Raw genomic sequence first — 270,325 nt, 5'->3', positions numbered from 1 at the left:
TACATAAGATGCTGACAAACCCGCTGTTTGAAATAAAAACCCTCTAAACACATGGCATTAATATTTAATGGTGCTGCTTCCTCGGGAGGCCACTCTGGGCTGCAGTGCTGTGTCTGAAGGGAGATGGTATTAGTGCTGTGTGCTCTGGAGGAAGAGCAGCTTCACACTAATGAAGCGATCAGGGCCTGAACTCTGAAGAAACCTCATATCCGATTAGTGAGCAGAGATGCATGTAAACATGGGCGAAGCAGCAAGCGATTAGATCACTTTGTTAATGCAAGTCTTGTGTCACTAAACACAACAACAGAGTGGCGTGCAGTGTTTGGAAGTATTTTACGAGCAACAGCAGATTTCACTGTTAATCATTTCAATATTACTGTTTCTCTTTGACCCTCTGTGCAAGTGTTTTGAATTAAGATGTAAGCTAGAGGGATAGTGTGCAAGCTAATAGGCTAACGCTATCCTCTGAGCAGCCATTAAGGTGCACGCATGTGTCGTGCAGCAGTGAAAACCACCTGACCTTGTCCACATCCGCTCGGCCGGGATGGGACAGCATTTGAACCCAGCCAGTAAAAGACAGGCCATTTGGATGTTATTAAAAAACATTGGTTTCTGAAGCCCATGCTACTCCCAGAGCCATCAGGTAATTTGAAAGAGATCCAGCGAGTTTAAGATGTACAGATGTTTTCGCTTTAAAACTGGCATCTGTTTATGCAGACGCACTTTATGTTCGAAAAACCACAAAGGACCTCCAATAGGTTTTATGGAGCAGTATCAGCTAGAGCACTCAGCTTTGTAATTGTGCTACACCAGGTAATGAGAAAATTGGTCACAAGCAGCGTTCCCTGTAGATGTAACCAGCAGCATTTTTGCACAGCATGTGCAGTAGCCACATTTATTTTTTGTAGTCTGTGCACTGCTGTCTGAGCTCCTGTGCAGCTTTCAGCAGGTCAAACATGGTCACAGTTTAGAGCATAATTCATATCAGAGGACTAATTCTATATAAAAAATACTTGTGCTGTTACAGTAGTTTTCATTTAAAGGAGGGCCATATAAATGGTTTCATGTGCAGTGGCAAGTAAAATAAGTGAACCCTTTGGAAATATATTAATTTATGTATAAACTGGTCTTGAAACAACATTGAACAGACAAAACCAATTTAACTAATAACACACAAATCATTGTATTGTTCTTGTGCATATCAAAGACATTTTTGAAACAGTAACAGTGTAGTTTGAAAAAAACCCTCGGCTAATGACATCAACAAACGCTAAATGGTGTCAGAATTTAACAAACCTGGAGTCCAATCAGTGAGACCAGATTTGAGGTGTGAGTTAGAGCTACTTTGACTAATTTTCACTCATTTTCAGTTTGCTATTCACAGGTAACATGCTGATGTGAACCATGCTTCACAAAAATGATCTCAGAAGACTTAGAACTGTTGATTTGCATAAAGCTGACAGGGTTACAGAGTCATCTCAAAGTGATATTCATCAGTCCACCGTCTGACTGTGGAGATGATGTTGTGCCGTGGATACTCTCCCTAGAAAAAGACGTTCAGCTAAGATGACTTCAAAAGCACAATGCAGAATGATCAGTGAGGTAAAAATGAAGTGTAGCAGCTAAAGAATCAAATCATGTTGCATGGAGCATGGCGTGTCCTGCCGTGGACACCACAGATAAAACCACTGCTCTGCAAAAAAAAAAAAAAGACACATTAACACTCCACAACACTACTGGGAAAATCTTGATGAAACTAAGGTTTGGGGAAAACATGCAGCACTATGGATGGTGTGAACAAGGCACTGCATACTAACATGAAAACATCATTCCAAAGGTGAAGTGGGGTGGAGGGAGCATCATGATTTGGGGCTTTGCTGCCTCTGGGCTTGGACAGCTCCACATCATCAAGGGGAAATTCATTCCCAAGTTTCTCCAGGTCTCTTACAGGATAATGTCAGGGTGGATGTTCACCTGCTGAAGCTCAGTAGAAGCTGAATGATGCAGCAGGACAATGACCCTAAACATCAAAGTAAATCTACAACAGAATGAATTTAAACAAAGAAAATCCACTTTCTGGAGCAGCCCAGTCAGAGCCCAGACCTTAATCCAGTCGAGATGCTGTGGAGTGACCTCAGAGAGCCGCTCACACCAGACATCCTGAGAATCTGTCTGAGCTGAAACAGACTGGTCCTGAACATTGTGCAGGTCTGATCAGCAGCTACTGGAAGAGCTGGTTTGAAGTTAACAGTACCAAAGGAGGTTCAACCAGCTATAAATCCAAGGGTTCACTTATTTTTCCCACCAGCACTGTTGATTTTAATGCATGTGTTCAGTGAAGACATGAAAGATTGTAACTGTTTGTGTGTTATTACATTAAGCGTATTGTGTTTGTTCAGACTTGTGACTTAGTTGAAGATCAGATCACATTTTATGAAGAATTAAAACAGAAAACCAGGTTATTCCAAGGGACTCACACACTTTTTCTTCCCACTGTAAATCTGTGACTAATATCTAAACCCTCTGTATTAAAAACTCTCTATTTTTTCATAGCAGTTCATTCCAAGACAATTTGGAACATTTTCAAAATATTCAGTCTGGTTTTCATAAAATAACAGAACTGAAACAGCCTCTCAGAGCTGCTGATGGTTTCCTGATGAAGGCAGACTAATCTTTGTTTTTGCTGCATGACTAAAGTGCAACTTTCAACACAACTGATCAAAGTACTTTAATTAAAAGTTGGAGTATTTGGATAATTGTCTGTGTGGCTGCTCCAGTTTTTAATATTACCTGTCAAACAACTTTCAGCCTGTTACTAAATACTTTGAATGCAAAATAGCTCTTAAATATGACTTACCTCTAGGCTCTGCTCTTAGCCCAGTATAATAATATTATATTCAGTATAATAATATTGACCAAAATGCCATGTTATGTACAGTATATTTGGATATTCATGGCTACCACTTAGACATAAAAACTATAGGAAAAAAATGTGGAGAAATATTCTGCACCAATAATTATTTGTCTTCAGAAGTAACTTGCGTCCTCCTTGCACTGTCACATATCAACATGAACAATGAGTAACGGAGACTGGACCTGTCTTCACTTCCCATACCATCCTACATCTACCAACATGCTCAGCAGTTAGTTACAAACATTGTGGATCAACACTTCCTTAAATGTAAACTTGTGTAATGTAGAAATAAGGTGAGAAATACTGTACTGCTGTAATTACCAGAGGTTTCCAGTTCACGAACGCCGCTGTGTGTGTCCTTGTCCTCTGCCAGTGAATGTCAGCCCTGCTGTAAATAACAGCCTTTTGATGTTCACAATATGTTGTTTTTCTTTAGAGGATTTGTTTCAGTTTGTGGCCATTTTTGTCAGTGTTGTTTTTATGTCTTTCTGTCTTTTTTTGTGTGGCATGTTCATCTGTCTTCTCTGTGTTTGGCACATGCTGTCATTATTTTCAAAGACAATTCGTGATGCCAAACTGAAAATGATGTGACTTTTTTGTGACTGTTGCATTTACAGAGAGAGCACAATGGAGTATTTTGCTTCTTTTGAAATCTGTTAGTCGCCTGAAAACACAAATTATTGATTGTTATGCCTGCTTTTACCTGTTAGTTAGCCATAATATAACACATGGCTACCTGGCTAACCTGCTTGAGTAGCTGATAGGTAGCTTTTATTTTTATAGTTGAACAAAATAACAGCTTGTAGAATGGTTGAACAAATTCACATAATGTGTTTATTTTTGCCTTCTGTCTATAACAAGAATATTGCAAAAGTATTCAAAGCTTTGCTCTTAGTTATAAAGCCATACATGTCATGAGTTCAGAGAGTCCCTGCTGTGTATGGAAAGAAAGAAATAAACAAACAAAAGACCCAAAATTAAAAAAAAAAAAAAAAGTAATAAAAAACACAATGGATTTTGTGATGGATGACCTACAACACCTCAAGCAGCTGTTTAGTTTCTGTAGACTGAACTTAAATAACACATGAACCTACTTTACACAAATGTATTCCTCAGTACTTGGCTGAATGTGGCTATAGCCTTTTTCTGTGGTGCAAGAATTAATAGTTTGTTTAACGAAGAAATTAATAATTTGGTAAAATACACAATGAAGACTTTAGAGATTAAACCACAGTGAAGCAGTACTAATACAGTTTGAGGATTAATTAATTAATCTGGTACAGTTGAACTCCATCTCTGTCAGTGGTGTTAATGAGGTTTCCCATTGGTAAGTAATTCAGAAGGAACCATTTCTGAACCACAGAGTTGGATCTCATGAACTAAAGTGCCAGTTCATGTCATATCTGCTCGACGCAGACCTTAGCATGGACTGTGCTAAGACTGTGCTGTACCTACCTTTGTCACCATGGTTACACTACTTCCTCAACATCAAACGATCTTTGTTGCCGTGGTTACAGTAACAACATGGTTAACCCTAACCCCGAACAGACATGGATAATGTCATAATTACAATGACCACTAGATGTCGCATAACATAAAAACGTAACTACTGGTCATAACAACCTGCTGCACAGACGACCTATGGGCTTGTTTCTGACAGGAAAACAGCCTCTAAACTTCTCATGCAGTTCAGATCCACACCATCATATGTCTCAGGGCTGTAGTGATACGCCACAGGAGTTGGCACAATAATAGTCTCCTTGTTTGCAGAGTGAGATCACTCTCATGGTCTTTATGTGTAATAGCAGAAAACAAATGTTTGGTAATTGACCATGATCCAGAAACACAATGTGTGTATGCCTCTGCTCTCACATTGACCTCTCTGGGAAACAAATGGTGCTTAAGAACAATGTTGTCTTGTATACTGTTCCCACACTGACATAGCAGCCATCCTCCTGTGTTCATTTCCCATTATGTGACAAGGACATATTTCAGACTGAAGTGATCCAAACAGTGATCTACCACTTGAGAGAACTGTCTTTGAGAACAGAGGTCGAGGGGAGCGACAAGGACAAGTGTCCTACAAATGCCATATCCAATAGCTCCTGTGTTTCCAGTGGCACTTGAACTGAAATAGGCACGCTCAACAGGGGACAGGCTTCAAGATTTTTTTTTCCATACTTCAGAAAGACTATCATGTTGAAGCTGGAGTGCTTGTTGATGTGTCAGTATGTGTATCAACAGAGCAGTGATGGAATTCACAGGCCTGGAGGCCAGTGTATTGTTTGTGATGACACCGCTGCCTTGCTGCACAGTGAATTTGGTACAGTACAATTCAAATTCAACACCATAGTTTTAAGGTATTCATCATTCATTATCTACAGTAGATGGTTACAGCCATGATGTGAGTTTTTTTAGCAACCCAGTAACATATATATATAAATATATATTGACATTGATAGTTTGGGTTGCATATGCATCAATCATCAATGAAGTATCCATCTTTGAAGCAGTAATATGAAATATCTGCTCTCTGATTAGCTAGAAAGTAAATAAACACACAGTTTACCTAATATCACTTTTCTAAAGTCAACATGATAAATTAGTAGTGAGTTAGCTATTCAACGCTTTAAAGCAAGCCTGTGCAGTATTCATAAATGCCACACTTCTTTCTTTTACAAATGAAAACCTGAATTCACGAGTAATATAACACACTCTTGATCAGTTCAATACACTCAGGGGTTTTACTGCTGCGGATTACTGGATCTGTTGTGACCAGTGTCTTACTGTGGCTAACGTTAGCAAACTGTAGATAGATATTGCTTCCTAACCAGGGCCATGAAGGTTTAACAAATGAGAATGAACACGTAATTTGTTCAAATTAATTTGAACGTCACTTAAGTAGCCTGGTGCAAAACCACATTGACATTCCATTTGTTTGTAGTAGTTAATGCTACATTCACATCATGTCATTTAAAACATATTTACAAGCAGAAAAAACATTCACCTACAAGTTGTCTACAAGGAATTTCCTACATCAATGATATCTCCCACCTGGTGAAAAGAACTACGGCCATGTCAATAAGCTGTTGGCAGAATGGCTGCAAATACACCACAGCTGGCAGTCACATCAAAATAAAAGCCAATACTGACAGTAATAGAATCTATTCGTATCATTTTACAAGAGCTACACAGTGTATCTGGTGTCAGTTGGTAACAAACTGTTACAAATGTGTTACAAAACAAAGATACACAAGAGTAGCTAATTTAGGCTATGGCTGTGGATGAAAACAAAAAAAAAAAAAAACAACAACAAACAAAGTAAAAACAACCACCTAACCCTGACCCTAACCACTTTTCCTCAACTTCAATAGACAAAGTTATGAACTCAAGGAAAGATGTGATGACTTAGGACTCTAATAGTACTTCCACCCGGCTTTTTTTTTTTTTTTGGTTGTTTTTTTAAACCACCTTTATATATAACACATGGATGATAAATACTCCTTTCCTAACCCCAAACACAAAGCAAACAGGATTGAAATGTTGAAATAAGATAACATGAAAGGAACACACAAGTACAGAAAGGTGAGCCATTAAAATAATAATTAAATAAAAATAAGGAAATGAGGAAGGGGCCAGAATAAATTATATTAACGTTTCCTGGCATGGGCGCATTTCGCCTTTTTTATGCAGTTGTTAGTGAAACAACATTTATGTATATAGCATGATGTATGATGGTGATATTGTTAACTAGAAATTCAATACGCTTGGTCTTCAAGTTGACTCCTAACTGGACAGTTAAAAGAGGGGAAATCTATACTTATGGATTTGGAGCCAGTCATATGAGGATTCCCATAAGGTTTGGATCATGTCACAAGCATAAAAAAGTTGCTCTGTTGTTTCTACATTTACGTGGGTCTACCTGTGGTGAAACTACAGTGGTGCATCACTGTAAATGTTGCTACCACAAGGAATTGTGGGACACCATTATCTCCTTTGCTTTTGTAAAAGAAAATCCTGGGTATCCTACAGTGGAGGAAATTATTATTTGATACCTTACTAATTTTGTAAGTTTGCCCACTGACATGGAAGCGAACAGTCTAGTTTTAAAAGTAGGTTCCTTTTTACAACGAGAGACAGAATATCAAAAAGAAAATTCAGAAAACCACATTATATAAAAGATATAAATTGATTTGCATTTCATTGAGTGAAATAAGTATTTGATCGCCTGCCAACCATTAACAATTCTGGCTCCCACAGACTGGTTAAATACTCCTACTCCTTAGATACACCGAAAAAAACTTGTTACCTGCAGCAAAGACACCTGTGTCAATCAGTCACCTGTATAAAAGATACCTGTCCATGCAATCAATCAGACTCCAACCTCTCCACCATGGGCAAGACCAAAGAGCTATCTAAGGACATCAGGAACAAGATTGTAGACCTGCACAAGGCTGGATTGGGCTACAAGACCATAGGCAAGAAGCTGGGTGAGAAAGAGACAACTGTTGGTGCAATTATTCGAAAATGGAAAAAATACAAAATGACCATCAATTGACCTCGTTCTGGGACTCCACGCAAGATCTCACCTCGTGGCGTATCACTGATCATGAGGAAGGTGAGAAATCAGCCAAGAACTACACGGGAGGAGCTTGCTAATGACCTCAAGGCAGCTGGGACCACAGTCACCAAGAAAACCATTGGTAACACACTACGCCGCAATGGATTAAAATCCTGCAGTGCCCGCAAGGTCCCCCTGCTCAAGAAGGCACATGTACAGGCCCGTCTGAAGTTTGCCAATGATCACCTGAATGATTCAGAGAAGTTTTGGGAGAAAGTGCTGTGTTCAGATGAAACCAAAATCGAGCTCTTTGGCATCAACTCGACTCGCCGTATTTGGAGGAAGAAAAATACTGACTATGACCCCGAGAACACCATCCCCACTGTCAAGCATGGAGGTGGAAACATTATGCTTTGGGGGAGTTTTTCTGCTAAGGGGACAGGACGACTTCACCACAATGATGGAAAGATGGATGGGGCCATGTACCGTTAAAATCCTGAGTGACAACCTTCTTCTCTCCGCCAGGGCACTGAAAATGGGTCGTGGATGGGTCTTCCAGCACGACAATGACCCAAAACATACGGCCAAGGCAACAAAGGAGTGGCTCAAAAAGAAGCATATTAAGGTAATGGAGTGGCCTAGCCAGTCCCCGGACCTTAATCCCATAGAAAATCTGTGGAGGGAGCTGAAGCTTCGAGCTGCGAAGCGACAGCCTCGAAACCCTAAGGATTTGGAGATGATTTGCAAAGAGGAGTGGACCAAGATTCCTCCTGATATGTGCATAAACCTGGTAATTAATTTCAAGAAACATCTGACTTCTGTGCTTACCAACAAGGGTTTTGCCACCAAGTACTAAGCCATGTTTTGCCTGGGGATCAAATACTTATTTCACTCGATAAAATGCAAGTCTGTTTGTCTTTTATTTAAAGTGATTTCCTGGATTTTCTTTTTGATATTCTATCTCTCACTATTTGAATAAACCTACCATTAAAATTATGGACAGTTTGTTTCTTTGTCAGTGGGCAAACCTACAAAATCAGCGAGGGATCAAATAGTTATTTCCTCCACTGTATGCTAACAGACAAAATAAAGATAAAATAGGAAGCATGTTGTTAGGGCTTGTACTTTTGTCTGGATTGGACCCCAGAGCAGATTCAGACTGAGACAAGCAGATCAAGGAAATAGGAAAGTTTATTGTCAGAACTCGGCAGCTCTGAGTGGTGTGGCAGGGAATGGCCATGGAGGGAGGAGAGTCGGGGTTGTGGGAGCAGGACGGGCCTCACAGCAGGAGCAGGTAGAAGCACTGGAGCAGGAAACTCTGGATCGAGGAGAAAACACTGATGAGCACTTTAGAAAACACAAAGCGATTATCCAAGTTCAAAAAACACAAGGGACTGGTAAGGCCTGAAGTGTTTACCACTAAGCAAGCGGAACAATCTGACAGAGAGTGGGTGATGAACCGGGGGTTTTAAACTGGCTTGATGAATGATGGGCTGCAGGTGGGTCAGGCTGCCAGTGCTGCAGCACGCCCCTGCTGTGAGGAAACACAAGAACACGGGGGAAGAGACAGATGAAAGACACACAAGGAAACACTGGGGAAAAAAACCCAGCCAGGCTGTAACACATGTAAGCTCCTATCCTCCTTAGTTGTTTTCAGGACTTACAAAGATGTTTATCATATTCTGTCCCACTCATTATCACATCTCATCAGCCCAATATTAAAACATAAATGTGCACCATGACACAATTCAACAGTGATTGGTCTGCATGTGCACAATTAATTAATGTGTCGTTTTCAGGGCTGTTGCTAGTTAATGTGTCATATGCAAGCATCATAGGGTATGGTGCTGGTGGCTCTTTCTGACAGAGCCTGACAGCAGTTATTTGTCATAGTGAAGAGACAGTTAGTCGTGTCTAGAGCACCAGGAAGTTTCCCTTTGTATAGCAACAAAAATGCTGCGTTCATGGTGTTCATTGTGTTGAAAGGTGTGCTCAGTAGGTGTGGTATGTGCTGAAATTATTGTCCCCTGTCCTGATGACACAGCCTGTGCAGGCATAACTGCACACGTGCGAGTGCATGAATAGTCTCGGTTTGCTGGTCCACTATATGGCAGTTACATTTTTAAACAACAGTAAACAGCTTCTGCACATTAATTCTCAGATTCTTCAATGGTTGCTAAATTTCTCCATCTTATGTTAACAAAGAGAACAGCAATTACCCAGAGCTCTTTGTAACTTCCGCTATTGCTACATAACCAGCATTAGCATTAACAGCTGTTTACTTACCAGTCTAGAAGAAAGGTTGTATGTTCAGTAGAGTAAAGCAACTGTTTTATTTTGCTTCTATTTCTATCACTTTTTCTTTTTTTAACATGCTAACTAGCTAGCCTCGGCCCATCCCATCTATTCTAACCTTTTGTAAACATAACAATGGCTGAAGCTCTTGGCAAGTGACCATTGTCACTGCCACCTGCTCCTGGCAAGGAACCATGTTCAGCCACAGAGAAAACTTACATATAGCATCTTTAAAGGGCCACAGGGCAATTGATCAGAGTGACTGTGTTAACACGGTTTGGATGCTCTTATTGTAAATTGCTATGACAAAAGTATCTGCCAAATGAATGCAATATGTAATGTCTTTGTGATTATTCAGATAAAAAGTGACTGCCCTGTTACTCATTTTGAGAGATTTATGTTGATTCATTTTTTATTAGATGACATACGTATATGTAATAGAGGAAGCATTTTACACATATTTTCTTATAAACAGCGGTGACACTGATGCCAAACCACAACTACCAACCAGTTACATTTATATTTAGACTGTGAACCTCGAACATTCCTCACATCATCGAAAAACCAATAGACCCTTTTCATGGCAACATTTTAACATGCCATAGCAGGAAACACAGGTATGATTAATAATATTAATAGCCTAGTGCCTGCATTCTGTTCAGTTTTGACAGTTCCCTGCTCTGTTGCATTCATCCAGGACACATATAAACACAAGGTCAATGCATAAACAAATGGATAATGTATATATTTATTGTCATTTTGGTGTCACAAATGTTGCATAATGCATGTTTTATGTATTTATTTGTGTTTTAAACCCTTGGATATCCTCCACTTCACATGGGACAGTCTGATCATTGATTATCCAACCAGTTGCTTGTGGTGATTGACGATTAGTATTAGTCTAGTGGTAACATAATTCAGAAACCTCCATAGCCAGCTCCAGGCAGTCATTTGCATCATGACAGCAACTGAACAGACCACAGTCCAAGTCAATGCAAGAGTCATCGTCACTGCTGGGAGTAGACTCCGCTGTTGTGAGGACTTGTTTGTAGTTGGGGCAGCAGTGAGTGGCAACTCTCTCACAGACGTCAGGTAGCATGTGGATCATATCGTAGAAGCGGCAGAAGAGACAGCTCAGCACCATTCCTGCACAATCAACTGAGGGAGACACACCCATTCAGGTAGATGGTTTACTCTACTGCATTCATACAACATCAGATTTTTTGGCTTCATAAAATCCTACAACCCATTCACACTTTTACAATGACCTCTTTGAAATAATGTAGGATGTTTAAACCCTATCTTGGGACATAAATCATTTGTGTTGTGTGCTGGAAGAGCTGCTTGTTCTCACTTACATCTTACAACATTTTAAAAGCCTCATTTCCTTCCTTTATACATGCATAATTTAGAAAAATCATGCCTCACTCCCTCACAAAGAGACAAGCAAGAAAGCTGTTTGTAGACATAATCAATTACTGGAAGTCTCCTTTGTATACTTTGCCAGGAGCATTTCAAACTTGCAGTGTGATTGCAGTGAAACAATGGAATGTGTCTTCCCAGCAGCCTTTGCCAAATGGTGGCCCCATGGGTGCTATGAAGTGTGAGATCATCAAATGAGACTGACCATGAACAGACAGTTACTCACCAAAGACATGTTGTAGGAAAGACCTTATGACTTGTGTTGCAAAGAATTTAGAGAAGCTGTACCTCCTCCGGTGCTGCACAATCCTCTGAATCTGTTGTTTAAATGTTTGGAAGTTTTTAATTGCATCGTATCTAGAGCCAGATCTGCAATATACATTTTGAGAAAGACAATCCTGCTATTTTATATATTTTAGAATATCCTTTATGGACCCTATCTTTTGTAAGGCTTTGAATAATTATGCACATTTTCTAACTCAGTCATATGGATGACCACTGAGTTATGGTAATGTAACTTCATTAGTCTGCTACTGTATGGGCAAGATGCCATCAAATTTCACTCGTTCTCGTTCACTCATACTTGTTATCAGCATATATCCAATAAATGTGATTGCAATTACATAGTGCTGTCAAAAATTATATCAGTAGTCAGAAGCACTGCAGTCACATTGGCTGAGTTATCTAGAGTTTGTCTGTCTGATTATTTGTGTCAGGGTCGTCCATGTATACCTGTCAAATTGGGTGAATATTAGATTAAATTATAGCCTTTAAATACAGATGGAGGTAGCCTCTGCTACATCACCCATAGGTTTCTGAAGAGCAGTTTTGAAGCTCAGACTGGGCTGCTCCACCGTCGCCATCTTGGCAGTACCTGAATCCACCTTACCCCTGGCTAATCAAAAAATGGTTTGCAGCAAACATAAGCTCAGCCGCCTGTCAATCAAAGCAGCTTGCCCTTTATTATGCATAACATTAAGCCTTAATCACAGTGTCTGAATTAGTGAACTTTAGAAGTGTAGGTATATGTATTTTGAACAGAAGCCTGGCTAGCTGTTTTCCCCTGTTTCAAGTCTTTATGCTAAGCTAGGCTAACCACATTCTGACTTTAGCTCCATATTAGCTACACATGAGACATCATGACATCTATTTTCTCATCCCATGGAAAGAAAGTGAACAGTATTTCCTTAAATGTTGAACTATCTCTTTAATTAAAATTTGTTATTTCAAAATGGCTTATTTAATATTCAATATTTAATACAAGTGCATAAGAATATAAACAGTCTGCGGTGTAATCAGTTATGCTGCTGCATCTACAGTAGCAAGTCTACTTTGGTGGCCATTTTTTTGCTCCAGTCTTTCTTATTTTTGCTGTAGTTTCAGTTTCTAAATTATTCACACATTTTCATAATTGATTATATGAACTGTATTTAAGCATTCGCACAGCATGGTGAGGCATAAAGCTTGCAATTTGTCAAATTTTTTATTCTGTCTGTGGCATTATTATTCTGCATATTAATAATCGTTTATTTCATCTGTAGAAAAGCTGTGTTTGGATGAAAAAGTTAATTTCATAACAGTTCTACTGAAGACTCAACAAAAGATTTTTTTTCTCCTGAAATGATTTCAATGTGTGTTTATCTGGGCAGGTTTGGCAGCTGTGTGTGTAGTTAGAGGGCATCAGATGGGGGGGATTGAAGAAGTGCTGGTGTCACTAACCTCCCATGCTGCTCTGCTGAGGAGAGGACAGAGAGTCTGTGGTGGAAGATGCTCTCCTCAGGTACATTTTCAAAGAGAACAGAGGGGAAGAGAAGCTGTCACACTCTCTGGGCTGCTGAGCATCTGTTTCTCTACTCTTGTCCCCGGGCTCAGTTTCTGCAGCTGCAGTCTCCAGTCTCCAGTTATTGACTTTAGCCTCACTTTGGATCCTTTCTGTCCAAGAGACAAAATTTTAAATGAATAAGACATACAATAAACACGTCTGTTAGCAAGAGGTATGGTTTACATTTTTACCTCTTTTTGAAAATACATTTGATTGAGGACTTGGAGACCATAACTCCAGCATGTGCTAGTGTGGGCACACATTGTCTTAGGGACACAAGAGGCGCTGCTCCAACTGGCCTGACTCACAGACGTTTTAAAGCAACAACAAAACAATACAACAAAGAGGACATGACACAATTCAATACAGCGTGATACAATACTGCACAATATGATACAATCTGATATGAAATGATATGATTTGATGACACATTATGTCATGATGTGATACAAATCAATAAGATATAATATAATGAGACATAATACTACATGATACAATGTGAAACAACATGATACAATATGAAACAGTATGAATTGATAGGATATGTTACAACACATTATACGATATGATTTAACACAATATAATTCAATATAAAAGAAAACAACTTTATATGATACAAAACAAAATGATATGATTCTATTTATGAAACAATACAAAACAACTGTATTCTATACAACACAATTCACTGTCATGCAATATGATACAAGTGTAAAGTTTTGAAATTCTTCAATTTTTTTGCTATTTCCACATTCAAAAGAGATCTCAATGGGACAAACCTGGTTAGATAAAGGTTTAAAAAAAAAAAAAAAAAATTACCACAAAGGTCATCATTTGCATACCAACATGGACTAGAGTTTCTTTCTGTCAACACAAAAAAGCTTTTAAACTGTATTTGTACCATAAAGTGAAATTACCAAAACATTTCTGAGATCTAAATTTGTGAATGACAACAAAAAAAGTCAATTTAATTTCATGATCTACAGGCTTATTATTTCATAGGAATACCTCAGCATTTTGGGAAATGCATTTATTCCCTTTGTTGCCAAGAGTCAGACAAGAAACTTGATGCAGCTGTCATATGTGTACTAAATATCAGTGGGTGGTTAGCTTAACATAAAGGCTGGGAATGGGGAAACAGCCATCATGTTTGATGTTTTTGATACAAAATTGAAATGTGGGGTTATTTGATAAGGTGAGCAACCTCATGGCTGACTTACTAGTCAGCTTTAAAGGTGCTGGTAGGTGGGTTTTCTTCATTTGTACATTTCCAGTCTTGATATGAAGCTAAGCTTATTGACTCCTGGTAACAGCTAGGGAAGCCAGCCTGGCTCCGTCCAAACGTAAACAAAAACAAATCCACTGAGCAGTGCCTCGCTAGCTGTTTCATCCTGTCTCCACTCTTTATGCTAAGCTAACCAGACTTTTGTTTCAAAGGCTATTGAAGGACTGGGGAGAATATCCACTTTATGTGTGATAAACATCACATGACTATCTGACGCTGATAAAAAGCCGCTTTTGTTCAGCTATATTGTCTTATTTGTTTACCCAAACCTGTATTCTGATTTTACCACTCACTGCCACTGATGATGACTCAGCTTCACGCATAGACAAATAACTTTCCAATCAGAGGAAGGTTTAAATAATGCCATTATTAATAGCTTAGTAGCTAAGAGTATCCAAAGCTTAATAAGCGCTGGGAATATTCAATAATAAACAAACAAAACTGTCACACAAAATGGAGAATCAGAGCAGTGAAGCTTTACAATGTGGAATTATCACAGTTTAGATGTGAGATACACCAGGTCAGTGGTGTTTTACTTCAACTGCTTCTGAAACAGCTGGGAAGTGACCAGACTGACACCATGAAAATATATGAAACCCACACTGCCGACATTAAAGATGTAAAATGTCTGTACCTGAAATGTGTTGAAGAAATTTTCAGACATGAGACAACAGAATGTGGAGTTAGACCGTGAAGTGCAGGAGTAGATTTGTTTGTTAACATCTGATTTAAATAGATATTAATGAATTATTGCACTGGCTGAGTGTTTACTTTTTCACCACCTATTTGAAATGAATTATTCACCATCCCTTTCTCTGTTTTATTTAACATTTAATGCCTAATAATTTATTCACACTCTGGACACATTTTTGTAAGTCGAATAAACTGTATTTGTCTTACATAAATTGTTGAAAGAGAGATAGAAATGGACGTTGCTCAGGGCTGTATTGGCCATTTTTAAGATTTCATTAGCTGTTTTTAATACATATGAAATAACAGTTTAAAATATCACCTTTTGTTATCACTTTTTGTCAGCTGGAAGTTTCCTTTTATCTCTCATTAGAAGTGTTTGTGTTTTTATCTGTCATTTTGCAGTGATGGGATGAGAAGTGAAGGGCAGGGATTGGTATTTGAAGTACAAGTCAAAGTCAAAATCAGTGCCGTATGTTTGAGCTGAGAAGCAGCAGGATGCTCCCGGGTTATCTAATGAATTAAGAAAGAAGTGCAGCTAGTCCATGCCCATGACCATTAGCTGATAGAGAAATAAGGCCTGCAGGCACACTATGCATTTTTCAGGTTTTGTTCCAGTGTTTCACCAAGCCAAACTCACTCATTAGACACCACAGTTACTCGGAGCGGTGGATCTGAAGATAATTTCACTTCATGTTTTAAATCACAGTGCAAACTCAAATTTGCAGCACATCGGAACCATCGAAGAGAAAACATCGACACAATTAAGGAATGTATGTAAGCAAGTGACTGACAAAATCCATTTGTTTCATTGCTGCAAAATGTGATTTGATGGAGAAATTGTTATGAAATTGTGCAACTTTTTAAAGATTGCTCACATTAAATATCTAACACAAGATCGTAGTAAGTAGACTCAAGCAACTGCTTCAGTACCAGGAACAGGAAGGATGACACAGACGACTGCACATGATCATAACAGAGCTTCACAAGAAGGGGCTCAATAGCAGGGCTTGGATTTTTTTTCCACAGACCTGAGCAAACTTACCTCCTCTCACCCAGCTAGAGCTCTCCTCAGCAGTGTTTACTGTCCCTTTGTCTTTCACATCAGCTCTCAGAGTCTTTTCATCTGCCATCTGGTCCATTGCATCACAAATGGAAAATGTACTTCGTATGACAAACCTGATTACCTCAAGTCAAAAACATGAGGCTTCACACAACTGAGGCCAGTGTCTAACGCTCGGTATCTTCAATGCACTCGTCAGCTCTCAGGATTTGGTTCTCAAGTAGCGGGCTGCAACGTAGTCTTCTGGTGCTGGCTATGGAGGCGGCTGTTTACCTCGGCAAAGCAGAGAGCATCCAGGACAAATTATCCTTTACATTGCACAGGGTCCATTTGGCCTGCTGCCTACTTTACTGCAAGCCTCTCCAATGTTCCAATGACGTTGGCAAAAACACTGGAGATCCGTTCCTATCAAAACATCACTGAGACAGAGTCAGCAACATTTTTATTGGTTTGAGTTATTTCCCCCTATGAAGTCATAATGAAGCCAAAAGCAAATGCAGAACATCATATAATAAAATGAAATATCATTTTAAAATATAATTCCCTTTACAGATGCATTATTAGGCATACAGATTTCATGAGGTTATAGTAATGATACAGGGTGGAGATAGAAAATACCATGCAAATACCAAGTCACTGATTTTCAGCCTATATTAGAATCTTTGGAAGATACCAATTATTGCAAAGAAAAGATAACGTGCCACATGTGAACACCAATGTATGTATACATTTTTACTGTATACATACACTCACACACACCCACACAACACATCTCTCACTCCTTCAAGGCTGTGTTTCTGCTGAACATATTTATGAGGCAGCAAGTGCCAGTTTGTTTGTTGGGGCGAAACACGCGGTGAAACATGGATAGCGAGCTGCATTCAAATTTCTCCGAATACAAGCCAACCAATTTACTCTAATTAGGCTCAACACCAGAGTTGCATTTTAATAGACGCCCCGCTGTGTTTGCATATGTTTAGAGAACAAGAGCCATGCTAATTGAAAAATTAAGATGTGAGAGTATTTGTCTACTGAGCTCCCACTATGCTGCGCTCAGTGTAAATATAACTCCTGAAGAGAACTTCCACTGAGAGTTTCTAGTCCTTTCTTTCCTCCTCCTCTCGTTGGGTTGTGATGATGATACGCTGCGATGGAGAAAACACAAGTCAAGACTGTGCTCACGTGTTCTTCAAAAGGTCTACGGTGATGATGCGACAACACCATATTTTCATGCTTTGGTTAAATTGTTTCTCACTGACACAGCTACTTTTGTGTCACTGGTCAGCATCAGTGGCACCATCATGGTGGGTTTAGCAGGTTACGTGCTTTATTTGGCTCCCATGGAAACGTGCTCTCTCTGAAATGAGCTGTGTGGCCTTGTGTGTGTAGAGAAGTCGCAGTGGCTGACACTCTACCCCATTAGAGCTTTCCCTAATGCAGAGTGAAGTGACAGCCTGAGATCAAGTTCAGGTACAGATTACATACACTACATCTAAGTGACAGCGTTCTGACCCCCTTGACTGCACTTACAGCCCCCTCCATTATTTACAGTTGTAAACAAGACGTCACCCCTTGCTTCCCATCGTCTTTAGGTGCTGTTTGTGGCTTACGAACCAGTTTTTCTTTGCTTCTCTATCTTCAGTTCCAGTCAAAGGAATGGAGGAAATGGATTAAAATCTATTAACTGATGATGATTTGGTGATAAGACAGAGCTGGGTCATCAGTTCCCCTCCATACACGTGAAATGATGTAAAAATACTCTGCTATGATTTTTTTTTTTTTACATGGTTTTCCCACATGAAAAATTAAAAAATGGAAAAGGGCTGGAACAAGTGGAAACCCACCATCTTGGTTTTTTGAAACCAGAAGAAACGTCAATACAATCGGACTCATTTTTGCAGCCAGTGAAGTCGCCCCTGGATGGTCATTAGGCAGAATGCAGGTTTAAGGCACTTCCGCTTTGGTTTCACTTTTCAGACCCAGAGTCTAAATCGATTTTTATATACAGTCTATGGGCTGGTAGCATATCTGTGCCTAGGCTACTTCCTCATACAGTAATTCTGGATAATTGTGTCCCACCCAGCACCACTGCTTGCCTTAGGTTGACACGTGGAATCAAGATGGTTTGAGGAGAAAATATCAGAGAGACTCCACCGCATGTTTGAGCCTCAGTCTGTTGTGCACCAAAATTGGCAACATATCAGAACGGTTAGCATAGTTAGCATCTTTTATTTGTTTAAATTGTTTGTTCACTAAAAACTGGCAGTGACTGACACAGTGTCAGTGGATGTGTGAATGCAAACTCTTGCTCTCTGTAATGACAAGGTTTCAGGTTCATTTAGCCCCGCCCCCCGTCATCACAAGTTGACGGGATTGGTTCCTTAGGTTTGTGACATATGAATCTCTTTTTATGAGACTGTCATTGGTTCACTGCAGTTCGAAGGTGGAAAGTGGCAGTAATGGCGTTGACTGCTTATTTCTCTCAAATGTCTTGTATGATATAAAAAACACCACATAGACATGTTAACAAGGTTAAAAACTTGATTTATAACTTGAGTATAGCCACAACTAGTGATAAAGCTACCTTTACTTTTGAGAGAGGCAGCAAAAAGACTTTAACGTTGGATTAAGGTGATATACAGAAGTTATTTGTCTTCAGGCAGTTCCTTCCATGTCATGCTTTGGGTTTTACTCTGATATGCTTTGTCAGCTGTGAGACCACAGGTGTGTGCATCTCCGAGTCATGCCCAATCAGTTGAATTTACCACAGCTGGGCTCCAATCAACGTGTAGAAAAGATAATCAAGAGGAGTCACCTGAGCTAAATTTCATGTGTCACAACAAAGTGTCTGAATACTTTTCCTTTTTAATAAATTAACAAGAACTTCTAAAATTGTGTTTTGGCTTTGTCATTATGGGGTACTGAGCATGGGTTGATGAGGGAAAAAATGATATATATATATATATATATATATATATTTTTTTTTTTTTTTTTTTTTTTTTTTTTAAATTTTATTATAGCATAAGTCAGCAACATAACAAAATGTGAAAAAATTGAAGGGGTCTGAACACTTCCTAAAAATTTTGAATGACAAGTTGCTGGAACTTGAGAGCAAATGTAGCCATTTTGGGTATGAAAATTTTGCTTGACAATGCCTTTTTGAACTACCAGAAATGACTTGTTTTTATTGTGAAATTTGCATTACCTGGCAGGTTGGATTTACAGAAAATCCTACATGAATGCAGTGTCAAGACATAATTCATCCATGAGTAAGTCTTACAGGAAGTATTGTCACCTCCATTGTATAACCTTGGGAGGGCAACTTAACATTTACACCATACGTGTGTCTGTCTGTGTGTGTGTGTGTGTGTGTGTGTGTGTGTGTGTGTGTGTGTGTGTGTGTGTGTGTGTGTGTGGCCCTGGCAGGTGTTTCATTGAACTGAATGCAAGTTGTGTTTTTTTTTCTCTCTCTCTATCCCTTTCATTTTTTTCTGGTTTTAGTAAAATGTCTTAGTTTGTTGAACATGCTGCCGGTGCAGAGGTCCCCTTTGCCCCTTAATGAGTTCCACTGAGAATAAGTGTCATGTTTGGCTCTGGTGATGAGAACAGACTCCCATGTCACCTTGAGGCCGGCTAAGACAAAGGGAAGACGACACTTGATGTCATATTTTCTCTCTTCCTTTTCAAATGGTTAACCCTGGGCCAAGTTTATTTTTATAGGCAGATGTCATTATCTTCAGATAGATAAAAGGTGCACGTCCAAAATATGACAGATGAGAAAACAAACAAGTGGAGTATTTGGTTCATGTTAAGTGATGAGACTGCACGTGTTTTGTTGAATATTATACATTAATAATCACATCATTTTTGCTCATTGTCAAAAAAACCCAAATTGTTATAAAATAAAATATATAAACATTTATCTAAATATTAAATACATTAGAGGATACAACACAGACGATCAAGAAAATGTGCTTTTATTTTACCACACTGCAGAACATCCTTAAATTTAATCAATTGGTTCAACTATTCAAAACATTTAAAATGTTGTTTTAAGGACTGACTTCGTCTGTCTGTTTTTTACAACAACTTACTGTTAAATTTTACTGCAAAAGAAATGGGAAGACTTCTCCAATAACTACTTCTTGCCAGAATCAGGTGATAATCCTGAAAAATCACTTCTGAGAAACTGAGTGTTTGACAAAGGATAAAATGTGAAATCAAAGAATCCCTTACTGACAGACCGACTGCTCTGCTACTGGTAAATATGTTCAAGAGTATACATTTCTGCCGTTATTAATGGTCTTAATTAACCACCACAGAGTTTCCTGTGGAGCAGCTTGTTCTGATCCACTTAAAGTGCTGTACCTTAAAGCAGAGCTCACCTTGTGTGCTCTGGGGAGTGTTTCTGCTCAGCCCATTAAGAACACAATAATTCATTTTGGAGATCATTTTGCTCTAATTGAACATGTCTGTTATATTCAAGTTTTTCTACATCTTTAAGGACACCTGCCTACCTTTATGACAGCCACCAAGGGTGGGGGGGGGGGAAGAAACTCCTGCTGCTTTTCACAGAGGGAAGAAATCACAGTTTCCAAATTAAGATTGCAGATAAATGACCTTACAAAGCAAAGGAAATCAAAGAAGTATGGGAATGGGGTAAATTGGATTCTTTGGCTTCTAACAGTATATGACTTAAACCAACTGGGGATTCTCTCCACGGTGGAGGAAGTGAGAGTTTCCTAAGGCAACAGTCCCACCTGGGACCTCCTGATGATCCATGGGGTGTTCGTAAAAAGCCTTGAAGTTATTCAACCCACTAAAAGGCTAAATAGATTTTTTTCTATTAACATTTAGGCGTATTGCTCTGATTTCAGACCTTCTATACTGGTTTCAGGCAATCTATTTCATTTTACTCAGTCAATATTCAGTATTTAATTTGCATAGCTGAAAGGTTCATTAATGTCTAAGGTCTTATTGTGTCACACTGGATATTAACAATGATCAAACAATGGTAAACCTAAAAAGTGTTGTTTGGCCAAATCTCCTGATTAATGAGCTTTGTTAAATATTCTTTAGTATATTTTTCTTTATATATATCTTTGAAAGAGTGTCTTGGCTTTTGCACTATACACTGGATGCCTCTCAAAATAAGGCTGGGTATTATTTGATATTTTTCCACAGGCTACTATTGCTGATGTGATTCCAGAGTTTTGATAGTGACATCAAGCGCAATATTTTTTTTTTCTGTATACTTTGAGATATATAGACATGTTTTTCCTGAAAACCTTTGTGATTCAACAAAAGAAACTCCCAAATGTTAAACACAACACACACAAGATTACTACCTCAACAAAATATTTTTTAGATTTTTTTATTTCTTATTTTTTATTTAAATCACTGTTTCTTATGAGAGCAAACAAGACTTTCTAATAAGACTAATCTGACCAGACATTCACTGCCTGCTTTCTGTACATAACAGTCAGATGAATTTAAGTCTGTAAACATGAAAAATGGCATAGAGGTTCAATATCCAGGCTTATTTATATCAGTATCATTAAACAGTACCTAACAGTAATACAGTACAATAATGCTTACCGCAGTTTATCTAGGGTTGTCCTGTGTCCCACAAATATCTGTAAAACACTAAAATGTTCCAGTTTTCCCCACAATTTAAATAATAATTATAATATTATACTTGTTCTTAGCACTTACCTGGACATTTATCATGCTGGCTGTCCCACTGATTATCACCAACCCTAATATAAAAACATAAAAAATGCTACATTAGTCTGAATTCAACACAGATTGGTCTGTATATGTGTCAATCAATCAAAGTGTCATTGACAAGGCTGTCTTTCTGGCAGAACCTCAGTATGCTGTCATGGCAACTCTAGCTCCAGGAGGCTAACCCCGTCTTCTTTTGGGAAACATGGTCACAGTAGCTTAAAGCAGCTTTCAGTCATTTTTGGGCGACTTGGATGCAGCAGAACAAGTTAAAACACAATATTGGCAGATTATCTTTAAACAAAGTCGGTGGCTAACTTGTTAGCTAACACTTTATTTACATATTTTACAGTTTATTACATAACTAACAGCTAAATCACATATTTAGCCAATACAGAGCAACATTAGCTTCTCTTAGTTTTGTTAACCTTTAAGGGGAAATATCCAGCTACCTCTTCAGCTAGCTCTAGTTAGCCACTAACTATGTCTGTCTGCTGTTTGGTGCTGACCAGGTAGCATAGTCTTATTTTCAATTTTTTTCACAAAAAATTCTGCTGCTGAAAAAAATGCTAATGAAGAGTGGTGAGACTGAAATGAATAATTGAGAGCGGCTATAAAGGCAAAACGAGCTGAAACACACTCCCTAAAAATAAGTGGCACTGCAAAGTCAGTTGCTAATGCTCTGTTAGTTGATCACTGAGAGCAACACCTTTCACATACTTATTTGGTTCATTGTTAATTTAAACATATTGATTACTGCAACATGTACCATATTAAGTTTTAAGTATTAAGTAAACGGCACAAGAAAGGTAACTGACATAAATATTATATTATAAACCTGAGCTCTACATTTATGCTGAAATGATATAAAACTCCATTCGTACAGCATTTATATAAAATGAACAATGTCTGCAGCTTCACAGAGGCGTCTTGAGAAATACCCACTATTACAGACCAGTTTGCTCCTTTAGATAATCAGTGTTGGCACTGACTCAAGCCCTGCTCCATGGGCTAAATGCTTGAATTGATCATTGATGCTTTCTCACCAATAAGCAGTTTAAAATGACTAATTGGGTGGGGCTAAGAGTAGCCCCGCACTTTTGCTATTAGTGTAATGATGATATGACATCAGACATTTTCTGTAAAGCATTGTCTTGTTGTTATTGGGCAAGACAGATTATGATTGGGTTTAGTCAGTGCACATTATGAGATACTCCTTAAGTAGCGTTCATAAAGCAAAGCTCCTCGCTGTGTCAGAGTGATAATAAGGGTAGTGATTCATATATACTTTAGGAGTCAAGGGGAGCACTGTGTTAGACCTGTATTTTCTGTTATTTGTCCTTGCTGTTGGGGATCACTGATGTTGTGCTTCCTCTGTCCCCGCATACAGTACATCAAGTGGTGAGTTCTGTCTAGCAAGTCATTGATATGCTAGTTCTGTTTTTACACATTGTCGTTTTATCTTTCTCATTACTGTCATTACTACAGACTCAGATACATCTCATTACAAGGGTAATTCGGACAAACATAAAAGTCCGCGCCCCCTCCCTTTAAGTTGGATATCTTTCAAACGCTCATCGTAGATAACGGCCGCGTTAGGGCCACAACAGCTGTTAATGTTTGATGATAATATAGGTTTATTCCCACTGATATCTTTCTGACTTTGTATTTCTTTTGATGGCGTGTTAAAATGGAAAATTACTCCAACTTCACATGGGTGTACTTTATCTGCATATTGTCTCTGGATGTGCACCTGCACAGCTAAACTCTCTGTCGCACGCACACACGAGCTACAGTGGAATGCGCATGCACGTGGACACTCACTATAGCTTGAGCGTGCAAGCAGACACACACTTGAACATCAGAGCATGCGTACGTGCTTGCCTTTTTGTTGAGTTGGCTCGAACTTCTGATGTAATTTTATTTTTAGCTGGTCCTCTTTTCTGTCGGAGCCCCATGAAGTCTTTTCCATCTACAACTTAGTTCCTCAGCCAAATATTGACTTTGGGATCTGATTATTAAGCAATTTCCACAAAACTTCAAATTACTATCTGAACAATTATTTTAAAGACGTTACAAGACCCAGTAGACCCCCAAGGTCTTGAAACTGATTATGCAAAAAGATAATTGCTATGAAGATTTAAAAAGAATGAAATTGGTTTGACAAACCTATAAGTTGTTAACTACTGCTCACTGCAAAAGAATACATTTGCTGACAGGGCCACAAAGAACCGGAGCAGAGGAGGCTTTTCCCTGTGTGCTCAGGTGGGCGGGAGGTATTGCTCTCTTTATTATCACAGCTAATGGCGTTCCAGATCTGTCCTCAATTATACAGGATGAGATGAACTATTAATTAATAATTCTTCTGATAGATAAATTGTGCCATGTTCAGCAGATGTGCACTTCTTAGAAATGAGAGGAGACACAGATGGAGGCTATTGACCAACAGTGGCCCCGTTCTGTGTCTGCCTTTGTAGATGTGTGAGCTTTATCTCCGCCTGACACGTTGTTATGTTCCCTGTCCCCCTGTCCTGCTTTAACTGCCCACGTACCATCAGCAGGCGTCCATGTTTTCCTGATTTACTGTGTGTAAAGCCAATGTTGCATAATTTGTGTTTCAAGAAAAGATATTAATCCTTCTTCACATTGTGGAAAATGGTTATTTTTTTTCCTCTCCCAGGTTAAACGGACACTGCCTGAAAAATGATACATCCTCAAGGTACTTTTGTGCAAAGGCTGAGTTGTATAATTTTCCCATAAGCTCGGAGTGTTTAAGTGTAGAAAGGAGGAATTATATGGCTATGAATGGCTTCCTTAATAGTGATATCACTTCCTAGAACAAAAGAAGGTGGCTCTGCGATGAGCCGGGGAGTGCAAACGCAAGCTCGATTGGCCATTTCCGCGGCTTCCATTAAGGTCATGCACTGCGCCACCGTGCCAGAGAGTGCATGAATGACAACACGGCCAAGACGAATGGAGCACTCTCCCACAAACCTCGTTAAGACTGAAATCACCGAAAAAATAATAGTTATTAAATTAATTGCAGTCATAATCTCGTAAAATATGTGTCAAAAAATTATATGCAGTTCGATTAACACATAACATGGGTGTCAAATATGTAATAAAACCCTGATCAATAAAACAATAACCATGTTGTTAAAAGCAGTCATTGAAAGGTGTTGCTGGCAGTGGGCTTCAGGGGTGAGCAACCCTTTTAATATAAACGGATTTCATCTTTCCACCATGTCACCTAAATCACCTCAATGTTTGTGTATACAATTAAAATAAGATAATAAATTGCAGCAATGGATGGATTACGAATGCTCCCTTCGACCCCATACATCAGGCTTTGTCAGTGGCCCAGAAAATGCATGTCTAACAATCTGTTGATTACAATGTGGTGTGAGCAGAGGCCCTGCTGAGGGAGGGTGATGACTGTTGCAGGATACATTATTTTAACATATTGTTATGTTTAAATCGATAAGTTTTAAACGAGCGCTAACGACTGCTATTAATTAAACTTTCAGAATCTTTTATTCGAAAAGTTACCACTTGTGTGCTTGATTTAATGAATGGTTTATTATTTCATTTTGTTGGCCCTGACCATTATGCCCAAACGACTGGTCTTTTATCTTGAAAAGCAATGAGGCAAGGCATAGTTTATTTGCATTGCGGAGACGATGATAACGCGTCAGTTGAAGGGCATATTTGTTTTAAAGCCTTGGAGGAGAAACCGTGACTAGTTCTTGATACAGTTTTCCTGCCTCTAAACCATATTGAAATCATTTTCCTCCCCCCCTTCTCTCTTGCTATTTGGCCTTTGAGATATTATTATTTTTATCACTGTGTTTATATGAAATCATTTGAGTGGGGATGTCAATTTGGAAATGAAATTGTCTGTGCAAGGGAATCATTCAGATTGGAAATTAATGGTATTGCAATTAAAACTTGGGAGTTACAGTATTTGGTAACAATTATGATAATGACTCTAGCTGGAGGTGTGAATTTCACAAGTGGATCGAGGGGGGGGGTTGGCTGTTAACACGAACGCTGTGCTGGAAAGCTAGCAGTAGCGAGCCAGTGTAAAAATATGTTTCTTCTAATAGAGCAATGCCACTGAGAAAATATCTTAGCTTCTACTCAGTAGAATGTGTGTAATTCCATTACTGGACACAGATAAACTGCCTTTTGTGATATTGCTGCAGGAAGCTCTTTGCTTTCAAGCTGCCGCTGACGGAACGTGTCCTACATTGTGCTGTAGTAATAGAGTGGTTTATCAGCTCATGTTGAGAGTAGCTATAGGCTAAGTATGGTTGAGAGTCACAATTACCAACAGACACAACATGCTGTTTGTCTGCTCATGATTAATGTGCTGCATCAATGTGGGCCGCCGCAAAGAAGCAGGGTGATGGAAGATTCCTGTGAGATTTTTTTTCTCTCTCTCTTTCTCCCTGTTTTTTCTCTCTCTCTCTCTCTTTTTTTTTTTTTTTACTACACACACTGCTATCAGCCAAATTGGATGATCAGTGGGGGAATTCTCCCATTCTCTGGGGTTTTCGCTGTGGTTTGTAGATTTTGCCTTCAGGTTTGAAATTCACTCAAACTGGAGAAGTCCTTTATCCAGAGACTGGCTTTTTTCAATTGAGCATAGAGCAGGGGTTCAGATGGGGGGAAAGCAGCTGCCTTTTTTTTTTTTAGCCGGGGTGCAGTGTTTACTCTGGGACTTGCAATCCCACATCAGCAAGGATGAACCATAAATACCTGTAAAGATGTTACTGTAGGCCTACATGAGATCTGAACAGTTTGTGTGGTGTGGAGGGAAGATTTACCTCCTCTGATTATTTATAGGAATGTCTCAACATCTGGTAAATACTCTTATTTGCTTTCTTGCTGAGAATTAAAAAAGAATACCAATACCACTCTCATGTACGTCTATAAATACAAAGCTGGAGCCAGTTAGCATAGCTTAGCATATCTGACTGTACAGACATTAGCTGCGAGCTAGCTAAAAAGACCTGTGTAGGTGTTTCTCTTGTCATCTCTGCTCATGAAGGAAACTCATATAGCCACAGGATAAACTGAAGCTTTTTTGCTAGTTGCTATGCTAAGTTGAAATATCTTCAGCTGTTGCACGTTCTCAGTTCACAGGGCTCGGGCGAATCTGCATCTTATCACATCTGTCCTTTTTCTTTGTATGAAATTGCACTGCATCTAAAATTCACCTGTGCTCTGCCACATAAATGACAACCTGCACTTTTACCAGGCAACTAGCAGAGACTCCAGGAAGTTACTGGTCCAAGCCAAGAAATTAGTTCCATGAACCCCCTTAAAATGGCATATTGTCATTTTTAAACTGTAGTTTTTATATTATTAAAACAAAAAAATAATTATTAAAAAAATGTGAAAAATGTATCAAAAATAATGAGTGAGCTTTAGAGGTGCTATTAGGTGAATTGTGTTACATTTGGACAGAGCCAAGCTGGCTGCTGTAGCCTCCTATTTACCATACAGACATGAAAGTGTCTTAGATAGAGAACAAAAAAAAATCTTATTTAATGTTGAACTATTCCTTTTGTGACCACTAACTTTCACTTTGAACATTTAATGTCATTCCAGTAGACGCTCTGAATGCAGCTTAGCTGTGCTGCCAGATTCAGAGCAGACCATTAAAATGACTGGTGCACACTCATCTCCGATTTCAATTCCTTTCAAACTAAAGCCGATCACTCAACATACAAGTCTCCCACTGAAAATGGCAATGTGTGGTTTTAAGTGCAAAGGCCACCATTGCATACCAGGGGTTACTTAGTAAGATTTTATGGATAGGCCTGCCACACACTATTGAGATCTAATCCTTTCATGGTTCAAACAAATTATAATGTAATAAGCTTTTTGGACAGAGCCCAAAAATGTATTTAAACAACATACAATCCACCAGAAGGAGCATTCTTTGGTTTTGTTTTTCATCAGGGTGCTGAACACTGAGCCTTGGAGCCATAGCCAAGAATGAGAATTACCCATCAACTCTTGAGCAGATTCAGTGGTCAATAATTGAATGAGTGAATCCCATTGTCCAATTACCCGCATTATCTGTGGATACTCCTCTCATTAAAAGGCTAGGGAGGAAGGAGAATAATTAAAAAGATTTGCAGCATGGGCATTTAATGATCACGCTGCTTTTGCCTGATATACTCTCCAGGACCAGTGAGATCATGTGGGATTGAAGGCAGAGGAGCAGCCCCCCACCTCTCCACCCGAACCCCTCCTCCAATCCCTCCCAACCCACACTGTCCCTTTATCCCTGCAGCGCCAACTGGCTCGACTCTGACAGTGAGTGGGCTACAGCCACAGCTCTGTGGGGACGAGCTTACACCGTGGCCCCAAAGGGCTGGCTCTGACTGAAGCCATAAAGGCTTAACGTCCCATTTGCAAGTTTTCAAATTCACCCTCTTAATGTAAATACATGGTGAATATTAAAAATCAGCAAGGTACATTAAAAACGTTGCAGTGCCAAAGTGCAGTGTAAATACTTGTAGTAGAGTGCTAAATTACTGTTTGGCTGTTGGTGCTGCTGGAAGTCAGGACACATACCTGTGGTAGGAATGCCCTCGTCAGGTAGAAATTCTTTGCACCATTAAGCATGTGAGTGCTTTGAGAAATACACCCCCACCCTCCACCTCTTCTTCCATGAAGCACAGCTCTAATTAGCGCAGTCTCAGTAAATAACACCAGCACAATTTGGTGGAGATCTTTTCGCCATAGGGGCCCGCTTAGTTCAAGATATTTTTTTACCTCATGCTCAGAGAGAGCACATCACATGGTCAAGTGCGCTCTTGTGTGGTGCGTCTGGAGGGCCCTGGTTTTACTGTAAACATGCTTGAAGTGTTGCTCAGGAAATAGCAGAGCAGAGTGGCTGCATAGAAGCTGTCCAAAAAACGGTGAGTCATCCTAATGATGTAACAGCTGACCATATTTAGTCATAACTCCTCATTAAGAGCACTTGTGAGGCTTTTTTGATAATCCTTGACTTGATGTTTTATGTTTATGGAACTTCTTAATTGGTGTAAATATTAGTTCAGATGTTTCCATGGGTCAAGAGGCTGCGCTCTGGATGGAGCTGAGATAGACGTGTTTGATCACAGAGAGCAACATGTGATTATGTGGTTTTTTGGAGCAGCCGTTGCCAGAACCAGCTGACAGGCCCAACTTGTTTGTCATTGAGCTCCAAACAGTACCAGTAACTCACCAATGATTCAGTGTTAACGTTGTTATCTTGGAAAGTTAGCTTGTCGAGAGGTTTGTCTTTGCTTTGGTCGGCATATGGACATGTTTTATAAATATGTGGATATTATTCATTCATGATAAATCTTAAAATAAATTAGCACAGTAATTCTTGGAACTACTTGGAGGTTTATTTCTACATATTTCAGCTTATTAAAGCTGCACCATGAAAAACAAAAAAGTTTTTTCCCTTTTTTTTAAATCTAATTTCAATGAGTAAAAATGGACAGTAAAAGCAATGTTAGCTTTATTTGATAAGTCAGATTTTTTTTATTGTCAACAAAATCATGAAAATTCAAAAAACTAACAATGACCTGATTTTACCAACAACTGCCTGTGTCTGATGTAGCTTGTTTCTCTGCACCATCAAGTTCCACCGTTATCCAAAAGCTATTAAGAGCTTATCAATGAGCGACACTGTTGCGCATTTTTCTTCATTAAGATGAACATGTGTACTGTTTATTTTGAGTGATTCCCACATCGCTCTGCTGCCTAGATTATCATAATTATTATCATTTTTATTTGGGGCTACAGTCATTGGTTTTTGTTATTATTGGTAAAACCATGTTGGGTTTCTCTCCATAATATTGTAAGGTCTCGATCTTATCCTGTAAGGTGCCTTGAGATGATTTGGTGCTATACAAATAAGAGGGAACTGAATAGAACACCAAATGTGTATTAATCGACAGCTGAAAATAGTCCCCAACAAATGCACTTTTTACTCCTGCTTGAACAATGTTTGCTGAAAACTACAGTGTCCAGTTGTTTTAGGTCATTTTTGTGCCCTTTTAAAGACTGATTTTTAGTGCTGTTTTCAATGGGAACCAATAGGCTCAGTGCTAAGTGCCAGAGAAAGACCGAAGTGGTTACAAAGCATTAAGAGACTAGTGCTTTTTATGATATTTGTTGACAGTAAAAAAAAAAAAAACTAGAATATTTCCAGCTTTATCCTTTAAAGTGATTTTTCACCAAATTCACCAATAAAACACATTTTCCCTGTTGCCCCTGGTAGTATTTAGACATGCAGACAGTAATGGTTTTGTTTGGCAAGGTTTTGAGACCTCTGTCGCCACCCTAATAAAGAGGAGATGAACTGAATTTTATGTTTTGGCGCACAAGGCACTGAAAAATTACATTTTGAAAAATTGCACCAATGACAGTTCTTCAGAAAAGATTTCACATTGAAAACTGTTGACTTTATGGTCTGTGGATTATTCAGTATTACAGGGACATTGTTTCTGGGAGGACATGTCAATGTTGGGTTTTTAAAATGTAATTTTTTGATGCTGTAAGCACCACAAGTGAAATACCATCTATCCTCAGCAATAATATCGGCAATCACAACAAACTAAACCAAAAACTGTCTGCATGACTACAGACCACGAAGGAGAAAAACGTGTGTTTCTATTTTGGGTGAACTGACCTTTTAAGTATTTGTATGAGTAGCAGATCAATGTTTAGCATGCTTCCTGGTTTGAGTTAAACGTCCTGCTCAGTGCAAGTGGACAATGTTTATTTGAGCTGAACCAAGAAGGTTTTATTTTTTTGAAGCCTTGCTCCAGGGAGTGCAGGGTACTAATGATGAAGCAAGAATGGGTAAATTCTCCCTCTGTCAACCTACATTGTGACCTATTATAACCTGGCTGGGCCCACTCCATACTGTAATTATAACTGCCATTACGTGTAATATAAACCTAGAGCAGCTGTACATAAAGCTTAATTTGCCCAATGACACAATGGTGAAAGAAAATCTCATCTGTTTGATCTGCTGCTCGCTCACAAGGCAACTATAACTAGAGCAAACCTGAGCTAACCCCCCAAAAGGCTAAATAAGCAGATATTGCTGTTATCCATGAGGCAGATTTTTGCTGTCATCAGAGACATATTGTTTCCCACACATCTCTCCTGTGCAGCCTCAAGATGAAACGCTGTGTAAAAGGTGCCATAAGAATGTCAGTGGAGATTAATCACACTTATCCCTGATCTGTGGTGACATTCCTAACCGGGTCACCTGTAAAAAAGATGACTTTAGAGCTGAAATAGTCCAGGCCTCGCTCAAAGTGAGACATACATATATAAATAAATATATCCCACAGTCGCGAGAAAGAAACCAAAGAAACGCGTATGAGCAGCTGCTGAATCACAGAACAGAACAATTGGGTTTTATGACGATGAGATGACTGGTTGTTTGCTTGATGAATGATGTGTGTATCTGTGGGCATATGTCAGTGTGTGTGTGTCTGTGTGTGTGGAACTGAAGGAGTGTTAGTGGTTATCCTCAGTCCTTTGTGTTTATCCTTTTCAGACTTTAGGATCAGCTTCAACAAACCAACACTAAATAAACTCTTGCCAGGAGATGGGAATAGTCTGTATTTTATTTTCCAGTAATTAGTTACAAACTACTGGGTCATTTCTGAAGAATAGTTTCTCCTGTATTCTCTGCTCTTTCTTACCTATGTCCCTATTTATGATGGCAGCAGAGCCCATAATTCAGAGGTCAGGAAGTTCAGGGGCAGCTCATACAGAGGATGGCAGTGAGTACACCCCTGTTTGTGGACCCCTTGCTTTTCTCTGTCTCCAGGTCTCTTAACTTTTCAGAGAACAGAGTTTTGTCTCAAAGTTGAGCAGCTCAGGCCAAGGATTTTCCTTAACCTCTTTTGAGAAATGGACCGCGGGGTGAATTCATAAAAGAGCAGTCTGTTGGACAATTTGTCTTTTGACAGGAGGGAACATTGGAAGCCACCAGAGGGTGGTCAGCGGTGAGTGGCACAGGCGTGCCTGGGGCGGTACCTGCAGGCCATTCTTCCTCATGATTTGTCCTGGACGAGGAGAGGAGGGAGCGGCGGCGCAGACCGCCATCTGGCCCCGACCGGGGAATTGGGTGGTGAGGTGTGCGTTCGGTGTCAGTACGGCTCCATCAGGGCTGTTTGCGAACAGATGTTATGTGGTGTGTTCGCTCCAGCACGGCTCAGGAGGGAAGACGTGTCTATCAGTGGCTGGAGGCTTTCAGGGGAGCAGCAGATTTTGACCTTGAGGCTGCCGCATGTCAATCCCTGTCTCTTAAAGCCTTGTGAGACTGCCCATCACTGCCTTATTTGTTATCAATTAGACAGAAAATTAGTACAAACACAATACATTAAACTTCTGATATGCATTTGTGAAAATGCCTGCACAGAAAAAGTTACAATTCTTAGTAATCTTGGTAAAAGTTCAACTCTCAATCTGCAAAATGAAGCACCAATCAGGGGTTTTCAAGCCAGGGATCAGTTTTTGTATTAAGCTACCTCATGAACAGAGGACAGTGTAAAATGCAAGGACAAGAGTATCCATATCCTCTGCCTCCATCATCCGGATCTCGGCAATCAATAAGCGTTTAATCAGTCAATTATATGGCACTAATTTAACAGCCTGCAGGTAAGAGCCATCTCCGAGCACTTCCCCATGAAAATACAAACCATAGGAAATTTATCTTTTGGAAAAAATGTCAGTGCACAAAATGAAGTTTTCAGTGGCAGGGATCTGGACGGATGTCTGCAACATGTCACCCATATTTGAAGATAGGGAGGACAGACCGAGCACTGCAGTTTTTGGGGAAAGGGTTAAAAAGATTATGATTGAGTGGGACAGATTGCACTTTGGAGTTATCGAAATCTAGTAGAGAACATGGAGAAAAGGAAGATGCCCCATGGTGGAAATGATCCTGACTGTTTCATCAGACAAGTCGGGTGAAGAAAAAAGAAGCTATGGTCTTGACAGTGAAGAGAATATTTTAATTTCCACTGGAAAAGGTCTGAGTAACAGCCACAGCTTTTCTCTCAGTGCCCATGGTGAGCACCGCCAACATTCAGCCTATTATTTATTAAACAAATATTCCTGCCTTCTCACTGACATCAGACATATTTGCAAAACTGAACTCTCTATGGCAACGAAATTGTTTATTTGTTCATAAACTGAAAGCTGATGTTTTATTTATGGGCAGTGATTAGAGAAAGCCGTGGTGAATTGATGTTTAACTAATAGAGAACAAAAACAAGAAGCCCAACATAATAGCAGAGAGTTTGCAGGCGACCTGGCTCGTAATGTCTGGTGTCAATATTTGAATTGTTCAGGGGAAGTATCATGGACACAGGCCGGTGTTGGAGAGCGCAGCCTAGCTCCTCGCTCACCTATAAAAACTAACATCTGTTGAAGCATACATTAAGTTTGAAAATAACTGTACAGAGATCACCGGGTAAAGTACAGTCAACCAGATGTCGTTTTAAAGTGCCAGATGGAACAATGAAAGCGGGATTGGAAATTAGAAAGCGCTGTGAAAGGTCAGATCAATTAAGAAAGCTGCATTGGCTGCCATATGACAATTAAGGCAAGTTTAAAGCACTTGCGCTAACAGGGCAGCGGAGTGAGTGGCCGTCGCAGGGAGGAACTTCTTGGGGGCATGGAGACATTCACGTGCAGTACAGTGGAGCTTCCTGGACTGAAGTGCATTTACACCAGGTCAAGGTTAATGACCTGCACAGATAAACCTGATAGAACGCCTCACAGCGCTGCCCACGACCTTTGTCCGTCAGTATTAAGGAGCCAATAAATTACAGCCGTGACTTTAACTGACATTGAAATTTACTCTGCTCTAATGAGAGAAAGAGAGAGAGAGAGGGAGACAGCAGAGAGGGACACAGATGTGGGTATGAGAAACGAATGCATTTAATGTGGTTGCAGAAAGAAATCATTTATTTCCTGATCATTTCCCTCTTCATACAAAACCTAAAAAGTCTGATTTTTCCCCTCATGTCACGGATGATTCCCACATGATATCAGACTCAGTTGAAAACCAGCTCCTTTACTCCTCCAGCCTATATTTTACATCTTGAAATCAAGCTACAGCAGGTACCATGTCTCTGCTGTCCCAGATGGCTGCCAGCTCCTCTCAGCACCCACGAGTGCACATGAACCACAAGGGGGCAATATTTGCATTGTTTGTCTGCGTTCTCCCCAGGCACACACACATACTGATTTACATTTATGTTTTGCATTTGCACATTTGGATCAAGTACAGTTTAGCTGTTCATTTACATTGCAGCATGTTAACAGAAACCATGATAAGCTGTTTCCTGTAGCGACAACGGCTCACACTGTCTGACTAACAGGACCACAGGCTCTTTATGTTACAGTTTACAGGCAATAATTATTTACAGACTAAAACAGCCACTTTCTCTTTTATATCCAGTGCTTATCTGTGCTTTTGGAAAAATTTCATCAGAGCAACATCTGTTGTCTTGCTGTGCTCCAGTGTCCTTTGAACTGTGGATTAACAAGCCATTGTTCTAAGTGGTCAAGCATGCAGTGGTTCAGCTTGGTACAACATGCTGAGAGGCAGGAGATCTTTTCCACACTTAAACACTCCGAACACGACCATTTAGGAATTTCTTACACAATTTGTTCAGTTGATTCTTCCAAAGTTCTGCTGTAAGCACTTTTGTGCAGTGTGCAAACGGAATTATTCATCGCATTAACGATAACATAAATGCAGCGGCGACAGAATTTAATGCACCCATGGAGATTACCTTTATTTACCCATGAAAAAGAATACATTGAACTACTTTTTGCAAAGCAGAGTCTCTGTAAAATGATTCTTTTGAACTCTGTCCCCAGCACACTGAGAAGGATATATGTTAGGTCTGCTAATATCTCAATTTGCATCTCCTTAAAATACAGTTTTAATTATAGATAAGCCTACCTACCACCTCTACAGCTAAGGCACACTCACAGTGTGTTGTCTGGATTTTTTTATAGATTAATGTTAACAGTGTTCTCTTCAGGAAGGAAGATAAGATGGTTAAAAAAAAGTAGAAGTCACAAAATAAAGTAGACCTCTTGCACTGATAGGTGTAAGTAATCAATACATATTATATTGTTCTCTTTACTTTTGAAATTGCAGCCTGTATTTTCTCCTGGAAGCTGGTAATATAAACTGCAGGTTTTCCTTCTATAAAAAAAGGTTAGAGTTAATCCTTGCCGCAGGTGCATCAACTCCAGTTCCGTATGCACCAGCTCTAACTGTACTCTGGGCTCTGACTGGGCCTCCCCTCCCAGTGCTTTTTTCTCCATTGATTGTTGGGCCACTCTGCTGGAATGTGCGAATTAATTAGACAATTTGTATAATGGACTTAGGCACATAAAGACACACGGGGCTCGACAGAGTGGCGGCATCCTGCAGCTCCCATTGTCCTTGAGGAACTCTCATCCAGATGTTCAAACGGATTGGAGGCTGACCCCTCACCCGCTCCTAATTATCATCTGAATGACAACATGGCCCAGATCAATAGTTCCCAGTCGCAGTGTGAAGATCACAGATAAGAAGCCACCTTGTTGTAAGAGAGAAAATGCTAATGTAATTAATGTTCAATAATCCTCTGGCAAAAGATCTGTGTGTGGATATTAATGCCGGATATTTACTCCAAACAAGCCCATGAAGGGAAAACACACCGACCTGGCAAACAAGGTTTTAAAGGGTTTCAGAGCCAGTTTGAGCAGCTCTGCTCACAGCACACTGGAGTGAAAGTGTAAAACAGAGGAGACTTCCTGTTGAGAGTGCGACTCATGATGAGGTCAATGGGACTGTAGAGCAGAGTCAGACTCCCTCACTGCCCTCCCTGTGCTGTGGGTGCATCTGTGTGGCCACTGCACTGATACAAATACACACTGCAGGCAGCTCTGCTGTCATCTCACACACACTGTTTAATTACACTTTATGATAACAACACCATAATGTGGCCTCTCCTAGGAGGTGTTTTAACACTTCACTGTCTAGTTTTCCCCATTGTTTACCCTGTGATAGTTAAGTTTGTTAAGTTGGCCTATATTCTGTATCAACAAAATTCAGAATTAAGTACATTGTCTCAATAATTATACTTACTGTAAGCATTTGATTGGTATTTTTATTTCACGTAAGTATTACGTTTTTTTTTTTTTTTGTTACTTCATACTTTAATTCCACCACATTTTAGAGGGAAACACTGTGTCCCACTGCGTTACTTACGTTCATACTTTTCAAATCTGTCTTTTAGTAATACTCACATGTCCACGTGCACATTGCTGTAATTACTCCTCTGTTCCACTGTCTATGAAGTGAACCTTTCCTTAAGCAATTTCAATTAAAGTAATCAGAGACAAAATCCACAGTCCTCATTCTGTGTAAAAATGCACTGTGCAGTTCAGCTGAAGCTAATGAGGCTCCGACCCTCTGAGTTGGACAAAATCAAGTGGTTATTTTCCAGAGTTACAGTCTTTGTTGTGTAAAATGTGAACCTCTCCTTAAATTTTTTTACAAAAGATGGTCATCTGACAGACCACCTGACAGGAGGCTACATACAGGAGGTAAAAACAGCTCCATCTTGACCAGCTACCATGCTACTATTCTACTTATCCTGATGCATCAGTTATAATAATCCAGTATTTTTTCTCACTAATAAGTACTTTTACTTTTTATACTTTTTTATACTGATGATACTTGATACTGATGATACTGTACTAAAGCAACTATAACTGATATTTTCATATTGTTAATGGATCAAACATGCAATACATAAGGGATCACAAACAGTGAGTCCAGAAAACTTTAACTTCATGTAAAGTTGTGAATTGTCATGGAGCTCCTTATTTACTGTTCAGACATGAGAGTGGTCTTGATCTTTATTTTAATTATCATCAAAAAACAGATGACCATATTTCCAAAAATGTCAAATGACATTAAAGGGAAACTGTACTTATCTTGAGTAGTAGTTAGTGCATATGTGAGAAAAACTGTACAAAGTCTTCAGAGGGAGAATTATAGAATCTGATGAAGGGCCTCAAGTGATGTCACTTGAGTCAGCGTCGGTCGGGGCAGAAGACTAAAAGTTTGAAATGGAAAAATATCCAAGGGTGTCATTTCTGCATGAGCTTATTGGCTCAAGGCTACATTAGCTTCTACTAGCATAACACACAGTACATTGAGAGTCTGGTAATGTTATTGGAGTGCAATGCTAAACTGGTGAAGTACTCGTTTAGTGAACTGCTAATTAAAATGGTGTCAGTCATAGCGCCCTCAAATCTTACAGTGAGATATCCTTAAACTGGGAAAAAATATGTGACAAACGCCTGGGGGTGGACTGTAAACACGCTTAATGAAAATACCTAATGATGTGTTTTTGCTATCAAATAATGTGGAGTATAAATTGCACTGCAGTCCTATTATTAAGACACTCTGCTGCTCTCTGTGTCCTTCTATTCAGACCTAAGCCCATGAGCTGAGCCCACCTCCGCTGCCGCTGACCAGCACTGCCGTCCTGCTGATGATGCTGACCTCCTGATGACACAGATACCTATCCCCTGCCCTGCCTTCTTCCTCTTCAAGGTGCACATTTCTCTTTTGATGTCAACCCAGCCGCCATCTGCCACAGCTTACAACTGACTGAGCTCATGATTAACTTAATTCTTTTTTTTTTTAATCTTCTGAACCTCTGCTCACAACAATGTTTCCCACTGAGGCAATAACAATTTCTCTGAGAAGTTGCACTCCTCGTGATTCAAAATCATAAACCCAGCGTGTGTCAATGAGGATCCCGTCCCTGATTTTTGCGGAGATGAATAAAACAGGTTGCAGGGAAATAGGCAAAGATGCCCAATTAAAGAAATTGTTATTGTGAAATAGTGCTGAATCTCATTGGGATTTTGCTTCAGTAACCATCCCATTCCAGTTTAAATGATCTATATGAGCAGTGAAGAGAGAAGGGAAGGGATGTTTATATGTGTGTGGGAGGGCGTGTTCGTCACAAGATGGAGAGAGATGGAGCAATACAATTTATTCCTTAAGTGAGGTAAAGGCCATATTGCCTACCATTAACAGAGCAGAACGTCGGCACGGGCTGATAATTAAGTAATCCATGAGAGCATGAGCAATATAGGACAATCACTAACATCCTCTGCTCCTTTGCCACATCAAGCCACTCGCCGTTTTTTTCTCTTTCTCCAACATCATTTTAGATTATGCTGGAAAATATTATTGCATTGTGATTTGAAACTGCTGCTACAGAGGAAAATTTTCTGCTCGCAGCTCCAAACTAATGATTCCAATGAGATGAACTCATTTCGAAGACGCGTGTCGCCTGTCACACTTTTCTGGTTTGCAAAGTTTAGGTTAATATTCAGCTGAACAGGAGAAGGTTGTTGGTTGTTTTATTTTATTTTAATGTTGACATTGTGTGGAGGGACACATGTACTTAACATGTGGGCCTGTATGAAAGATTCACAAAGTTGTGCTAACATCTGCATCAGCCTCTTAAAGTAATTCAAATGTAGTTCTACAACTATGAGTTACCTCCGGTTTGGACACAACTCTTGAACATGTAAGCACCAAATTAATACAGATTTTTTTGTCATTTAATTCAATAATTCAGAGGAAATAATTTGCATGACACTACAGAACAGATATTAGTAACACATCATCTTATAAACCGACCTATTTCATTGATTTTTAAAGGTATTAGACAATATTTATCATTGTTTTTAATGGAAGAGAGCTTCATATTAATTTAGCTGAGTCTGACAGTCAATTTTATACACTACACTGCACATTTACTGCAATTTTTTTTTAACCAAATGTACAATTTTCACATTAGCAGAACTCTTTATTTAAATGAGAATCCTACTTCTATACATTTTTACCACACTATATGTTGTGTGATGGAAATTACATGTCATGGTGGAAAAGCCAAACAGCACTGGTGAGCAGTGGTGAATCAGTGTTTCAGTGTGACTGAAAACAAAGACACCTTGTTGTTGTGTAAAATGTAAATGCAGAAAGAAAAAAAAAAAAAACTCATGCTCTCTTTGGGTGAAACCTTTAAACACGTGACGCTTCTCACCTGTCAGTGACTTCAGAGCAGGTGTTTTACCTCTGACACAAAACAGAAAACACCTGCTGTACTGACATCACTGATTTTTACTGAACACCTTTCAGTCAGTAACTACTCACTTCCCAGGGTTTCATCCATCACACAGAAAAACACATTTTACTCGTCATCACACTTTTTGATTTACTGGTCTGAATGCATCCATGTTGGGATCCCAGCTAAAATCCACAGTAAACAGTCAGGTAGTGTGGAGCACGTTTCACTCACACCAGCACATGTGTGGAATGATTTTTGGAGGTGTATATTATAATTATTGTAGTGTTTAATTAAAATAATTACAAACCTAACCAAACTAAAACTCAAACACTTAACAACGTGAGAAAATCTATAATTTAGAATGTGAGCCACTTGTGTTTAAAGATGCCATTGTCAAAAAAATGACACTTGCATTGTGATTTCCTTCACACATCTGTCAAATCACATCAATAAATAAAAGGGGTGTAAAATTATTGTGGTAGAAATAACATGAAATAAAAATCCTTGCACTGACCACACACATATCTTATTCATCTTCATATTTTACTTTTTATCCCAGACCTTGTATTTTGTCTTAAGCCATGTGCTCCAGTGTCACGTGACCATTTCAGAGGTAAGACCCTCATCAGTTCTTTTATTGTGCAGTGTGGTGGAAATGACATCATAGGTGCTCTTTTATACAGAAAATTTGAAAATATGTTTTGCAGATTGTTATATTTGCAGTTTTTGTTGGTAATGTGTATTTTAGATTTAGGTGACTGAGGTATTTCTATTTAGATATGTAGTTTTTAAGCTCATTTGCATTTTGGGCTAAAAAAAAAATCAAATATAAAAAATGTTTTCTTTTTAATTTTCAACAGGATCAGACATATACCTACATGAGGATACCTGAATATTCATCCATGCTGTAAACAAGGTCTGTCAACATCACAGTTAATTATAAAATCATTTATTTTTGAATGTTTTCTGTCATTCTCTCACTTTACTCTCAGTTCGATTTCGCCAGCTGTTTGCATCTTTCACTTAACAACATCTGAACCCACATTTCATCATGTTGGTCCAGTTGCTGCTGAAATATTTATCCAGATTGCAATTTACAACAATCCACAATTTATGACAGCAGTCTGTATCATCCATCTCCCTGCTCGTCCAAATGCATTTCCTTTGTTTCTTAAAAGAAATTGAATCATGGGAGGTTTAGGACAAGACTCTTCAATTTTTTTCCCTCGCTTCCTAACAAACGGTAACATTTTAATTCTTGCTTTCATCCCTCAAGACGGAAGATACAATTTCATGATCACCTCGCTGCTAGAGCCATGTTTAATAATTCCCAATTATGCAGCCAGGCACCTAGTCCACAGCGTGAGCCCCACCATGCAGCCTGAACAGCAGCTGGCCTGCTGCTCTGTGTGTGTTCAGTCACCTTGATATCATCGATGAGCATGTTGCCCCTTCTTAGCAGGTTACAACGCCGGGACCTATGCTGTTGTATTAATAATACAGCATGGTATTGTCCAGGAGGGAGTTTACTCTGTGTCTCCAGCTCCAGCCTCTTTTCTCCAATTTGTTACGCAGTTTACCCAAACATGGAGCGTGGAGCGTTTCAGGCCCTGTATGTGGTGAACGCAGTGACGCACAGGGACCACTTTCACTTATTGTGGGAGAAAGATGCACTCGCTGTACAAAGAGTGAAACACCACTTTGAAAGTGCCTGTATTTACAAATTCAAATGAAAAGCTGTTTTTCCTCATGTCAGTGTTCTAAGTACTCACATTCCTCCACGGTGACTTATGAAGGGGAAAATATTGATGTTAATTAACATTAATGTTATTACCATTCAAACTGCTGTTTGAATATAAATAGAAGTACGACATCATAACATGTTGTTTTGTGTAATTTGAACTGAAAAGTGGTGCCATTGCTGAGGACATCCCAGCAAGGAGATGTGAGTTGCTGACTGACAGTTGACTACAGATAAAAACTAGACACCAACATACTGAATCGACAGAAGTGGAGATATGATTCAAACTAAACAACTACTGGAGGGTCAGTTTGTTAAAGCTGCACTGACAAGTACTGTTTTGAAAACTTGGCTGAAGTGTGATTACGTAAGTGTAATGAACAAAATATACTTAAACCTTCAAAAGTTCAAGTGCTCACTGCAGAAAAATGACAACAATGACAACAACTCTTCTTACTTAAACGACTGTGTGGGTACTTGTTCCTCCCCTCGGACATGGAGGGGATACAGGAGCTGTAGGCGCGTAGCAGTGGCAGGTGTACTTTGTCGTCATGGTAGCAATATACGACCCATGGGACCATACCGCTGCAACGTCACCGTGATAACAGTAATGAACAGGTTTGTGGAACAGTCACTACTTTATTAGGCTTAGGAAAAGATTGTGGGTTCAAAAGCATATTGCACATCGTATCGTTATCGCTGTATGCAACTTGCCAAATATATAAATTAACAACATAATCTCATTATGTCAGTCTGGCATTTGACACATGTACATTTCCCAATCCACACTCCACTCCAGTTGGTGGTTGTAAGGCTCCACAACGGTGTTTGTCAACCACCATAAAAATCAAGAAGAAGAAGAAAACAAGAGGAAGGCAAAAAGATCAAATATAATGTCTGACTGTTTAACGAGTTTAAGGAGAATACGTTCTGGAGTTCAACAATATCTGGCTTTCTTTATATTGTTTCAAAAAAAAGTCATATCAGCACTTGCTATGCAGACGGTCCACACAGGCAGTACTATTGGGCTGCACATTGGTATAGGGGTCCATGATGACATTTACGTCATGCAGACCTTCGTGGATGTAGAAGGTACGATTTGGCCTCAAGTAATCCAGATGTCAACCAACTTATTCTGACCAAGCCCATTACCATCGGACGGTGGCCAAGCTCCTTCAGCCATAGGGTGCAGCCAGTTCCAGACTCTGGTGATGTGCAAAGTCAGTGGGATGATGATTTTGGGGGCGCAGTAAGAGAAATGTGCAGCGATGCGATGATGAGAAGGAGATCAGGATTGTTTGAAAAAAAAAAATCAACCATGGTAATTTTGTCTCCTCTTTGTCGTTAACAATATTGTATGGAGATCAGGGGTGGGAATCACAGGGTATCTCACGATACCATAGTATCACGATATGTTGCTCACGATAACAGTGGTATCACGATACAGAGATTCTGCAATACTCGATACACTGCCAGACAAAGCGTGTAAGAGAAAGGGAGAAAAATTTCAAAAAGCAGGAATCATATTTATTCACTGCATTGTGGTGTCAGTTTCACAGAATTTGACAACTGATATGAAAGAATGTACAACAAAGTGCATTAAGTCTGAGCTTATGCCTCTAACACACACACACACACACACACACACACAGACACTGCAACATGTCCATGATCAATATAAAATAGCCATAAATTGGCAAAAGGCTGAACTGATAGAAAGCAGAACAGTTAAAGTGTTTAAAATAAATTAAATATATTAATGAGCATAATCAGCTCGTTCTATGGACACATTTCTATCACATATCAGTATTCAAGCTTGCAGACTGCAGTCTCTGTTTCAGTCACTTTTCAGCTGCATGACAGAAAAATACCCAGTGTGTGTGTGTTTCTGTCCATGTGTGTATTTATGTTCAGTCTCATTAGCAGCTGGCTGCTGACCAGTCCACTCCTTGTCATGAAGCCTGTATGTGTTTAAGCACAGGACAGCGTCACTGGTCTGGCTGGTCTGACTGTGTGTGTGTGTGTGTGTGTCGAGTGTTAATGTTGCATAGTCTTTTATTTGTGCCATGAGCGTTGTAAAAGCCCAAAGTTGAACCACACTTTTGACTTGAAAGATGACGGTACCTCTGTGATTTGTTTTCCCCCGCTGTCCGCGCTGTCTGCCATATTCCCCATGAGTTTCTTCTTCTTCACCCCAAGTTTACTGTCATTCATTTGATAGGCGCCACCCCCAGGAGTCATGAAGTAGCTACCCTGGTGAGTCAAATTAGCGGGGGAATCGGTTTAGAGCGCCTGCATGTTTTAATAAAAATATCGATAATTGGCGCCAGTGTGTTTGGATAACGTATCGTAAGAGAAAGTAATGCAATATATTCCTGTATTGATATTTTGTCCCACTCCTAATGGAGATTTAGTCACAGTTATCACCTCTGCCAAGGAAGTTATGTTTTCAACACACATAAAGTTCTGAACCGATTTGCACTGAACTTGTTGGAGGGATGGATCATGGGCCAGGGAGGAACATTTTGGGGCAGATCTGGATCATTAATTATCAACTGGAATTTTTTCAGTCAGTTTTGTGTCATCTAATTGAAAAGAAAAAAGTTGCTGATAAATACTTTCTGTTGGAAATTTTTTGTTGTTGTTGTTGACAAAATTTACACTATATACTACTACTATTTTATTCATAAATTGTTATTACTAATGCGTTAACTTGAATTTAACTGTTGTAGTTTTGTGTGTTATATAATTACTTTTTTAATATAAACCCAATCTATAACAGTTCTTCATATTTTAGAAAATCATCAGATGCTTTGTATATAAAATCTTAATTTGTATTGTAACTAGTAACTAAGAGTAATGTAATGTAGTGACATTCAAGGGAAATACTCAAGTAAAGTACAAGTATCTCATATTTGTACAATACTACTTGTAAATGTACTTTGGCATGAACAACGTCAGTAAAAGCAAATAAAAATTATAAATATATGCCTATATTAAACATTTACGATTGATTATTGCAATAACACCTTCTACAACCTTTGATTATCAGTGACCAACTCTCAGCTAATAATGAAGAGTGGAGGAGGTGTGTTTTGCTGTCGTGTTGAAAATGTTCTTTGCTCAGTGTGTCTTCTGCATTTCCTTCCTGCTCTTTGTTCCTCTGCTAAACATATCTCTAAGTCACCCTGGGTGTCGCAACGGGACGCTGTCTCACCCTCCAGCAACGCTTTATATGAGACTATCGCCTCAGTGTATGTTGTGTAATGCTCAGTGCATCGTCAGTTTGTGGTTTTGTTGTTTTGTTTTACAGTTTTTATACAGAGCACACTGAATATTAGCCAGTAAACCAGCATGTCAGCTATGCTTTTCTTGCTTTCCCAAATCAATACCAGCTTAGTCTTAATGCATGAGTCCAAATGAATGGAAGTGTATGCTGGAGACACACACACACACACACACATAAGTCAGGGCCTGAGCATCATTACATTACACAGTGAAGCTATTCAGGAATGAAAATATCTCGCTGTGACTGGCCAGTTATGACACAATACAGTTCAGTACTTTATTTTTCTAAGCTTTTTTTCTGTTTCATTTTTCTCTTTTTTTTCTTTGCATGTCACCTTTAATACCGCGCTCCCTCTCCGTGTGGAAGCAGGCTTAAAATTAGTGATTGCAGGTTACGTGGAGGTCAAAAGTCTGATCAGAACCATGTGTTGTAAACATTATGTGTACATTTTTCACGTCAGTCCTCATGGAAATCAATCCTGGCAGTGACCCACCCATGTGCTCTCAAAAAGTGGGGAGCATATTTATGAGTGTACTGTACACTCGCATGGCATAAAGTCATGAAGGGCATCAGAAGTATTGTTCACTAACATGTGGGCTGAAATACTGAAGCAACACCTAAGGGTGCTCTCCTATTAAACTGTAACACCTTTTAACCAGCCTGTTCAAGACGGGAACTTTGCGCTGAGACTGTCCTCCTATAAAAAAACAAACCCAATTATGACCCATAATTACATTTTGTTGCTAGACGACATCTAGTGGGTGTAGGAGCAAAGGGAAGAGTGCAGTGCTTAGTTTTTAGAGTGACAAAGTCAGGAGGACGAAACAACAAACAACAAAACACAGGAATATGACACAGGAGATCGGTGTTTAATTCCCATTTGAAAGTATTAGTTGTTTCTTTTCCATGACTGTTCCACAAAGTTAACCACGTTGTTGTTATTGTAACCATGGCAACAAAGATCATTTAATGTTGAGGGAGTACATATTTTAACCCAAAACACCATCGACTTCTCGACCTAACAAAGTAGCTTTAGCTCCCAAACTTAACCAAGCCATGACTGTTACGATAGTAACCATGGTGACAAAGGTAGGTACGCCGCTGATGGTACAGTCCATCTGTTTATCACTGCAACTATGACAACTAAGATCCAGAACGCCTCCTGCCACAGAGGTGATATTCCAGGAGACAGTCCTGTGGGTCGTATCAGAGGGTTGAAAGAAACGACTTACATGGTTGTCGCCGACGCTGTTGTGTTACACATCTTTGAGTCAGTGTAAACAAGCAGAGCCAGCATAATGAGCGGTTCTTCTTAACAACAATACAGCAGGATCTCTGTTTAAAAGGGGCTTTTATTTTTATCTACTTTGAAGTTGCATCTCTCTCTTCCATCATTTACCACAAAACTGCTTCTCATGAACGGTGTGATCTTTATTGTCTAATTTTGCTTGTCAAAAACATATTTTTTCTTCTTATTAAGCAGCAGGAACTTGATGACATTTTTTTTATTAGGAGTGTCATTTCACTCACGCTCCCTAAAAAGATCTTAAACATAAAACCAAAAGCAGTATTTGTAGGAGAGCACCGCAGCACAATGTGTGTGACTTTAAAGCAGAAAACTAGGAAGTGGTCATGTACAGTGTGTATGTGCATGAGGTCAAGGGTTTGTGCTCGTGTGTGCTGGTGTGCGTGCTCCTTCTTGTGTGCTGGTGTGCAGTCCTCTTCAAAGCAATCTCTCTCCATATGGTGGTGTGCGCTGTGAGCGGGTCAACTTGCAGCACAGCTCTGGAGAGGGGGATTTTCTCCCTGCCCATTGTCTGTCCACAGAGCCTGTGGAGAGAGCCTGCCGCTTTCAGGGCATCACTGCCGGCCCCTAATATGGCAAATGAATGCATGAGCGAATACAAGGGTGAATAACTGAATGAATAACCAAAGACGATTTACATAATTGCACATAGGATATGTATTTTCTAATGTTTGAGCAGCTATTTGCATATTCACACTCTATAGAAATTATTCAGTCAATACTGTAGATCCATCATGTAAATACAACTCCTTTGAATTAACGGAAAAAGGGGGGAAAAAAATAACTGAAACAATAATAATGTTAATGATGTTTTGTGCCCTGAGGGAAGATCTCCTCCCTGCCTCTAGAGCAATTGCTGTCAAAAATTCAGTTATGACATGTTTGCTTAGCAGGTAAGTATCAGATAGTAAAGTAAAAAAAAAAAAAAAAAGTCTGTATTGTATCCTTTTTTCTTCTCTTCTTTTTTCTTCTTTGCCCGCAGCATTGATCTGACTTCGAACAAACCATCCATTTCATCCATTTCAAATGTCAAGGGATCTTTGTTTCACACATGTGATCACAGTTTGCAGAGCCTCCCCGCAAATTGTCGCCACTGTCTTGTTGCATCATTTGAAGTGCTATTTTCCCTCATGTCACCCTTCCTTTGTGATCAAGATAGATACGGGGTTTATGCGTGTCGACATCTTTTGAACTATTCAAAAGCGCCACTATCACTCCATGTTCCTTTTGTTGTTGTTTTAGGTGGGATAAGAGGCCAGTTAACCTTCACATCGCTTACTTGGGAATGAATGCATATTGGTTGCCTGGTGGTTGGTTGGTGGTGGAGAAGTGAAGAGAATGGCAGATGAAGAGGGAGATGGGGGAAAAAGGTGGGTAGAAAAAAGTGTTGTGTGTATGTGTGTATGTGTGTGTGTGTGTGTGTGTGTGTGTGTGTGTGTGTGTGTGTGTGCGTGCGTGTGTGTGCATGTGCGTGTGTTGACCTGCCTACCCTTCACCCTTTGTCTCACTGTGTGGTGCTGTTGTGAGTGCTGGAGGAGGACATGTGAAGAGCCAGACACTGGCCAGCAGAATGGCACCCCTGCCTGGGTTTTCACAACCTCCCCCCGCCTCATCCATCCCCTTCTCTCTCTTTCACTCCGTCTTCCTGGCCTGCAGCTAAAAACACATATTTTCTCTTTGTGGATGGGGATGGAGAGCAGAGGGGAACCAAACACATCAAAAGCCCAAGGATGGAGCGTGTAGTAGTATTTGACCTGGTCAGTCAGTGTTGTCTGATTTTTACACGGCATTGAAGAACAGCTCCCTCGCTGCCCTTGACCATCTCAGTTTGCAGTTTGGAGAATCTGAGCCTTTTTGCCTCATTTTGCTTGTCATACTTAAATTTCTCTTGCCGTAATTCAGCATCTCATGAATGAGTCATGAGAATAACTGCTTTTATTTAGAGGCTTTAACCTGTGCAAGATCCTCCCTGGCTGACTTGGCAGAAGCACACACACACACATGCACACATACTGGGCGGGTGCTGCAGGCAGGAAGAGAGGAGCTGTGGTAGATTTGCAGCGCTCTGTCCACAAACGGGCGGGAATGTAAATGAGATGGCCTGCAGTCCTGAGTGTGTGTGTGGGGGGGTTGGGGGCGCTGCTGATCACTGTCCACCACATTAAGCACCACTCGTTCCCTCCTGCTCACACGCACAATCATCTCATCATATGCAAAACAGGAGGCTTCCAGTGTGAAAAACAACAACAGGCGCACTAATGAAACACTCGCTGTTAATGTGCTTCTGAGTAGCATGTCATTTGTCGAAGATGGTAAAATGTTGCATTTTAAAGGGAACATCGTCAGAGGGGAGAGTGGCTGAACATGAACGGCTGAACATGGTTACAGGGCTGGACGCTCAGTTACAAAGATACTGAGCCTCATTCTCATAAATTTGGTCATCATAACGTCAGTAATTATTGTTGCTGTGATCTGGGAACACAGAAAAAATAACTGACATGGCAAGAGATGTGAGCAGTCCCATGACTAGACAGGAGTTTAGCAAGGTACACAAAACGCTGTATTTGCACAGTTAAAACAGAGTAAATGTAATCAGTCACTGTGAACTGAGGTAGATGTTTGTTGGGATCCTATTCTTTCCAACCCTGTCTTCAAATTACACAAGCATACTGTTAAAATGTTTTGCCTAATACATTTGGTGGAAATGTAGTCGCTGTATCACATATGTTTTCTAGCAGTGTTCTTTGCAGGCCACATAGCGAATCAGTCAGTGTGGTTGTACAGACTCTGATGCCAGCTCTTTAACAACAAATTGTTATTTGTCAGCTGTCAGTCAAAGTTACACTGTCAGGTTTGTTTACATCAGATATCACATATGTGACATGCAGTGATGCAACTCTTCTTGATAACAAAACAGATATTAATTAAACTTTTCAAACAAACAGGAAATATGTTGCCATGGAGACAGTGGGTTAAGCTGTGGACTTCAACTTGAGCCCCATTTTTTTTAGCCCATATTTGTGTACATTGTAGAATATGAAGTGTCCTCAATTAGTTATTTTAAGTTCCTGTTAATTATGTACCATTGGATGTACTGACAACTATCATATTACTGGGACTTCTTTTTTTCTCTGATTTCTGCACAAGAGTTTCATATGTTTTTCGTATAAAATGTTAGTTTTAGATATTGATATTTGATGACTTGTTAAATGATCTTATTCATCTAATTTGGTTTGGAGATCAGTTTGAGTGTTTTGATACGATATGTGAATAAATGACTCTTTTACTTTGTCAAAGTAGCTCTCATAGGAACAAAGGTTGGAGACCGCTGGGTTCCAGTTAGGCAAAGATCATGGTAAGTAACACATCATTTCTTGTGCCATTATTTACCTTTTCAATATTTAATCAAGATGATGATCTCTTCATAACCTTCCTAACCATGAGCTTTGAGTCGCAACATCACCTTAAAAACATTAAAGGGACAGTTAGACATTTTAAGAAACATGCTTATTCAAGAGTTAGATGGGAAGATTGATACCACTCTCTAATCTGTCAGTTAAATATGAAGCTGCAGCCATTAGCTTAGTTTAGGATAAAGGCTGAGAGCAGAGTTTGTCTTAAAGTAAAATAATCCACCTACCAACCTACCAAGACCTCTAAAGCTCACTAATTAACATCTTATATGTTGATTTGTTTGTGGTTTTATGATCGGTTAGGTGACTTCCTGGCGACATCTCAGAGTGAATACAAGACTCCAGCTCCAGTCAAGCTGGTAGATAAATGTAATTTTTCAAAGAACAGGCAAAATTATCCTTTAAGGAGACAACAACCTTGATGAATTATGGAGCTATAGCTACAGATAAATGCTGATCGTGGACGTCTTCTGTGCTGAATTGTCAATACAATTGGCTTTCACTCACAGTTGCAGTCAATAGGACAACAGAAGGGACTGTGACCCGGGACAGATCCTTCAGTAGGCTCATAATAACCTGACAGATTCTGACAATAAGGGAGACAAGGACCAGCACATTAACATCCCATATTTGTCAGTGACAAATACAGCAAAAGCTGACACTTCTTGTGTACTTTATTCAGATTTACCCTCCCGTCCACTCAGCAAACAAGCTCTGCTGAGGTTATTTACAGCAATAGCAAGTTCTGCAACGGTTAACACATTTGTTCTCCCTGAATGCTTCATTTATTAAACTGTGTCGGCGCAATTTGTTCACTTAGCTACATGCCTACCTATTTGTTCCTTTACATGACAGGGTAGAGCTTCCTGTCAGGAGTGTTTTTGTTTCCTCTTAGTATGCTTCCAGCATTCAAATGTGCTGAACACACAGAGCGCGCCCGGGCGGGAGAGGAAGAGAGGGGAAGGAGAGTAAGCAGACTGGAGTAAACAACGCTTTGGCTCTTTAAATAAAACATTTGTTTGTGATTGAGGCTTCATGATGTGAACAGCATGACCTGTTTTACTGGGAGTCTCCAAACAGCCAGCCCGTCGCCCTCTCAGAAACAGATCCCATCTCGATACCCGCAGACTCAGGGGCTATTTATATTGCATGAGAACAAATTTTTTTGACAACTTGAGTGATAGATTTGTACAAGGCCCAAATGTTTTCTTTCTCTACAGAGGCCCCGTCTGAGTGACATAAATTGCTATTAATAAAAATTTTAACAATACATTGCAAATGAGTTTTTTCTGTTAACATGGTACAAGCAGGAGCAAATGGTGCTTGTTGAGGGCTTCCTGGGAATAAGAGCACTGTCTGAGTCGACACAGGAAGAGGCCAGGTTGGGGAGGAGAGAAAGCATGTGGTGCTGTGTTCTGTGGAGTAACATGAGCAGTTAACAACTGAGACAACACATCCTAACTAACTGTATATCTATCGACTTTTATTGGACTGGATGGATCTAATTCTGCTAAAACAAAGAGTCGTTTTGGGTTGTTTTTGGTGCTTATCGGGCTGGCGACCAAGCATTGGGGTTCAATGAAAGATGCTTTCATGTTGCATTATGGGAAGTGATTTTAGAGCTCGACCCCCTCTGCTGCTTCAGTTTCATCAGTTCTTCTTAGCTTCTGTAAAATCTAAATCGCCAGAATGTTCACCTGCATCTGATTGCAAAGGAGATGAATTTTGACATTTTGGCATTAAAAAAATTACAATTAAAATTTTCAACAGCAGCCTGTCTTTCTAGAAAAGGGCTTCCCTCTGTATAACCCTCAGACCTCAGAGTTTCAAACACTGTTTCTACCTAGAAACACTAAAAACTTTGTGTTATCCAGAGCAAAAGATGCACAGTTTCTTTAAGTTAATAGAGCATCACTTATGGATTTCCATTCACCTCCATTGTATCAGTATAGAGGTGAAAGATGTACACATAAAACCAAAACTTGACAGATACCAGTAGAGGTAAGTGGCGAATGTGTTTTTTATGTGTGTGACTTGGGTGGAATGACCCTTTAATATTTTTTTGTGTACAGTGTAGACGCACACTGACAACAAAAACTTCTATGTGCACATTTGTGTTTATTTCTCAATCTCATCCTTCATTTCTTATTATTTGGTTTTGGTTTGGTCCTCATTAAAGGCTGGCTGTGCTGTGTTCAGCACGCACACACACACACACACACACACACACACACACACCGCTGCATGAGCCGGACTGACAGCAGTGAACCAGGATTCCACAGCTCCCTTTCTATCCCCCCTCTTCGCTTTTCGCCTCTCACTTTGTGTTGAAATAATTAACTGCACACATGTTTGAAGGCGGGATTACAGTTGTCTAATTGTAGTGAGCGTTGTTATGGAGACTATCAGGCCATCAGTGAATAAACAGCCTTACTTGGCAGTGTTTGGCTAAAACAGGGCTTTGTGCAGATGTCAGACACAGATTTATGATGGTGAAACAGATTATATTTGGCAGGAAAATCAATAGGCTGACCACTCTGGACTGGCTGCTTATTTTGATAAACAGCTCTGTGGATGTAACCTGCCCAGGAGCTTGTCTCCTCATCTGTTTGCTATGAAAGTGTGAATTAATGCAAAAGTTTACTTTCCACAGCAGTGTGGTTGCATTCTGCCAAAAAAAATTGCACAAATGTACCCTTTATTGCTGTGAGGTTCATGAATATTTTCATAAATGATAAATAAATGTTTTTTCCTTTAGGTAATTTGAATCCCATTACAGACATTCTGAAAAAAACTTTGAGACACCTATCATTGGAAATAAATCTGACTAATACAATACAGGTTTGGGTGTCTCACTTTAAGCAAGTTTTCATGAATAATGTCACATAATGAAGAAATTATGGAAATAATTTGCCAACATCTGGAAAATAAGACAGTGGTTTTGGTTTTTATTAAAATGACATTCAGGAGTCAAAGGAAAAAACACTGAGAACAAAATGTCGATGACAATAAAAGCCAGTTTTTCTGTAATATCATGTAGCGTAGGTGTCTCTGCAGCAGGGATGTAATGAATCGTTGTGGACAGTGGAAAGTGGACAGACAATAGTGGACTAACCCAAACAAACCAAATGCACCTGTCACAGCCAAAATCTTGAAGGAAGAGTTCAACTATATCAGCATTAGTTTACAGGCAAACTAAATATGCTGCTTTACTAAATTATCAGATTATTTATCATCATAATTTCTTCTTGATAGCAGGAATTATTAAATCAGAAATATTATTTTCCTTTATTTTACCAGGAATTCCCATTGAGATAAAAAAAGAGAGACCTGGCCAGGATAGCAGCCATACAAACACACCACATCTTAAAATACAGCATAAAACATAAAATACCACATATACGACATGACAGCAATTTGAGGTTGATGTCCTCTCAATTAAAACAAGTGCATGTCTCATTTACCACTTTCTTTATAATGCCCCTAAAGTTATCAATGGATATAAGTTTATTCAATTTTATGTCTTTCTGCAAATTATTGCATAATAAAAAATGCAGTTTTCCCTAGGTCTGTGAAAGCCCATGGTACATTAAAAAGCAACCATCTAGAGGACCGTAGCTGATAGCTACCTGAGCTAAGGCAGAAAAGAGTACAGAGGTAAGCTAGAAGTTGGACCAGTATCGCTTTGTAATAAAAATATATGTCCAGCCCAGCAGCTCATAGAGAGTGCAATGGTGAGTAAGGGACATTGCGATTCGTAGACTTAGTGATAAAACATATTGATGCATGATACACTGAATCAAGGCTCCGTAACACAGAGGAGGCTGCACTACATATAATATATCCCCATGATCAATCAAAGGCAGAAAGGTAGTGTCCAAGAGTTTTTTTCTTAGCGTTAAAAGTGAAACAAGTTTTGTTTCTGAAATAAAGACTTATTTCCACTTTGAGCTTCCTAACTTGATTATCAGTATATGCAAAATTTGTTGTCTATCCATTTACCCAGGTATTTGTATGAGGACAACCATTCAATAGATTTGCCATCAGATGTAAAAATGCTAAAATCATTAAGCAACTGTATGAAGTTTTTAAAAGACCATGAACATTGCTTCTTGGACATTTAATACCAATTTTAAACTGTGCAGAGCAGTTTGTAATTACTGTAATGGAGTCTGAAGCTTTTTCTGTGAAGGAGGCATGCATACAAATGACAGTGTCATCAGCATACAGGTGGATTTTGGTTTGAATGTCCTTTCTCAAGTCTTTCATATAAATAGAAAATAAAATAGGCCCCAAAATTGAACCCACCCAAAATTGTATGTAAGTAACATAACATCATGTTTTGAAAGAAAGGTAAATTGAATAAAAATAATTGTACTATTAGTAACTAAAATGATGCTAATTAGCCACTACCACCTGTCTCCAACAGGTGGCTTGCAAGCAACCAGTAGCTCACCCCTGTTTTAGAACAGCCCATCCAAAGTTTCAGAGAATATATTCTTAACAAACCATTGTTGCATAGTACAAACTTTAATCAACACAACTTCAATCAGTAAATCTGCTCAAAATGCAACTAAATGAAACACACAGACATAGCCACCCCTCTTCAACACCAAATCATTATTTGTCAATTGTCATTTGACTAAATCATGACTCAGACACAAAAATTGACACTAAGATTTAGATATTCATATTTGATGGCTTGTTGAATTATCTTATTTGTCTGATTTGATCTGGAGCTCAGTATGAGTGTTTAGATACAATATGTGAATAAATGTTATATAAGACACGTGGAGCTGTCAGCCCCTGTATTTTGTCAAAGTATCTCTTAGAGTGAAAAAGGCTGTAGACCCCTGCACCAGCAGGTAAATACATTGCTGTTGCAAACCTACCTGTAACCAGCAGTTATCATGCAACATCAGCCTTTTTTTGGAGTCATGTACATTATTCACTCTCCCTTCAGATCTGTGTTTGATCTCTACTAACATCTGAGGGAAATATTTGGCTCTTTAACTGCTAAATGCTTCAGTTTTCATAAGCAAGTAGCTGCATGTGTCTGACTGCTTGTTAGTACTGAGCAGCTAGTGTAAGTGGACAGTGGATCTTTAGAGATTTTCACTAAAAACAGAGACTGAGAATGAACCAAAAACTAAAAAGTAAAGCTGCAGCTGGACAGATAAACAATGAGCTGAAACTCACTATAAATATAAAGCTAACAAGATTTGGCTGATAATTCTCTGTTGTTCAGCACTACAAGCATCACACTGTTTGACCACTGTCATTTGATTCATTAATCAAAAATAGTTACTACTGCCTTTAAATGACATATTAAAATCTGGCAAGTCAGTGTGTGACACTAGTATTTTAGTGTCCTTTTATCGCTAAAGCCTGTTGCACTGACCCTTCAGCTGGGGTCAGAGGTGCAACAGACCTGAGAGAGTCAGCCAGTGAAATCATGTTTTTTTATTAAAGACTCAAATGAAACCAACAACTTTTGTCTTTTGGAAAACGGTCACCTCCTAGAAAACCTCAGTGACCTCACCCCGCACAAATAGCTGTCTGCTCGGCCAGTCCCCTCCCAGCTCTGCCCTGCTTGTCTTGATTGAAAAGAAAATTAGCATTATGAATAAAACAGTCCTGGGAAAAATGCAGCTGTGAAAAAATGAAATGAAAAACTGCTATTTGCAATTAACTTGTTATAAACTTAAACAATAAATGGTAAACATGTTGTCTGTATTTATTCACATGAATATTTTTTTTTGTTTTATAATGTCTTATTTATTGAGGTTTTCATATGGAGGTGTTTTCACTTAATGTGCCTTGTAGACCTCTGTGTGTGTCACATCTCTCTGACCCTGTAGCACCTGTGAAGACACACCTTCATTATTCTTACTGGCTCATGGAGTTTGGTGACTCCACCCTTATGTAACTCAAACATACACCCACACTGGACCTCAGATGAGGATGATTTAGCCAGAAGTGAAAACATTTGTGTGTTTAAATGTCTGGCTGAACTGAAGATTTAAATCTCTAACAAACGTACAGTGTTGCAGTTATAAGGAAGATACCCGCAGGCTACTGTTTTTCACTTTCAACGGGATCTGTTAACTTCAGTACCATTCTTATCTTCATAATATATCTGTCCATATATATATATATATATATATATATGTTTTCTAACTTATATTGTACTTGTATTGGTACAAAATTAATCTACTGAAACAGGTTTTTGTGGATGTCTTTGTTTTCCTCAGTTTTTTTTTTTTTTCTCTACCTGACTAGATTTATGTTAAACTGACTTTTTTGGTCTACTCTTATTTTGAAATGATATTGCAAAAATTAATAAATAAATAAAATATCTCAGCTAACAGCCTCAACAAGTGCTTGGATCAGCTTCCAGACAGATCATAAACTCATAACCCTGCTCCCTCTTGGGCAGTTCAAATCGATTGTAAAGCTTGATGCTATTGGTCACTGTAAATTTCTTATGTTTTCATCAAAGCTGTGCCATTGATTTTGTATAAGTCATGATGTGGGATTGTGTAAATGCATGACAAGGTCACCACTTTAACAACAACGTGAATGCTCAGTTTATCTACTCAGTATTTTGTAATAGGCATAAAACAAAAATCAATAATGTAATCAGTCATTCAATCAATAAATCAGTGCTGTCCCCACCAAGTGTTTTTGTTATTTTATTGAAATACTGAAAGTGAGGATGTTCATTAGCTAAGTGATGTCTTGAAAACATTTTTTTTTGTGATACCAAAACTTTGTGAAATTATAAACATAAAAGAAATTAAATTTTTTGATGTTTGAAAACCTCTGTGACCCCAAACACGTGAGCATGATGTTTTGGAGCTGGAGGAATGCGGATTTCAGGTCTCATCTAACATCTAGCCCTCACTGTAATGAACAGTTAATTCCCATCCATACACTTTAAGAGTAGAATGTGTCTACAGCGTACTCACTTTCCACACATGCCTGCAAATTTAAAACGAGTTCAGTTAACAGTCAGGAGAAAAAACATTCCAGGAACAGGAAGTCAATAACACCGGTTTCCCCCTCAGGGTGCACATTACCATTGTTGTGAGCCAGGTTAATGTACTTCAAACAAGGTTTATTATATACTGCAGTGCACAATAGTGAGGTGAGGAGTGTACCGGTCATGTGCTGTTCACCTCTCTAAACCTTGTCTCTGGCTGTGGGGTGTGATGAGTCCGCTCCAGAAACCTTCATCTGTTTATGTGAAACGCTGTTAAGATATATAAGGAATACAAGATTGTATTGATATTTTATTACCACTGTTGCTTTGTTGTTATGTTTCATTATTAAATGGCCAACAGAGATCCGCAGGTACCTGATAAAACCCCCAGCTGAGACAATCAAAATGAGGTGTGAATGTTACTCACTTTTTCCCATCCTTCCTTATTTAGACTGCTGTTTATTATTTCCTGCATTTCCCAGAACCACTCAGTGAACTTGCCTGGACTTGTTGCAACCAGGTGTTGGATTTAGGGAAAAAGTTATAAACTATATTCACTGCTGGAACTGCTACAGTATAGGAAAGAAAAAAAGCTAAATGATTGGGTTGTTTGTCCATCAAGTAAAGTTCAGCTTCTTTATTACTGTGTAATAGTGTCAGAGGAGAAGAAACACATGCGACTTCTCCTCGGCACTTCTGTACTGGCTCAGATATTCAGTATGACTACATTATTATAACATGACAGCTCTATTGCAACATTTATTTTGGATGAAGATTGGTTTTGGATCAAGGCCTACAGTTTGATGACAGTTTGGTGTTTGAGATCTGTAAGATCTCAGTTCACCACTGAGATCCAGGACCATGGAAAGACTGAGATCATAAATTAAAGCCCCTCCCCACCCCCATCTCAGACACCAAAGAGAAAGTCCCCAATTTTTTAAAAGTTATTATTATTTAGGTTTTCTCTATTTATTTAGTTACTTGTTTAACTGTTCTACTGTTTCTAAAAAATGAGATTTCTCTGGAAATCAACCAAGCTCTGAAACTCAAAATACTCAAACGTCTGTCTCTGAACTCTAATTTGTAGCAGATTAGCTGATTCTTTCCCAAGAAACTTCCAAGTAAATTAGTAGGAAATCACAAACCTATTAAATGAAGCAATTTTATATCTTGATCAAAATTCCCTTTTGGTTATTTATTTTGTTGAGCTATAAGTAGGCACATTTACATATTATTCATATTTATTAGTGAATTATGAATTTACTGAGTCTAAGACATATGTTAGTTTTCAACTGTGAAGTCCCTCCTATTTACTAAAAATCCTCAAATTCCCTGAAAAAGGAGTGAGGATGACCTCACTACCTCAGTCCTGATAAAAAACAGAAAGGAGTGATGATCGGAGTTTTCTTCTTGTTTCTTTTGGCTGTGGTATTTTTGTATAAGTGTAACAACTCATTAAAAAAAAACAACTAAATACTGAAAACAAAGTCTGTGTTTGGTTTATCCTGTGAATTAAATATCTGAAAAATAAGGCTACTTCATCACATTGATGCAAAATCACCCCTGATTTACATTGTCCACAGTAATTCCAAAGAAATAATATGTAAAGTTAGAGCTACCTATGTATAAATAGCAGCATAATCTCTGATAGATTATGAAATGATATTGTCTTGCTGTACGTATACTGTATTAACATATCACCCAACTCTACATGGTTTCTTAGTTTTAAATAATCTTGGGAATCTAATTTCATGGCAATGAACCATCTTAATCTACCCACAATGCCTCTGTTTTCACTCTGTCCACTTAAGGCCAGAGTTGCCAATCGGGTCCACTGGAGTCGCCCCGCCCTAGAAGCACAGGTCCAAGACACAAGCACATTTCCAAGAGGGGGCTTTTAGGCCATGCTTCTGCTCTGAGGGGTCTGCAGCTCATCAATATTGCAAAGGCATAAAGTAGGTTGGTGGTGAAGGACAGGGGTGTTGAGGCCTAATCAACCGTCACCGGGCGTCAAACGAGGAGCATAACAGGGTTATAGATTTAGGGACACACTTTGCCACTGCTGTTTAATAAATTATGAGGAAATGTATGGCTTATTGTACATCCTAAAGAAATTCACCAAAGGGTCAGGAGATAAAAAGATTTGATAACGCATCCTGCTGGTCTTGTTAGCGCTGAGATGTTAGAGCACCTCAGCGCTCGGTGAGTAGTGGACAATAGTATCTCAACAATCAGCAGCAAAGCACTTGACACTGTTGTGGTGACCATAGCTTCCCTTTTTCTTTAATGGACTCCTACCACCACTTGGTCATTGGATGTTTTTTGTAGACAACAGCAGGAGAATGTAAGCTGCAGCTCAAAGGAATGGAGAGATTACCTTTATTTCAATTCTAAAGTATGCTGGATATGACTGACTTTGAACACAGCGGGGGCGCCGAAGCCCTGCACGGTTTTTGTTCATTATGATGTGGTACCTCAGCAACGGCCTACAGTACCACAATAAAAGACCAATGAACGGTGCACATCCTGTATTGATTTGTTTGCTGAATATCAGAGTGAATTTTCAGATGTATTTATAATGGCCTTATTAAAGCCCTCTTTGATCTAAAGAATACAACAATAACAGAATAGTCTATGTTGTTTGCAACTCAAATCCACTGTGTAAAAATGTCAATATTAACTGGAGTTTTTCAGGGGTATTCAATTATTTTTCCTTTTAATCATAAAATGTAATCACTTTCACAGGTGGGGGGATGGGCTTAGTGTGGTTACTCTTTTCTATCATTGATGTAAAGCTGTCCATCCAACGGTGTTGCTCCAGATATGACTTTTTTTTTTTTTTTTGTAAATGAAACATTCTATTTGAAATGCAAACAGCTTTAATTATTGAAACTGACACCACATTTGACTTTGAAAGACTGTCAGCTGTTGACATTGGATAAAGAAACAGGGAATTGTGGGGATTTCTGTGCTCAGCACTTGTACGATGAAGACACTATTTGGAGGTGACTCTCATCTGTTGTAAGAGTTATTGAAGCGGGCGAACACAAAGACAAGTGATCTGATGAATTGATGATTAATGTGAGAGGGTTTAAAGTAAGGATGAGGACTAACGCTCTGTGCTTGTTTTTTTTTAAATGATGTTCAAGTGGAGTCAAATGAAAGAACAAATAAGAAAGACAATATCAAGTGAAACTCAAGGGACACTCAGTGTCACATTATTCATTGGGAAAAAAAAATAAATTGCCGGTTCAAGTGATAGCAAATTCAAATGAGGGAAATAAAAGCGAGGAGATAATTCGGAGCAACATTTGCTGGACACTAACTGCATGAGGACACTGAGGTAAATGGTAAATGGTTTTCTTACACAATGTGACGTTTTCTCTGGACTGAAAATGAAGAATCCTACTTGAGTTAAGAATTCATAATGTTTGCTTTTTATGGCCAAGGACATCTAATCATTGTCGATACAGTTCCTCAAGTGGTATTGTTCCTTCAAATGAGTAAGAACATGAAATTCATGAATTCATTAATTATTCAAATGAATATTCCTACATTAGAGTATTTAGGCTGCTCAGATGTGTTTTCTTCTATACTTGTATGTGGCTTTGCAACAGTATGAGATTTCTACGATACAGTAACTGTCAATAATTGTCTATATCTGTCTATATAATTAGGAATAAAGGAATGAAAAAATAATTTTTTTTGGCTAAACAAAGGCTTCCTTAAAATTGAAACTTAAAACCATTTTTTAATGGAATTATGTGCAAAAAGTCTTCATTTTTAAAACAATAAATTAAATAATGCTGTTCATCTCCAGTTTGAGCAAAAAATTATGGGGGGTTAAAGGAGTAGGACCTTTTAAAGTAATTTTTCTTTATAAATAATTAAGGTGGACTGTACTTTAAGGAGGAAAGGAGATGTGCAGATGAGCTTCTCTGTCCAATTGAATTTTTCTTTCAATATTGCAGATAAGCAAATGTACATGGTATAAGAACTGAGAATTTCTATGCAATGGTACAATGAAATCGGCAGACCACTGCAACCCTACTTGTATGTGGTGTATTTTTTCTGTCTCACCTCTAAACCACTACCCAACAGGACTTGACTGAACCTGTCAACTCACTTGATGTGACCTACAGTTACCCATAACACCCTTCTCTGATGTTCCACCATGACTTGTGTGACGGTTGGTTGGTTCCTCATGTTTGTTCAGATGTTGTTCTGCTGATTGACAGCTCTTTCCACTAGTTACTGAAACAATGTACATTAACACAATACAGACTATACAAACTATTTTAAAGTTTTGCTATTGCTACATAGCATAGCTGTTTACTTACCAGTCTAGACGAAATGTAAATTCAGCATCAAACGGCCTGTCTCGTACCAACTGTAGCCTACAAACTGCCCTGAAGATGTAGCACTGTAACGTATTATAACCTCCTGTCTTGTAAATGCAACAATGGCTGAAGTTCTTGTTGAGCAAGAACAGCTTATAAGATTGAAAAATAAATTTTCTCGCCATCCTCATCACTAAATTGTTCCACGAGTCAAACAAGTTGCTGTTAGCACTCTTGTCATTGTCCTACATGGTTTACTAGCTAGTTAGCTACTTTGAATTAAAAAATTATCGACAGAAAAATGACAGTTTTATCCACTACTGGCAACTTGGTAGTTGGGGCAAAACAAAGCAAAGTAGAAGGAGTGCAGAACTGACGAATGATGAATAACAGACAAGTAATGAAGAGAAACGAACCATCAATTCAGTCTGATTATCAGGTTTGTAGAATCCAGAACACTTCCACACATTACCTCTCAGAGTTTGTATTGTCATCTGATCAGTTCAACACTCAGGCTTATTTTTCTCCACTTTGAGTTGACAGCACAGGGAGCAGTAGTAATTTACTGAAAGGGTAGGGCCTGCAATAGTTCAGAGCGACAGTGCATTTCAGGAGCGCTGCCTGCTAGAGCAGAGCACGGCCTGCTGTGCGTATTCACTGTGAATTTTGAACTTGGACATTTCACAACAGACTGAATATTTCATTTTCTCCCACTCTGGAATGACTGTCCCACATGCACCTGAAAAAATCCATCGCTGCTGGATTAGCAGCTGCAGTAGTGGTTTAGTCAATAAACTGTAGGTGCAAACAGGTCCACACTTTGTACCTCGGTCTGAAACACATTTGCAAACACAGAATCACTCACAACAAAAACTGTCACTGACCACAGTGTGTGAATTTGGTTTGAGACTTTTTTTTTTTTTAACATTTAGTCCAGTGAAACGATTCATTGCTTCACCAGGAGCAGGAGCAGGAGCACCTGAGCAACTAATGAAAGCTGACATAAGGACTGAATCAGGATTCATGAATTTGTCATGCAGCTGACGTGAAGCTATTGTTTATAAACGTTAAATAATTGACCACAAAATTTTGGGAATGTCTTCTTGGTGAAATGAACTCTCATTTGGTGATTTCTATGAAAACATGATAGTCTTCTCATCTGCAGTGTTGTTGTTTTTTTGTGTGGGTTTTCAGTGTTGATAAATATAAAACCTCTTCTCATCACCACTCTCCATATATCTTTCTTTCCACCGTGGCACAAGAATCTGTTGTCCATATTTAAGAGAAGTTGGTCAAAACCCAAGAATATCACTTGGCAGGCCTCTCCAGACAAACAGTTGCTACTGCCGTCTGCCTTTGTAGATGAAAAAACAGAAACAAATTTACACTCCTTATGGATCCTGTCAGTTACAGAGCGAGACAATTTATAAACACTTCTTCCTGTTGGACAATGTCTGCATACCTGTTTCAAATTAAGTCTATGAGAGTTATGGTTATCTTTAGCGTTTCAGATGTGGTGAGGTGGTTTTTCTTCAGCTTTTCATGGAGTCCACAGTGGAGTCGTGGGCTAGAAGAAATTACAGCCCAAGGTTATTTGATCCTGCGCTGAGAAACATGCCGGTGTGAAGATTTGATAAAGCTACAGATAGCGATTCGACAGGGACGCCGCATGTTCCCCACCAGCGTCGGGTCTGATGGTTGCGGCTCCTCTCTGGGCCCGACTGAGAAGACAGCTCCTCAGCCTGCCAACACACACAAATGACTTTCTCTGTTTCTCATTGTGTTGATGAGGTGCTGCAAAGGTGCAACGTATAGAGTAGCCAGAGTAAACTGAGCCGTGATTGCTCCGAGTTGAAACGCTTCCATGTGAGCTGATCAGCGGCCCCCGTGCGCTCTGACAGCAGTGTTTAGTTAAAACACAGTTCCACATTAAACCAGAGCTGTGAAACAGTTTGACTTGTGCAAATATCATTCATACATAAAAAATGATCATGCTGTTAGTAATGTTTTCCTTTTTATGGAATCCGAGGCACCGAAGGTTATTTTACAACCGGGACTTTTTTTTTTTTTTTCGAACAGGTTGTTGAATAAGCCTTATATAAAACCTCCCCACACACAGTGCATGAAAACATCAGTAAATTTTAAATGTCTATAAATCGTTTCACTCATGAAAAGCTGGTGCAGCAGTGAGCCATCAGCAGATGTGAGAATAGAGGAGTTTTCCTCTTGTCTCAAGGGAAGACAGTGCTGAAGTTCCTCCGGAGGCCATGGTTTTCATCAGCAGTGTGCTGTAAGCCAGCGGCAGGAGCACTGGTTTGGCTGGATCACTAGACTGGGAGAGAGAGGGAGGGCAGGTCATACATGTCTATTGGTTTAGGATTTCATACATCACTGCAGAATGGACTGACTGTATTCATGCTCCACCAATAGCAGCCCCCACCCCCCCAACCTGAACGACAACACAAATAAAACTAAACACTAAAAATAAACACTAAACCAAATCACTTATTAAAACATGCCTGTTTGTAGTATCTGATGAAACTCCTCTGTGCACAGTACCACTGACAAACAGCAAATTAACTGCGCCAGAGATCAGTCAATGCTTGTGAAAAATTCTGCTCATTTGTGGGAAAATTAAAACAACAAATGTAAATAAATAAACAATTCAGTTTCTCCAGAGACTTCATTCTTCTACATTTCAAGCACCACAGTGGCTAATTATAGCCTTAAGTCAGGCGCTTTGTTGCATTTTCCCTCAGCAGGAATCTCTGGCTTTTCTTTTCCTGAAAGCGCCTTTCCGTCAGTCCTGAGGTAAACTGCCCTATGGTGCACAGCAGGTTCTGCTCACTCACACACAGCATATCGTGCCATTTATCTGTGTGTGCACTGCAGAGAACTCAGAGAAAGAGAGTTGACCCCACGTTTTCCACATTGTGAAATGGCACAAGAACCAACACTTCCCCAGCCTACATCTTATGCAGATTCTGGACTTTGAAGTACTGGAAAAGCAACCACAACCCGGGCCCGCTCTTGACATCTTGCAGAAAGTCTGCGTCTCCACAGCAAAAATAATACCTTCCTGGTTAAAGCTGTGGACTCTCAGCGGTGTGGCTCTCCACGTCTGACATTGGCAGGCCATCTGTGTGTGCGCAGCGCGAGCCCAAGATCAACAGCGAAGAAGGGAAACCACCCCGGGTGTCGGCAGGCCGCTGCTGTTGGGCCCGTCACACGCAGGAGTTCTGCTGCTGTCACACTCAAATGCACGAAACCGTAAACTTGTCTGGCCTATATGAAATACTTGGGAGGGAAAGGGGGAAGGTGGGGTGAGGTGGGGAGGTGTGGGTGGGGGGTGGGGGGCATCTTGTGCTCATGCAGGGGTGGAAGTGTATACCCTGGGCACTGCCGTTTCCTCTTGGCTCCATTCCCGGTCAGTCCTCAGGCCCACGCCTTGCACAGGCATCCAGGCCACCTCACATGTGAAAAAGTGTGAATATAGTGGGTGTGTGTGTGTGTGTGTGTGTGTGTGTGGGGGGGGGTCACTGTGAGGCTAAAAAGGTTCCTCAAAGCAGTGACGCAGCTCCATCGAGCTCCCCTCCTATTAAAGTCAACCCAGGGTGACATATGACATCCAGACATGCAGGGAATAATTGTTTTTACTGATGCTCCCTGATGATGCCTCGTCCATGTATGAGGCTCCTTGTCTCAGCGGACCGCCGCTCATGTGTTTCCCATCAGGGAAGTCTGTGGTTACCTTCCTGATTTTGCTGGACTGGAAAAACATAGCTAATATGGTGTGATCTGGAAAAAGCTTTGATGCAGGGGCTTTACAAATAAACCTCCGAATGCCATATGGTTTGCATTCATCTCTTAATTTATTTCCTATAAATGTCTATTGAATATTCTGCGGAGCCAACATGTGTGTAACCAGACTTGGAAAACAGAAGGCCGGGGAGAGCAGTTTGTGGCAAAGTGTGATTATTATGATTTGTCCTTTTTTTCTCTCCTTGCTTCGTGATAGACGAGTTGCAAAGTCGTTCCAAAACAAGCAAACAAGAAAACATGCAAACAATTCCCTTCTGAGCTTCACAGTCCCGGGCTCACCTTTCTGTGCCAGGCCCGACACAAAGAAAATTCCACTCAAAGAGCAATTAAAAAGTAATGATTGTGAGCATCAGGATGACTCATCAACTGACAGACTTTTCCCTATGAAGTTGGGTATTGGGTTACCACTGACAGAGAAGTCAACAGACAGCAGGCGTCCAGCGGTGGAGGACATGGAAGTGAGCTTTTCCAAATGCAGCAGACTTTCCTACAGTGGCTTCCAACACAGTGAAGATATAACCTGCTCTCTGTGCAAGCATTTGTCATCAGCAGCTGCCTGTGTGGGTGTCAGCTTCATAAAACACACAGCGTTTTGTTCCTTTATTATGTTCAGTGCCATCAAGGCAAAAAACACCAAGGAACAAACATGTCAAACGTTCATTTCACAGTTGCGGTAAACAGTAAACTAACAACAGACGCAGTTTCCACTTGCTTGACCTTTTCCATGATGATGTGTTTAATGTGTGCAGCTGTATGAAAACTTGCAGGAAGTGGCTCATGTGTTCAGAGTTTCATTTTCTGCCCACTAATATTCTAGAGTCACACGGTGAGTTAAACCCAGAGTGTGAAGGAAAAAAAAGGCAGTAGGTTTAAACAAACAAAACAAAATGATCAGTACAGACAGAGTGAGCGTGCTGGACTCTGAACAGCAGCCTCGGAGAACATGTCACATGCCATTTGGTGGCCACTTTAAGCCAAAATGAGACGTTTTTAGCACGTCTGAGGCTCCTGGCAGTGTTAGTGCCACGCTGTGCTGTACACAGAGCAGCGAGCTACTAAAGGATGCATTTGCAGCATGTGACACTTAGCAGCACATGGTAAATATGTACCAGGCAGAATATTCATGCCTATCCCTCCAGGTCCAACTAAATGCATTTCAGTCCGATAGTGAAGTCCTGTATTTACTTTCAGCGGGGTGAGAGGAGGAGAGGCTATAATCACTGATTGAAATGTAAATGTGAGGTAGCTAACTGAAGTATTAGGGCGGGCGGGCGCGGAGTGGAGATATGAATTACAATCTGTCTGACAAATTTTTCTCATTGGACATTATGTAAATGGAAGGATAAGTGACTGGTAGTATTTGAAACAAAAATCGATGCAGGAGGCGATAAGTGAGAGTGGTTGACAGAGTGGTTCTGAATATCCACAGATATTTTCAAATTCAGGGATGATAATTTGATCATGCAAAATATATTCATTACATAAGGGCCCCCTGCATGCTAATAGAGGAGACTGAAGTTAAGATTTACTGCATTTGATCATTTAAAACCAGATGTTGTAACTATGCCATGCTTTCTGATTTAGGATTTTAACTGTAACTGTAACTTCATTCAAAATCACACTGACATGTTTGAGAATAAAAATGACAAAAAATATAGTATGTACTAAAACAGTATGTCACGTGGCTCACTTCATCTGTCTAGATAAGGATGATATAAATATTTTTAATTGATGTAATATTGCTTTTAGTGCAAAGTGAACGGAAGGTGGAATGATTGGAGCTGTAGTTTTTTGTGTTCTATGCTAACAATATAATTGTTATTTAATTGTTAGAAGATTTCAACCTATGATGACATGTGCTGTAGTGGATTCCAGCTGGTCTTAGATTACAGACAGCACAGAGCGGAGGCTAGCCTGGATGTAATATTTCTGTTGCACCCTGCCAAAAACACGCCCATCTTCATTTTTGCAACTTTTTAATAACAAAATAGCCACAGTTCAATTCAAGCATAAATTTTTCCTTCAGCTAATGCACAGCGTGTTGTTATAGTTTTCTCTTAAAGGGACAGCGCTTTCCCTTCTAAAGGGTAAGCACAATGATTTACTTCATTTTTCTGCATAAGCATTCAGGTAAGTCCTGTTTTAACATATATATATATATATATATATATATATATATATATATATATATATATATATATCTACAATGTTTATGTAAAACAAATTAATTTAACACACTGATATTATGAAATCAACAAGAGAAATATATAAAATATAAAAATATTCAAATTTTCTGTGCTCTCCATTTTCTCTGGTGATCCACATTGAGTGAGAGTGTCTGGTACTGATGAGGGACGATGTGGGTCCTGTAATTTGATTGGTGCAGTTGTGTAAGTGGAAAGTGAAAACAGTTGGTGAAGTCTATTACTTAAGTCACATTGGCTGCACAGACAGTTAAATATAAAGTGTGTAATTTCTGTTGCTATGGGTCTCACTCCAGGTTTGAGAATTGCTGAAAACATTTGGGATAATCTAAGTACACAACTCAGAAAAACTTATAAGATATAACATAGGTCTGGTCATTTTTAGACATTTTGATGTGGGAAAAGTTACATATTCTAGCTTTAACCACTTGGGGGTTGACTTTGTTAGCTGTTAGCTGTTAGCTGGTTGCTATAAGCTTTGAATGCCTGCTCATTTGCACCTCCAGCCCATGAAAGGGGTACAGCTGACAGTAGATGGTGCTAAGTAGGTTGAACCTTGTAACGGGACAGATAGCTTAAATCACTCATCATTCCAAGCTAACTAACACCATGTGGACTGGAAAAGATTTTTTTAAAAAAGGATGGTGTTGTTTTTCTGTCAGTGCCAGCTCCCAGTCGCTGTCATGTTAAATTCCAAGAAGCTCGAGGTTTTCCACAAACATTTGCAAAGATGCTTTTATTGTCTTTTAAAACTTGAGAACTATCCAGTTATATCAAAATAGTTTGTTTCCTCACACAGAAAGTGAGGAAACACACAGAATCTGTAGTTAAGATTTGAATAAAAGTCAGGTGGGCCTCACTGTTCATTACCGACAACAAACACAAAAACAGATGCAGACCTGGAAAAAAAACATCAAAGTGAAGTCCGGCCTGACAGTTTTATCTCTTTCCTCCTCTGTTTAGAAATGGAGTGGCCTTGACAGGAGGAGGAGGGGGTTAAACGGGGTGGACCGGCCTGGTCTGCACCCAGCCCAGTTCCCCGTCTGTAAACAATAGGGGTGTGGATTAGTTTGGAAACAATGTGTTTATTTAAAAAGCCCACTTCCTGTATGGACTCAGCAAGTCTCCCATTAATTTTATTGGCGGCAGCTCCAGTTCTGAAAATCATTGTTTAGAGGAGGGAAAAATACAAAACACACAAGGCAAAAAGGAACGCTTTGCATCTGCGCTCGGTTCCTGTGTGATAGCACGACGGCATTAATAGAATTGGTGCTAGCTATTTGTGTTTTTTAATCATCCGGAGGGATCTTAGGTTCAGAGGAAAAAAACAAATGAGGAAACATTTCAATGTTTTTGTTGAGACTGCTTTGGCGTGAGCTCGCTGCTGCTGCGTGCACTACGTGTACAGATGTGAGTTTCATAAAAAAAAAAAAAAAAAGCAGAAAGAAAGCCAAACAATTTTTCTGCTTAGTCTAAACTGCCATAAGCGGTCTCCAGAATCTGCCTGCAGGAGCTGAGATTCAGCTGAGGGCTGTGAAGCCCAGGAGCGACGCCCACCATCCCCCTAACTGCCCAAAGCCACATCCTGTCCAAAAGGAAAAGACTTGCACTTTCTCCTCAGGAGGAACACTTGCATTAATGTGATCTCAATTACCCATAAAGCAGTCCTGCAGCAGCACTCACACCTCACAGCCTCAATCGGCGTCAGTCACATCCTGCTGTACACTTGTGCTTTAATTTTAGCTGATCTGATGTCTGCTGTGGAAAAGTTCTGAGGCCTCCGGAGCGGGAAACAAACAAAACTCCCAATGTGCTGTTACGCCAACCCAATTTTATGATAGTGAGTGGCCCTGGTGGTTTATGAGTTCATTTCTGAGACTGACAGATATGAGGGGGGATGAAAAGGCATTAAGAATAAGCAGTGCAACCTTAGCTCATCCAGACACGTGCTCAGAGGCCAGAGAGTAACAGGTAAACTCGGGGGAGGGTGGTTAAGCCCTAGTTAGGCATGTAAATCCCACCCTTTACAGGCAAAGAGCTCCAGTAGATCCCTGTCAATTTCCTGCAGCTGTGCTTGGGCGGATTTACATGAATACACTCTATCACTAGCGCTTAGCCTCCTGTGTTATACATTTACTCACTTTTGGGTGGGTTATAAAAATTGGTTATTTTCTTTTGACTTTTTATTGTGTTCTGTGGAGAAAGAATGGTTTTATTTACAAGCCACCCAGCATAGCTTCTTTTGTAAATTGACTCCTCAGTTTTGTCCACGGGCCAGGCGTAAGAAGGTTAGCTGCCTGTTTCCTGATAAGCTGGCAAAACCTATCAACCCCGGCAAGAAGATAGTGCTCTGTATTTCTGTCATGCTTTATCATCAGCTGGGGTGAAACTAAACCGGTGTTAAGCGAGAGTAGAGGGACCATTTCCCTGGATTACAGGCGTCAACTTTAATTTCAAAGACCAATGGTGTATCCAGGGAAGGTGCAGGCTTCGCTTGCCACAGATTGGCAGCAGGCTCCTGATAAGGACCCAGTAGCGTTGTTCGCATTCACCACGGGGGCCTATTGATCTCCGAGCCGCTGGTTCATTTCATAAAATACAAGGTAAATGGTGTTAGAGCGGCAGTATGGCTCCCTATTCACCAGACACACTGTGTCCTGTGCCAAGTTGTCTTGGCTCTGTGCTGTGGCAAACAGGAAACGCACTGCAGGAAGACAGGGTATTTGTCAGGAGTCATTAAGGAAGGAGGTGACAGTTCAAGCTTTTTGCTTTTAGGATTCACTGCAATGAGCTTCAGAGGAAAGATGCTTTTTCTTTACAACAAAGCCAACAAAGTTAAATTCAGAGAATTCATCCAGCTCAGCGCCCTCACTGGTCAAACTGAACCTGAGCCGAGTTATCTTTCACCAGTGTAACGCTCCCCATCAGACTGTAAAATTCATATCAACATATTGAGCACTTATTCATACTGAAATGCCCCCCCACCCCACCCTCTTTTTTTCCCAAACCAAATTTATGAAAAGCATAATCACAACATGAGGGCCCCTTATTTTATTATCAGTGGGTGTTATTATTAGAAAACCATTTCAAATGATATGTCACATGGGAACAAATATCATTTACAAACCACTAATGACTTGCAAACACTCCTCTAGCCTCCGGTGCAGAATGACGCCTTCACACAGTGTGTGCTCTGCTCGCCTCTCTACGGGGACATGCAGTGGGATGCTGCTCGCTCTCAGAATCAAACAGAATAAACAGGAAGACCTGTTTCTTTCAGCTCGGGCCATACAGTGGCAGTAACACATTAATTCTTAAAAATCAGCCCATTTAAACCTGTCATTACCACGGCCATCTAATGGTTTTTAGGTGTGTGTTTGTTGCAAAAATTCAAATGAGACACTAAAATATGTACATATTCTCTGCAGAGATGGATTAGGTTTTGGATATTAATAATTAAGCAGACATTATTATTATTACACTTTGCATCTTCTGGGTGGATCAAACTCACCTCACCGCTGGACTGCTAATAATGAGTCATCAATAAAACATTCTCATAATGTCAGAAAGACACTTGTGTAGATGCACGGTCTAATTTTACACGGGCCGACTTGGTCATTAGTTCAGTATGGCATGAATGCCTCGCCATGCAAAACACAGAGGAGGTTACAGAGGTGGCCTGATGTGGCCTGACAGTCAGTGCATCAAGCTGCTCCTTCATTAATGTTAATCATCTTGAAATTGTGAATAACCAAATCAGAGCACCTATATGCAAATATTTAAAGCATTTTACTTTTTAATGGAAAAGGTGTTTTTGTTTCCGGCACTCTCATTTGCATAGTAATTGTGTCTATTGTGTCGTGTTTCTTTAACCTCAGACCGGCCTGGATAGTCATCTGTGCTTGGAATGGAACTACAAAAAAATAAATAAAGGATATAGCACACAGACAGGAAAGGAAATCATATTAAATTGCAGTTAAAACTCCATGTAAAAGTTTCTCTCTGCAGATCAGAAATCATGCAGGCTGTTGGACTTGAAACCTCCCAAAATTTTCACAGAGCTGTAATGAGAAACTAAGAGAAGCGGAGACCAGAGGGAGAGCGCCGTCTTTATTGCCACCCAGACATAATAACTTAATGCAAATTGTAACTAGTTAAGCACAGCAAAATAATATGATACCATTGTCTGCAGCAGATTGGTATTATAATGTTAGCATGTGCAAATAATCACATTTTCTCCCTGATACAATTACATTATTTGTTCTGGTTGTATCATACACCAATAAAAGCAAACATCATATTAGGATTCATGGCACTTTTCGCATTGCGTTATCAATATGTGGAAATAATTGTCTGCTGAGAGATTAAATTACATTATTGTGTATCTTTTTCATGCCTAATAAATAATGATGGATGGCTCTTATTTTCATCACCACCTGCAACCATTTTGTCTTCTTCCCCCTGCAAGTTAAAAGTGAGAGAATAAATAAAGAAATAAAAGGGGAGAGCGAAGAACCTCGAGCAATACCAACCCGGAGGTTCTTGTCACTGAAGTTTCATCGTCTGATCAAGGCGGGGAAACTGTAAATGTGAGCCAGGTAGACACCCTAAAAGTCAACATGCCACTGTTTATTCTTTGAGACATCTTTAAACAAGCACACACATTGAGATGATGATGAATAACTCATTGACAAGCAAAAAGCCTTGCAGGGTATTTTTCTGTGTATCATGACTTCATCAAATATTGTTCCTTCAAACTGTACCATATTTCCAACAGAATGTCTCCAAAACACACAAACGAAAAGAATATGACCTAATTGTTAGTCTGTTTTTTTCATATGTATTATGTATTTTATTCAGATACTTCAGCAGTAGTCTGGGCTGTTTAACTCCATTTGTGACTCTTCTTCCAGTCTCTCTGAGACCATTTCAGCTGTATACTGTGGCCTCAATATCAACATATAAATAAATCCAATTAATCTATAAATGACACAAAAATATATACATACAGTACATCCAATTATAACAGCATGTCATCCATTAGTCTAAAAGGGTATTAAACCTATCATCAAATTATTTCAGCAGTGAATAGTCAAACCAGGCTCTCTAAAATATGCAGCTGAACAAAATAGCATCCACAAAGCTACAAAGTTCAAATTAGTTGGCTACACAACAGGTTCATGTGGTTGCTATGGCAGATATTAAGGAGTATCTGGTATAAAGTATCAATTATCTTGCGTGCAAAATAATGTAGCTGATGCTAAAGCCACTTGAGATGCAGAACTCTTGTGGAAAGTTGAGACAATGACACAAAAGTATTAAGTATTATATAAAAAGAAAATCTGATTCTGATGTAGAAAGACCTAAATAGAAATCATTAAAAGCAACATCATTTCAGGAAAGCTCTGAAATATTTTGTAAAAATGAATTTTTTTGAAAAAATAGACCAGCCAGACGACACACATATAAGGGTTAAATATCTCTGAAATACTGAAGCTATTGAATTTGAAAACTATTTATTTACATTTGTGTGGTTTGTATCCCCTTCTCTGAAATATCAAGGGTTGTCTGAGTCTTTATCCAGAGTCTGCAACTACAAAAAAAACTCAAATTCATTTTCACATCTGATAATTTAAGTCGAGTAAAAAAAAATCAAGTTTATTGTTGTGTGGATTTGTTTTGTGTTTTGTGTTTTTTTTTTTTCTCTTCCTTTTCCTTTTTCTATTTTCTGTATTTTACACTCTTGAGGGACTCTGGTTTAATTCAGAAACTTCAAACAAAGGTCTGAGCTACCAAGGATCATTTCACAATATGTGTTGACAAAAATGTGTGACCCTGAAAAATAAAGCAGGAAAAAAGCAAAAGAAAAGAAAAACTGTTGAAATTGCAAAACATGACCTCCTGGAAATTCTGCAGAGGAAAATTCAAACCACAATCAGTTCAGATTCATATTTTTCAAAGTAAACATTTGTTTATTTATTGTATAAATGTCAACATTAAGTAATCACTGGTGGTTGAATTTCACAGTTATAACATTCAGAATTATTAGGACCTTTCTTTGCTTCCGTACCAGCCTGAGTGAAGTGAACTTTTACCGTTTTGTTTTCTCATTCTGACAAATGCTGGAGATAAACCTGCACGTTCAGCAGCTGCAGCCAGCTGTGTGGCAACTGACTCATTTACTATTCACTGTCACTCCTTGCTTTTGCATATAACCCTAATTTTAATCACTTCATTTGCACTTTGTGTGAGATAAGAGAATTGATTAGCCACCACTCTTCAGGAGGCTTCATGTTTGACTTCTCCTTTTTCTTTTTTTTCTTCCAGTCCACCAATCTTAGCTGTCAATACCTGAAACTCCTGTTACATGAGATGCATTTGTTGGCACGCTGTTATGTGGCGATAAAACAAGGTAAGGACATCATAGTCCCCCCACCAGTTAATTGGCATCAGAGAGAGAAATGCTGTTATAACTTCATAACTTCTTAAGTCATGCCTTGTGCACAGCTAGACGTACAGCGTTGTAAAAATTTACATTTTAATGAAATATTTGAATAAGCACTTGAAATTCACTCTACCAGGTCTCCCGGTTCTAAAACCAACATTTCATGTTTGTGTTTTGAATGGCAGCGTCAGAGAAATTAGCATGCCAGTCATACAGATTAGGAGGGCATCAGTGTAAAGTCACAGGCTTCCTCAATCAAGGTTCACTGCAGGTAAACACTACCCATGACATGTTTAAATGATAGCTTTTTTTTTTTTTTTTTTCAAAGAAAGGAGGGGGAAAGAAACATTAAATTCACAGGGGAGTGAGAGAAAGCCTATATAGGAATCAGAGCAGGAGGGAAGTGAAAAGAAATTCAGACTGTTGCCAATGAAGGCTATCTACAGTTTACACTAATACACTTCTTTTTAGGTCAATCTGTCAGAGAACCACCAAACTACTATTTAAGTTTCCACATGAGTGACGCTTCTAAATCACAAAAAATAAAATGAAAGCTTATGTATTGTGTGCAGCTTTATTTCTGAAAGTATGGATTATGTAGCTGTAGATAATTTATGACCGCTTCAAGTGTTAAACTGTAGCAGGTTTGTCAGCTGGATTTGTCATTTCCAGGATTTTGGAAAATGTTCTTATTTGCTTTCTTGCCCAGAGTAAGATGAGATGATTGACACCACAATGATGTCAGTTCACTGAATATGAAGCTACAACTCGCAGCGAATTAGCTTAGCTTAGCACAAAGACTGGAAACAGGGGGAAACAGCTAGCCTGGCTCTGTCCCAAGGTAACAAAATGCACCTACCAGCACCTCTGAAGCTCACTGAATAACACACTGAATCTCAGATTTTCTTATGTTGACATGACAGAGCCATGCTAGCTGTTTCTCCTTGTTTCCAGGCTTTATGCTAAGCTAAACTAACTGGTTGCTGGTGGTACTTTCTTATTAGACAAGAAATCAAATAAGCATATAGCCTAAAATGTCAGACTGCTCCTTTAAGCATTGTGGGAAGTGAAAAAACGTATTTTCTAGAAGTATTTTCTTTCTTTCTTGAAGCATTAGCTCCAACATGGCTAGCACGCTGAGTGAAATCAAACAAACAATCAGTGTCTTGTTCCTGGTAGCTCATTGTTTTTGTCTCCTGATCACAAATCTATCATCATTTTAAAAAACCCTCCCAGTAGCAGCCATTTCTCTTTTAATTCACTATGACACAAAGTGCGAGAGCCAGAGGTAATTATTCATGTTGTTTTGCATCTCTTCAATTATTCAAACCAAACATTTCTTCTCGTAATGCAGGATGCTGGGACTCGAGCACAGGTCAGTGAGTGCTGGAGAGGAGTGGAGGCCTGCAGTACAGTTCATCAGCGGAGTCACTTTGTTTACAGCAGAGCAGGATGAACCTGAGGCTGTGGGCTCCACACCTGCGCCACACCAGCGGGTTAGGACACTGGATCACTGCGCTGGAGACTTGCTGGCTCAATTTTCGTATCCAAACATAAGATGGGCCAATCTAAAAGATTTTGTCTGTACTAAGTCTTTTATACACTATGTCTGTCAACTGTTTGATGCTGAATTCTTCATTTCTTATGACCATTAAAGGACAAGCTGTCTTAGTCTACATTTTTTCTTTTTGTCAATGACAGTAATCACAACCAACAATGTCTCTCAGCACTTTCTGACTTTCCTGCGCTGTCTGTGGCTCTCGCTGCATCAAGTCCACTGGTTCTTACTGAAACTTAAATCAAATGGCTCACAAACATACAGTTTCATTTTTAAAACCAGCTCTGTAATTTTGTTAATAAGCTGAATGCTGTAAACACTGCAAACATTTGCAAACATTGCTCAAAAGGGAGGAAATAGTGCATCAGTCAGGGACTATTTAGGTATTATTAGCACACATTTGGTGCTAAAGTGAGTATTAATGGAAGCAAGACGCTCACTGATATGTTTTTTAATAGTTTTAGACAAAAAAAGTACCATTTAAAGGAGCTATTTGTAAGTCTTGCTATTGCTACATAGCCAGCATTAGCATTAACAGCTGTTTACCTATCAGCCTCAGAGAAACGTTACAAGTTCAGCATCAAATTTCATTCATTTTCTCACCAACAGCTGTCTCCAGAGGTGGGAAGTAACTCCAACGTTCACTCTTGTCCTTCTATCTTTTCTTTTACTGACGTTAGCACGCTAACCAGCTAGCCCCGGCCTGTCTCAGTTTTTGTTGTCTCTGTCCCAGTTTTCCTGGTTGGAGAAGAAAATGAGCCAATCACTTTATGTTCCTACGCTGCTAGCTACATCACTGAAAAATAACAGCAGACACACGGACACAGATGAAGCCAGTCCAGCTGTGCAGGCCGTCTACATCAAATTACAGAAAAAGCAACTCCTTCATTAATTAAAGTTAAGCTAACTGCTTCTGTCTCAGCTTCCATGTCAACAAAAAATAATGTGAAAATTCAACGCCACTTGTTTCTGGAAGTGTTCAGAGGGTGTATTTTAACGTCGCCACCTGCTCCCAGCACAAAACCATCTCTGGCAGCAGAGGAAACTTACAAATGACCCCTTTAAGTGTTGATTTTATGTTTGTAAAGGAACGTTCACATTTAGGCTTGAGCTGGTCTGTGTTTACTCTAATATCAGTTGGAACTTCACTAAACTGGGAACTGATATGAGTGGTTGTAAAGTATTATCAATGAAATTGTTACAGTTACTATACATGTCAACAGATCCATCTCCATGACAACTGGGCTGACATCTGTTGATTGCATGATATCACTAGAAAAAAGTTGGTGAGTGGACTTTGAGTTGGAACTGTTTTATGAAAATATTACCAAGGTCAGGATAAAACTTGAGACATCAAACTTGACTGAAGTGTTCCCTAAATAATCAAATGCAACACAAACTTTAGACTGAAACAGCTGATTTCAGAGAATGAAAGTCGACACACTTCACAGCTGAGTCTCAGAGAGGAGAAATTCAGGGATTTGGGTTGCTATAACAACATGAGCAAGTGGGTCTTTAACCAGCAGCGCATCCACATTAACTTCCCATCACAGCACCTGCATTATATTGTAGTCATCTTCAGTTAGTGAACCCATCAGTGGATCCAACAGCTCCCCCACCCTTAACCCTCTGTTACCAAGAGAAGACGACATCTGAGCATCTCAGCTATTTACTCAATGAGCGTAATTACCATTGGCTACTCACACAGGGCCTGCTAACTGATGTGATAAGTACCTTTATACTTTCATCTTCCTTTAGTTCCCTTTTTTAATTGCTTGGACTCTCTTTGAAACCTAGCTGTGCCTTCTAATAAAGAAGAAAGCAGGCCCAGCTGTGAATTACTGATTGTTGTGTTGGAGCTGGAGCTGGTAGTGATACAGGCCTTGCGGTATTGTTGTGTATGCGTCAGTGTGAGTTCAAGCGTGTGTGTATGTGTGTGTAGGGGTGGGGGGCAGCGAGGCATGCCTTTTGAACAGCAGGTGGTAATTGAAACAAAACAAGGGCTGATTAGGGAAGCGTCTGGCAACTCATGATCCAAACAGCGAGCTGCCGAGGAGCCCAAACACAAGAGCCCTGGAATAAAGTGGTCATCATCTAATTAACAGAACACATTTTAATTACTGAGTAAACCAAGCAGTGCAGTGTGTCAATTTAACTGATGTGGTAAGTGCCAGTTTACAATATCAGAAACAGACAAATAATTGGAATCTAATTACAAGCAGGTCTATTGCACACCAGCGCCTACAGCCCGTCTTAATAAACAAATTTTTACATCAAACCATGAATAACAAACACTGCAGGACAGCTAATTGCCTTGTTGCAATGTTGGGAGTTTGCCAGCTTTGACTATTTGACTGAAGCTCTTGTGTGAATGGGTGAGGCTGTGCCACACTTTAATTAGAATAAAGTGAACAGCACCCATCCACATTTGTTTTTGCATTCTTGCAGAGCTAAATAATGCGACTGCGAGCTGGTAGGTGTGTGTAGGGCAGGACACAGCGACGACAGAGCACCTGTTTGGGGTTTAATAGCAACATTTCACTTAAGTTAAAGATTCATTTCAACCTGTTTACAAAAAGAAGATATTTTCTTACTTACTTTTAGTGATATGTAGCCTTATAGTTTTGGTTTTATTGCCTGTATGTGGTGCTCGCCACACAAAAAAAAAAGAGATCCTGTTTCAAGAAATTTATGAAAGCTTATTTCCTCCAGGAAAAGAAAAAAAGTGGATCTGAATTCAGCATAATCAAAAATTAAAATACTCATGGTAATGAGTCAAGATAATCGGAAACTAAGTCAAAATGATGAGACACTAATTTATGAGTTAAAGGAGCTATTTGTAAGTTTTGCTATTGCTACATAACCAACCTTAGCATAAGCAGAAACGTTGTGAGCTCAGCATCAAACTTTGTTCCTTTACTCACTGTCTCCAACATTGGAAAACAACACCAATGTTAACACTTTGACACTTCTTCTCTTCTACTGAAGTTAGCACGCTAACCAGCTAGCCCCGGCCCATGTCGTCACTTTCTGATAGCGTGGCCTCCAATCTGCCCTGACGGCATAGAGCTGTTCAGAAGACAGATTATAGCCTCTTCTCTCATAAACACAAAGATGGCTGAAACCCCTTTCAAGCAACAACCACCACCACCTGCTCCTGGCAAGGAACCACGTTCGGTGGCAGAGTACGTTATGTACAAGTTGCATCTTTAACTTACCATGGTCATGTTTTTTCTTGGGGTATTCTTTCTGATTTGTTCGGTCTGGTGTTGATGGTCCAGTTTTTCTGCTTGGAGAAAAAAAATCGACCATCTTCATCTTCCTTTGTAGCAACATCACTGAAAAATAGCAAGAGAAGCTTGGACAGATGAAGTCAATGCAGTCATGCAGGCTGTGTAAGCCAAATTACAGAAATAGCAACACTAGTCTTACAGTATTTCTTCAATAAAGGTTAAAAACATTAAGCTAACTGCTCCCAGGATCAGCTATGTCAACTTCTATGTCAACAAAATAATACTAATCATAATAATAATAACTTTATTTATATGTACAGCACCTTTAAAAACAGGGTTTACAAAGTGCTTTGACAGACAAAAAAAAAAACGATGGTAGTTTGTAGTCAAAAGTGAACTGAGAAGAGGTTACAGGCGGAGGACACGCAATATATTACCAAAAGAGGGACGGAGCAAAACCACACACACATACACACAAATACAAATGACATGAAAATTCAACAACACCTCTTTTCAGAATCAGTGTCCCCATCATGCAGGATAATTTAAAGAACATACTGTCAACAGTTTTTCATTGGAACTATTTCTTTGGTAGAAAGTAATCCAAACAAACAAATAACACATGAGTTCTGTGGATTAGATGTTTCTGGATAAAGATAGCTCTGTTGATTTTTTAACGTGGTGAGCACCACATGTAAAATTCCACTGACTTCTGGCTCAGGGTGGGCGGATTGATACATAAAGTAGTGATACCGAAAATGTTTTTCTTGCAACTTTTCTCACTGCATGCACTGTTTGCTCCTGCACGGCTGATGTGAGCATGTATCTTATTAATTCAGAGAATTCAGTGAAGTAAAACCTGTACCTATTTCAGGGCTCACTTGTAGGCAGACTTCAAATAGAGAAGGGGAAAGCCCCACACTCATAACTCAAAATCAATCTTTTGTTTCAAGTTCCACAGATCGTTTGGGCTTTGCCTTCAGTCAATCGACAGAACTTGAAATAAAATACCACAGTAAATTTATGAGAATTTCAGAGAATTCCCTCAATAAACAAGCTTTTTATTCAGTATGGTAAAAAGGAGTGCTTAATGTTTGGCAGATCACTGAGTGAAGAAAATGCATTTAGAAGCAGCCTTTCAATGATGCACCTCATATCATGACAGGTCTCTTCCTGTGTGATACTACATTAGTTGCCTTTAGGATAAAAAGTATCGGTATTGGTATTGTTATTGATGATTGTGTGGTATTACTTGGCATTGCCCACCCTTCATTGAGGTAGGAATCTTAGAGGTGGATATTACAAACCACAACTATATAAGAGTCAGTATATAGTATGTTTTATGTGAACCCACCCTCACAGCTTTTGGAAAAATCAAAACCATTTCAGGGTCTATTTTTTCTGTAGGTAAATGTGAAAATTATTTGCAAAGACCAAAGATTTGGTGCTGGAGTTTTGTCCAGTTAGACTGGATTTATGTGTGGAAGGCCAGTATTGGCTGATCATGTCATTGTGTCAATATATCTACAGAGACCCACTGTTCCCATAATATTTCATCCAACTTTATGGACTATAATAATATCATATGCTAGCACCTCTCTGTAAGTTATTGTGCGATTAATTTATGTGAATGCTTCTGTTAATGGCTGATTTTTTTAAAACACAAACACCTTCCATTTCTGCGTGTTCCCTCCAACTTTATGTCATCTGATCCAGTTTGTGATCAGTGTCATGAAACACAACACGAACACACTAGGTGTCCGGTGAAATACTGCCAACAGAAAGATTGCTTGTGATTTTATATTGTTTCCATTAAATCTTGTCTTTCAAAGGCCTTAATTAATAATACACTTGACATTTATGTTTTCCAGCAATAAGCTAAGCAAGAAACGATTTATGTCACCTAAAGCTTTTTAACAAATCAATGCAACTATTTGTAATTGCTTGTTTCACAAGATTAAAAGTGCTTAGACTTGATCTTTGTCTCCTGTTTAGTGGCCAACATGACCTGTGCCTCTGTCGTAAAAACCGAAGTCCTGGTCATCAGCATTAGCTCCTGTCACCAAATCCATATCGCTATTATTTCTGCAATTTTAATGGTGTTACAATTTATAGCTTATCAAATGCAGTTACCTAAATTGCTGTTAAGGAAAGACAGTTTAACTGTCTCTTTTTAATTACGATATAATTTAATGTTGAGGCTGAGATGGGAGTCCTGCAGGGGATGACAAACACAGGTCTGGTATATCTGGTAATGTGAGTTTGTATCAGTGAGAAACTTTCAACACCTTAATGGCCAAACAAACAGGCTGCATTTGATATTACAAAGCCTTCTGAATGCAGTAGGAAGTGCATCTTCACGTGCAAGTCACACTTTAAATGACGACTTGAACCTGCATTAACTGCACTACAGTTGTATTAACTACAGAATAAACACATGCAGCTCACTGTGCGAAACAGATGCAATGAGAGACTTGAGGAAACGATCTGAACAACCAGCATTTTATTGCATGTTTAGAATGCTCACGTCAGTCATCGCCACTGACTACAACAGAGTGGTCTGCATCAGACAGACAAGGAATGATGAGGAGGTTACAGACTGATGGAAATGATGAGCAATAATATTTCTCTATAAAAAAAACAGGAAGAAAGAAACTACAGAGTACATCTTCAAAGAAAAAAAAAGAAAGAGAGAGAAAGACAAGCTGCTGCAGGATGAGAGCACCGTGACAGCTCTTTGGCTGCCTCCCCCAACCCCCCCTCACCCCCTCTTCTCTCCCTCCCTCCCCCCTCCATGTGGAAGAAAAAAAAAAAAAACAAAGTGTGATGTGAGAGAGGGAGAAAGAGGGGGACGGAATGACAGCGGGCTGGATGGCTAGTGATGGATGAAACAATGGCGTCTTAGCTCGGGTGCCAGTGTGTGTGATGTCGGGGGGGATCTGATGCCACATGGCCGCAGTTTGCAGGACATTACACTGTGAGTCTGTCTCCACCTTCGACCCCGCCTGCTGTGCTTGGTTTGACTCATTTACAATGACCCTTGAGATAAAAATATAAATATCTTGATGCCAAACGAAATGTGTTGTTTTTACCTATGTGACATTGATGTGTGAGTGAAATGAATTTCTCAAACAAAAAAAAGAGGAAAAAAAAAAGAAAGACAGCATTTAACAATATTCTTTACATCTTGGCACTGCATATTTTTCTTCTTTTTCCTATTAATTTCATATAAAATATCATTAGATTGATACACCCTTATATTATTACTGACCACTTAAACCATACCCCCCACCACCCCCATCTCTGTGACCCTGGGATTAGTCATGCAAGATATCTCCATCTTGTAGAGGAAATATACCTGTCTGCCCTTTTCTCAGAGCAGTAATCTTTAACATACAGCCACAGAAGGCAGTGGTTGGACCATCAAAAGGAAGTATCAAAAAACAGCTTAACACAAAGAGGGAAAAAAATCTGTACAAAATGCTTAGGTCAATGATAACAGAGAAAAGTCTGTTTTCTATATTACAGTTTAAAATCCAAAATCGGGGATAATCTCCCCCCCAGCCTGCCCCTGCCCAGCTCACCCAGATGTCTGTGAGGATGATGTGATTTTTTTTTTTTTTTTTTTTTTTTAAAGCAAGGATTACTAAGTAAAATACATTTGCAGCACAGTTTGCTATTCCAATACATACAGCAGTTTTTCTCATAGCTATTTCATAGTTAATACAAAGCAGTGGCGATAAAGCAAACATCATAACACAAATGTATTTTTTGATCTCAAAAAAAAAGAGAGAGAGAGAGAGAGAGAGAGAAAGAGGAAAGGACAAAGGCTATACTGACACGTATGTACAACCTAATATTGAAACGCCCTTAAAACAACCCATCAGAGAACAGACAGGATGAATGTGCCACACACAGCTGGGTGATATTTCCATGAACAAAAGGCCTGAGGTTTGGATTGGTTTGGCAAAAAGGATGAAACCTTAAAGATAAACAAGCTCTAATTTCATTTTTCTTATTTTTATTTTTTTGTACTTTTTTCTCTCTACAGTATCAGACTACACATGCAAAACATACAACTAAGTGCAACTGAGTGAAATGTTTGTTTATTTCTCTTCTCATTTAATTGAATCATTCCCTATAGGTTTGAAATGAGGTATGCGTACTAACGGTTTTCTCATGCTGTTATCTTTAGTAATGTCAAGCTACACATGCTGAGAATGTTCTAATCTAACCAGCGCTTTCCCTCCTTTTTGAATACCAAACAAACCAGCCAGATGACTGAGGGTTTGTGGACGAGCTCGGCTCTGTTCTCACGATCCTAGCCCCGGCTGTAACTGACCCATCCCACAGCTGCCTGGATATTAAATACATCTTCTGGAAACCACAGATTGCCCTTTTTCCTTTTTAGTTAATGAGCGGTGAACTTAAAAAAAAAATAATAATAATAACAATAACAATAACTGCCATAAAGTACCTTGTACCCAGCTTATTAGTTGACAGGAGTGTTTTTTAATATAAAAAGTAATAAGATGACAGAAACTAAACACAATCATAAAGTCTTGCCAATCTTAACAAAGACACTAAAACCCCTAACAAGTGGCATACAATCATTTCAAAGGATACAAATGTTTAAGGAATAAAAGAAGCGACACATTGAATCATTGTGTGGTCCAGTTGAAGTATAGAATCCATTTCACATTGTTCTCTGCAAAGCTTTTCCCATTCACCAGTATATTTTTCCTCATCAGCTTTTCTCTACATACCCTATATGTTGCACACAAATCTGTTCCTGACCAAAAAGCTCCCTTTTCAACTCACTGGCCCAAAGACAAAAAAAAAAAAAAAAGTTTCCCTAATTTGGTCATCATGTAGTCAGACTGTCAGCGCCTCCCATTCTGATTTGGTCACTGCAAAACATTACTGCAGCTGTCCTGTTCAAGACACCCCCTTTGGTTTTTTTTTTTTTTTTTTTTTTTTTTTTTTTAATAAAAATGAATGAAAACACCAGTTTGAGGAGCATTTCCCTATTTCCCTCGATTCAGTCTGCCACTGGCCTGATCGCAGCCGCTCAGATCGTCCAGTGGGAGAGAATGGAGGGGAGATATTTGGCCTTATCAGCTATTGCATGGAACACACAACATTGACTTTGTAGTTTATCTTTGGTAGTCACAGAACAAGATATTAAAACACATTAACAACTAAAAAAAGCCAAATAAAACATAAAATAATAATAATAATAATAAATAAAAGAAATTAAAAGTGGTTGATTGCAGTCTTGAAATTCATGGTTCATGCTCTTTAAAATTTAACTCTATCAAGGCTGGAATTTTTTGTTGCTGCGTCACAAAACCACATGTGGATTTCACTAAGTTCAATGTTGTGGACTACAACTATTGGCTTTTTGGGTGACACTGACCATCGAGTCATCCACGTCCCCTAAATGGCATATACTGTCTGTCTGGGCCTCTTTACGATGGCTGTCAAATGCTGGAATGTGCAATGTTTAGGTCTTATTGCAAGTCTTGGGATTCTTGTTCCCCTGAAGAAAAGAAACTGAGCATTTCATCTGGTGTGCAATTATTAACACTCACTATAAAAACTTAAAACTGGTCATGCGTGTGATACAAATAAAACTACAGGGAATGCACGTTTATCTTCCGAGCTCTGAATGAAATTACAGCGTGGAAAAGCAGACACGTTTGATTAACAATGACAGTTGTGTTCAGGAATCACAATTAGTTGGTCTAAATCATTATCTCGCCGGTGCACACCTGACATTTTCATTTTGCTTTAAAAAACCCGGAGCTTGTAAGTGATCAGAAATTCTGTTGCAGCTAAGCACGCTCTGCCGTGAGGGGCTGTTTTAAAGTATAATTTCATAAGGATAAACCATAACCTGCATGATTTCTCTGTCATTCATTCGCATCTTAAATTAAGCTTCATTGATGCGTGGAGAGAGCCTTCATTATGAGTAGTGCATTGCCAATGGACTTCATAAGGGAGGGGGCGAGGGGTGGGCTACACCTCAGAGTGGTGATTTTTTTTTTTTTTTTTTTTTTTGGGGTGGGGGGGAGTTGGGGTGGGGTGGGGGTGGGGGGGTGGGGGGGATTGTGGAATAAATGACAGAAAAATACTGCTCGGTATCTGACATTCTGCTTCATGAGTGTGTGTTTAAAAGAACAACATGAAAGGAAATCATAAACATTCATCATCAAGTGCTGACCACACAGAATCTCCACAGCATGGGCATGAGGTCTGATCAGTTAAAGAAATAAAAAAAAAAAAAAAAAAAAAGATGCAACATCAAGAACAGCATTGAATGATGGAAAAGACATATTATGATGATAGTTTATAACCTCTCACCCCGCAAACAAAAAATACACCCAAATAAAAACAACACCCCTCCCACCCTTGATGGAATCAAACCAATCAGAAGTGTTGAAGGCAGTGACAATGAACAGAGGTCCACACTCGTTCTCCCTAACACACGCACACACACAAACACACACGCACGGTGTAAATTAAATGTCAGTCATTCTCTCTCTCTCTCTTCAGTTTGTGGTTAGATGTGTGTGTCTGAGAGAAGGAGGGAGAGGGAGAGGGAGAGGGAGAGGGAGAGAGAGAGAGAGAGAGAGAGGCGGGGGTGGGGGGGGAGACACAACCCCTCCTGCAGTCCGCAGAGTGCAGTACGTCCTGGCTGCACGGTGAGGGTCTCCCAGAGTCTGACCGCGAGCACGTCGCCCCCCGTACCAAACAAGTCCGTCCGACACATGAGTAGAAATTAAGTTTTCACTTTTTAAGCTTTACTTAAATCAAAAGTAGAAAGGAATCAGAAAAAGGACCCTCATGTCGGGTGTATTCTGTGTTGTTTGTGTGTGTTTTTGCTATGTACTGTAATGGCACTAAAAAGTTAACTTGGAGACATTTGAGAGCTGTCATCAGTGGCTGAGACTGCAGTTCAGTGTTTGTTATCTGCGGAGCGTTTCTCGTCTCCCAGATGACCCAGACTGCCTCGGCCTCTGAGGCTGGGGAGGGCTGGCGCTAACCCTTACAGCATGTCGTCATGGCCCTGGTCGTCGTCGTAATCTCTGTGGTGATCGAAATCCGGACTGTGATTCGCGGTCGTTACCAGGGAGAGGGGCCCTTCGTGGTCTTCGGGGTCCAGTGGTTCCTCCTTAACGCTGATGTGATGCCTGCAGGAGGAGGAGAGAGTGAAAATGCAGCTCCACTTCTGCCATCCTTAACTTTCTTACATCCCTGTTTTGTTTTTTTTTAATAACCTCTCACACGCACAGGCAGTGATATAGACCTGTGCTGATTCTGTTTATAGAGAAGGAGGCAGGGGAACAAAAACAAATGTCTGGCTACAGTGAGACTGTGAGTGGGGGCCTCAGTGGTGCTGATGATAATTTCAGCTTTCTTTTGAGGTATTCCAATCCCGGCAAAGCTGCAGGCTTTTTATTTTCATGGCAACCGACAACAGGGTATTCACTTAGAATTGATAAATGAGGAAGATTAACAACGTGAGACGAGGAGAGGAGAGAATGGACTCTGCGGAGCGAGTGGGCTGCCGTTGTCAGCCTCCTGGTGGCGGAGGATCAGCAGCGCTCTGTGTGTTCCCCTTCTTGCTCGTTAACATGCACAACCTGCGAGGCGGGTCTCCAGAGGACGACCCCGAGCCGGCTTCTATCATTAATCAACTTCAAGCAAACACAGCGACCAGACACCGCCATACATGCTTTAAACTCCAGAATTAATGCATATTTTCAACCAAGTGTCAATAAGGGAAGAAAAGCGCTGGCAGGAAAGGCGCGCGAGGAGAGCAGCAGCGGCACACTCGGCACAACACTGTGATAAGAAACAGAGCCCTTATGAGAATAATAACGCTGTCACTTGTAAACAAGGCAAAAACATGAGCCCCCCCAGCTTACAGCCTGGGCAAAAGAGCCACTAAAGAGATGAGATCTGCCAAATTTCTCATTACAGAAACAGAGCAGGAATGAAGCGCAGGGGGGAGAGGAGGCCTGGTTGTGGCAGAGAGGAGGAAAAAAGAAAAAACATTATGAGCAGCTGCAGGGGACTTGCTGCTCTAACCTGCGGTGCCAGGCTGCTGTAGTGGAGGTAGAGCGGTGTCAGGATGAGGCACCGGGCTCATTTACTACAGCAACAAGGGACAACTGGCACATTCTTCATCACCAAAGCACACATTTGATTTATTCACACCAGAACGTCTTGTGTAATTTGCAACTATTGTGATGGAGACACTTGTATGCTAATGAGCTGACATATTTTGGTGTAAATTATAAAAAGGGGAAAAAGTAAAGTCAGCTTTTCTATCATTTTCACATCAAAGTAACTCCACAAGTACTGTAGCCTGAGGTCTGACTCTGTGGCTGCAGGGCAGACATGAAATTGTTATTATTATGCTATTGAACTGCATGCTGATTCTACACTTTGCTTATAATTAGCCTTCTCTGGATACCTGATTCTCATCTGGCTGTTTCACAGAAACAGACTCTGGTTTCTTCACTCTGTTAAAAAGCTGCATCCTGTCAACCAGCAGCACATGTGGAAAACACATGTTGTTACACAGTAAACCGGGATGATGAACTTGTGTTAGCAACATCATGAGCCAAAGCATTGTAGAAGAACAGGGGTGTTTTTGCATGTGTTACTTTAAGGCTCACTCCCCGAGTGTAAGGACACTTACTCTACTGTATATAACGTTTAATGCTCAATCCGAAGGCCTGAAACAGTGAGTATGTTTTGTTAATAAGAGAATAAAGTTCTTTAAAAGCAAAGGAAAACAGTTTTAACTCATTTTGCACTTGCATAAAGCTTATAGACATAATTATGGAGAATGAATTACCGAGCTCTATCAGCCTAAAGATAGAAGCAGAGGGGCAGAGGGAGAAGCAGGCTGCCTTCAGGCCAGCACACCCATCCTGTCTCTGCCTTTCCTGTTCCACAGCCATGCTCAGAGCTATGTTCACAGTGATTAGGGATGGCACTTTCCTCCATTTGGCCAGGAGCTCATTACTGCACCTTTTTTTTTGTTTTCAGGCAGAATTTCCCCCAAGCTCAGACATTTCAGGAGGCCATCCCTGAGTCTACCCGTGCTGCACATCGGTGGTCTGCCCCCACATCTGGAAACGATGCAGTGTGTGCCGTATTATTTTAGGCTTCAAACAACTTAGCAGACACTCCTATACAACAAGTGAACGGGGAGCTGCGGTTTCCAGGCCGACCGCAACTTTCCTACATGAGAATCTTGGATGATGTCCTCCAGACTAATTATGCTTTTGTGTTGTTTTTCTTTGAGCGGCTCAGAGGCGTTTCTGAATGTGTTGCAGCTCATGTTGCACCATGTCGGAGCCAGCAGCTCTGTCACTCTGCGTTCTGGCATTTTATAAATATTTTAACAAATTGGAATGCTGATTATGGCGAGACTGAGACAGACAGCAGGACACATAAAGGAGAGTTCATAAACTCGCTGTTAAAACAACAGAGGGGCTCCGGTCTGATGATGGAAGCTTTGCAAAGGTGGAGTTTCCTTTTCTGCAGGGAGGCCAGCCACAGCTCTGGCCATGACCCCACGCACCACTCCAATATCATCCCTCTTCATTTTATTTATTGTCCTCTCTGGCATTGTTTCTTTTTCATCTGATGCCATGGATTAGGTAATTTTAGTGCATTTTGGGTGGGCGCTGTCTACATCTATTTAGAGTGTTACTGTCTCAGTGGAGCTGAAACTCTTTCCCTTTATTCTCTTCTCTTACACACACTGTGTTGGAGATAGAAAGCATGTGTGCCACTCACATAGCTGGCAGGGGTGAGCGTCCTGGGCTGCTGTCACTGCCGTTGCTGTTTCCATGGTCCATTGCTCCATTCATCTCCTCACGGATGGCGTTGGCCAGGGAGTTGAGGGTGGGACTTCCAATGGAAGCAGTAGTGTATAGAGGTATGTTGTTTTCTGCCATTGAAGCCTGAAAAGCGAAGCCCGAAGCATTAAATGTGAAACGGAAGAGAGTTGTCAGCACTTTCTCAGTTGCCCATCACTCTTTTTACCAGAACATCCCCTTAAAAACAGAAACTGGGTGACCGGGCACATGAGACGGACTGAGACTTTTTTTTTTTTCTTTCGAAGTTGGGAGGGAGACAGCTAATAGATGAAGTCACCCTTTATTTTTACCTGGAAGGCAGCAGAGAGGGTCGGACCATAGCCCAAGCTGGTCTGAATGTTCTTCACTAAGGCTGGACTTCTGCAAACAGAAAAATTTAATTACAACCACAGACTCATGTCTCACCTAACATTCATTCCTCAGCTACAGTATCTTATTTCATAAAAAGAAATCAATGCACTTTGTATAAGAACTAAATACATTTACTGGTGTAGTAATGTGGAGATTAAGGCAATAGTTCTGAGATGTTCAATCACTTGACAATACCACACAACTATCACCACTTTCATGCGCAGAAGGACTAAGCTGATGGAGGCAGATCTTGTGAAAGCATGATGGATGGCAAGCTAAACACAAAAAGCATGAGGGCAACACTGGTGGGGAGCATGCAGGTGGGGCTAGGGGGCCTCTGGGGTTTGCAGGGCAGGCGGAAGTGCTTACTGTACGAGCAGCTCATCAAAGTTCTCATCAGTGGCGTATTTCCGAGGGCGGCCTCGCTGTATGTGGCGGCCGCGCTTAAACTCCTCATCATCAACAGTCCAAAAGGACCCAAACTCATCCTCTACTCTCACAAAGCACTTATGCAGGGAAAGGTTGGTGCGAATGGCACCCTGGGAAAGCAAACCAGCGGGGGGAGGGGGAAGCCAGATGCAGATGCAGTGATCGACAGGACAGACAGACAGAGGACGGACACGGATACAGACAGACAGACGACAGACAGACGAGGGGAGAGGGTGAGGATCAAAATGAGAATAAGCCATTGTGGGTTATGAGGCATCACCAAAAGGCTTCTGAAAGCATGAAGGGGGGGCACGCCAAAGCAAGCAGGGACTTTGGACGTTATGGCAGACAGACAATGAGATGTAGCAGCAGCAGCCTCTTCCCATCACTCAACGGCGAGACAGACGCTAGTTGAGGCTCAAAAAGGCCGCACCTACCCACTGATCTTTTGAGGCCGTCTCTTTTGGAACTCTATTTCGTCGACTGTCCACACAGCCCCTTTTACGTTTTCTACTCGCACAAAACACTTGTGAAGACTAAGATTATGCCGGACTGCATTCTGCAGTTGGTGTAAAGACAGAGAGAGAAAAAACAAGGTTGCTATCAGTACAGTAAACATGTCTGCTTGGGAAGAATTTCATTTCAAAGAAGAAATATTTTGACAGGCACTGGATGAAACCTGAATGAAAACAATAAATAAACCAGAATGTTATTGGCAGTAAATGGTCCTTGAGTTTCAAATGACCTAAACAACACATAAATATTCATTGGTCTCCATGGCAATAGAGTTAGTGACATTCTTCTGTCTTATCATTCACAAAACTGCCTTTTCAGTGTGAGAGGTTAAAACCTCCTTATTTTATTGAACTGGTCATTTTGAGTTGGCTCCTCCTTCACTAAGTGAGAAAGAAGAAATACTACAACTTCAAGTCCAGTTCATTTAGGTTGTTGAACCTGTTGTTATTCCAGGAGCTATATAGTAAGTGTGCGTGCGTGTGTGCGTGTGTGTGTGGAAAGAGAGTTGTGGAATCCAGTGTTTATAACATCAATGTGCCCCTATGGAAGGGCTGTCAGTAAGTGTGGGAGCTGATGGGGGTGGAGCAGGGTGGTGTGCATGTGTGTTTGTGTGTGTGTGTGTGTGTGTGTGTGTGTGTGTGTCTCATCTCACAGATCAGCTAAGACTTAGGGGGACTTTCATCACCATCATTCCCATTAAAATCTCACTTTCTCTGACTCCAGTCATTTCTGTTTTTCAGGCTAATGTTTTGTTTTTATTTCATGTGTGTGTGTGTGTGTGTGTGTGTATGTGTGTGTGTGTGTGTGTGTGTGTGTGTTTGTGGCCTGGTAGAAAACAGAGTGTTCCCTTCTGAAGTGAGTGTGAGGGACTCAGCCAGGAGTCACTGGCAGAGCACTGCTATGTTAAACTAATGCCACCCACCCTTTCTCTTTCTTTCTTTTTCTGTTTTACAAGAATGCACATATTCCTCTGCTTGGTTTCTCTGTGTGGTTCATGTGTTTGTTTAACGGGTGGTTCATTTGGACAGAATAAGTGGGGGATTGTTATGTATTTGTGTAAAGGTTCATTTCTGAAGGTATTATGCCTGGCTATCATTTAATTCTCCCTAACATCAACACAATGTCTCCTTCTTCTCTGGTAGTGGTTTGAAAGCGTCAGGGGGAACAGCAGAATTACCTTCCACGTCGCTGCGTTGCGCCTAAAATATGCAAACATTCGTGTGAACCAGTTGTAGATTTCGTTTAGTGTTAGCTGCTTTTCTGGAGATTCGAGGATTGCCTGGATGAGGAACAGTGACAGAAACAAACATTTACAATTTTGCTCCCTTCACAGAATGATCAATAATTCACCAGAGGCATGCAGGTTTGTGTGTTCTCTTGAGGAGAACACAGACAACAGCTAAGAAACCGTCTGTGTAGAAAGTGTTTATAGAGGTCTTCTGCACTTTCTATTCAAAATGGCAGATTTGAATACATTGCCTTTTGAGGGTGTAAATGAAGGGCAAGCGAAAACATTTCTCAGGCAGATTACAGGGCAGCAATTATGGCTGGCTCAGATTAATTCCTGAGATCCCAGATTACTACGGCCGAGCGATAATTGACTGGCCATCTTAAAACAGGTTCATCCCTACTGTTGTGTGAAATGAATTTGGTAATAATCACAGCCACTGAAATGCTTAATCAAATGCAATTGTCATATGTGGCTGTTTTTTGAATCCCGTACGCATTCTTGCACTCATTTGAAGACGGTTAATCTGCTCCTCCGTTTAAATTGTGTTCAAAAATTTAACAAGAAGCGAAGAGAGAAAGAAGTCAGACAAAAAGTAGTTTGTGACCTTCTGAATAGCAGAATGTACAGCTGCTGTTTCTCTGCCTACTACTTTCAAAATCAAATAGATTAAAAGCTCAAGGAGAGTCCTTACCTGTCTTATTAGTGAGGCGTACGTGAACGGCGGTCTAACATCTGCATTCATGTAAAACTCTTTGTTCTGACTGATATCTGCACAGGGAACAAACACAAACTGTGTCACAATGGAATAAAATGATCAGGTGTCGACAGTAAAGTCGAATTAGAAGCTGATTACACAAATTATAGCATGATTACACGGTTGTGCGTGTATATACAGATGCTGTGTGTGTGGTTAGGAGGTTATTATGCAGGACAGATGAGTGTGACTGGGTGTGTACATCCTGCAGTACCTGGAGAGATGGGCATGTTGTATTTTTCCGAGTAGCGCCGTCGCATGGGGCCCACACTGTGGAGGCTGTTGGCTGTGATGACGGAGTGGGTCTGGGATAGGGGTGTGAGCGGTGCTGTCGGTGTGGTGGGGGTCTGGGGCAGGCTCAGAGGAGGAGAGGCTTCTGGGGCCGACTTAGACAATGTGACGTTGGACACCAGGTTGAGCTGAGGAGAGGAAGTCCGACCAGGCCAAACAGAGAAACACAGACAGACAGGAGCTCAGTTAGTCCGCTAATTACCCCTGTGTCTCAGACACCTCATTGACTATGCATATCTCCTCTCTAATTGCAGGTGGGACCTGAGATGATCCATGAACGTTTGCTAAATGTTTGGAAAACAACCCTGGAGCCCCACTCTCCCTCTCTCCACCTCTTCCATTCTTCACACTCTGCTCTCCCCTCCCTCCTTCTCTCTTGCTGCCGTGTCAGGCCCATCCCCAGCTTTCTGTTTCGCCGCCTTTGTTTAATCTTTTGTCCTGTTTGGACAACACCCCCCCACCCCACACACCTCATCCCCCCACTGTGGGGCTACAGCATGGTAACCGGTGAGGGCTGAGTATTGAAGGGAAGATGGGCGGACCGAACAGCTCTGAAAAATGACAGTGTGATTCTCACCTACCGCTGAGCAGCCCTGCTAATAAGGCAGCCAGAGGAGGAAGCCAATCTGGGCTAATTACAAGCTGAAATTTTATAATGAGGACTCTAATTAGGAGCTGCTTACAGAGGTGATCTGATGATTAACTACTGTATCTGACTGACCTCCATCATCCAGGCCATGATGGCCACAGTAAAGATGGCATTTTCATGGACAGCCTTCTGCAGAGAATATTTGGTTTCACCACGGAGGCCTGCCTGTGTGGATGGGATGGGTGGGCTAAGGAGAAGGAGGGATTTAAGTAATAATGGCTACAAGGTAAACTAATTATGGCAAGTGCTCCAAAGGTATAGCATGGCTTCCAGCAGCTGTGGCGGCTCCGAGCCAAGTGCCAAGCCTCCGTACTGAAGCAGCAGTCAAGTGGAAAATTCTAGCCTGACCCCCTGCTCTAGCTATTAATTGGCAGGAAAACTAATGACACATATACATATTCCCACAAAATTGTTCTAATTGCTAATTTGCCGAAGGAGGCCAGTTTCCAAATTAAACATGACTTCAGACTGTGAGAAAAAGAAAAAGGAAAAAAAACACAGAAAGAGAAATAAAGAGCTGGAGAGGGGGAGGACGTGTCTCATCGGTGACATCAGTTGTTGGTTACGAGGGATCAGATGTGTAATATCTGTTGATAACGGTGGGAAGGTGATGTCGGTTTTTAACATCTGACTCTACACAAAAATGCAGAACCACCATATCACCACTCATCACCAACAGGTATAATAAAGAAATCTAAGAACTGAGCGCTGTCATAACAATGTTTTTTTGTTTGGTTTTATTTTATTTCATTTTATACATATTTTTATTTTATAACAAAGAGACATTTACTAATTATCAAGCTGCAACCTGCAAATCTGCTTTGTTTTTTCTGACTCTCCCATTTTAACAGACATGTGTCCAAGTCCTAACAATGTCTATTTATGTCTTGGAGGCTGAACTCTGCCATTTTGGCCGAGTCTGCCCAAATAATTTGGATTATTGCTGGGATGCACAAATGCACACTACATCCTCACCAACAGTAGCAGCAGAAGACGTGTTATTCTAAATCATGAACAAAATAAATCACACTTGGGTTTGCGTGTTTCTGACACAATGCTATCAATAGAATGGGGCTGCGGTGTTGACTCCTCTTCCTGTGGATTAGCAGGCTTTGTTTCATGTTTCATCCATATTCCCTGGCCATAAACACAGAGAGGCTTCAACAATAGGCCAGACAGGCTGGTAATAGCCTTGCCTTTGTTTGCCTCACCATTTGGGCTCACTCCAGTGCCTAGACAAAATGAGACTTCAGACTGAAATTAATTAAATGGTAATTGGTGATCTAATTATACTGGCTTTGACTCGGCAAGCTGCTAAAGAAAATAAACAAAAAGTCCCTCCTTAATTATGTATGGCGTAAAAGGTCAGATTTCTGACAAGAATGCTTAGTGACACCGAGTGCAGACACCCACCCACACACACACAGGCAAACACAAACACACACACACAGAGACACGCACTGCTAATGTGGCACATTTTGTTTTGATCTCTCTCCCCCCGCCCCCATCCACCTCAGAATTATAAAACGAATCCTATTCATTTGACGTTGTGCATGCACAGTATCAGTTTGTTTGTCTTTAATTATAACTAAATGTAAACCAGCAAACTTGTCTGAGCTACTCTGCTATGACAGCCGGCTACTTAAACATGCTTTTATTATATGCAACAGCACAGAACAGCAGAAAAACAGAACTAGCAATTACTGCAAGAACACAATTGTTACTTCAGAATGACTCTATCTGCAGTCAGCTCTGAGAATACTTTCAGCATCTACTCAGAGGAGGGTTGTTTTTTTTTTTTTTGTTTTCCGGTGGCCACGTCTGATGCTGCAATCTTACTAAAGCCTGAGAGGGGCCACTGACCCTGACCTGTGTAAGGCAACCACTCACCCAGCCGAAGCCAGACATATTTATCATAGCATTTCATAGCAGCTCCCAGCAGGAAAAGCAGCGCTGGAGAATGGGAGTCTATTTATTTGAATAAAAATCCCAGCTTGCCCCCTTGAGAGTCTTAACGCTGAGCTCTGACACAGCCATTCTCACAGGCCCCGGGGAGAGAGAGGAGAGCGAACTCAAGATGCTATCTGCCGCCCCTACCACTTTTCATATACAAATGTCCCTGTGTCAGAGCCCTCGTTTTGCACTCTAATCTACACAATCAGTGTGTGTGACACAGGCACGGCTTTAACAGACAGCCTATTGTCGTTCAACATCTCCAGGCGCTTTATGTTGACTGGCTGGCTGTGGAGCGCACACGCAGCCTCCGCACGTCAATAGCCACCTCTCTGAGTGTAAATAAATGATCCAAGCTGCACAGGGTGTTCAGTGACAGGACGCCTGCATGTATATTGTGTGCCTGTGTGCGTGATTTCATATTCACACCCTGCAGTGAAATGATCTTTACACATTTGGCTCTCTGAATGAACTGTCATACAGACTGAAATATGGTCGTGAGGCCCCTTCTTAAACAAGACAAAATAGCGCAGACACTTAAATGCCATATGTTAAGCCCTTGCCCCTATAGGAAAGGGATTAGGCAGTGGGCTTTATAGCATGGCATATATTAAGAGTGATAAGCATGATGCTTGAAATGTGTCATGAAGATAATAAATAGATTTGCTGTTACATTTATTAAAGATTTCAGTTGTAAACCTCCAGTAGGTTTTGGTGAATCACCAGTAGACTGAATATTCTCCGGGCATTTGTGCTTTGTTCACAGTCCAACAACACTAACAGTGCAATCTCACTCCCATGCCAAACTCAATTCAAATAACATTTAAGTTAAGACTGAAAAACTTGAACTAAAAAATCCTGTTGAGATTTTTATTTTTATTTTGACTTCAAGATTCTGTTCAGATCTGATTTAACAATTGCTTTTAAAGGACAGATCACTGATGGTAACTGATCAAACGAGGGCTGAAATGTCCCCAGGGAAGCATCTGTTCTCATACAAAATCAATATTAAAATCTAAATCAGCAGGTGCCACTGCCACTTACATTTTGGAATGACACTCTCTGATATCAGTAAGCAACATCACTCAGCAATATCTTATATCTACATATTAATCAATCAATAATATATGCTGTTCAGCATTTGTAGTATTGTTTTATTTTAACAATATTTTTTTCTTCTTTTCTGATTATTCAACATAAGCATTTGCTTGACGTTTAATAAATGTTTCTTTTTAAATTTGATGTTATCTGGCAGGAAAGTACTTTGTCACTTTGCTTTTAAAAGCACTAAAAATCATATCGTATCTATTTAGAAACTATAATATCTGTTATCTTTTATTATTATTATTTCTATTTTCCACTGCCTTCTCATCTTTTCTCTCTGCCCAAGCAGGCGCTGCCTCTCTGAAGCTGTTACAGAGTGTGCATCCAGTTCATCACAGACACTAAATTGAATCTCGGATGTCAGCAGATGTGGTCCAAACAATATTTACTGCCTCACTCAAGAGAACAGCTGTTTTTATTTAGCAGATAAATAAGAAGATGGAGGACGGGATTAATGAATACATGTGTGCCAATTAAGACAAACAAAAGGATGGGGGAGGGACAAGAGAGAGACGTATGACAGGGTTTCTGCTCACCGGCCGTGGGGTGGCTTTGGGCTCCGTGGACTTGACATGAAGGTGCGTCATCATAGCTTGCAGACGCTCTTTGTCTTTCGCTAGCTGTAATGAGGAAAAAGAACATGTTACATTTTTTATGAACAAAAGGAAAAAGAAAATCTTTATCTGTATTTTTATTAATTCCATACATCCCCCTGTGGTGAAGGCATCTCTCACAATGAGTGTGTTTGAACAAATCGTCCGTCTAATTATTTGTCTTTAAAATGCTTCTGTTAACGCCTTGGCACTTCAAGACAATCTAACTACTGTCTCCAATCCAAGGTTAAAGTCTAGTGCGTCTCATTGCCAATAACAAGCCCAGGCCCCTTCTACCTGTCTGAAACTCAGCGCTGTGTTAGCTGCCAGCTTGAATTATGGTGATAGGCTGCATGCAGAGGAAGTCTGTCTCTGATAAACCTTCACTCTATCCCTCTGGATAATACACCAGCAGAGAGGAAATAACAGGACGTTGGTATGGTGTAATGTTTAAGAAACTGAACTTTCATTGTTTAAGGTTAACCTTGTGTAAACCACAACTGTTCTATAGCCATTATCAGTCATTTTTGGCTATTATGTGGCTAAACACAAGTGAATATTGCATGAAATCTGGAATACATTACATTCCATCCTCGCTGTATTTGCTTTGCAACTGTAGCAGCCACTAATTAATAAAAATACAGTTTAATGAAATGGTTGGATTTACTTTCCTCTGTTGTTCTAATAAATAAGTGCACTCTTACGTTAGCATAGTTTTGATGTTCACCATTACAGACACACACATATGACTCAGTGGCCATTATAAAGCCTCCCTAATGGAATGACAGTGAACCTTTTTTCCATAAGTGCATTCTTAATGCACACATGCATTTCTCACAGAAAAAGACCATTCAAGACCAATCGTAAGGGACAAAGTAATAAAACCATTGATTACTGCATCAACAATTTTCTGTAGCGAGCTCCAATAACCTTCCTGTTCCTTTAACTCACTCAACACTGAGCATCTCTTCACACTACTGCTGCCCAGTCTTTTCATTTCACCGGGTGTTTTATTGTTGGTGCCAAACAGTTAAAAGTCATAAATAACTTTAAAACCCAGTAAAATTCAAAATGTAATTATCTTCCCTACTTAGCCCCGGGTCCTTCATATATCTTTTCCTGGCTGCATACATAACACATTTTTAATGACTGGTTACTTGCAAATGTACAAAATTATTTCATTTTCCTGCCCCCCCCCCCTCCCCACAATCCACGAGTGACCCCATGGTTGATATCAGACGGACAGGGAGGGGTTCAGGCAGACACTGAGGAAGCGTCAGGAAAAGACGACACATAAATATTTGGGCCAAAACAAACGGCGAGACAATACCTGCAGCTCCAGCTGTTGTACGACCTGCATTTGCACCCGACACTGGGCCGTGCTCCTGTCATCCAGGGCGTGCTCATTGTTAAGATGCCTGCGAAACAGAAAACAGAGAACACATGAAAAACTGATGTCAATTTCACGTTGACCGTCTGCAGCCTTTTAGATGTCAGAAACAAAAAGTCTTGTGATGTCCGGTTTTAATGACGCAACCTGGTAATTGAGGCACAATGCACAGAGACTATGTGGTGGTGTTTGGTTAAATATTATGCAGAGCTTCAACATAAAACAAACAGCGTGTTGCAAAGATTACACATACATGGCTGCAGAACCAGAAGAAATACTTCTTTTAACATATGAGAATGACACTCAATATTTCATGGCAGTCATGTCTGCTTCAACTCCAGCTCACAGATAATCCTTCAACAATTTCAGGTTGGACTCCTTTGCTAAATTATGCAGCAGCTCCTGATGTCATTTTCTTCAGGTTGAATTTGTCCTTTCTGGTTGTTTTTTTTTTTTTTTCTTAATTTTGTCGTTCAAATTAAAGTCATGAAGCCAAAAGCAGAGGACAACAGGACGAGGAGATGGGATCTGTCACAAACTTGAATTATGGATATAATTATGCGTGATTATTTTATACTAGGAAGATGTTCTCTTTTCCTGTACATTTATAACCAATCTAAATAAGTAGCTTGCCGAGAGCAGGCAGGGTTTTTTTTCCCGTGATTTATATAAAATGGTGGAGATAAGGTTCACGAGTGAAGGAAATATGATTGGAGGAATTTTATCAGCCGCCGCATGAATTACTGTTTGAAAATGCTTATGCAGGGGCATTTCATTAATCATTTAATCATAATCCGAGCAGGATGTTTGAACTGATTTCACAAATACCCTTTCATTTCACTACTTCATTATGCTCGCTAATGGATCCAATATATTATATATATCATAAATTATATCACATCTTCGGTGACCATGTAGGTCACTGTCACCAGGCTGGCGCCGGCAGACGGCGGCGGAGAGGTGTGTAACGCGTCTGCCTTTTCAAATGTACTTTTTCTGTCATTTACTGCAAATCAAAAATAGCCAGAGTCAACCTGTGAAGGCGCAGTGGCAGTGCTGTGGCGTTATGATGGCCCAATAAATTTGACGCCACTGTTTTATGTACAGACAACACATTTGTGCATTAAACACCACACATACACTCAGAAAACAGACACATGTGAGGGGGGAAGGAAAATTGATAGTTCTCTGCTTGAAATGGTGAAGGTTTCTCTTCAGCCGCGGCGTTTTCAACCTTGAGGTGAACGATTTAAATCTTTATGGGGAGCGTGGTCTCTTCCCACCTGCAGGTCTTCCTTTTGCGTTTTGATAATACATTTTTCAAAATGACTGTGATATATATTCAGCCCTTAGATGTTAATTATTGTGGCAAAAAAGAAATTAAAAAGGCATATTTAAAGAAAGCGTGGGCAATAACCTCCCTCTGCTGAAATCAATTCAGACTTCTCTGGGCTTTCCATTTGCTTGAGTCAAATAAATGCCCATTTAATTAAGTAGCTCAGAAAATGAAACTGGTAAACATTTCAGGACATCTTACTAAATTTGAAAGAAGAAAATAATAGGTAAAGACGTTTCAGCTTCAATTTAACTGGCACAGACTGAATTTTCAATGAAGGGTGGCCTACGTGAGCAGCTTTGGAATTTCTCTGTTCATAGGAGACATGTGCCCTGCTTCTTTTCATCCTTTGTTACATTCCACTTTATTTCTTCTAATGACATGGAGAGTCACAGTGCATAATTAATAGGAAATGAAATATTCAAATGGCCCTAATGCAGCCTTGAGAGGAGTGTCTGGACACGGGAGCAGGGGATACGGGGGAATTGACATCGAGAGAGACTATGAACGTTGGCATGTGTCACTTTCTGGACTTCAATTGAAGCCGCTTTTAAAAGCTCTCTGGCAGGATGACTGCCCCTAATGTAAATTGCCACAATAAAACAAGTTAAACAGACATTCCTGTAACAGTAGGCTTTTTGCATATCAGTTAGTTTGCCAACTGTCTTTTTTTTTCTTTTCTTTACAATTTCTAATTATATAGACTGAACCCAGAGCTTAAGGCTGTCTCTAAGCAAGGTTTATCTTCTTGACTCCTTGGTGGAATTTCAAATTAAATGCACACATCTTTACAGTCGTATTTACATTTAAAATGCTTTGCAAATTGATGTTTAAAAAAATAGTGATGACTTTTATTTCTACATTTATTACATATTTAAGGGATTTTTTTATTTTTGTATTTTTTTTTTTTACATTATTTTGTGTTTGGCTTATTTGTGTGTGCATGTGTGTTTGCAATGGTACAGGGCTGCATACCTTACAAACAAATGACTACATGGTCTGGGGGTGTGAGAGAGGTTTTTGTGGCCTCAGCAGACAGACAGTGCAGCACTAGAGGGCACTGCAGTGTTTCACTGACTCTGACCTCTGACTGGACACTGATGAGAGGGGTCCTGACCCCCGCAAAAAAACCAGGCTCTGCTATGAACCCAACCACACCCTTCTGTGCACCGATCCCGAAAACAGGAACAGGGATTTGGTGCTTTGTATTTGTCGAGATAGTGTGCCTAGGTATGTAATGTTTTCTTTAAAAGATAGAATAAATACACACACAGTTTAAAACAACATTTCAGTCCCGTGTTAGTTGTTACTGTTGGCATGTGGAGCTGAAATCTGGTTGACGTTAGAGTCCTCCTCACCTTTCTTTCTCTCTGGTACACAGTACACTGTGTTCTGCTGACTACACATTCAACTGACACACACACACACACACACACACACACACACACACACACACACACACACACACACACACACACACACACACACACACACACACGCGCACACATACAAACACACACTTATATTTTCAACATTTCTTCAAACCTTAGGAGACTTTTGTAAGAGCTTTATAATGTCTGATGTACTCTTTGTTTTTATTTTTGATTCTTTTTGGAGGCCTGTGGTATCAGTTGCTGGGTTTCATGTGGAAGTGCTTAAGGGTTTGAGAGTTAACACCTTGGTGAGCTGCTTGCAGTCTTGCCTGCTGTTAAACAAAGGCAGCTTTGTGGAGACTCTCCCCAAATGTTTTCTTAACATGTTCCAAGCAGTTTGAGCAGGCAACTAAAGTAAACAAGATGTTGCCATGATAAAAACACTTGTAAAAACATAGCAGAGTGCACTTGGAGACTTTTTCAGGCAGAGCTCTACCAGGCGCGCTGAATTTAATTCCCCTCTCTTCTATAAACAAAGGGTGAGGCAATGTCAGAATACAATAAATAGTGATGGATTTAAAGGGTCACTCCCAAAGCTTAAATATGTATGTCTACATGTGTGTGTATGTGAAATATGTGGGTTAATAACTGACTCTCAACAGGATGTTTATTAAATCAAAAATAAAATAAGTCACTGCCTCTTTTTTCATCCTAAACAGATCCTCCACCGTACAATCTAGTATCATAAGCTTTTCAAATGCAACCTGTGCTCAGAGTGGATTTATATAAATGATCAAAAGAAGATTCAAAATGTTGACAAAGACAGTCAAAACTTTCAGCAGCCTGTGAGGCGTCCCCTCTGCAGCACCTTGTGAGGAAACCATGTGTTTGCTGAGTGCTTGTTTTAGGATAATGGAATTGTGTCATATCTTGTTTAAAGTGCGACTAATCTGGGGTGACAGTGAGCCATTGATCTGCTGCCACGACGCAGATGTTTTCATCCTCCCCGTAACCAAGGCGAAGTTATGTGTTGGATTACCTAGAGCGCGCTGCACACCGGCTTGATTAGTGAACCAGGGGTCTGACTCAGACAGGAAATCGTGGTGCAAAACAAAGGCCTGTGTCAGGCCGGACAGGGTCGAACCTGTGACACTGTTCACACTGAAAAGATGCTACACAGCAGGTGAGGCTCTCTTAGCTGCAGCTGTCTTCGTCTACTGTACACTGGGATAATCTGAACATAGTCCTGAGGTTAAAGCAAAAAAAAAGTCAAAGAAGTAAAGCAGGAAAACTAAAATATAAAAAAAAATAGTAAGAAAGAAAAAGCTGAGCAAAGCAGTCAGACACACACACACACACACACACACACACACACACACACACACACACCAGTACCCCTGTCCAGTGACAAGGGCAAACATGCAGAGCGCCCTAAGTGTGGTCTGCCACAGATAAACATCCTACCGTTGTTTGTTTGGGAAAAACGGCCCCCGTCACCATGGGGACTGTACTTATCACAGGAATTAGAGGCCCATGCCGTTCTCAGAAGGAGACCCCGCCACAGTACCCTCGCCAAGAGAGGGCCAACCCAGGCAGCGACACTCAGGGATAACAACCAGCTTCACCTGTAGTGCCTCTGAGTTGCTGGGGGTCATAAAACGTGTAATCGAACCAACATGAGGACACACAAAGCACCTCTGACAACGACTTTGACTTACTTGAGGAATGACTGGAAATCATCGAATACTGCCTCACATCCAGGCCACTTGCAAACACCATGACCATAGAGAGGGTGACTGTGGTGGGAAGGCTCGTCTAGCGTGGATCTGGAAGAGAAATTCACACAAAGAGACACAGTTATCAAGAAACAAAGATCACAACTTTTCTGAAACACACACAGCTACAGGCCTGTGGCCACATAACATGGCAAAGGGTCAAGGACAATGGCATTGATGGTTAGCACCTCCCTGTGTGTACTATATTTTGCTTCCACTTAAAAAATGTTGACTTCTACTTGATCTCTGAGCCTTGGCCTGTATGGAGTCAGCACACCTGTGTGAACTCTGCTTGCTCTTCTCTTAAAAGAGGGGACTCGTGTGGTGAAAAGCACAACCAAATCAATATGTAATTATTTAGTATCACTGAGCCATGTTGCAATTCACTTTGATCAAGACTGCAAGGGGGCTCCCCCAGTCGCTGCCCGCTGCATCATGTCCCAGAGTCCACCTGGAGCAGTCTGTTCCACAACGTGAAACTCCCAAAAGCATGGGGCACTTTCACACCGTGCACAAACTGTAAACATCCCCGTCTGGTATCAATTTATCTACTGACCAATCCATGTCACCAGGGGCTGACAAGCATGCATCTATGGGTAGCGCGTGGCTTCGTACAATCAGTCTAAATAGCAGGAACATCCCTGAAAAACAAACTTTACAACATCTTCCATATGGCGAGAGGCGCACAACCACAGCTAACCACAATCAGTGCTGAGAGAAAGCGGCCTGTGTGGAGGCAGTGTCTGCGAGGGGAGCGAGACAGGCAGCCATATGGACACAGGCACTATACAAGACACACAACTTTCAGCTACAAGAGCCTGGGGGACTGGCCTATATCGCTACCACCTGTGCTTCTGGTGGCTCGTGAGCACAACGCTGCTGCTTCTCTTCCAGTCTGAGCCCTGCTTTAAGACAGCAGGCTGGATAGGGAGATTCATTACACCACAAACTGTTGTGTTGCCATGTGGGAATAACTCCAGCCACTAAAATCTCATTCATATACAGAGATTCAATAAGAGATAATGTCTAATACTACTACTTTAGGGGATGTCTTTAAGGATAGGGGAAAAATAAATACAGAAAATCATAAAATCTTGCACTGCTTAGCCAATCATCCATCTGCCGGGATTTAAAAATGGATGTAAAATGAATTAGTAAAAAAGAAAGTAATCTAACCGTGGTGTACCAATTCTGCAGGATTAAACAAACTAACGTTCAGATTAAAATCTCATTTGTATCAATGTTAGGAAAACCGTACCTCAAGTAGGAAATTTTAAAGGTCGTCACAGGTTTCCTTGTGTTATAATTACTTGCTTAAGAGTTCACATTGTTCATAACATGTGATAATTGCATTGCAATTAGAAAGCAGTCAAGCATTCATGAATGTGGTTAGCAGCTTTTTTTCTCCCTCTTTTTAAAGTCAGATTTTTTTTTATTCAATTATGAATTATGCATTCACATTAAGACCTCTGTTTTGATACAGCTAATAAATAGATGGCGGAAGACCTATAATAATGAGTTTTTAACAAGGAAATGTGTGGACTGGTGGAGGTAACACTGGTTTTTAATTTAAAGAGATCCTTTTTTAATTCTTTGCGAGCGGGCTTGTTGGTTAATTCTGTATTAATAAGATATTGAAATGTGGAGTGCGCTGGGAATCAGTGAGCACAAAGCGCGGTGAGGGGCTGGCGGCAGAAGAGCCCTTTTAAACGGTGGATAGCTAAACAGTAGTAAATGACAGAATTTACACCAAATGAGCTACATTAGTGTAATAGGAGAAGAGTGTAGGATTCATGGGGTTTTTTCCCATTTGAGAATATGTTCAGGAGGAAAAAAAAAATACTCAGCAGCTCCCTGTGTTGTGTTAAATTTGACTCCTGCACCCACGACAGGTCTGTCAGGATGTTATTATTGTCAGGCAGCCCGGGGGAAGAACACTCTAATGATCTTGTAACAGCGACGAGGAAAACCGTGTCATCAGCTTCCTTTAGAGGAGAAAGAACATTAAAGTGCCTATAGACCTGGACAGAAAATGTGTGAACCTTCCAGGTGTTGCGCTGTGTTTATGTGCAGACAGACAGGGGGAACCGAACACAAAGATGGCTTCAACATCTGGCAGTCAGTTGTTTTCTAGTTCACTTCTTTTGATGGGATGCTTTGGGCCATAAACAAGTCATGATCTATGGCATCGTGTGCTGATGGACTCAATCTATCAGCAAAAAGTGGGAAGATTGATGTCCGCCATGCTATAGGTCAGAGTCTGGTAGAGTCAGAGTCTGTGAAACCAGTCACAACACTCTCCTTCATTGCTGGTGCTGATGTTAGCCTATTCCCCTACGTCCTCCTCCTCCTCCCCCCTCCCTCCATGCCCACTCCCCTCTCCCTTCTTTACTCTCTAGGCTCTATACTTTATCCTTTCATACCGTCTTCTCTGTGCCACTGCATGCCTTACCCTAAATGATTTAATTATCATTTTTTTCTGGTGTAAGACAAATGAAAGGCAAGAGAGAGATGGGAGTGCTGTGCCAAATCTGATTATTTATCTCTTTAACAGATTGCTGTGTTACAGTCCCCGAGCTGTGGTTACTGATGGTTGTTGGGAGGCAAAGTGGGCCAAGTGCTTTGTGAGGATGCTCCCCCTTACAAACCTGATGCAGCACTGTATTGGGAATTTGTGTCAGATACAGATCAGGCACATTTCATTTAAATAAGCAAATCATTGAATAAAGATGACCTGGCTCACATGGGTATATCTCTATCTATGCATCACAGTTCGTGGGCTGCGAAACAACGTGCACTGACAGATTGAGTGACTCAGGCCCTGGTCATATCAGGGATGGTATTCAGACAAACAGAAACCTCAGCCAGCCCTGCCAGAGTGTTCTTTGAGACAACTAAAAGCAGAAACACGTGCCTCGTCTTCGATGTGTCAAACCGGCAGTGATTGAATTTCTCCTCCTTCCTTAAGACGGAAGTGCAAAGCCAGTGAGTGATTCCTGTGGATGCACTTAAGGTTTTAGTTGCAGGCGTCGTTGTGCCTGGGCAGATTTTATATGACACATGAAACTAACTACATGGTACTTAAGGCCTGCTGTAAACCAATCTGAAGCCAGTCGGGAAAACAGGCCCATCAGCAGAGGCTTGTTTCTGTTGCATGACAAAAGGACTTGCAAAACCGCATCAATTAAAAGTTCATTAAGTTCAGCACTGGGAGGATGAGTGGATGCTCTCTATTTACGCCCAGGCCGGCCCAGCCCATTATCTTCAACCTGATTATTCAAATCCCTGGATTATAACACAGACGTTTTCTCAGAGCCTTGCTTAGAATAATCATCTTTAATAATATTTCATTTTTCTTCCCATGGAGTCTGATTAGAATTGAGTCTGCATCTTCAAAAGAGAGGAATAATGCTCTTGATAGTTGTGCAATTTGAGCGTCACAAAATTAACACAAGCAAGGATTATTGGTTGTGTGAATCTCAATTTGCATCATTCAGCATTTAATAAAGGCTGTTTGTGCTCATTTTGTATCAGTCATCTGTTCTTAGTATTTGCTCAGTTGAAACTCTGGGTGGGTAATCCACGACTTCCTGTAGCAGATGGGGTGGATGAGAATCACCTGCTCGCTTTTCTGACAGATCTAAGATACTGCGAGAATATTCAGACTGAGACTGCCTTCTTCACTTAAGCTTGTGTTAAACTGCTGTTGACATCCTCTTTAATCTCTGACAGTCAGCGCGAAGCAGAGGGGGCTGCCAGCTCTTGCGTTATGTCTTCTCCGATGTTTCATGGAGCCCTCAGCTGAGGCTGGATCTTGCCTTTTCCTGCCATCGATGCTCACCTTGTTTGCTCGCTTGCGACAATGTGTGATGGAGTGAGCGAGTCAATATCCTCCCCTACAATTTGTCTTTAGCTGCACAAAAACCAGACATTCAGCCAGATGCTGAGTGAAGAACTGGAAGCCTGTGGATACTGTCAACTGTGGGAGCAGCTAATGCCCATTTTTTATTTTATTTTCCTCCCAGTGTCTGCGCTGGAAGATAACTTTGAAACACAGTAAAGAGGATGAGTCCATACAGGTAGTATGTCATCAATCTATTTAAAACTGATACCTGAAAAGAAATAGCTACTTTCTGTTTGTGTCTCTCCATCAGTGAATCATAATATTTCTTCTTGGTGTCACTCACATCCTCTCTACATCCCCCTCGTTGGCCCCCGACTACCAACCCCTTTTCACCTCCAAAGGCCTGCTGGTTTACTGTGCTAAACATGTTTTCATCCGCATTGCTTTCATAATGACGTGTAGGTTTTGATCACTGAAACACAAGTCAGATGTTATGCAGTGAGCTCATGGTGCCTGGAGGCTCCTCACTAGCAGTTCAAAGATCAGGCTTTGGTGCAAGAAAACAAGCAAATGTGTAAGATGCCAAATTAATTCCTTCCTTAAAGACACACACACACACACACACACACACACATACACACACACACACTCAGCTTGGAGAGCAAATGCCTTTCATAGATGATTCATGTTGCACATATGATACCCCTGTTTGTTTTGTTTTAGCATATAATGGCTTGTTGTTCTTGCTATGTTATTTTTTTTAAATTCCTGAACTGACAGGTTGATTTAACATGTCAACAAGTTCCCAGTACACAAGGAAATGTTTTTCTTTTCTCAAAAGATGCTGGAAATCCAAAAGTCACAGCTGCACCTCAACTGAAACAATAGCAGGAGGGGGGTCAATTCCCTGACCCCGGCATTAATAGTATAGTGACTGCATGCACATTTCTCCAAATCCCTGTGTTCCTATAAAATCCCAAACCACATCCAGCAACACAGAAAACTGAATGTGTTGGCCTTAATGCAAATAATACAAATAAAACTATAAATTAAAAGTAATCGGTGCAAACCATTAAGGAGGGGTCCATCAACTGAGGCCCTGTGAGAAACAGCTATTTTAAATGGGGATATATGGCACATCTGTTTGCTTTAGACAAAGATGACAGTGAAGCCTGTTTCACCAGTTTAATTACCTGGTGTAGGTGGCAAATGACTTGAGGAGCAGTGCTTTGGAAAACTACTGCTGTAGAAAAGTGTGATATTTCTGAGCTTGTATCTCTCCACTGACCCATGTTCTCATTGTGAGCTTGCAAAAAAGGATTTAAGACACATGCAAATAAAAGAAAGGAAAAATATCTATATAGATATATAGAAGTCTTGCAGGTGGAGGGACTCACCCTTCTCTCTTGTGACTCATGTATTGCCCATTGGTGGAGGCGTGCTGGTTGAGAAGTGGGTTCTTTGGCGGTGCCGGGGAGGACAGGTCGAGGCCCCGGTGGCCGTTGTTGCTGCTGTTGTTGTGCTCCTCCTTCACGTGAGCATTTGTCACCTCCTTCCACAGTTGCTGCAGCTCTGCTGGAATCATGCCTGAGACAAACAAATTGGATAATTAAATCAATTAACAGCTAATCCAACTCTCTTCTTCATCACTTAATTAAATCAAAGCGTCTGTAAACAAAGCCGAGTATTAATTAGAAAATATTCCACTACAGGGTAATGCACTGAGAGCTCTTGCCTCCCCCCCTCTCCCTCCGCCACCTCCTTCTCTTCCTCCCATTTTCCCTGTGATCTGAAGCGTGTTTGTATACACAAATCCCTGGCATTCACGCAAATTTCATGCCCAGAGTAAATAATTAACATCCAGACAAGGCATGAAATCTGAATAATCACCATCATTTTCTCTCAACAACAGAGATGTGCAGAACACACACAACAAAAAGTTTACAATAGCAACACTAGAAAACATCCCACCCCTGCCTTCTTGAGAAACAGGACCCTGGGGTAATATTCTCAAAAGCGCATTAATGTGCAAAATACTTAAAGCTCTGCACCGCCTCCAATTGACACAGAAGACTTAAACCTCATTTAACAAGTCAAGCACACTGCAGCTCACACAGCCCTTTGAAAAAAAATCCCTTGAAGACAGAAGACATTTTTCTGTATACTGGAGACACAGCCACAGAGTGCGTGTGTTTTTTTATTCTGCTTATGAGTGACAGCAATCCCTACACCATGGGCCAGGGTTGGGATGAAGAAGGATAATGCTGTGTTTGTGCACCCCATTTTCTATGTCTGAGAAAAGAGAGCCTTTGTTGGCACACAATATATGTGTCCATCGATGGCGTGTCTGTTAGACGTCTGTTTGACTTGACACAAATGAGGATAAAGCTGATATGTAAAATAACATTACGCCTCTTGGTTGCAGAATCTGTGGCTATTTGTATTTTCAGTCATAACATAATGCATATGGGTAACGGGTACTGATTTTAATAGCCTACTGAAAGATCTAAAAGGCGAGTATGTGTGGATTTGTATTGAGTATTCAGATCCCTGGTTAAATAAGCCACATGTTTGAAGCATGGTGAAAGAGGCCCTTGGATATGTGGTGAATTTAACCACAGAGCAAATGGGCAAGACCACTCGTTTAACATTACAATTAATTAAATCCATTCTCAAAATGAGAACTGGCAAATGGAAGATGATTTGCACATGCTTATCTACTTGGGTTTATATTCTCCGGATCCCCCTCCCCTCCCCGTTTCTCATCAGCAGCTCTATAGATACTAGAAGTGCTCCTTTCAAGCAGCAGATTGTAATACATTGTGTGCAAAATGCTTAGTCTTAATTTATTCCTGTTGTGGAAAATAACTGTGAGGTGAAGATCTCAATACGATCAGCAAAAATATTTTTAATTTGATAAGCTACTAAAGATTTTAATTATGCTGGTAATGGAGAACATTGGCCTAATGAGGCGGAGGACTCCAGAGAGACGCAGGGGCTAAGAACTGTGAAATGAGTCTGATAGGATTGCTGTAAATTCACACTAGATCGTTTGCATATCAAAGAGCAGGAAATGATTGCAGGACAAATCAATAACCTTTCCACGTTCCAAGGAGCGTCTTTCCTCATTCAAATATTTCAACATACTCGCTCTATTCTGCCTGCCTGTATTCTCCCTTATTCTCTTCAATGCCTTGATGTGCCCTAATCGAAGTGTACATTCATGACAGGCTAAACATGCTTAATATTGCAGTCTGTGTTTTTAGCATGCTAATCCAACGCTTGCTGATTTCCAGTTGCGTTATCAAAGGATCCATTGTTGTTTTGATGGTGTAAGGAGAGTTTGGGAGAAAAGTTCTTTTTTTTTGTTGTTTCTGTTTCTTTCCTGTGATGGCTGGTTTGGAAGGGGAAGGTCACTGGTGATGTGAGTGTCCTGTGCTCCGACAGTGGGACCAATCATTTTCCCCCCACTTGGTGCCCGGTGACAGTGGGCGATGTATTTTTAGCCGATGTGCTTGACAGGGCGGCCCACACTGGCTCAATTACCCAGCAGTCCTGGTGACCCCGACACCACTGTTTACTCAGATGAAACCGCAGCGGATAGACCCGTCTGATGAGAGAGCTAACGGAGTGGGACCAAGCTGTCTCTTTCTGGATCTAGTCCATAGTTTTATTGCTCTGTTTGCCTCTTCCCTTGTTCTTCTCGTTCCTAACCCCAACCTCTTCAAACAACAGCTATGGCTCACGATTCACATAAATGACAATAAAATGTCATTACACGAATGTCTCAGCAGGTATTATATTTTGTGTTTTGACAAAACGCATTGAGTTTCTCTCCATCTGATTACTGTGGGACACATAATGACATTGATCTGTAAATCCTCTTTCTTGGGTCCCCGGTTTGTCCATCCTTTAAATGCCGGATTGGTTTATCTTTCCTCTTTCCATTTTTCAACACAACTATTCCACTCATTACGACTGGGAAATACGGACAAGCACTTTAAAAAATGTATGTTGTTGGGACACTTGATTGATCACCGGCCTCCCAACTCAATTTTACCTCTGCAGGTAGCTCTGGCACCGAGACAGGCCGAGCTCTTCAACCTTTTCCTGTCCTTGTCCCCCTGTACCCAGGTGACCATGTTCAAGCAAGCAGAAAGTTGATTTAAGGTTCATAATGACATCAGTTGCAGGCCATCATCCCCCAAATAAAAAATGGCCCCCAGTGCTCTCGGCTCTTTAAACCGAGCTGTTACTTCTCACACACAGTGCCAGTGCCATGGGGGGACAGTGACATCGCTATTAGTTTATTGTTCCGTCAGGCTGGGACCTTTACTGCACCCCTGTTTATGTTGCCGTAATCACTGGCCTGCTGATGTGCACCCCTTAGGCCTGAAATATGTCCTGTCCTAATGCTGCAGGAACTATTACCAGTAGCCCACTGCTGGATGTATCAATCACTGACAGGTCAGTCGCATTACCCGCCGCTGTCCCTGATGTGCTGCTGTTCTGTGAGCACTTCATGGCTCGCCACATTCTTTGCTTTCATATTACCGACAAATTTGTCTTGTCACTGTCCCACTGGCCTCTCCTCGACAGCTTAAATGATGTTGTGCGGCTATCAGAACTCACTCTCTTGCAGAGCAACCTCGGAGGGTGAGGGGTCGTTTTAGCCAGGATGTGCACAAACACTGACCACCTCTGTGACACACACAAACACATGCACGCATGCACGCACACACACACACACACAAATACACACACAGTTACACGTACATAAGCATGCAAACACACACATACAACACCTGAGCAACCACTAACTCACTTATCAGGTCAAGAGGACAGGCTTTTTGCTGGGGGGGGGGGGGGGGGGGGGTGGATCAAATTTATATTTATGAGAGTTATATCCTCCCCAAACACATTGTTGTAATTTATAACAGATACCGTCTGGCCGCTTCCAAGACTTTGAACATTAATGTCAAAAGAATTTACGACAAGAGAAACAATTTATACTCCAGATAATGCGACAATTGGTTTTCTCTCAAAACTGCTATCTGCAAGTTTATACTTAATTAGTGCTATCAAATTTTGAAAGGCTTTTTTTTTTTTTTTTTTACAAATGCATTCCTTCAGTCCATCATTTTGGCAGAAAATACTCATCTGTCTCAGCCAACAATTTGGCAAAACAGGAAACTGATGCAAAAATAAGCTGCATCATAGTACCAAAAGTGCAAAAAGAGACTGCACAAACACTTTTCTTTAATTCCTCTGTTACAGTGACGTGTTATTTGAAAACCTTTTGTCCCTTTCATTGTCTCAGCACATGAAATAAAGGGTATATAGTGGATTGCATGTGATAACACTGGCCTTTTAAAAATAATTACACTGATATCTACATTTTGAAATGAAAGAAATTAAAATCATGTGTTAAAAAGTCACGCCAATTTACTGCCCCCAAGTTTGAATCCATAATCACTGAGACCCAAACAGAGCGGATCAACTCATCACTTCCGACGCAGTGCTAACTGCTAGCTGAATATTGCAGATTAGATCTGAGCACCATAGGCCTGGCCCGTTGATGCATGAAAGAGTTTAGTGATGTGGAAAACAGAAAGGTCATCAATAACTTCAAACAGTCAAGCAGAAAATGTGTAGAATAGGAAGACAAACTGGAGGCCTGAAGCACAAGCCTAAGTGTTGTAACAGCTGTCAGAGGCACAGAGTTAACCATCAATGGATTGCGAGGGCAGACTAACCACGTTTGACTGGTTGTAACAAACTGAAACAATCAACTAATTGTACATAGGGAGATTCACTTCCTCGTTTTTATGTTTATGCAAACACCCCTGAGAAATGATCCTGGTACAGTTCATTTGAATGCACTGTTAAAAGGGAAATTTCCTGATCAGAATAAAATTACAAAAAGAGAATAGAGAATTAAAAGTAAGATTTTCTCTTTGACAAAGAATTTTTTCAACAAAAAATATTTACACTATAATTTCACTTTGTCCATGGCACTTTGTTGGGTATGCTATTGCACTGAAGCAATGCGCAGTTACTACTTCTGTTTTACCATTTGTTGATACAGCTGAAGGAGAAATTAAGCTCACGTTGTGATGTATCAGTTCTCCATATTAATGTAAATAATAAGCAGTTTTAATAGAACAGAAGTTTTAATGGAAACTGAGCATCCATAACAAAGTGTGAAAGCTGTTTAAAAAACTGGTAAGGTATAAATTATATAAATTCAATACGGCTGCTCTCTTGATGAGGTGCAATACCTTGAAGATATGTGGCAATGACACACTATAAACAGGATGTTCTGGGACTGTTGTGAAATCCATCAAAAGTACAATACCTAGCCATATCACCCATATAATGCTTTACTCAAGGGGTGTGTGAGTGTTTGCCAGACATCTGACACAGAGCAATTGAGCAGAGCACACTCACAACACAGCGGCGCTCCACGCCTGTGCCCATGGCAATCGTCTGCGAGCGGATGAGTGATTCCATACCCAGTCCAAACAATAACACCACTGTACAAACCCTGTTTGTGTTTGCCTATTACCTAAGCACCCCCAACCCCCCACCTAAACCCTCCTGTTTTTATCGCCCTTATCTTGTTATTTCAAAACTGTTTGTCTTAGCTGGGAATGAATAGTCAATGTCATGTTCTAAATCCCTTATGACGGCGTCTTTGTCATGAGGGTGCCACTCCTTAACAAAATATTAAAGGATAAATAAAGAAATAAACTTCCTGGCCAAACAACAAGTATTGACCGCCTATCGAGTAACAGGCGGTTTCACAATGACAAGTTCACTGGCAGTTTGCGAACAATAGATCCAGTCTTCCTCCAGGCTGAAGGAGGCTGCCACCAGGATGTCAATCACAGACACAGGACAGAGAGCTGAAGGACAAAGCATGGACAGAACCCCCCCCCCCCCCAAAAAAAAAACCAACCTGTTCTTCTTTACTTTTACTTCTACTGTCTGGTAATGATCATAATAAGTACAAACTACCAGAAGTTTCAGTTTCAGTAAACAGAAGAGACTCTCCCAGACAAGAGGTGTAAGATGCCATTTAGGATATTATAGATGTGTTGAGTGAGGATTTACAGCAGGTGTGTCCTCTGTGAAAGCATGTACAGTATGTGGTTTCATACTTAAGTGGTGCATTGTTCACTTTGAATAGGCAAATTTGTGCTTGTATTGTAGCAGGGCAAGAACAGTGGCAGATAAAACCACTCTGAACATACAGTGATACACCTACACAAGACACAATGCAAATAGAGACTGTTGGTAAAGATAGGAACTGAATCTTAAAAAAAAAACTACTGCACCAATAGCTCTGCATTATAGTCAAAGTCAAAGTGATCCCATGAAGGGTTTAGGTTTTTGAAGGTCCACAGGAGTACTAACATGTTACAGTTACAGTATAAATAGGACCATCTCTGTGCCAGAAAAGGTCCAGTGTTTCTCTCTAAACTCTTAGAGATTAAAGGCCTGTGAAATTACATTCATGTCCTTGATGATCATATGACTCAACAATTTCATGTAAGCCAAAAACAAGTGTCACTGTTACTTTAAAATCTGATTAAAATCCTCCTACGCTGTAACTGAATAATTTCTCTTAATAAATTTGTAAGTGGAATTATCATTATTATAAACACACAGTCACAAGCTGCGTTCAGGGACAAACTCCTAAAACAACAGATGAAGGAAGTCAAGGCCAGGATCATCCAATGTATCAATAAACATCTTTTATCAGTAGAACCGCAATCTCCATTGTTTTTTTTCTCTAATGTTTACCTAACAGCAGGCCAAATCTTCAGTTTACATCGACTAACAAACTTTAGCACGTGTAATCACTGATAGTGGAGTAAAAAGAGGTTGGATCATCCCAAGACACAGACAAAATTCTTTTATAATCAATAAATAGTGAACTGATGGAGAGGAGGTTTTGGAGACTTTTGTAGGGTGAATACTTCATATACAGTGCTGTAATATGATGTACTGACCCTGAGTGAGGGAGTGCAGTGGCAGGCCGGCCTGTCCGGGCTGGATGGTGAGCAGCCCCTGCCTCTGAAGGTTGAGCAGATGCTGCTGCTGGACCTGCTGGACCTGCAGGAGCTGCTGCTGGAAGGCCAACTGCTGTGCTGACACCTGCTGCTGATGGTGGGACAGAGGCACAAAGAGGCACACTATCAGCAAAGACACATACAGTAATATAGAGGCACAACAGCCAGCGCAAACACGTGAAGATGAATTTCAGGTTTGCACATAACTGGATTCATGTATGCTGCTGAAGAATCACATTTTAAGTTCAAGGCCACAGGGTTCATAGTTCAGGTTGTAAAAATAAACATGTTCATTCATAAAAAGTTTAATGGATTTCACACACAAAATAGCACAGGGGAAGTTTAATAAATTTCATGCCTTTGGTGTGGGTTTGTCTGGGCCCACTTAAGACAGGTGGACTATACATCTCTCTCTCTCTTAATTAACGAGGAGTCGGGAGGCAAATGACAAACAATGAAACAACATAGTTAATCATTCATAATAAGAGCCACAGGAATTTAATTACAGCCATTCATAATTCAGCAAACAACGTGTGACTAAATCAAAGTGCTTAATAACCACCCTGGCAACTCTCACAACTCTCCCAGGCATGGCGCTGCGCTCTGGGATACTCTCTTCCCCCAACCAGCACAGCAAGCTGTGTTCAATCACCCACTGTGGACTGACTGAGGGATAGTTGCTTTGTTGATCTTACTGTGCTACAGCTGTTTCATCAAGACACATTTAATGAAATACTGGTGTGTCCTCGCTGATTTTCGGGTTGGGGGATTTGGCTCTGAAAAGTGAAACGTGTGAACTTTGATATGATGAAAAAGTGATATGAGAGTGCAGAAGAAAATAGAAAGGAGAAAAAGACAGACAGAGTCAGAATAATAAATAGAAGGAAATTATCTAATATCCCCAATCTCCTATGAGTCAAAACAAATGAGAGATGCTATTTACATAACAAGGGCACAGAGCAGGGAGATGACTTTTAACCCTTTCATTAATCCCTGCTCTCAACAAATCCACAGTCCATTCACCAAAATGTCTCGTTACTGTAAATCTGACAACAAGATCTATCAGGACACCTTCTGTATTTTCTAGCAGATAAGGATAAAGTAAACACGCCTGAGACTCAACAGGATACCAGGCCTGTTTATGAGTACACAAGGCCAGTTGTCAAGCGGGCTGGAGGAGAGGAGGGGGCACTAAAAGCAGTGCCTGGGCTGCCAAGCTGTGCACCGCACCCTGTTACCAAACACAGGATACACCACTTTGTTTACTTCTCACAATTGAGTGCATACAAAAAAGGTCTCGGTGCAACGCGGCTGTCAGGTCACTTGCTGGCGGCTCTGAAACCACTGAAACAGCCAGATAAAATATGTACCCCCTCCGCCCACCCCCATTCTGCTTGTCAAAAGGTTCTAGCGGCCTTCCTTTCCCTTCCTCTCCCTCCCTCCTACCCCACACCCAGCCTGCTGCTCCTGCGTTGGCTCACTAAAAATAAAGCTCTGGGCAGCGCGGGTCTATTACAGCAAGCGGGGTCGTCTCATTGGATCAATCAGGGGAAGAAGGCGCTTTTGACAGTGCTAGCAGAGGGTCATAATTGAGGAGTAACCACACTCATTCACAGACTCATCTGTGATCTAACCCAAAACGAGAAAAGAGAAGAGGAGACAGGGAAAGAAGAGACGGACACGATAGAGATCTCACAGAGGCTGCAGCGAAATTTAGGATGCAGGTGGCCTGTGACTTTCTCTGATGTGTTCTATTTATGAAAGGTGGTTGGTTCTTTTTATGAAAGGTGGTTGGTTCTTTTTTCCCAGTCATCACCGCGAGAGAAGTTGCTCATGTCGTCTGAGGTTTTTTGTTCTTCAACTCCTCCCTGACAGCCTGAGACAAAGATAATAGTACCACAGAGGTGGGAGTTCACAAGTAACAATGTCTTTCATCAAAACGCTAAATAAACAGAGGGTGGCTTTTAAGAAAAAAGGAAGAAAGAAAAATCAAGTATTGCAAATGAATTTAACTCCTCTCTCCTTTCACGTTTTTTTTTTTTTTCTTCTGGTCCCATCAGCTGACAGGAGCTCCTGTGTGCTCCCAGCAGGCAGACACATTAAAAACCCCAGACCCAATAGACCAAATAAGAGGTTAACAAGAAGTGGCACGAGGGAGAGAAAAATACAGTCCCTGACAAATGATAAAGAGTGGCACTGGCAGGCCTTTATTGTCAAGCTTCAAATATAAAGTTAAAGATCTTTGAAAAACTAAATTTTGATGTCTTTAAAATAAAAGAGGCACAAAGCAACAACAGGGGGTTATTGTCTGGCAGCCACAGGGGAGTCACTGCATAATTCTTATTCTGTCTTTTGATGGCTGCTAGAAATGCGACTGAAAAAAGAGAGAGCGATGGGGAGAGAAAGAAAACATCGGCAGAGGGGGAGAGCCTCTCGAGGCTGCATCCATTTCCTGTGATCATACATAATATGCTTCAAAAGTTGTTTTTTCTTTTATTCTCATGCTCCATTCAACTGATCAATTGCACCTCCTCACCACCCTCCTCACCCCCCCCCCCCCCCCCCCCCCCCCCACACACACCCCCCCCTCTCCCCCTTTCTCCCTTGCTCCTCTAGTGTTTACATCAGATGCGACTTGGTGACAGGCCCTATCTGAGGCCGAGGAGCTCTGCTGTCATGTTGATTTATGGGAGCATCACACCACAACTTGTCCAAACTGAAGCCCGCAGTTCATTAATTAGGGAGCTACGACTTTGAAGTTGGGAGCTACGACAGCACACGGACTTGTGCGCGTGTGAGCACGCGTGGATGTGTGCGTCTGCTTTTAACATTGGGCTTAATTTTCTATGCTTCCTCTCTCCTCTCCAAACACGGAACTCAACGGGGACAACAGCAAAAAAATTCCCAGATTGTCTTTGAACTTCTTCTGACCGCACAATAATAATTTGCTTTGTCCACAGTGATGCCTGTATCCGCCAGTCATTAACACGCATTAAGCTGCTGCCTATGAGCAAGCCCCGCTGTACTGGAGGGAGCAAAGGAGAGAGAGAGAAAGAGCGAAGAAGATGGAGAGAGAGAGAGAGAGAGAGAGAGAGAGAGAGAGAGAGAGAGAGAGAGAAACTCAACACAGGCAACAAAGCTGGGAGCGCTCTCTGCACTGATATCTCACAATTACATGCCTTCTCTTCCTCTGCCATTTCCATGTTAATTACAGAGAAAAGCCTCTCAGATTTATATGCTCCGTGTTCCTGCCTTTCTCCCTTCTGCCTTTCATTATGTCCTACACGAGGCTCACAGGAGCGGTCATCTCTTTGTTGCATTGGACACTTGTTTACTTGATAAAAAAAAAGATCTAGAACAATGAGCTAAGGCTCAGGCTCTGTAAAATGTTATACACTTAATGTGGAGACGCTTCCAGAAAAAGAGACACCGTATTCTTAGCACAGTATCAGTCAGTTGTTACCATTTATCCAGCAAGTCTGACATGCTAATCAGAAGCATGAGTGCACTTGATTCTCCCCCTCTCTCTCTCTGCTTTAACCACAGTCTGGAAGCAGATGGGGTTGAGGGAGGGGGAACACACATGCCTTCCATGCTCTGTCTGGCCAACGGCTTTGGTAATGGCAGGCGGTTGGAGTGATGTCAGCCTACCTCTTTACTCTGCTTGCTGCCTGCATGCTGCTGCTGTTGCTGCTGCTGCTGCTGCTGCTGCTGTAGGAGCTGGAGGTGGAGCTGTTCCTGCTGCTTCTTGTAGAATTCTTGGAGTTGCTGCTGCATAAAAGACGGGAAGGCGACATGTGTGTCAAAGTCTGTCAGTCACAGAAACTCAGCAGTGGGTTTTGCGAGAATTTTCAATACTTTGAGGAATGTTATCTTTGAGGCTTGGGGAAAAAAAAATGAAAAGAGCAGCAGTTCAAAGTGAATTTATCTTTTGTGAAATGCTATACATAAGAAGATTTTTCATTCCAAAAAAGAGACATCCACCATTTGAAAGTTGTGATACTTTGTCTGCTGAAATGATTCATGACGGGGGTGTCGGATGTACATTACCTGCTGTAACATGAGGGCCTGTTGCTGCTGGAGAAGAACCTGGAGCTGCTGAGGGCTCAGGACTTGCTGCTGAAGGATCTGCTGCATCTGCTGTGGAGTTATCACTTGAGGTGTCATCATAGCCACTGAAACTGGAACCTGCACGGACACACACACATCGAGCACATGCATGTCAATAAACATTACCCACCAGTCCACAAACACCGCACTGAACTGATGCATGAAACATCATGCATTATGGTATTATGTATTTAAATAATACATAATACATAAAAACAATAGTAATAATTATATACATACAAACATGGTATATAGCTATGATGCTAGCTTGCTTTTGACTGGAATCTACAATTAATCTCAAGTGTCATCTTCAAGTGTTAAAAACTGCACATGCCCTCCAACAAACACACAAACACACAACATATCAACGCCTCAAACCATTATGACACCACACCAGACTGAGGCGGGCTAAAGGACAGCTGGACGTGGATTGCGCCTGTGGAGTAAACAGCCAGCTGTATCCACCCCAACCTCCATCACCCGACCTTGCCCTCTCACACACAAACATTTCGACGTCATATGATCCGCGTCTCAGAGCTTGCCATTTACACAACGTGGCAAATATGCCATACCTGAGGAAGTGAAAGACTTCCTTAAAAAATGCTGCTGTTCACACACCAATGACATGTCATGTGAGAACATTTCATTAGAGACGCTGTCAACAGCGATCTATTATTGTGGAGATATAGAGTGCCTGGAGGAGGAGCCACGATGAAGAACACGCAGGCCTCTAACTAACTCCCAGTAGAAAGGTGTGAGTGCATGACTCCTCAAAACAAGTGATTTGTTGTGACACTGAAAAGAGCCCCCACAGTTGTCAGGGTGCCTTAATTGCTCCGGCGGCGTAGGGGACTCAGAGTGTGTCTGGATGCTGCCACTCACTACTATGATGTGCGGTACAATTAAAAGCTCCTTCCCTGGATGTTTGTGTGACAAACAGCAACTAAGATGTACTCGATAGTGCTGCGTCTTTGCAATTGTCAAGACGTTTTGGAGATGGTTCTTTTGTGTACATGCACATATCCATAAGCATGTATGTGCCTGAGTGTGTGTTAGAGTGTGCCTTCTGTCTCTCAGGCTGATGTCAGCAGCTGATAGAGCGGACATAACGGGTGACAGTCTGTCTTCACCAAGGTTACCCAAATTGTACGGCCGCCTTATAGCTAATGACACCCCTTTGAATTTTTCATGCATTTCTGAATGTAATTTAGCTGTTTAAAATCTTGTCCGGTAACTAAGGGGCTTTTCTTGACACATACCCTGCATGCATATTACCTTATTCATTCTCCCCATTGCAGCATAAAAGAAAAACAAAGCACTGCCATAATGAACAGCTTGTACGACTAACGCAGAGGAAAGGGCAGTGATGTCAAATAGGACGGACCAGCTTTTGATGCTCTCCGTTAACTTTATTGAGTAGTGCCAGACTACATTGTGCTGTGTTCTTCTGGCCCCAAGAGAATGAAGGAGGCTCAGCCCCACCCAGGACTAACACACACTTCACATTTCTCATTTTCAGCACCAGGCATAGAAGCGCAAGGAAGAAAATGCAATATTAATTCCCCCCTGTATTATGTCTTAATATGCAGTTCATCTTGACTTTTGCACATGACTTGTCCTGTCATTTGAATAGCCTCGGCCTCCCATTTCCTAATTTCACAGTCATTATCCACTGAAGTCCTTTTTTCTGGGCATCGCTAATTTTGATTAACTATTTTGAAGGTCAACCAAGCAGCCCTGTCTTGCTGCATGCAAGTGTCATACATGCAAGCGCCACATGTGATATGATATATAGTTCCCATCTAAATATGACATTTACCTCCCACGCACACCAAGGATAAATAAATAATAATGCCCCTTTTTTTTAAAGCTTTACTTTAACTACATGCATTAAAAAATCTACTCCATATTTGTCACGCTCTATTTTTTACCACCGTGTTAAAACAGTAAATTCAGTCATATTTTCAAATGTGTAATCATTTTGTCATGCCATATTATACAGAGTGTGATGTGAAAAAGGGGAGAGCAAACCTCAAGTTAACGCAGAGGTGTTTACGCACTTAACCAGCTCTCAATAGCTGCCAATTGCATCACAAATTACACCGTCTTAATTCTTTACACCTGAGGTGTGTATCTCATCATGGTTTCACACTTCGCCTTGTCACGAGCGTCTCGCTCACAGTAACTACAGCTAGAGCAGCTTCCTCTGTGCACAGCCCCAGCAAGAGGCTATTACAGACCCCCATTTTATTACCCATTACTACTGAGGTCATTAGCAGCAAGAGGGATTGTATGCTTCTTAACCTATTGATCAATGTAACTACTACCATTTAATCCTGTGCTGAAGGAGTGAAAATCTGCCTAAGACTGGGTCCTATTGAGAGGAAGGGCGGGAGGGAGCACTTTAACTGAAAAACATTGCCCTGGCCCCTGTATCATGCCCATTTAACGCAAACACAGGACGCCAGTCGCCATTTAGAGCACTCCCATATGGTGCACTCCCTTATCTCTTGGATAACATCATGACTCCAGATGATCCACAAAAATATATCACCATCTAAAGATAGTCTAAAAGAAGGCTCGTACTGGGCTAATAACTGGTGGGATCCACTGAGCCCAGCTCTAATCTACTCCACCAATATGAGGGTGTGAAAAAGAGGACATTCTGAGGATGCCAGAAATAGCTGATGTTTATGAATTTCACAAAGGTGTGGTGCTCTCCAGGTGCCTCCCATACATAAACATTCAAACCTGGAACATTCTCACACAGCTGCAGAGTGACTGCAGGCAATATACTGTACCAGCACAGGCCTGCTGGCCAAACACACACACACACACACACACACACACACACACACACACACACACACACACACACACTCACAAATCTAAACTGTGGCATGTTAACTGTCACAAGCACATACAGGCACATGTGCAGCCCATAACACACTGTACATTTTCCATATAGAGCATGATTGTCTGCTCGCACTGCATACTCAGTATAAAAATAGAAAAATATGCATGGCATTAAGGAACTTGTAACGCAAAACACTAACATGTTTTTCTATTTAAAACAATGACAAAACATTTTCCAAATATTCCTTTTTGTAAAGAATACGGTGCATTCGTTTCATTCATATCATGATTCTCTGAACAGCCTCAACATGCACACAGACAAACGGTGCAGAAGGCATTCGTCAGTGAGGACACCTACAGAAAGGCAACTTTCAACAAGAAAGGAAAAAGGCAAAATATGAAAATCTAATGACGGCACAGACACCACACATCTGAAAACATTAAGAGTTACTGATTCAGTTAATGAAGACGCTTCCCCGAGCATCCCCTCTCCGCCTATCATGAGTCAGAGGTCAAAGCGTGGTGAAAAGGAGTAGGGGTGAACAAGGCTGTAAGATAGCTCCTTTCCTTTCCCTGCACTCAGTCAATTAAGAGGAACAGAAATGAGGGACAAGGAGGTGAATATCAGTGAGACCGGCACAGACATTTCACTGGCCGCAGAGGTGCAGCCTGACTGAAAGAAAAAAAGAAGAAAAAAAAAATACGAATATTATCAAATTTTCATTTGTGCTCCCTGGGGTCATCTTGTTTTGTAGGGGCATCAAATGGAATGGAGAAGTAAAAAAGAAATAACAAGCCCTAGAGAAATCACTGAGTCTAGTCCGTTTGATGCTGTTGTTTTACCTTGGCCTGCAGTGGCGCAAGGAAACGACTTCCCATCCTGACTGTGATCTCCTGCATGGAAATGCCACCAAAATGAGGATTTCACGGGAGCTATTGTACTTAAGTGAAGTGTGAACATAATTAGTTGTCGACAAGACTGGAAAGACTAATTCCATATTACCCATTCAGGTTGATTGAAATCTCTGAGGTGGAGAGCATTTATTCCCTCTACAAAACATAGAGGCAGGATATTCACACTGACTGCCTTTTCCTATTATAATAATATTATTATTAATAATAATAATAATAAAATATAAATTATTACAAATAATATGTGTATAAAACAACACGTGTTGGATCCTTCTGTAAGCCTACAACATTTAAAACAGAACCAGTGGACAGAAGTGTTCATCCCTATATGTGTTAAAACCTCCATAATTCCTCCCTCGTCATCCACAATCAAGCTGTTTTAAAAACATTTACAGTTCACATAAACAGAATAATCACAGCCACATTCTGTCTCCAAATAGCACACACTATAGATTCTGTATTTGGTGTGAGGGGTGTGAGGGGGGCCAAGGCTCAACTCATTCGCAGCAACTGTAAAAACAAAAGTCAAGATTGCATTTTAATTAACTTTTCGACTACAAACAAACAGGTTTTTTCGTCGGAGCTGGTCCCAGTGTCGGGTTTAAACAAACAAACTGCTCAGCAAAGTGAGCAAGCTCCCACCCCAACAATAACAGCTGAGCTGCACGCTGGACACTGTTTCCCACAGTGGAGGCAGACACCAGTGCAGGTGACCACTGTTGAGGATGTGCGTGTGCACACACACACACACACACACACACACACACACACACACCACCAGCCTTTGCATTACCATCATCATCATCATGTATTAGTACAGTATTTCAAATAGTAAATTATTTGTATTTCAGAAAATGTATTTGTGATTTTATTTGATAATAAAAAAAAAAAAATATTTCTTGATTTTTCAGGTAATAAAATAATAAACAATATAATTATTAATAGTAGTAAAATTTAAATAATAATGATGCAGGTTTTTTTTTTGTTATTTAGAGGTGAACACTACCATTTAAAAAATCCATTTAAGTTCAACCCAAAGAAAGAAAAAAAAAAACAACTTAAGTGTTTCATTGCATTTCTGACGTGTGACTCAATATCCTGTCACTCTTTCTGACCTTTCAGGCCACACCTCCAAGTGCACATTTCACACAGCCACACACCGTTTGAGCTCCAGGGCTCCCCTAGACATCTTACAGTCACTGTCGGTGTAAACTGCGTACCCGTGATCGATGGTTTACCAGCTCTACACGGTTATGCAACAATGCACGTCTTCAGATGCATTATTTGAGTCAGTTGAGATTTAATTAAGATCACAGCCTCTAAAATCCCATTCAAATGAAACTGTAGTCAAAAGACAATGGCTGACACGTCCTCGTGCAGATTGTTTCTATTCTCTGCACACCAGCAATGCAAGGCTAATCCTTGTTTCCATGACGGCAGACAAGAGGGCCACAAATTGTGTTGCTTCTTGACACTCTTAACGTTGTTGTGTTATGTGACTCATATAAAGTATACAGCTGATGAAAATAAAGAAATTATACGGAGAAAGATATTCGGTGTCAGCGGTAAGTAAAAATCAGGATGTGCCAGACTTGCTCATGTCCACACACGTCTCTCATAATCCTTCCATATTTTTTAGGGGCAACATGTCAATACCATCACATCCCTTACTGTTTTAAAATATATAGGTTGTGACATAAATGAGTGGTGAAAAAGACCCTCTGCCACAAAACACTCTACACCATGTAATCTCACCATTATCCTACCATCTCAACCCTTTGAAACTCATGGCATCTCAAGTGTAGAGTTAATCTTCCTATCTGAAACAGAGATGCACACGCTCGGGCAGTAATGACCCTTAAAAAAATGAATGAAAGCCTTTTTCAAGTAAAAACATGTTTTAGTCAGGAAAGCCAGGGAGTAACAGCAGAGAGCAGCTGGTGGCTCACTATATCACTGCTAAACTATTCCCCCGTCTCTCCTCTCTGACTTGTCTGCCTACTCCAGTACAAAGCAAAGACCGTCCCTGTAAAGGATATCCCAGCGAGCCGTGGGGCTCTGCTGGCTACCCCCCTGTGCCCCCCTCTCCGGGTACACAGCTAATATCTGGTTGCCTATGTCATGGTTTAGAAATGACAGGTGCTGGCAGCCCCTTGCCTTGACAGGCCACTGCACAAATAACGCCCCTGCCTGAAAGGGCTAATGCACTACTAATGAACAATAAATCAACTTTGATTACAAACTGTCAACCCAATCAGCTCGCACTCCAGCTCTCCCAAACTGCGAGCCTCGGCACAGCTGCACGGCATTACACTGCACGCTGGCCTGTTTAGGCTTCGCTCTCCTCCTTCTCACCCATCTGATATTCTCCTCCACTATTCTCCTCCATCTCTCCTCTCTCTGTCAGGCACCCACTTTTCCAGCACTGATGCAAGGCACTGAAACATTGCACACAGAAAAAGTTTCAGCTAAATAGTGAGTGCAAACATGTGATTCCTTTCTATAGTTACATGAGTGTATTTCCTAAAATGATCATAATACTTGAAGACATTAAACAACAGAAAGTCAGTAGCTGTTTTCTGTGTAAAACCTCAAAGCTGTCAAGCAGGACTCAGAGCTGACGGCAGACAGAATGAAAGAAAATGACCACAACTTTCCCTCCTAAATGTACTCTGCAGTCCCTTTGTTGCAAGTACTGACACACTCACACACACTCACTCACTCACTCACTTACACACACACACACACGCACGTAGAGACATTCACACTCTCTAACTTTTCGGGAAGATATGAGCGATGACATTTGGAGTGACAGCGTGTCTCCAACGTGGTTTTGTGGTGATGGTGTCAAATATAGAGCTGTGCCAGCCTCTGTCTTAATTCACTGTGACACCATGAGGAGAGTGAGGATTAGTCCAGGCCATAGCCTGAGAGCGAGAAAAGTCTGACCAGCACTCATTACCTCAGAGCAACAAATCATCACAAACACACAACCGGCTAAACCCCAAGAATAACAAAAAAACAATAATAACAATAATAAAAAGCTTTCGACATATTTTAAATGCTTTACACTGGGAGTGTTTTAAATAGTAAAAACATAATAACTAAAAAAAAACCAATAATTTCTGAGAAAAACAACAATGTAAAGGAGAAGACAAACCTGTGTGCTGTTTTTCTTAGAACTTTCCATAATTCAAACAGCACACAGTACAGTGTAGGATCCTGCTGAACTGGTTAGCTCACTATCAGCAAAGTAAACAAAACTAAACAAACAACATGAAATGGCAGTCAGAAACTTCACGTAAAAGGTCAGGAATCTAATACTGTAACTGACAGACAAGCACAGCAAAAGAAACTGTTGCATTGACTAAAAGTGAAAGGCTTAATCTCTGACAAGCATCAACAGCAGATTTTACACAGATAAACTGGAGCACCTAATCCATACAGTCTCATTTTGAGATGCAAAACAATTTCATACAGCAAATCTGTTGCTTTCGTGTACGTCTCCTTTGAGAACAAGCCTGTAAACTGTCAGTGTCTCACCGGCAAAGTAAACCCTGGATAACTGCTCCTCTCACACAAACTGCATGACAAAATTAACCAATTACAATGATAGAACATCAACGGCAGACAGACAATAAGCCTCCTTTTCTCTTTCTCCCTGGTCAAATTAAATTGTCAAGTTTTTTACACAAGAAAGCTGGCAAAATCACAGAAATCAATCATATTGACAAACCTGACAAACTCCATTTAGCTGGCAGGGTAAACAGAGTGCCGGGCCACGCGGTGTGGAGTGAAGCAGAGCGGAGAGCACGGCAGCAAGGGAAAGAGAGAGAGAGAGAGAGAGAGAGAGAGAGAGAGAGAGAGAGAGCGAGAGCGAGAGAGAGCCAGTGAGAGAGGGAGAGGTAGGGAGAGGTAGAGGCACACAGGCAGGGAGGCTGAGAACAAGCGCTGCTGTGCTGTGGAGTCTCCAACCTTCCTCGGGATACAGACAGATTGCACGCGCAAGGTTGCTCCCTGGCTGACAAGATACAAAACTATCCAATCAACCACGCCCTTCTCCACCAATCACAACCAGCCCTCTAAACATAATCAATTCAAATGGGGCCACACAATAGGGAGCCGCGGGCTGGGCTGCAGGTGAACCCGTGCCTTTGTGTGGGGGCCCCTTTAAAAAAAAAAAAAAAAAAAAAAAGACACAGTTGACGGCTGTTAACCCTTTGACCCCTGCCGGGACTCCGGCCGTGCTATTGAAACAATGGGAGCCTAAAGAAAAGAGGCCCTTTAATTAAACAACAGATAAGTAAACACAGCTATCCAGCGGAAAGAAAGAAAACTGGCCCCACTATCAGCCCCTTTATTGTTCTGTTAAATGGAACTGTTTACAGTGCCAGAACAAAGACACAACTCATTTCACATGCTGAAAACAACAAATGCACAAACAATTCAGATGCTTTGTAGTTATTTGGACTTTTTCTTCCCTTTTAAATTTCCCAAGCTGATACCACGTGTATTTTATTTTAGAATAGAATAATGTATTTATGAGAACAGTTTGTTTTGCCTTGCATCTCCTCCAGTAATACTAACGTGTATACAATGAGTACTTACACCATAACATGCAACCCATTGCAATACACTCAGCTTGTGTGTGGTTATAAAAAAATCAGCCACAGCAGAGCAAACTTTTTTTTTTACAGTTTTTAAACACTTACACCAGAGTTTGGTCTCAGACAAGCTAAAACCACTTACATTAATAGCTAACATTACACCAGCTACCAGGCAATCCATCCAACTCCATCCCAATGAGAGCAATTAGTTGTCATGATATCATCACACTCTTTAACATCTATGTGCACTCAGTAAGAGGAAAAGACAGGAGAGGAAAACAGGACCCTGCCACCTACTGGAGATCACTCTGAACTCACCAGGAGAGAGAGAGAAGACAGAATGAGCAGCTTCGTCCTCCTGTCAAAGAATATATATATATATATATATATATATATATATATATATACACACACACACACACACCGGTATATATATATAAATCTTCTAACTAAACAATACTACCTTTTAACATTAGTTGTAATTTTAACCTTGTGTATTTTAACCTTGTGTATTTTATTCACACACTGTAGAAATCATAAAGAAATTAAAACAGTTGCTCATCAGACCTACTTTTAGTGATAACAATAAAAACAGATTCACTAAGTTGTGCAGCTGACTTAACAATGAATTAGAGGCAAGACATGAGGCAAGATTAACACCTCACTTTGTTAATTATCATAACAATAAACACAAGAGCTGAATAACACAGCTCTAAAACACAGCTCATATCAACAGCTATAAACCCTTGGCCAGGGATGAAGGAATGTTCATGGGACGCATTCCAGTCCGCAAACACACTGGTAAAATAAACAGAGCGCCTGCATAACAAGCCACTGCTCTCATCTGCTAATAACTAACAATGAGCTCTGCTAAGCTGGCCTGACCTATATAAATTATTGACTGGGACACCTCAAGTGTCAAAAATGACAATTCCAATACATATCATAGGGAATAATTAAGAAGAAGAAAAGGCGCTTTTATTTTCTATCTGACACCCTCAAGACGGCTCACACAAAAAAAGACAGTGACATGCAGGCATGTGCCTACAACTGCATGCACATGCACACACACACACATGCACACAAATACACACGCACACAAGTACACACATGCACAAAGTGGTTTAGGCTACGGTCACACTCTTCTCCCCCAGCACTCTCCCTGGGGTGGTATGTCGGCGTATTCTCAATAAAACACCTTCTTAGCAGTAATAGGCCACTGTTCTCATTTCAACGCTCCCAAAGGCCTCATGATAAATTTAGCAGACACACAGTTCAAGCTTCTCCTCTCACACACTGTCTTTCTAATCCATTGCCTCTGTGCCTGCGCTATGTAAAATAATTACACATATGTGTCGATGCGATACACACGCTATATAGATTTTTTTTTTTGTTCTCGTACACTGAGAAACATCAATATCCTTGAGCCTTGAACCGGCGTCCCCTGTGATAGTTTACAGAGAGTACTGAGCGATTGTGTTCATGACAGAGTGGATGACATTATAAAATACTCCCATTTCCTGCTTGAGTTAGAGTGAAAGTATGAGTTAATGTCTGGTCTGGCCTGAGCTCTGCTGCGCTCCGCTCCGGCTAAGATAACGAGTCAGCTCCGATTACAAAGCCTTCCCAAAACACTAACACAGCCAGTGAATAAGCTGCACCGGCATGCCAGCCAGTGTCTTACTGCTACCACAGAAAGGGACAGAGAGAAGTGGAGAGGAAGTGGAGGAAAATACAAAACTAGACTCATTCCTTTTCTTGAAGGGCTTTAGTGACCTGGACTATTGTCATGAGAAAACAAACACAGTCTGTTTCCCTGTGTGTGTGTGAAGTAAATCATTGTTTACTGATGAAGGGAGTCAGCAGGGCAGGTGTGGGACCTGTATAAATAACAGCTGCTCTATATAATATCACCAAGGCAACAAAAATACTTCTTACATTCACATCAGGGCTCTTTCTTTTACTTGTTTGTTCTTGTATATTTTAAATATATTATATGTCCCCTATCAAAGTCAAAAGAAACACAAAGCATTTCACGACATATATAAATCAGACACTTATCAACTGTGTTTTCCAAGCTACAGCAACACTTAGACTTCGCACAGTTCAGGAAGACCCTACATTTGATTTGAGGCAAAAACTGTTACTCGCTGAGCCACTCATTTGCACTGACACCACACAGGAGAGTGCAATGTCATTTCTCCAGCAGCAAAACAATAGCACAAAAGCCTCTTTGAAGAGGTGGAGTAGTTCCACTGTATCTCTATTTTGAAGTCGAGGATAACAAAACCAGTGGTGTCTTTTATTTTACGTCAATTGATTTTTAATGTTATTCTAGCTGCATTTATTTTATATTTATTTAGCTGTTCCAAACTCAAGGTACTCTGTTTCAATGTTTTAATACCATTGTGAGAGTCCTGTTAAAACCAAATGTATTTTACTTGTTTTGACATGAGAGTGAACTCACCTTTTAACATCTGCAACCTACAAATACTCCCTCTGATACTTGAAATAAGTCATATTTAGAGTGAATGAGGTTATCACCCGAAGCTGAGTGGAGTTACAGTAAGTCACGCCTGAGTCACCATGTTCCTCCTGGACTATTATATATAGTTTGGTTATTTACTTTTAATTTCAGCATTCAGGAACACATTGTTTAGTCAGCACATGTGAACGGAGCTTGTGAGCTTGAGCTCATGTACCGTCTAGTGTGGTTTTTCACTTAGTCAAAACAAGAGCACTTTTAGGTTTGAGCAACATCGATTTAAGGAGGTGGGGGAATTTCTGCCTTGCCTTGTTTGATGATTGATTCATCTTTGATTTAAATCAGAAACTATATTAATACACAGAAACTTAGTACGCAGGATTTTAAAAGGCAGTGACAATGATTCTGCGGGGGAGGTAAAAATAACTTGACCACTAAATATGAAACAACAAATAAATTTGCACCTGTCATTTTGATTATATTATAATGTAATAAATCTGTATTGATATGTCATCACAAATACACAAAGATTTAGTATTATAATCATAGAGATTTGGGAAGAAAATTTGTCTGTGGGTGGCTCTTGTCATCGCGTTTTAAGGAAGACTCTCAAAGTAGGGCGCACAGCGAGCCGATGGCACCGCTTACCACTGTGATTAACTGTTAAGCTAAGCTTGTGTGTGGTGTTATTAAACAGTATTTGTTAGCTTGTACTGTTTCCAACTCTGACTAATAAAACTCCTCTGGCACATTCCTGGAGGTAATAGATATAGATGACCACTCTTCTTTTCAAACTAATAAGAAAAACACGAAAAATGCAACAGAACAAACTAACATTACTCTGCTTTCATGCTTTCTCTAGACTGGGTGTGACTACATGGATGACTAGGCTGAGCCCTGTGACGGTTTACGGTGTGATGTCCAACACAAATATAAAACACAACTCCAACAAATTATGTCCTCATGTAGCTGAAGGCCCTTCTGTGTCTGGATCTCTCCCGTGCTGTCTGAGAGAGACGGTTATTTCTTTTGCCTTCCTCTAACAAAAAGTGAAAATGGAATCAAAGAGCTGTCTAAAAGTGTGCGACAACACCCAAAGAGACACTGCATTGTGAGTTGATGCTGACTTGACTGCACCTTGCATAGCTGTTAGTGTTTATTAATGCTATGGTTGACTGTGCATCCATCCATCCTTCCACCCCTCCGCAAAGGGCGTGTGAATCACTCCAAACAACATACACTCGACATCAAGATATAGCGCCAGAGGATGACACAAAGATACAACAAACTTTAAAGAGACGTGTGTGTGTGTGTGTCTGGGTGGATGACTGAGAGGGGTGGAAGGTTGAAAGGGTTCACTGCTTGAAGGGAAACATCAGGCCTTAAATGAAAAGAGAGTCCTGAAAATGGTAGAGTGGCTCCCAGCGCTGTGACTGGAGTCAATTCGACAGTCATCGTCTTGGCCGGGAGAGAGCTCCCAATACACCCCCCTCCTCATCCTCCCTCCAACCCCACAAGTCTCTGCTTGGCTGCGTGGAATTGGGACAGATGACTTCATTCTGACAGGATTATCCCAAACCTGGTTCTAATCTATACAATACACATAATGCATTTTTACAATATGACAAGGAAAACAAGCAGCAAAAGAGACAGCTTGATCCCGGGGTTCGACGCAAGCACCGGACTCGGTGTTGTGTTGATCATTCCTGACAGATTGTATCACCTCAAAGCAACGCACGCGTCAAAATTAGATTTCATTACAGCATCACCTTGAGACTTTTTACAAACACAAAACGATGAACTCCTTCTGAGGATCACGCACACAGCTGATGAATTATGTGACTTTACTTTCGGAGACACTTTGCAGACCGACATGGAAGCTATTCTGAAGGACATTTCCCTAAAACACTGATAACAACGACACATCCTGGAGGTAAGGAAGCGTCATCCTAGAGTATATTCAGGATAAAACACAATGCTTATAAATGAATAGTGTAAAATTTTGAATGTGAATGACTCTAGTATGAGCAGCTGGTTAACTTAGCTTAGCTCTAAGCAAAACTCTAAACAAGGGAAAAAGCTCCTCCAATGCTCATTAACCGACATGTTATGTCTAATTTGTTTAATCCGTACAAAAACCCAGAGTGTAAAGTGTAAAAACATCGTGGTTTTACTCCAGTCACTTCTCTTATCTGGCAACCTCATGGCATCAACCAGACTCCAGTCTGGCTGTTTCCTCAGCTACAAATTTACTTCAGAGAGTGGTATCAATCTTTTCATCTTGCTCACCGGCAAAAAATAAATAAAAATTATGTTTCCCATAGTCTCAAACTAGTCCTTTAAGACACAGTTAAGACACACCAGTTTGACAGATTATTTTGGTTAGTGAGAGTGGTTATGTCCACGTACTCTGTGAATTATCTCCTGCCCGGCATGAAACAACCTGCAGAGATTTGAACGTTAATAGACTGGTTAATCTTGGCAAGCTTAAAGCAGTCGTTAAGTGAATCAATTAGAAACTGGCAATGCTTTGATTTGGTTTGGAGTGTTTTGGGAGTGTGCCACCACTCCGTCTGTCTCTATATGTTCAGCACTTCTTCCTATTAGTTCCTCTTTCCTTTCCTTTCTTTCTTCTTTGGTATTTTAAAATGCTTCAAGTGTATTTTAATATAAACTCCTGTTGTCTTGGCCAGGTCTCCCAATCTCATAGCATCTAACCCAGAACATTAATCCAGTCTTGTGCTCACTGTCACCTCGCCAGTGGGCTACCACGGCTGTGCCACTTTGGGCCACTGGCCGACTGGGCTGCAGGAACACCTCGAAATGCTGCCTCAGATCACCCTGCAGCACTGGCTGAGCTCCAGCTGACAGGCTTCGGCCTAGTGCTCTAATGACTTACAGATTGGAGCGCTGTGGTATACATGTGTCAGGACAATGCCATGGGCCTACTGAAAAAACAGTAGGAGAGGGAGAGAAAGAGAGCCGGCGGCTTCTCCCTGTCCTGTCAGACAGAGGCTTGGCCCCTGGATTGTGTCACATCACGCTTCCCCCCAACAGACCACAAATGAAGGATGTGAAGAGCAAACGCAGGGAGGAGGGGCGTCCGAGGGGCGCTCTACAACTTAAAAGGCTTTCATCCTGTAAACTGAAAAGACATTATCTTTTGACCTGAAGATGCCCTCTGTGAGGCTGTACACTATGGCGTGAAAACACAGAGAGAGAAAGAAAGAAAGGAAAAGAAAAAAGGAGAGCAGAAGAAAGGTGTGAGAATTGTGGCTCAGTTAGTAATACTATAGATAAGAAAATGTCTGCTGCCATGGTTTTGAAACATTATCAGTAGTTTCTGTGTGTGTGAAGAATAACAAGTGATGCACCTTTGACATCATGAAAATGTTCAATGCAACATTTATCAGATTATGGTGAATAGAATTTCTTATTTAAAAACAAAAGGCCAACACGTTATTACAATAAATACTAAAAACAAAGAGATCCAGACGATAGAGACATTCTTGTACAGTAGCTTCCTCACAAAGAAGCTCTTCACTTTACGATGAAACATAGAAGCTCTCAGTAGTCCGTAGAGTGAAGTTATCATTTCATTTACCCTTCTCTCGACTTGGCAGACTGTTTATGCTCTGACTGCAGCTACATTTGTTCAGCCAACAGTATCCTTACTTTCCTACATTATTCACTTGACTCTCCTTAAACTGGCCATTCATTCATTCTCATTACAATCAGTGCTACAGACAAAAATGTCATTCATGCCGGGTTCACACAGGTAAGTTCAGCTGGCCACTGGCCACAGCTCACACTGTACCAGTGACATGAATAATGAAGGTCAATCTCAGGAGTAATTCTGGATGGGAAACAATCTCAGCAATACACTGACGTCAAAGACACCATGTTGACACAACATCTTCAGCCCAGCTGAACGCCACATAATCCCCTGTAGGAGGTGGATGCCTACCTAGGATCCCTTGCAATGAGGTGTAGTTAACCAGCGAGGCTTGTGAGCAACACCACAAATGAGCTTCAATTTCCCCCTACCCCCACCTTGGTGCTGGTGGACTATCAGCGAGGGTCCGACAGTGTTGTTCCTAATTACCTATTTCTCCACTCCTGATCCTGCAGCTGGCATAATTAGTTACCTGGGGCTTCAATCCAATTTGAAGTGATGACAAGAAAGTGATCCATGAAAAAGTAATAAGTTAAATCCAATTTCAGCCTGCCTCTAATTAAATGCACATGGAACTAATGAGTCAAACCCTACCATTTCACTGATAATGGTAATTAGCGGGGTGGGAGTTGCTGGCTCTCATCGTTGTGCCACTGTAGGTGTGAAGCGCAAAAGGTAAAAGTGGCATGGATTCTTTTAATTACACGTGTCATTCTGTCAATGTAATTTACTGGCTTTTTGACCAGTCAAGTATGTTTAGCTGCTTTCCAGCCGGCGCAGCAGCTGTTTGTACATGTAGTCTGATTAAAGCACCTCTAGGATGCTGAGTATACAGCCGAGGCATCTTCATCCAGAGGCAGTGGTGGGCGGTGCAGGGGTGAGGGGGTGTGTGGGGGGGGCACCCCTGTTGGGGGTAAAAAAACCAAAGAGCCATTTAATGCTGATCAAGGATTCTGAGGCTTGTTTGACTCATATTTTTCTTCCCTTTACTACTCTATGCAGGTCATTTTTTTCAGATGTTCTGGATATACTGTGCTTCATTATTTTTGATTTGAATAAGAATGAATTGGAAAGTGAGTCACATCTCCAAATGAGTAAAAGTCTCTCTGCACATCTCCTTGTGCCTAATGGGAAGACCGCTGAGATGAATGGAGCCTCGTCTGCAGATCAGGTGCTTTTATGGGGTGTCAGCTTACTACACAGCCTCATAATTGTTGGATCATGTCTTTTGATGACCCAGTCCAGCTCAACAGAGAATCATTATCCAGGCTGTGTGATGGAGATAGTGAATGTTCTGTGTGTGCAGAGGGCTCCTCCAAGCACGGGGTTTGTTCTTAAAAGAGGAAGTGAGATGAGACTCAGACCGTTACCCTCTGGTGTTTCACAAAGTGTGTTTGTGAGAGAGGGAGAGAAAAGAGACAACAAGAGAAACCTCGCCATGAGTGGAGAGAAAAAAAACCAGAAAAAACAAAAACAAATGTAATACATCCTCACACGGAGCAGCACACTGATGTTTATGTATGAACACTTGGCATTAATCTGCGTGTGTATGTGGTTGGAGTGTGTTTAATTAGCAGAATATATAATTCAGGGATAAACAAACACTTGCCTGGACCTGTGGCTCTTTCATAATGGCGGCTTCAACCCAGCGAAATGTAACATACAACATAAGAGAGCAGGCAATTTATGGTGTTAGTTAGATACTACAGCAAGCCTGTGCTCTCTTCACAAGAACAGGGCAGGAGAGGGGAGGGGAAGGGATGTGGGGGAAAGGGCCCGACTCTCTTTTCAATAGCTGAGTGACAGCTTGGCCAAGCTCTCTGTATACATTAATAAATTAGAATTTTAATTTTCTCTTTGTCTGCAGGAGATGGTCTAGTACTTCACTATGTACCAACAACTGGCTGTACGCTGGAATCTGCCGTTGTGGTCCCCTCTGTTGACCTCTGCAGCACAGTTCCCTGCCAGGCTGGGGAAACTGTTTAGTTTGATCCTTTCAACTTATTTGAATCCTGACAAATATGCACACAACTGAAAGGTCATCACAGTCATATTTCATCCTCTGGAGCTATTCCGAAGACATCTGCACAACAAAGAGGCTTTTTCACAACCTGACATTAGACCTAGCTGCTACAATAGCTCATTAAAAAGGGCCCCCAATGGGATAGTAAGGGTATTAAATATTATATATATATACACACGTAGAGAACAGGGCCTCCGTATTAATTACCAAATATGCCCTGAAGTCGTTTGCAGTTTCACACTGACACAAACAACTGCTCCTGGTTCAAACAAAGATATACATCTCTGAGGCAGCTGATCTGAAATTAATGTAAATATTGCATCAGATATGCAGCACTGCTCTTATTAAAGCCAAAAAAGATTTTAAAAAAGATTAATAAATAAAAGACTTTTTTCTTTGCATCACCAATGCGGTCCAAAAAACTGTCCTAAAGCCTCCTCACCTCTCCCATCCCTCACTCCCCTTCATGTCTTTTACTCCACCTCTCAGCCCTCCACCTGGATCACCCACCCCTCTTGTGGGCTTCTCCATAGCACCTCCTGCTGCTGGTGGTAGGGACCTGCCTCTTTTCTTTTTTTTTTTTTTTAATTTGCTGCTGTGTGTGTGATGAAAGGCAAACAGGGAAAGCATGGAGCTTCCTCTGCATGGCCAGACTCACTTCTCTGTGGGAGGAATGCAGCTCTCTCACTTCTCTTTTTTCCTCTCCCTCATTTCCACCCGTTCACCTGCTCCCACCGAGGCTGCACAGTAATGCTGTCGACAACACCTCCTGCTGCCGGTGGTAGGGACATGAAACCTGGATCAACCACATACACCGATGTGTACGACTTCACCAGAATGATCACGGCGCTGCTTGATGAGCTCATGTGATCTGAACTGGCCACACAGAGACTTTTCTGACAGTCTGGCCTGTATATGTCACAACAACACACATTTCTACATAGTGCTATTTATGTCTAGATTTAGATGACACATGGTTGATTGTGTTTGCATGTGTGTGCTGCTAAATCACACATAATGCGCGAGCAAACGTAACTGCAAATGTTGCACTGCCAATTTTAATTTCCTGTTTGTGAACTTAGTGTAGTGCTGGGCTTTTCTCGCACACTGTGTTCCAGTGAGAGCTGCAAAAGTTCACTTCTTTTTTTTCATATTTGAGCAACCACAAAGTCAAATACCTGAGCCATCCGATGTTCATGAGTTAATAAATAAGGGAGTTTCTGAGAATGACAACATATTTACAGTACCTGTAGGCTTTGCTGCTTGTCGTTGGCTTTGGGGGATTTGCGGCCGGTGTTTTGTTGAGACTGCAGTTGATGTGACTGGGACTGCTGCTGCTGCTGCTGCTGCTGCTGCTGCTGCTGCTGCTGCTGCTGCTGGAGGAGGATCTGCCGAGCCACCTGGAGAGCCTGATAGAGAAATACGAAAAAGATTTAAGAAAAAAACTCTAATAGAAATGCTAGAATGCTAAAAGTCCCTTGAGAGCGCTTTGATGCCTATTATCAGAGCACATGTATCCCCTTACAACAATATTCCCCTGGCCCTCTGGTAGATAACAAACAAACATCACAGGCGGTCTTTTCATACTATGCCATTCAGAGTCATAAAGCTATGGATGGTATAAACAGTTTCTCTACAAACACAGAGGGAACTATGATCAGATGTCAAAAGAAATTCTCAGAGAGAAAGAAGACAAAAAAACTGCAGTCATCCAGAAGAAATATTTGTCTGTTGATAAGATGCACTAACAGCAAACACATATTGTCAAAGACAGTAATCAGGACTTTTGATCCCCCTTAAGCTCAGCCAAACTCCACTCCAGAAAGCAAATAAAAGGCTTTATGGCTGCTTCAAATATCTGTTAAAGGACATGGCCTTCTCAGTGGAAAACAAAATACAGCGCAGTCACATGTTTATTACTCCAGCTACTCCCTTTTCCCTTACGATAAATAATCAAACATGCCATCCAGAGCAAACAAAGCTGGAGAGCGCTGGGGGAAAAAACACAGTGGTCTTGAAAACGGTCAGCGATACCAAGAAAAGCAAGCGTTGTGTTCCCACAGTGAGCTGGCCAGCCTCACACCTCCACCAGTAAACCATCTGGGTAAATAACTGGCCTCATTCTTTCCATGTTCCTCAGACAGTTGCTCCCACAATTAAACAAACAGTCGCGGGGCACATCCAAGCTCATCTCACAAACAGACAATCTGCAAGTTCTCCACTCAATTATTTTAGAAGTTCAGTAAATTGTAAAAGTAAATGGTGAAATATTTCACAAGAAGATAGTGAGAGAGAGAGCACGGAGCAAACAAAAAGAAAAAAAAAAGTTAAGAGCAACGTGTGAACAAGAGAGTGAAACCTGTGAAAGACTGTGTGAAAGTAAGATATCTGCAGAGGGAGGGCAAATAGAAAGCTCTGTGGACGGATGAAGAGATAGAAAAACTTTGAGCATTGGTCTTAGTGCTGGTAAAGTCAGACAATACTTTAAGACAGAGCGGGAAGAGACAGTTAGGGGGGGTTGGAGCGAACAGCTGTATGATGGTCTGTGTGTGGGTGTATGTGCTGACCATCTCAAACACACGGCTGTCGGATGACATCATGAGGCATAAATATGACCACAAGCTACAAAGAGGCCACACTCCTGGCATTTCACCACGCTTAACGTTAACGCACATAAAGTTTCCTTCTCCTCCGTCCGTCTCCATCTTTCTCTGAGCTCTTGTGTAAAAGATAAATGACACTGAAGCGACATTCATCATTCTGCATGCCTAATTGTCTTCTGCTTGAAAATTTGTGAAGGGGAACCCCCCTGCACGCATGGACACTCATAAAGAAAGTGTATAAATTGAAACTAAGAACTATGTGAGCAAGATTCACTCCCACACGATCTTAATATTTACTTTACTTATCTGACATTTCAGGCAACAGGTTTTTTTTCCTCCGGAGGAACTTACAATCTGGTCAAAACATAAAAACACCATGTGAAGTGAACGGACAGCGGGAAAAGTGCTAACCTATGATAATTTTGTGAGATTGTCTCAGATAATTTTATTTTATCATATTATGAGGCCTTTTATTTATTAAAAAAGACCAATATTATTCACATTCAAAAGGACCTTCTGTTTATTTAATTCATTAAAGGTTTTTCATTTTGTGAAACACCACCTTAATTCACCTTAATTTCCACTGAAAAAAAAAACAAAAACACAACCTAAAAATAACATCAAGCATCAAATCACCAACATGTAAAACAATGTTTATAATATTAATATAACTTAGGTAAGGTGGTGTAATTATTTTGTATTGGCAGCTCTGATAATCTTGATCAAACTATGACATGTTTCTTTCTACAGCATCATGAACTTAAAAGTCACCAACAAGTGACTAAAACAGATTCTTGCTCTGAAACACAGATAATTCAGAAGGAACTTCCAGAAAAACAAAAGCTGTAACAAAATCATTTGCGACACCTAAGGCGTGGTATTACGGGCATATTGAAGAGTAAACAAAGATCGCTGTTTTCTTTCCCCTGTAACTGATGACACATGCAGTGAAATGTGTGAGTGTGGTGTGTGTCTGGGTTTACAACCGAGGGTGTTGGAACAAAGAGAGTTGAGTCAACAGGATATGATAGGAAGTTCAGACAGTAATGGATGAAGAGATACATTTCTGGGAAGTCTTCCCTCACTTCCGGTAAAAAAAAAAAAAAAAAAAAAAAAAAAAAAGCAGATTGAAAACTTGCTCAATGACCAGTTCATACAAGTACATGCTGTCATACTGGCATGTTGACAAATACAGTCATATTTCAACTATTATGGCTGTGGTAAAAACAAAGCAAATTATTTTACTTTAAGTATTCATATTAATATCATATAATCAACACTTAAGCTTGACCAGGACTGTGTCAATACGTGTGTATTTGTATATATCATGTATGAACAGTAGAAAAGTTACTTGCTATAGGATCATCATGACAAGTGGAGGAGTCACGTGACAGTTTAAACAGTTAACACAGCCTCCTGCTATTCACGGCAACAGCTTCATCAAATTATTCTTTTCCAAATTAAGTAAGGGCAATAATTATGTGATCACGCACCGTGCAAAACATAGTCAATGATCATCTTGACATAGGCAAATTAACTGAAATCACGTTGCCGCCTGACAGCACATGCCTGGATATGTTGGCTTAATAACTTCAAAATGTGAGTTTTAAAAGCCAAAGATATGAGGTGAGTAAAAGGCGGTTGTGGCTTGGTATGAAATATAATGAGACTTAAAGGCGAGCGGGCTGAGGACCTGTGTTGCGAGGTCTGCTCTGCGCTTAGGAATGCTGCTGTCATGTTTGTATTTTAAAAAGGCCACTGGAGCTGGCGTGCCTTCGTGAGGCCTAAAGCTGGGCTAAAATAACCTATTGTGAACTGTCACTGCGATGTTTACACAGCACCCACTCCTCTATTTCAGAGCCCCCCTTCCCCTCCTCTGGAATTTGTCTTCTTTTGATCTCCCATTCAAAGGAGTGGACGCTTGACAGACGTGCAAGTGGAAGAGCTGCTGCAGACAAAATGTGATAAACTGGAAACTGATGACAGGTGCAAGGCTTTCAGTGCACAGAGGAGTACAATCAAGTGACAGATCAGCTTAGACTGATCAGTTATAAAGTTACAGGAGCCTGAGAACTACACTGTACACATTGTGAATGCTGCAGTGGACAGATTCGTACTTTTTTCGTGTATAAAGAGCAACAGACAAAAGAAGGATTTGTGATATTGTGTTTTGCTACATAAACTGGATTTGTGTAGTTTACATCATCTTCTTCTTAAGCATCCAGGACCACAGCAGACCTGTTAAAAACTGAGGTTGTTCGGGAAGCGAGCTTGTTACTGCAATAAGAACACAACTGCAAAGAAAGACGCCTACATCCACACACCGTGCATGCCTTCCTTTGTCTGTGTGTCTACATGCACACAAATACACACACACACACACACACCATGGAGGGAGTGAACCCTTCAGGTGCTTTTGATTAGAAAACACCCTCCAGCACATGACAAGGTTTTATCAGCAACAAAGACATCGCAATTTGGTATCCTTGTCATTTGCAATCCTCTTATTTTCTCTATTTCAAATGTGTTCAAAGTTTACACCCTCTTCCCCCTGTTAACGCAACTTCCTCAATAAACAACAGGCGTTTTATCTGCATCTACTTTCACACCATATTAGTGAATAGAGGCAGGAGCGTCTCTTATGTCCCTGGGCTATCACGCTGTGATAAGGGAACTGCTAAGTACTGGATGTCTTTATGTGCAGTCTGCACATGTGGATTATTTACAGGCTTTGGGGTTTCCTGCTGCTAAAGCCAGCTCTGGGTGTCTCACAAATCCCAACTCAGAGCATTGCCACAGAGTCAAGTCTGCTCTCTGCTGAATCCCTCACTACACCTTTTCCCACAATGACAAAAAACCAGACATTTTTCAGCCCCATGTTTCTCTCTGTTCTCTCTTTATGCGACTTTACTGACCCACAGTAACAATCAAAACTAGCACCAGCGGCTCAAATCAATAGGAGGACTCTGAATGACTCCATTTGCTTCAAATGTGACAGAAACACACTGCTCACATCACACTTTGTAAATGACAGACAAATAGAAAAGGAATGTGATAAAAGGTCCAGAGAAAATAGACATGATGTGGGTAAATGTGACGGGGAAAACATTCAGGGGGGAATCATTCAGGGCGTCTCCATCGGGAGTCACACAGTGGGAATCGACGGGGCCAGAGATGTTTGTTCGGGCTCATCAACAGCGAGACCTCCTTCTCTTGCCACAGCTGGGGAAGACCTTGAACGTGAAATGGTTTCAAGCAGATTGCTCCTAATTGCTAGAAGATGTGCAAGCAGGTGTAACCGGATCCCTGCGGCCATTCAGAGAAAAGAAGAAGGAACGAGATGTGCATCTGTTTGTGTGTTTCCATACATGTGTGTGTGTGAGTGTGCGCTTCTGTGTATTTACTCAGCGGCCATGTTTCACCAGGCTTTATTAGGCAGGAGAGTGTAGCTCAGAGACAGCCAGCAACAACACGACTAATAGGTTAGCTCTTAATGTAGTCCGGCTCAGAAGACACCGGCCCCTCTGGTCTCACTCTGCAGCCTCTGCGGGGCTTCGGCGCCAGCAGCCTAAATGTCAAGGTTATCTGTTTGACTTTCTGACTGATTGCACGTCGCAACTCACCTGACATTTATCACTTCTGCTGTTTCCTTTTCAAAGACGAGCCCTCGGCTCATCGGCCGCAGCCTAACCGAGCCAAGAGGCCAGGGTCTCCTCTCACCAGCTTCTCCACATAAACTGCTAGCATGTTAAGATAATGTAGTGTCCTTCAATAGGCAGCACAGGGAAGCAAAGTTATCCAGTCATTTCATAAATTATATAAGCTACAGTAGCTGGTGGCAATGAAATCAGTGGAGCAGGGGGTATAACTGATCCTATATTCACAATGTGACTAATAGCAGATTTGGTGTTAGGGACTATGCAAACATATAGTTATGGAATTCACTTGGAATACTGTCATTTTAATTGAAATGCATATAATTTTTTTTTTTTTTTTGCAGCAGCAGGGGGTGATTTTTAAACATGTAAGCGGATAAGCAGCGAGGATCATGTCTATTTATATTAATTGCACTTTTTTTCTTTCTCTTTTCCTCAGTAATACAGACGTTTATCTGCAATGCAAAGCAGGGAAAATCTAGTTTCCCAGTAAGTATATAATTAATGCCATTTCCAAAAAGCCACTCCACATGGAAAACAGGCCCTGATGCTCAAACCTTGTGCATTACAGGGCCCTCGCAACAACACTCTCCCGTCTGTGTTTAGATTTCCAAACTAATTCATGTAGAATACATAAATAAATCAACGTTTTATACCCACTTCAAACCATTAGATTCCCTTCCTTCTCTGCACTTTTCAACTAATATATTAATATTTATGACAACACTAAACATTTCAAATATCCACGTTTAAACAATAAGGCAGTGTGTGCACTTACATAAGACAAAATCTGACTTTTTTTTGTCCAACACACTTCCCCCTGTAAACCCCCCTCTCTCTCCCCATAACAGGTAATGCAGTGCCCTGACAAATGTTTTTTGGAGAAAAAAATGATTGTAAGAAAAACAAGACGAAAGCAAAGTTATTAACTGTGAGTGAAGATAGAAAAGAGGGGGCTGTGAAGCAGGACTGATGATGGAGGGAGTGGAGTGAAAAGAGGGAGAGGAGGTAGGTGGGGGGGGGGTCAGGCAGATGGGAGACTGGAATACGAGTGTGAAACAGAAAAGAGAGGTAAAAAGGGAGATGGAAAGAGAGGGAAAAAAAGCAGTATGTAGTGGAGGGGAGGCGGAGGTTGCAGGAGGTCCAGAGGGGAGGGTAAACAGTGCCCCAACCAGGCAGTTCGGGCGCTCGGAGCCTGGTACAGAGGGGTCACCCCCCACCCCACCCCATCCCACACCCCACCTCCCAGCCCAGCGAGGTCAGCTCAGCTATGCTGGCCTGACAGCTTCCGTTTGCTGTGTGCTCGGCATTTGTTTGGATTCCCCAGCCTTGCTTAGCCAGCAGCTTAACAACAGATGGCTAAAGAAGGCCTCTATTCAGAGCGGCCTGGATCAGAAAATCACACCAAGGAAAGTACACAAGCTGCAGACAAAACACACAGACACACCACAAGCACACACATGCAAATTACATGGATTGTCAGAGTTGCACATGCTGCAATGGGGCAACAGCAAATAAGGTTTTGCTTGGTGCAAACAGTTATTTCATTACCCACAGAAACGCATGCAAAGACACAACGGCGAGAAGCATGCAACAACATGCAAGTGAATGCCAACACATGCACAGTGTTGTCTGATTATATCAAACAACTTCCTGGGATGATTCAGTAACCGTACAGATCTCAGTGAAAGCATTTCCGTACCACGCCATTATTAAATGAATACTGTGTTTATTACAGCTTTAGTGCGGTGTAAACTCATAAACACCCTCCCAGAGTACAAGAGGAGCTGTCAACTAAATATTGTTTCTCTCATGAGTCGCTCTTCCACCTCAATTACGCCTTTCAACTTCACGGGCTCAGTATGATAAAGTGGCAGTAAAAATCATTCACATTAATACACCATTGTGCATCTGCTGCTAAAGGTAATTAAAGAAGTAAATGACTCATAAGAATAGACATATTAGCCGCAAAATGAAAGGCAACTGGGCTGCCTCATGAAAATATGTACCATTAAGATACTGCATTTTCATATTGGGGTAATCAGCTCCACTAGCCTGATGCTGATTTAATCCACTCCAGTGGAAAGTCTATCAACGCACAGCCGCGTGTCACTGTCTCTCTTATGTCTGCCCGCCAAGAGCCAGGCGTTCCACTTTAGCATTGCCTGTGAATGACTCCACTAAAGGAGGGAGGTCACACACAGGGAAATCAGTCGGAGGAGCAGCCAATGCTTAGGTGTCATTTAGAGGCAGATGGAGCAAAAGACAGAAAAGAAAAAAAAGTGTGAGAGTGAGAGGAGGATAAGATGAGCTAAAAAGAGTAATAAAAAAATAAGAAGGCAAAAGCACAAACGATCTGGGAACAAAGCGGCAGGCGGATCTCAGCATCCCCCCCGACCTCAGCTTTTCGTTCTGAGCATATGATGCCTCAGGATGCCCACCGCTGAATACGGTGATACTATCCGTCAAGTTGATAGAGTGGGAGGAAAAGAGCAGAGGCATGCTAACTGTGCTGAGTACTTAGATGGACTGTTAGAAAACACACTCCTCCTGATTGCATCTTTGGTGGAAGTGTTGCATCACTTTGTAGCAGGGAGTGTTGTGCTTGGGAAAACGGGCGCTTCCAAAAACCCAGCGTGAGACCTAGAATACTGTGAGTAGATTTGATCGTGCTTGAATGATATTGTTTAGAATGGGAAGATCTATCTGCCCTGGTCTCATAGACGGAGGACTCAACATTATTGATACACTCGAGACTTCCGGGATAGGGCCCATAAAACCTCCTAAATCTTCCAATTTAGTTGTGGTGAATATAGATGAATGTAGTCTGTGCACAACTATAGGATGCTTCTTGAGGAGGGAAAGGGAGCGTCACTCTGCTTGGTGCCTAAACTTATGCCCGGTGTTGACAGCTGACCACTGTTCGGCCTCTACACCACAGGGCATGTTGATTAACTCAATGCATATGCAAAAGTAACTCATCTTGATGAATAATCCCACTAATCAGTGAAGCAGACAACAAGCGTGACACTGCCCAAAGCAAATTTTGACTGCTCTCTTGAAGATGGATTCATAATGACATCCGCCCAAAGAGTGGACGAGTGCCTGCTCCTGCTGATTTCATTAAGACGCTACAAAAAAAAACTTTCTTTGTCCCTGTATGGTTTTATGTATCTTGTAACAACCTCACCATAGGCTTTATGGTGAGGCTGTGGTTTGCGACTGTACATCTTTTCCCACTGATGCTCACTGCCTTGAACTGTCCTGACCTGAGACCTAACACATCATGAGCTGCTGAGGGAGAATTCCCAGTGTGTGTGAGAGTGTGTGTGTGTGTGTGGGTGTGTGTGTGTGTGTGTGTGTGGAGCGACAGTTCCTCCGAAAGAGAAGATTTTCTATAAATCACAGGCCAGTCCAATTGGCTATGGATAGAGTTGCAGCGGGGAGAGACAGCTCCCTGGGAATAGCAGTGTCTCTGTTGAAGTCATTCCAAGATGGGTAATATGATCCTGTGCCGCCAGGAATAAAGGAAAGGGAGAGAAAAGGAAGAAAAAAAATCTGATTGCTCCGGCCATAAAGAGGAGTAATCTCCAGCAGGGTGCAGACACATCACCCGTCACACTGGACAGTAATGTATTATAGTCTCACAGGCAGATGATGTGACACATGGTGGGCCTCACTTTTTTTTGATGGTTCACAAACTGCTTCTTCTCTTATTCCAAGAATTATTAACCTTCATTGACTTGGTAGGAAGATGTTGAAGATGTATGGAGAAACAAAAGATTGACAGTTCTGGTGCCAAACAGGAAGAGGCCCCTCACTCTTTCAATCTGACAACAGAGACAGCCTGGCTAACGAAGAGCTATGAGAGACTTCTACCTACAAGCATGTTTAGTCTGTACATAGATTATCATGTAATTATATGTTGATGTTTAAAGAATGTGAACTTACAAAAAGCAACAAATAACTTATAAAAATAGAGCTTTTTTTTCCATGGATGCAAATGCAATCAAGAGAAGGCCAACAGTACCAACAGTGCGAGGATGTCAACAAAACCTCCCAGTTGAGTTTCCTTTGGTGACAAGTGAACCACGGCACACAACAATGATGGTAACGGAAAAACTCCACAGCCATAAACAGTATGTTTAAGCAGGACGAGCTTAAAACAACTTCAGCCATTGCAGCAACCTCTCAACATCTGAAACCAAATGTGCATGGGGTTAAAACTGGCAGGAAAACTGTTCAATGTTACACAGCCACTGAAAGCTGCAACAAATTTCACATATAATGTCACAGAAATATGCCAACAATACAAGTACTTTCACTAAATTTTCACAAGTCATCTTTCTCTCAAGTAAACTGGCTGATTATTGAACCTGAAAATCACATGTCAGTGGTGATGCCCAGTGGAGAACAGTGTTCTGTAGCCATCTCTGCTAAAACATTTGCCAACTGTTCATCTGAGTACTTAGATTGAGGAAGATTTGGTGCCATTTCCAGTAACTGGTGGCCACCAACACAATTAACAGCTGTTTAATCACAGAGTCATGGTTATGAGTGTCCTTTAGTTTAAGTCAATGCCTGAGCTCTAGTTGTTCAAGCACAGTCCATCAGCACTAAAGATAAAATGTCAGATACTCATAGTCCAGGACTAGAGATTAGATTGGCCAACATTCATAGTTCACAATTCTGATTTACAAATCCTCTTTCATTATTTCAGCCTTGTTCTGGAGTGTTTATGGACTAACAAGTCATGGAAAAAAAGGTCCTTTGGGTGTAAGCACTTTTCTAAAGCTTAATTAACATGCGGAGTGCACTGTGGTGACAGAATTGGCCGCCCTCAATCTGCCTGAGCCACCTTCAGCTTTAGGCGCTGAGACCTGCAGGCTTCAATAAATGTCGCAGGAGAAGATGATCACAGCTCAAATTAAGTTATGCTCTAAGCTTGAAGGGCTTATACAAACATGTGATGGAAATATTAAACTATGACAAACTGGGGGAATAGACGGGGGAGAAAATTTATGGTTAGAAAAACCGATTCTGATACAACTTGAATGCCGTTTGAATTAGTGCAATTGTGTGACTAATTTGTCCAGGTGGTGAATTTTCCACTGATGATGGGACACTGCATATATACAATAAATCACCACCACCCGGGGTTTTCAGAAAGAGCCACTTAGCAGCAGTTGGTGTGAATAAGTGGTAAAAGTAAAACGCAGGTGGCAGAAGTAGCCCAAACAACAAGCACTGCAGGAACCAAGGGCATGTGGGCTATAGAGCTGCTGGGGTGGTGGGCGGGGGGAATGACAGACTGCTGTTCAACTCCATTAGCTGCTATGTGAGAGGGGTGCATCTAGCAGCACACGACCTGTGAAGAATCTTAGATCTCACTCTATCTTGGAATGGGGATTGCCGCATTAATTCTAGGAAACTGTAATCTCTCAAGCAAATCAAATTACTCTCATTAAGCGCAAGAAGAAAACTGCCTCTGTAATAAGTATGTATAAAAAGTATTTATTACCAATAATCACCTCTTTAATATGAGCTGGCTTACAACGGCTTTTATTTTTGCTGATTAAGTTTAAAAATGGGGAAACAAGGAAGGGCACATTCTCTTGGACGCATACACATGGCATTTGTGCGCACACACACACACACACACACACACACACACACACACACACACACACACACACACACACACACACACACACACACACTTTCAAACACGTGCACAAACACACACACACTAATACACAGCTCATGGAGTTTATGAGAGCGGTTGATACAGTGATTAAAGGGGAGGGTAGAGGGATACAGTGCTCGAGGGCCTTGGAGAGGACGTGCCTCACCTAGTCATAAAAACACACCTCTGTCTTTAAGCCAGCACCAGAATCGCTCTCAGTAGGTTCACTTGGAGGTGAATCACTAAAGAATTTACATGCAAAGTAGCACATGTCATCACCCAGACAGTTCGCCTGCACACGTGGAGTTACACTGTAACTTGGCACACACTCACTGACCACTGCCGCATATTTGCAATGGTTTGCGAGGTTGATGGCCTGACCCAGGGCAGACGCTCACACAGCAATGCTGTTTCTGAAATACACACAGCTGCTGCAGACTTTTTTTTTCATTTGCATAATTTGTGTATGTACAAGCCTAACTATCCCACCAAACAGTGTGTTAATGTTATGCATGCATGGTTTTAAACAGTAAATAAAGCTAAATAACATTGGGGGCATAATGACTCTGGTGGGAGGTGAAGTCTTTGCTTTTCTTCCAGGATATGACATCATTCCACTAAGTGCAAGCTGCCAACTATAATTGCCTTGCTGGTAAATGGAAGATTTCCTCCCTCCCAGTTTCTAGTATTTAATTTTTTTATTCACATAACCAATTAACTACATCTAAAAAAAGAAAAAAAAGGCTAAAAGACAGTTAACAAAAACACATCAAAATGGGCGATAAAAACAATTTGCCTCCACAAAATCAATTAGGATTAAGGGTCAGTGGGTCATTCATTTGCTGCTTCAGCATAATTACCTGTTTTTCTTCCCCTCATTTACTTCTTTATTCAGCTGGGACACCGATGTCCCCGCAAACCAAACCAACACACTTTTTTGTGATTATTCAAATTACACATTGATTCCTGTGAGAAAACTGTCTGTCAACCTACAACGCGGCAAAGCTAATGTGCTCCAAAAACAAAACTCCCCTGAAGCAAAATGAGCAAATTCTATTAGCTGTCAGCCTACATACTGTAAATGTCTATTTGACTTTGGCCCAATCAGGTAATAAATACATAAATAAATAAATAATATGGAATCCTATAAAAAATCCCAATTTGATTTTGTTGAGTATGAACTATGATGAAAATAAGCTCAACCTCCTGCACGCACCTCTGCCGCCATCTGATATGAATGCTTAGCATGAGGACAGATTACAGCAGTGCTGTTTCTCTGTTGCTACAAATCACAACTGCTGCTTCTTTGACTGTCTATCAAAGAGTCTGCATCCACTCCTGTCTGTCCTGTCTGTCCTGTCTGCTGCGATTCAGAGGAGGAAGAAGAAGGAGACAGAGAGCAGGAGGATCATGGCTGACTATAGATGCTCTTTCCTTCCTTTGAAGAAAGCTGTAAAGACATTTATAAACAGCTTTACAGTAAAATAGTGTTGGTCTTTTAATAGGCAGAAGCATTTATCATGTTTAACACATAAAAGCAGACTCAGTTAGTCTGCCTGCAGAATATCACATTAACACTTTGTAAACATCCACCCATAAAGATAATTATTTTGATTGCAAGACTCTTGTGAGGCTTTTCTTCCCCTCCTCAACATCTGGTTAAAATATGGGGCAAGTGCTGGCTTCCTGGCTCCCGCTCAGGTGGTTAAAATAGACTGCACACACACACACGTATAAATAGAGTGGTGGGTAACTTTCTTTTTTTTTTTTTTTCCTCTCCTCTAGTTTACTTTTTTTTTTCACTGAGTGGCAAGTCAGCAAAAAGGCAGGAGCTGTGGCTCCCCACATCGCACCTGCCAGGAAGTGATCCTTTTCTCTGCAGCCAGCGAGGCAGCTAGGATACGCCAGGACATGCAGCTGGAGCAGGAGCATTAAATGCGATGCTCCTACAAGTAGGGCACAGGGAGGCAGAGAGGCACATGTGGCAGTTCTTCATTCATAAGTTATATGGCCAGCAAAGACTTGGAATCACCTGCACTTGAGGTCCAAAGCAAATGTGTCACAGGCCATATCCTTAATTTAGAGAAGAAGAATCATTTAACTCAAAACTGAACAATTTCAGAAACATCTGCTCATATTCAAAATCCACTACTCCTGTGTTTTTGTATTTCCCCATGCTCTTGGTTGTGTAGTGGGCCAGACAGAGCAGAGATGGCCCCAGGAGTGGGACAGAGCACAGGAGACTGTGATAATTGACCAAGATGCCGCTGCTGCAGAGTCCCATGTCCCCTCACCTCCAAATCCCAGCAGCCCCTTTTTCAATTTAACACAAGACTTGACCAGATTTCACTCATTGCAGGGCTAAGGCACATCTTTGACACTTTTACATTAGAAGCACAGCTTTCTGCTGATTAAAAACCTTCCCTCCTGCCTCTCTCTTTCTCCCACTGTATGGCAAGAGGTAATGTGAGAGGGGTGTCCATTTCCTGTCCCTCCTTTCCCTCCAAATCAACCACAAATAACTCACAGCCTCCTGCGCCTATCTTGATTTCACTCCAGAAGATAAGGACACCATTTATTGTTTTCATTGAGCTTGAGTGCTAAGACAGAGAGCACCAAATTACTCTCAGATTGAGATAAACACACCACAAATCGCTAATTCAATCCGTCTTGTGATGTTTTGAAGAGAGGGGAATATCAAAAGATCACACTGTGAAACCTGAGTCTGGAGGTGTGATATCAGCTCCAGACCTCATCAAATTGAGAAGAAAAGCTAACTGTAACTTGAGTAAGAATTCCCTTTGGAAAAGCAGAGAGCTGATACAATACAGTATGTCTGTGCAGTGAATAGGGAATGTGCTCCTTTCATAGCTATGGCAGGAAATGGAGTGATAAGAGAATTAACTAAACATGTATCACAATTTGGGTTTTCAGCCTTCATGACACAACGCTGAGCTGGAAATCAATGCATCAGTGTTTGTGGAGCGCAGCGCTGCCCCTAGTAGCAGTGGATGGCGGCGGCGAGGAGCTGAGGACTGGAGAGTATTTACTGATGTGGTTATCTTGTCCTGTGACAGGCAGGATCACTCAATCAGCCGGCGATGGCTGGGCTCAGGCAAGCATTACACGCATATCCCCATACTTCTGGGGAGGAGGTGTCAGCCAAGCCAAATCTGATCAACAAATGCAGTTCCCCTGTGCCACAGCTATCTGAGATGAAGATGATATTATGTGGAAGTGAGCAAGGTGATGGAGACAGCACAGGGAGAAACAGAGAAGGACAGAGAGAGGGAGAGAGAGAAAAAAGGAGACCTGAGAGTGGAACCTCCTCCAAGGCTCGGCTTCTTAAAGGCAAAGTGTCTCTACTGGACAGCAAGTAGATAACATGCTGATATATTTTAATAAGAACCATGTGCCTTGCAACACCGCCTTTACTAGATCAAAGAAGCAAGCATTTATATGCTGGAGACAGCCTCACATTAATTATCAAAAAGCTGAATTAAAAAATAAAAACTTGTCTGTCCAGTAGAGTTACATACCAATTAAAAACACAATCCTGGCAGAGTCCAACTGACATTTCTAATGAATCCTTTTAAAAATTACTGACATGTACATGTTATTAAAAGGTTAGAGAAATTTGCATTTAGCAATGAGGAAAAATAAATATAGTGTTGAGTGTGCAGATAAGAGCTCAGTAATTAGGAGTAGACATTGCGGTGGTGGAAAACATTTGAAGAATAAACCTGGACTAGTTTGCTTCTTTCCCTGTTGCCCTACAGATATTTTACATTATTCAATCCAAAATACCATCTTTCTGATTCTAACTTTTCTTTTGCATGTTAATGTTTAATAAGAGCCTTTGGCTATCTATGGGCACAATTATTAGATATCCGGAGAGAGAAATTGAAAAATTAATCATACTCTCAATTTTGTACTTCTCTGATCCATTGGAAATGGCTCTAAGAGCTGTGGTTTCTCCCCTGTCACTGGCTCCATCTAAACACAATCAATCTGCTGTCAATGATGGGTTGCTTGTGCAACACAGACAATTGCATCAATACAGTAATTAACTGATTAATTATATGTTGGTACTTGTCTCGATGCACAACGACACTGATAAGCCTGTTACAAAAATGTAAAAACACTGAATTGCTTAGACCAGGTGTCTTGTGCAGTTTCCATATAACTCAATTATCCGTGCGTGGGTCCCGTAGGTTTGCAGTAGTCCTTGTTTTGGCCCTTGCCACTACTGTATGAAATCTATGCTAATATGGTGTACTGAGCATGACATATGCTAATGTGCAGACAAAATAGCATTTATAGGTACCTATAACAGCAAGTTATAGGTGACAGAGGAATTTATTCTACACACTATCAAGTTTCTGAGTGGCAATTTTAGCTTTTGAAAGGCATGTATAAGATAAGATATTATGCAGAACAGTGGTAACTGAAATTTCAGTGCTGCTTAAATACTGCCGTGAAAGATTGAATTTGATTCTGCACTTTCATCAAAGGTGTTCATCACCACCTTGTGCACTAAAATGATCTGAAATATTTACGAGTTAAATAATTTGCAACTTTTTGTTTTTTGTTCAGATTGATTTCGAACTGATAAAGTAATTCTACCAAAACAAGAGGGGTAAACAAGGCTCCTGGTTATACTTCATAATTACTATTTACAGACGAGACAAATGTAAAATTTATTTAGAATTAAACATGTAACCTGCATACATATGAGGATAAATCCTTCAAAAAACAACAAAGATTATTAAGTTATGTTCAGGTAAGTTGGTGAGTTAGTAGATAATAAATGATAGATGATTTATTTTGACAGTAAATTTGTAGAGACTTGGATAATTGTATCTGAAATTTGCTAATTAAGAAAAATACAGATAGCACTGACTTGCCAAGCACATCAGGTGCTAATACTGTAATAACATAGGCTAATGTGCCCAAATTAACTTGTATTCTTGTAAATGATTTACAAAATTCTGTATAATTAGATAACAGTAAAGTAAATGAGATTTTCATCTGTGTTGTTCTGGAGCAGAAGCAGGCCATCTGAAGCACTGAATGAATATACTTTATTTGATGTAGCATGCAGAGTCAACGCTGATTATCGACTGAGTACTGAGTACTGGTCAGTGTGAAGTTTATACTAAGTTAGTATCTTGCCCCAAAGACCAGGCAGTCTGTTTTTGACATTGGACAGTAGCAGTGAAATCAATGTCAAGTAGCTAATGAACACTGCAGCTTCATCGAACAGCTGACTGCATATTGGACTACATCCCAGTTCACCTACACTGGTTGATAAAGTGTTGCCAGAAGTGAAATGTGTAACTGGCACATCAAAACACGTCTGTTGCTGTGCTGTCAAATTTTGACAGCTTGGTTTTGTTTCAGGGCATCACAGTTATATGAGTGTTTTAGATATTAAATTGGCATCTGAGAGACATTTGTGTTGTGTGTATCTGTGAACAGGACTAGTGATTGAGCCTGCATGCTCAACATCTGCCTGCCAGTACACTCCTGCTGGACTTACTCAATTTCCTCTCCAATGCTTCAAACGCAACCCCCCCGGCCAACCTTATCCCACCCACAGACACACACACACACACACACACACACACACACACACACAGGCATCCACACAGAGCCCCTGGACAGAATGCCCTCCTCCCTAAATAAGTCTTTCTTTAACATCTGCCCAGAAGCAGCACTGCTGCCTTTTGTCCACTCACTGTCTCCTAAGGCATGTCATCCAGCTTTAATCAAGCAGAAAATGGTCATAAATATTTCTTTCTGCTAGATTTCACATTCACATTTCACGCAGGGACATGATATTTTCCCCCTACCTCCAGGGAGTACCTAATGCAAAAAACAGTTACTTATATTCAAGGCTCATGTTCCTTCAGTCAAATGCAGAACATATTCCCTGTTTGCAGGGAAAAACAAGAAAAAAGGAGGGGGAGAAGAAGAGAAAAAAAGGAGGGGGGCAGACATAAAGGACTGTCTTATTTTCTGTGCCATTTACTGGCTAGTACTTTCACAGCCATCCCATTACATCATGTCAAAGATTGTAAACAAGCAAATAACAACAGCGCATCAGAGACCACAGTGAGGGAGCGGCACACACTGTCCTGTTACGGAGGTCTCTCTGCCGCCAACTGAGGGGGAAAAAAACATTTGTTTTTATTGTCCATTTAAATAATATATATCTTTTTTGTGCAGAGGAAAAGATTGCATGAGGATTTATATGAAGCATTGTCTCTGGCCTGGCCAAGTATTTATGGCACATGTCATTCACAGGATGCAGAGGTGCCATCACTATTATTTATGACGAGACATCCCATCAGGGCATATCATTCTCTAAATGGTATACAGCTATTCACCAGTGAATACCGACCTGTGCCATTTTTCTCTCAAATAGAGGCCATGTCACTGCTGAGCGTGCTGGGGGGGGGTTGTTATTAATCACTGATAGATACTTTGATGGGTGAATGCATGTCAAACAATCAAATTTACTCTTAGAGACCTGTACATGGTGTGGCTGTCCATGCATATTTACTTCAATGAAGGCTCATTTGATCAGCAGCATTGGCAGTTTATCATATTCTTCCCTGAGCACCAAAAACAGAGCTGTCAGGGTTTTCTCTGTATCACAGAAAAAGGGATACAGACTGTACACATTTCTATACTACTACATTGTTACATAAGATTTGATACAATATAAAATGATTATGTTCTTACTGTGTTATATTCAGCCTTAGTCCTATAAATCTGAGTTTGACCAGTTACTATTTAATAGTTTGCTAGGTGTGATGATTATTAATAGAGTTAAGAATCGCTAAACAAACAACAAAAGCCATCCAGGCCCAAGGCACATGTGAGTATATTACATCCATGGCTCATTTCCAGCTTAATACAGCTGGACAGTCTGGTGAAAATTTTGTATCTTGATATTTTTTTAATAATATTTATATAAATCATGTGCAATACATCATAATACTGTGTACCCAAAGGAGAAAACACAACAGATACAGGGGTGCACAATTGATTGTGCCTGATCATTCAATCAAGTAATTCATTCATCAATGGAATCATGAATTTGAGGGTAAATATCTATATTTTACATCCACATTCTGTATATTAACACACACATTTACAGAGATATAGAAACACTATCCATACTATCATCATTTGTCACATTTATATGATGGCATCATGCTGATAAATTGTTTTTTCCTACTTCTTGTGAATCTTAAAGGAGCTATTTGTAAGTTTCGCTATTGCTACATAGCCCACGTTAGCATTAACAGCTGTTCACTTACCAATCTAGAAGAAACGCTCAGCATCAAACTTCATTCCTTTACTCGCCAAGAGCTGTCTCCAGCAGTGGAAAGCAATGACAACATTAACTCCTGTTTCGCTTCTATTTCACTCACTTCTTTCTTCTACTGAAGTTAGCATGCTAACCAGCTAGCCCCAGCCTGTCTAAACCATCTTGTTACTTTCCGATACAGAGTCACTGTAGTGTCCAGTCTGCCCTGAAGATGTAGCACTGCTCAGAGGACATATTATAACCACACAATGGTGCCTGAAGCTCTTGGCAAGACTGATAAGTAAACAGCTATTACTGCTAACATTCACTATCTAGCAATAGCAAAAGGGACACTCCACCAATTTTACACATCAATTTCAGCGTACTAGTAATGAGGAGCATTACTCAGCTTGTGAAACATTTGTATCATGTCTTTTGTCGCTTTCCAAAGTCTGAAAAACTGACCAAGACCATGCTGTCATCAGGGTTTTGGAGTTTGAACCACACTAGGGACTGAAAGTCAAAATATTTCTGTTGCTTCCTATCTAACTATTCTGTTTTTTTCTATTTGTTTTTTTTTTTTCAGTTTTTATTTGTTTCTGGTTTTTTTTGTCTTTAGTTCGTCAAATTAACCTCAGTGGAAAAAAGTAAAACCTGGAGAGGCAGGTCAGGTAAAAACAGGTGACCAGCTTAAATATAGTATTTAACTATGAGACCTTTTGGAGCTCAGACACTGTGGGCACGGTTGTCTAAGGATGCTAACTGTCTAACTGCAGTCTGTGTGCTAATAAATGGCAGCAGGTGGCAAACAGGTATTTATCTACCATCACCTAGCTCCCCTTAGAACCCCTGCACCTCCCCCTCTGTCACCCAGCCTGGCCAGGGCTTTGCACGCTGACGCCAAGAATGAACTCTGATGTCTATTACTCACATTGTGCAAAGAGATTATGAATAAGATATAAAATCCAGACTCACTACAGGGTTTTCACATTAGACTGGCTGTGTAGGTGATGCTCTCTACGCACACATGTATACAAGCGAATGCACATGCTTGCGCGCACACACACACACACACACACACATCAACATTTTGCATGTGCATACAGAGCCTCCGTGAACTCTCTCAGGCAACTCTGGCTTTGTAGCTGTTTACATGTGCACCTATAAGATGCCTTAATCTGCAACAAAAAACTGGGGCTTATTGAAACAAATAAGTGTTTTAGAAGGAGATGGTCCTGGTTTCAATTTCAATAGCTCATTTAACCCTTATCTGCCCAAATCCTTGGGGTCCATTCTATGTTAATTGGATCTACATTGCACTAGCATTGGGGGTGTTAACAAGCACAGCCTATGAATATTAATTACCCTGAAGTTTTCTGCACAGGAAAGACTTCACTGATACATATTAATTCTATGAAGTTTTTAAAGTAGTGCTCTCATTAAAAATGAATAGGCCCTGTGCTTGAATGTTTTCCCAAGAGGAACTGCGCATCCTTAAGTCTATCCCTAATAAATTGGGTCAGATTGGCTATCCTTAAAGAATAGCTTCTGCTTAAAATGGCATTATTATTCAACTATATGTAAACATTCCAATCGGGTGAAGAAAGGGTTTTGTTTAAACAGTGTTTTGACAATGGCCATTAAAGCCAGTCATGTCTGAGCATGTACTTTCCCAACCACAGTCTCCCGAGGCCCCGTTAAAACGGTTACTTATTTACAACACTAAACACACAAGTTGTTCAGCTAAACAGCGCAAAATTACTCTGCGTGCCAGTGTGTGTGTGTGTGTGTGTGTGTGTGTGTGTGTGTGTGTGTGCGTGTGTGTGCTTGTGTGAGGATTTGTGTGTGCATCTTGATGTGGAGCATTCATAAGCGGTTGTTGGCACTACTTTAAATAAAACATTGAGGATGCATTAGTTCTCTGGCTAGCCGAGGCCTCTCTCTAAGCCATTTAATACTGAACTGACGCAGACGTGTTTCCCTGTCTGCCTCCAGCCAGCTGCTTCAGACACCTGCTCAAAGTTTAGAGTTTCCCACTTCAGCACAAACACGTAGACCCAGGCCATCAAAGACGATCCGGGCGCCACACAATGAGAGCCACTTCACTCTTCCTAATGATACCAGCATCATTTACATGGGAGGCATTTGTACCTGCACACGTCCTTGAGAGGTTTCCTCATCCACACATTCTCCACAGTACAGTAGAGTATATCTAACCTTAAAGACAGAGCGTGACTCTGACTACGTTTACACACACACACACACGCGCGCACGCGCGCGCGCGCACGCACACACACGCACGCACACACACGCACGCACACACACGCACACACACACACACACACACAAGATTTCCAGATGAGAAACTGGTTTAGAGAGTCCAATGATATGTATGTTACCTGCAACAGTCTGATTATTAAAACTGCAATCAGATTTGTCCCTTACCACCATCTCTGACCCAACACTGACATATTTTGATTTTTTTAGTTAATACTGTATGTTGGTACTTTGTAATGTGAGTGACAGTAAGTAAAGAGCTATGGGCTTTGTGTCCCTATGTTTGAGCTTTTTACAAACTGCTCATTGTTTACCTATCTTAGCTGTCCATCTTTGTCATTCACAATAAAACCTGATTGATGTTTGACCAGATAATCAGAGATCTACCTGTATTAACTGGATCACTTGTCTAAATTGGAAACTGCACATGACATTAGGCTAAATCTGTATCAAAATGTAACATTTCTGTTTAATATTCTACATGGTAAAATGATAAAATAAATGAAATCTAAATATTTCCATCTTGGCTTTCAGTCCACACTAAGTCGCCTTTTTTTTTTACACTCAAAAACTGATTTTTCACAAGTGCAATAACAATGCAATATTTTCTGTAACAATGAAATGAAAGACACCAAACAACTGTTTGTCTCCTCTCACTCTCTCTATGACTTCTCATTTTGAATAGCAACATAGCCGAAAACACACAACATAGGTCTCATTTACATGTATTCAGTGTTGTCAAAACAGTTACTGGCATAAAACAGAGATTTGGTTCAGCAGGACATAAGTTATTGTTAGCCTTGGTTAATAGCTTGAGACATTTATGAGCCGTGGTAAAATATTTGTTCAGCTGTCTGATGAGAAACAACTAGCTAACTAACTAGATATGTAAGGCACACTTTTGCCAACAGGACAGAGAGTAAAAGATTCAGGTATTTCCCTTTAGTTTGGGTATTTCAGTGCAGATGCAGATGTCTTTACAAATTACCTTTACACTGCTAAGAGCATCAAGACCCTTGTGAGGATGCAAGCTGACATTACATATAAGTAGCATTTTCAGATTTATCTACCTTGGTGTGGCCGTTTTCTTCATTACTTAACGTAATGAAGAAAATAGGGTTATTTGTTAACTTGACTGTTCTATAAATAAGGTTGATCTTTAATTTGTTTTTATTATTTATATTTAAAACATTTTTCATAATTTGCACGGTGAACTACAAATGAGGTAAACCTGTTGAGTGGGTGAGGATGCCCTTGCCAACTTTGATACCCTGAACAACATTAGTGTAACTTTTAGGATTTAACAAAAGTCAACAACCGACACTCTGCCCAAAAAACTATGATTATTTTATGTGAGTAAATTAAAGAAAAACTGATTCCCTATACCAGTGGTTTGCAAACTTTCACATCAAGGACCCCTAAGCTGACACAAATTAGACCACAGTCCCCAATCTGATAAGATTTCTGCTTCTTTATTACAGAATGTGTTTGAAACCCATAAACACAATTGTCATATATTCTGTCATGTGTTACAGAACTGTAGTGAAAATAAATTAGTCAATTTTTTTGCTGAGGACCCCAAAGAACCTTCTCAAGCACTCCTGGGGACCCCACATTGAGAACCACTGTCCTATAGGACACCTTTAATTCCAGGTAGTGACCAACATGTTATGGCACAAAGTCTGTAATATTCAAATGGCTCAAATTCAAACTCACCTTGTGTTTCTCTTTCAGTTGTGCAGTGATGATGTGATCTATGATGTGAGATGAGTGAGTATGTGTGAATGTGTGCTTGTGTTCCTGTGTGTGTCCATTCTGATTACCACAATGTCAAACAACTCCTGTGTTCCCCCTCCTGCTGCCCACATTAACAGGGTGTGTAAACAGGATGTCGACCTGAGCAACAGTCAACTATTTTAAACGATGGGTTTCTGCACAGATGCCACACATGCTTCATCTCTTCCCAGTCAAAGAACGGTGGCTGGAGGTAGACTCAACAAAATGGATGAGTTCATAGACTGACTGTCTTGAAGACATGTATAAGACAAAGGAGAGGTGCTGGGTGGTTTACCTCCCAAAACCTCACTAACAAAACTGGGTGACAAAAGGATTTGAAAAGTTGCACCTAGACTAAACAGATTTTTTTCCTGATAAAAAAAAAAAAAAAAAATGCAACTGTGTTTCAAAAAGCAATATGCTTCAAGTGAAAGAAGCTCAAGCTTTAGTGAAATATCTGTAATATTTTCACTGATACTGGCTGTTTTTTTTTTTTTTTACTTTGATAATTATTTCCCCTTTTTTCGACATAGCAGCGTATCACTGTTCAATTTTCACCTCCATCTGTGTGATTATTAATCAGATCACACATCAATTGCCAGAACCAGCAAGAAATTCAGCCTGTAATAAAACTGTCATGTGCTGTGGTATAAAGACAGATGTTGCCAGTTGTGTGATAACATAATTAAACTGTTCTGTGAGGGATTCCATAAAATTATTCAAATTGGACGAGCACTATCATTTTACCAATAACGCAATTTGGGGCAATATGCAGTGTCATAACACTGATGTTATCCTCTTCGCCAGATTTTCCAATAAGTTCGAGCCTGTGCTTGGCCTCCTGTGACAATATGAACACTATACATGAAGATACCTGAGAGCTCCTAGAGATGGAGGAGTGTGCACAGGGAGACTGTGGGGACTCAGATCAGTTCAGTGTGAGCCGCTCTGTGGATGAACACTTGCACAGTGCAGGACTAAGATGACAAGGCTCAGGAAGGAAGCACACATTCAGCAGGATAATGCACCACAGCTATTGGTCAAAAAGCACCCAGAGCAAAGGAGCCTTTATCACACATGTCAAATATTCAGCACTGCTCTGCACAGATATACGATTCTGTGGCAGAGTGAATACAGAGATACTGGCAGGAATTCAATTCAAAAGTGCGGCGATAAGGCTGCGTTCTTCTTGTGAAACACCATAACACTGTATGTATTTCAATCCAAGCATAGCCCTCTCCCCCTCTTGCCCTCAGCTCAGCAGCAGCGTACATGCGATTAGCAGACATCTGAGGCAGCAAACACTCTCTGGCCTCCTCTCTGACCTGACGCTGTTAACTCTCTCAGTCTGACCATTAGCCCGTATTATGGACAGGATGCCAGAAACCAGCAGGCCCTGCACTGCCAGGCCTGGCCTCTGGGCCTCTATTCTCTCCAAGCATGTACATGTTTGTATCTATATATACTGTGTGTGTGTGTGTGTGTGTGTGTGTGTGTGTGTGTGTGTGTGTGTGTGTGTGTGTGTGTGTGTCTCTGTGTGAGTGTACTGTGATAGTGAGGCTCATCATCTAGCACTTCTCCCTGAAGCTTGGCAGGACAGAGCTGGATTACACTGGCTGAGATGTGCATTTCCACCTTCTGAAGCCTCCACAAGGGACCGTGTAAGCCTTGCATTATGCAAACAAGAAGACCTGTGCCCGCTCAGCTCTTTCTGTGGCCACTGTGATGCGTGTCACTCTCTCCTCTCTGCACACGCAACATGACGGACACCTCAGCCACACGGGCAGAGAAGAAGAAAGAACATATCCATAATTGGATGGGCTTATCTTGAGATAACTAACAAAGCTTTAAAGGCACTAGTTTGACAGAGCAGACTGGGTGGAAATGTGTGGAGTTAAAGAAGAGCAGTTATTTTATGTTTTCCTCTATGATAGTGTCGGGGTGTATTTGTACAGTATCACTTGATTAAAAGGGCTCAACTAAAAGACAGGATAATAATATTATCAGCATCAGTGTTTGGGGTGAAGGAATGGCTTACACGGTTAAACGTGAGAATTGTTACAAATGCAGAAACGCTGAAAATGACCACACATCATAGGAAATCCGTGTAGGGACTAATACAGAGTCCCTAACATCGTTATTGTCACTGTGTGTTTATTTGACTACCACAGCTACACAACACAACTTCCTGTTGCAAAATCATTTAAATCACGAATCACAAAACAGGTTATTGCAAAACCTCTTTCATGCTATTGTTTTTGTTGTATTTTCTCTCCCCAACAGGATCTTCATTTCCTCATGTGGATAACGTTAAAACCACAACTTCTGCAACACAAACAAAAACACAGATGCTCAGATTCTGGGGCAAACACATACTGTATGCGGTGAAAAAACACTTTATGCATGTTCTTTAGAAAGACAAAAGGAGTTACTAATATATTACACACAAGCAACTGCAAACAATTTAGCACAGCCTGACAGGCAACAAGATGCACTACAACATTTATAAACACACCCAAACGTCCGGCCATTACAACACAACAGATATCATGGGAGTTCCTCAAACAGTGAACTCAGAGGACTAGAGCCTTTTTTTCATTCTCAGTTCTTAGCAAACAGTATTTGACTTACTAATAGAGATGCTTAAATCAAGCTTATGGTCCACTTCCCCCAAATCTGACTAGTCTACAAGATGAATTCCCCTGTCAGAATCAAGATGATCAAACAGATTACAATTATTTCATCCCCCATCTTTATTAATGAGCACTGTCTTTCATAGTTATGTTCCCTAATAAGAATAAATGATATGCCACTGCCAGGTTTGTTGTTCCCACTCACTCAGGGGACTCTCAGACATTTGAGGCTGAGAAGATTCTAGATTGATTTTTGCCTCACCTAAAGAGGTAATAGCATCTTGGATGTTTTGAGGAGAACAAAGAATAAAAGAAACCCTCCGTGTGTCAGTTAGAGCTGTATTAGTGCGAGCTGCAAATAAAACTTAAAAGAAAAGACTGTGAAATGCCACAAAAGTAAAAAGTTATCAAGTAATTGAGCGAAGATCGTAATGCCCAGGGGACAATTAACATGGTTCATGGTGCATGAGTGAAAATCCTGGGTTAGTCTAATGGGAGAATAAAAAGACTGCCTGCCTGCCTTCCCAGTAACACTACCCTGGTAAGTAGCCTATCAAAGCCCAGTGTCAGGAGCTGAGAGTGAGACATCTCGCCCTCCGTCCTTCATCCACATCCACGCGCCATTTATCACACACAACAATTAATACACCTCCCTCTTGTTTCAGCTCCAACTGGAGGCCACAGAAATTAACCAATGGATTTGTTCAAAGGGCATAAAGCAAAAAGCGCTCACTATTTGCCACAGTAGAAAGCAGAGGGCAGAAAACGTGACTGTAATCCACTGAAATAGGAAAGAGAAAGTTGCTCGTTTTTCCTTACTTTAAATGCCAGGACAGATCCTGGAGAGTAATAGCTCTTTCTGGATGACTAGAAAACAGGGACCATGCTTGGTCGACTAGCTCTATTCTAGCGGGGAGGCTTTATTTCCATCCCTTCTTGGTGTCAAGTGCACATCCATGACACTTTTCTCTCTCTCTCTCTCTCTCTCTTGCTCTCTCTCCCCTGCCTCACATTCATCAAAGTTGTAACCCTGTTGTCTTTGCAGAGCGAATCAGAATGTGCCCCTGGCAAAGAATGAAGGAAAAGTCAACAGGAATTAAGTTTCAGTGCAACTGTTTACTCAACTGTGGCCTGCAGTTATTGAAATTTTATCCATGGTTTTGTGTGACTACTGCAGTAATGAATTCAGTATGGCTGTGATTTTCTCACTGACGACATGCTCATTCTGAGCTGGAAAAAAAGATGGGTTGGAGGTGAGGTCTGGGAGCGGGGTCTGGAGCAGGGGGAGAGGGGATGAAGAGCAGATCTGGAAAGGCCTTAAAGGCCTAACACTGAGACTGAGGAGCAGGAAGCACACTGACATGTACTTTCTACTTACTGATTAGCTAACACTTCTTCTTTGGAGATATTTCCAATTCACTCCCTCTTAGTACTCAGAAAAAATGTGATTAACAGAGGCATCCTGTCCCACAACACAGCTGACAAAACTAAAACATCACATTTGGCCTGTACTGTATGTTTGCTCCTGTACCACATACAACCGCTTTCACACAATTAACCCAAGCATGGGTAATGGGGAAATAATCAAAAGGTAGGACTAATCACAATGTAGAAGTAACCACTTATGAGGTCATATTACAGTTCAACTGATACATGTGTAGGGCAGAGCAACACACTTCAAATAATTGATTGAACCTATTATGATAAAACTTATTTGTATTGCATTGTCTGCATATAACATCTAGCAATGATTTTTCAAAATGCTAACACATTCACAAAAAATATTTGTCAATAATGTTAATGTTGACTGAATCTGACAACACAATTGTCACGATATCAGATCATATAATGTCATGATTCTGCTGAAAGATGATGAACAATGGTCCTGAATTACTGCTCGCCTCTATATGTTACAGCACCATATCCCCCATGCCTCAGCATGCTGTTATATGCTGCAGCACTGTTGCCCTCCCTGATGGATGTGCTGTGACAACAGACAGCGGCACGCAGCCTGTGCATCATCACCAAACAGCTCCTGACAACAACCCTGGTCGTCCTGTCGGATAGACCGAGATAGCAGAAGACACACTGATCTTTTCAATGTTGTTTCCTTAAACACACTGTCGTGTGCCACACATAATGCTGACACCAACAGAAAAAGCTTGTCTGTTTGCCTCAAGTCGGAGATGGTGAAAATGTTTTGGGCTTCGCTGACGCTAACGCCGGCGTGCATCTCCACATCTCATTGGTTAACACAGCAGAGTGTGGCATTAGTTGTGAGTGTGAGGTGTGTTTACAATGAGCCAGAGGAAAATGCTGTCATCCTATTGGATGTCACGGTGTCTACACAATCCTGTAGCACCTACATACTTAAAATATGTCAGAACACCATTATAAATATTTCACCAAAATGCAGATGATGCATGCTACGATAAACACGTTCATAACCAAACACAATCACACAGAGAGAGCACTTCCCCTTCTTTAAATATTCAGAGAGGGCCTCAATATACATAAATAATAATAATAATGTGTTTATGTACTAGATGTACTTCGAGATGGAATTAAATATTAAGTGGCACTTTAAGAGGGGGATCAGGCCTGCTGTTGACATGGCTTAATGAAGTGAAGACAGGTGTGAAAGTGGGACTGGTCTACCTGGTGCTGCTGGAGATGCAGCAGGTCAGCTGCAGTCACCTCCACTGACGGCGTGGCGCTCTTGGGTCGTCCCTCCCTGGACCCGCCCTCCATGCTTGCTCCTCCATTTTGACTGGCTGGTCCATTGCTCGTCGCCTCCGTCCCAGATTCTTGCATCATGACTTAAAAACCTGAGAGAAGACACAGAAAGAGAGAAAACAGGGACAGAGACAGAGAGAAACAGCTGTTAAAACACACAGCAATGAGGTCGCATTTCAACTCTGGGCCAAACTATAAACATCTGTCATATCCTTCCCACACAATTTCACTTTTATTGCAGGTTTCCCTGTTGGTTTGTGCTTCCCTGTGTCTTGTTTGTTTGCATGTAGCATTTGCAATGAGGCAAACACACACGCACACGCTCTCACAGACCGCTTCTCCACAGAGTAATGAACTGCTCCTTTGTTTTGTCTTTTCCGGTGCAGATCCTTTGCAGATGACAAGTCCGTACTGGGCTGGAGAAAAGTGAGTGGGACTCAGGTTTTGTTTGTGTTCTCCATTGTGGGGTACATGCAGTGGTGCGGCGGAGGGGTTGGGGTCCAGCACACATCGGAGAGGAACCCAACCTGAGTTGAGTGAGAGCAGAGGAGCCCAAGAAAACACTGGACCTCCAAAACAAAACACTTTCTATGGAAATGGATATATTTACTTGCATGGCTCCCAGAAGAACCACCGTAGAATGGCTTTTTAATGGGAAACAGGGCGACTGTGTGAGGCCTGCCAAAAGATCTCCATGAGAAACAGCCAATCTGAGGCCGAGCAAAAACAGTCAAATCCTTTAGGGGTGCTCAATTAACACCAAAATACAGGTCTGAATATAAATAAACCCCTTTAAGTTGTTGGGAAAAATGTTGTTTTTCCTAACTTGATCTAACTCACGAGGATAACAAACAAATATCAGCATGCTTTTTGCTTTATGTGAAAATATGACAGTGTACTTGGTGTTAAACGTGAATGCACAGTTATTTGTTTACATTTTAAATCCTCTCTTCTGCTTTTGGATACACAAAAGCCAGACAGACATGCCGTCTACTCCCCTCCCACCCCCCCTCTGCCTTTCTGGGGATGAGTGTCAGTGACACCGGTGCATATCTGTGCCTGTATTCCTCAAATCAGTGGAATGATTTACAGCTATTGTGCGTTGGTCGCAGGCCTCACTGGTGCACTGCGTCTAGCCTCCCAATTCCAGGGTGGTTAATGAAGCTGACCAAGTCAGGCAGAAGCGAATTAACTTGGCTGATTAATTATTTATATGAAGCAGAATAAATGCCTTTAAAACAGTGGGCCTCATCATGAAAGAAGGTGAAAATGGAGCTAAATGCAGATTTATGATGTTGCGTTTAAGGCGTGTAATAGGAGGGCCAGTGTGAGTTAATATGTGCTCAACTACACGGGCTGAGTGTCTCCAGAGATCCAGATCTAAACAAGATGCAGACACACACCCAGACACCATGGGGACACACACTCAGACTGACAGATAGGAAATTGAGGTTGACAAGTTGGCACAAAAGAATATTTACAGAGCATAGGTGAGATAATAATCTGGACATGGGATTATTAAAGAATAAACAGCACTATAAGCAGCGCTGGTCTTTTAAGCCCTGGGTCTCTGGGATAGTCTGTTAGCTCAGTATCATCAGTAGCAGTTGTGGGCTACAGTGAGCTAAAACAGTACCAGAGCAAAAATCAAACCCACAGTGCACTATGGTTTACATCTCCTGTCCTGTAGAAGCCCTCCTTGCAAGAAGCATAACCGAGTGAGTCATCTGACACTGTGGCCTGTGCCGGTTCAGTTGTGTGTCACTACGCCCCCACACTCAGGGGCCTGTCTGAGCAGCTTGGGCCCGGCCTACAGGCCCTGTTCTCTGGGCGGGGGCTAGAGCTGCCCCCCCCTCCCTCCAGACAGATGTTGACCCGGCTCACCCCTCCAGTCTGGCACAGGCTCCCTCCATAATGGGATTTTCTAAACAAGGAGTGAGCAAGAAGAATACTGTGGGATGGGATGTAGCCAGTCACGACTCCATCTACAGGCCCTTGCTTGCACCAACTCCCCTTCTGAGACACCAATTAGAAACGCGCATTCTCGAGCGAAATTAAATGCCATTTGAAATAAACCATGTGCTGATGTTATTCGCCCCCACTTATTTCTCAAATAAAAGACATTTTTCCACACGCAAAAAAAGAAGGACTGCTTTCTTTTTTTTCCCCCAAAGCTACATAAAAGGGGAGTAAGTAATGGCTATTATACATGCACTGTCATTCCATGCAAAATTTTCATAATTATAACGGAAAGGCGTAAATTTCCAAATGCATGGCATCTCCAAAAGTAATCAAGAGAATGAGCCGCAGGGCTATTTTAATGTATGCAAAACTAGTGACCCACAATAAAGGAGAGAATAGCTACAATGAATGCAAAGTAATGCGCGCATGCTTGGAACCGGCACTGATGAGGGGATGGCTAAAATTAACACCCAATTAATTTTCGAATTGACAAACAAATGAAACCCATAAATCTACTTTCTCATTAATTTTACCACAGAATAATTCAAAGCTGCAATATCATGAGTGAAAAAATTGGAGGAAAAAAGAAAATGGAAAATGGGCATTATCCATCATAAATATCAAGCAGATAGGAAAGAGCCTTATTAGAGAGTTGCGCTGATAACAATGTTAATCTGTGAAGCACTGAGGCAGGGACACCATCATCAGCTGGGGCCCGGGCAACTCAGACACGTGACTTGGCCTGCGTTTGTTTATCTATCTATTTATTTTCGCTTTGCTCAGGGGATAGCCTCGTCTGTGATGACTCAAAAAGCTCAGAGTTTTTTCCATCCGTTCCATTTTTACAACGTGCAGAAATTAAGCTGTAATTATGGGTCAAGTGTCCTGCTAAAAGGGGTGTAGTTACTGGGGTTAAGAACATATGTATTCATGGTCCAAACACAAACATTTCAACATAAAACGACAAAAAAGGAGACATGAGAGAAAAAGTCTTATTAATAATAAAGCATGTCAACTTTTTTTTCTGAGCTGGAAAAGTTTTTAAAAAAGAATGAAAATAATGGAAATTCCAGGAGAGCAAAAGAAGGCAACAACAGTTTGCAGAGAAAGAACTGGCAGTGCTGTTGATTATTAGATGCCTCTCTGTTCTTTGGGGTGAGTTGCTTGCAAAACAAAACAAGTGTTTGGAACAAACACTGGATAATAAAAAAGGTCAGAGTTTCTGTTTGTTTACAGTTTGTTTTGTTTTCCCAGCCTCAAATATGAGGAGTACAGTACAAACAAGAGTCTCATGTGTCTCCCACCTGACCAGACAGGTTGAAGGTTAAGAACAGCCGGCGGCCAGAGCTCATCAGCCCTGCCTCTGCTCTTCTCTTCCCTCCCCTCAGTGGAAACATAATGCCTGTCCCCCTGTCATGCTTGCCTAGAATTCAACAGCTCAGACAAGTCAGCAGTCGATTCAAGGTAGGGTCGGCCTGCGCAGCTGTGCGTTGACCCTTCTCCATGTTCTGTTTTTCTTTTAATGCTCATGACAGTAAAGCCTCAGCGGCCACCTGCTTCGGCTCACCAAGTTCTCACACAGACCTTGTTTACACAAGCACACAACAAAAGCACAACATTTCTTGGGTGGGAGATAAAGACACACAAAGGAGGAGACAATGGGGAGAGGTTCACTTTAGAGCTGTTTAGGTTCGGCTTGGTTGCTAGACTAGACAACACATCTGCGTGTACCAAAGGTGCAACAACAGAATGCTTCTCAAGGTTTGTTAAGAGTCTTATGTTTTGCTGTATTTTGGCTCCTGATTCTGGGGAAAAGTCTAAAGACACAAGCTGTATGTTAAATAATCCATTATCACAGCCCGCATCACTGATAACAAACTACTCTGGGTCTCTTGGAAACAACAGACACACAAACTGGGCTAAATCCAAGCAACCTTTCCAAACAGCTGTCCCACACCCTCCTATGTATTCTCCACAGAAAAGGGGGCCTTCTGCAAATCAGAACCACCTCAATCAATCGCGATGCTCTCACTGCAATCCCGAGGCCGCTCTCTGCCAAGAGGAACTGACGGCAGGGATGACATTCTGCCAAAGGAGACTTCACAGTCAGACCAAACAACCATGTAATCTTGTCAGCCACTTCAACCAAGTCACAGATAAGCAAAGCATATCTCCAGACTACTGTGGCAATATAGTAGGAGCACACACCCTACCCCCTGCAAGTAATACCTCCATCGCAAACCCCACATCTCTGCACCACACGAGACACAGGAGCATTTTCCAACTTCTTCCCAGACCTTGTGCGGGTTATAAGCAGACCACTCACGCTGGCAAACAAAAGCAGCTGTTTGTTTAATAAGTGATTGCTGCCATGGCTACAGTAAACAGTAGGAGCGGGGTTTGTGTTTATGAACAAACACACCTCCTTGCAGGAGCCATTTAATATTAACCAGGTGGAATGATCAGGCGATTTCCTAGGTGACACTAGGGGTAGGCACAGTGTAAACAGGTTCTGGGAGGAAAGGGGAGGGGGGGGGGCTTTGGGGAATCAAGGTCGATGCAAATGCAGCTTCGCCTAGAATAAACAGCAAAGCAGAAGTCAAGATAAACAAAAAGTCATTCTTCTGACATTTGAAGACGCATTAAGCTGGTGTGTTGCAGCTGCTAGCGAGCCACTGTGAATGAGAACAAGATGGGCGAGACGGGGGTGGGAGCAAAACAGCAAGGTGGTCTCCTATGGAAGCACATCATTGTCAAGCAAAGCAACCAAGTGTTTCTTCCAAACCCAACAAACAGTGGCTCTTCACAACAGCGCAGCAAGGAACTTGTAAAAACATGTTAAACATTTACCTTATTCAATTATTAAGTAACTGGGTTTGTGGAAATAACAAAGGATGTCTGAGAGCTCCAAGAGCTGGCACTCGCAACATCAGGGTATGGAGTGGAAAAAACAACAACAAAAAGGAATTAGGTGAAATGAACAGACAGAGATGTTTTCTATCATAGATCAAAGTGCATGGATTTGATTACTTGATTTATGTGATCACGAGTTTCTCCATCTGCTGGATCAAACATCCCATTATCCAAAAAAAAAAAAAAAAAAAAAAAAAAGAAGGGATTGCAAAAGACAAGATAGGTGCTGTAGTGTGGGGACTTCCAAGCTGCATGTCATGTCACCTTGACCATGAATTTTTCATGCAACATGTCATCTGCTGAGCTGAAGTCATCCACTGAGGCTTCCCTACCCAGAATCCATAGTTTTCTGTCTCCACTTCCCCTACTGGTTTCATTTAGCCCTCAAAACACAGTCACCCCCTGCGTAAGGAAGGCATAAAATATGAGCAAGGGTGCCAAACACATATTTATAACACATTGTGACGACTGTTCCCAAGCATGAAATCTAGATCCAAACCCATTACTACACCACGTGCAGAGGGGAAAGGGGCTTGGATGTGTCGACATCCAGGCAGTGGTGAGTATGATGATTCATATGAATATCAACCTATTATCACGCTACAAGCTCAAATAAATTATCAATAAGAAGGGTGCTAGAAGGCAGACTCCAATGGAGAAGCTGAGTAGATCCATAATTTCAGAAAATATACAAACCAGTTTGTCTCCTTTGCATGGAGCCATGAGAAGCACCTCAGTGTAAAGGCCTGCTGTGCACAGACAATGACGGAATGTGCCAAAGTAAGGCAGGCCACGGTATTTTTAGTACAACTAGGGCCGATAGAGACTAAGTAAATAGAGAAGTCTAATGAGTTTAAATCTGGTTGTACATGAATGGAATAGTAATTCTGGGATGTGGAGCCTCTTTTAGGAGTTGTTCGCCACACATTTTCTCAACGACTCTCCTTCATTTGACTTTGATAATCTCACTCACATGTGGCTCATGCCCATTAACATTACACCGAGAGGACAGACACCAGGAGACGAGGGGGGCCTCTTTTTCTGACCACAGGCTCAGTGCACAGGAGAAAGGCAGGCATCGCTCTACTCAAGCTCATCTTACCAATTAGACCTGTCAAACAGGTATAGCCAGAGAAAAACACAACTTCCATCTATCAGCATCCTGTGGGAGCTGCAAAAGCACTTATTGTTTTAACATTACTTAAAGCGTGTCATATATTTTTAATCATTTCTACTAGAATTCATGTAAGGGCTGCTCCCGTGGGAACGGGAATGCAAAGGAAATGTGTCAGATGCATTTTCCTGGGAAAACCAAGGTTAGCCTTAACGAACTTGTCTAATTAATATTGCGAGCCTACGCAAAGAGAGGACAATATTATTAGAACTGCTGTCTTCTGAGGGGGTGTCAGCTCACCAGAGTGCACGCTTACTCTGTGAGCTGACAACATGTAGCCTAATCTTTTTTTTTTGGGAGAAGCTTTTTGGGAGTAGTTCTGTTAAATCAAGACAGACCTGTGGTAAACCACAGCTCCACACACAAAGTAAGCCACTAATTACTGTTGAGTAAGTCATCAAGTGTGGTAGATGCATGTATTATGATTCCTCTCACAGTTACCGTGCACGTTAACTGGAGGACACTGGAGGGTCCAGAGTAACCCCTGCTATTTAAGTGATTCTTTGCACTGTTAAAGGTTTCTCTGCAGACAGAAACGCACAGCAGGTGCAGGTCTCCCACTTCTTTTGTTTAGAGTTACTCACGCAGAGATTAAGTTAAGCGATTGATTCTCTGGACACAATCATTAACCTACACACAAACAATGGCATGGTAATACAATGGCTATTTCATTTCAATGGTGTCTCACCTGCTTCTGTCAGTGCTCAGTAACTGCTAAAAATTTACTGGTGTTGGTTTGATATTTGGCATCTGATTCACTGTCACTGGGACAATGGGAGTGGTCTCACCCACTGACCCCTCCTGCTGCCTGTGGAGGAGCAATTCCTCCTCGATATGATACCGGGGTCGTTCAAGCCTAAGAAGCATGTTATTATTTTAAAAGCCCCAGCTTCCCAGAGAGAGGACAGAGGGGGTTAAAAAGGAAGGGAGTCTGTGCCTTCCATTAAGCAGTTAAACTGAAGATAAAGGGCGAAGGGCTAAATACCAAAAGACCTTACATGAATTTCTGCGTTTTAATGGAATCAGGTTTTAACAACTCTTTTTTTGTTAAATACAGCCCGTGTCAGGAGGATGCGTCCCACTCATAAAGCAGCACAATGAAAATGTACAGTGGCACTAATACAAGGACATAGTTCATCATGACATTTTCTGCAATTCCCAACTGATTAGGGTCATTATGTTGGAGGCCTGATTTATGTTGTCATTTCCTCTCACCGATCCTGCATCAATGAATCTTAATGAATTGGTAAATAAGGGTGAAGATTACACTGTGTGACACTGCAACATTTCTCACCCTCAACGGCCGAGATTTATGTAGCCAATTAGAGACTAACAGAGAAAATTGGCTGGCAGAAAAATAATATTCTTTATGGGGCAAAATGGAGGCGCATTCTCAGTGAAGGGCAATTGTACTGTCAGTGTTAAAGTCCATAAACAACCCTCCCTAACCCACCTTCATAATGCAAAGTGAAGTCGGATTCTGTAAGCAGGGGACGGGCGGGGGGCGAGTTTAGACCATTGCGTTCACAGAGCTGCTGAGCCCCGCGGCGAGCCAAAAGTCCTTAACATTCACCATGGCCCATCACACGTGTTTGATCAGCATAAATACACGCCTGTATGACAAACATGTTTACCTTCTCACTGCAAACATCACACAATCAGACACCATGAGGTGCTGCCTCTCTAATGAAGACACAGGAGCTTTTATCAAGGCCAGCCGTGTCCCTCTGTCAGGAATATGCCTCTTTTATACAGACATCAAAAAGCATTTGTACAAAGAAAAGAAGCCAAATTATTTGCTCTAAACATACAATAAGGCCGTATTTTTCAATTAGTTTTTTTTGTGAGGGGGGAAAAAATCTTAGTTAAAAAACACATCCAAATGCCCTTCATCTTTTTTTCAAAGGAGGGATATCAAAATGCAATCACCTCTTTGAAGATATCTCTGATCAACACATAGCAGAGGACATATACAATATGATGAGGGGCTCTTTAACTATTCCCAGGTACATCGTTATTATGACCACGATAGTTTTGATTTCTCAGATGCAGATTAAGGAATGCTGAAGATGATTATGGTGAGGGAAAAAAACTGTTTTTGTGTATCACTACAAAGCAGGAATAGCTTGCCAGCTTATTAATACAAAGTTCTTAAAAGAGCACTTAGAGTTATAATGAGAGCCTTTATGTATTACATATTGTGACTAGATTTAGTGTGAGGCAGCGGCTCTCCACATCAAACAAACTGGCCTGCTATTAGGCACAGGGGCTGAGGGATGCTGTGTGAAAAGGAGTGGAAAATTAAAGCTGAAGCAACGCAGGAAAGGGCTTAATTTACTGGCATGTACAGTATGCAAATGAGATTACTCTCAGCTTAACTGCATCATTTATGTCCATAATAACAGCATCATCATTACAGGGCTCAAATTAAATTACACTGTAATTAGCATATCAAAGTGATTGGTTAAAGTTTAAAACAAATACCCAATTTTGTTAATGAACATCTGTAATCATCATGTAGACTCTCAGTGAAAACATCCAAAACAAATATGTGTTTTGGAGAAGGGGAGGAATATCCCTCCCAAATGACATGTCTGTCTTTCTCTGTTTGTGCGTGTGTGCACATGTGTGTGTGTGTGTGTGTATTGTAGCAATGTTGGTAGGATGGGGGTGTTTTACCTGGAGAGCTCCACACACTCAGGATATATTTCCCAAACTCCGGGAGATCAAAGATCCAATTTCCCACACTTGCCACTTCAGGAGCTCATCAATAAAATACTAATCACTTCACGGCTGATTCTGAGAATGGAGCCACAGCCGAAGGCTTAGGGAGACTTCCATATCACATAAAAAAACACCTCCGACTCTGACTGTCTTGACTGCTGTTGAATGTGCACAGACGCACATATAATTTGCAGTCAAGTTTATCCAATAGCTGTCCTGCCTTTTTCCCTGATAAACATGGCGAATTTTAACAGCTCTCACCGTAGCTCAGAGAGCACTTCCTCAGACCTCTGACAGAGATCACACACACCTCATGTCATGTGCATACGAATGAAAGTCAGTCCTTTTGATCTTGCACTTTTATCGTCCACATATTATTGATATAATTCACAATTCATGACAGACTTTTTGTTCTTTTGCAAAATGTCAGTTACATTTCCACCACGCCTGACGACTACCTTTGTTTTCCACTTTCTGGCGTTACTCAGTTTTTTTCCTTTGCTAATAATTACCAAAAAGAAAAAGGCTGCAGCCAGTGGTGTACATTATCAGAAATGCACTCGTCAAATTTTAAAGAAGTGGCATCTTATTTTATTCATTAAGAAATCCATTAAAAGGCCTTATTTCTTGCAAGTATGTAAAAGATGTGCCTTTCAAGGTAGAGCGAGGGCAAATCCACTCCATCAGCTAATGACGGCACTCATTACACAGAGAAGCTGGCTAATGAAGGCACGGTGGCCGGCCGATCCCCTCACCCAGCATAAAGCCCTATGAAATGCTAATATCTCACTTCTAATTAAAGGATACTAAGTCCAAATGCACCTTCACGGCTAGTAGCTGGCAACATAAATTTTATTTTTCAACACTAGACTACACCCAGAGATGTGCCTGAGCAACATTCCATTAATTCATATTTAATACCCCCACTAGTCCCACATTTGCCTCCCTATCTGCCTCTCCTTCTCTCCCCTCTCTGCTTTATATTGTGAGTAGGCACGTCATTATGCTTTCTAAGAGTACTTTTTTTATTTATGCTTTTTTTGTTAGTGCGTGTATTACTTTAAAGTGCTTCCAGAAATAAACACGTATGCACACAACAGCCTGTATGTCTGTGTCACAGGGGGAAAGGTCGGGGGGGGAAAAAACAAAGAGGAAAAAAACAACAAAAAAAAAGGGAAAATATGCCAGTATCAGCCGTGCTGCACCTGTATACATTTAGAGTGTTTACACATCTTTGGCTGTAAATATGTTTACAAGAAAACCTGCTGCCCTTCTCAGAAACTGACCTTGAAGCCAGTAAACAAGCCTCTCACAAAGTTCATTAACGTCAAAGAGGGTATAGCCTTTCCCTTCAGATGGGGGGAAAAAAACAAAAGGTCAGTACCATTAGATCTTCAACAAAATATAACTGCAATGGAGTGGAAATTGTAGTTAGGCCTCAAGAAACACTGAACTAAGGCTAAAACTAAATGTGCAAAACAGAACTTTATCATTGAAATTGTCAATCAATAGCTAATACGACCACTTCCTTACAGCTCCATCTGGGCAGGCTCTTCACAGGCACCAAAGTCACTGTGACTCAGCCTCAGTGTATTTAGTCGATCAGATGAAAGCCCTGGGTCTCAAATCTTTTCCAGAAATTCAGAAAAAGAAGCAGATTTTACTATGAACGTCTGTGCATATTCAACACTGTGGCATTCAGACACCACAGCTTTAATTAACTAACATCAATACTGACTCACTGGGTCTGTAGCGTTTTATAAAAGAAGTGATATAAAAATATCATCAGCTCTATCTGTGTATCCATCTCATATCAAGAATCTTTCAAAGTGCACAGATTATTAAAAAAATAACATTTTCTTTAACTTGCATTTATTTTTTAAATGTTAAACTACAAATTGTTTTACATTAAGTGCATCATTTGCCAGAGGGGAGCAGTAAAATGCATGAATGTAAAGGTCAGTGTTAAGAACATATCACATGACGTCTGTTTGATCCCAGCCCAAGTATTTTCCCAAGGATTCTCTGGCTCTGTACTGTGTAAATCACGCAGTCTGACCTTCTACATTCCTCATGCTCTGTCCTCCCATTCATCCACAGGCACAGATAATACTGGGCAAATATCATAAACGTGAGGATTTTAGGATTGAGGTGAGGCTGCCATCATCCTCCACCAACTGGGAAAAAGAAAGCCCATGCATCTGAAAGAACCTTATTTCCACCTGCTGCCAGACTAACCCGCAGTGAGGTTGCCTGACCCTAATGCCTAATTGCCGAAATACTGAAAATCCACAGAGAATACTCCCACATGATTGGCAATTTGAGAAACGTCCAGTTTGAAGATTTTGATGACATTTTACCTGGATTTGCTCATGAAAAACTATCCACATCTAACTATTCTTGCTGCTGAAAGAAAATCTTTCATGGACTTTATAGGTTAAATCTCTGCTTTTTCTTCAATCTGCATTAAGAAACAACACGATGAAACATATTTACAACAACAAACTACAGCAAACTTCAGCACCATTAAAATAAAATAAAGGTACAGCCCCCAGAATGCTATATTTCCTCTCCAGTATCCCAGGGTTTTCTGGTGAGATGATTTCATCCAAGCATCATAAAGGGTTTCTAAGCATTGCCAAAATGTTTCCAGTTCAGATGCAGCGTCGACTTAAGGCCGGGGCGTGACCTGCAGCTGAACTGGCCTCCGCTCAGCCACAGGGAGGAGGACAACAGCCACTCCAAACACATCACCCCACCCCCTGATAAATAACTTAACACAGCAAACAGAGGCCCATCAGTCAGCCTATACATAGCTAACACCAGGATGGGGACAGAGATCGATGGAGAGATACAGACAAATAAAGAAAGACAGAAAGAAGACAAGAAGAGAAGGAAAGAAGAGAGGGGAGAGAGGTGGGGGTACATTGTGAGGGCATCTAACAGTGCAGAGTAGATAAATATCACACAGGAGCCTGAGCCAAGCAGCATGGAAGGCCAAGTGCTGTAAGACTGTGAAAGCCAGGCTATTTTGCCGAGCTGTGACATTTGATTCTTATTGTCTAAGTGGCAGCTGAAAACATCTCCCTGCGAGGGCCCCTCGGCTCTGCTCCGGCCGCTTTGACAGGGAGGTAACCATATTAGGACGTATATGGTAAAGTAAACAATAACATAGTTGCAATGAGATGGAAATTTTTCAGCTAATGGTGTTTGTCATTCCTGTTTTCAGTGCACTGAGCAGCCCTGTGCTTTTTCTAGCCAGCCAGAGAGACTTTGTTTATGAAAACAACACAGGAGCCAAGGCTAAAACCAGGGCGAAAAAAAAAGAGAAAAACTGTAAATAAATATCAGTTTAAAAAATGCCTCAACCTTCATTTGATTACATAAATACCCTGCATTTTGGCAGAAATACCCTTTCGGCTTCTCCACCATGTCCACACTATGGCAGCTACATTTTAAAACATTTTTCTTCTTCTGCAGTTTGGCCTTCCCTCCGCACTGATCCGCCATCTGTCACAGACACTGGACTTAGAAACTGGGAGCTGGTAAAATCAATCATCATCAATCCAGCTGTCTGACAACAAGAAACTGAAAAATATGTCAAAGAGAACATGTAAACATTGTGTTTGGCTACGCTGAAACACAATAGAAGTGATTATGGAGAAAGTGGAGCTGGTATCATTTCACATTTTTGATGCAAGCAACAATGTCCAAAATTACATGTTTTTCTACAAAGGCCGCTCGCCAAAGGTTCAGTGCAGCTGGGTTTGACAGTATCTAAACACAATAGGAACTTTATATACTGTAGTTCAGACACTGTTGAAACTAAAAGTGGTCACACCAGCATTTAAAAGAGCAAACTTCACTGCAAAATCAGTTGATTACAGTGGAATCACCACAACCAGTGGACTGATGGACAGTAAATCTGCATCTCAGTGTTTCTTATCAAGTTTAACTTTTGGTGAACTATTCTGACATTAACCAGAAGCAAAAACCACTTATATATAAAAGACGCACAAATCAGTTTTCCTGTGTCTTTCAAGACTTCATAGATCTACAGCCACATTTGGGTTCGTAGTACTGGGGTGGAGTACGATCGTAGTGCTGATGGTGTCACTTTCATATGTTGACTTTTCAGATTTATCTGCCATTATGTGAACGAAGCTCTGAGAAAAAAGGTTCCACTTAGACAATATCTTTAATTCTCACTCAATATTCTTTCAGAAAATCAAACCAGAAAATGAGTGGGGAACCCAACTGTTAACACATGATGAGAATCAGAGCAGTGGGTTGAATGAAATAACTGAGACACTAATCGATCTATTAAGCCTCATTCAAAGAGGGCCCATTTCCAACAAGTCCTCCAACTAAAAAAAAACCATATACTGTTTCCTGTGTTTTGTCATGGTCTTTGTCGCTCTACATACAACATCACCTGACTTCCTCCTTTGCTGTCGTCATAAGGTTGTCTAACGATACAGCGAACTATGGCTTGTAACAACTCTTTTCAAGGAGGAGAGTCTCTCCATTTCTTACTAATTTCAACATGTTTAGCTACTTTAAAAAAAACATGTGGCCCTCATTGTGTTTCATGTTTGACTTGTTCTCCATCCTGTTCACTCCCTTTTCTTTGGCTCGAGTAACCACACTATCTTTCTCAGGTATCTTTTTTTGTGTATCTGCAAGTGTGGAAAACAAAGACATTTTCCAGCCCTTATGAATAAGTACTACTGACTCACTGGTCAACTATTCAAAAAAGAGCTTTACCTCAGTGGGAAGCTGAAAAAAGGAAAGTCTTACCCATGTTCAAAGCTCACAACCTGCCAACATTCACATGCATTTCTACAGAGGTATGACACATACAGTCAACTACAGAGTGAAGCCGAAGTAGATGTGCAACTCCTCCATTCTGTCCTCTCCACATGTTGACTTTCTTTGTTTGGTTTTTACCCACCTCTCTCTCTCTCTCTCTCTCTCTCTCTCTCTCTCTCTCTCTCTCTCTCTCTCTCTCTCTCTCTCTCTCTCTCTCTCTCTCTCTCTCTCTCTCTCTCTCTCTCTCTCTCTCTCTCTCTCTCTCTCTCTCTCTCTCAGCCTCATTCCTAATCTCACACCAAAAATGCAAGCTGTTTATTTGCGTAGGGCTGAAGCCATTCCATTAAGTAGCCCCACCAGGTGCTTTATCCCTAAAAGGGATTTGTTTTCTAAAATAAACAGAGAACGCAAAGGGACTGCCAAAGTGATATTTACCATGACATGAAATGATTGCAACAAAGTCAAAACTATCCAAATAAGAATCACTGTGGCTTGCAGGAACTTTTTTGAATTTCCTTACATAGTCACAGACATTCACTAGTCAAAGAGGAAACCATAAACAAGAGTCCTTGGTATATAAATGTAGAATTTTGTTTTGGGGTGCAGGGATAGTGTGTACATATGTTAATTCATGTTAAATATAGTTACAGTACAGTATATTGTTTTGTAGTCTGACAGATGTTGGCCTAGGTTACTGCAAAAACACTCTGTATAGTCATTTTCGTGTGAAGACAACAAATCAACCCATGTTATTAACTCTGTTTCATCTTCTCTGAAGCAGACACACAAGGCCAAAGCTGAAAAAAAGAGCTTTGACAGTTTTTCTCACTTTTGTGATTTTCTTTTCATCTTGCTGTAAGACAACTCATCGGCGAGTGGAGTTTGCTTACTTCTGTCGCCTCAGTCAATCTGTGTCACGTAAGCCGTCTGCACCTGGTAGCGGGCTGACATTATCAAAGTTCCTCACACTCCTCGGCAGACCAGAGTTTATACATCTGTCAATATCTCCCCGACAAAAAGAAGACCTGTCTGTTTGATGCTGATAGAAAAAGAGATTGAAACTTGCCAAACGTATTTTTCCACCAAAAAGATATTTTAAGTAGCTTCAGGATAACACATCAGTGATAACACTATCAGTGCGATTCCCTTTTACCTCGACAGAAGATAATACACATGAAGGCTGAAGGAGATGCAAGAGAGAATAAGAATGTTGCTGTATTGTGTGACAACTGTATTCAACATAAGGCACATATTTAACTGTGCAACCTGTTTAGAAAGGCAATACAGAGGTAGGCAATCTGCCAGCTCGCTCTGATAGCAGCTGATGCGGCCACGGGAGCAGAGCATCAGATAGGGAAAGCAGACGGTGGCCAGGTGAGGGTGTTTAGGAGCCAATGACACATCCTGTGATCTCAATCAACAGGAAAAGGCACAAGCACGCCGTCGCTTTATGTCTCTGCCTCGTTGTCTGTTGTGACGTCTTTGTAGGCGCAATAATTTTTCATTTTCACGCTGCCTTGCATCTATTCTGCCTGTCACTGTCTTTAACTACAGCAGCCAAGCTCAGAGAGTAGATTACGGTACTTACAGTGCATGAAAAACACAGCAACACAACTGCCAGTGACAGAAGCGTTTAACTTTCTTTCTAGAAATCTCCCCCATGTGGCACTTTCGCTACAGCAAGTTGTTTATTATGTTCCAAGCTAGGCATAAGCGATTAAAGGAGCTCTTAAGAATCAAAGTGTTATAAATGCATGGAAACACAGCCGGCTGTAAATGCCACAGAATTAGAAGCTTACCAAGCCTAATACTAATACATGGCAATTTTCAGCTTGATGCTGATATAAAGAAATTACTTTTTTTTTAAGTAAGCAATAAATGCAGTCAAGGGAACTATTAGATTCCCTATTTTCATCCCAGCATAAATCTGCACACGACCTTTCTGCTGGTCCAACTCATGAATCCACTTGTTTATTCTTAACACTTCCATAAAAAGTGGATTAAACAAAACAACCTCAACAGCTGAAACTAAGGCAATATAAACCAAAGCATTTACAGCAAAGGGAGAATTACAAGAAACGGAGTGTTCGCATGATGTGCTCTTCTCTGCCTTACATGGATTCAGAAAATTCAAATCAAGTCCAGCGTGAGACCAACACAGACACATGCTTTGGGCATCTGAGGATTCTGTGAAGCAGAGAAGTTAGATGTCATCAGGTCTGAAAAAAAATGGCCTACACACACTGCACACACCACAGGCAGCCCTATGGCACAAACATACCTATATGATGATAACAATCATGTCTACGTTCTTTCTTTAAGACTTTTCCTACAGTTCAAAATCTAATTTTCCAGTCAGCATACAATTTATGATAAATACATTCAATTCATGATAAATATATTAAGAGGACTGGTTGGTCCAAATGTGCTGAAAAATGAGCACAACGCAAGCTTTTAAACACACGCTGTATTTGACTCTATTGCACTTTAAAAGAGCTTTAAACACCAAGACACACTAATCCCATAAGCTGCCACAGGGATTTCTGCATTAGTGATGCAATCAAAATCACATTGGAAACTTGTGTCAATAATTAGGCTGATTTTACCACATTAACATTAATTACACAACCATTTGGAAGATTTCAGGGCTGATCCTACATCTGCAGCTGGGGGGGGGGGGGGGGGGGGGCTGGAGTGGACCTGAATATGCAGAGAATGCACTCCAGATAAACAGCAGCAACACGAATCCTCCACTTCAATCTTCTCCAAGTCTGTTTCCCAAATGTGGGGGTGACTGTCTGAACCAGAGGTGTTTAACAGACTCTCTCACAGTGAAGAGAAATATAACTAATCTAATTGTAATGATGACATTTACATACTCTATGGAAAAAAAACCTCAGGAGTTGACACTAGGATGTAGTTGGATTTATTACATTTCTATTATACATGCCCAATGATAAACTGTGTGTAGAAAATACTTAAGGTCTGAATGGAGGGCTCCGATTTTTAAAGTGTTTTGAGAAAGATATTCTCACTTGTTGCTACGTTTTCCTCTTTTCAAATTTAGCATTTTGTTTAAACTTAACATGAAGACAAAATATCAGGCTAATGGCATACGGTTATGTAAATAAGTGCATGGAAATGATTCCTTCCTAATTTTACTAATATGTATGATAGGGTAACAGTCAATGGGCAGAGCCTGTTGTTCTATAATTCAGTAACCATTAAATTTATTAAATCACGAGTTGCAATCCCAAAAAATGAAGACTAGTTGAGCCTGAGTTACAGCTCACATCATTTTCCTGTTTAGAGCAGTTTTGTTGCTCTGTAAGGGCTTCAAACAAAAGAAGGCACTGATCAATCTACATGCACATGTCCCACTTACTGTACCTACTGCTCAAGAGACAGAGAAGAAGTGATAATGATAGTGAAAAGGGAAAGAAAGAGAGAGATGACGGCAAGGTTGAAGCTGTATGAGACAGAAAACAGACACTCCTCTTCTGAAGCCCTGAGATCCTAAAGTGTTAACACCCCCCCCCCCCAACACACACACACACACACACACTTCCCTACAGTCCAACTCCACCTCACCAGATCACTGCAGCCAAAAGTTCACATCCTGGGGGCCCACAAACCTTCTCAGATAGGGAGATGGGTGTGAGAAGCAAACACAAGATATCAACCAGAGCGACTCTGTGTGCAGTGTGTAAAACCTGCCCTTCTCTTATTTGGTAAACACGCCATTACCATATTTCAGCGTTTCCTGACAAATATCAACATGTGCAAACACACAGATAGTTCCCCATTTCCTCATTTACAACAAGTGGAACTGATTTAAAGCTACTAGTTACACAACTAACTCCGTTTTAACTTCTGAAGGGAACCACCCTTTAACTACTCTACATGCTAGTCTCAAATCAGCAGCTTCTCAAAACACTAACAGTGTGCACCTGTCCGGTGCAACCCCCGCCCCCCTAATCCATCCAACCCCCACCAACCTCCTGCCCCATACATAAACACATAAAATACAGTACACAAACAAGACAAATGCACTGCGTTCAGTTAATTATTAAGCCAATTCAATACAGCATTCACACACATGCAGGGGCTGGAGTCTGGTGAATGATTGTGTGTTTACCTTCTACAAGGACTTGCTTATTTAAAGCAATCTTCAGTTCCAGCAGTGGTAAAACAGCCTCCTCGCCCTGCGGACACAAGACGGAGAATTATTTATGGTTATGAAATAATTACCATTGCAGACCATAATGCATGTCATCGGCCCCTACAAGCCAATTTACAAAAAGAAACACATGAGTACATGAGTGTAAACTAAAAGCTTCCAATAACAAGTCGACCACCGGTCACTATTGATTTGAATTGATAACATGCACAAACAGCTGTATTCGTGTTCTGAGAAATCATCAGAGAGAAATCAATCCTCTGCATTTTTGTGCTGTTTGCTTTCCTCTGTTTGTGTGAAGCTGCACCGGTCACTGTACCTCCCCTGGACGCTACGTACGTACATCCACCATTTTAGCTCACAGCAGGGCAGAAGGGACCATCCGTTTATCCTCCCGTAGCCAACTATTTTCACTGTCCGACCCATCCTTGCATTTCCATCTGTCTGTTAACTACAACTACACCCACTCATGATAACAAGTGAACAATGGTGCTGTCTGATGGGAGTGCATGGTTTATTTGCAAGACAAAACCTTTTCGTATTGCTGACAGCAGATGCCCTCCTTGGCCCCCCTGGTGGTGAACACCCTGTACCTGTAACTGCTCTGCCCTGACTCAACTCCCCCTGGGCGGACCTGATCTGCATGCACACAGCTTTCCATACTGAGCACTCAACCCAGGCAAGGAAAGCTGAAAAAAAGAGAGAGAAACGGAAACAAAATCTTATTTTTATGGTAAACTGAGAAGTGACTGTGGGGCAATATCTCAGGTGCATTTGAATAAAAGCATTAAAGCATATCCAAATATGAAAGGAGGAAAAAAAAAAAGCTCCAACTCCCTCTCCCACTGTTCTTTTTTGCCGTTTACATTTGGCAGTCAAAACTGCGGCCAGGCATTTGTGCAAGTGTTTATCTAAAGCAGACTGAGCATAGATAAAAACACACCGGTCCAACTTGCCCAGTTTCAGCATTAATTATGTGTTAAATGCCCTTGTTGAAAATGGGAGTCAACATGCAGCTTGCTCTGAACTCTACTGAGGGTTGAACAATCATCCAAAATGGACTATTCCCACACAACTACCCTATTATTGTGATTCATTACTCTTCAATTAACATATCATCAATGGAATCGTAAATCAATGGCGAGTGGTGACAAATGACAGATATTTTCAGTTTCAAACTACTAAACATCATTAATTCCCATCACCTGAAAGAGCCCCGGGAGCTAAATGAGTTTACCCAATGCATAACATCCATTTAGATAAATGTTCCATCATTTTAATGATGGAACATTTGTATTGGAGAGAAAAGGCAACGACGGGATCTTGATAGCAGCTGTATGCCTTTTCTCCTTGTAATATAATGCCCACCTTGTAATACCTAAACAGATAATTGTCTCCATTTCAAACAGCACAAGGCTGTAATATTGCCATTTAGAACAGTGGGGGTGCGGAGAACGTAGGGTGAGGATAAACAAGCGCATGCTGCTTCGCCCGGTTGGGAAAACCGAGCCCATCACACACTCCCACATTGAGATTTTAGGGAATAGAACAACTCCTGGTTGAGATAATTACCCACCTAGGTGGGTTATGTGCATGCTCAGTAAGAGGCCTGAGCTGAGAATATGAATCAAAATGCAACAATTTCAGAAGACAAAGGAAACTAAGGAGCATTTTGCAAGGTTCTCTTGTGAAGGGGTGTTGTAGGAGCATTGTGTTAAACAAAGTGGAAAATAGGACAATAAAGAGTTTTGACAAAGAAATATCTCTTAGTTGTTACAAGACTGGTGCAGCAGATGACACAAATGTTAGCCTGATACTTTTAGAGGATCAGGGGATCCAAATAAATGTTTCCATTCTCTATGCAAATACCAAAAGGGTTCACTGTAGTGGTGGTGATGGGGGGGAAACATGCAAACACCCTATTTTCAGAGGAAATGGACAATCAGAAGGGTTTTTTGCTATGGTAATGAACGGCTGTGGTTACATCTGAGCATGAACAAAGACTCATTTTATTCTGTCCACAAACCTGTGAAGTGGACTTCCCTATTTGTGAGGGGGTCACGGCTTCACAATATGCTCTCTAGTCCCAGGTATGTTATCAGTGCCTTTGGCTTTGTTGTAAGATAGCATGTTCAAAATATGAATTAATACCCCTCCACTGAAATGCACCCAATCCCAACAAAAGGCCCGTATTCACTGTGGACAGCTCTTCAGCTCCTCTAATGGACAGGCTCTCCTCTCTCTTCACACTGTGCAGACAAAAAGATGAGGGCCCATGAATATTTACCACTAAGTAAAGTTATTCCATTAATTACTCTAAGCACGCTTAATACTGTATCTGTGGCTACTTCTGTGGCAGCCTGTTAATGAACCTTCACACATCATTACCATATTAATTAATGCTCAACTCAATGGTTGTCAATAGGAGGCTGCCAGAGTTGTCTCTCGCTTCTTTACAGCCCATCCAGGATGTTTCGATCACTTAGTATCAGCATCTGAATAAATCTACAGTAGCTATTTATCATGCCAGGGCCTAACGGTGTGTTTGAATAAAACAAAAAAAAAAAGCAGTGACACTGGTTCAACACTCCTTAAGGCTGGTGGATCTGCGTTAAGAGCAATGTGTAAATAAGAAGAGGGCGTAGGAGAGTTTTAGTTGCGAGTCAGTGATATCTATACACAGGGTCACTGCTGTTTGTTTTTAGGGTGTGTGCAGTAGATTTTCCAAGTCACTGTCTGTGCTCTGAAACACAGGAAAATCTAAAGCATGACTCACTTTTCAACAAACGCAGCTGCTTACTGTATGATCTGATCTGCTAAAAGGGCTGACTGCACACTATTTTCTCTCTCTTTTCTTCTTCTGGGGTTTTATTAAGAAGGACTGATTAAATGAAAAACATGACTAAGTCTCGTAAAGACAAAAAAGTCCGCATTTGAAAAAGTGAAAAAACAAGCATAGTTTTTTTTTCCCTTTTTGATGTGATTGGCAGGATCCTGGCGTTATATTGTAACACCCACACAGACTGTAAACAACAGCACTTTCTGACACGCAAACAGACTCAAAACCCACCAATTAAACTCAACTTTAATCCAGCCAGGCCTTATTCTGAGTGTTTTTTTTTCAGATTCTCTTTTTTTTCTCAGCTTAAAAGGCAACAGTGCAGTCTGGTGAATGTCAGGCCTGTCTGATCCCCCAGATTCTTTGGACCTGCCCTCACGTTTTGCTGAGCTAAGAACAAAGTACACAGAGCGCACACAGACAGCTTTGCTGCCTCAATACCAAGGAAGTGGAATTTCACCCCTAAACCAAAACAAACAACGCCACGCATTTCTTTACACTATTTAAATGAGCGCATTGAACACAAAAAGTCCTATCAAGTGGATACCAGATGCACACCTCTCTGTCCTTTCAAGAATTCTAACCCACTGATTGGTAAGGAAAACCATCAGAGAGCTGCACTTTGTGAATCATTTTTCCTGAGAGAAGAAGAAGTCAGAGCCCAGGCAGCTCACGATCCACACACCATTTAAAACACTTTGCACATGATCAGCGCAGTCAGAAAGTTCAACTCTGATCACGCATGTTCAGTACAGCACAGTGAACATTATGCAATCCTATTTTTATAAGCAACTCCTGTCAGCTCTACCCAGCCATATCAGTTTTCCACTCTCGCCCAGGTCCCAGCTCCTCTCCGACCACAATTCCTGTGCGCTATTAATATCAATAAGCTGCAGATTCCATTTCCCCAGACAAAGACAAAGAGAGAACGAGAGGCGATGAGTGAGGGGAGGAACTAATACCCTCACGCATCACCATGGGGTTACCACTTGCGATCACCTCCAACCCCGCTGCACTGACGAAAAGGAGCATTTTGCACATTACCTTGTACACGTACACACACACACACACACACACACACACTTTTTTCACACGTACCCAGGCCTCCAGGCCTCCATGCACATGCACGCACCAACAGCACTGCATGCACACCCACACCAGGGGAATGCAAATATGAGATAACTGCTGGGTGATATTTTCCAATCATTTGTAAATTTTTAACTTACAGAACAAATTCCTCCATTAATCAGGTCAAAGTATACGTCAGGTTTTCTCCCATGTTGTTCCTTCTCATGATCTCACTGCAATTCAAATGCATTAAAAATATACACAGAGATACTGGTAACAGAAATAGGTTTTTTTGACAACTTCGTAGTTCATACCGTCTCTCTTATCACTCCACCAGGCACTTTGCATGAACAAGCTATACCTATAATTTCTCTGCGAAATGCATTTAGATTTGAAGTTACACCCCCAAACTCACAGCTGAGGCTGTAACCATCAATTATTTTTATTGTCAGTGAATCTTTCAGTTACTTTCTTGATTAATCACTTTATCATTTTTTTCTAAAAAGATAAAAAAATGTCAGAAAATTGTGAAAAATGCCCATAATAATTTCCCATAACCCAAGATGATGTCTTCAGATTATTTATGTTGCCCATCCAACAGCCCAAAACCCACATATATGATCGTAAATGAAAGAAAAGAAGTGCATCCTCTGACTAAAAGCTGCAAATATTCAACACTTTAACTCAAACAATGAATCAATGACTGTTTTAGCTCCAAACGCAACTGTTTGCCTTCATTAGTCACTTAACTGACTTCCTGCACCATTTTGCAATATTACACTAGAAAGTGTTTTATCTAAACACTGGGCATGTTGCACTAGCTCTCTCCCCTACAGTGAAACTCGCACAGACTCTGTCAATCACTTACAGAACACACCCTCTAACACATGAGCACAGACATGCACATACATCCACCAATGTCCCATAAAAGGCAAGAAGAGGAGGAGAAAGAAAAAGAGGAAAAGTGTGGAAAGACAATGAAATCTTTACAGACTTACCCATGAACAGTTAAACAGTCTTTCATCATGGTCATGAAACTGTGTATTGATGCAGATTCCCTCCAAGCACTGAGTGTTTTGAAATCCACTTGTGAAGAAGAGAAAGCTGCCAGTGAAAGTAGCAGGTATGGAGTAGTTGAAGTAGTGTGTGGTAGTTGAGTGTGTTCGCCTTTGTGTGTGTGTGTGTGTGTGTGTATGCGTGCGTGTGTATGAGAGAGAGAGAGTTAGTGAGTGAGAGAGAGAGAGAGAGAGAGGGTGGGGGGGTGAACTGGAGCCCAGACTGCAGTGTTGAGAGGGACTGGTATGTGGAGGTATGTGGTCTAAACACAACAAAAGCCGGTGCCTTGCTCTAGATTAAATATGCAGGAAGAGGCCCCCTTTGCATAAACACAAACACTCAGCAAATGAAGAACTGGCACAGAGCAGATGCCTGCTGAGAGCCCTACCTGTCCTGGCCTCTTTTAATTAGACAAGAGCAGGCAGAACAAATGAACATCAGCATGGTCACACAAGGCAGAACAAAAGGAAGGGAAAAAACACAGAGGACTTCCTCAATCCTCCAAAATGTCCTTAATGACAAGAGCAGAAGATTAGACAGGAGCTGGAGAAAGGTGCACAACTTTAACATGTCACCAACAAGGTGTTTTTTTTTCTGCCTGTCCACACCTCCTCTGATACTATGCATTAAGTATTCTACATTTAAACAAACTTTGCTAATTACTTTGCTAATATTACTTTGTCAGATGGTTAATAAAAGTAAATCTAAAAATCTGATATGTAAAAAAAAAGACACGATCGTAACCAGAGCATGAAGACTTCTACATAAAACTGTTTAATTACAACCTAAAACACTAATTAAATCCTAAAATATCTAATTTAATTAGTTTAAGGTCATTTTTTTGGTGTGGGTTTTCATTAAATTCTGTCTTGGATTAAAAAAAAAATACCCTGTGTGATCCTTTTATTCATCTTTACATGAAAATATCCTGCACACACCTCCTGCTGGAAGTGACAAAAAATAAGAGCTGGATTTTAATCAGCAGGAGAAAATGATTTACACCAACGTCCACTGTCCATGTGTTTTCTTTTTCTCTTACATCCCCACTTTCCTCCTTCCCTCTCATCATCTATCTATGTCTGCCTCTTTTTTTTTTTTTATACATATTTAGTACAGGAATGCAGAAGCGTGTGCTGGGGGGGGGGGGGCACACTCCTCCTGAAAACTGCCAGGCCGTCAGAATTAAAAAAAACAAAAGAAACAAGGAGAATGGTGGACTGAGTCCCAGCAGAAAATCTGGAGAGCAGCGTTAGATGCTGAGAGACACACGCTGATGTGGCCAGTCAAAGATGTCATTTTCATGTGAAACCCTCTCAAATGGATCAGGTGGAGGCAGGAGGGGAGGGGGTGAGGGGTGAGGTGACACTAGGTGAAGGGAGGGAGGGGAGAGAGGGAGAAATTGAGGGGTGAGAGGGAGTAAGAGGGAGAGAGGAGAGCAAAAATGAGACCTCTGGAAAATAAACAGGGTGTAGGGTTTCAAAGGCAAGGGGGACACAGACATTCCATTGTTCAAGCCAATTATCAGTGGAAAATAATAACAACAGATGGATCCAGAGCGGCCAACTTGTGCCGGAGCACCCTGGCGCTGGAGAACAGATGATGAAATGTGAGAGTGCTGTTGGAAGGGCGTTTGGGGGGGGGGGGCTGTTGGGGGACTGCCCCACAGTCACTCACTCACACACACACACACACACACACACACACACACACACACTCACATCTCCACACACCAGATGTGAACTTCCACAAGGACAGTTTAATATGTGCTCTCTGGCCACCACTTGTGCCGCGCGGCTTTGGCATACCAGACAATGGCAGACACCTCCATGTGTTCAAAAGGGGGGGCGTCTGAAGTCAGATGACACATATGGCTCCTGTGTTGCTGTGTGATAAATTCAAATCTGTGCGTTCCTTTTATGTTCAACAAAGCAGGGTCACTTGATGGCAAACACATGCTCATGTGCTGTACAACACTACAACATGTAGTAGTTAAAATGAAGATTTTTTTTTCCTCTTTTTTTTTGCTCCTTTTATTCAAATCAGCACATATCCCCTGTGACCTGTTGTGATGTTTTCATTTGATGTTTTCCGGCATGCCTAACGTTCACAGATGCAACAGTGCAGCAGAGACAAGACCTCACTGACTCTGGCTTCATTCACAGATCCCTCATATCAGCCACAGATTGACAGGCAGCGGAGGGGGCTGCAACCTTAAAACAAAACCATTTCTCTGTGTGCCTTGTCAAGGGTGGGAGATGACTGCAGATAGCAGTACAAAAGATCTGCCCTTCCTTTTCACAAGAAAAGACAAGTTTTCGTTTCATTAACTCCAGACTAAAGCGTAATTATCTCCCTATAGACCTTAATCACCAACAGAAGGATAATAGAACAAAAACCAGTTTCTTCTTCAGTCATTAAAGTTTTTTTTCATGTTGTTGTTCTTTTTTCTCTCCTTTGCACTTTAGATGAGCCCATCAAATAATGCAAAAGAATCACGGGGGCACGAGTAAAGTCTTATTTTCAATTGCTGTCAGTTGTAGAGGGTGAAAGATTTTGGCCATGAAACAGACTCATTAGCTTGAGTGTGCCATCTTTGGCCTTTTCCTATCTGGCTACTTGCCCTGTTGACCAGTGGGTGACAACCAGCAGACGCCAAGTGACAAACAATTATGACCGAAAATGTCTGAAATAAAATCAGGTTGAACATCAAATCACAGCTTTAGAGTTGTATATAATCTAAATGTGTAACATTGCTTGAAGGTGCTTGTGATACTGTACCCCAAATGATAAATCCCTGGAGGATTTACAGCAGGATTTCTGTGGGGGGTAAAAAAAAAAAAAAAAGACTGGAAAACTTTGCCTAGATTTAATTAGCTTATGAAAAATAATTGCCATTAGCAAATCTCGTCAAATGGGGTTGAGGCATTTTGCTGGGGAAAAAAAAGTCATATTTTTTTGACGACGAGGAGACAAAGCGTTTTCAAACAGGAACTGTCGGGCCATCAGCCGTTTTAGTGCACTGACACTGAGGTCGAGTTAATTAGACTATTGTCATTTTAATCAGGACAGCTCAGCGGCCATCACTTCCTGAAAGAGCCAGTGGACTTTAAACGGCAGAGGGATTTTTGTGCGTGTGTGTGTGAATGTATGTGCGTGGGTACTGTATATGTGTGTGTTGGGCCCGAGGTGTCACCCAGCTATGGGTTATGGAGTATGGTCTGGTTCTCTCACATGCTTAGAACATTAATGAGCTGGAGACACACCAAGGAAACAAAGGAGCCTGGAGGATCACCAGGGGAAACTATTCGCCTCTGCTCTACTCATGTCTCTGTTCATTTGAAAATAATTTAAATATCAAATATTTGAAATAATTTGCTTCTCCCTGGCTATCAGATTTTGAATAGGGAGTCTTTCATGTCTTCGTTATTATGTTCTTCACTGGCATTAGCATTTAAAACATAATTAATGTAACCATATTTTCTAGGTGCTTACCATTATGTTACAATAATGGTTTATTTTTGTCCGATTTACATATTTTATGAATACAATGGGAAAATCGTGATAACAAACCAAAGAATGACAAATGATATATCAAATCTTTGCTGAATATCATTAATCTGAAGAGAGTTTTTAATCAAAACTGACAAAGGCTTGGATTTAACCTCTAGACTAGTGAGATGAAATTCACTTTAAGCTTCCTCTATTGAAAAAAAAAAAAAAAAAAACACAAGGTAAAGATGGTAAAGCCGACACAGTCTCATTTGAGTTTAGCACAAGCATTCAGAACATGATTTGGGGGGAGGAGCTGAGCACTAGAGGTGTCAGTGGAGCTCTGCCAATCAGCGGGGGTGATAACGGGGCCAGCCCTATATTAACACCAAAACACCTTTGTAATTTTTCCCCTGGCCATAGTTCAGGTCATTTGTGGTCAAGGTGACAAAGGTAACCTGCAGACAAACGCTGGTGAACTTCCCCCTGTGACACCACCGTCAGCCCTGGGGCAGGACTGGCCAATGACATTAGCCGAGAGTCTGAGTACAAAGTTGACCACTGCAATATTTCATATTCACAGGCCTCAAGGGAAACTGCATTAAAAAGGGTTGGAGCAGGCCTGGCACATTTGACTCCATGCCGCTTTCTTTTTTTTTTTTTCTTACTATGTCTGTTTATGATTATATTAATAGTTCCATAAGTTCATCATTTTTAACATTAGTCATTAATATTTCAAAGGGAGTTAATATTAATCTGATCAGAAATTATCTTCCTTCAATAATTCAATATACACATTAATAATTCAATAAAAAGAATGTTCAGCACAGTTGGGGGGGGGGGGGGGGGGGGGCTGGAGACATTCAATAACTAAATGTGAGAAAATGAAGCTGGAAAAGTCACATTACAGCATCAAGTTTGTTAAATACAGTAGCAGTAGAATCTAACATGCTAGTACCCTGTGAGCATCTTCAGCTGGAATGCAACTTGTTATCAAGGAAAGCTAACAGGCCTAAATTGACGATAATAAAAAAAAGTTAAATCATAGAAACTTTCTGGTTTCACCTTAAAGTGGTTAATCCAGACTTAAATGCACTGACTAACCAGGGACCACAGGCTGTTGTCTCCATGTGTGCACATGCAGAGATAAAGAAGACACGCAGACTGTGAAGCCTCTGCACCATTAAAAGCCCCGCACTGCCCAAGTTCCTCCATAAGAGATTTACAGGGATTAGATGGTGAAATAAAGGCCTAATCTTTATTTGACAGGAAAGCCAATCTCTGACTCACCGGTCAACCCCTTGCGGTAGGTGCCTCTCTCACAACTCACTTTCCTTGCTACACACCTCAGGCTTATTTAAAACCACATTTAGGATGCATATTGTGCCTTGTATGAGGTCTCAATCCAATTATCATATAAAAAAAGACAAAAAGTGAATTTTTTCAAGTGAAAAGTGTGCAGAGGCTTAGTGCCTCAGACATATTCCACAAATGATGTCCTATATTGGGTCACAGCCTTACCTGTATGTGAGTACATCTTGGTGGCTATTTCCTTTTGTAATTTTCCTTTTTTTTCTTTTGGTCTAAGCTGTGCCTGATTGAAAACCAATTTCCATGTGCAGTTTAATGACAGATGGAAAGAGATATTTCATGGAGATGTGTAGTCGAGACTGATAAACTATTAATCACGCTGCCGGACAATGACACCGGCTAAATTTAAACACAAAGTGAAAAAACGTCAAGCAACAGCCTCCCTTATTCCGTAAATTATTCATTACTGGGGGCTGTTATTGCACAGCATATAGAATTAAATTTTTTAGGTTTCATGTAATTACAGTACATTTTGATGTGGGTAACACGTCAGAGGTCGGACTGGCAGTCCTTCACTATGTTTAACCCTGTCAGACAGCGGCCAGGGCCTTTTCCTGTCCCCTCTGTCTGTCTTCCTCTCACGTCCTTCTGTGTCTGTCTGCTCAATTTTGACCCACAGACCAAGATGATGAGGTGAAAGAGTGATGGATAAGACTTCATTATTTAGTGTAACCTATATTTCTAAAAATGTATAACACATCAAGTTTCTGTTTGGCTGTGTTCGCATTTTCACTTAACACATTCAAAAGAAGCCACCGTTGCTGTGGCTTTTAATGGAAATTGCATAATATGATTTTCTTCATAGAAAAACCTCCCAGTCACGAGAAATCAGTTGCACAAGGTTTTCTAATAAAGATTTCAGTTACAATTTTGTTTCTTCAAATGCCAAGGATGCAGTTTCAGTATTCTGTAGATATGACATAATATTATTCAAACATGTTTTTTGTGTGGCAAAAACTGATTCTATTTAAAAAAGTAGTAAAGACTGTTGCTCTGTTGTACCTGATCCCAATGCTTGACGTGAGACAGACGCTAGATTATCTAAAAACATTCACTTCCCTTAAAGGTGACCTATTATGCTCATTTCCAGCATTATACTTTTATTCCGGGATTCCTTTGGAGCAGCTTTGCACGATTCACAGTTCAAAGAAAGTCCTTATTTACTTCAAGCTGCCTGTTTTGCAGCCCCTCAGTGGAGCCTCTGAATGAAACAGGCATTAGCTCAGGCCTCCTTAAGAGGCTTCCTTAAAAGCCCACTGTCTTCTGATTGGCCAAACATCCCGAAGGGGTTATGAAAGCAAACTGTTAAACTAAGTAACAAAACATAATTGATTAGAAATGCCAACTTCTCAAATCCATCCGCATACTTTTGAGCCAAAATCCAGAATCTGAGAGTAGACATACACAGAACAGAGACTACAGCAGGACGTCTCTGTTCAGTAAATCTTACACCCAGTCCTGCTAAAATGCTGATTTAAATGGAAAACGTCTGCTGTCAGAAAATACCAAAGCTAACAATGTTGTCATCATTGCTTTATGAATTTATAACGAACCTGCACGGTCAGTTATTTGTATGATGCCTATAATATTACTCAAGAGGAGAGTTTTGGGAAGAATGAGCTGAGCTTGGAGCAGATGATTGTAACGAGATGACGTCAGAAGCAGGAAAGACCACTGGAAACTCAATCTGACGCCTAAGTTTTTGTCTCACAGGGCCTTTAACATACATTTACCTCATGATGAAACTATGGCAACATTTAATATGGACATTATGTATATGACAAAAATAAAGGAAAGCATAACAGGTCTGCCCACAGTGCTAACCACTGTCTCACAGCGAGAAGATTCTGGGTTCAAACCTGCGGGTTGGCTGGGACCTTTCTGTGTGGAGTTTGCATGTTCTCCACGTGCCTGTGTGGGTTTCCTCTGGGTACACCTGCTTCCTCCCACAGTCCAAAGGCATGTACCTTTAGGTGATTTGGTGACTCTGAATTGCCCGTTGGTGTGAATGTGAGCGTGAATGGTTGTTTGTCTCTACATGTCAGGGCTGTGACAGACTGGCATCCTGTCCAGGGTTTACCCCGTCCTTGCCCAGTGTCAGCTGGGACTGGCTCAAGCAATAGACTGTATACAAAAATGGACGTAAACTCCAGACAATGCAGAAGTGTATTCTACCTAATGACCATCAGGGCCGATTCCACTGGCTGCAAAAAGAAGTCAGATTGTTTTGAATTCTATGGGAAAATGGCCCTACTTCTCACTTGATTTATTACCTCAGTAAATGTTTTTCTAATGAGTCTCAATCGCTAGTTTCAAGTCTTCTTCAATACAACATGATGTCCATTTCTTGAATTATGGTCCCATTTCAAGGAAAATAGACCATAAAGCAGGGTATGCATTAGAATGTGGTCACCATGTGATTGACAGACTGTACCACACACAGCGACCTGCCTGACTATCAGAATAGACTACAGAGTGGGTCAGATCCACCCCTCACTCCTCCTCAGCTCCACCTTCTCATCCAAACATTTCTTCTGATTTAAAAAAAAAAAGGTGGCAACAGCCAAATTACAAACTCCTGGCTTAAAAGCAGCAGTTCACAAACCAATGGGTTACATCATGGTGGGTTGCCACTTTCCCCCAAGACCCTAAAAGAATAAGAAAGACTGACGGAATAATAGGTCGCTTTTAAACATACTGTTTCTTCAAATTGTCCATGTTTGCTGTCTAGTTTCTGCTTTGATGTGATTAGTTGAATAAGAAAAATACTGTTGTTATCTTTCAGCAGAGATCTGAAAGGCTAAAACTTTCCATTTTTACAGCAGAAGCTCTGCTCTGCCAAAAAAGTTGCAGTACCTTTTCAAAAGTGGTCAAACTCTGAGCATCTTGCATTATCTTCACTTTGCTTTTTGTGTGAAACAGGCAAGTGCAAACAGCAAATAAAAATCACTACATGATCTGAAGTTAAAGAAAAATATGGATGGAAATGATTGTGTTGTCAATGTCAGAAACAGGTACTTTACAAACTTAAAAGTAGTTCTCCGAATTAGTCAGGATTCACTTGTGTGGTGGAAGGAGACAGTGCACCATGAGCTGACAAGTTGAACGTGACGTCTCCAATGCAACTATCTCCATGGTTATATTCAAGACATACAAAATAATAATAAATGTTAAAATCTCCCACTCTGACTCTGTCACCCTTTTTTAATAACATGAGAGGTAGTTGGTTATGTTGAGGCGTGTAAAGAGAAATTGGATTAAATTGATACAATACAAAATAATATACCATAATGACACATAAAGTAACATAGGTTTGTAAATTTGTACAGTTACCAGATGTTACTTTACCATATCTGGCAGACAAAGGCCTTGTTTGTGTGCTCCATATCCTCCACTCAGTGTTTCTCCCTCACTATCTCTCTCCCTCTCTCTTCCTTGTATCATCCCCAGCTCGCAGCAACAAACAGAGTTGTATGCAAATACTAAAAGCCATAATGCATTATATTGTTTGGTGTTAACATTTGAATATTTAAATGGTGCGTTTTAGATCTAGATATTCCCATTTCAATTTCCATATACTGTACATGCTGAATGCAGACAGTTAAGTTTGCCCGTATAGCAGCTTGATGACTTTATGAGCATGTTTGTGAATGTTTTGACACACCATCATTCTCATGAGTATGTTCTTGCAGCATACAACACTAAAAGTTACCGTAATAAATGTATGAATAAAACTGTATGTGGCCTGTGTCAGAGCCACGGTGCTGGATGTGTGAATCACCCACGTACATGCCACTTAACCAAATTGGCAAAGCTGATAAGCCATATTTACATAGCAGTGTTGCTGGGCGTGATGACTATCAGTAAAACTTCCCCCCACGCTTTAATGGAAAGTTGGGATATAACTTAGTGTAGGTTACATCTGCCCTCAGGAAAATAGCTCAATTACAGCCGTGAATATAAACACTCATGTGGCTGTCGGAGTGGTAAACAGATGTGGGGTGACAGTCTGTAGTACGTGATCAGTCAAGCAGCTGTTGCTGCACCTTCATTTATTCACTTGTTCTGATGATGGATTCCAGTCTCTCCCCCCACAGCTCCACATGCAGCGACACTATTTGCTTATGGGGCAGTGGCAAAAGGCAGATTAAGCAGCTGAGAATATCATTAACACGTTCTCTGTGTAAAGTTAACGCCTGCTGCACTTTTACTGCCGCTGTCAAACACAACAATCAGTTTGCATGAAGTGGACATCATGGATCGACTTGGAGTGACTTCAGTCCCTCTCTCTGTACAGGCCCCTCTGTTCTGATGCAGGACAGCACTGAAAACACTGTGCTACCAATTTCTTTCAGACAACACAAGAGCATTCAGAATGATGCCATATGATGTTATTTTGTCTTAGCAAACTGTACGTTTGTACTCACACAGTGTATTGAAAAGGACATCCCCCTTTGGCTGTTGTGTCATTGGGAGCCTACCTGTCACACAGCTGATATGACGCTCTTTGAATGCAATGTGTACATGTGATCAGAGCTGCAGCAAGCGCCCCAGATGACAAAGTGACTAGGAGTGTCAAAGCAGCCTACAAACAGGCCTGTCCTCTTCCAGACAGGAAGCTGGGAGCAGCAGAGGCGCTGCCTTGTCTCATCTGCCAGCAGCGCTCGCTGCCTCCCCGCCTCATCACAGCAACCACGTCTGATGGTGTGCACAACTCCATGCTGGACGGCTGTTTTGATTTCAGCCTGTGTGACACATCTGTTGCTTGTCATGTTGTGTTGTGCCTGTCTGCAAGCTGAGCACAACCGGGGCAAATGTGCTTCTCATCCCTCTGTCCATATTTACAGGGCTCTCGCTTACAAACAGGCCGGCATGGTGTACGTCATGTGGAAGGTCAGGAGGCCTTACGAGACACTACGTGCACCTGTGCGGCCGCTGTCACAAGCCATCAATCCTCATCGCCTGCTGCAAATGTGGGGTTTGCAGGCTGTCGAATGTGAGTGCTCTGTATTAAAAGATGCATTATCTTCTAATAAACCCTGTATGAAATCTTCAGTAAAAGTCAGGAGTGATTGCAGTGTTGATTGTATATAGAGGGAAAAGGTATGGATCTTAGTCACTTTATCATCCTCTAAGAATTCCCCATCATTGTCCTGTCTCCTGAAAATCAATTATTTCCATCCCATGTCTAATTGAGATAATTTGCTACAGCTGTAAATCAAATCTCCATCAAGGGTGCATTCTTCACAATGTGCTCTTTATGGGCTTTTAAAGTACTTTGCAGGAGCATTTCGCAAAACTACCAAAATTAAGAATATTCTATGCAAGACTCCCACTGTCAGCTTAAACAGATGAGCGATGACGACGGCTAATTGGACCCATCCGATCTATCCATCTATGAAGCACACATGCCATATCAGCGAAAATCAAACGAGATTGTTTCACTGTGAGTATAAGGCAAGCCCAGCACTAAAGGTATTTATTAATGGGATGTTACAGTTGCCTAGAAGGAGTGTGCTTCATTTCTGTGTCCTTGTCTTTCCAATCAATATTCAAAAGTGCCTCATAATTACACATGTAGGATTCATTTACATGCAAAGTGCAAGTGTGGCCATAAACTGCAATGAAAGATTCTTTTTTTTTTCTTTCTATCTCTTGTGATTATTTTTAGATGTATTGATTTTATTATTATTAAATTAAAAATAAAACAAAAAAACAGCAAAATGAGAAAACTACGGTTTGTCTACTTGAACAATTTGTGTGAGTGTCAAACCTGCGCCTGTTATGTAAATACAATCCCTCTTGAGAGGGTGGGGAAAAATCTGAGAGGGCTCATTTACATTGTCAAATGACACAACACTCACACTTTCCATTTACTATCAAACTGTTTTGCAGAAACACTAACGTGGAAACGATCAGCGTGTGTAGCTCCACAATGTAACAATACTGCTGTAAAACAAACTGAGATCAGGTTGGATGGTACACAACGTGATCAAACACCGTGACTGCCATTTCGAGCGGCCCCGTCAGACCACAAGACAACGCATAGGAGCGCTGGCACAGCAGGGAGGCACAACGCTACCATGGGGCTCTAATATATTCAAAGAGGGATCATTTACTTAAGGCTTGCATCCAAGGATCAGTCTGGCCTTCATTAGCCTCAATCTGACACGGATGTGAACAACATGTTGGCTTGCCACATGAACACTGCCCCTCCTCCCTCTCTCCCTCTGAACCCCAAACACTCTCCTCCCCTGCCTTCTCTGAGACCTGCACAACAAATTCCTCTGGAAATATATCACAGGTTGTTAGCATTCCAGAGAGAATTTTACATGGGTGTACACTCAGGCCTTAATTAGAGACACTATTTGATCATTCAGCAGCTGGGCTTTATTAAAAATACGGGTTCACACCACCCTACAGTCACCCCCGGCTCAGTGTGAAAGAGCTCACAGAGGCAGAAGAGTCTGTGAAACAAGAATATGAATATTCATCATTTGATGCGTAGTATCCTTGTACGGGAAATCTACGCCCCAGCAAGGCTTTTTTGTTGTTGTTGTTGTTGGTTTTTTTTAAAAAAATTGTTTCCTTTAATTTAAAAAGCTGACCTGAGAAATCACTTCAGTATGAAGTCTATATAAAATTACTGTGGAGAGTTTTAATGTCCCATGATCTTTCAGAGCTTCTTCTACACTAACACTGCAAAAAAAAAAAAAAAAAATAGAAGCTTACGTTTTTAATAAGAAATATATATTTAACATATATTTAAATAATAAATATCAGCAACCTCAGTCAAAACACAACATTATAAACCTTTACAGAGACTCACTGAAAGCCTCAACCTAAATGTCAGCACAGAACCTGAGCTGCATCAACCTGAAAAGAAGCAAAGAGATGTAAACTACATCTGACCAAGGTCGACAGGGACTATAAAACAAACACCGGGTTTAAGGTGAAGTCTTCCCTGCGTGAAGGTTAGCCATGTTTTGTGTTTACACTACACTGCAGGCTTTGAAATTGTTTTGCAGTGTGGAGTCTGCCCAGGGTCATTGTTTGTTTTTGACGTGTTTATACACCACACAAGGAGTAATGACTTCTAGGATAGTGGGGGGGCGGGGTGGGGGTGGGGGGTTGGGGGGGGGGGGGGGGGGGGGGTGCAGACACGATCCAGCACACTATCTGCACTTTTTCTTTACTTTTCAGGTTCACTGTCAACTTTCAACGGCCAGCAGCAAGAGGCAGTGTCACTGTCGTCACGTCATGTTCAGCATCATTCAAAGTGATGTAAATATGCGACTGCATCCGGAAATGAGAAAATCGGTTACTATGCAAAACCTTTCTTATCGTTTCGTGGCATTCAAACTTTTAAAACCATTTCCATATAATGGCCTTCTTTGAAAAGACCACTTTGTGCAAAAGTTAGAAAATAATGACGAGTGTGAGACAAAGCTAATGCAGGAGCAGTGTGTCTGTGTTAACCGACTTGCACTGCTGTTTACTGACGTGCACGAGAAGCACTTACTTTGATCTGTGGCTCCACAGGATGTCACCACTGGAGTCTCCTGACTGGACCGGCAAGCAGCAGATAGAGAAGGGGAGGAGAGAAGAAGAGGAGAGGTTGTAGGAAGGAAGGAAAGTCAGGGGGTGGGGGTGAGAGAGAGGAAAAAAGAGAAACAGTGGAAATTATTTGAAACATGAAGGTGACTAACAAAAAGCAAATACATACACCTTTTTCCACTATCGCCTTTCTCACCCCCCACACCCCACAGCCCTACTTTAAATATGTGTGGACACAAATTTAGCGCCTCAAACAGAACTGATTAAACAAATAATGACACCTCCCAAAAACTGTAGCTGAGTACAAATTAATTTGAGCATTGCTCTAATTGAATTTAAACACTGCTCCTCCCTAACCTTAGATCAAGCACTTTTTAATTACTGGCTTCTGAAGACTGAATCCCTACAGTGTTGATGGAAAAATAAAAATAGGGTAAGCTTCACAGCACACTCTGAATGTTTTTATCCAATATAAATGAAGCTCCACCAGAGTGAACACCAGGGCTTTTCTGAAATGGCTTGTTCGGGGTATTAAACTGCCCTTTTCAGATCACCACACATTAGCACTCGCAGCTGAGCTCTGTCATTCAGTCCCGCTGCCCCGTGCCCCCTCGCCTGAACTCCTTCCCTCCGCTTGCACACACAGAGGGAAGAAACGGCAAAATGTGTTTCCTGAAAAGGAGGAGAGGTGGAAAAAGCCCATCCTGCCCCGCAAATCACCGCCGCCCCACCAGAGCTGCCGCCACTGGCCTTTCTGCAGAGGCAGCAAAAGTTCCCCGAGAGGGGAGCGTCTGCCAACTCAAACAGGGCTCATTCTCCTCTCTGTGGGCCGCCAGCCGCCCATGTAGGCCTGCGCTGGGCTTCCTGAGGGCTCGCTGCAGCTGGAGCACTTTGAATAAAGGTAACAGCAATGTCACAGCTACTGTAAACTTGCTGGGCTGCTCCTGTCAGCAGGACGTTCCCAATCAAAGCAGAAACAACCCCACCTAAAACACAACGCATTGTTTTTTTTCCACAAGCCCCAAGTCCAAACTTCCCATGAATCACAAAGAGAGCACACAGGCGAGAGGGCAACCACTGTTCCCTGATCTTGCCAAACAAAATGCCAAGAGACCGGGAGTGACATTCAGCTCTGGGGTTTAAAAATACGAGCAATTTGAAAATGATTAGAGTCTTATTTTATTGTTGAGCGCCTGACACAAGAGAGGAAACCAGAACAATCAAGCCGACTGACTTTTTTTTTCTGCTGAATTTAGAAACACTAATTAGTTTTGCTCTCGTAAAGTCAACCTGAAAACGACCAATTATAAAGTGAAAATGAGATGTGCAGAGGAAACAAGAGCTTGTCATTTCCACTCTTCAAGTCCCATATGCACAACTTTACTGTGATGACTTTTGCACACAGCCGAGATGATTGGCAAGCCACCTACTATACTTGGTGTCACGTACACATTCTGACCAGTTAATGGCACTTTACATCAAATAGCCTTTTGCTTAGTTAGAAGGAAGCTATTACAGATCTGTATGACCACATCAAACCCAGGCTGAGCAGCTTGGGCATGCAGATGTCCGAAGCAACCAGGCTGGGGAGAGGACACAGCCCACCAGGCTGACCACAGCACCAGCTGGTTTCAGCTATAGACCTACCAGGGCCAAACTGTTACTCCCTCACAGGTGCCTTCATCTTTCAAGGGTAATGGTATAATTCCTCTGTATGTGTAATTGTTTCATACTAGTAGCAGGTTAGTTTCACCCACATGCAGCATATTTCACTTTAGTCATTAGAAATTAACAGAAAACCAGTGGAAATTATCTGCAGGAATTTCACTGCTATTCCCCAAGCAAACAGTGGTGAGTGTTTCATCACTGTCAGGCTGAAGACGGATGGGCTGTCAGTGCCTTCCCCTGACCAAGATCCAGCTCCTGGGCTGAGAAGTGGCTAAAAAAGGCCAGGCCTACGCTTTCCAGGCCTGCGCCTTTTACTGGGAGTAATTCTCAGATGCCAGGTTGCTGCCAACGTCCTTGCAGCCAATGGCAGAGAGGCCAGTAAGTTCACATTAACTGCAGAGTGTAACTGCGCTGAACATCTGCTCATGAATGAGAGCGCTGCCCACTAACTCAGCGAGTTGAGGCCCACTGATGAAAAATTCAACGTTCTCCTCGCTGGCACGCTTGTTCTGCACTATTCTCCTGAGCCCCCAGAATTATATTAAGAGAATTTCAGCATGGCCTGGTGTATCTGAGAGAACAGCTGGCGCTGAAAAGAGATCTGCCGCTCAGCGAGAGCTCAGGGACTTCACACAAGATCTGCCTTCTCCTACAACATTTGTCCTTGAAGGAAAAAAAAATATTAGTGTTAAGCACCCAGGTAATAATAAGAAAGCAGAGGCTACATTTAGCTGATTACACCACCCATGTGTGCTACAGTGGACAGAGCATAACCAGTGAAGACATGAATCGATATGGAGAGAGAGGATAGAGGGCCAGTTGTGACAATAAGTAGCTCCCTCAGGAGACCTATTCACTACACCTCTCCTTTGTTTGGCTTGTTTAGCTCATTAGATTGTTAACTAGGAAGGATCTGCCCCCAACCCCACAATATGGAGTCAGTCTAATCAGAAACAGACGCAGTATGTTCAGGGGGTGACTACATCAAAGACTTTGGAAAGTATGAAGGCAGTCCCACAATACTGTGCTTCAGTTGCTGCAATTATGTGCCTCATAAGTTTATGATATCACTGTAGACACAACATGGACAGAATATATTATTAACTATTAGTCAAGGAAAGGGATTTCACAATAAGATGAAATCAGAAAATCATAACTAAAAGTATACAGTGACATGAACTGCCAAAGCCTTTCCTGTGAAGATGATGAAATTGTTTCTCAGTTTAAAAATGTTAAGTTTAAGGAAGTGATGACTCCAAGCAAACACTAAGAATAAAAGATTACCACACTCAGTAATTTCACTTCTGTCTTTCTGTGAAATACAGTTAACAGATTTCTAAATGTCAGCACACAACCCAACCTGAGTGACTTTATGAAACTTTTATCTCATTGTTTGTTTGATCTTAATCTCGGTTTCACAGTTTCTGACTTTTTCACCAAAATTAGACTCGATTTACACAAGAAATCTGCCTTTATCTGAGCTTCTGTGATTCACATGTGGAAAGCAGCAGTGACTTTAGCTTTTTTGGCCTTTAATACAACGCACTGAATTATGTGGAAATCATGGCAACAGCCCAAAAAGGGATCTGTGAATATAATATTGCCACTGAAAACTGAGAGGATGTCTGGAGAGAAGCTCATTTAGCTGCTGACAAATGACAGCACTTTGTCTTCCTGACAAGATCCCTCCTTCATCAAATGTCCAACTTCACATGGAAATAGGAAATCACACATTATCACACTGACAAACAATTACAACCGTGTCATTAGCAGCAACCCTGGGCATGAAACCATTAACAAAACACAATGTTGCACACCACGCTAGCCATCAGAAGAAACACAGGATGTAGATGAAAAGACACTGATAAATCAATCATGACACAAACAACCTGATGCTTATAGTTTGGGAAGGGTCTAAATGTTGGGAATGAGGGGCGATAACAGTCCTTTGTTCCAACTAAATAAATCACATAATAATCTCTGGCAATCAAAAGTTTCTCATCTCTGAATAAAGATTTATGCCTGCATCGATGGCAGAACGGTGCTGGCCTTATATTAAAAGTCAACACTTTAGAGGAGTTTCTCTCCAAGTGACTTAATCAGATACGGAGCATTAGTATCTTTTTTAATACATCTGCCAGTGTCAGGCAGCAAATGAAAAAAGCTAGCCTCTGTAAATATGACTGCTTACTTCTAACACAAACATTGTTGACACCTAATGTAATTTCAGCGGGACATCCAAGTGAAAGCGCACCGGGGTAATATAATGCTCTTAATGAGAATTCCTTCCAGCTTGAGACCTCGGCGAGATAGCCATAATGCATGGCTTCTCTTTTTAATAAAATAATTGTTACAGTTATTAAAGATGAATCTCATCACAGTCGAGATGACAAAATAATTCATTACCAAAACCATGGCTTTAAATAGCTGCAAATTATGAACCCCTCCCCCCACACCCCCACCCCTCAGAAAATACACTTCCAGATAAATGGGTTCGTTATTTCATATAAATATTAGATATATGCTGCCCTTGAATGAATTATTGCAACTGTCCATTAAGACATTTGTAGACACACAATGCACCATGTAAGCTAAAAATACAACAACAGCTGATCTTCTAAACTATAATTAATTTGATCCTATATCATAACAACCCTCATTCTAACTATAACTCATATAACTGTGGCTAAACCTGTTTTCTCTGGATGACTCAGATGATTGACCTGTGGTGTTATTTTTAGCTATTGCTACCGTTTACATTACTATCACCACTACTGTGTTTTATGTATAGAATGTATGTATGTATACATGCTTACTTACATACTGATATATCATGTTTACTGTACTTGCTTATGTATATCCAGCACATACTATAAATATTACACCATATTCATGCTTAAACTTCCCTTTTTTGCTCATAAATGTTTTTGTGCTTTTATTGTGTTATTTAGGCTACAAAAAGAGACAAACACAATGGAAAATTGTCAAATCAGATCTGAAAACTGTGTCTTCAAATTCTGTACATAGTCATCTGACCAGCAACTCAAATCAATTATCTACATGAACTATTCCATTCATCTCAACCATACAGTAATACAACAACACTGATTCACTGCTGGCAATATGATGTTGCACATATTCCAGTTTGTCTTTTTTTGGAAACCTGCTGCGTTCCTCCTCGCAGCACCTCAGTGTGTGTGCAACAGAGAAAGCACTGAAACATATGTTTGTGCAAACTTCTACCAATCACCCCGCCCCTTCCCGTTCACAGCTCTCTTCTGGCTTTATTTATGTATTCAAAAGAGATAATTTACAGTGATGGCATGGAAACTTCCCAGCATGCCTTTTAACCTGTCGTTTTTCACTCTCTCCGCAGCAGGATGTCCAGAGGAAATGCTTTATTAAGATCCTGCCGACATGAAGAGCTGCTGTGACTTACTGGTGCATTACTGTCTAAAAGGCAAAGTTATTTAGACCAATAAAAGGCTAATATATTGTTGGAGTGGAATTACACAGAAGTTATCTCTGCCTTAATAACATCACCGCAACCCCTGATGTTGTTTAGATCAATAAAGCCCATTAAAGTACAGACCTCAAGCACAGATAAGGCTGCATCACCAGAGCGAAATACTCTGGCTTGCATCTGAGAGAGCAGAGGTCTTTCTCTGGCAAACAAAAAGTGGCCAAAATGAGAAAAACACTTCAAACTTAATACCATAAAAACTTCAAATCTAATGAAGTGCACTGTCTGCCTTATGGAGCCTTCTAGGCTTTTGGCAGGGCAGATAAACAAGTGGAAAGATGCTAATGGATGGTAGATATTGGTCAGATGAAGCAAAGGAAGATGAACCTGTACTACCAGCCCTCAGCTCCATGTCTGTTGTGAGTTTCCTGTTAGGAAGAGAGGGGCTTTAAACTGTTTCTTCTTTCAGCACTTCCAACTAAAACCTCTGTGAAGTCCTACCACAAAAACCCCCTCTGGACATTTGTCTCTGTCTTGGTCCACTGTTACATCAGAGTTCACATTTTTCACTTATTTTTAAACTGTGCCTTTTTTCATTATAGTAATCTGGTGTCATGATGTCATTTACTGTCTCTGAGATGTGAGACAGGGAAAAAAGAGAAAATATACAAATGAGTGAAAGTAAACTACAAAACCAGAAAAAAGTAGTCACACACAGTGGTAATATCACCACACTAAAAATCCCTGTTTTCTGAATGTGGTTTCCCATCATGCTGTGCTCATTCTTAGCTGTGTCCACCAGGTGATGCACTAAATCATCTGTGCAGCAACTGTCCATCAGCCCCCTGAGGTGTGATGACCACAGCCTGGCCACTCCCTCGAGGCTCCGCCCCCCGCGTTATGATGACGACACATGAAGGAGAGGAAGACTCAGGAGAGTGTGTGTGTGTGTGTGTGCCTGTGTGTGTGTGTGCGTATGTGCACATTCGCATTTGGGAGTGCAGACAGCGTTCACGTGCACTTGTAAATTGCACACAGACAGCAAACACACAGAGACACCACAGTTCTCCACAGGAAACCACAGTTTTGACGATATCTAAGCACGCGAAATGACAAACAAGATTTTTTTTTTTTTTTTTCAAGAACAGCGTGTCCCCTATTTTTCTATACACTGTCAATAGGAAGTTTACAGACACCAAGCTACACAGGTGGGGGAACTACACACAAACGCTGTTTGAAAAAAAAAGAAAAGAAAAAAAAGAAAAAAGTGTCAGACATTTCAAAAGGTTTCTGGAGCTTTTTGCGCCCTCTCACCTAAGTGTGTATTTCAGCGGACCACTGTGGAGACATACTGTAACTTTAGCAATGGAGAATAGCACAAAGACTCTCCCATGAATGCTGCCGTCCTCCCTTTTAATGTTTGTGTTATGCTTCACCACTCTTACTGTCATCATCTAGCAGCTGCAGTCACTGCAACAAATTACTGATATCACCAACCAGGACATTTCATCATCCGACAGGAGATTGTTATTACACTAACTTTACCCTGATGTACTACATGGCTTTTGACATAAAGTAACATTTCAGGAGTAACAGCTTTTTTCTTTTCTATATGAAGCGTGACCGCACCCCTGTTCATTTTCAGATGTTTCAGTTTTCAGCAACAGAGACAGATTATCAGTGTAGCATTTCAGATGTTTATGAAAAGCTGTTGAATTTAAAATCAAGCCAGGAATAATTTGCAGTATCAGAATAATGCATGAAAGAGATCTTGAAGTATTTGTCTAACATAAGTGTGAGACTATTAAAGGCCTTAGAAAAGTGTGGCAGTGAAAACAGAGACAGGACAGAAGATTCCTGTCAGTCCAACACACATATACACACAAGCCACAGTAATGAGTGTGGACAATATCTCTGCAAAATTATCAACCCTGACAATATAATATTACCCAACAGTAAATACACTGCAAAAAAAGAGAGAAGAAAGAAGAGGAATAAAAAGCATACAAGAAAGAGAGACAATCTTCTAGCAGCTCCAAATGAAAGCATAAATAAAGTGTGGCACATCTTTTACCTTCTTCAATTATCTGCCTTTTGACATGCAAGCTGAGCACAGTGTAATTAACATCTCAGGAGATAATGGGGTCGCTACTCACTGATCAATCTCACACATATATTATCTGCCTTTTACCAATCCAACCTCCTGTTATTGTAGGAAGAAAAAAATCCACAATGGATTTTTTTTTTTCTTTTTTTGGGTGGGGGGCATTTAATAAAACTCTGGTAATAGGCCTAATGACTCATCCAATTGAGCTCATCTTCCAAAACATCAATTAGGCTAAGACCCAGCTTACACTCACAGAGAGCAGTGTCTATCAAGGTAAATAACAAATCCTTCCTGATTCATGCAAACTCTAACTGTGTTGTCATCAACACTGACAGACTGTAGGTTCTTTAAGAGTGCTGCCTCTGTGACTTTAGCAGGAACAGGTGTTGGAGCTGGCCCCTCTGACCTGGTAAAAATACTTAACAACACAATCTGGAATTTATTTGACCTTCTCAGCTTTGGCTAAATTCACTTGTTTTTGAACACGATTAGTTCAGCTTTTGAATTGAAATAAGCTTTGAGTTACATACTTAAGTTATTACAACTGAAGATGTGCCTCTTTCAACTAATAAAGTATCACAGCTGCTCTCAAATCTTTTACCAGCTCAAAATACAAACTCATTTTATAATGAGCATGAGATCATATGAATTAAATCTAAATATTTCTAATCAAATCATTGGTCTAAAGTCCAATAGTGTTACAACAGGTGGTCCTATAATGTACTAGTTACCCCCTACTGACCTATACTGACTAGTTAATCTCTTACATAAAAATCAACAAATATGTCCTCCAAAAAATACAGAACAAGTTTGGACAAAATTTGTCACCTTTAATGTTACTGACAATACTTAAGTGACAGTCCTCAATACCTATGGTGATAAACAACACAAACCAAAGGCCAACACAGTGTTTCCCCTTCAGGTTATTTGCCAGATTGACTCTAAGCAAACCTAAAGATCAGCTCTGAGATTTATGTCGCTGTGCTCGAGTGTTCCTCCTTCCCCATCGTCTTTTTTCTGCCACATCCAAAGCTAGATTCACAGATCTGGTGGCACACAGCAAACCAACAGGGGCCACAAAGGCCACAGGGAGGGCCCAGATCAACATAGGGTACATAGGACTGTGGACGCACTGAGAGGAGCAATGACTGAATACACTAAGTAGAGAAGGCACACTTCCTCTTTAAGAGACTGAGCTGACAAAAGTGTGTAATAACTGCGTCCCTGTAATGACAACTGCTGCTTAAATTGCATCACTCACAAATCTGTTAATAGTACCTCATATATTAGTCTGTGGTGTTAAACCTCAAGACTGAGCATAACACTTGCTATTATTTGCTAATGCTACTTGCCTGCTATGCCTGACATTTAAGCCCTACAGCCATTCTGCATTATTGTTGAATTTATCACTCTTAGTCACATGAAATGAAGACTCTAATGTAAAGGGAGTGGTGCAGTATTAACTATACAAGCAGAGTTAGCTAGTGTTATTAAAACTTGACTACATTTAGGTAAAAATAGATCATTTTCAGCCTTTGTTTGTCGAAAAACAAAACCATCTCAGCAATAACTGTCAAATTAAATAGATTTTAAAAAGTTCTCCCTTCCCCCCACTGTACAAATTTGTAGTGAAAACACTGCTGGTTTTCTTCTTGACTAAACAGATACCATCTAATCCAGGAGAAATTGTTTACACTGTCTTTGAAGGTCAGAAGCTTTGAAAAAGACATGAGAATACAATGGGCAAGAAAAGAAGCGAGTGCAAGGCAATAACTGCTGTTGCTGCAGTTGGGAGTGTTAGAAGCTGCACTTTGAGTGTATTATTAACTCAACGCTGCCCGGACACGTGGGGGCTGTTTTACAATTTAGGCTTTAACAGATGTGCTTTTTATGTGGCAGGTTCTCCAGAGTTTAGATGCTGCTGTCCACACAGATGAGGCCGTAAGGCAGGTCATAAAACCTGCCTTTGAAACTTTGGGTGGATTAATGCCGACATGACAGCTAGTGAGCAGAGATCAGAACGGCTCACCTTTTCAGCGCACTCACATGCTTACCGCTCAATATCTCACCAGATGAAAGGAAAGCCGGGGACGCTAGGAGTTGGCCAGGTAAAATCTTGTGCCTGCTTCATGTTCAGTTTTATCTGACTGAAGAAGTCCAAATTTTCTGGGTTTTTCCTCTTGGGTGGTAGGAAATAATGCTGCACACGCTTGCATCTTTAAAATGAGTAGTTTATCGTCATGTGAATAATGCATTGTAGGCTGACGACAAAGGTAATTGTACTGCAACCAGTGTACAGTGTAATTATTGGGATTTACACACCTTCAACTCCCCCCTAATCCCTGCTTTACAAGGTGGAATTCCTGGCAGGTTACACACACTCTCTCTTTTGGACTGTCTTAAAACACACACACACTCTCTGACACATGCAACTCCTCACACGCACAACATCTCTCATTGTCTGAACTTCAAACATAGATGTATGTATGCACACACACACAGTTTCCTTTTTATGTAAGACCTAAAGACAAATCTTTATCACACAATGCGATGTTAATGCTTCACACTACTTTCTGGTACCACCTCCTGGGCCAGGCAGGAAGGCATGCTGAGCGAGCTCTCTGTTGGCTGTGTCCAGACCCGGCCTCTTGCACAATACAGGCTGCCAGGCCTGTAGCAGGCCAGCCCCTCCTCCCCAATAACCCACTTCCCATTCTTGATCAAACCTGGGGATTGTAGTGTGAGGGTGGAGATGAGAAAGATGGGAGGAGGTGCATGTGTGCGTGTGTGTGTCAGTGAGTGTGTGTGTGTGTGTGTGTGTGTGTGTGTGTGTGTGTGGAGGGGGGGGAGGCACATCCTGCGTGAAACCGCATCCTGAACAAGCATCGCTGCATCTCACTGTAAATAAATACTCTCTCCTCCGCGCAGCTTCCGTCAACTGTCACCGCCTTGGCTCCCAATCACCTTCAAGTCCAAACAGGAAAGTGCAGGGAGGCAAGGGAGATGGCAGATATGAGCTTTAATTTGCTTCTCGCTGCACTTTAGCCCGGGTGCACACTGCTTCCTATTCTCCCGCTCTGACCAGCTGCCCCGGCTTCGTTCCAGACCCTGAGTCCTTCCTGTCACCTTTCATTACCACATTATCCAGGAGGAGGCTCCCTGTGCAGCCGGGAAATCACCATTTGGTGGTACTCCCCTTCTGTTTATGTAGTATTGTGCGAGACATTCAAAGCCACGCGCAACATCCTCAGAGGAGCGCTGCTGCCTTGTTACCTGCTAATCCCCTGTGCATTATCACAGGAGATGCAGCTGAACAACAGAGCATGACGAAGGCAACAACTGAGACATGACAAGCTCTCAAGTCCATAAATTGCTTTGTGTTGCAAGACTCTCATCAGACTGGCTCAGTGTGTATTTGATTAAGGCCTGCTTGTTGTGACCACAAACCAACCTGTGTATTATATAACAAAAGGCCACTGCTAAAAGACAAAACCAGGGACAGAAACGACCACTCAGTGAAGGGAATTTATACAGCAGCACCTCCATTTCAACTTTTCCTTTAAGAGAGGGAGCATCCAGGCCACAGCTCTCCAGCACTTCTTGCATTGTTTTATTACACTTGAATGAGCTGAGCTGAAAACAGAATGCAGCAGCTGACTGCGGAGCATTTAGTGTTTGGCCTGGGCTCAGTTTTATTCACCAGGCTTGAAAAATCATTCAGTAACTGATCTGTCAAAAAGAGGAAGATCTGCCGTTATCATCTATATGTTTTCTGTATGGATGCGCATGTGTTCACTCATCATGATCACTGAAATCCAAATATACATTTGCATAATTTATATTTTCATATAATTCAGGACTCAAGAGACAGTGATACATATTTTATAAAATTGCCAGTTAAATCAACAAATTCTTCCTTAAATCAACAAACAGGGCAACATAACATCCATACACAAAACCTTTGTTAAAGCAGCAGTAATATTTAATTCTCAGCAGTTTGCTGCTTTGACACTGATGACATTCTTTGTGCAAAGGATGCAATGTGAGAGTGCTTTTATTCCAAACTGTAAAAACAATAATCTGGGGGGAAAGACTAAGCTAAATTAGTCTGGCAGTTAAACATTCTGTATACAAGAAAAACACAAGTTGTCCTCACTGTTTGAAACAGGGAGATAATAGCTATTATTATTTTACAGCCAAACTGGCATTGAAGATAGGTACTTCACACAAACTCATTCATGGGAATGTTGTAGAGAAAAAGAAGGAAAAAAGAGCAACTGAGAGATATAAAGCCAAAGATTTAGTGCCATCTCTCTGTAGTCTTGCAGTTTACATCTTATCAGAAATCAGCTGAATGTGACTAAGAGAGTTAATGATATATGGGGCCCCTCTCTCTCTCTCTCTCTCTCTCTCTCTCTCTCTCTCTCTCTCTCTCTCTTTCTCTCTCTGTTCAGAGCGAGTTACATTTGTGCAAAGCTGTGCCATCTTGATCAGATGGTTACAGGCGCCCTCCTCCCTGCCTGAGGAGAAGACTCACTGGCCAGACACATTACTTTAAAGGGCAGCATCTCACTGAGCACGTCTTAACCTGCCCAGGGGCGAGTGTGAGTGTCTGGGAGTTTGGGTGTGTTTGTGTTTCATCCTCAGGACCCCCGATTGTTGTCCATTTCCTGTGCAAAGACAAAATAAGCACATAAAGGCCAAAATGTGCTCTTCACTGGCCTTCACCCACATCACCGCACTTTTCCGCACAAGTGGCTAACCACAGATAATTATACAATTAAAACAATTTTCCGCATCTATCTGTCAGACTGATCTAATTCACCATTCGAATGACACTAATGGAGTAAGCCTCTTTCTCTCTCCTTCCCCGAGCAAAGCCTTTTTCTCTATATCACACAACGCTGAGCAAAGCCATCTGCAAAACAGAGGAAAACAGAGAGAGCCAAGAGGAATAGTGTTGTATTTGTTAAGCAGGATGTTAGTCAATAAAGTTAAGACCCAGCAGTTTTCACAGAGCAGCAAGGAAATGGGGAGGTTCATTTGATTGTTGGTTCATATTAACCCTTAGCTGCAGAAACAAGAAGAAACAGAGTGACCCTCTTATTTTCTGAGACAACACTCCCTTCAACCAACACTGACATTAATAAATCATCATGACAAAAGACATTACCAGGGAAAGTGAATGTGAAAAAAAGGAGTCCAACGTGACAGAAAAATACTCACATTAAAGCTGGGTTCAGACACTCAGCAGCAGCATGTGTAAAATAAAGTGTAATCTTTCATTGTTTAAATGAACTGGAACATACATTTCCATTTCAATATTCATGTTGAACATTATGTCCAGTGGCTGAACTGCAGAGGACTCAGACTGTGCCATTTACACAGAGCCACACAGGGTGTGAGCAACACAGGGAGCATTTAGCCAAACCTTGATCTGGATATCCTGCGTCTACGTCCACCCAGTGTGGACAAGGAACACAGATAGGAACTACTCCTACACAAGTTCAAGGGAAATGCTTGCATGGCGTGGCTCTGTCCTTCCCAACCAGCTCCGCCAAGTACAATGGCAGCAGAGAGTTTTATGTTTATGAGCTATCCTGATGGGGATACACATATCCATTAGATGTGAGTCTGCCTATCGAGGGGTCTGGTATTAACCCACAAGCAAGTGCCCCATCAGCAGAGAGGAAAAAGCTGCCTTTTATGGCAACAGATCACAGACTCAAGTCATTGGCCACAAAGCCCACAAATGAGGCGTTAAGTGTAGTGGCAGGGCAACAGAGAAAGAGGAGCAGAGAGATATGACCCTCTTCTCATCCATGCATGAATCTGCCCTCTGCCTCACTTTCTTCCTCTCTTCCTTGCTCTCTACCACTCCCCCTTAAGGAAAAAAAAAATTCAAAACATGTTTAACCGCCCAACAACACGCACTACAAAATAACAACTGTCACCTGCAGCAGAATTCATTAAAGCACTGGTAAGCAGCCCGGTAATGTAATTTTCATAACCGAATATCAATTCTTATACAATATTTGGAAAGATTCCTAATGGACATTTTCTGTAATTAATTGCCAGATAGAGGCAGGGATAGTGCGGCAAAGTTAAAAAACACAACCTGACATGGAGATTGGGAAAGAGAGTGCGGCGATGGGCCTGCTGGGACGGTTTCATCATCACGCCTGACCCCCCCTGCTGCTGGGAATGGCAGGAGATGGGGGAAGCGGGGAGGAGATAGACTCCTCTTCACAGTCAGAGATTTAATTGCACGCAGATTCCATTACCTCTGCACAAATGTCACATTCTCTTCTGATCAGGGGGCATGGCAGCCACTGGCAGCATGGCTGGCAAGCAGCCAGACTATAGTGCAGAAAGTGTTCAGCCAATCAGGGCTCCCAGGGCAAACAGAGGTGAGCAGAGGGACAAAAAGACTACAGTACGCCAAAGATATTAAAAAACAAAGGAGAGTCATGAACACACAGCAGCTGACAGTGCAACATCCAGGCAGAGGGCAATATACTATCTATTAACTACACAATATACTACTATTAACAGATGTCAAATATTCAATTGATTTCAGCTGTGAAATTAACCTATTATTATTATTATTATTATTATTATTATTATTAATAGTAGTAGTACATTTTAGTTGGCCTATGTTGATGCACTAATTATCATATTCATATTTTTACAAAAATACACTATAATGAACAAATGCCAAATGACCTTGGAGTTCAACATGAAAATACCCCTCTCTTGCCATACTGTATAAACAGCATACTAAAAAGATGCAAAGGTTAATAAGGACTAATAAGGACTTCATAAGGTCTGTATTCTGTATAAGTTAAGTATTCTGGACAATCATTTTTATATCAAAACTCAACTGGAAAAAGTTTAATTTTCAATTTTAATTATAACTTACTAGAACTGCAACTAACAGTTGATTAATCAATTAATTGATTAATGGAGTTTCCAGAGCCCATGGAGATGAATGTTAAAATGTTATGAAAGGAAATGTTAAAATGTTTGATCAATAATCCCAAACGAAGATATTCTAAAAGCCATGTTTAAGAACCTAGAATTTAAAAAATTTAAATTGATAGATTAAAATAAGTTTCCAAGTAATATTCTGTGCATTTAACTAATAACTAATGACTAATAACTAACTGACATTTTAAGACACACCTTAATACACTAAGGAGGCCAGTATTAGCTTGAAACCATCCATTTCAATGCCTAAAATTTGACCATAGCTACATTTAAGTAAATATTACTTCTGTATTATTTGTGTTGTGCAAAAAGACAAGAGTGATTAATATTTATCTAAATCTAATTATTACATCCCTTTCAGACAGGTACTGTAGTTAGCAGCTAGCTGGGGAGGTTTAAATGACTGACAGTGGACAGTGAATCACTTACAGGATCTTCTATTTAAATATTAGAATATCATCATGATTGTTTTAAGCGAATTCATTGAAAATGAATCGGGCCTTCCAGGCTGGGGTCTGTGAAGTAGCCCTGATATTAAACTGGGATAACAGCCATGTGCAAGAGCAGCCCAGGTTCTTTTTAAATCACTGGCAAAAATCTGACATGTCAGCAACAACTCGGGGGCCTGGAATCAGTCTACACAAATAACAGCCAAAATAATTGTAATATTTGGTCAATATATTTTCGCTCAAACATTCAGCACTATTCTGTACTTTTGTGTGTCTTTTACATTCATACGCCTGCTTAGTAAACAGCTGAAGAATAAAACAGATGAAAATCTCATAATAAATCTGTTGGGATCTGCTTCAAACTAGTTATGTTCTGATACAAATAAGCCTAACAGTCAAATCTAACAGTGTTTTGTAGTCATTTCACAGACTAACAGCACACACATTACGGTATGAAATAAGAGAAGGGTTAGGGGGAGGATTGCCACATACCCTGATCACTGGTTCAGGACAGACTGGCACTCCATTCCTCCAATCAGAATTCAGCTCACAGTCTTGAGGGCAGGACCACGGAGGTTTCAGAGAGGACACAAACAGAGAGAGGGAGAGAGAGAGAAAGAGAGAAAGAGAGAGAGAGAGAAAGAGAGAGAGAGAGAGAAGGAAGGAAGGGGAAAGATACAACGATTACAAACAGGAAGTGAAAGGTGGGGAAAGCCCCTGTCCACTGAGCCCACATGTGCAGAAGTGACATAAGAACTGGCAAAGTAAACGTGATCGTCGTCAGCCACAAGTATTTGATCCGTTATGACACACCGATTCCTGTTGGCACCTCCTGTCCTAAATGCATATCAAGTTATCTTTCTTTCATATCTGAACATGCAGATAAGCAACTACGACAGAGACACAATTTAAAATACAAGTAAAACTGTTTGCATCGCAGTAACCGGTCTCTGTGGTTCATTTCTCACCTTAACACAATGAACAGTCATAAAGTTGCCCTTTATTAACCTGTGACAGCCCACATAAAAAACACGCTGCAGTCATTTCAGATAGCTGGATGTGATGTCAATCATGGCTGGAAAATGAACTGAATAATAACTTAATTGTTTTTAAATGATTAAATAATAAAGACTACAGTACCTACAATTTTTATTTTTTTATTCTTCTTAAAGTTCCTCAATAAGAAAATTAAGTTTTGTGAGATCACTGTCACATTTAATACAAAAATGAAATTAAAACCATGCTAATAATATAAGTGTGATGAAATGAGAAACTTAAACAGTATAACAGGCTACAAAGCAACGCCAACAAAAATGTGACAAGTCTGTTTGCTCTGGAGAATTCATTTATATTAAAACTGACCTAAAAACACTGCAGTCGTCTCCACCATAGTAATAAAACAAATATTTAGAATAATACGTGTTTTTTTTTTTTTGTTTGTTTTTTTTTTACATAAATGATGAATGACTTGTACCATTATAAAAACATCTGAAACAAGCCGGACGTTTTGTTTATTCAAAAACCTGGCGTTAAGCTCAAAAGCATTCATCTGTAGCCAGATAAACAAGTGGAAAGATGCTAATGACTTCCACATACGGTTCAGATCATGCAAATGAGGCAGCAGAATGGATGGCTTCTGGTTTTGTCCCTGTCACAGAAGTCATGGCTGCATGTGTGGCTTGTTGCCCCATGATATATGTGTGTACGACTTTGCTGTTTAATGTGGCTGTGTCTCCCGCAGCAGAGCAAAGCAATTCAGCTCCCACTTAATTGGCCTGCTCTATGTGAAAGCGTGTCAAAACCCAAATCTATAACTCTGTTTCTGTGTGTAGCAGTGGAGCTCTCCAACCAGACACAACAAACCATAGCGCCCAATGTCCCAACTCCTCATAATTCAGCAGTGTGGAATTCAACTAACCCCATTAGTGCAGCCGTTGTTTCCACAGCCTGTCCACATTCCTGGGCCTACCATCGGCCTCAGATAAGACCCTTCTGATTACTCGGTTGCATGCCTGTCATTACTCCCAAAAATATGTTGATCCCACAAGACAGACCCCCCTCCCCATGGATTTATGGCTGCACTATTGTATCTCGATGCCCCTCAAAAGGAGCTAGCTTTTAAGGTCCCCTCACTTCGAGACCAGCAACAGAGGGCACTCAGTGTCTTCAGCCGAGCTTGCTGCCATGTCTCCAACATACATCTTACTCAAGTTTTAGAAACTGCTTGATGAGAAGATTCAGCAGAGATGGGATTTATGTGCGGTCTCACAAAAGGGATGTTAAAATAGCATGGGAGCGCACACACTTAAGAGGTAGCTCTGATTTTGGCTCTTTATTGCAAATTAATGAGAACTAATGAAAAAGTGGTTACGTTTTATGGTGTAGTCTGTCAATAAAAGAGACTAAACAACCAAACACTTAAAGATATACTGCATGCTAAGACGCCAACATAAAGTTCAAAATTTTCACCTCCAGCAGTAAAGCGTTCTCACTTTGTGGCCTTTTGCATGCCAGCTGCTCAACACTCAGCTCACTCCTACTCTAGAAACATGTGGTTGTAATCCCCCCTTTTCACTCGAATTACAAACTATGTCAGTTTCTGAAGAAAACTCCACTTTCAGCCACTTAGCAGCATGTGTGTTAATTGACGCTCATTTGTGAGTTTCCAGGCAATCTAGACGGGTATTTGAAGCTCTCTGTCCTTGTTGTAGAATATGAGTGGAATCAGAAAATACCCCCCCGCAGGTGCTATATAATGATTTTTGGGAGAAAAATGAACATGGGTCACCCGCTGAACATTTGATAACTAACACAAAACAAGTTACAAAATGTTTGCTGCATACCATCTATGTTGTTTGCTGCTCTTCAAGCTTCATCCCCCTGATGAACATAGACTCCCTAAATGTTAGTCACTCTGGAATTTTAGATGAAAACTAAAATTATCATGCAGACTTTTTTTTCACCTTCAACACCTAACGCATTTTATATGCATCCCTGTGTGTTTTGGACTAAGTGTATTCACAGGCTACAAGTATATGCTGTTGTACGACCTTTGCTCATTTTCACATTACAGTCCTCATTCATAAATACATTTCTGCAGCACCACTGTGCATTAGCATCTCATATTCTATCACTCGCAGTAGCCAAGGCTGCTTCACAAGAGACGGGAGCTAAAGCCAAATCTGGAAGCACCATCTCTGTGCTTGTCTGAGTATTTTGGCGCTCGTCTCATCATATCTAGAGGTAAGTAGCCCTTCATTGTATGGGTATCAGTGCTGAAGATACACAGTTTGCATGATGCCTTAAATCTGTGTTGTGATGTTTCATTACACCAGGAATAACAGTAAGGAACTTGTGTAGCCTATTCTCACCAGAGAGATGGATCTCCAGTGTAGCCCACCTCACACTCACTGAAGCCAGTGACCAGGTATCACAGAGACTGTGACTCTGCTGGGGGACACTGGTGCTGTATCGGATCAATGGCTTGACCCATTAAGTCACACCACTCCCAGTACCTCATCTAATAAGAGCCGGTCTTTGGGAACACCCCTCGCTGACCCATGGTGCTGAGGACAATTACAAGAGAGTGGTCTTTCAGGGCCGACGCCCACTTGACCCGGTAGCGTATAGACACGGAGGAGATCCACATGATTTAAACTCCTTCCCAAGACGTGCTGACAAGGTTAGAGGGTCAACGCAGACATTAACAGGTCAGTGTGTGGCCCACTTGGGAACAATTACTCCCAGTCACAGCTAAGTGGACACTTGATTGAACACGAGGGAGGCAGGACACACTTCCCTCAGATAACAATCCCCAGAGCCATTTAGGATAAAAAGCCCTTGTGATACAGCCTTTATGGGCAAAATTCATCTTCCTTTTCCCTTTTAAAAGAATGTGAGAGTGTGATAGAGAGCCATTCTCTGTAAGAGATGAGTCTCTCAAAGCATTACCATTTTCTAGCAATACTAATAGCTGCTTATGACACAGAAACAATTACAAGGTGACTGGGAGAAAAAGCTAAACAATGGGCCGAGCTGTTAAGATTTCATTTTTCATTCTGGGAAAAAAACATATCTCACAAAAGGAATAGTAATGTCTTGCAACAGACTTTGACAGACTCCTCATATTTTACATTCAGGTTCAAAACAACAGCAGCAAAACTGGAGCCAAAGTAAAAGACCTCTCCCATCTCTAATTAAGTGTGTGGGTGCTGCAGTTTTTTGTGCTGTTCAACCTTTAACCTACTGACAGTTTGACCCCTCTCCCACCACATGACTAAAACTTTGCCTCGAACATCTGGTGTCATGCATACACACAGCAACAAACAAACTCCCCACCTCTGAGCTGTTTCATGTCACAACCCAACAACAAATAGTTTGTGTTTCATCATAAATGTGTGGGTTTCACATATCCTGTGGAAGAGAAAAAAGCTAAACAGATGTTTGAGGGGAGCTACTGCAGATAAAATAGCAAACTTAGTAATGTGCATCTCTGTGTAAAATGGTCACTCTTGTCCTATAGTCTCTTCGTACACAAATAGGGCTTATCGATTCGCCAACACATTTCCCCAGCATTTGCATAAGCTGTGTGTTGTTTGTGGTATTGTTTCTTTTTTTCTGGGTCTTTGTTTATTTATTTCTCTGCGTTAGAAAATCAGTTCCACATTGTCCCTCGATCTGCAGCGGTGGCTGGTGCTGCAGCTGTTGGTTGTTAGTGGCTGGAGATGACACAGTTCAGCACTTCTCCTAGTCACAGCCAGCCCAGAGACCAGCACAGCTGCAGAGCAGGAGGGAGACTGCAAACAGCATGGAGAGAAGGAGACGCTGGTCATCATTCTCCCTGCTCCCTCTCTCTTTTCTGAGTAACCAAGAAGCCCAACACATTAGCAGAGGGAAAAAAAACAGACTGGAGAATATCTCTCCCCTGTCTCTCTTTCCCGCCCTCCTCATTAACAGGGTCTTTTTCAATTCATTTAGGACCCCTGAGATACAACCTTCCCAAAGAATTCAGCAAAGTGATACAACATTAACCCATTTGCACATGCAGAGTGCAAAAGCAACAGGATCACCGGCTGACCCACTGGTTGTTGTGGCAGTCAGCTTTATTCCCCAGGACCGTTTTGTAACCAAGTGGGCATCATGTGAATACCATCTGGGTACCACTTATTTAAAGCTGGCAGAAGTCCCGTGGCAGCAAGCCTGGCAATGAGGAGAAGGGAATAAATTGCATCATTTACTTAACATGCATTTACCGTTGTGCCCGTTAAAAGCCCATGACTAAATAATTTGTTTTTTGCCGGTGCCAGTTTCTGCAGTCAGCCAGTTCACATTGTATGTGCGACAAACAGAGCGACTGTCAAAGGGCTGATAAAAAAGGTATCGAGATGTTAACCACATGAAATCGCATTTACCACCAAGTATATTAACAGCCCTCAATCCATTTACACCAAAGAAATCTCCCAGCGCGTTTTGCACTGCACAGAACCCATAAACAGACAATAAACACATTGTAATTATAATGCCAACTCTTTAATTACGTGTGTCATTTGGGGATGGTCGAGCTCACTAATTGTCAGAGTGATGTGAGAGGAATGGGGGTAGCAAGAAGGAGATCAAGCCTCGGGCCCAATGAGAACCATATTCCCCGCTCTCCAAGCGTGTTAGAAGGCAGAAAATTCAATTGGCATGGTTCCAAAGAAGAACAGTCCAAACAGCCTTAATCAGCAGGGACAAACTCCATGCAAATCATTTACATTAGTACTAGTGAAGAGGGCGGAAAAATATCTAAGGTTTCACTCCCACAACATTAAAACTGAAAAATCTTTGCCTCCTCTAACTTCACTGCCAGGTGTCCTCGTAAGAAAATGCTTAGTTTCAGTTGCCACTAACTAATCTTACACTATCTGAAGAGGCATTAAGGGAAAAGGGCACCTACATCCATTTGTTTACTGGAGTTAGAAACGGATGGATATTAGACTAGCTTTTGTTATTATTATAATTTCAAGACAATTCTCTTTTATTTTACAGGACAGAAACTACATAGAGTGTGGATGACATACTTTACCTCATCATTTTGCCAGTTCAAAACACATTTACGACAGGAAGCTAAACTAACAACTAGGATTGCAACAAGTGAAGTTGCAGAAAGTGTTTTTGCAGAATATTATAATGTTACAGCAGGGTGTAGCCCCAGCTGCTGCACCAGACCACGAGGAGAGGGCATTCAGGTGAGCCCAGTACCAGAACACACATGTACACAGCACACTCTCATTAACAGGCACAAAGAGAGGGCTGGTAAAGAGACCTGAGGCTGGGGGTTAACGAAGCGGTTTAACCAAAACATGTCGCTGGTGAATATCACACACATGTCATCACTTCATCATTTTATCCTATAACATATATACAACACCAGAATCTAATCAGCTCATCCTTGAGTCCAAGTGAACATTTGTGTAAAATTTGAAGATACTAGGTTCAAGAGAACAAGCCAGACCTACGGACAGATGGACAGATGGACAACCTGAAAACGTAAAACAAACATAAAGTCAGAACTGTGGAAACATAAAATGTCCCACAGCTGTTTTTCTACATAAACAGCTGACACAGCATTACTGTTTGGAATGCATTCTCTCCCTGCTCACTCTCATTAGACCATTTTGGCTTAAAGATACAAGCAGACAATTTATATATTTATGTTATTTTACGGTACGTTATCTTATGAGGTACGTCATGTGAATACTTACAAAAACACTCACAAAATCTGTGAGAAAATAGTTTCTCTGCGATATAGCTAAACACCTTTCTCCTGCACTGTATGTTGCATCCTCAAAGCCCCAACACACCAGAATTAGCATATTAAGCTATATATTAAGATGTTTATTGAAGCAACAATTGTTTGGAGCAAAGTGAGCATCGGGAGTGGGTAATATGGATTTTTGTGGGAAATCTATTGTGAAACTGATCATGAATAACAATGGCCTACAACACCCGGACAGCTTGGAACAATGGTACAGAGAAACCTCTGATGGACGACAAATTTATACAGTCTTACAGTAATCAACACCGTGCATTACGCTGAAGGAGTGTACTGAAATGTTTCTTTGGATGTTTAATGCTGCCTTTGTTTTGATTCTGGGTCACCATTGGAATCTATGTCCGTCTACTGTTGTCAATCCAAGATCAGCACAGCTGCTGTTCTCCATCATCCAGTACTTTTCAGAGCCACACTGCAATTCAGCGGGGTCGGTAATGGATGGCACCTTCTTTAGAAAGCACCTGACCACATGAAAGAACAAACAACAAAATGTTTTGTCTATTATATTTAGCTATTTAAAGTTATTGTGGACCTGAACAGACACGCCTCCTAGGTACAACAAACTAACTAAATGTGTGTTCTTTAGCAAAGAAAACCAATAGTGATAGGACAGCTTATCTCTTACAAGTTAATTCTATACATATTAACTTTCAGATCCACTTGTTGCTGATAAAACACAGGTAACGTATGTCAGCAACACTATTGTCTGTTTATGCAAGAACTTGTTTTTCCAAGTCTGATCACATGATCAGGAATATTGTTGCTTATTTGTGGATCAGAGTCCAAACAAGATGTGAATGGCCTTGGATAGCCTCCAGTATTAGTATATACAGTGTATAGCAGTTGATGAGGTGGACAAAGATCACTGAGTGAACTACTGAAACTGCCATAAGTACTGTACACCCTAAAAACACGTTGTGAGATGACATTTCTTAGATGAATCATCAGCCAAGCAATGAGAAATGTCAGTTAGGCAATGAGAAACTGTCTCCGCCATTGTTTACATATTGACTGGCACTATGTGGTCGGCTCTGATGAGAACAACACACAGCCTCCAATAGCATGATCTCACTTGGTGGAAAAAGAGCTGTCACTGTGAATCTAGTAGGAGGGTGTGGCATTGCAATCAATGAAGGTGGAGAAAGAAACACAAACAAAACAAATCTATTATTGGTCCCACAGCATGAAATCACACATTAGCTAAGCTGGTTCTGAAACAGTCAATCCTGCACCAGTTACTCTACAATTTACTGCTCAAATTGTTCTCACCTCTGCTTTTTTTCCATTCCTCTGTCTATGTGAGGTTCAACTCAACACTTCACGGTGCCCTGCAAGGTCTTTTACACAGCACCACTATTGATGAAAGAGATCAGAGTGACTGAGAGAGAGAGAGAGAGAAAGAGTGCATGAAGGATACAGAGTTTTCATCTACTATCCATCTCCTATTCTAATGCAGCCATTATGCTCTAAAAAGAGACTGCTCATCTATTCATTTTATGAGGCATTTGAAAAAAGATGACACTGCAAGAGGGTTGGGCGGAGTGATTAAAATTCTTTGAATTAGCCCTTCAATCACTGCATACAATTGTGTATAAAGTACACAGAAACGCACTCAAAAGCCTGGCCCAACTCCTCTCTGTAGTAGAATATGAAAAGATTGATTTACTCATTTCTCACTGCAAGTTGTTTTCGGTGCGAGGAATTGATTGGTCAACACATTAAAAGCTTGTACATCATACACTCCATATACACAACATGAAAAAGCTTTCAGAAAAATATCCAATAACTCACAACAGCTGATTTCTCAAACCACACCGTTCTTACAGTATTTACAACAGGTGTAGTAAATTTCCAACACAAGGCTGTAAACGGTAAACAGTAAGTGGCTAACGGTAGCGAGCAGGGAGGAAAGCAACTCTGAACATGATGTGCATGATGCAGAAGAAGGCACTTTGATGTCACCTGTCAGCGTCACTCTCTTACGTCTAGATTTCTGTGCATGCAGACCATGTTCATGTTGCAGGAAAACCTGGAATAATGTAAGTCATTTCAAGGCAATGGTGAAAATAATAAATAGCTATAGTAAAATTCACTGAGTTACAATGACCCTTTTAACAAAAGCTTGCAATTAATAATGATCAAAAATATCAGCTATAATAACAATTCACATTCAAAATTTTGCTAAATGTATATAGGAGAATAATTACAATGTGGGTCCCTTTTATACACAAACGCGTGTATGAACCAGAAGTAAGCAGCATGCCACTGCTGACATGTAGTTAACCTCCGGTCGTCATCGTCTATCACAGAGACACAGTCTATTCACATTATTGCTAAAGTACAGAATTAGACTTTTTCTCATGCTTTTTACTCTAGTACCTGGAACAAAATAAGTACTAAATAAAGTTTCAGTTCCAGTTTAGTTTCTCCCTCTTGCTCACCCACTCATACACTCTTTCTCTTGCTCTCTCTCTCGGGCTTTATCTTGGTCTTTTTTTAGACTGCTAGTCACTTACAAAAATGTCTTGTAAGCCGCAAAAACATTAAACAAAATTTCCATTCCTAATATAAACACATCTTCACTCATTCACAAGAAAGCCGAGCAGCGTCGAGGTCATGAAGCTAAGTCAGCATTAACCCATTCAGATTAGGTGCTGGTTTATGAAACAGATATTCAAGAGCTTATGTGTATGTTTAATCTGAAGCTCATCAGTGAACCATGCAAGATCTTTCCTATATTACAACATCAACTTTGTGCCGTTGTCTTTCCCTCACCAGTGTTAACACTCTTGTTTTAGAGATGTCACCTTTTACACATAAGCTATGTGCTGTGTTGTTACTGACTACCTGTGTGTGTGTGTGTGTGTGTGTGTGTGTGTGTGTGTGTGTACATTCTTAAAGTCATACATATAGCACATTGCTCTTATAAAACAGGAGAATACTACCAGTATTTGTCATTACACAAAATATTGCTGGAGAGCCTCCTGTAATCATTCACACGGCACTTAAACTGAATTGACAAAACAATTTAATTTGATAAATCTTGAAGCTACAATTTATGACCATTTATCTCTTGTCACTAAGGTTTAGAGTTTTTTTTTTTTTTTTTTTTTTTAAATATATGGTTGTGCAAATTGCTACACTCAGCTAGTGTCTGGGACTGACAACTGCATTTAGTAGGTTTTTTAATATGATAGTGAATTTTGTATTGTACAGAGGAGAGAGCAATGAGGCATATGTAGTGTGATCACGTTTACATACCTATCCCACATAACATACCTATTTCCCTCATGGTGAGTTACTGAAACAAAAACTGTGCGCGTTAACCAGGTAACTTTGTCTTATGCGATCGTAGAGACTGTTTATCTTACAGCTCATATGAGGAGTGACTGGCTGTGCGAACGCAGCACATGCAGCCTCTTCCCACACCTCAATTCAGTGTGGTGGGATCCTGACAGTAACCTTGCAGTAGCGCCACAGCAGGCGGACACGTTCTCCACTCACATAGCAGAGCACAGATTTCCGCAGCTATTGCTGCTGACCATTTCAAACTGGCTGCTCGCTGCACGTCACACGGCAGACCGCTGTGCTTGCTGCTGTACGGCTCTGGTGAGACCTTTGCAGGATCAGCGGCAGCTTCTGCGGCTGTTGCCTCCCGTCTAAAAGGGACTTTACACACATCCGCAGCCTCTGATGCTGAACCAATATGTGAAAGCCACAGATGTGTCACACCTGACGAGGATCTTTTTGTGGATCTCAACTTAACACTAACTTAAGACAATCCCTAGCCATAGCCATCCCTAGCCAGGATTGTGTTCAGCCAAGTGGCTATCACAAATAAAAGTGAAGTTTGGAAACTGGGCTGGAATTTCAAGTCATTATGGCCTTTTGCCATTTAACTTAAATCTTAATATTGCCTCTGATAAAACAACATCTGAACATAACTGCAGCAAGACTTTAGTGAAAGTAACAAATGCTATCTACTACATTAGTTATAAATGTGACCACCAAGGTCACTATTATCCCACAATGTCTAAAATCTGCCTTTTCACCTACTTGGACAAAAGTAATATGATGATGAAGAAGAACAAATGAATGAAGCATGATATTGATATTGGTATGCAGAGATAGATTTGAAATGATTTGTTAAAAAGTTACCATAATGACTGCACACGAGGTAAGTGTTTTGCAAGATTACACAAGATTACACAATTACACAACATTTTTCTTTTAATTTTAAAATTAAAATTCTGCCAGCATAATCACGAGATAAGGTAAGAATAATACCACTAACTTATCACCCAAAGTGAGAAATATCAACAAAACCAAATCAGTATGCTTCTTTAATCACAAAAACAACAGTCACAAAGTGTTTATCTACTCAGCACATGCAGCAAATGGTCAGCCACGCTATCTGCTTAAACACATAGTTCCATCCACAGCTAATCTATCGACCGAAATGATAAACAAAAAAATAACTCCTGTGAAAATAACCATCTCCAACCGAGTGGTTTGGGAATGGAGCCCCACCCTGTTTACAACAGAAAGAACAAAAACAAACTCCCTCCAAGGAGCCTGGGCAAATGCAAGTCACACACTCCAACCAATACAGGCAAACAACAACAACGTCTGAAGATCTACTGGGAGAGCGGGCTATCAAACAACAGCAGTCTGCACACAAACAAGGTGTGCATCTCTGTATGTTTGAGGGAGTGAATTGGAGAGTGAGAGAAAGTGTCTGTGAGAGAGAGAGAAAGCGAGAGTTGGTGTGAAAGTGGAATTGAGTGGCAAACAAAGTCAAATACCACCCCCACCACCCCAGTCTCAGGTCAACTGAATCATCAGGAGTCAGGGAAGATACCGTCACCACCTTCCACGAATAGCTCACCAAACCACATCAGTATGACTTCACCGTGGCAAACCCAGTAGTTTGAGAACGCACTCTCCCTCAATATCCAGGGGACTCTGACTGAAGAGGTAATGAATCTCTGTTAACAAGGCTGTTATCGGTGAAGGAACTACAACATCGGGGGGGACTCCAAATCCACGAGACCCTTACCTCCACTGGCCTTTTAATGTCACTATTAACGGCTACAGGTACGCTGCTAACAAATGTAGCAAGAAAAGCAGAAAAGATAAAAGCGTCACTCGTTTGATTTCCCTCTGTACATCATCATAGTAAACAATGAGACTGGAGAAGGGACACAAGCCCAATTAGCCATCTCTGCTCTCCGCTGTCAAGTGTTTAAACAGCCGGCTAGTATGATAATAGTTACCTACATACTTTCATCTGTGCTCCAGACTCATCAGCGTGGTAGCAGCACTGCTGAAGCGCTGCACTGCATCTTTGGTAATTACTGCTTCCCAATTACCACCCAGCTGGTAAATATATATCAAATAAACAAGCAACAACCCGTCAATTAGGAGCACCCTTTCATAATGGGGGGTTCAGAATGATGTTATATGTACAGACAGAGGAAAGCAGAGAGAAAACGGAGCGTTCAGCTTCAAAGTTAAATGCAGCCAAGAGCACGTCAGTTTGTAAAATGATTAAATCACATGTGTTTTTGAGGCAATTAATATGCACCTCCAATTAAAGGTGTTTTAATTACCAACAGGGCAAAACGTACAACATGGAAACCGTGTTGTTCCACCAAGAAAGGACTTAAAAATGAAACATGGCCTTTTCTTCACAGACGAATGGAGAGGGACAGTAACATTGTTGAATTCAAAGGCAAAGGGAACAGCTGCAGTAACAGTCTGTCAACAAAATTTGCATTGCTGCTCTCTCCTCATCTCCATTACTCTCTCCTGTCTCTCCTCGAGCCCACGGAGCTGCCGGCTCAGATCTGAGTACTCTGATGGCTTATCACATAGCGAGCAGCAGGCTAAGCTGGAGTGATGCGCCCAAAAGACATGATCAAAGCACACCAACTTTCCACCCAGCAATGATGATGGAAGAGCAGGCCCTGCCATGTTATGTTTCTTATTAGGCTGGGGCTGCCAACTGAAAACACAGCCAAGAAGTCAAGGATGAGGCCCTTAAAGATCTGCTCCAGCAACCTTATTTTACATCACACTGTCTACTACACTTAACAGGGATTAAGTGGTAGTCTATGACATTTTCATATTAGTAAATGTAAGTCTTCCTACTCTAATTCTCACACTGATAGAGCATAGTAATGATTTAACCTATGGCCAGATTATGAAAGCTTTTATTTTGAAGCTCTAATCATGCTGGTTTGGGTAGGTTTTAAGAGCTAAAAACTTTAGTGAAGACTTCCAGCGGCATAACACTGATTTGTTTGGCATAAACAGAAGAACTGGATAGATAACATGATCAGCCACCACAGCTCAACAGAAAAAGAGCCACCACTTGAAACTAAAGCCCCGTACACAAAGACAAAATACATCACAGATGTAACCACACTTGTTTGACAAATCAAACCACACAACTTGTCAGCGAAATATACAGAAAGTGAGTTAAAGCTTTACAAAAAAAAACTTTTGAATTGTTCTTGCATTTTCAAGTCACATTGTCTATTTCAAGTAAATATCACATCCAGCGATCGGTTGAGCACACCACCTTTTCAATATGCTTACCACAATGAGAGTTCAGAAAGAGCCTAATTCCAACATTAGATTCCCCAGGACCTCAGCAGCCACCACATTATTTTTCCCTCTTTGTCTGACTTTTGCCAGGAAGCGAAATTACTACAATACAATAATGTTATAATGTTTAAAAAAACAAAGGATTTTCAGGATTTACATCACTTCAAACTGTGTGAGGTTTAGGTCTAAATATCAAATGAAAGAGATAGAAAGAGATTCACAACATTTTGAAAATACTGTGGAAGTTCAAACAGAGAGAAGAATCACTTACAGTTCTACGTAATCAACTTTCACTGGTGGTTTTAGCTTCTTCCAAAAACAGCCAACTTCACTTCCTTTCCATGTTGCTCTGGAATGACAAACAAAACAACATGTGAATATTTGAGGTTGTCAAAGTAACAAAAGAAAATTCTCCCTGTAAATATTCATCGATGCATATTTGAAATTCCCTAATAATGAAAGGTATGTCATCATGAAGCCACATCATAAACAAACGCAGACTGACATACAGACTGGACAGCTGATAGAAACAGGTGCTAAGGTTTCGCCTGGCAGCTGAGCACAGCTTGCAGCATATGGTTGAGCCCCTCATGTCTGGACGAAAATGTTTGTAGCTTACCTGCATCATTCCCAAAACATACTAGTGTTGTGCTGTTAGAGAAACTCTGATTTGAAGTTATTGCATATTAAGAGGCTCTTGCACCGACTGAAAAAAACAACCGGAAATCATAATTAATAAAAATACAGTGATTACGGTGTTCTTAATCCTAACTATTTAAACAGATTAAAAGAGGAAAAAATTAAACTAGCACTTCCACTACCAGCTACACACATCATCTTATTAATTAGCTAATCATTTTCTAAATTGACTATTTCTTGTTTATTTTATTTTATTTAATTAATGTGTGACTACCTATGTCTGAATACAAAAGATGGAGGACACTCAATGTAAACATCTTGTGTAAAATGTGAAAACTGATTAGGTTTCAGAGTTTCAATGTACTCTCTGCTAAAGGTGTCAAATCTCATTGCAAACCATGGCGCAGTGCAAACGCCAACTCCCTTTAATTTTTTATCTTTTGTTCCAAGCCTTTCTTTATCTCCTTTGAGAAGAGTCCATCAGCAACACACTCAGTAAAATCACTGCCTTCCTGCTGAGTTTTCAAGTATCAGAGGGGTATTTACAAAAACACATTTTACCTGGATTCAAATACAAGGTAAAAATAGGGTTTTTTTTACTCTTGATTTGCATGTATAATCGATGTTAAGGGACTAAGCAAAATATTTTTACAGGCACCATTTGCCTGTTGATATTGTAGAGGTTGTTGCAAAATGTTTGCAGCCCATTGAGCCTCACCCGAAACTAACTGTATGTAAAACATGTTATTTAGTAAATTAAAAACACTACATTAATCTAAAATCAGCAAACCAATGATGAATTTAATACGCCAACTTTACAGATAGAGCAGATATTTTGATATTTGCCAACCATTGACGATCTGTATTCCAGTGTTGTAGTGTATTCCTGAAACACAACACCAGCAGTAAATTCATTTTGTAGCTCGAGTTAATTGATTGTAATTGCACTCTCTCTCTCTCCCCATGCAGACATAGCAGACATAGATGACATTTTTTGTCAGCATCCCTCCCTTTATTAAGGACAGATGACAGTGGAAGACAGTAATTAATGACTGCATGAGTTAATGGCTGTCCTGAGCATTTTGCAGTCTCCGTAGAGACTGAGGAGCTGCACAGAGCTCACCTGAAGCTGTCCACTCTCTGACCAATCGCCTTCCCTGGCATTGAGAACCGTCTGCCTGGGCACGCCACAGGGGCCGGGACACACTAACCTTTACCCTGGAAATATTGTTCTGCTTTCCTTTGTTATCATTTCCATTCATGTAATACAGCACTAATGAGGGAGCTGCCCTCATATTCGCATTGCTAGTACTCTTTCCCTTTGTGTTGCATGAATCAAACATGCAAAAATCACATGACAAAATCATTTACCAGAAAATTCCCTTTATTCATCTGTCACTTGTCTTTGTGCAAAACTGTTTCAAGCAACTGGTTTGAGGGCGTCTTATATCTGAAATCAAATGAAGAGTGAAGCCGGCAAATTAATGCGAAGGAAAAAAAAAATGCAGTATATGCAGAACCTTATTCCCACACTGGACCGAAAATAACTCTCCTTATCATTCAGCTGCAAGCAAGGGTGCACAGTCAGTTTACAGCCCTTCCGTACCCAGCACAGGGTATTTCAATGTGTGTTCACAAATACTGAGCCGTCAGATGAAAGAAAGGGCCGCTCCACTCAGGGATGGGAGTCCTCACACTGAATGCATGAGTGACTGATTACTTTTCTTACCAGTTGAACCTCAACTCTCCACAAAGAAGAGCCTTAGCCCGAGCCTGAAGAGGCCAAACTAGAAACAAGGGCTTTCCAAATAATACAAAATCACAGATTGGTGCGTTAAGGATCTTGCATCATTACAATGCATACAGCTGCTCTTCCTCAAATTTCAAGCTTTTTCACTTTCCTCCCTGCCAACTCAATTTATTCAGATGTAGTGTGGGGCACAGAAACTACAGTCATTCTAGTTTCTAGAAGCAGACACGGGGGACGGTGTTAGGTTGTTCCCATCAGGATCAGATGAAGGCTGAATGTCTGTAGGTAATAGCCGTGTCAAACAGAGAGCCTGGAAAAGTTGCAAAGAAAGTTCATCCTGTGTTTTAAAACCTGGGTCAGCATTTGCGAAGGTCCATTTCTGCATAAGTGAGCACACAAACCCCAGTGCCTGTTCAAATAGTCTGCAGCTCTCTCTCAGGCAGCTCATGACAACAGCCCAGCAGCAGCACTGTTTGATCTCCAATGTTTTCCTTAATCTGGGTTGTCAAGGTTCGCTTGTTGGAGGCTGTTTACTTTACTTCTCCTACAAAAAAGTGTTTTTTTCCCCTCAGACAATGACTAATCCAAAGACCAAGAAGGAGGGAGGACTGCCAGCAATAGTTGTTAAAGCTGCAGTTTCCCTTTTGTAAATTTTCGGATGGTTTCAGACCTGCTGTTACCAGCTGCCGACCTACTGTATAAAATATTAGGGTAATATTTCATTCTTACATGTATGCTACTCACTCTCAATACACCTAGGTAATTAAACCTCTTTTTATATATATTTTTTTTTAAATACTAATTTTCTGACTTTATAAATTAATTATAAATCTTCTGTGGATTAAGTAAATGAGATGTTTGTTTATAATAAGTATACATTTAAAAGCTGTATTATCGTGTAACTGGTGTCCATTTGTCTGTAAAACACCTGCTGTAAAATGCTAATAAAACATGGAACATTTCTTAAGTATTTCTGAATAAATGTCTACTTAGCAAACTATTTTTGCTTACATTTGGACAGTGCACCAGTATAATATCATGCTAGTAAAAAAAACCTATTTGATCCATTTACACAGTATAACTACAACAGGTAATTGTTAATTTAAATAAAAATCAAACTGTATTTTTCACAAGTGATAATAACATGCTCCTCAGCCCATTTACAGTTAGGAAAATGTCCAAGTGTAACCCACACCACGTCTGACTCAATAAAACCACTAACTTCAAACTTTAAGCAAACCAAAAATACTGTTAAATTAAAATACTGTCAAAAACTTTTAGTGTTGGGGTGTAACTTTATGTTGTCACGGCTATAAAAAAAAAAAAAAATCATTTACCAAATCCTTTGTCTTAATCAAAAGTTAACTATGAGGTGAGTATCCGCTTTAAATGTATTGTGTGCAGTCCTTACCGCTGAGCAGACCAGCCACGCCAACACAACAGCCTTCAATAACGCAAACGATGGACATGACAAATAAAAGCAGCCCTGCTCATTAACCCGGCGACCTCCGGGGGTAATAAGTACAGTTTGGGCTGTTGTGGTGCCGTCCTCCGGCCAACACGTGGGGAGAAGCTCCGTCCCTGGTCTCTCTCCAGAGAAATCACGGCTCTCAAAAACTTCCCTTTCACCGTGTACAGTTGAAAACTTTCACGCCGTTACACTCAACAGGTAACGCTGTAATTACGGACTGTCAGCGGCTACCGCTAATCAGCACTTCATAACTTTAACTGTGAAAATGCCTTTTTCCCCCCAGAGGTGCATTTCCCCCGGGGTCTCACGACTGGCCTCAACTAAGTTAGAAACCGAACTTTCCACAAAAACACACACACACACACAAAGTAGAGGACACACCACCCGTACCTCCACACTTAAAACAGCGACAGTTCACCGCGCTAGCAGCCTCCCTCCGGGACAACAACACAGGTGTTTGTTTATTTGTTTATTTCGCTATTTGTAACAGTTACAGACAACAGCACCAGAAGCCTGAGACTCTGTGTGTGTGTGTGTGTGTGTGTGTGTGTGTGTGAGCGCGGCGGCGGCAGCGACTCTCTAGATACGGTACAACAAAGCTAACGTTAACATGACGATAACAGTGAAACTTACCGGAGGAAAAAAAAACGCTTTCGCCGCAGCTCGTACGCGCACGCGGAGGGGACCGATTCGCTAGCGCGAGATAACGAAACCCGTGCACGCGGGGCTGTGTACCGAGGACGCGTGCGACAACAAATCACACAGTAAACACCAACAAATTACTCCGCCCGCCCCGGCTGCTGTGGGGGGGACTAACTCAGTAACTTCACTGCAGGCTGAGGGAGATAATCTTACCGAGGGCGTCGAAGAGGGAGCGGAACACGGAGTTTCACCCTCGCTGCCTCCCGGTCTGCGTCGTGAGCGGAGAGGCTCCTTTCTTAATGTTGTTATTAGATTTTAACACGCCGAGGAAAGAAGGAGGGAAAAAAAAGGAAGAATCGCGGATTTGGATGTTGTTGTTTTGATGTCCCAAGTCCGTGACGTCACATCCACCTGCTGGCCTAAACAACGTTCATTGCATTGCAGATCCTTGATAGAAACATCACGGTCACAAGTACAATTCAGGAACACTTAGTGGGTCCTTTCTACGGGGAAATGTAATGATATGCATTAGTTTTAGCCGAAAGTGTGACAGGAGAGAGGGGGCTGTCAGAAAAGCTAAAATATCTAAGATGACTAATTACAACTGAGGCAGAATGAACTTCTATTATTTCAGAAAATTCTCCTGTCTTTTTTTTTTTGTCTTCCTTTTTTTTTTTTTCTCTGATGTGAGGTTCATCATAACTGTTCCAAAGCCTCACTGCAAAAAGATGAAATGCTTTGACATGATCATCAAAGATGTTTTAATCTCTGCTGTGGATTTGACTTCGCTGTTAAAGGGGCTGATGTTATGGTTTTGAAAATGACAGTGTAGATAACCAGAGAACAGGTTCTTTCAGTTTGGTGTGGTTATTTCTGACCTGTGGGCCAACTCTTCATAATATTTTGAAAGGAACAATTATTAAGAATCTCTGCTTTGCATATTTTTTTAAAGTTATTATTTATTTATTTTTTTTGCTATTGAAAAGTTTTGCTGATTCGTAAACAGTTCTCCTCTCAACACGTCACAAGTACAGAAAACATTAAGACAGTAATTAAAATCTCTGTCACTTACCCCTGAGGAGGAGAGTTATCATGGGCCAGTTCAATAGTCCAGTAACCACTTATTGTAAAGCAACATTAATTTAGCCTCAAGAGAAGATATTTTAAGTCGTTTTTTGTCCTTGATCAAGGTCTGAGAAGCACAGCTCATTTCGCTATAAACGACATTACATTTATCATGGCTGCATCTGGGAGGAATGCTGCTGATGAACTCTCTTAGGAGAGACTGTTTCTTAGTAGAGAGCGCCACCTTCTGACCACACATAGTCACAGAAGGTGAAGGTACTACAGAATAACCCCTTCATCTATAGCATATTTATAGTTGCTTTATATTCACAATCCTCTTTTGTTGCCCTGTACAATTTGTTTGCCACAATATAATATCCCTAAGCCGCTCAGTGTTTTGTCAAACACTCCAAATCTTTATATATGTATCACAAACTTCAAATTAAAACACCAATCTCTGTGAACTCCTCAAATTATATTGACAGTATCAGACCCCTAAAACACATTTTTACGATTATTTCAAGGTTTCAAAAATGTAAATTTCAAAATCATTTATTGATATCTTTCAGCATAACCTATTACACTTTAAATTTTATACTATATTACATACGAGCTACTGTAACTGCTCAATGACAGGCACCAAACACAAATTATGACAGTAATCGCAGATCACAGTGACTGTGCTGTGGTCATTACAACATGTTTGCACTGCTTCAGTTTAATATGTTTTTGTTTTATATATATTCATATATATTTGTTTTATATATGTGTTTCTTTTAACCTGATGTTCGCTGAGCCAGCACTGCGTCTCCAATTCTGCTTGTAAATGTGCGATTGATAACTTGGCACAGAAACATAATCTTTATCAAGCTGCAGACACGGCTTCCTTAAAACCCTTAAATATCCAACAAGGTTATGCTCTGCAGGGAACTGGACTCACCAACGCTGCACTGACCTTTACATTAAACTAATAGAAACAACCTTCTTCATCCTTTTGTATGTCTTAATTCATATGACACAACAGTTACACAAAATAGGGCAACAAACCATTTCCTGTTACATTCAGACTGTGAATACAAAAAAAGAACCTTTTATAAACCTCAGGTTTAAAGACCTTATACAAGTTTTGGAGGAAAAACAACAATTTTCAAAAATTATGTAATTGATGTATTAATTATGTATTCATTCATTTATTATACTTTTATAGGTGTGTCAAGGGTATTTGCTATGGGATATCGTCAACCCCATAGTTCAAATTCTGCAAGCTAAAAATAATGCCATACCCCCACTGTAAAGATGCACTATCCTGTATATATGGTAGCAAGTAGCCTGAAGGCACACTCATAAGTATGGCCTGCCACAACGGTGTTGTATCTAATGCACTCAGGGTCCAGGAAGCCAGAGCAACAATGACAACTGATAAATCTGAAGCCAGAGTGTTGGATTTAAACATATGAATTAGGGCACACAACACACATGTATTTACGTATTTAACTATATGATTAAAATAGAAATTAGAATTACAATACACAGGGACTTCTCCAAAGATTTCCCCTTTTGATGATCTAAAACTACAGTATTTATATCTGGTTTTAAGTGCGTCTGTGGTGAAATAATAAACTTTTATCTCTCATGGTATAACTACATTATTCCCATTATATTCCTAACAGGATTTGCAGTTTTGTCTATGATTTGTATAATGGGCAATCCTACAGCCTTTCATAGGATTACTGTTCCAGAGGCTACATCCATCTCTAAATACATTACCTACTTTCACAAGGTTGTAAACATGATTGTGTGCTGTAATTAATCTATATACAATGTTATAAAGGTAATCTAACACATAATCTGGGTATTCTAATTCTTCAGTGGCTTGATCTGCATGTCAATACTGAATCTATGAGCTCAGCAGAACCCAACAGCCATGTGTCTGTGACTGAATTTATTATCCTGTTCTGTCGGTGTCACACTGGTGATGTGTCGTGTGGATTAAGGCCCTGACTTGATGGAGTGTAGTTGCAAATTAATTGAGGATCACTATCAGTTACGTAACGGCCTCTCCACGCATACGCGTGCACACAACAAAGTAATTAGCTTTCTGTTAATTAGGTAATTAAGCAAATGAATTGGAGCTCCTCTTGATTTCCAAAGGGGGACAGGATGGCTTTCATACGGTGTGTTTCCCTTGCTGCTGGGGGCTGTAGCATTCGACACGTAATGAAAGGAAGAAGAGAAGCCATACAGATAATGGCCAGTAAAGAGCCGTTAAATGAATGAAAGAATAAGAGAAAAGTAGAGATCATAATACCTTGTGCTGCATTCTGCCTTTGTAAATATACCTGGGCAATTTATATAGTATTTTTTCAGTTTTTAGGTAACAGGCATAAATAAATAACAATTAAATCTTTAATAATTTTTTTTTTTTTAAATCATAGTTTACAAGGTAAAACCTATTTTCTTGAGATTAAAGGATTGCACCAAGCTTTTTTTCTTCCAAACTTATGCACCAAACATCAATGCTTTATAGGGTATTAACATGTTTTTCTGTGTTTAAAATTAAAAACAAAGCAAATGTCTTGTTTTTAATTTAACCCTTAAGGCATGAATAAGTAAATCTCAATGGAGTTGTTTTATTTTAAGACTTCAATACAAGTCATGTCTGAATATTGTTTTTGTTTTTCTGTATGTCATGTTGAACATGTTAAATATTTGACCACTGTGTCTTAGACACCATGCACCAACAGTTCAACATGCAAAATGTTACCTACAGTAAATGGAACTATATTATACACAGTGCATGATAGTGAAAGTGGAAATTTACATCATTATGTAGGGGTAAATAGGAAAATAAGTCCTCTATGACAATGAAATTGAGTGCATTGTTACATATTGTTTAGTTGGAAAATATTTTTCCTTTATATTTGCTTTGTATGGAATGATCCAAACATAACACAAAACAATTCAGTTAACATCTTCATCAATTTGACAACAAATGTGATGCACATTTTCCCAAAACAACCAAACACATGAATGCGTTCCAAATACTCAAACACAACCAAATACACAAACCCACTGCAAATACTCACAACACAACCAAATACACAAACCCACTGCAGATACTCAAACACAACAGAAGTGTTCCCAGGGGTCACAAAAAAGTGCTGAACCTGGCTGGGACACACTTGCATGGACAGATTATAAAAGCCTATATTTATTATACATCCATGCACAGTTGTTCAATGCCTTTAACTTAAAAAGTCACAACTCATTAAACAAGTGCATGCCAGCCAGGTTCAGCACTTTTTTGAACAGTATCCATGTCAACTGGAAATTTGTCACAGGTCATGAGCCACATGAGCCAGGAAAATCAGCTGTCAGCTTTTTTAATGCCGGTGATCATAACAAATTGGTATGAGGTCACTGTTACCACGATGAAAACTAATAACATCAAGCTTTGACCAGCATCATCTTTTTAGTATTTGCAGTGAAGTGCAAAACCATAACACTTACCTCATTTTATAACAATCCAGATAATAAACTCAGAACAGCTTTTCTTTTGGCATTTATAAAATTCTTACACAGATAATGAATTATAGCAGAGTTAGATTAAAGCAGAAAGAATAACAACTATAATAGTTTCAACAACATAATTGAAAGTTAGATTTAAATTTATGTCCAAGATCTAAACGATGAGTTGATTTTTGAAATGAGGCACCAAGGCTCTGTAACAATGTGTGTGTGAGCGCAAATCAAAAAAGAATGGGAGCGTTTCGTGCAAGATCAAGAAGCTTTCCTTTGTAGCTGCGGCTATAGCAAAGTCAGCTTTTCTTCCTCCCTCTGATCATTAGAGCAATCTTTCTAAACTGCACAAGCTGCTGGTTAGTGAATCCTTATAATGTTTGACTCTAGATACAATCAAGTTTGGAAGATGGTGAGTGTGCTGTTTTGTTTTTTTTTTCGCTATTTCAATTGGCTGTGAACGTGCAGCTCCATGCAGGCATCATCAGTGCAGAGTGGAGCTAGATGCACTCTGCGCTGGTTTTCTAAATTACTGACAAGCCCCCTGAATGCATTTTATAACCCCAGGGGACACAGAGGCACTCTAAAACCTAAGCAAGCTGTTCATGTAATTGCTCACCCTCTGCCTCTGCACAAGAGATACGTCAACGCTTGTGTATTTGGTTGTCAGACATGTTAACAGATCAAAACAACTAATTTTATGTGGTTTGGATTTATGTCTGGTTTGGTTTAGTGTATGTCAGATTTACTGTGAAAACATTTGAATGCTGTGATTATAGACTGAGCAAAAGGGGGTAGGGGCAGCTAGGAACTTTAAACAGGAGAAACCACTGTTGAAACTACTTGGGTGGGTTTGCACAATATTGATTCATTAATGATCTGTTTAAAATCACATTGCCGAGTATTCACAGGAGCTAACCGCAAACTTCTACAAATGTATTTAGACTTTGTCTTAGATCATATTTCTATAATGTGCAAGATGAAAAGTGCTGCTGACACATCTTTTATCTATCTGTTTGAGCATCTTTCGGTCATTTGTTTTGGTTTTATGCCTGCAACCATAGACTGTATTTAGAGATGGATGTAGCCTCCATAAAGTCGCCCTTTGGCTTCTGAAGAGCGGTTTGAAAGCTCATCGTGGGCTGCTCCCGTCGCCACCTTGGCAGTTCCTCACCCCGCCTAACTCCCAGCTAATCCAAAAATGGGCAAAGAGGTGTGAGTGGAACCGAGACTGGGGTGCATACCGGTCTGGTAACTAGCTCCCTAGAAGGCACTAGCTCCCTTTAGCATCGTTAGCACAGCTGGGCATTTTTCTCGAGGGCTAACCCAGGGCTAACTTATTTGCTGGCTAATTAACTAGTTAGCGAGCTAAGCTAACAAGCAAAATAAGGTGAATGCTGACACAGATACCTGCTAATTAGTATAATAATAATACAATTTAAATATATATATAAATAAATAAATAAAATAAAACAATCAAAATAAACAATATTTAAAAATAAAAAAAACAATATTATAATTTTAAAAAAAAACAATATTAGAGTTTCACTCACCTCAAAATACAGGAGCGCAGCTTCTTCATATTCGGTTGGTCAATAACCGCACAGAAAGCCACAATTAGTCCAATGTTTGCATGAAAAATCCTCCAAAAGGCACCAATGGCACGAAAACAGCAAGAGGCAACTGTCAGTAGCTGAAGTGGGGACCAGCTACCCACCTGCACGGGCCTGCACCTGTCATTTAAGGTAGCCACGCCCCCAAATATGCATAACTTCAAGCCTTAATAAAATTTAAATGAGTTACAGTTACACTTGTTATAGTTGTTATGGAGGGGGAAATTAGCTGTAAAGACTTAACCATTTTTTGTACCAGGCTGTCACTGCACTGGTCACCGTATATCCACATACAGCAGCTGCTGTTTTCAGCAAAAAACTCTGAGGAAGCCATTAGCTACTCAGCAGTTAACAGAATTAGCAACTAGCTTTATCATAGAGGGGAATTTAACAAACCAGATATTACCAAGTAGAGACAAAAACAAAACTTTTATCTGGTAGCCAGGAACAGTACTCCAAATACATGCTAATGCTGCTCCATGTCTGCTGGATGTCTAAATAGACACAGACTTTGCTTAATAAGCTGAAGAAGTCAGTGTTTACAGCTTGTTGTCCTACAGCCAAGTCGCCAAAAAATGCAACGATAATGCAGCTTTAAACAACAGGAAAATTACAGGTGTAAAAAAAATTGAATTATGGCTGAATTATACTTTGCTCCAGCTTCAGGGTCCTGATATTATGCATGCCGAATTACAGCTTACTGGGACATGTAGAACGGAGCCACTGTTAATGTTACTAACCCCTGTGCTTTTCCTCAAAGTCAAAATATCTGTTGTAAAAAAAGACCTATTAACAAAGTGAGACAAATCAAAAAGTAAAACAAAATTGTGAGTTTCAGAGGTCTGGAAACTCACAAAGTGCCTCACACTAAAAACTCAAAAATATATCTTACTTGAGTTGGAGAGCCATTGCTGCAGTTTTCCTGACCTTAACAATTTTCCTTTAAGAGGCATTTCCTGTCTTGCCTTACACATTGATTACACTGACAAAGCACAAAGGATGTAATGTGCAACTGGAATGAATCAGCACAAAATGGCTTGGCTTGCGTATAAGATGCTGAAACACAGAGGTATTAACATGCACACTACATGGCAGAATGGCAACGCTGCTCTGTAACAGATATTTGTTGTTGATGATCCCACTTTGCAAGAAGAAACACAGATATTGTTTTTTTTCCCATTTTATTCACTTTGTCCATTTCACTGCAAAAAATATGTTTACAAAGGAAATATTGACCCTCCTCTCACTAACTATCAATCAGTCCAAAGTTGAACTATAAAAGTGGTGACATACAATGTTGCCAGAAGCATTCAGTTTACTGTAGCCTACACTGCAATAAAACAGTATAAGTGTAATTGAAGTGTTAACTGTGTTAGAGAAGGTAACTCAGACTTGTTGAAGTCTGACATGACACACATTTGTAAAGGATAGAAAAACATGATTCTAGTTCATCTATTGTGATCAAAACGGTGAAGTCAGTGTAAATGATGATTCTTTGGAGAATCAGTCTGACTCAGTGACTGTTGAAACCATGCGTCACATCTATTTTATTTGACTTTTTAAATAGGGGAATAGCATGACCCAGTGTAACCTTCTTTAAAAATATAACGATGCTACATTTTTCTCAGTGTGTTGTGGTTGTAAGGACACAATCCAATAAGCACACTTACTGATAGGGGAAACAAGTACAGACAAGTACTATGGAGCACCACTATTTGGCCAAAAAAAATGTGCAGTTCTTCAGAGTAATAAACCAAACAATCTGTGACTCCATTTTGGAGAGCAGAGGGTCTGCTTTCAATATCTGTACTGAATGAAATGTCAAATGTGGTGTGGCTGAGAACATTCAAAGAGGCGCCTTTCAGGATGGATTCTGCCCTTCAAAAAGCATCTTAGATCATTTCTGTGCTGGTTTATGTTCTGATTCCAGATGATGGCTTTAGGACTGATCGACACTGCGACTGGAATAGGTATTCGTTTGCAGTGTTACCCTGATTTGAATTTGATGTACAGCTGATGAAGATTCACAAAACTGAATGAGACATTCACTCCATCCTCAGAAGTGGGAAACCCCAGCGGAATAAAAACACTTTCAACGTTAGAATACAAACTTTTTAAAATGGCTGAAAGGTGCTTTGGCACTGAATAAACTGACTTAATCAATACATGATATGAACTGAGATATCTACCATATCAAACAGTTAAAACATACTAGATTATCTAGCTGCTACCTCTACACCAGGAATAAATGTGAAGCCCATAGCCCGTGCAGAGAACAGGACCATGACAGTGCAGTTCAGTATAGGAGAAAGTGAACTAATGAACTCAGGATGAGATTTATGCTTGATAAACACATTCTCTGAAAAGTTCAGAGCTTTAGGACCCACATTAAAATGAAACAAGGCATCAGTCATTAAAAGTTATAAAAATATATTGATAACATTTCCTTGTTGAATGTAAAATAACATCCTTGATTAGGTTGTGGACAGAGCCTTTACATCAAGGCAGGTACAGAGTTCAGGTTAAAAAAACAAAAGAAAAAGTGCATTACAATCTAATGTCTTGAGCGTCCTCCCTCGAAGGCATGATGCTCCATGTGAGCTGGAAAAAGTCAGAGTGATTCGTGATTAGTATAAACCATTCAGGGTCAAACTAATGCAAGACACAGTTTAGACCTCAATCCACAGAAATAATTTCTTCAATTCTGAATTGAAAAAATTCCTTCCAACAGTGTCAGGCTGCTGCAAAGTACAAGTTGAGCCTAATTCTTCATACTAAACACAATGTTAAATACTGCAGTTTGTTATTAGATTTGGTAATGGCAAGACCAGCCTATGTGACTGTGCTATGTGAAGAAGGTATGAAGGAATGTTGGGTTTTTGTCTTTTCTGCAACATCAATAAAGCCCTGATTAGCCTTCAGCTACGTACGCCCCTTAAATCCTCCTCTGGCGTTCTTACATGCTCTGTCTGAATCTGTCTTCAAATCTGCATACTTCAATCTTTTGCTACACACTGACAAGTTTGACTTTTCCTGAGTTTCTGATAAGGCATCTGTGAAGTTTAAACTCTATGTTAAATGAAAGTGGGAAAAACAGGCATACTTACACTTATAAAAAACAGCTTTAAAAGATATGTTCGGGAGGAGCTCATAGATTTTTCCCAAGATATTTGCTTCGTTAGCAAGAGATGCATCTTTATTCCAGACTTGTACAACATCTTCCCGATCTCGAACACTAACACTGACACCAACGACCTCATCATCTGGGAAACAAAAAGAGAAAGAAAAAAAAAAAAAACAGAAAACAGCACCGATGTTAACAGTACAGACATTTTACATTAATACAACGGCTATATTTAGAAAGAGCTGAGGAATGTACCTGAGGCACAGTAATCTGCAAACTGCTCCCCAATAGTAGCAAGTAACAACTCTTTCCAAACTGTAGACTGAAACAAGAACAAAGAAAATATTATTAGTAAATCAATCATTTCTATTATTATGTGATACTTTTATGTGAAAAGAAGGTAAACACAGCACAACACCTACAGTGCTTTCTTTTGGTATTTTCATCTTCCATACTCCTCCTTTTGCATTGCTTTCTTCTTCCCTGATGGTTTAAAAGAATAAAAGACAAACTTTAGATGCTGTGCAGACGCATCACTTTTACGTCATATATTATACAACAGGCAGACAGAAAATTGTTGGATAATAAGCTAGAATAAGAAGCTGCCAAAATACAAAAATGTTCATCTGAATGTCTGTAAATGTAATAAACTATTGGATAGTAATGACATCACATGAATATATGCGTCATTACATTAACATGTAACATGTTTAACCGATGGTCCTATAATCATGATGTAATGATTCCAAAGTACGACAATGTTGTTTTGTGTTTATTACATAATCAGTCATCCATGTCCAATGCAGCTGGAGGAACATGTTTTATTTCACAGATTATTTCATAGCAGTTACAGCCTGAGCTACAGTTATAATCTGCCCTCTGTCCAGGCCAGTGATAAGGAATATAATCATAATATTTACAACACTAACAGACTCACCACAGTGGCCTCCGCTCTCCACGCATTAAATGATAGCTACATCTCAAAGGCAGGGCTGTGACCGGAGGGATGTTGTTGTAAACACTCCAGAACATCTGCAAACAGAAGAAGCAGCCACGTAATGCCAACTATCGCCTGACCGATAAATGATTTCTGAGGCTGAGGCCAATATTGATATTTGGGAGTTTAAAAGATCTGATAACGATATATACCAGCCATTAAACAAAACATATATCATATTGATCCCTTATTTTGGATTTTGATTTTGTCTTTTACATTTTACATTTGCAAGATCAACCTATCAGTGCTCCCTGGTGGTCAAACTATATAAGGCCTCAGTTATTCTCCCTTGGACGTACACAAGGGACAGCTGCGGACATCTGCAGTCAGCTGCAGAGACCACGGATGCGTAGTTGTTATTATATTTCTCTCTGGTCCACTTGGAGGAGTGCATGCACAGTTGGTGTCCTCGTGGCAGTGGCCACACAGATGTCTGTGCAGGGCCTCCCATATACCCTCTGATGACGAAATTTACGTCACGCGGACCCTTCCATACTCACAAAATGCAGAAAGTATAACACTATCTGAAGGGAAACACTGATTCGAAATGATGAAAGACCAGCGCCAGGATCTAGACTTAAACCACACGGAGCTGGTTTGGCAGGAACCAGACAGAAAATTAAAGCAGAACAACCTACAAGAGCAACACATTCACGGGAACTTCTGCGACAGTGTTGGGACAAACTTTCTGGACAATATTTGATTGTACGAGTGTGTTCAGCTGCTGAACGAGTCAAATTCTTTGATTAAATTTAGTTTAATATCAAGATTACATAATTCCTTGTTTTTAAAATCTGTAATTGTTTATTTTCTATGCTTTATTTCAGAAACACTGACAGCGGTTTATGTAAATTTAAATATCAGATGGAAAGATAAACAACAGGCTTCCCTAGAACCATATCAGAAGGCAGTAATGTAACATACAGATCAGTCACTCAGCAGAATTTCACCAGAAAAAGCTGATGGAATATGGCTGCAATAAACTGTGCACTACACTCACATGTTTCATGATAAAATGGTCTGATTTTTTTCCAAATTTTGTGCCCACTGTCACTTTAAGTGGCAATGAGCTGCTTATTCCCTGGCATTGACGAAGCTCTGCTCAAGTGAATGTGACTCTTGGCCAAGTCATGCACTTGATCTCTTTGCTCTTGAGATGATGAAGCTGACACCAAATCTCACCTGAACAGTTTGCACCGTGTAGATCTTCTTCAGATTGGATTCACATTCTGCAGCCGTGGTGCCCGGTAATGACCTGGAAGCACAAGTGAAAACTGCCTCAGCCAACAGTTCATGATGACACAAGCTGACAAAATGTGCTTCTCTCTCTCTCTCTCTCTCACACACACACACACACACACACACCACACACACACACACACACACACACACAATATATGGAGTTTTTAATTTTTAAATAACATGTTTTCACTCATACTTCCTTTATAGATTGTAGGGTGCATATGGTTCCTACACCAACAGTAATGCTTTTACAAGTGTACGACTTGATGGAGGGCAGCCTTTTGGGGCAGGTTAATCACATTTATTATTTTCAATTTGTGGTTAATATTTATTCTTAAACCATGGCTTGTGTACCTATGCACATTTACATAATCATAATTACTATTTCCATCTATGTTTTCATAAAATATCCACAGCACCAGTTCTTAATGCTAAATTGCAAATTTCCCCACTGTGGGACTAATAAAGGACTATCTTATCCATCTTAAATGTACTTGGACTAGTGCTTGACACATGATAAATGTAGCTACATTATTTTCATTATTGATTAAACTGTCAATTTATTTTCTTTTTTTACTAAAGGTCAGAAATGGTGGGAAATGCATATCATAAGTTCTGAAAACCCAAGTTGATGTCTTCAAATGTCTTTTGTCAGATCAAGTGTCATAAACCCAAATACAAACAACTGTAATCAGCAATAAATTGGCACAGATTAATAATTCAGTTAATCAGATAATTAGTTAATTGACTGAGACTGTTTCAGTCTTTATAGGGTCTGTGGTCTGGGAATTCTTTAGTCTTTCAGGAGTTTATTTCATTTTATTAACATGATACTCTTATCAAAGACATAAAAGATAACAAATCCAAAGTGTCATCCAGACTTTGGAAACCTTTTCTCCATGGTAACATATACACCAATAAACAAAGCGTGCATGACAAAGCAACAGTCCTGTGATATTTAAAAAAAGAGAAAAAAAACATTATGTAACATTCATGATACATTTTAATGACAAGTCTAATGACACTTTGCGTGACGGACTCTCATATTGATACAGTTGTCCCAAGCAAAGATACAGTGTATGACGGACGCTGACAGGGAAAAGTGAAGCCTCTGACTGTGCTACTTTGTAGAAAATGAACAGCGTCAGTTTCACCCAAACCCTCTCAGGCTCCCCTGCAGAGAAACTGCCTCAGCAACTTTCCTCGCATGTTTGAATATCAAAACAAAGGACACGGTAAACATGTCCACTTTGTGGCGTAGGACTCATTACTCATAAGACACGGTAATGTTAAAAAAAAAAAAAAAAAAAAGGAGGTCATGTTAAACGCACACATTCTCCCGCTACATTTGCTCCCGGAGGCCTGCGGAAAGCTCTGGCCTTGAATCATATTTTTCCTCCCTCGTTTCTGCTCGTCCCCGGGCTCCAACATGGACGAGGGGGAATATTTTACCTGTCCAGCCAAAACGTCCAAGGTGAGTGCAGAGGCAGCGTCGTCGTATCGTCTTCTCGGTGTTTCTTTGTGATATTTTCCAACTCTTTCTCGTCGATGTCAATGTTGCCTTCAGAGGAGACTGTCTGGCCGCTCAGGGCGCCTCTGCCCATCTGTAGATCTGTCTGACCCGCGGGAACCGCCATTTCAGCAGGCACAAGGCGAAACCTTTATACGGTCCCTGTATGAACCTCCAAAAGAATAACACCCGGTTTGGCTTTATCTCCAGATACAGAAACACACCGCTTTTCCGCCTACCGACTGGTGACGTCCTGCGTCACCAGGCAGATACGTCGCAGTTGGTCCATCCCAGAGAGCAGGAAAGGAAGAAGAGGTATCACTCCGCCTGGTTTTCGGGTGGCAGATCACAAACCAGCCAGCCATCAGTACACAGAACTGTAAAAATATGATTAAGTCTGTCAAACTACCAGACTAAAAAAGAACCATGCGAGAAATTTTCTGCGTGGGGTTATAGGTTAAATGTTGTACTACTTCTTCCCCATGTCTGGCAGAATTTGGCTTTTAAATTTAGGCCAAACAAAATGGTTGTTACCTTTGATACTTTGCACTGCTATACACATGGCATGGCATAACCCCAACCACACCACAGTGTCAGGGGTATCAGCTGATGTTTTTATTATCACAGATGTACCTGTATTGGCCAATAAGTGACAAGAAATTGCTGTATAAATGCAAAATATGTATTTACTGTAATTTAAAAACAGTGTCCCCATCACTTAATCTGTCCACCAGAGAGCTCTTTCACCTCTTTTACCCTTTTTTTTTTTTTTAGCTTTGTTGTCTACTGTTGATTATATGGATTTATGTACAGTTTTCTAGTCAAGGGCCTGTTCCAACCCATGAGAAGATTTCATACGGACCCCCATGTGTTCAGAATTTATTGTTACATCTGTCCCACAATTATTTTTTAGATTTCTTTTCTCATTTTTATTTTTTTCCAGAGTTTTTTTTTCACAGTTATTATGTAATATTGTTGCATGGTTGCAACAGTTTTTTATTTACTACAGTACAATTGAATGAAAAGTTCAAAAGTCCCCGGTTTCCCGAGAGGTGGACAATTGCTTAAGTTTTTGTGTATTTTAATGCAACTTTGCCCTTTATCATCAGCAAGGAGATAGTTCTGTGCTGCTAGAATACAAACCAAACATCTGGTGGATGCTAAACATGTGGAGCAGCATGTTAGAGAAGAGGGAAAGAGTTGTTCATATTCAGATTCTGTACAGTTCAAATTTAGTGTACAGTTACAGGACATACATTTTGTGGGATATATATTTGGTGAATGGGCCTGATTACTGTTCTATTCTCACAGTTACGCAAAGAGTGATTCCCACTTGAGCAGACCAGGAAATGTAATGGAGGAAAGAAAAGTTTTTCTCCGTAGTGAGGTATCATCTTATTACACGATCTTCAGTCCCAAGCCCCTGGTTGCCTGTTTTAGGGCACTCGGTGTGACTGCTGTGCAAGCTCCAACAAGACAGTTGCTGGTGAAGCGCTGCACAGAGAGATCTGTCTACGTGTGGGGAAGTGATCGAGCATTAGTGGACCTAGTAATGTACAGAGCCAAATTCAAAGAAATGTGCATTTTATAATTAAAAGATTCTCTGTTAGTGTGTGGATATTTTATTCTGCCAAAATGTTATATTATTTGTTCTGAGGTTTAAAAGCTCACTAATATTAAACATTAAAAAGTTCCATCAAAATGTCTAGATTAGATTATCTAGATCTTTTCTTAAAACCTAAACTTAACCCTTTCTACTCTGATAACCAAAGTTAACAATTTCTGTATAAATTCATGGTTTCACATTTAAGAAATGAACATTTTATTGCCACTTTTAACCATCAACACTTTCACACCATAAAACTCCAAAACATATGTGTCAAATGTAACCTACTTGAACTACAGGCTACAGAATCTACATTTGATCGTTGGAACCATATGACTGATTCATTGTTGTTATTGGGATGTTTTATGTTTGTAGGATCCGCCTGAACATCCTTCTTAGGTGATTCCTCTGGACTTGATTGGACCAGGCTCCGGTCTGGACACAGGGTCATATATGAGGGCATTTCCACTTGGAATGGAAAGTGTCACAAAGCACTGGACTTGTGCAGAGCTCAGACATCAACAAAGTGGGTTCTGGTCAGTTGTGATTTCATTTTATTGGTGTTAATTCTCCCAGCAAGGCCAATATTTGCCTGTATGACAGCTGTGAGGGCTCATGTGCCTGACTTCTCATGCTCATGATGCTGCACGGAGCAGGCTGCAGGGGGTGCTGGTGAATCACTGCAGCAGCAGCAGCAGCAGCCCTGTCACATGATGTCAACTATAATTCAAAGTCCTGCTGTGAGCAAGAGATGTTTAACATATTAATATAACATGTTCTAGACTATCTGAGACTGAATTGTCTTTATCCTGAGAGTCATGCTGGAGTCTGGCAGTGCTTTTAGAGACAACAGGGAACCCTCTCTCTCCAGCTGTTCTCAAGCCACTTGTCAAACCCACTAGCATTTTTGTAAAGGCGTCAACTTTAACCTCTTTTGTCAGAACCACTTTGCCTCTGCTGATTCTTCTCGGAAACCATTCTGCATGCTGCTGTTGCATTATGCAACCTGTTACCTTGTCTGAACCCACACTGTTAGCTCTAATTGTGTGACTCTTAAATCTCTCACACCAGTTAGCTGTAGGTATTCGTTCTACACTCTAGCTACACCTGATGGGTAAAAGTGTTGTGTTTATATGCTTATTTTTCTTTTTTCTTTAGCAATCAATGCTTTGGTCCGGCTGGATTGTAAGTGTGTCATCGTATTTTTCCAACAGCCTCAACGAAAAAGCCTCTTATCTTAGAGTCCAGTCCCCAGAACCAAATTGAGCACAAGTATGTGTTCAGGATTTTAATTCAAAATCTGGAATCTATTTAATAAGACTAATTAACTTAATTAAGGAGATGTGCACACAGAAGCCTTACATTGGCCTATGTCCTGTTCTATATAAGTATTTTTGTGTTTTAAGATGTTTTTCTTGCAATAATGAAGACGAGTTGGCATTAATTAACAATGAAGTGTGCTTGACCCATACTCCTATTTGTGTGGTGTTTTACTACAAGTTATGACCACAGTTGTTTTTTTTAACGTGGGTGGTGTGGGTGGTCTACATTAAATAATGAGCAGTGTTAAGAGGACGTCTCTGTCAATCCGTCAACATTTGCATCTCATTAGCGCAGGGGGACAGACTTCCCATACATAGCAATAGACAGGGAGATGAGACAGCTGACTGATCCCAGGCCTGCTCACTACATGCAAGCGGACGTGCGTCGCATAGACGAGACGCTGCCGAGCTCCCGACCTGCCCATCGGCTCTCACAGACATGTTGGCTTTTGAACGCTACACAGCCCACAAGTAGTATTTCAGCCGTCGCTGCTGAGGCTGCGGGTTGGTGCGTAATTGCGCCATGCTTCCGCTCCACACCGTCTGCTTTCTTATTCCTGGAGACGAACGGGAGACCTCCGCCATCGGTGGAAATTGAGATGTGTTTTCTGAGCCGCTCGTCTGTTGAACGGATGCCTCCCGAGATGGTGTGTGGACCCAGACCAGGCTGTTCCTGTTCAGCAGAGGATGGGAGAACAGACAGGGATGCTTTTTTTTTGTACCGGACACTTGTGAAATGAAGGATAAGAAGAAAAGGAAGAAATAGCCTATTAAATGATTTGTGTTTGGCTTTTGTTTGTTTGTTTTTGTGTGGGGATCAGTGCACATCGGGATGGATGAGATCCGACGTTGAACTGATGCTTCTGAGTGGAATTTATCCCTGACTGGTTTTTCTGTTAAAGGGGCGGTGGATCGTGTTGATGTTGTTTTCCATTCAGCCCTGGAATTGATGTGGGAGTACACACTACCTCGGCTGCATAGATGGCAAACACAAGTGAGTTTGGGGAGAGCAGCCCGTCCTTCCAGAACTATGCGTCCACGGCCTCTGCGGTCAAGCTGGCCTCCCTGGGTCTGATCACGGGCATCAGCCTGCTGGGCAACGCGTCGCTGTCGCTGCTGCTGCTGAAGGACAGCTCGCTGCACAAGGCTCCCTACTATTTCCTCCTGGACCTGTGCCTGGCAGACGTGGTCCGCTCTGCCGTGTGTTTCCCCTTCGTGATGGCGTCGATCGGCGGCGGCTCCGCTTGGCCCTACAGTGCGCTCAGCTGCAAGATCGTCGCCTTCATGTCGGTGCTCTTCTGCTTCCACGTCGCCTTCCTGCTCTTCTGCGTCAGCGTCACCCGGTACATGGCGATCGCCCACCACAGGTTTTACTCCAAGCGGATGAACCTGTGTACGTGCGTGGCGGTGATCTGCATGGTGTGGACCCTCTCCGTGGCCATGGCTTTCCCCCCGGTTTTCGACGTGGGCACCTACAAGTTCATCCGTGAGGAGGAGCAGTGCATCTTCGAGCACCGCTACGTGAAGACGAACGACACGCTGGGCTTCATGCTGATGCTGGCCGTCATCGTGGGGACGACCCATGTGGTTTACGTAAAGATGCTGTGCTTCGTCTACGATCACCGTAAAATGAAACCGGCCCAGCTGGTCCCGGCCATCAGCCAGAACTGGACCTTCCACGGCCCCGGGGCCACCGGGCAGGCCGCCGCCAACTGGATCGCCGGCTTCGGCCGGGGACCCACCCCGCCGACGCTGGTCGGCATCAGGCAAGCTTCCCACCCCGGTAACAGGAGGCTGCTGGTGCTGGACGAGTTTAAGATGGAGAAGCGCATCGGGAAGATGTACTACATGATCACACTGACCTTCCTCATCCTGTGGGCTCCTTATATAAGCGCCTGCTACCTGAGAATATTTGTGCGGGCGGCTTCGGTCCCGCAGCTCTACCTGACCGCCGCCGTGTGGATGAGCTTCGCCCAGGCCGGAGCGAACCCCATCATCAGCTTCCTGTTCAACAAGGAGCTCCGGATGCGACTCAGAGCCTGTTTTCCCTGCTGCCTGGGAACACAGACACCCATGGAGCCATACTGTGTCATCTGAACCGCACTGGCCCCCGGTTACTGCCAAAGACACATTTGTATCTTGCCCCAGAATGTAGACTGGTCCCCAAAATGTGTTGGGATTTTGTGGAGTCTGAACCCACTTCAGTTCAGTTTACCCACATTTTTTATTTGTGGAAAGTTTACTATTTGAATCAGATGAAAAAACACTATGGTGTTAATTTCTTACTATATTTTGCTTATCAGAATCGGACTGATAAAAGCTATGAGGCATTTTAAGGCACAGGAGCATAATGTGATGCTTCTAAAGATGTGATGTGTTTGAGGTTGCCTGCCTCACCAACTGGGCATCATGATAAAACCACGTTTTGATTTACACCTCTGCATGTACTGTAGGTGACATTCATTCCAAATATAGGATGTAGCCCACATGACAAATAGGCCATGTGTCATGTTATGTCTTACATTTGGAGACTTCTTCCCTGTATACGCTGTATATCAAACTACTTTGGTCCACTATTTTGTTGTACATGAATGTCAATTTGGCTATTTGTTTGTATATTTTGAAATTATAGTAGGTTATAACTCACCTGTCACTGTCAGAGGTTGTTTGCCTTCTGCAGAACTGATGACTGAAACACAACAGAACTATTTTATTGGCTGGTTGGAGTCTGCTTCTTTGACATCTGCAACATACTTGGATATTAATCATTTGAGTTCCACAAATGAGATCCAGATCTCACCACAGTTTTAATTAGGGCAGTGTCACATCTGTAAATACTGTAAAGCTCCATTCCCTCTTTCCTTATGCTTTTTTTTTTGTTGTTGTTTTTTTACCAGGTATGTTGTATATTCCATAATCTTTTCAAATTCTTTGTGTTTAACAAAGTGTTAAAACCCACTTTAAAGGTATTTTGCTAGTTCTTATCCATCTTCCTGGGTCAGTTGTGTTGAGAAGTGGGTCGGTTCACGTTCCCTGCAGGTCGTACAGATTACAGGTCTCATTTTTCTATGAATACGGATGTTGGGACAAATGTTAACAATTTGTTTGCTTTGGAAAGGATGTTTGCATTGTTTGTATTTCTTAGCAAATAAATGAGAAATGGATGATAAGTTGTTTTTTATGACTCTATCATCTGTTTTTAACAAGATATCTTTACGTGATTTGGCTCTGTTCTTGAATGCATCACAGGTCCACTGTCAGATATCTGTATTGTTTTGTTAGCATGCTCAGTTGCCCTCGCCCTACCTTGGGTACTCTGGTCAGTGTTTTCTTGTGTTTTCTGGTGCCTGACAGCCCCCTGAGCACGGGTGTGAGTTTGTTACATTCAGCTGTGGATTTTAAATGGAGAGGGTGAGAAACATGTTTAAAGATTTTCCAGTTGAGAAAAAGTGACAGCTACACCCTGACACAGACGTTGGTGTCTTAGTGTTTCTATAGTGGAGTCATCCCTTTGTCAGGCCCATAGCTACAAGGACACAGAGGTCATCTCATTGGTATTTATTCTGAGAGTTTAGGGGCTTCAAAAGGGGGCACTTCAGAGATTTAGTATTGCATTTCCATATCAAGGGACAACTTTAACAAAGAGTGTTTGATATTAAAGCAGCAGAGGCCAGGAAAATTTTATATTTTAGTCTCTTTAATTGGTGAAATTCTCAAAGCCTACATTTCCCATGATGCAAATGAATAGCATTTGTCGTCAGACCTTCCTTGTCACCGAAATGTCCATTTCTGTCAAACCCTCCAGTTTGTAATGTAGACTTTCTGTTTCAAGTCAAGCCTAAACTGAGACAATCCAGATAACATCATCAGTAAACTGAACTGCATGTGTAAAATTGGTGGAGTGCCCCTTTAATAACCTCAAGTTTATATTTTAGGTTGATTCCAATATTTTTATACTCAACATATTTAAATTTCACAGTTTTTAGATTTGTATTTATTCTGATTCCCCATCAACCATGTAGCAGCTATTCTTTCTGGGGTCCATTCACGTAAACATTACATCATAATGCAAAACTAAAATGTAAATTAAAACCCAAGACAAAGAGGAACAAGAGGGACATAAATGACAAAAACAAACAACAATAAAAGTATGAATAATGATAATAACAATGACGAGTAACCATGCTATACCAGAGTCAGTAAAGCATTTGATACTGCTCAAAAACAACAGTAGTACCATGAAAAACAGCAGTGCCTGAAGAAAAAAATGAATAAAATCAGGTTCAAAAAATTAATGATTAACAAACAAATACATAAATAAACTGATTTTGTGTTTCCCAAACAAATGTTTATTCCTGTACTGCAAAGAAGGCCTTGGAGCAGCATTTAGACCTTCAAGTTGCAAATAAAGTTAGCAAAAATGATAAATTACCTGCTCACCTGCTTAAAAAATATGAAGGTCTCTCAGACTCCGGAAGCCTTGGGGGACTTGGACTCATGACCTTGGTATTTCTAAACCTTGGGCTCGGCCCCGCACCTTGTGCCGGTGTTGTTGAACATCAGGTTAAAATGGAGAATCTGAAAAGACACGTTTGCTCTTTGATTCTGACAGCCTGACACCAAACCTGACATTTACCACCAATGTTTCAAGTCACTGAAAAATCTTCTGCTGTCAGGCTAATTACAGCTGATGAAAATACAATATGTCAACGTCATGTCAATGTGAGGCCAGCATCACACAACACAAATGCTAGGTAAATCATCAGTATCTGCCTAGAATAAAGGTCAAAGGTGTGGCTTTTATTTTAAAAGTGTGATATTCGTGGTTCTCAACAGAGCACTTATTAAACAGCTACACAGGTTTGTTTCAATAGGCTGTTTCTGTGCCGCCTGCTTTTTAATCAGACTCCCTCACACCTCAATCCCCTCGTCCCTCCTGAAGCCAGAAACAGGTTATCGATTCAGCCAGTTGCTGTTGCATTCATTGACACTGACCTCGAGTACACCAAATAGCACCTTTTAAAGACTGAGCACTTCTCTCAGTGCACACGTAAATCATTGTGACTTAGTGAGGTGTTTCTGAGCCCTGGCCCCCTCCGTCACTCTGATCTGCCACGCAGCCCCGAGCTCCTCAGCACACAGCCTGCCCTCGGCGCATCCATAACCATTAGCATCACAACACGCCTGCTTGTTCCCGACAGCTGGCTGCGCTCTGTTACCAGTGTGCTGAGGTCTCACGCTGCAATTGCTGTGGCTCCTGGGCTGCGGGAGGATGCTCACCTGCACGTGCTCTCGTGCCACGCAGATGCAGGTCGGGTATTTTTGGTACATGGTGATGTCTTCAGGGCACGCAGGCTCTGCTGTGATGCTGGGGAAATGTGATGCTTTTTGCTGGGCTTTACTGCTGGCTCTTACACTGACCTTTCTTTCAGTCCACTGAGCTACAGTGATAACCTTGGTCCTCCTCACTGGGTTTTCTTTACATACAGTTTGGACAGTTAGAAATGGACCGGGACAGTGAGCTAAAATTTCAGAGTTGTAATTAACTTTACAGAAATTACAGAAATTGTCAAATTTAGAGAGTGTTGCACTCCTTTAACATGTCTGGACTCACGATGGACAAAAGTAAGTAGTAAAGTTATTTATATTCCATGCATTCCTCTTCCTTGTCAAAGTGCCTATATTACCCACAATCCAACTCTAACTGCTGACAGTTGAGTTGGAGATTCAAGTGAGTTATCTTAATATAACCTCAAGTCGAGATGGGGAGTGGGCTACAGAGGTCCAGGCTACAATTTTTTACTACTCAGACTTGTCGTCTTTAGCCTCAGCCTTGCCGACTCAAGTGATATCATTTTATCAGACTTCATGCAGCTAACACTGAAGCTACAAATGGTACAACTCTTTATGCCTCTGCCCCGGCGACAGCCAGGGTTTTCAGGTTGTCAGGTTGTCCATCCATCCGTCACATCCTTGTGAACGCAATATCTCAGTAACACCTTGAGGAAGAGGTTCACTTGGACTCAAACGTCAACTGATTAGAATTTGGTAGCCAAAGGTCGAAGGTCACTGTTGCCTCTCAAAACATTTTTTTTTTGCCATAACTCACAGATTATTATTTACTGATTATGACATCATGTAACTCAAATGTCAAATGCTGTGAGTCAGGAAGACTCACAGCAACGATAGACAAGGTTGTGACCATGTTTCCTGCAACTTGGCTGGTTGGTGGAGGCAGACAACCGCGAGTTTCATATATGCACCAGTGATCCCTGACACCTTCAGTGTGTAAAGTTGGTGAAGTTCCTGCTGCAGCTGATGATTGTTTTCATCACTGATTTAAATGCTGATTATTCTCTCAATTATTATTATCAATTGTGTGGTCCATAAAATGTTGAAACAATGTCAAAAATGCCCAACGAATTGATGTCTTCAAATTTCTCGTTTTCTCCACCAACAGTCCAAAAAAACCTAAACCATCTCAACAACAATACAACTACAATCAAAGGTCTGCATACCTTCTTGTTCTGGAGCTTTTGACTGTATCACACTTTCCTCATCAGCATACTGAGTTTGCTTAGGTACTGCGTAACCGTAGATCTCCAGTTTTCTATAACATGATTCAAAGAAAATCTGCTGTTTCTCACATTTGAAAAGCTGGACAAGGGTGTAACAATTAATCCAATGGCCTATTTCCTGCCAATTAACTTAAATTAATTAACTGACTAATGGCTTCAGCTTTAATCAGGTCATTAGCTGACACAGTCTTAGAATCACAAATGTTGTATGTTGTTAGACTGCTATAGTAAATTAGAGCTAATTGTCTAAAGCAGGGGTCGGCAACCCGTGGCTCCGGAGCCGCATGCGGCTCTTTCATCCCTCTGCTGCGGCTCCCTGTGGCTTTGGAAAATAAATAATGAGTATTTAATTTAAATTTATTTTATTTTAGTTTGTTAGTATTTTAAATGTTATTCTAAATTTGAAGATTATGGTGATCTTGTAACAGTAAAATAAAACGTGTTTAATTTTTTGTCTCTCAAAATATGCATCACACCCGCCAGCACGCAATTTATTGAGCTTTTCGACCCCCGGTAGGCCAACCATGGATAAATCCAAGAAAAGAAAAGTTTTTGAAGAAAACAGAACGTTTAATGCTACGTGGGCAGATTCATTTGCTTTCACTGCTGACAAGGAGAACTCAAATAGACATTGAGTATTTTATTTGAAAGTAACCTTCAACCAAGCCTCTTTTTTTCGGAGTTCAAAATGTTTTTGTTGCATGCAGAAATAAAATTTTGTTTTCTCTGTAGCAGTTCATTGATTTCATAAATGCAACACACTATAGTTTTTTTATACATAGCATAAAGGTAAAAACGATATATACAGTGTTATCTTCATTTTAGATGTCAAAGGGTTTTGTGGCTCCCGGTGTTTTCTTTTCTGTGGGAAACGGGTCCAAATGGCTCTTTGAGTGTTTGAGGTTGCCGACCCCTGGTCTAAAGTCATTAGGATGTTACTGGTTTACATACAGTATTGTATTTCTATATGGGCCACTATGTGTCATGTCTAGAGCCACTGAGGACTAATATCTCTTACTTAAGTGTAAGATTGATGCGAGATGTTGCTTAAAACATTAGATAAATCTAATTACAGCTTTGTGTCGTGAACAAATGCAGTGAATCACATCCTGACAGTGAATAATTTCCTCGCCGTCTCACCGTTTTCCTGGTGTTGTAAAGACTGGCTGCCAAGGTGAATGTGAGAAAAGACCTGTCTCCCCTAATCTTTTAACACTAATATAACAATATTGTTATATCTCCATCTTGGTTATGACTGGATAATGAAATTGTGACCCAATTAGTACATTTTACTCAGCATGTCATTTTATGACCGGTGAAATAATGTGTGTTTCTCCTCATGTCTCTCTAGAGGGCAGCTGAAAGCTCACCAGAAACTCGACTTGCAGATCACGACTGTGAGCCAGTGTAACGCAGAGGATCTGGAGCAAAGATTATTCTCATTGTCTGCAAATGAATTGCTAGATGAGGAAAAGGCTTGTTTCCATGTATATTTTGAATGCGCTCAAAAATCTAATAATGTTTAAATAATAATATTGAATAAAATCTAATTATTCAGAGAAATTATCCACTATGAGCAACTTTAAAATTGTGGGGGGGTTTGTGCTCTGTGGTTTCCGTGAAGTATCTTGTTTTTACCACAATGTAGAATATCTCATTTTAAAGTGCAATATCTGAAACAAACAAAGCAAACATACCTGAATGTAAGAACATAAATGAAGATTCACTATGCAAAGGTAGATGTAATAAACATCCAAGCTTGTAAAGTGTCTACATTATACATGGTAAGGTAGAAGCTACAGTGTATGATGCATTTTTAAAAATATTTGCAGCGCTCACTGATCATCGTGAACAGCAGGGTGCAGTCGTCTTTACCCACCTGGAGGTCAAAGACCAGAAGTCATATTTCCCTTTAACCAAACCAAAATGATGATGCATTATTAAATATATCTCTTTATTCAAAATAAATTAAAAAGTGGAAACAGGCTTTTAAAGGCAGATAAAACTATAACAGTGCAGGTAGCAAACTGCTGTGTTGGTCCTCAGAGGTAGTAGTCTGGATACTTGTATGGTGACAGACATTTGGATCTGCCCTCCTCTATGGTGATACACGACAGGTTGGGCAGACAGGGGCAAGTGTGGTGGAGTCTTTTCCCAAAGAAAGGAACCTGGAGGCAGAAAGGGAGACACCTCGCATGTGAGATCTGCTGCATTTTTGCAGTGGAAGGTGCTGAAACAGCAGAGACACAAGACAGAAAAGTTCTTATTAACAGCTTCTAAGATTGTGTATTCTTAGCCTCCTGTGGGACATTTGAAGGGGGGGGGGGGGGGGGGGGGTGTCTAGGTGCTTTGACAGTGATCACACAAAAGTAAAATGTAGCTGACTGCCTAATTTTAGCTCCATTTACAAAACTGCATTATCTGAAAATTCTCTGGTGCAATGATCAGCTCATTTAAACCATAACCTGCATCATGACCACAGTGATATCAGTGCATGGAGATAAATCAGTGATCAAGTGATGCGTCCCAGGTAAGGCTGGAGAGTGGAGAGCAGAGACTGCTGGAGAAAATCTCACCTTGTGACTCATAGGGTGACAGTCGTCTCCTTCCTGTCCCATGGGCGTGCACATACGCAGGCTGCGGATCCACAAACTCACTGCACAACACATCCCTCCTCCACACTGAGAGTCCTTCTCACAGGCCTACACACATACACACACACACACACACACATACAGCATACACAATTTTAATATTTAAATCTTCACATAATAATTTACAGCAAATTCCTGTTAATATTAACTTTACATATGAGATAAATTCAATTTCCAGGTTTGACATTTCTTATACATAAAATATGGCTGTCACTGGTTTAGCTGGTGCTATGTCTAATCAAAGCAGTAATTATGTATGTAATTATATAAGGCAGACATGTTTGTTATATAATGTAATTATGCAGATTATGTAATCATTTTATGTTAACAGGAAAAGGCAGCTTGTGTGATAATGAGCTTTAACATAGGTGAGAATTGCTTTAGCAGCAGAAGTGCAGCATTCCCTGGAAAGTGGTGTTACCTTAAGACAGTATGATTCTAATGGTTGTGTTATTGCACCATTAGTCATATCATACCTCAACAACACACGTCAGGATCGGTGGTGATTTATTGTTCTGAGTGTTGGGATGAGAATCCGAGCGACAGCTCTCACTTCAGATGAGATGGAGGGGAACAGGGTGATGAAGAGCACAAGTGATTTCAAGTGACAGATGCGGATGAAAATCACTCTTACGGCTGCATGCTCCTCTCTCACCTCACATCAGCAACACAGTGTGAGAGGGTTGTTGTGACAGGGATGGGTGTTTTATTAGCAGGTTACTGCAGTGATGTGCAGTATACTCATAAACCCTGATTTAGATAAGGAAATCATTCAGAGAATTAGTTTGCAGCTTCACTGTTTGGTTGTTATGGATAAAGACTTATAATAATAAGACTTTATTTGTATAGCACTTTTCAATTCAAGTAACAAAGTGAGTCACAAGTCAAATATAAAACATCCAAACAAATCAAAGTAACATGTAGATGAAATCTGAAAAGACATCACACAATACAAGCTTATAGATACTATAGATACTGCACTTTGTATTTTACATTCTAACATTTCTTCATGCCCAAAACACAACACATGGGTGGCTTTTGTCTTAATTTTTTAAACCCTGAAAAGAATATAGTTCATTATAATGATGAATGCTACAATGAGGCTTTGGTCTAAGCATAAATAAGACATCACATATACAGAAAATTCTTAATTTTTTTTTTGTTTCTTAAGAGTTAATGAGTTGTAAAGGGAGCAATTTTTTTCCAGAGTTGAAAAAAACGACTATATTCCCTATAACTTATGCTATATATTTGCCAACAAGACTGACAAAAACATTAAGCAGTGCACACCAAGCAACATTTTCTTTTCTGAAAAAAGGAAGTGCTTGTTCTGCATGTTCCCATCACATCGAGAGTTTCCCATCACCCTGTCAGGTATCTACCTGTTTGCTCCTACTTACCCCTGTGATGACGGCTGAAGAACCATGGGACACCAGCAACAGGGAGAAAAGCAGTAGGAAGAAGGACCTCATGATAAAGAGCTGTCGTTGTGCTCCTGTGCCCTCCAGGGTGAAAAGTAAGGATGCCGAGGCTGACGGACCTTGCTGCATGTGCATACGTAACAGACCGCAGAGACAAGTGGCCTCCAAACTCATGTGTTGAGGGCTGACGGAGGTTTATAAACCCAGCCCGCCATTCAGAAACTCTGTGACTCACTCACACCAGCATCGCCTTACAGAGGCTACAAAAAAAAAGAAAAAGAAAAAGAAAAAAAGACCAAGGTAAACTTTAACATGACAATACCAGTGCCTTTTCAGTGCCCTCCACCATGAATTCATGCTTTCATTCCAAAAAACAAAACTTATTTTATGCTCAGTGAAGCTACAGCTGGCCAGAGTCCGTGTAAACATCACTCATTCATTGTGTCATCCTGTAATATCCCCTGCGTCTTTTTTCTTCCCTCACCTTTTCAAACACCAAGGCCACAGTTATGAATATATCCTTTCAATTCCCACTCTTAATAGTGTTCACAATAAAAAGCATGGAAGTGAATTTCTGAGGCCACTCCACTCCTGATAATAAATATACTTAAGGCCACTGATGATCTCACACTGTGATTTTTGATCATTCTCATTTGCAGTGACAAATGTGCTCCTACGTCCCAGCATGACGAACAAACATTCGGGTCTGAAGTCTCATTGTCATTACTGATAAACTACTGGATAATGGTGACAGCTGAACTTGTCATATTTACCTTGACCATTCTGTGTGGCTGAATGAAAGTTTGATATTTTACTGGCATTCATTGTAATCCAACATTAAAAAATGTCTTAATGACTGCATGGTTTTCTCTTTTTTATGTCATCAGTTTTGTATCATTGAATTAACTGAAATGAAATAATGAAAATAATCCTCTGTTGCAGCCCTCTGTCATTTTTCTGATTTGACAGTTGCCAGACTTTGGTTTACCAAGATTCACTGTATGACTTTTCAAACAGCCACATTTGTGTGTTTTTCTTCCATCAGAGTTCATAATGTCAGATGATTGGAAGACTTTAAGTGACAACAGAAAAGTTCAAAACCTGACATGGAAAACTATTGTAAACGAATGACGCGAACAACCTGGAGAGACTTTACAGTTTACTATAGTGAGGAAACCAAGGGAACCAACCAAGAGGCGCTATTGCACGAACTCAGAACAGTGAGACTTCTTCTATAGCTGACTGACATGGCCAATCAACACTTCTGAGCTAAATTTGGCGTCATCACAATTTGGTGGAGTGACACTGACAACTCAGTCACACAGGAAGACAACAATCCACCATGAAACTGTGACCCATTACTGCCCTGTTTCATTTCAACCATTACACTGAACAGTGCAAATCTTTATTTGAATAGCATCTCTCAAACACACAGGCAAATCAAAGGAAAAAAACAGTCACAGTAGACTCAAATTAGATAAATAAGATAAAATAAAAATAGACAAAAAAAAAAAGAAAAAAAAACATGTAGACCAGAAATACAGTTGAACTAATGAAGCAATGGATAAGAATGGATAAGCATGGGGAGCAATTAAGAGGTGTTGGGCAAGTGTCCTGAAAACCATAATCAATTATTTATTTCTAAATGAAAAATCAATTACATCAATTTAATTCAATTCAGTTCAGTTAACACACACATGCACACACACATGCACACCATCTCAACCCCCCACTTCACACTGTGATTGGTAAGACCTTATATAAAGGAGCTATTTTTAAGTTTTAGAAGGAATGCGGAGAGTTCAGCATCAAACTTCATTTCTTTTCTAGCTGAGAGCTGTCTCCAGCTGTGGAAAGCAACACCAATGTTAATTCTTGTTTTGCTTCTATTTTGCTTCTGGACTTCTTTTCCTCTACTGAAGTTAGCATGCTAACCAGCTAGCCCCACCCCGGATTGCCTCACTTTCCGATGCCGGGTCACAGAGGCGTCCAGTCTGACCTGATGATGTAGGGTTGCTCAGAGGGTCTTTTGTCTTGTAAGTGCGACGATGACTGAATCTCCTTTGATATATTCTCATGTCACTTGTGGCTGTATGCAACATGTAAATTACATTCAGTTTACTTGTGATGAAATATGCTATATTAAATAAAATCAAGCAGCAGCAAAACTGAGTCAGTGATGTGGTTTGAATTCAGATAGAAATTTCCAGACTGCATTTATTATTCCAAAGTGTATTGACTTCCCATCAGTGTTACTAAGGAGTCATTATTATCCAGGGGCAATAATGATATACCCTTAAATTCCAATGTGCTCCATCTGTGGTGGCAGTAATATCATAGAAAGCAATACCTCATATACAGTGTACCATAACACTTATTATAAAGACAGTATATTAATCAACAGTATTTTAGTGAGCTGAGTAAACCACCAGTACCGTTGTTGCCTCAGTGCTAAAATATTTCATGACTTGGCATGCATGAGCTGAAGGTGCAGATGTCATTATGAGACTGTTCTGTAAGAAACGAGCCCTTAGGTCGTTTGCGCAGCAGGTTACTATGACGCATAGTTACCTTTTATTGTTAGGTGACATCTGGCGGCCGTAGTAATTATGACAGGAGCCAAGGGGAAAGTGTGGTGACGTAGTTTATAGAGCGACAAAGTCCAAATCAGGAGGAGGTTAAGGTGGATGGATGGGTCAACAAAACACAGGAGTATGACCCAGGAGAGCTGTGTTTGTTTCCCATCTGAAAGTAGCAGTTTGTTGTTTCTATTATCCATGGCTGTTTGACAAACTTAACCACATTGTTATTATTGAAACCATGACAACAAAGATCGTCTAATGTCGAGGAAGTACTTATTTTATCACCATCTTTTCTCAAACCTAACCAAGTAGTTTTAGTGCCTTAACCTAAGCAAGCCATGACCGCTATTATAGTAACCATGGCAAGGTAGGTACGCCGCTCTATATACAGTCAACGAGTTTATTATTGTCACCATGATGACCAAGGTCTGGTACACTATTTCAAGAAACTCATTACTACACATTGTTCATCAGAGCACACTAAGCCTTGAGGGGACAGTACATGAAATGACTAAACTGCTTGCACAGACCAATCTTTGGACAAGACCTTTATTTGAAAAAGAGGAAGGAAGGAAACATTTCTGAAAATGCAATTACAAGAATAGGTGAGGTACAAGTTAAAGTTATGTGAGCAACCATCATTTTCTGCCTATGAGGAGCATTTCCATTTTAATTAATCACCATTTACCTTTTTTTAGATGCCATTTTCTCACATCCATCTCCATCTAACTCAAAATATGATTAATGACCAGAAATATTCATACTCACAGTACACACATCTTATGTTTACCAGGTTAATCGTGAGGACCAAAATCCAAATCTACTCATTTAAGCCTCTAAAGTCTTAAAATTCCCACAGTGATTTGTAGAAAGATGATATTTCTGGGTGGTCTCCTGACAGCGGTCATTCTTTCATGTGTGTCATTCCTGTACGGACAATGCCAAATTATAGTTTAAGTAATGAAAGGAGGACAATAGTGGCAGTGCCTCCTTTGTGGTACTTTGTAATCTTTAAGGAGGGCGGGGTTGATGGAGGTGGAGGGAGGGGAGGTGTTGAGGGACTTGAAGAGGCATCAAGACAAGAGTGTTTGGCAACCTGACAGACAGGCTTGATATCCTCATCTCCTCAGTGTGTCAGCAGAGATTACTAGGCTCCCCCTGTTCTTACACTAATGGACAATGTTCTAATGAAGAGAGAGAGTCAAGGAGTGCTCACATCCTTGAGAAAAAGCATTTGTCCAGGCTGCTGGCCCAGCACTGTGCAGAGGGACAAACCATGTAGTTTACCAGTGGAAATGTACAGACATGTCTGCAGTACAGCCAGAGCTGCCTCATTCACTCATCCTCTCAGTCCATCCTCCTCTACCGTCTCCAATCTCATTTGCTACACATCTATAAACATGTGAGAGGGACACATGCTGTAAGATTATAGGGTTGTTGTGGACATCAGATTCTTTCTGCCAGTGCATGTCATCAGAGGATCAGAGCCGTGGATGACATAATGTCACCACGATCCCAGCAGGCCTCCTCCTTTATCTTGTGCCACACAACATGCCAGCATTCCTCCCTTGCACATAATCTGCCATTTTTTCTCTCTCTCTATTATGGCCATCAGGTTGGCATAATCTGGGTAATGCCTGACCCCCACCTGCTGGGACAATCCCAGAGAAGAGATTAGGGAGGAGTATGGGTGAACATGTTGTCTGCCTCTTCTTTAAACCCTTACTGCACATTGTCATATTTAAGGGAGGAAACATGAAAAGCACACCCCAAGGATGCATAAGGTGAGCCACAGTGATGAATTATAGATTATAAAATCCATTTCCTTCAGAAGTAACACCGTCATACCACACACAGTCTTTGTGGGAAATTAACATTCTTTGAAAGCAGCCCAGAGTCTGCAGTGCCTCGCCTTGCTCCCAACTTGTTAGTCTTTCATAAGTGGCATACTGGCAGAGCATGAATTGTGTCCTTGGCTGTCGAAATAACAGCTTGGGACTGGATGTACAAAAACTGAAGGGCAGGCGAACAGCTTCAGAACTTGGGAAAATTATTCTGAATCATTCATTCAAGGTGATGAAGTTTAATGTTGATTTTGTTTTGCAAAAAAAGAAAAAAAATTAAACCACAGTAACATTTCATCTCCTTGGTCACTAATCCACCATCTTAAATGTGTAAGGGTTGCTGCCATATGTGGAGGAAGAATGTCACCTCATTAAAGACAAAGGTGTCCTGCTGGATCTCATTACTTCATGTTAACATTAGCATTTTTCATTGCACCATTGAGATGAACTTATGGCATTTCCAAAATGGAATAACTTTTAGCTTGAGTGCTGTCATTAGCTCTTCTTTAGGTCTTATTTAAAACACACAGCTGTCTTTCATCCGTCTTCACAAGGTCAAAGCTTATTCACTCTTGGAGATGTCCTTGCTTTCATACTTTCGTCCCACAAAGATTACCTCTCACAGCTATACATCATGCCTGCTGATGTACTCCAACAATCATTTCCATTCCTTCTCTCACAATAGCCCACACCTGGTCATAAAAATCAGTCTTTGCTTTGATTACAGGGGCTTGAGTCATGGTGTAGTGGATGAGTTGTTGGAGCGTCTTATAATTCAGCAAATCGTATTTAGAAATTGTGCTAATTTACAGTTGTTCAAGATTAGCTTGGTTGTAACAGTCAGAGTGTAGTTGGAGCTAATTACATCATTTTATAATAAGTCTTAACTAAACAATGTAAAAGTGTCAAAAAATAAAAATGAGCAAAAAAACGAAAACAACGGTGTATTAAGGTGGTTTAGAATGAGTGTGAAACATCAGATTTAGCTAACCTAACTGACCTCATTAGGTAGATTAATGTTATTAACTTAGCAATCTAATGTTAGTTTTGTCAGTTGATTTGGTTTGCTACATGACAGTTACACATCCAAGTTACTGGGTGTTAATATTGAGTAACAGCTAAGCTTTACATAAGAACTTGTGTTTGTGGTCCACTCAAAGTACTAAACATTTTTTTAACCAGGTTAGATTTAGGATGAGCTGGTGAAAATGTCAAAGCTAAAGTCTATGGGAATGCAGAGTATTGTGAATACGCAGTAAACCTGAATTACCAATAATGTTAGAGGTTTTGAGAGGGTTAAAATCCTGTGCTCAAGTACATTTTAGCCAATACATGAGAAGATTAAGAATGGTAAAATATTGTGCTTTTAATAATTTTACAGCACTTTCCTCTTTGATATTGACATTTATGCAACATTTTATTTCTATGATGATTTCATTCAAAATGAAATAATGAATCTTTAAATTTATCTTCTTTGTCACCAGCAATGATTAGTTCTGAACTCATACATTGATATTAATACAGTAAATCTCAGTAGTATGATAATGTAGCTTCAGCGTGATGATGATAATGTGCCTCATAGATCTCACAGTCTCACAATCATTTTATCACACACATACATAACACGCAGATGATTAAACATGGTAGGCCATTTTCCTCAGACACATTATTACATTACATTACATTACATTTACTCATTTGGCAGACACATTATAGCAGCCATTAAAATAAAAATATCACTAAATGTCTAAATGTATTCACTTATTTTTAATCTATTCATTAATTATTTATAGGGCATAAATAAACAGACAGCATATTCATATACATGTATAGTATATAGGCATACTGTGCATTACATGTACCTCTTCTCATATTTATATCCAGTAATATATCTATTTTCATGTGTGAGTGTTTACATATAACAGAGAACAAGAACAAATCTGCACTGAAGGGGCTGCTATTCAAAATTCAGTGCGAGCTGGTCCTGCAGTTATCTTCTCTGTCTGTCTGATTAATGTTTTTTTGCAGAGGGAAAAGTGGAGTGAAAGGTTCTGCCACAAGCCACTGAGGTTTATGGCTGTCTGGGTGAGTCAGTTCATTTGGCTCTAGAGCAACTGACACAAAATGCCAAACAGGTTGAACAATTAATTGAAAAAATACTGAAATTGCAATATGGCCAATTGCAATATCCAAATTGTAGGAGCTGCAGTTCTTCTGATAAAGGTAAAATGTGTCACAACATACAATAAATGAAGCATTGTGGTGTTATAGAGATGCCCCGGCCTATAAATCATATTCTCCAGATGAAGGAACAGAAACAGAAAATCACATCATCATCATTTTTATATTTATTTCACAAAGTGCAAAGGAAAATTTACCATTCAAACTGAAATAACAACTCATATCGCAATCACAATATCTGCCAAAATAAATGCAATATGATTTTTTTCTTGCGTATTGTTCGGGCCTATGCCAAAACAAACACACCTTTATCCACTGAGGATATAAACTGTGATGGTCTCCATCCTGGTTTGATATACATTTATTGTTGAAGAGCTATGCTTTAGGGAGTAACAAGTATGTAGGCTATGTGTCTATAGTTATGCTGTATGTATATATACAGTATATATACTGACTCATTTGTCATATATACAGCATATATACAGTATATATGACAAATGAGTTGCATTCATGATTTCCATCATTTTATTCTTATTATTTTATATGACCTGTAGTTTCAAAACTTCTCTAAACTGAATGCTGCTCATGAATGGAGTTCACTAATGATGAAGACATTGTTAGCGATGTTAACAAGTAAACAAGCCCAGCAGCTTTAGATGTCTCATTAACTTAAGAACAGCCAGTAAAGACACTGATATATGCTACAGAGGCTCATTAGTTCACAACAGCTACTTGACATGCTGTGTTTTAAAGCGTTGCAAGCCACTGGAGACACAGAAGTGATGTTGGTGTCAATCCTTTCATCAAATGCTGCGCGAGGGGACCAATGGGCCAAACTCTCAAAAAGTTGAAGTAGTTTTTAATAGGCACAAGTTCAAAGAAGTTCAAATGGCAGAAAAGCATCAGAGGCTGCTACGGCTTTCACATTCTTGTATGACTTTGAGGTCAATATCTGACAAAGTTTTCTCTTATTTTCTCCATAAAATAGTCTTGATATCTACAATACTTCATCCTGTGTACAAGCAGATCTGCTGATATGTGCCATTTCAACCATGACTTCCTGTGCCAAGGATGGGGACAGGGAACATGTTGGAGAAGGCTCAGGTTTCGGTTTATGACAGTTGTCGTTAATCAAATTATGTTTTCTACAGTGTCATGATTAATTACTGAGCTGAGAAGCAGTACTTCAGAAAACAGTCTCTCCACTGTTTCAGTGGAGCAACAGTTTCAGTAGAATAGTGAGTAGTTTTGGCAACATGACAAAAAACAAAAAAAAAAAAGATGCCTGGGCAAACTATCTGCCAAAGAATACAGATGCTCCAATCACCTTTTTTTGCCAACAATACTGATACCAATCATCTATGAGCAGCAAATAATGTTTTGTTATAGCAGCATAATTCAAATAAGACACACACATTTTAAATTGCACAATTGCCATCTTAATTCTGACCTTTTTGCTTTCCTTCATGCAAAGTCATCAATTACATCATCAGGTGAAATCTGCCCAACGAGTGCATGGTTACTACTGATACTGTGCAGAGATAGAAGTGGCTATTTGATATATCCTGCTCTATCCTACTCCTCTTCTCCCTCTCACTGAACAGTAAAAATAGGCATCAGTTATCTCTCCTTACATCTCATCTCAGAACGGCGTTCTGTCCCATAAGTGACCTGTTGCTTGTTTGCTTTCATAATGTAATTTGCTGCACGCTTGTGGTGGGAGCAGGCTATTATCTGAAGGTAGCTTGACTACCAGCCGTTTTTATCTTCAGTTTCTGCCATTGTAATGGGTGTGACAGCGTCCCAATGCCAAGGGCTAGGGCTTGGACATTTGCACATGCACATTGAGGATAATCCTGGGATTTCCGATGGGTGACTAGCTATAGCAAAAGTGTGCTTGTCAAGCTCTCCTTGACTCACCTTCCAGCTTTCTGAGATCAGTTAAGATATTCCAGCGTTGCACACATATGTGTGGAAACTAAATTAAAATGTATTAAAATGTTACTTCCACAGTCTTTTCTTTCTAAGCGTTAAAAGTAAATTGGCAAATTACACTGATTTACCATCTGTGCAAGATCTGCTGTAGACTGAGAAGTTTGAGACAGAATATTGTGACAGCAGTAGCACAGCTCCTTTCAGGAATAGTTCAATACTAGGTTGTGTGGTAGCTGAGTGAGAGAGAAAGAAAGAGAGCGGTGAAGCTTATGACCAGAGCAGAGTTAGCTCAGTAGAAGTATTAGCAGTGTAACTGTAAACATAGCAGTGTAATGTATGTTCACTTAGGGCTGTTTGTCAGTAAATAAATGCTACGACTTCTCAAGACCAAAGTTCCCACATCTCTCCTGTGATTCCCAACCACTGTCCAGATGATGAGCCAGGAAAGGTTAACAACACTGAAGCTGGAAAATGCAGGATTCTGCATTGTCACTGGAGTGTGTCATTGTCAGTTCATGGTAAATATTTTGAAGATTATCATACCATTGCCATTTAAAAAAAAAAAATTTTCTAAATACTGCACATTTGATATGGTTAGTGTCAGTTCTAAGGAATAATCCTTATATTTCTTCAGCCAGGAAGGAGTGCAGAAAGGTGAACAGGCCTTCCTTGCCCGTCAAAGCTACAAAAGGAGACAAATAAGGAGGCAAAATCAATGTTTTTTAACATCATATAAAGAAGGATTAACACACTGTTGAGACAGTTATATGAAAAGCAGTACTGTGCTTTGTGTCCAACTTACTCTGCGTTCAATAATTACTTGACTTCAGTAAAATTGCACAAAAGGACTTACAGTGTATGATATTGCACTGTGTAATGATAATAGACGCTACAACTCTTTTAAAATGTTGTTTAAGAAATTACGATGTTTAAAATGTTTAAATTAAATGGGGGAGCTCAGTTGTTTTTATGTTCTCTGAGGGGAGACTCACTTTTCCACATTTTGAAAATCCTTGTATTAATGCATTATTATAAACATGAAGATAATAACGATACCCATGTAATAAACAATAACCAATATGTCACTTCTGTCATTTCCCTTTGTGCATGGAGTCAAGTATCACACACCCCCTACATGGTCGCTGGCTAGTGTTCAATTGTGCATGGCTCTATTTAGAATCCATGTCTATCCTTATTTAATGTGCATCCTAGGGTTGGACTGCCCAAGTAGATTAACTCACACACTGTTTTTAAATGTATGTATGAAAACACAGTGTACACATTCCCAATATCAGCATCAATCAACAGACCAATGAAATAACTTTAACACAAATAAACTGTAACTTACATATGAACAGTCTCTCCCTTTTTTTCTCTCAGTCCAGTGAAAGGCAGAAAATATGCAGTTTATGAAATCTAGCCTTGATCTGTTTCTGACACAAAAAACGCTGACTAGGCAGCTCTGTGTAAACAGTAAACAGGGCTCCTATTGGATGATGAGGTGTATTTCAGGTGAGCAGCATGAAATCCCAGATTTCAGAGCGATTCCACTTCAGTGTCACCTGAAACTTAACATATATTTCAAAACATACGTTAAGTTTCAAAATTAAGGAATTGCACTCTTATTTTGTTTGTATTCCACTCATAATTTATTTCCTTTATGGAAATTAAATTCAGCCATAATAATTAATTACTAACCTCTTACTTTACTACTGCCTCACCGCTAAGGCCTAGTAACACTGGTTACAAGTAGGTTTTGGCCAAGTCTTGTTCACTGTTTAGTGTCTTCAACAGAGCAAGTAGACAAGCAAGAAATGCTACCAAAAATTAGCCTGCTCTCTCCGTTGGTTACGTGATCGTCACTTTGCAGGTCACAGCAGTTTGTTGAATCTCCTACTCCATGCCATGTGCTGTAATGGTCTGGCTGACTCATATTTGGGAAAAGGTCACACATACACAGCATAACATAACAGCAACTGAATTGTTGTTGGTTAAAGATCACCTATCGTGGTGCATCATTAATAAATTATCATTATGCACATGCAGGTTTCTGAAGTTAATATCATTGAGTTTGGTGCACATGGGTGTATGAGTTCTAACTGTAGGAACATCAGGGCGAAGTCACAGTTGACCTGTGCATCGCTAATGAAAACTAATTGTGCCCTGAGGTTTCATGACCTCATTCTTTAACAAGCGTATAGATTCGTGTATAGACAAGCGTATAGATTGTTCACTGTACAAAACAGACTGCAATTTCCACAAGCTGAAACTCAGCAAGGTTGGAAAAACATGAGGTCACAATTACTACAAACCTGAACATCCAAACATCCATTTTCTTCATCCTTTAAGCCACGGAGAAATTACTTTCCATGTTGTACATCTTTTCCCGATATGTTCCAAGGCCTTTCTACATTTGGACTTTTGACAGAATCAATTCTCTTTAGGCTAACCAGCTTTGACTCCTATAAAGACACAAGTTATAACCTTTAAAAAACCTCAGCTAACCCCCAGTAGAATCTCTGAGGCATAAGCTAACACAAAAACAGCTTTTCGATCATCAGGGGAGGCTGAGTTTACCAGAGCTGGTAGGGAGAGTATTTGAGGACCCAGGCCACACACACTTTGTCCCCAGCAGCAAAAAGCAAAGCAGGAGTGCAGACATAATTTCAGTGAGTTCTTTCCATGGAGGCAATCGTGACCTTAAATGCCTGTCTTCCTCTAGATCCACTGGGGTTCAGCCCTTAAACTGCCTGCCATTTTCTAACAATGCCTTCTTTTCCTTTTTGGTTTTATTGTCTGAGGCTGAATGATTTTTTTGAAAAAGTACCTGGGATGTAAAATCTCAATACACTCAATAATGACAGAAATTCAATGTGTCCTTCATAAAGCCTCATAACTCCAAGTTTGAATCCAGTATTGTGAGATGCAGTTGTTCTAATGACTTCTGAATGCTGACCTTAAGAAAATATACCATAAAATATACCATAACCACCATAACTACAATCTTTTCCTAACCTTAGCCAGGCATCTTTAGCTTTTAACTTAATCAAACCTTAACTGAGGTGACATCATTAAATGCTGTCATTTTGGAAATAAAACAACCTGTTTTGATACTTAGGTTGGATAACTTCCGTCAATAACCGTCAATAAGACGGTAAATTGGGTAATTTTGGAAAATTTAATTGAAAGCTATGGATGATGCCAAGGCCATCATATTATTCTACAGCCTAATTTTACAGCCACACCCCAACTTGAGACTGATCAGTTCTCAGGTGGGTTCTATAATTTTCATGAATGACACATTTACTGAGGCTATAGGAGGTGGGTATCAATATTGGAAGGAATTTCAATATTTAATGTGCATGTTAGGATTTTTATTTTTAAGCATTAGGAATAGAAATATGAAATGCGACAAAGGTCTCCAAGTAGAATGAAACAAGATGTTATTATAGGATATGCATCTTAACCACTACGCTCCCAGCATGCTCAAAATGTATGTGATGTACATTAAAATGATCTTCATTTTAATAAATTCAAAGAACTATTTATAATTATATACATCATTACATACATCTTTTGCCTCTGCCTGTTTACCCGAGACAGCTGGTGCAGGCTAACAGATGAACAGCCTGAGTCTTGAGGAACAACCTTCTCCCTTCATCTAAGACAGGACCTCAAACCCTCCCCAGCTTATGTAGGCTACTGTATATCGAGGAGCATTCCCCTCCCTCTCCCCCATCCTGCAGGGGGGGAGGTCAGGGCCTCTGATGGAGCGTATGAAAGCTGCAACTGAGTGATATTTCAGTGATTGTTTTTCTTCCTGTGCATCTGGGTAAAGCCTGGGAGCCTTTTTTAATCTTGTTGCATCTTCCAATAGGATCAGAGGCCCTCTACAACATGTAAACAAATGTGTTTGAGGGACAAAAACATGATGCATGGCTATATCCTGAGATGCTCCGCTGCATGTCAAACATCCTCAATGAGTAAACACACAATGTCCGTGGGGAGAATTGGAGCAGCAGTCACTGAGCATGAATATGCAGACTGGTCCATAGATAGCTCTGCTGGGTGTTAATGAGCGCTGTGATTCATGCACAGAATTACAGCAGCTAGGTCTGCCTTCTTAATTACAATGGAAACACCACACATGTGCGTAGTCATTTGTGGAGGCAACAAAAACAGCAGTGCAGCAGGGAGAAAAACTGCCTGTGTTGTGGTTTGAGCCAGAATTGCTTGAAAATAGAAATGGATATTCATTCAAATAACTTTGATAAGCTCACTGTACATTAGCTACCTGTCCAGCTCTTGATCACAGGCAGACAAAATTTAGCAAATAGCTGGCGAAGAATGCGCCGTGCAGCAAAAGATGCACTTTTTTGCTCAGGAGTTGAGGAAACAAACCAAAGCTAAAAGTAAAGTGAATGTTGGACTTGTTAAGTAGGAGAAAGTTTAGTGTGTGTTAAACTATCATCATGGGTATCATGTCATGATGCATGAAGAAATATAACCATGAAACTCTACACTCTCACAAATGTTTATTCTTAAATATCAAGGGGGGAAACACATGGGCCGCAGAATCTGAAATGAAGCAAATAAAGATTAAAAATTAAACTAAGACAGTAAATCAAAGTATTCTCATGTCTTTTTTAGAGAAAGGAAAAAATAAAGTTCTCAGAGATTGATATGGTCCTAGTGTAAAGAACAACAAAACTTCTTACCAGAACCGCCAACCCTTGCAACAGTGAAAAGAGAAGAGATGGATGTGAGAGAACCCTTTAAATAACCTTGTGGTGACCAGGTGAACTCAATCAGGTAAATGAGAGGTGGTGGTGAAGGTGAAATCAAGAGCCAATCAGTGATGAGGAAAGGAAAGGAAGTGAGGTGGGTGAAGAAAGGAAGAGGAAAAATGAAAGAAAACAGTCAACTTTTCTACACAACTCATATTGTCAGATAGACAGAAACACATACCCAGACTCCACATCTTCTGATGTAAGTAACATGTTAGCACTAGCAATTTATTAAAGTCTGCGCTAGGCTGTAGAGATGATTTCACTTCTTTGTCTGATTAAAGCTCTTCTAAGGACTGTGTAGGTGCCTAAGTCTGTGCTTGACAGACATCCCACACAGACGAATT

At 40.8% G+C, this 270,325-nt stretch overlaps 5 protein-coding genes and 1 long non-coding RNA gene across 31 annotated transcripts; 2 read left to right on the top strand and 4 right to left on the bottom strand.

The window, feature by feature from the left end:
• Positions 1 to 10,501: 10,501 nt before the first annotated feature.
• On the bottom strand, positions 10,502 to 16,715 carry mdfic2 (MyoD family inhibitor domain containing 2). Its single transcript, XM_071495498.1, has 3 exons — positions 16,032 to 16,715; positions 12,912 to 13,124; positions 10,502 to 10,928 (listed from the first exon to the last, which is right to left on the bottom strand). Exons 1-3 carry the CDS (start codon positions 16,126 to 16,128, stop codon positions 10,672 to 10,674), a joined length of 567 nt encoding a protein of 188 aa, XP_071351599.1. The 5' UTR covers positions 16,129 to 16,715; the 3' UTR covers positions 10,502 to 10,671.
• Positions 16,716 to 65,787: 49,072 nt separating this feature from the next.
• On the top strand, positions 65,788 to 74,204 carry LOC139631104 (uncharacterized). 2 transcript variants are annotated; one of them, XR_011693288.1, is made up of 4 exons: positions 65,788 to 66,009; positions 72,411 to 72,495; positions 72,714 to 72,799; positions 73,883 to 74,204. It is a non-coding gene; the product is annotated as an uncharacterized lncRNA (long non-coding RNA). The 2 variants fall into 2 exon arrangements; XR_011693287.1 differs by lacking the exon at positions 65,788 to 66,009 and having other exon boundaries at positions 71,793 to 72,495.
• A 5,603-nt stretch (positions 74,205 to 79,807) lies between these two features.
• On the bottom strand, positions 79,808 to 237,223 carry foxp1b (forkhead box P1b). 25 transcript variants are annotated; one of them, XM_071494833.1, is made up of 22 exons: positions 231,071 to 231,589; positions 225,768 to 225,845; positions 212,563 to 212,624; positions 197,359 to 197,402; positions 180,607 to 180,702; positions 179,972 to 180,038; positions 162,171 to 162,340; positions 134,808 to 134,969; positions 116,942 to 117,079; positions 116,543 to 116,662; positions 112,832 to 112,982; positions 106,211 to 106,400; positions 100,913 to 101,020; positions 96,426 to 96,513; positions 95,039 to 95,122; positions 90,720 to 90,924; positions 90,443 to 90,519; positions 89,698 to 89,799; positions 88,442 to 88,563; positions 87,515 to 87,584; positions 87,142 to 87,308; positions 79,808 to 84,515 (listed from the first exon to the last, which is right to left on the bottom strand). In XM_071494833.1, exons 7-22 carry the CDS (start codon positions 162,327 to 162,329, stop codon positions 84,371 to 84,373), a joined length of 2,088 nt encoding a protein of 695 aa, XP_071350934.1. In that variant the 5' UTR covers positions 162,330 to 162,340; positions 179,972 to 180,038; positions 180,607 to 180,702; positions 197,359 to 197,402; positions 212,563 to 212,624; positions 225,768 to 225,845; positions 231,071 to 231,589; the 3' UTR covers positions 79,808 to 84,370. The 25 variants fall into 25 exon arrangements, with proteins under 25 accessions (XP_071350934.1, XP_071350931.1, XP_071350952.1 ...); XM_071494830.1 differs by lacking the exons at positions 180,607 to 180,702; positions 231,071 to 231,589 and adding an exon at positions 236,136 to 237,223; XM_071494851.1 differs by lacking the exon at positions 180,607 to 180,702 and having other exon boundaries at positions 112,832 to 112,979; positions 116,543 to 116,659; positions 231,071 to 231,594.
• A 136-nt stretch (positions 237,224 to 237,359) lies between these two features.
• On the bottom strand, positions 237,360 to 243,359 carry LOC139630958 (eukaryotic translation initiation factor 4E type 3-like). Its single transcript, XM_071494856.1, has 7 exons — positions 243,011 to 243,359; positions 241,499 to 241,571; positions 240,257 to 240,351; positions 239,742 to 239,802; positions 239,575 to 239,641; positions 239,303 to 239,458; positions 237,360 to 238,796 (listed from the first exon to the last, which is right to left on the bottom strand). The coding sequence occupies exons 1-7, from the start codon at positions 243,193 to 243,195 to the stop codon at positions 238,750 to 238,752; spliced, it is 684 nt and encodes a 227-aa protein (XP_071350957.1). The 5' UTR covers positions 243,196 to 243,359; the 3' UTR covers positions 237,360 to 238,749.
• Positions 243,360 to 246,350: 2,991 nt separating this feature from the next.
• On the top strand, positions 246,351 to 249,204 carry gpr27 (G protein-coupled receptor 27). Its single transcript, XM_071494855.1, has one exon. The coding sequence runs from the start codon at positions 246,978 to 246,980 to the stop codon at positions 248,091 to 248,093; it is 1,116 nt and encodes a 371-aa protein (XP_071350956.1). The 5' UTR covers positions 246,351 to 246,977; the 3' UTR covers positions 248,094 to 249,204.
• Positions 249,205 to 254,157: 4,953 nt separating this feature from the next.
• On the bottom strand, positions 254,158 to 266,301 carry prok2 (prokineticin 2). Its single transcript, XM_071495286.1, has 3 exons — positions 256,629 to 266,301; positions 255,151 to 255,276; positions 254,158 to 254,742 (listed from the first exon to the last, which is right to left on the bottom strand). Exons 1-3 carry the CDS (start codon positions 256,821 to 256,823, stop codon positions 254,617 to 254,619), a joined length of 447 nt encoding a protein of 148 aa, XP_071351387.1. The 5' UTR covers positions 256,824 to 266,301; the 3' UTR covers positions 254,158 to 254,616.
• Between the last annotated feature and the right edge of the window lie 4,024 nt (positions 266,302 to 270,325).

Source organism: Trachinotus anak, unplaced genomic scaffold (assembly GCF_046630095.1).
Source record: "Trachinotus anak isolate AG129_WGS33_773 ecotype Australia unplaced genomic scaffold, CSIRO_AGI_Tana_v1 ptg000013l, whole genome shotgun sequence".
Classification (NCBI taxonomy): Eukaryota; Metazoa; Chordata; class Actinopteri; order Carangiformes; family Carangidae; genus Trachinotus; species Trachinotus anak.
This window is presented reverse-complemented; position numbering and strand designations above follow the sequence as displayed.

Coding starts and splice junctions, on each gene's coding strand:
- mdfic2 (XM_071495498.1), bottom strand. CDS start 16,128: ATGGACCAGATGGCAGATGAAAAGACTCTGAGAGCTGATGTGAAAGAC. Junction 13,125..16,031: donor CTCTAGCTGGGTGAGAGGAG/GTAAGTTTGCTC, acceptor TCTCTTGGACAG/AAAGGATCCAAAGTGAGGCT. Junction 10,929..12,911: donor TCAGCAGAGCAGCATGGGAG/GTTAGTGACACC, acceptor TGTCTCCCTCAG/TTGATTGTGCAGGAATGGTG.
- foxp1b (XM_071494830.1), bottom strand. CDS start 162,329: ATGATGCAAGAATCTGGGACGGAGGCGACGAGCAATGGACCAGCCAGT. Junction 116,663..116,941: donor AGGCCCTCATGTTACAGCAG/GTAATGTACATC, acceptor TCTTTTATGCAG/CAGCAACTCCAAGAATTCTA. Junction 90,925..95,038: donor CCAAAGCCACCCCACGGCCG/GTGAGCAGAAAC, acceptor TCCTCTCCTCAG/CTCAACCTGGTGTCCAACGT.
- LOC139630958 (XM_071494856.1), bottom strand. CDS start 243,195: ATGGCGGTTCCCGCGGGTCAGACAGATCTACAGATGGGCAGAGGCGCC. Junction 239,642..239,741: donor AAATACCAAAAGAAAGCACT/GTAGGTGTTGTG, acceptor TTCTTGTTTCAG/TCTACAGTTTGGAAAGAGTT. Junction 238,797..239,302: donor TAAAGCTGTTTTTTATAAGT/GTAAGTATGCCT, acceptor GACTTTTTCCAG/CTCACATGGAGCATCATGCC.
- gpr27 (XM_071494855.1), top strand. CDS start 246,978: ATGGCAAACACAAGTGAGTTTGGGGAGAGCAGCCCGTCCTTCCAGAAC.
- prok2 (XM_071495286.1), bottom strand. CDS start 256,823: ATGAGTTTGGAGGCCACTTGTCTCTGCGGTCTGTTACGTATGCACATG. Junction 255,277..256,628: donor CTTCAGCCGTCATCACAGGG/GTAAGTAGGAGC, acceptor GTATGTGTGTAG/GCCTGTGAGAAGGACTCTCA. Junction 254,743..255,150: donor GTCACCCTATGAGTCACAAG/GTGAGATTTTCT, acceptor TTCTGCCTCCAG/GTTCCTTTCTTTGGGAAAAG.